The sequence below is a fragment of the Solea senegalensis genome, linkage group LG12 (genome assembly GCF_019176455.1).
Source record: "Solea senegalensis isolate Sse05_10M linkage group LG12, IFAPA_SoseM_1, whole genome shotgun sequence".
Lineage (NCBI taxonomy): Eukaryota > Metazoa > Chordata > Actinopteri > Pleuronectiformes > Soleidae > Solea > Solea senegalensis.
In genome coordinates, this window is record NC_058032.1 from 3,463,530 (window position 1) to 3,751,887 (window position 288,358).

At 40.0% G+C, this 288,358-nt stretch overlaps 1 protein-coding gene across 5 annotated transcripts; it reads left to right on the top strand.

Annotated features, from left to right (window-relative positions):
- Positions 1-50,935: 50,935 nt before the first annotated feature.
- On the top strand, positions 50,936-215,656 carry lingo2 (leucine rich repeat and Ig domain containing 2). Of its 5 annotated transcripts, none has more exons than XM_044040790.1 (5): positions 50,936-51,357; positions 82,447-82,503; positions 107,386-107,493; positions 147,425-147,511; positions 212,486-215,656. In XM_044040790.1, exon 5 carries the CDS (start codon positions 212,498-212,500, stop codon positions 214,337-214,339), a length of 1,842 nt encoding a protein of 613 aa, XP_043896725.1. In that variant the 5' UTR covers positions 50,936-51,357; positions 82,447-82,503; positions 107,386-107,493; positions 147,425-147,511; positions 212,486-212,497; the 3' UTR covers positions 214,340-215,656. The 5 variants fall into 5 exon arrangements, with proteins under 5 accessions (XP_043896725.1, XP_043896726.1, XP_043896727.1 ...); XM_044040791.1 differs by having other exon boundaries at positions 50,936-51,198; XM_044040792.1 differs by lacking the exon at positions 82,447-82,503.
- The last annotated feature ends 72,702 nt before the right edge of the window (positions 215,657-288,358 follow it).

The following is a 288,358-nucleotide window of genomic DNA, read 5'->3' on the forward strand; positions in this document are numbered from 1 at the left end:
AGTATCTTCAGGCAAACGTGGGCCATCTTTGGTAAAGATGTGGCACAATTGTCCACGTGGCGATGCACGGGGCAGCTTCGGGCCATTATCTGGCAAACAGGAGTGTACTGACCAGTTCCATGTTATATGTGGGCCAGATGTGTCGGGTATGTGTCAGATCTGGGTCACATGTGTTCCATTCACTCTTTCTTCAGCTACATCCTCTCTCCAAGGCCTGAGCTACAACGGACGAGTGAGCACACTGACTGCAGAGCGTATTCATTGTCATTTAGGTCCCCATTTTGTCAGATGACAGCAGCCATAGTGCCCAAACTGAAGCATGCTACTCGTTCCTATACGTGCTGTTCAGCAAAGTAGACAGTGAATCTGATCTTATTCCAGTATCAATGTATATTTAGTATATAGTAACTAGTTACATCTATGCACTGGGGTTTGTGCTTGGTCAGTTAATTTACCATAGTGATTTACTGTATGTAGCTAATTAACCTTTAAAGGCTGGACGAACCTCCTGCAAAAAGAAGCTGCTGTTGCAGCAGAAAAAGCCACACCTAACCATAGTATATCCAAAAGTAGCCACTACAGAAAGCCACACTAAAACTGGAAGGAGCCGTGGGCAGCGGGCGTACCTGCTAAAGCTACAATTTGTGCTGCTCCTTTGTTAATAGTGGTGGAAACTAACCTTTAACTCCACCACACCTGCACCTCTGTGTCCCGCTGCAGTTGTTGTACTCTCAGGTATGCTCACCATCTAACTCGCATGTTCTGTTGCTGTGTCAGTTGTGGGGTTGACTGCCTGTGAGTCATCTTCCACCTCACTTTCACTGACTCAGGAGGTTTTTTTTGTTTGTTTTTTTTTTAAAGAAAAGAATAATGATAAATAAATCATTCTGACTGTAGGTGGGTGGGCTCAAAGCAAGTGGTTTACAACAACAACAACACACTGATGGAAGCTACCATGCAAAATGCCAATCTGCTCGGGATTCACCACGCTGCTCGGTGACATGGTTGAAGCTGAAATGTAGAATTTGGGAATTCAGTCTGAGACTGCTGACAGGCCCATAACACCTCCACAAAGTTTAGCAGAGAATGCTGTCAATGCTGGTTCCCCACTAACAATGCCATCTGTCCAATTGTGAAGCAGACATGTTAGATACAGTAGGTCTGAATATTTGCATGGAGGACCCTTAATGGATCCTTAAGTTTTAGGTTTTTTCTTTTACTCACATCATAATTTAATCATTAACTAATGTCTGTTCCATTCAACCCATTATTAAATGAGCTCACACGGTGTTGATTAAGCCTATGAGTGCCACACAAACTGCTCTGTGTCTCTCAGTATAATGGTGTTTATAACTCATATTGAGGCGACATGTCCATGTTGCACACAGGAAGTGTTTCTTTTTATGTTAGAAATATTAGAAACGAAGAGTGTGACTGAAAACACAATGGAGGCACCTATTAAAAGTTTCAAAAGTTAATTCTAGTGCTGGTCGTTTGACAATATAATATTGCCCTTGTGCTGCTGGAGTATACACACAAATGCTCCCTCAGTCAGGACCAATAGCATTGCTTGACAGAGTCCAGATAACAGACACAGCATACAAATAGAGAGAGATAGAGACAGAATAATAACAACAAAAGGAGATTTAACTAATGAGCTGAAAAGCAATTAGGAAAGGTTATTAAAATGGCAGATATGTCACTCTTGTGTCACACGTGTCAATATTTGTTCCGGGTGTATGTATAATTAGTATGTCACATGCATAAAGACAACGTTCAATATTTGTTGAGGTCAAATAGAGCTTTTTGTGTAAACGATCCAGCAGTAAATCCACACAGTGAAACATCGCTTTGGGAATATTAGAAAATCTGTTGCCATAAAGATCTTACCGAGCAGACAGGTAAAGGAACGTGGCCGAAACAAGAGCTGGTGAAGAAAACAAATAAAACCAAAAAAAAAAAGCAGGAGCGTGACTGATCAGATGATTTGAAGGAGAACAGTGTTTCAGTCGATGTAGCAAAGCCATGCACTAGTCAAGCCCTGGGGCTGTACAGCCGAACAATGGCTCATAGATGGTTAAAAGGTCCAAAATATAGCTGGGAGTCAAGCCCTGACAAATGCTTAAGTTATCAATCAAATTTTTAAAATCAATCATGAAACTGACAGCGAACCAATGTATAGATGTCAAAATAAGAGTAATGTGGTTCTGTCTCTTAGAGCCTTGCAGCAGCGATGGGCTCCAGGTTGATGGTAAATAAAATAGCACACTAATACTAGAAAACATGTGGCTCTTTTTATGTTTGTGATAGACATGACTGAAATGCCGCATATTTGATGTAGGTCAAGGTTTAAAGCAGGGGTCTCAACCTCAAATGGCCTGGGGGCTACTGAGCATCTACTCTGGCCAGGAGGGGGCCAATCAAGTGAAAAATATCCGTCATGTTACAATAACAACAGTATTTCACAGACATTCAAAAATAAAAATGCTTGTTTTGATACTAAACGGTGTCTATTTCACAATTAGAAAACATACTAATGAGGCAAAATGAATGTATAAATGTCAAAAACAGACATTTTAAGTCGATATGAAGTGGGCAGCATGAAATAGATTGGGGCAGTGCCATGTTTTAGGGTTTTGTGGAAAGATAAAAAAGATTACTGAAGTTATACTACTTTTACCTCCAGTGCAAAATTACCATGTGGCCCTTGAAAAGTTTGCACAATCTTGCTGCTTCACTGTGAGTTTATACAGTGTGCTCTGGGTTGATGACATTGCAGTGTGCAGTGTCACCACTTGCACTTTCTGGGCTGGCTGCCCTTCTCAGAAGTACAATAGATTGTTTTTTTTTTCCATTCATGGAAAAAAGATGGGAAGCCTTTTATTATTTTTTTACAATAAAAAATCTTGTCCCTCAAAAATAACTTACTTTCATCTTCCTTATATGCAACGCAGCGTCTCTCATGTGTATATTTGCACACTGAATCTTCCACAGATTTGTCCAAATTCCTTCCTTAAGAAGGATCTTAAATCTACGTTTTGAGTCAGTTTGCTGTACAAAATTTTAAATGATGGTCCAAAGCTTAGTGAGCAATTACAAAGGTCTGTTAAGTGACTAAATGATCAATGCAGTCAACCCAGTAATGAGCCGTGGTGCTGAAATTGTTTTGCATTTGTTGTTATGGGTTGTATACTATTATTATTATTAGTAGTATTATTATTATTAATAATAACAATAATAATAATAATAATAATTCCAGAATCAATAACACAGGTCAATGCAAGTAAATATTACACTTGGCTGAAATTCCACTTTCCTTATGTATATATGTATATATATATATATACATATATATATATATATATAAAAATATATATCATAATACAGCTCATGAGTGTACATAAGTGTATATATATATATATACATATACATATATATATGCATATCATTGCAAAGAATGCAAACAGTCTATCTTCTGCTGCTATCTTTAGTCTAGTATATTCAAATCATACCTGGCAATGAAGATATTACCTAGGACCACACTACGGTTGGAATGACATTTATAAGAACATGAAAGTGGATTTGCTTTTCATGGTTTAAGCCTTCAGTTTGGACTGAAATTCAGAGTGTTCTGACTGAAGGACAGACAAATTGTTGGGAGAACATTTTGGAAATTCTTGCCGCTCCGTGCTTTGACAACCGAGCAGCTGCGTAATATCCCATACGACGGCATAACTTTACAAAAACGTGTGAGGTAGCAGGAAAACATGACAGGGATTCAGTCCACTTCATGATAGCCTCCTGCCATCTGCATCATGACAAATGCTGCAGTGGACTGAGATAACCTCTCTGCACATGCTCGCTGGACGTTTAATGAGTAAATAACACCTCAGGCTGCACCAGTCTGTAATAAAACATTTTAGTCATGTTTTCAAGCACTTAACTGACAAAGAGCTAATATCTTACAATACCTACTAGACTAAAAACTCTTCTTTTATGTTCATAAGCAATCTATGTTTTTTGGGGGGGCACTCACAAGAGAGCCATGAAGATAAAGCCATAGTGTCCTTTGCTTTCAAAGTGCAGTATCTGTTTCACTAGGTAGCAATTAAATTACATCTGTCAGCCAAAGAGATGTTAAACTTGCTCCTGGTTTCAGTCTCACTCGCTGCTGACAGTGACCTTGCTGAGGACAAGGAGGCAGAGGCATAGTCGCTCAAGCCTCCTGCTGGTTGAGAGGGTTCACACGCTCTGCTCCATGGAGAGCCAGCCATCTGGGATGGGGATATTCATCACGCTGAGACAGCACACACACAGCCACTGGCACAGATACTATCATTATCATCACCATCATCATCATCACTACCACCACCACCACCACCACTGCTCGCCAACATCATCACATGTTCCGGGGCTGTGTGAAAATCCTGGACTGCCAGCCGTACTGACCCATGAGCTGATATCACACAATGCCATGTGATCAAGCAAGGTGACAAGCCATTGGCTGAATGTTTGGACATGTTTACAAGTGTGACATAAGTGCTTGATTATCAAATTATTATAATGTTTATAATAACAGTGCCCTGAATAACATCTGTTGCTTTTTTTACAGAAATCCAAAATTCTAATGTCGTCATTTTACTGGTAATCACCCTTTCATTCATATTAAATGTGGAGGATAAAGCATTATACGGCGAAGGAATGGGCATATTTCTTGTAAATCTGCTCACACCATCTCAGTTGTGGTCTCACTCAAACCAAGATTAGTGGACATCATGCAGTCTATACATGATTTCATGAGTCAGAGAGATGTATTCAGTAAAAGCACCGTGTATGTGTCTCCATCCTGCTAGTTGCCCTAAAAACCTTGCATATGTATCCATATACACCAGTGTGATTACAGAAAGGCGTCAGAAAAATCCTGAGACCTGACAGATTCCTTGAACTTGAGTGAATCTGTTATTTTGTGATTACTAGTGTTGTTTTTTTGACTTCTGGTATTGCTTCCTTTCACAAATGCAGGTTGTGGATTTGCTGTGTTCCTGGTTTGACTTAGTTTCTCCTCCCACGAGTATGTATGTGAGACTAGCATTTACCGATTGATATTTGTCAGGTGTTCTGGTCCCTGATTGACTTGGGTGGTGGCTGAAAATTGCCCCATTAGCTGGAGGCACTTGCAGCTGATTGGTCATCAGGCTATAAACACTGCCGGGCGGACTCGTTATGATGTGGCTGAGCTTGTTCCTCTTCACCTCCGTGACCCTGCAACACTGACCGTGTTTGTATGCAGCATGGTGATTGGTAGATGCTGTGCCTCTCTAATGGGCTTCTCCTTTGGGGAACAATACAAGTCTTATTTTGTTTGTTTTTTTCTGCTTCTTAGAATTAATCTTGTTTATATTGGCCTCTCGCGCTCTCAGCGTGAACTATGCATTGTCCTAATGTGTAAGAAGTGTAAATAAAGCAGCAAATTACAGTATGTGCTGTGGACTGTTTGGGGGGTTTGAATAAAAGAAATCCTATAGTTCATGAATTGAATGCTACATTGTCAGGGGTGATTAAAACACTACACATCACAGCAAAGAAATAATACTTAAATTAATAATGTATTCTCAATTAACCTTTGGCATAAAACTTTCACTGCCGTGCTTAAAATATGGGGCATTATTATTTGTTCTCCACTGTTAAGTTTGTGCCATAAATAATAACAGCACACTAAAATGTTGCTTTCTGCTGCAGCAGATGGATTTACTACCTGTCACATGAAAGATCAATAAAATAAATATCACAAAATGTGCAGTGATTTCACCTCAGATACAAGCTCTTATAAAACAATAGGCAGCATGACAGCAGCACATAAAAGGTGTCATCATCACCCTATCCATGCACTCACCATTGAATACATACAGTACATACAGTACTGTCCAGATGTTTGTATATGTGTGTGTATATATATATATATATATATATATATATATATATATATATATATATATATATATATGTATATATATATATATATATATATATATATATACACACACTCTGGGTGTCTGTGATGTTTGTTTACGAGCTAGTGAATGACAACCGCTCCAGCAGAATGGCAGAATGGCTCCCTGAATCAAATCCATTATTAAAAAAATGTCAGCTGCCTCCTGTGACAGGCTGAGAGCCAAGACACACTTGTCATGCACGATCATGGACTCATCATGAGATGACCAGAGATTTGAAGAAAGCTAAGACATGCTTAAATAAAACATGCAGGGAAATGCTTTCCGTTGTCGTTTTCAGCCTGAGTACAAGTTCAGTGTTTATTGCAGATCTCTCAGGACCACAAGTGTGATTTGATAATGTCCTAATGTCTCTGCAATTGCAGCATCTGTAAAAGTGTGTCTCTCGAAGTGTAATGGAAGTATTATCGATCAACACCAACAGTGTAGCCGTACAAACAGTGGGCTGGTGTGGAGTGGAGGACTACAGATGAAATATTAACAAATAAAAACACACTATCTGGTGTATGTAAAAACAAAAAGGTGACATAGTGTGTTGTCATCGAAATAAAAGTTTAATTTGGCTATACATTCAATGTTCTGGACTTGTACTGACACTGTCAAGCTGTTATTATCAGAATCAGTTACTTAAATGCAGTAAGAAGTTGGCATAGATATATGTCCCTTGCCTGGAAAAAAAAGCATTGTATATGATTATGAAGAAAGGTGAAAAAGTAAACACGAAAATACACACATTCCACGACTAGTATACTACAGGACCAGAAAGTAGGAAATTACATTTCATGGCTCTTCACAATATTATGAAAAGAATATTTTTGTGTGTCAGCATTATCTATTGTTTTCCAAGGCAAAGAGAAAATATGCCAGAGCATGCAACATTGTCTTTCCAGGATGTTATCTCCCTACTGAACGCAAATTATAGCCATTTACAAACCGTCTTCTAATGTCCCACCAATGACACCTCGACTCCTCTCAGAATCACATACTTAAGAGTATTGCAGGTCTTCATTTGCTATATGGCAAAGACTTGTGTTGTATACATGCTGTTGTTTTATTGGTTTTGAAAGTTTACAGGCATGTTTGATTGATGTGTGCTTGCAGGCCCACACTCCGCCATAATTGCTGCTGCTTGCTGCTTGGTGCCACCCGGGCCACAAAACTCTGCCCAGATTTTTATTTTTGTGATGACAAAATCTGCCAAAATGGCAGCGAGTAAGAAAGCGAAACCCAGACATCACAGCATCTCGTCCTAAGCCTATGGACCACATCACAGACATTTATTTTTATCTGTACAATCTGTGCTTGGCCCTGTGACACATTAATCGTGTGACGTGATAACACATTTCATTTATTTTCATACTGTTGCCAACCAATAACAAATGTATCTCATTGTTTTTGACTCTTTAAGTCTGTAGAATTTTTAATAATAGCACAGAGCAGTTAACACAAGTCCCTATCTTGTCCAAAAGTCTAGGAAGTTCCAACTTTAAATGTGTTCAAATTTTTAGAGGATAGCGATTTGTTTTAAGGGACTGGGTGAGAGGTAATTTCTGAGATGCATGACTGTATTTGTCCATGCAGACGTAAAGCGTGCGCTTCATTAATATAGGTGTCACACCTGAGGTGCAGCGATGTCAGATGATAACATTTATACTAAATGACTTTATTTATAATGTGATGCTTTGCCAGAGCTGCACAGGGTTTGCAGTCGGCAATGTCTATACACTCTGCCGGCACATTTCTAGATATGGAATCAGTCAGTTGGTGAGTCATGATGATCGCTGTTTGGTCCTTTTAATGAGGCTCTCTTGCAAGTTTGTTGCATCACTGCTACGTATCTGGATTGTTGAGAAACTCTGTAATCAGTGGAAAAAAATATTTTAAAAAAATGCAGAGGCTTTGATACAAACAACCCGACAGAGGATATTTTTTCTTTTGCTAATTTGTACTGTCACGTTGTGAATATTTTAAATTGCACCAAGTCTCATTTTTATTAGCTTGTTATTGCTCCATGTTGCACTAATATTAGCATTGATGCCTTTACTGAATGTATACATTGAGTTTGTTTCATATTCTTTTGACCATCAACATCTGAGAGTGTGTGTTTACATTCAAACATGCAGGAAAGCTGACTTTTACCTAGCAACAGGGTGACGTTGCTCATTCCTCCCTGCACACCTTGTGACCCACGTCTCATGATCAGTCATCTCAGTCGACTGCACTGTGGACCACTATTGTGACCAAGGGATCAATAGCGTATTGTGCTCCATACCAGGTCCTGCAGGATGGCTGACAATTAGGACATAATTGTTGCGGTACTGCATTAAGACCTGTGTGATGGTATCTTGAATTCAACAATTCAAGATACCAAATCTGAGGCTTTGTGAGGTTTAAATGATCTCATCAGTAAACTAAAAATAAAATACACTGCATCCTCAAATCAGGTTTTGTAGGGAACGTATTTTTCCTTTTATGTTATGTTTATGATATATTTTGTAATAGTAATAATGACACAGAAAGTATCAAAAGACATCCACATCCAAATAAATGGACTTAAAAGCTGTGCTACTGACTAGGTGATGTTGAGGAAAGAAAGCAAAGCTGCTTCTCTCTTTTTAAGGACGGGCTTGGGAGTAAGAACTAGTTGGCAAACACTTACTGCTTTATATCAAACCATAGTGACATAGATCTTAAGTATTTCAGGTAAAATTCTTACTCATGAAAGGGCAAGTGGTGGCATGGAAAATATAATATGCTGCCGTTTATGTCGGTATTCAAAGCACTGTGCCTCGAGATTTTCTATTTTTTTTTATATTTCTAACAGCTTTTGCGAGAATACGAGCGTGAAATATGACCACATCCTTAGCAATAGATGACTTATTTGTCTTTTCTTACATCCATGGAGACAACTGATTCTGTACCATTTGTTTCCTTTGGAAAAGAGACGGCAACACAAAACACACATAATAACAGGGGCACTCAGAGGCTCTGATGTTGGAAAATAATTCTACTCCAGTGCCCACGCTGCTGTTGCTCTCATAGCTGGCTCAGCGACTCCATCTACCTCCTCTCCACCGTGCATCATGTCTATCTAGTGATTCTATCCAGTGCACTTTCCCTTTCCCATTCTCACTCCATTTCCTGTGTCACTGCTTCCCAATCTACACTTTCTGACACCTCTTCTACAGCTCCAACATATTAGAGTGCTGTATGACTCTGTCCATCTGTCTGTCTGTCTGAGCCTCTGCATTCCTCTCACAGGTAACGATGCTTTGAACCAACATCATGTGTGGGTGAGCGACCCCTGAAAGCAAAGAATTCCTCTTGAATCACTTTGCCTTGCTTTTATCCGGCTGCCACCAAGTCGCTCAAAGTCAGACATTTGTGCATGAGCTGGTGCAGAGGGTTGCGGCTGTCCATGTTGTATAGCCAAACAGTTATGAATAATGAAACAGAGGTGAGATATAAAATGGCACATGCAAAGAGGAGATGTACAGTGCATGCTTTCCAACCAATTTTCAACAAGGAGGTGTTTTCCCTTGTCTTAAGATGAGTTTAGAGGGAAATCTTTCAAAATATCACTTGAACAGGATGCAGAGTACCATAATGTACACAGCATTTTAACCAATTAGGCTTTAAAAATCAGTGTAATTAGTTATTGGAATACTTAAGGACTGTTCTTGTAAAGCAGAGCAGGGTCATCATTTTTGCTTTTAAGAGGCCTATTTAAGAATTATAAGATATAGTACCTCCAGCTTCCTCCCAAAGTCCAAAAACATGCAGGTAAATTGGACACTGTAAATTGACCATAGGTGTGAGTGTGAGAGTGAATGGTTGTTTGCTTCTATGTGTGAGGCCCCGTGATGGACTGGTGAACTGTCCAGGGTGTACCCGGCCTATCGCCCTATGTCAGCTGAGATTGGCACAGCACCACCCGCGAGCCTCTGGTGGAGGACAAAGCAGTAGAAGATGGACGGATGGAAGATATAGTACCTCTGCAAAAATTCTGATACATCTCATCAACTCAAACTTGTTTAAAAGAAAAGAGAAGAAGTGAATTCTGTCAAGCACTCGAGCAGCAATACTTGCCTGCGATACTATGTGAGACATCTCAAGGTCCTCCAGAGCAGGTCTCCAGGGTTGCCTAGCTACCAAGCACCCACTCTTTTCTTCTGTCTTGTTCAACATCAACTGAATGTTTGCATCTCTACAGCAAGTGGAGTTAGCTGCCAAAAACTACAAAGGACAGCACATCAACACATGTTAATCATGTTCAATAAAAAAACAATTCCCTATCCTACAAAAGGAGTCTTTCACTAAATAATTAAGGGCTGGCTGGAACTGATGAAGTCACTACAATATCAGTGCAGCCTTTTATAAAGTCTCTCTTTTCACGTTATGTAACTGACTGGCTCAGCAGCACATCTCAGGGATTAATGATTGGTATTACACAGATACAAAGATATTTTAATAGCAAGCTGCCATTTCATCTATCTATCTATCTATCTATCTATCTATCTATCTATCTAATAATAGTACCGCTACAGTGCATGAGACCTAGTGGAAGTAATGCAGGGTTTACATAATGTTGAGCTTATTTGTTCAAGAAATCTCTTAAATGTCATAATTTCTGCAAACACACCAATCACTAAATGCTTGCTACCCCAATTTCAAAAACAGGCAACCAGTACACCATGCCTTGTTCTAAACCCAAATTCATTATGAATGAAAATACTTCAGTTGCAATTGAGTTAGCCTGTTAGCCACACAAGAAACCATCTGTGATAGGAAATAAATATGAGCCCTCTGATTCCCGAGGTTTTCTGTGCTATATAGTAGTGATCCTCTGGGGACATCACCATCCTAGCCTGTGCTGTTAGTGAAAGAAATAGTAACAGATTGAAGAAATGCTCTGGGGAATAAACAACTAGTGCAATTTATTTAACAAGCCTACAACAAACCATAACGTATTAACCTCTGTTTTCCTTGTATTTCAACATTTAATCAAAGAAATAAGATACACACCAGACAAACTTTACTGTATGTTCAGTGACTTCAAGTAACAGGCCCAAAAGAGTTGATGTGATTATTGCTTACACCATTTCCTTAAGTACAGCAGACAAAGTGCAGTGTGTTTGAAGTCCTTCTCCAAAGTCCCATTTGATAATTGAGGTAAAGTAAATTTATATTTTGCATTAAGCAGAACCACTACTGTTTGAAGTCAAGTTACACTCAAAGACAGAATATTGTCCCACAAAAGGACAAATCACACAGGCATAATGACAGCAATGAGTAGAGTATGTGTTGTTCAATGCAGCAATGCACAGGCCAGGGAGAAACCATGCAATTCACTCACCAGGTGCACTTCAAGAGACTTTGGGAGCCAGAGGCTTAAGAGACCCAAGGGCCCTACATTAAACTGAACTCAAATGAGACTGTGGCATTGGGCCTAATTAAGGGGTTCCAAACTTGGAAACTGCCTGCAGTCAACACAGAATTCAATGGGAAACTTGTCATTGCCAGGGATTAGGGCTGCCCCCTCATAGTCGGTTAAACATTCATCAACCAGAATAATCATAAATTGGTGAGATTTCATTGGTTGTTTAGTCACGGAGGAGGGGGGTGAACCGAAACTCTATTGGTAGCCGATGTCAAAAATAAACTCAAAGGCTATATGGCTGAACTCCGTATGGCTTTAATTTGGAAGGACTTGGTCACACTTTTAAGTTTGACAGAAGGTACATTAGTTTAACACAGCTGGTGCACTGACTGCACAGTTCAGCATACAACATGTCAAGCAAGAGGGTGAATGCTGTCCCCAAGTAGGTGACTCCGCAGGCTGGAGCGGGAGCTCAGGGATTGGACAATAATGGAAAAATAAACCAAATAGGTTCAATGTTTATAAAAAAAAATTAGAAAAGGTGGTGGGGCTGTTATTTATATCTATAAATACAGCTAAAAACTGAATATCATTTCAGCATCTTATTTCCGTATTGTCTAAAAATCTGGCCATTTACAAAATCACTGAATGCAGTTTGGGACATTTGAGTGCTTCATTTGCTCTCATTCATTTGTGGTTCAAACAACAGGCCAATTTTCTTTGCACAGTCTATGTATTCACAACAAAGTTCAAAACACTGCTTAGACCTTGAATATTCTTCTATTTGTACAATGTAAAACCATTTGTAGATCATGTGATACTAACAGCTATTAGACCTTTGGCATCACTTGGATTGGCAGCCCTGAGCTGCATGCTGGCAGTGAGTCCTCATCTTTATTCTATGGCAGTCAGAGCAAACATTTCCACAAGGACCGCCAATCATCTGACTGAACAAGCCAGGGCATCATTGGCCAATCAAGGGCTGTGAACATGCTTCCTTGACAACACTTTCATTTCCTTCTCAATCCAAACAAGTAAACACAAACTTGTGGAGGACAGATGCATTAGAGTAAGTAGTATGTGGTTGTAGATAAAGTCTGCCATTACAAGTCATAGAATACAAGTGACAGGTATTGTCAGCTTTTAATAGACTGCAAACTGAAAAGAAAAATCACTAACACAAATCCTCCAGACCACAACTGCTGAACTCTGGAGGACAGAAGCTCAATTGGGCCAGTTCTGATTGCCCATTCTAATTTATATTCACCTAAAGCCTTTACGCAATGCCTGAGTCATGGGCCTCATCATGGCCAGGAGACTTGATGGATCCTTTCTTCACCATCGGCAAAATTCACATGATATATTTTCAGGGTCAGAGGCCATTTTGATTGGGTTCCAATCTCAAAAGGCCAGGTCTCGTCTAATGAGGCAACAAGGAGGCATATACCAATAGATAAGTGCACAACAACAAAGCAAGACTAGATGAATAGGAGAGGAATGCATCTAATTTTGTTAAGACTACAATAGATAATGATAGATGACCTTGTCCACACAAGAAAAGGACTTTCAAGTACAAGAGAAGAGATAGCCGACATGGTGGTAACTGCCCAGCACATACATTATAAGGTATAAGCTCTTTACAAGAGAAGGCAAGTATGCAATCCACAAGGTTATTAGATTTTCTTTTTAGTGTGATTTGAAAATTCCAAAAAAGCTGATTGTTGAACAGTTTTCTACCATACAGGAAGAAATGTAAAAAAGTAAAAAACAATAAGTAAAGTTCTGATTAGTACATCCCTAAAAACATTGCAGGTCATTTCCTTTCCCAATTACATGACTGTAACATTTGAAACTAGTTGCATACTGTATAATTGCACGGAATGCTACAGCATATTTAATTTGGCCAGTGTGTAAGAATTGATGACATCCAATGCTGAGGACTTCTATGCTCACCAGAATCCTTCGCATGCCAGGTTGTAAACACACATTTGCAACTCTCGCCCACTCTTTATAATTTTTTGTTGACACAGTAAACTTATACCTTTGAGAAACATGAAGCTACAAGATGGTGGCCTCCATGAAGCAAAGCTCTTGTCTAAAGTTCATATAAAAGGCTTGTTCTAAGGTTATTAAAACCAACATTTAAAATAAATAAATAAATAAATAAATAAATAAATAAAGCAATTTTACAAATTAAATTATTAGGATTATTGCATGGTTAACAAACATAGAGCCAGGATACTGTAAACATAACATTTGCAGCACATATTGGAACTCACAATAGTCCACAGTTGAGATCCAGAGGCTTCTATTATCAATAATCCCAAAAAGTGTATCTATTGTCAAATGGGTTTAGCAGGAGAGTCTGTTTGTCCGGATTTTGAATCAGATCTATTTTCCACCATTTGTTGAGTGCACACACAGAAGGCAGACACTGTGGCCGTGAGTGGCTTTGAAAGGTACATCAAAAGAGTGAGCCCAAATTCCTCACAACAACAACAAGACACATGATTTCCAGGTAGCTTTGATGTGAAATTTTCTTGATGTTCCCTTACAATTTTCTCATGTGGTACACAATCTCTGCACCTAGTGGGGGACTTAATGATAAGATGTGACATGACTTTTGTAATAATCATAAACCTCTTTGCTCACAGGTATTTTTTTTAAAATTGGAACCTGCGCTGATACTATGGTATCAGAGAAAAAAAAACAAAAAACTGCTAAGCTGCTAAGGAAATGATTGAGTTGACATTGTGCATAAATACATTTTCAAGAGATTACTTTAATTCTACTGCCACAATGGTACTAAAAAGATCCCATTAAACTACAAATGATATATTAGAATTTTTAATTGGGCACTTGATATAAAATCGTGATATAAGGATATAAATATTTATTAACTACTCAGCCCCCTCTGTAAACGTACACAATGGAAATGAAATTGGAATGATTAATCAATCAAACAGATCTGGATGGGGAAGAAAATGGTTTGGTGGTGAAGATAATATCATTCAGTCATTATAAGCTCATGAATTGGTAATGGAGCAGGCTAGTTTTCAGATGAAGATTTTCTCACTTTCAATAAACCCATGGAATGACCTTGGTCCCCATACTCAAGATAATTATCTCCCAAAATCAATGGTGAGGGCTTTTGACAAATGTGATCATCAAGACAACTCAGCATGCTTGAGTGCCACTTCCTATTTCAATCACATTTCTTCTCGACAGTCACAAGTTTTAAAACAAGGGTGTGACGTTCTTTGTTTTTGTGCTCTTTAAACGCGGCTGTTGAGCGCGAGTCTGACATTGAAATATCGACAATTACACTATGAAACTGACTGATTCACTTGGGTTGATGACATTCCTATAATATATCAAACAGCTTCCACAGCCTGTGTGATGCACATATACCAAACTATACTGAATTTCCATAACTGCAATATGATACGTGCATGCAGGCGTAACAGAAATGTTTCTTATACCTTCTCATACAATGTTTAATTGAATCCAACATTAAAAACAGCAACACAAAATCTCTCAAGTCTATAGAACATAACAATATTTGACTAAACTTTGATCCATAAAGGAATCATTTCCCTCGCTTCAGGCTACAGCTATATTACATGAAAGTAAAACCTGGTACAGAGTCCAGACTTTTTAAAAATGTTTTAAACCTAAACGCAATTAACAATTTCAATTAATAGAAAGTAACTATACTTTAATCTGGATAACTTATGTGTGCAAGTGGCTCTGACTAATCAGCATCGGTCGCAGTGGTACATTCATATTTATGTTAATGACTGTAAACAAGAATATGGTGTAGCTAAATGTGTGTCATAAATATTGTATATGTGTGATACACTAAATGATGAAATTGCTTAACTGGTTAGATCAACAGGGAAAATCCTGTTTTGTAGTGGTTGTATGGGGAATATAGGGCGGTATACAAACACACAATAAACTAAATTAATGGCAAGGCAGACTTTATTCAATAATTACCATTTAACTCTATTGAAAACATTAAATTACTATACTATATATGACTGAACTTACAAGCCGAGACGTGTTGATTCTGCCGCCCCACATTAATCTGCACCAGCGTGACCAAAGAAAAAATTTAGTCACACGCCAAACTATTTTGGTCACACTCTAGAGCCCTGCTCATGAGTGGAGTATACTGTGTTGTTGTTGTATGTGTTAATATCCTCCATTTTTAGCGACATCAACTTCCATCAGTAAATGAGCACTTCCACCATAGTACACCTTCACATGTACGGCACCGTCGCTGTAGTCTGCACGAGCTTAACATGGATCGCTACACCATCATTTTGAATTATTGACAGTAAACATACTCATCTGGTTTGTGTGTTTACAGAGAGTGTGGGTGGTGTACTCATAATAACAGGTACAGCTCAACCAGGAGGTTCTGCAGCAGTCCCTCTGAACCACTTGACCAAAAAGAATGGGTTTTATAACTCCTTTTAATTGGCAGCATTTTTATTTTATTGCTTGGTATCTTTACAGCTTGAGAAAATGCAATCAACCGTTCAATCCAGTTGCTGTCATCATTATGATATATTAAAGGCAATTTTGTAGTGCTTGGCTTATTACAGTGGATTACAGGGGTCATTTGCTGCTTAATTGACTTGCCAGAAAACAGGAAACCACATAGCCGAAGGGTTTTCTCCCTGTTTACGTTTCCCCTGTGGCAGCCTTGCTGTTGATCATGGCAGCAGGTGCATATCGCAGGATTACTTGGAGGTAATATGGATAGCCTTGGGAAAGTGGGGGGGAAGAAATGGGCTTTGAGTGAACAAGGTGTAACTGTGCGATTTAGCCAACACAGGAGTGAGAGAGCACAGTGGATTGCTTTGCTTAGCTAAAGAGGGTCAAGTACGAAATGCTGCAATAGCTCGATGACAGTCTGAAATAATTTACTTTCAGTGGCAAACTTGCAGTAGAATGGAAGAGAAAATAATTAATCTGAAGAAATTACAGGGGCTGTGTTCGCTCATCATGCACAATCTCATCCATGCAAACATTTTAAATTATCCTTGATCCAACCTTGGAATAATGAAAAACAAATTCCAAGACAAATCATCAAAATTACCTGGTGAACCTGTTGCAATTCGAAACTGTGCTGGGCCTCTTTTGTTTTGCCAAGTCTGGAACTACTGACTGTTTATCAGGTTAATAATTCATCTTAGTGAAGTGCAATTGTTGCATAATGCCTCCGAGGATATCTCAACAGTATGAGATGCTGTTTTTCGGGTGAGAGAAAATTAATTATAAAGAGGATGAGATATCAACCAGTGGGATGCTCCACACAAACTCCGGGGTCCTCTAGAAGCCTAATCACATCACTTTAAACATCTTCAGATAAGATTTGTAAAGAACTTCTGAGACTTAATTCGCAAAGCTCTGTTGGCTTCGTGTTATGAACTTCAGTCACAGGCTCTGTGAGGTGAGCCAAGGCAAATACTGTCAAGGGCAAAAGTAAAGGCTTTGTTGTATAGACATAATCAACAGGACAACAGGACAACGCAATGTAAACAACGGTGTGCTACATTTTTTCAATTAGCCTATGACCATGAATCTTTACTCAAGATACCGTGATGTTGACTCAGTGTTCATATGTGTCACATCAACATTTCTAACGTGATGTTGTTTACAATTATTTGAGTTACTTGACAGGTTGGTGGAGGCATGTACATCTGTGACATTCTACTAAGCAGCAGACTGCAATGTGAGACCAGCTCGAGAGCCAATGCTGAAGATTTGTTCCAGATTATCCGGGTGTTACGGGGACTTTTTGGTCTATTTTTGTGGAAAGGATGTTGCAAAGACCTGCCTGTGTGCTTTTTATGGAAATTGTGTTTGAGGGGAAAAAACAAAAACATGAATTTTCTCAGCTCTAATAGGTGCTTTTTTTGTGCCTAAATCTAAGCACATTCATAACCACAAAATTATGTTCATTTCCGCCAAAAGTGCCACGAGCAATTAAAGTTATCATGTTATTATCCAAGGCTGTAGAAATGTAAACAAGTAACTTGATTTTGCCTCAGAAACATGAGCTCACAAGTATCTGTGGTTTGCAGATTTGAAAGAAGCACTACACGAGAACTGCTGACATATGTCCAGCATATTCAGAAAGAAAGGTTTTGCCCCAGTGCAAAACTAAAATCATTAATAAAGAAATTACCCCACGTGATGCAGCCAGCTTTGCATTTGTCTTCCCTCCGGGAGAGGCTCTTACGTCCTCCATACAGGATAAGATCCACTCAGCACTGAGCACGCTGAGCTGTGTTGAGTGATTTTATCAAGCGCCGTAAAAAGCACTGAATTGAGAATCCGTCTTGCCAAATGGAAGAGGAGAAGAAAAATAACTTAATTTCATTATTTAATGTTTCTCAAATATTTGGATACGCCTTTGAAAAAATAACTAGTGCTGCATTGCTAATCCTCATGCAAAACACGGAAAAGGGAGAATTCAAAAGGAATGGTTTGAATAATAAATGCCCACAGCTGGAGAGTGAAAATAAAATGTAGGAAAAAAAGACGAGGAAGCGGACTGCATCAGCAGATCTGGGACAAACAAGTAGGACAGGGGGGCTTGGCACAGGCTGCAAATTTTGACTCGTCACCCTGTTTTCCTACAGGCTATGTTAAAAAACTAGAAAACAAAGATCTCAGCACTTGACTTGTACAGCTTATGCAACCCACCTCCTGCTCCCCACCACTCCCACAGACTCATTTGCACACTGCTTACTGCATCACATTCACGTGCATCCTCACAGACCAAAGAGCCACCCCCTCCCTCCCTCCCATCACTTCCTTTACCTCACTCTATCTAGCATTCAGTCCTCCAGAGTCACTTGAGAGTCTGCTTACACTACCACTGTGCCAGTTGTCACAGATAAATGTGGTTGTACCTCATAAATCTCTCCCCGCTCGTTGCCTTTTGTTCACAAGCAGGAACGCAGATGTGACGTTGTTTGCTGTTGTTTGCTGTTGCCTCCTCCACTTCTCCCTTCTGCACAATTCAAAAGGGGGATGTGGAAAAACATCTGCAAATACAACAGTTTCAGGTGGAGGAAGAGGAAGGGATCGTTTTATAAAATAAACACCACCTGGTTGAGTAGGACTGCTCATGACCAGTGGCTTTGTTATTTTTAGAAACACTGTACAGTGCAACGTCAAGGGAGGCACAACTGAACTGTGCTCAACGGTGACGTTTAATTGACATTAAAGTTTAGCAACGCTTATGAAATTATCATCACGGAGATCCAGCCCATATCTCACTAATGTTTCCTTAACATTATTTTATCTTTGATTTGAAAAAAGTAACTGAGGTTGGGTATTTAACAGAAGATATATAAAGTCATACAGGACATGGTTAATGGCTCTTAACACTTGTTGACATGATGAGAGAATAGTGATAGAGGGCAAGTCCACATACACATAGGAACTTGTTGATTTGGTGACCTGACAAAATCATTTCAAATATAAATTCAACTGTAGTTGTACATTATTTTACAACAATCCAATCAGTCCATTAGTTGTAGTTTCAGTCCTGTTATGGAAAGAACTTGCTGTAATTGCCTAGTGCAGCATTGCTATGGCAAACTAACGACTTCTTAGAGAACAGATATGTAATGTGACAGCTTCTACAATACCTGACTGACAGACTGGTGCTTTGCGTGGACAGTGAACTACTTACTTGTTGTAAGGGCTCAGAATGAGTGCAGAGAGAGGTGAGCATAGGCAACAACAGAAACACTCATCGAGCACATTATGTCAATCTGACTTGTAGAGTGGCAGGCCACTTGCAAACGGTGGTAACACTAACAATAAACACTTTAACTAACAAATAAATAAATAAGGCATGAATAGGTGGCAATAAAGAGCCATTCAATCCCAATGAGTGTCTCTCTTTGACTCCATTGAAAGGCTTGTGCTTATCATGGTGACCGCCGCACACTTCTGGTCCCCAGTTCCACTGCTCTCCATTGAGCCCTAAGCTAACCACCATATAGTTCTACTAGTCCCCAATCAAACGCTTTAAACAAATGTACAGATAATTGACCAAATATGTGGTCCAAGTGGATGCTTTTCATTAAAATCATTATTTTGTCCTTTATCTCTGGGCCACACTTAGCTAATAGTCATTAGATGGGTGTCATTAATTATGTCTTTCCTACCAGACTGAAAACCATTTGCAGCCAGTGCAGGTTTAATGCCAATGAGCCGTGTTTGCAGAGAGATTCTAAAAGTCTTTCTTCAGTCTGAATAATGGAAATATTCTTGATGGTGCAATGCAATCCCTTCTTTATCTTGTCATAACTTTAGAACTTTGCCTTCTGGATCTGGAAAGGCCAGAGGATTTCCGCAGCACTATCAGATGCATATGCTAAAACAATTACAACTACTGTTTCTCCATTTAAGATCCTTCTCCAATGATTTCCATAATGACGGCAAGTGGCCTGCAAGACAGAACAAGCATACTGTTCATCACGCAGAGTTTTGATATGCAATAAATGTTAGAACTGCGCAAACAGTTGTTAAGCATGGAAATCTCTCCTCTTATGAAATAGATAAAATTTACAGGGACTGATTACAGGAATAAGGAAATTAAAGCCATTGTGTTGATGTCTCTGTGATGAATGTGTACAAGGCTTTTATCATCAACATGTTGACAACATGTTGGCGGGTGGCCTATTCAGTAATGAAATTAAAAGTAAATGTGTGGCAAAGTGTTGTGAGATTAGCTACCTCATCCGCTGTTGTCTGTGTGTGTCTCAGAGTGCACTCACACCACCTCTACTGGTTTTTCATCATTCACAGCTAGAAATCCAAGTGGTCTTGTGGGATACACACCAAGGGCATGAGTGGGAGAAAGATTTTTTGGGGGATGTGCTGTCTACATTGATTAATTGTGGTGTAAATAATGGGCTCATTGCTGCACAACAGCTGCTAGAGAGCAGAAAGAAGAGCGATTGTAATTAATGATTTTTTATTTCTCATCAGCAACCTGAAGCCACCAAAATCACACAAAAGTGTTGCTTACACACACACACAGCATCTTTTGCAAGCACAAAAAGCTTCTTTTTTTCCCACAATAAAAACATGTCAGACAAGTGCACAAACAAGAGCAATGCTGTTGATGTTGCGCCGCAGGTGTCGTTGTGACATGCAGCTGTTGAAACGTGCCTATATTTCCAGGTGTGTCTGCCTTGCATCGATACGAAAATATCTCAAATTATAATCTTAACATGTGTTGTATATTTACAATGACTTAAATGTGTATGTAAAATGACTCCTGTTGCAAAATCAGCTGCATGACACCTTTCAGGGTTGAATTCATTCCATTGAGCATGTTGCTGCCTTCTTGCCAGCTTGGCACTTAGCTCAAGAAAATATTTTTCTTGCCCTGGTAGAACAGCTGGCCTTTCTCTTTCACCCAGCACATTATGTGCTTGTCCTGGAACCGATGGAAGCGGGCTATTATCACCCCTGGCCAATCGCCCAGTGCAGGCATCTTGTTCAGTGTATGTGGCTCTCTGACTTGCTCTCTCGTAGGTTACAAGATGCCCATCACTTCCATTTGGGAGCTCAGAGACAAACCTAACAGATGTTGGTGCAACATTGTTGAGCACATCAACAATATGGATGTTTTCAAACTGAGGGTAATTCTGCACACAAAGCCTTAAGTAGGCATTTTTAGTCACTATTTTGGTGAAACGTAACTGTTATTTGACGAGTGCACCACCTGCAAACATTTTGAGAAATCCACTGAGTATCTTTTATGTTGTTTACTTGTGGACTTTGAATAAAAAGGTGCACATTTGTATGGGAGATGGTACAGTATATGGTGTTTAATGACCTTTTGCAGTGGCAATTTTGTTAGTGTGTTTTTTAAAGTATTACTGATTGAGCATGGCACTCAAATCAGGGCAGTTAGTCATCCAACTCAACTAATACCGGGAATATACCATTATTTCACAAAAAAAAGTTAAAAACAATGATAACATTATAAATCACATTTTGCACGTACCTTATTGAAAGTTATTAATCAGTAAATTCCCGACAGGTTCTTTGCAGACTATGCAAACAACTGAAAATACAGTTTCGACCATCAGTTACAGTTATGAACATCAGAGCCACTGCCCATAGAGCTTATAGAACAATATTAAGATACATAACTCAAATGGCCTGCCACTTCCTCTAAAAATAACTACAGAACCAAGCAGCCACAAACACTGTGGAACACTACGTTGCTGGGGGCGCACATCAATCAGTGAATTGTTACACCTGTATGAACACCATCTGACTGAATCCATCATGCACCATTAGTTCTTCCACAATCTGGTTAAGATCAAAACAAACGAGCCACAATCAGTGTTTAGCGTTCTGCATTTAGACAGATCCAGTAATCACCAGTCAAGTGTGTTTAATTTCAGGTCCTTGCCCTCGTCATCGAGAGTCACATAATTACTTCTCCTTTGTTTTTACTCAATAACCATTAAGCCTTGAAATATTGCATCCTCGTCCATAAAAAGAAAACTATGCACATAGCATGTTACTGGGGTGGTGTCTTCTAGAAGTGGCACATCATCATCAGCACCTTTTGTTAGACTCTTCTGACACTGATGAGTTCTGATGCTGGATAATTAATTTACAGTATGTAATGTAAAACTTTGTTGATGTTGTAGCACCTTCTATGCATCCTCTAACCTGAAATACAGCGCAGGGGTGTTACCACAAGAACAATTTACACCTTGAAGCTCTAAAGTGAATGTGATGATTTGAAGATTTTTGTGTCTGGTATGAAATGTATGGACCTTTTGAATTTATCACTATCAACCTTCCCTGTTGAAAATAAGTGGTACACGTCTTTCATTTAGATTATGTATAGATTTCAATGACAACCTACAAGTCTGACCTAATATCACTGATACCACCTTTAAGTGCAAGACAAAATAACAATGCTTGACTAAGGTTTTGCAGCAGATATACAAAGGACTGACTTAAAAATCATTAATCAGCATTTATATGATTTGTATGATGTCACAAAACAACATTTACGTAACTTGAACTCCTGAACTTTAAACACACAAGAAATTCAACACTATCAACCTTCCCTGTTACAAATGAGAGGTAAATGTCTTTGCTGTCTTTTTATGAATATATTTAGATTTCAATGAAACCCCAAAAGTCTGACCTAATATCACTATATATCACCTTTACCTGCAAGACAACGTTTGTAATACAATAATAACAACGCTTGACCAAGATTTTGTAGCAGCTATACAAGGGACTGACTTTAAGACCCACTTTAAAAACACAACAACAACGAAATCCGACAAATAAATAACTCGTCGTTACATTACAGGCCTGGAAGATGCAGTGAATTCACGTAAAGGTGTGTTTTACCTTAGTGCGGCGCGGATAACGTCTTCACTCTCACTGAGCAGCGGCTGGTTTGACTCACCCAGGATGAAGCGTTCAAACACGGTCTCCTTACTTTGTTGACAAGCCCACACAGCGAGGAAGGGAAACATCCAACTCATCCCGCTTGGTCGTCAATCATCAACATCAGGTAGGCTCTCCGTACTTTAACGCGCTGTCACTCGCAGGTGCTAGCACAACAGTAGCCGACATGCTAATAACCGCTCGAGAGCAAAGTGATACGTCACAGTCCACTGTAAGCAGACCACGCAGTTTAAAACAGAGTTAGCTGGTAAGTAAGACTATTTCATGACTTCAATCTTACAACTAAGCTTTCCCTCTGTCACTTGTAGCTCCCAGGGCCACAGGGGCACCTTGCTTCTTCTCATTTCTCGTCTAACTGACCCGCCCCCCGAACCAATCACATGTTTTTAGGACAGGTGTAGACCTGACATCATGGAATCAATGCTAGTGATGTCACGTACAAACAGGAAGTGATCTGTCAATGCTGATATTAGTCTGAAACAGTCATTTTAGAACTTTCAAACCATGACAATTGTTGGTTCTCCTGTGGTAGCCACGGAAACTTCTCCTAACGTTAGTTATTGGTTGCCCAGAACGTTCCGTAACCACTTTTGTCACAACCTTTATACAAATGTTCTCTAAAGGTTCCCAGAACGTTCCCCTAACGTTACTTTTCTACAACCTTCATACAACCTTTAGAAAACTTTCTCTAAAGGTTCCCAGAACGTTCCCCTAACGCTACTTCTACAACATGGTGTACAGTTGTTGTGTCAGGGGAATTACAAAACAGCCAAGGGCAAGCTTGAAACTGGCACTGTCTGTGTTCATTTTTTTCATTTTCTTATCAACACGCATGTGATGTTTGGAGCTTTATACCGTGTGGGCTTTATGTCAAGCATAGCCATGGGATACAATGGAAAATAAATGATCCTCAATACAGATATGAACAATGGCTCACACAATTCACATATTTTTATCCTAATTTCAACTTCAGTAAAGATCCTATTAGCCTGAATAACTGAATACACCTGAGTGGCTTAACTGGCCATTTAAATGGCGTGGTTTGGGGTAATGGCTTTCACAGTCCAAGTGGTACTCTCTCTCTTTATGAGTGAACATGTCATGAAGTTGAAAAAATGGTAGAGAGTTTTTTCAAAGAAAAACAAATGCTAAAGTGGGTTCGGATTAAACCAACTATAAATACTGTTATCTCTAATTTAAGTGCAAACCTTTTCAGATACAGTAAAGAAATGCTCATAGTGCTTAAAGGGAAAACTTTTGATGAACTTCTATGATGTTGTGTGTGTGTGTTGTCTTTTCCTTTTTTTTCTTTTCTTCTTTATTTATTACTGTCATTACCCGACCAGCAGCACTCCGTGATAAGGCTTGATTGAGTGACCGAAATGCTGATAACGGGAGAATTAGGTGGTTTCATTCTCTATCTCTCAACATGCAAATCAGTGATACCCAGCTGTGAGACACAGGAACAAAGAGATGATGCTAAATAAAAAAGAATAAAAGATATTTCTGTGTGGCATTCCAACAAAACCACAGCAAAAAAAAACATCGCACTTTAGGTCATTTTGCATCGCAGATGTAATTGAATCCTTAAAAGCACGATGATTCAGCCCCGAAAGAGAACCACTTGCATACTGTTGGAGGTCTAAGGCCAAGTGGAATCTAGCGTATAATAGCGTCTAAATATTAATTACATGAAGACAGACCTGTCTTATGGTACAAAACTGATCTGAGTTGTGTAAATGTGACACTTAAAAACTACAGTAGCACATTAAAATAAAATTGGTATACCTTTCTTGTATATTTCTGATGTATCTGCAGCAATATGTAAAAGCCAATGTCTGTCTAATAAGATAGCAATTATTGTTTTTTATTCTGGTGTGAAATGCCAAAGGTGTTCACCGGAGCAGTCTATAATAGACTGATCATTTTTCATTGCTACATTGTAATATACAAAATATGCAGCTTATTTTGTACTGTTTACTATACTCATGCTTTTAATGTGGTATACAAAGCTTATTATGGTGCTGACAAAATGCTTAATTTTTCTCCTCGGTGATTAATGATGTTTGCATGTAATGAATATAATGAATCTGTTTAACAAATTGGTCTTGTTTTGTTTGGTCTCCTTCTGTTTCTGAAGAATTATCCTAGATATGAGAGCAATAGTGGAATCTACAACACAACATAGTGGATTTGCTTTTGGCCTTATCAACCTAATCAAAAAATGTGTATTCATATTTCACATTATAGAATTCAAAATGACTTTACATTTGCAAATGCACTTCGAAAACATAGAAGTATATGAAGATACATGGAACAGAGAAGAACTACATTACAGTGAACATTCAGTCTGCCAACATTTGTGTAGTCCTACAGTCATAAGTCAACAAAGAATGTAAGAAAATAAAATACAAAAAAAGTGGGTTAGAAGGTTACCCATCAGGAGGAAAAGCGAGGTGTCATACAGTATTTGCCTTTTGGGTTTATTGTGCTTGGCAGACTTCACAGTCAGGGGTTACAGTACAATGACCTGAACTTGCCTTAACTTACATTCTTCACAACAATAACATGTTTCCTCCTGGAATGATGAACAAATACAGCTCAACAAGCCATTTCAAGGCAGCGGATCACTGCTGAGGTTGATACAAGGGGAGAATAGCTTTCTTTGTGAGGCGTGCATGATGTGCCATGTGCGACTGAAAAGTAGTCATAGGCATTGTATTAGTCTGCAAGAACAACAGCCCACTGTGACACCTGAAGATACTGGCGAGTTTACAAGACTCCTTCAGGCATTTGGTGCGAGGTTTTAGGCCATGACAAGTAAACAAAAGGAAGCCAACATGTTTGTTATTTCTTTTTAACGTGGAATCGGCTGACGCACCTGACAACCTGCAGCATGAAGTCACTGAGCTGCAAAGCAGTTGACAAAATCACTGCTGTGGTTACAGGAAATTCCCTCTGCTTTAGCTATATATTGCATGTAAAACATCGTGATGGTGTTTCCCAGCCTTAGGGCACAAAACTGGTGCTTTTCCACTGTACAGTTCTAGCACGACTCGACTCGATTTGTCCGTTCTTTTTTAACTGATCTAAAGTTTGGCATTGTTTGGTTTGATTCCTGTGTCGGACGTCGCGCTCATAACTCCTCTAGTGATGACACTCTCTGCCAATCAGTGGCCGGCAGCCTGTTGACGTCACATTTTGTATCAGCTCAGCTCGCTGGTACTAAAAAGGTACCAGGTACTATCACTAATGGAAAAGTAAAAAACTTGTTGAACCGTGCCGTGCCACAACTGTATCGTGGAAAAATGCCAAATGCCAACTTTGTATCTCAGTTTGGGATCACTCAAACACCGAAAACCACCCTTGACTTGCATCATCATCACTGAATTTACTATGCTTTATTTATTTTTTCAATAGCTGTAGAGATATTTCACTCAAAACCACAGACCATGTACAGGAAAAGTCAATGATCGGTTAAGTAATTACCTAATTGGAGCCACAAATACAGCATGCTGTGCCAGTGCCATTCTCACGTACCATTCTCAGCCATGTCTGCTCCTTGTACCAGGAGTCTTACCTCACCCAATATCTTGTCCAAGAATCTACTACATTTCTAACTCCTACGATGCAAATGATCTGGTCTGCTCTTAATGTGTCACTACGAAAATCAGCATTGGCAGACAGCCTCTCCCTGCAGGGCATGTGGAGTGTGGGTTTTCATGAACACTGGCTATTTAGAGGGATTAAAAAAAGTCGTACTGTAGTAGCTCTCCCAGGGGACTATGCAAATGAGATTACAGAGTTTTACTCTGATATTTATTTCAACTAAATGTTTACTGTTTTTTTCCCTGAAGGTGGCTTCATGTGTTTGAGCTAATATGCCTATTTGGGCCTGATTCCTGGGTGATTAAATATGCATTTTCAGTCAGCTGGCACGTGGGCCTGTTAGGTCTGTGAGAAATGGTGTTTTATACTCACAAATAAACACATGTTATTATGTCATTTGTTTGACCCATGCTTTAAAAAAAAAGTCATTGGTTATTTGGGGAGCTATACAGTTTCCAGTATGACTTATAATAAAATAGCAATATGGTCATTTGGCCTTCTAAGTTGATTATAGCCGGAATTTTAGTAACACAGTATTTCGTGTGGTTCGACATGTTGGTGCTGGAGCCAAACTGGAGCCATACTAATCTGATTACTGCACTTAGCCTGGAGGACAACTCCAGTTTGTGTGTTTAATATCGGTGCATCCGTTTAGTGGATTCTCATATTTAAATGCATTCACCTTGAACAAGTTGGAATACACAGCTCCTCACTGCTTATACACTTGGTGGCATTATTTCCTTCCCTTTCTGGATATGCAGTGGCCAGAGTCATCAATATTACAAACATTTCACTAAACACTGAATGCCTCATGAAGATTTTGTCAAACTTCACAAGAAATTAGGTGTGCATGTTTCAAGGGCAAGGCAAAAGCCACCGAAACACTGAAGAGAAACAGAGAAGGTTCCACTTAAAAGCCTTGTCTTGTTCTGCAACGGATACCAGTTCCTGCTTACACAATGGGAACAATTCCAACACACACACAAAAAAACAGTGTGATACTTTTGAATTATGAAAAGCAAGTTTTTCTATGTAATGTTAACAATTCAACTCTGCTGAAAATACCTCCTTCATCAAAACAGTGATGTAGAAAAATCACTGGTGTTTTTTTTGTGAGAAGTAACCATTTTTTTTTTTTACACGTGGTCATTTAGGTACATTGTTAAAATAAAAATATTGATCAAGACGCCTTACGATCAATATTGAATTCATTTGTTATGTAATTTAAAGTGCAGGTTATTCATTTATGACTTAACCTCTTAATGTACTTTGATCTTTCAGCAGCGAATCACTGCAGTGTCACTTGTTCTTAGACGGGCAGCCCACTTAAGTCTTTGTTTTTATTTTTCATTAAGATGGCAGGAAGCTCCAGAGGACTAAGCAGAGTAAACAAGACACAGGGCTTAGTGGAGTGAAAATGTAAATATAAAGCCTGCTACTCTGTAGCAGCAGCATGATAATTTAAAGCTGTTTTGATAATTCAGACATTTATTTACCAACTTATTATAACCCCGGCTGTGTATTTCAATGCTACCTGCCAATTACAAAAAAAATAAAAATCTAACCACTAAATAAACACAGACAAAAATAAAAATGGTAGAGTTACTTATTTCTGACTGACTGAATGAATCATACTCACATGAAAAACTCAAAACATCCAATAAGATGAGGTATTCACTGACTACCAACGTGTGCATGATAAATTCCACTTAGTATTAACTCAAAAACAACAGGAGTACAATTATAGGTGTATACATGTTAAGCCAAGTAACACATTCTGGGAATAGCATTTCATGTACTTCTTAAAATTCATTTATTTGTCGTACTCAAGGAACATCCAATTTGAATCCCCCACTGAGTATTTCATCCATTGTGCACAGCAGCAAATCTCTGCCCCACTTGTCTGGAAGTAATTCAGCTTATGAAGATTTTTCAGAACAGCAGGATTTTCCTGTGGGTAGTGCTCCTTACATGTGAAAGGGACTGAATAGGAAATGAGGAAACATAGTCCTTTTTTTTTTTTTTTTTTTTTGGAGCATTTTGATTTTCTGAGTGGTAGCCAGAACACATGGGTGCAATGCAATTATAGTTAGTTGGTGTTTAAGCCCAGAATAATTCTTTGATCATTTCTCTCCCTCATCCGCACCAAAAAAAAAAAACAGCATACACAATACCAGCAATCACATAATGCATTAAATAATTATATGTAACAGCTCATGGAAATTTACATGATGAAAGGCAGAACAAATGTCGAAAATAATTTCTCACACAGACGCAAAACATAGACTTGTATGTGTGCTGGCACCACATCTGAGTGATGAATATCATAGTGCTCAGAGGAAAGTCACACTCTTTATGGTGACGCTCCGGCCTCAGATCAAAGCTACCAAAGGAGAAAAAAAACAATTCATCAGGAATAAATGACTCATTCAGAATATAAATATATAAATATACACATTTCCCATTTTAGTCTGTTTGTACAGTATCGGCTTGTTCGCAGCTCAGGATGTAGTAGTTGTAGGTGAGTATTTTTGTCTCGCACAAATAAGCCTACTATTGTTCAGTTTAGTTCTGATTTATTCAAGCCAGTGCACGCCAGGAGATAACATTTGAAAATAACACATACTATATATATACATAGAGTATAAATAGATATATTTTTTTATGAGAAATAAGAAAAAATATGTCATTTTTGGTCCGTGTATGAAGTGGGTGTCTCATCCTGGATCAATATTACTGGAGGCTTACGCAGTATACACTGCCATGTGTTTAGTGGTGTATCCTCTCCAATGTCAGCAACGACATTTTAGTCGAAAAGGAAACAAAGCGGACTATATTATGTTCAAGCCATGTCGTCTTTAAAATAGTAATCCAATTTAAATACCGAAAGACTCCCTCATGAAACATTACCATGCAAATATTTATTCATGCAATATGATAGTGTCAGTGCTACAGTACATGTATCTTCAATTTTAGAAAAAAAACAACCCATCCGTATTAATCCTTTCTAAGGTATTACATTAAAAAAAACACTGTGTTTTCTGTTGCTTTTGTTTGATTTTCAGCACAATGCAAATCTGAAATCCAGTCTGAACTAAATGTGATCATCATTTTTTGGATTAGCCGCCTTGCTGTCTAACACACAGCATTAAAACGTGCGGTCCACACTCCGCTGAGAAAAGCTCATTGAGTAGAATATACATCCTCTTGAATGACATTACACATTATTTTGATTTGGAGTTTCAACCTCATTAGCCAGAGAAACAAAAACAGAACATCTTTACAGTAAATGTCAGGGTTGTGAATGTCAAACACGCCACAATACAAATCAGCTCATAGAACCTGTTGCACTCGGCGGAGAAACCTTGAAAATTACAACTGAGCACCTGAGATTCTTTCATTCTGTCATGGAGAAGGTGACCTTTTAGCAAGCAGACACCGAAAGACAGCTCACAAATGAAGATGCCCCACACATAGGTCGTGTGCTCCTTTAAAAGAGGACATCAGAGGAAAAACATCGGACTGCAGTCACACGCAAAGCGATAAACAGTCAAACATGTATGTGTGCTGCACTGTATTATCATCATTATTATTATTATTAGTATCAGAAGTAATTAGGTGCCTATGTTTGCATCTGCATGGACAGCACTGATTTAGAGTAAGCCATTCTGTCAAGTGACAGTGATACTTTAATACTTCAAGAACCTACACTTGTGTTTTAATAATACATTACGTTATGGTAACATGTGAAATTCAAAGAGTTCAAGCACTTGCATGTGATTCTACCGTCTGGCTCCTGTAATATCCCTCGGATGCACAGTATGTCATTTCTGCCTCTCTCAATCAAAACAATAACAAAAGACATAGTTTGATAATGTAGGGTGGGGATCGTGGGAATTGTTCGTCTTGTTTGGTTCCCTCGCGTGTTTTCACTTTACATGGAGAGCTTTGGTTGCGGAACGTGCAGAAAAACACACCAAAGGGTATATGATCTACAGTATTAGTGACGCATACGCAGAATAAAATGAAAAAAAGACCGACAACACACTGGCTAATTAGTACGGCTGAATAGTTTTGTCCTCACTGTGACTTTCCATGGGGGGTTTACCCTTTCAGTACCCTGAAAAGTGTTGTAAACCATATAATTATATTACTTTAGTCTTGTCATTTTTAATGAAATACTAGAAATACTACATCTGTGGATTGTAAAAAAAAAGATCTCTCCCTATTATGCCACAATTTTGCAGTTATTCCACTGTTATCTTAAGTGATGAGAGTCCATCCTAGCCTGAGGGGAGGGCCAGAGGTCTTTCATGAGGAGCCATCATGTTGATGGAGACTGTGAGTGACAAGGGTGTGTCTTCTTAGCAAAGACTGAAAGCCAAGGTCTTCACACCAAACTTAACTTGCCACCAAAGGGGCCACAGAGAGCAAGGGCTGTCATGTTTGATTTAGATTTGCTCAGCCCAGGTAGCGTTCCTTGTTGACATACTGCATACAGAGGGGAGGCAGCCTGTGGACAGGGATGCAGGCTCTCTGCACCCACAGATAGTAATTCAAGGCAAATCTATTACTGTAAAGCTTGCTCGTCTGCACAGACGGGGCAACATTTAAGTGAAAATGTGGAAATATTTCCTCTCTATGACTTCTATTTAGGGCGGCTTCTGGAAATTCAGATCAGTTAAAGCACAATCACGCCCCATTTACACGAACTCCACATAAACCCATCTTTTCATTAAGGAGGATTTTCATGCACAGAGATTGACGAGTATGGTCAAAAATACAGCATTAAATGAGTCTCTTCTATAAAAGAGCTGCTATATCTAATTTAATGCTCAAGTTTGGGAGTAATTCAAATGACGGCAACAAGCTGGAATGGGATTCTACGAGTGCCATTTGAGAGTGTTAGAGAGAATGGTTTACTCTGAGTTCATGTACTGTACATTTCGAGGTAATTATACCTTGTGTGGGCATGTTGAGCATCAATAGTTCCGTGGCTTAAATATATAAAGATAATGGTAAATTAACTGAGGGCTTTATTTGGATTTTTCACAGCAGGAAAATGTAATACTCTGGCCACAAAGAGAAACGGAAAAAGCAAATCCTCAAAATCTGCAGTAAGAGCAGAGACATAACCTTGGCCTAGTTTCCTACGAAATCTGTGATCTCTTTTTGCACCTCACAGAACATCGAACTGACCTCTTTCAGACTGTCAGTCCAATGAGGCCTCATTAAAATCTATGTCTATGTCTGTGTGTGGAGATTTTGTGTTTCGTTCGTCTTGCCATTGTCTGTGCACCAGCACACATATGAAGCTCACATCTTAAGCAAACGCAAGTGACCTATGTGCTAAAAGGGTATATGTCAATCAGGTACCTCAGGTAATATGTAGGGAAGTCTTTATACAAAAGACACATTTTAGTACAAACATGACAAAAACTCTGAATTTCCAAAACACTTGTTAATATCACATTATACAAAAATATGCATTGGTAAGTCCAACTTCATGTCAGCATAGGCCATGAATGTTTAACCATGTTAATGTATACTTAATAATACATCCATCTTCTACCACTTTCTCTCAGCTGACATAGGGCGATAGGCGGGGTACAAACAACCATTCCCTCTCACAACCACACCTTCGGTCAGGGTCCAATTGACCCCATATTAATCCCCACATAGGAACCCACGCACAAACGCGGAGAACTCCATGCCGAAAGGCCCTTGTGCCGACCGGGTCTTCTTGAGTGCCAACCACTACACCGCCCGCGCGGCCCAACCATGAATCACAAAACCTTCCTCAATAAACCTTGAGAGAGAACAAGTACATAATCAGTCCAACAAAATAAAATGACACAAAAGAAAAAGTCACTAAAGAAGCGAAGTCTGAACTGATGAAGGACATTAAATGTGGTGTGAACCATATTTTTTGTCATTCAGTGTTAAGTTCCATATGATTTGATGCTGACGTTAAAATTGCTATACATTTATAAACTTCAGTCTCTAAGTGGGAATTTAACAAATCGCAGACTTAACCACGGGGATTTGGTGGAGTTGTCAAAATGTCAGTGTTCAACTTACTCTGCCAGAATCTGGGATTTCTGACTAACAAAGGGCTGATTTTTTTGAGTGCATAAGATTACAGTCACTGTGTCTGAATGCTGTGCTCTCAAGGTGCCATTGTGAATGTGAACAGAAAGGCAGATTTTATAATGTATATGCGATGACTCAAAACCCAGACGTGGTATCGCGATCAAAACTTTGCGCCATCAAAAAGGTGCGGAGTTTTACGTCCCACTCTACCGCTCCGTTCCAATCCATTTCCCTAACTTTATAAATAAGCTCCTCTCATTGGAGTATATGTGCACCAGTGATTGCCTGTTTTGGGTGTTTGTTTGTTTGTTGTTTGCTTTGAACAGAGAGACAGACTTTGAGTACCTTTGATGTGAGGCCTGTCTATGATTTGAAATGGGAGCATAAGCACTGGCGAATGTCCCGGCAGACTTATCCCTGCTACAGTGTTATTGGCGGCTCATCCTATCAAACAGTAGAAAACAAAATCATAATTAAGGACATTTGTAGTGGGGATTTAACTTTCATTATAATATGAGCCAGCATAAAGCCCCCAAGCCTGGTACATGCTTGGCTAACAATGTCATAAAGGACGACATGGCTGCTGTAAGGTCCGCAGCGACGAGACCAAATGACTCTCCAGCCAGAGATAATCAGCTTTGTATGTCATGTTTACATGAGCAGAGAGTTAAGGCATATTGCACTTTGATGATGGCAACACTGGCACAAAGCTGATTCCGAAAAATGCAATAGGAGAACACAAAGGGAGACATTCCCACAGTGTGGAACTGGCATCTGCATTAAACAACAATCAGGGGGCATAAACTGGTTAGGATTGGTTTGGTGCATTAAGGGCTTAAAAGACCGAGGGGCACTTTATGTCCATCCTGCAAAGCTCCAGGCTAATACAGAATCAATTCAAGGAGTGCTCGCTCATCCCTGCAGAAAGGTAGACAGTTGGCCGGCGTGATAGCTGAGAGACGAGAAGCACTGATGTGCTCCTCCACGAGAGTCACAAAATCATCGGCAGCCAAAGTTGAGAACTGCCAGTGCCTCGGCGCAGGTTGTTCAATTTATTTCACAGGCAGTATTTAGGACACCTCTGCCTCAGGAGTAAGTGCATAGTGGAAATCCTTAGGCGGTGGCATAAGAAAAGGAAACACATTAAGTTTTCTTTTTCTTTTTTATCCACCTTTTTCACGAGGGCATAACGCCTAATGCACACAGGTCTGATGAGCCACGGGAACTCCCGGCATGTTTTTTTGGTAGCGACGGTAATGAGACAGAAACCTTAACATCTTCTGCTGTTTTCTTTTATTTATTTATGTATTTTTTTAAGGGAAGGAAAAAAAAAAAATAAAAAAAATGACACAGCCACCTCAAATAGCAGTAGCGGCTAATCTATTCCACCCACAGACTGGTGAGGAATGTATTATACAACCTGTACTTGATGCGCTGGGTTCAAAGTAGTGTTACAAAAATTGCCTGAAAACCACCCTTGACTGTCTTTTCTATTCTGGGAGTGGGGAAGTAAGACAAGACATATTGATATGGTATGTCTATATAGCATAGCTGTCCACACAGAGTCACACAAAGCCTCCGATTCAGCTGCACAAATCAATGTCAGAACACTGTTCTGTATGGAGAGCTAACACAAAGACAGGAATATTAACTTAACTCGATATGAACAGGTTAAATTTGCCTTACCTGGAGAAAAAGTGAATACATTTTTTAAGCATATAAAAATGTCTGAATGACGGACAGACTGGAGTTCTACAAAGTCACACCGTTCAAACTGAACAAAACCCTTTGCCTGCATAACAATGAGCGCACATCATTATGAACTTACGACAAACTCTCAGCAGCAGTTCCTTCGACGGCTCGAAAACGCCACCATTTTTTTATTGACTCAAAAAACTAACAGGTGCAGGAATTCCTGATGGGCGGCGTTTAATTACTATCAATTATCAACAGTGGGTACGCACATGATCCTGTGGCACGGCAGCCCACACTTTGTATTCAAAAGTGTTTTCTGGTCCCATGCAGTTGTATTACTTTCGGTTACAGCTCATGAATAACATCAAACAGACCATGAAGTGCATAGAAATAGAAAATGTGATAACTACCAGGGTGTATCCAGCCTCTGTTTGAAGTGCCTCATTCGGAAGCCTCCAGGATCTGGAAGTGTGAGGACAAGTTAATGCACATTGCAAGTCCAGTGTAATAAAAATCACAGGCAGGCTGAATTACTTGATTACAAGATTGTGCACATAGTGTAAGAAAAAATTATAAAAAGCATAATAACAATAACAATAAAAATCAAAGGCTGCAGGTATCTAACGTTGGCTTCAAACCAGTATTTAAAAGCCACGCCAGCTTTTCTTCTCCTTTTTCAAAGATGCTGGAAATTTAATTACAATAGTTCATCATTTATCTCCACTGCTTACATTCGGCACATGTGCATTTTATGTTGACTTTGTAAGTTTTTCAGCAGAGTATCCTTTTGCACACATACTACTGAAGCATACTAATTAGCTGTTGAAATGCAAATGGGTGTTTTCAGAGGACCATATTGTGCTTATCAGCAGAGGAGGCATCAAACTCATCCCCGGCCAGTGTGTGTTGGGCTTGCTTATCAATTTCTTTGAGCTCCGTGAGGTTAAAATCATTACATATTCAAGGATAATTAGGCACTTAGCAATAGGGGCTCGCTAACTATTCCCTGTCAAACACGGATCGGCCAGGCTTACTTTTAATAGAAGGAATGAATTGGGATTGCTGGCTTTGAGTCACATTTAGTTATAATACGGTTACACAAAAAAACACATGAGGGGACATGTTCATTCAGAAAATCCTCCACTTGGATATTGAAAGCCACACATTACACACACCACCTACTTTACCACGTAGGAGCAACCAGCACTACCGACAGGTCAGCCAATTAAAAACCTTCAGGAAATTACAAGAAAACACTGCACTTCCAAATGTACTTGTGTTTTTTCTTTTCTATATATATATATAGTTTGAACGGTGTGACTTTGTAGAACTCCAGTCTGTCCGTCATTCAGACATTTTTATATGCTTAAAAAATGTATTCACTTTTTCTCCAGGTAAGGCGAATTTAACCTGTTCATATCGAGTTAAGTTAATATTCCTGTCTTTGTGTTATATTCCTGTCTTTGTATATATATATATATATATATATATATATATATATATATATATATATGTATATATATGTATATATGTATATATATATATATATATATATATATATATATACATATATATATATATATGTATATATATATAAAGAATAGTTCAGCAGCCATGCGTCAGTGTAACAAATCCATGTGTGACAGTGCAGAGAAACTTGCAGTGTTTTTAAATCCTTTAAAATCATTGTTTTACTTTAGATTTGACAGGATTTGAAGCGAGTAGACTGTCTCTAAAGAAAAGTATTATTCCAATGCTCGCTCATATTAACATTTCTACATGTAATAGTAGAGGATCAATGTGTGTCTAACAGGGTCACTCATGAGTAACCCGCAGGCAATTAGCAACCCCACTCCCTGAGTTCCCCTCAGGCTGTCTTCCAGCTCATTGTCTTAGTTTTCCTTACGGCGCTCATTAGTACTGTTTGCAGTAGTTAAAAGGCAAAAAAAAAATTAATGTGTGCTACTTTTTTAGGCATCAAATGACATGATTAGCAAATAGCAGGTGAGCAGACCAGCCAATTTAACAAAATATCCTTCCAGGAGATAAGATATGAGCAAATATTGGATTTAAATTGGCCAGGTGACTGCACCCCCTATAGGGACGCCAGCGTTGCTCCCTACCTGCTGATTGTGTGATTACTTTTTTTTTTGCCAAATCAAATTCGCCGTATGAAATTTGAGACGCGATCCAGACGTTTTACTCCGATTTTTGTCGCCCTCCGCCTCGTCTCCGCCTGCTGCCTCGGACGCTTATCCTCAACCATCGCCTGGAGCTGACCGCCACCACCATCACCCACATCCTGTTGCACTATTCTCTCGTTCATCGTTTGTTAATAAACCATCAAAAGTGCGAACGCCTCCTCGCCTGCCTACTCTCACAGATTTGGTTCAACTGTGATTGTGTGAGTCAATGAAAGCACGGTATCATCCCACTGAACACAGATTTAGGATTTACAAGATTTAGCCCAGTGCCTTGACCCTAACCTGGATTAGGCTGTAGTAAATGTGTTGTTAATTCTAATTTAATTATTTTGATGGTAATACATATACATTGAGTTCTCTAGAACCATGGTTCTCAAACTGTGGTACATGTACCACGAGGGGTATGTGAACTTTCGCTGGTGGAAAGTGGAGCTTTTGAGTAGAAAACGAAACAAATAACAAAAACCACTATTTAAATTTGCATGTCAAGACCCATCCTTTATTTAAATGAATGAATACTGAGTACTATGATATGATATAAAAGTAACTTTGCATCTTCACTGTTCTCTATGAGCAGTGACTGAGAGGGGGGCGGGGTGAATTTGTTATTCTATCACTTCAGCAAATATTTGAGCTATTAAAAACAGAACAGACGTTGCATGCTATACTTCTTATGATTTATTATTTATCAACACAAAAAAAAAGAAAGAAAACATGCTTTTAAGTTTATCTCTCCGCAATGAAGACGACGGATCATGTTGACGGAGCCGTCAGCCTTGCGAGTCCTCACTCTCGTACGGATCCAAACAAAAGCAGTCTTTGTCTAATCACTACATTCGAGCACTAATACAATTCAAACACGGGCTGAAGGTGACCCTGACTCAAATGCATTATTATTTTTTTTCCTCCCCGTCTCTTCGCAGAGTGGCAAAGCACATTCTGTATTCAAGCAAACACTGACACATTTAATATGAAACACTTTCACAGCCACTTTTTCTTATCGACCACTTCCCGACGTGGCAGGTTGGCAGTTATTAAGCCATAATAAATAATAGCGGGGGTCTCCTGTAGGCCGTCCTGAGTGCCACCGGTGATGAGAATGGAGTGGCAATGAGAATGCATGTGGGGAAATAATGCACCATTTAAAGTAAACATCTCCATTATACCATTTGTCTTTTCTTTTCCTTTTTTTTGTGATGAGGTTTGCTGCAGTTTGCCTCACCAGAAGGAAACGCACGGAGCGTCTACACACCCTGAGATCTGCACTTGACTGCCACATACGTTTTATTATTCACTGACTCCCGTTGATAGATGCGGCTGGGTGACAGCTACGAGGTTTGTTGCTCGATCATTGCGTGGGGGCCGAGCTAAACCTGGACCAAAGCCTGGATCGGAAAAAAAAAAACTTCAAGCAGTGCATTTGAAGCAGCAAATGTTTGACGCTCTAATTGGTGAAAATCAAAGTCACTCACTGTGTGCGCGCCACGTGAAAAAGCAACATGGCTTCTCATAATTCATGTAGCTGCTCAGACTAAATGAAAGATTGTACACATGTGTATATGCTGTTAATCCCAGTGTCTGTGGACTTCCATGTTGCAAGGTAAGACGTTGACCAGTCTTTATTCCGTAAATATCAGCACACCCTCGCGCCGTCGTGGCTCATTCGGTTCACATTCTCTAATGTGACTGAATGACATTGCATTTTAAAGCCGTTCATTTTTCTCCACTGTAAAGTAATCTCTCTCCGTCTGTGTGGCCCTTTACTTGTTTTTGTGGCGAAGCATTCATGTGGCACATTTCTGACATTAAGCCCCTCATAAATCTCTCTGTCACAAAGACCAACTCTGCATTTCTATGACTTTTATTATTCCGTGCAAACGTGCCGACGTAAATGAAACCGGTTCCAAATCTGCAGCGGCACATAAAGATTCTGCTCACAGCGAGTCCAATGCAAGCTTGTTAAGGTTATGACAATGGGCTATTGATTACTATTGTTATTCCGCGATGATGTTGTTGATTACACCTCGAGCTCCATCGTGACTAATGTACAGCACATGTCAGCCGAAGGCACAAGTGGAAATTAGTACGCTGAAGGAGATGGAGACGTTTGATGAAAGCGCGGCAGTTGTGAAGCTGCTGGACTCTCTTATCACCGATGAGACACTGAGCTTCAATGGAAAGCAGTCCCTGTTTTTTTTTTTTTTGAGCACAAAGCAAACTGGTACAAGAAGCAGACTACGACAGTGACACTACTGTATTTCGTGCGTGCCAAACGATGGTTGTTGCCAAGGTACAAAGCACCAAAAGAGAAAAAAAAACAAAAGACACACTATGATATGGTCTCATGTTCCAAAGATAAGTGACATACTGAGGAAAAAGTATGAAGGTTTCAGTGATTTTCTTTAACTGAAAGCCTCTGGATATTGAAAAGGAAGAGGATATCATTTGGTTTTGGGCGTTCAGAACAAGAACATGATTAATGATAATCACTATAGTTTTTAGTCAATAAGATGTGTAATGAGCTAAAGATAAAACTGAGGCCATTTTGCTGTTATTTTATTAGATGCCTTTGATTTTAAAACATTTCTTTGCTGATGTGTCACTTGTAGTGCATGTACAGTAAAGTCTAACAATTTAACATATGTAATTAGAAAACTTAACAAACACAAACAATTGTTTTAAGGCAAGTCGTTTGGTGGTTAACTGAAATGGCTTTAAATGTATCACATTTAAATTAACAAACATTTGCAACCTAATCAGCTCACCGGCTGCTTCGTCCTTGTTTGAACACATAGTGGTTTTGGATCCTCAGTTGTTGTCAGCTCTCAGTCTCTGCAGTGAATGTGTGAGCGTGTGACTCCAAGACCAGGTGATGAGCAGATCCCCCTCAGCTGGTGCACTCAGGCTGGAAGGGGTGTGGCCCACAGTGGCCCTCGACACAAATGATCACATGACTGAGTGAAAGATCATTTCGACTGTAAGAGAAAAGCATTCTACGATCATTTCTGAGCCCTTAACAATCGACGCTGGACGGTCAGATCTGGACGAATCAATTATTTGGTACCACGACACTGTGAAGCACCGCTGAGATGATAACAACACGGTCCACACATCAAGATTCAATGAAGAAAACTGTGCAAACTAAATGCACATGGAATAACCTGAGAGGTGTCGGGCAACAGTCGCACCAAATGACGTTTAAATGCTGGATTAAGATCACATGAAACTGATAATTGTGTAGTCATTTCCCTCACTCCTCGCAGTAGCTCGTTATGACATGCAAATGATTAAACACCTCTTTCTTTTAATTTTACCAAATAATGTGACAGTAATGAGTCCGTGTGACATATTTATTTATTTATTTGTTCACTTTTCATTTTATTTCCAAATGAACAGAATGTGAACTAACACAATGGAGCGTCTCCTGTAACCTGTGCCTGTATGGGGTCATTTGATATTTATTATATATATTATTGTTGTTGTTATTATTATTATTGTTTACATTTTGAAGGGATAGTTCAGGTTTTATCATGTACTGACACATAATCAACACTGACCTCGTCTGACCTTGCCTTTTTGTCTTCTTTCGGCTGGATCCTGTAGTTTGTAAACATGTGACGCGGCTCATTGTGGTGACGTTCAGCACCACAAGACACTGAGCAGCTCCTCAGCACGTTCGCCGAGCGCTGTCCATGGTCCTGAACACTTTCCTTTCTGTGATTGTTGAGTTTTCTCAAACCACAGCAAATACACATGGATTGGGATAATCATCAATTTAAATAGTCAATATCCTTTAAATTCCTCCTAAACGAGTGTCAGTACTTCTTCTTCTTCTTCTAATAATAATATCTGGCAGGCTGTACACTAAGAGGTGCAGCGCTGTCCTCCACAGTCTGAAGCTTTCAGTCCACAGTTGACAGCGACATTAACATACATACATAGTAATTATGGTCTGCAACGATTAGATCACTCTGATCTTTTGATTTTGTCACTGCGTCACGACACGTTGAATTGCTGACATCAATAAAAGTTATAACACGTCAAACTCAGAATTCACTTTTTTATTCTTGCTTTTGATTAAATGTCTGTCTTTTTTTTGTTTTTTATTATTATTATTATTATTATTATTATTATTATTATCTTCTTCTAATAATAATAATAATCATTTCTGACAGACTGTGATGCTCCCTACACAGTTCACAGCTCTCAATCTGCAGTTCATCACTTCTTTATCTAAGTTCTACTCACCAAGATAGTGCATTTATTCAGTGAAGAATGAGACACTCATTACTTAATTTCATTTTTCCACATAAAAGAAAGAAAAAAGAAATAGCTCAGTGAGTCACGCAATCGCTAATGAACCTAGAAGTGAAAGTACTGTAGGTGATAGTCCTACTTCTATTCATAAAGTGACTTTGCTATGACAATTTTGAGGTGAATTAATGCATATTCCTAATGTGCTATACATATTAAATGGCAGAAATCAGAGCGGGTTATTGCAGTTAATGTGTGCCTGTGAGCAGACAGCAGGGAGTTATGAAGGACAGGACAGTCTTCGGGGCTTACTTGTCCATTCACTTGTAATTTTACATGTTTAATCCTTAATGACCACCACATTATATTCCTTCCATTATCTTCGCCGCTTCGTCTTGATTAAAGAAACATACGACATCAAAGCACCGAGAGCTTCGGCATACAGTTATCCAGCCATTGTTGACAGCCTTACACAGCACTTCAGGCATCATTTTCCCTACACAAGAGAGGAGGACGTCCTCTTTCAAGGTTTCAGAGATAATTATACATTATTATACAGTACGGCAGGGAGCTGGGTGGGATCCAACCACTTCCAGGTGGTTAATACTGCGGGTCACAGTGGGGTCATGTTGACTGAGGGCCAAGGCAAATCAAGCTGGCTGACTTTTAAATACTACAATATTTGAATATTCACACGGCACACAGTGCAACCGGTGGCTGATGGATTTAAATGTAGTGTTGACGTGCAGCACGAGGAGAGCTGGTGTCTTTAAATGCTTACAGTAGCACACATCAGGGACATGTGGTAAATGAAAGGAAACGGTATCATATTCCCAAAAAGATCTGTTCATAATTCATTCATTCATAAAAAACTATTCATTAAAATCATGTTTTTCTTCTTCCTGAATTGTGAACTCTTCTGATGATATCTCAGTTTCATTGTGGGTAATCACAAATGACAACACAGTGTTATATGGCTCCTATATCACTCCTGCACACCTTGAAGTCACATTTTTCTGCCGACACATACTCATTTTTACCTTCGCCTACAGAATACAGAGATACACGGGAATCTAATTTGTGAGTATATGATATGGAATATGTGATATTGTTCAATATATTTGACGTTTTTATTGTATTTAGTGATATTATGTGCCGTTTATGTAAAGGCATTTACGTCGGTTCACATTTTTGCTCAGTTGCACCAACATAAACCTTACAGTGAAAAACCTTTTTACCATTTTATTTCCATTTCATCTAAGAAAGGTCCATGGTGACCAAAGAGGATCAACAGTGGATGTAAACAAAATAGAAAGGAGAGTGATACACTGCAGTTACACATTATGCCCGATCCTTTAAAAATGACCCACTGCTGCATTATAAAGGAGGTCATTCGCTCCACTTTCACACCTTAATTGTACAATAGGCTGACAGGAAGTGCAGCAGTTGTGTAGAGCTAAATAGACAGTAAATTGTGTATATTTTCAAGCTTGCCACATTGAATCTGATACAAAATCAAATGCCAAAATGACTGTGTGCAAAATTTATTCTTGTCTTTTTTTTTTCTCCCCCCCAGAGCTTGTGACATTTTTGCTTGTCTGAAAAAGTAACGCATCTGCTCGCCTGTCAGTAGAGAAAAGCAAACAAAGAAAACGACCAAGAAAGCACCCCATCAGAGAGGAAAGGTTTCTCACGGCGACTCTGTGTCGACAGGATGTCTAATTAAACACCAATCTCCTCCAACACACATTCCGCTCGTCTTTCTTACGCAAAGGTGTCAGACTCTTCGAGCGCGGACCGCCAAAAATATGAGGTGTCAAGTTATTCTGACCGAGTGTAGATCACCAAAAAATTGTTATGAATTTAATGTATACTCAGGATGTCTAATTAAACGCCAAGTCTCCTCTAACACAACGCACACACTCAACAACAGTGAGGCCAGATGATGCCTAGTAATGGCCACTGTACAGTTCTAGCGCTACTTGCTCACGGTCGCCGGTTTTCAGCAGTGCCGTCGCTAAATACACCAGACTCCTGTGTCAAATATTGAGATTTTAGATATTTCCTTGCTAAATGTTGAAGATTAACAAATGTTTTCAGGGTTTTTGAAGTCTTTTTTAACTGATCTGGAGTTCGGCAGTGTTCGGCTTCGTGCTCATGTGACCCTTCTGGTCGCCGCACATGTTTCAGGATCGGCTCAGCTCACTCGGAGCTACTATCGCTAATGAAAAAGCAAAAAAAACAAACAAAACAGAGTAGAGTCGAGCCGTGCCGAGTGGAAAAGTGCTATCGGGGTGGATCCCAAAAAAAACTGTTTAAGTGAGCAAACATCAAACATCAAACTGGCTTCATTCATAATTTCAACGCTCACAAACCAACCCAACATGGCAGCAGCTGCACTGGGATCTTTTATCTAAGAATTTCCCTGCTGTTGGAGTTCCAAACTTAGTGACTCTAATCACTTGTGAACAGTTCCAAGCAGCCCTCCGACACTACATTATTTGGTCGGAGAGATTCAACTGACTGTTTCTCAGAGTCCTTCAGTCTTTCATGTGTTTGCTGAATTTCCACGTTGAAAAAAAGAATAGAACCCACAGACTTCAAACTCAAATGGAGCTTTTGACACCCTGACCAGACATTGACTGAAGCTATTTGAGACTGAACACAAATACCTCAAATACTATATTAATAATTACTTTAGGTGTCAGACTTCAAGAATCCACATCAGTGTCTTAGATAGAAAGCATTGAATTTAAAAGATAAGAGAGTGAGGGTCTGAAACACACTGAACTTTGGAAGTTGTACTTCAGAATTCACCCGAGTTACCTGAATATTGATTGCGGGATTTGAAAATAATTCTGTTATACCCTGGAGCCAGTTGGCCAGCCTGAAGCTCACCTTTTTCCATTTTCTTTTTCTTGTATTTTTTAGTTTTTTTTACCGGAGCCATGCTGGACTTACAGTAAGTCGTTGCTGAGCTTACATAAAAGTCTAACCTGGAAACCTGAGTAGTTTGACTTTGACAAATGTTGAGTATGGCCATTGGTAGGCGATGGTGAGCGAGTGGACAGAGGGCAGATTGAGAAAGATAAAAAGGTTGTGGGTTTTATTCTCTGGCAAGGCCGTTGAGATTCGAGATAGAAGTATAACTCTGCAGGTTTGAGGTTTTGGATTCAACCATCATCACCGCGTAGTAAAGTCTGAAGTTCAACACCCAAATTAAACACTCTGATCCCGTTGTCTGACCAAATAGATCAAGGGTTAGCGGAGCCATTTGGAAGATCCAGACTTTTATGAACCTCGGTAAATTTTGAACACAAACACCCAAAGTGAACATTCAAATAGAGGAGGAAATAAGAGCCAGTTGTCTAACCAAATAGCCCATGGTGTTAGGAGACAGACTGGGATATTGAACTCACTAAATTTAGGACCCCTCAGGAACGATCAAATTACCCATATTCTCTCGCGTCCTGAGTGTTTCACGGACGTGCTGAAAGGTTGCTATTAACACTGCAGGCAGAAACCCCCACTCTGGAGCCAAAGTTAAATGATTGCATAATCTCGGGTTGGAGCACGGGCTGACTCTGATTAAGATGGTGTTTAAATTACATTATAGTCCGACGCCGCTGAGGACTGGACACTTCATGGCTCAATCTGTGCGTATTGTTGGAGAAGAGGACCATTATTCAGCTCCGTGTACGACACGAACCTGAGCAGGGCTGTGATTCATGGCAGTTATTGTATGTGTCCGCAAAGGCATCTGTGTCTCTTACAATAGTGCTTAAATCTGTATTAAACTGGGTTATTATTCATTTGTAGGTGTCGTGTTTTCATCAGTTTTTATGTCCTCAGTGATCACTTCAATTGTCTCTAGCTTCTTAAGGAAAAATGAAAGTGGATTTTTGGGTAGAGATCGCGCCTTTATTGACAAACTCCCAGCATTCATAAACACCATGAAAACACCATTTATATATAAATCCTTTAACCGTGCAAACCGTTAACTACGATAAGTGACGTTCACAGTGATCCAGCTATAGAACATCCTTGATATGATAATAACTTCTTAATCTGCCAAATGTTCTAAAGCTACTTTATTAAATAGCAAAATCTTCCCGCCTCACACACCCCTGTGTAGATAAAATAACAGATTATTTATGAAAGGTTTTCATTTTTGATCAAGCCCACAGGAATGTCCCCCATATTCAAAGGAGAAGATTTAATTAAGTCAAAAGTTTAATGTCTGCTGGAGTGTTTTCTTCTTCTTCTTCCTCTTCTTTCTCTCGTCATGCTCTTTTGTCTCACCTAATATAATATTCAGCAGTTGACACACATTAATAAAAAGGCAGAAGCCCGAGATAAAGCCGGCCTGAGCTGTGTGAATAATGGTTCCTGTGGTGTGTTTACTCAATCTAGTTAAAATTTTATGTTCAAAGATTGTTTAATTATGAACAAAATAGGATTGGTGATTTTTTTTTGTTCTATTAAACTGACATGAGTTTTTCCACCTTCGATAGATCTCAGATCCAAACCCGACCATGTGTGGGCCATCTCATTCTGGGGCAATGTGTTAATTGCTGCTTTTTACATTTTACTGAGCAAAAAAAAAAAAGAGAAGAAGAAGAAGAAGCACTGATTGCATTTATTCACTGTGGAATATTTAAGAACTGTAATCCATCCCCGCTGCTGTTGTGAAAGTACAGAGATCAGAGGAAAAGTTCTTGAAATTAAAAAGCTAATATCTTGATCTCTTAATATTCCACTGCTCCATAAGCAGTTGTCTGGGTTTGCACTATATATACAGTATATAGTATATCTATATATATATAGATATATATATGTGTTTAATAGCATTTCATGCCGGCTCTGTATTAAATTGTTTCGAGAGTAATTCTTTTTAGCTTTATCTCTTAATTTCAACTGTTTTGTGTGCTGTTTATTAGGATACTCCTAATATCCCCATTTATCTTCCAACTCTGTTAAGAAGGCTGGCGAGGAAAATCAATTGCCTGATACAACGTGGACTGCACTTTCCTATATCCATAGTTTACACACTTTCTATTCCCGTGTCTCCAATCTGTGATAAATGTGCACAGGATGATGGTGTTTGTTTTATGTTTTATTCCTTTCTGCAGCATCGTTTTCTCCCTTCTTCTACATGTATGATTGACCCTGACCTCAATGTCAACGTTTGGTCCAACACACATTACGCGCTTAAGGTCAGGATTTCCTACCATGGGGTTTTCCTCTGATTCAATTAGACTGGATATTCACTGCAGTCTAATTTATCACATTTTTATCCCATTATGGGTCAGGGATAACACTTCTGGAACGCAGAAATATGCTACTTGTCTTTCTGGTCTTTTTTTTTTGCCTCTAATGAGACTTAATGAGAAACTCCTCCTCACACACCCTCGCTCACTCTCCCACAATTCAACACCCAATTAGCTCTCCCTCAACTTGTCAGAGTTTCAATTCCACTGTTGATCAATGGAGTGGAGACCGGCCATTTCATTCACCTCGAGGCTAAGTGTGTCAGACAACATTCTGTAGGAACCCCGAGCTTTTAAAGATACCAAACGCCAAATGAGGTAACTGCTTAACAAATTGCAAGAACAGATATTTAAAACCACTCATGTTTTGCTGTTAAGGTATGAGGAGGATCAATACATGCGATCTTATGGCTCACTACCTTTCCAAGAGCCATATTCTCAAAACTTTAATTAATTTATTTATTAGCAGACATCAGGAAATCCCGCTCCTAGTGACTATATCATCCATTTGCTATGACGTACCTACACATTTTACCTTATGTGTGATTGTCAGAAGAAATAATCCACTCTTACTGCGTACACACGCCTGTCACGTACATAACACATGCACGAAATCATCCTGAAATATGTGTCTTTACGGCCGATAATGTGCTATAATGCCAAAACACCGCTGACCGATAATCAATTGTGCACCTGAGAGCATTGTGCGCTGAAGATAGATGCCCTGTGTCGGCAGTCTTTATATTATTTGGAAATGAAACCTCTTTGGAGCGTCATCCATCATCTCGCGGTCAAATCAAAACGCACCTTCCCGACAGCAGGCATAAATATGTTCCCTAATTGCTGTGGCGAGTTACTCCGATAACGTCCGCGACAACGCGGTGAAACTAAAACGACACCAGAGACAGAGATTCTTTCATCTACTCTTGGCATCTTTAATCGCCGCCGCCGTGTTATCAATGTGAGCAATTAAGGAGCGACAGCGGCATTTGTTCATGATAGCATTTTTAATAGGGCATTCTGAGAGATGCTGCAGAATCGCTGCGTGACATGTGTGTCCAGACTGTGGACAGTTGGTTACACACTGAGGAGATTCAGGAAGAGCCACGCTGACGCCTTAGCCAGAGGGTCTGTCCACAAGCTGCAGGAGAGAGACGGACAGAATCTTAGTGGACACATTTTGAATGTGGAGTGACTTCGCTGTCCGTGCTCTACTTAACAAAAAAGAGCGTATTTATTTATTTATTTGAAGTTCTTTTTGCAGAATGAAGCGGACATCAGCTAACCCAGCGTGCGTGCGCCTCCATGTTATAATGTGGAGACATTTGGCGCCGTGCGTTTTTCACCTCGCTGCCGTCTCCACGTTTCTGACACTTCCGCCTGGCAGACAGATCTCCTCATGTCAAGTTGGCCTATGGGTGGAATATTATTTCTTGACTTGTGAATGATGAGCTGTTTGCAGCAGCTTTGGTGATTTATACAATGTTTTTGTTTTATATATTAATCACTATCTTTTTTTTTAATTTATGAATTAGGGACAAGGACAAGCTTATTCATAAGTGTATTAGTGTAGCTTGGTTTTATGTTGTTCAGAGATGTGTGATATCATGGAAATTGGAACAATCAGCAGCAGCAGCAGCAGCAGCAGCGGTTTTGAGTTTGAGATTTGTTGGAGAATTTAACTTTAGGCTGCTTTTAATGACTCTCATCCACTGACTTGCACTATTTCACTTTTGCATAGACGGTAAAGAAAAAGAGGTCAGTGGTGTTTGAGATGTTTCTGGGTATGAAATACAGTGACATGGACATGAAATCCTAATTGTGCAACCCTCGTCTAAGGACAGACAAATAGAGCTACTAAGAGTTTGGACCCACAGCTCAATAATGTTAATTTGGCTCTTACACTCACATTTTAAACATAAGCACTACCTCTAATGATGCAGCCAAGGGTGTTGCACAAAAACATTCAGGGCAACATAAACGTCTTATGTTAAAAAAGTCAATTTATGATGTTGTAGTCGAGGTAAAGTAGAGAATAATTTGCGTTCGGCAGCAAAACAGTGACAAAAAGCTTTTCTCTGGAGAGTTGACACATAATGACATTAGGGGGAAAAAGGACAGTGGTATAATCTGACTTGTTGGCATGTGACAAGCAGTGATGATGCAGATCATGTGCTGCGGTCGTTGGATGGGCTATGAAACTGTAGGAGGGACAGGCGAGTGAGACAGTTTGTCTGGTTCAAACACACTTAGTTTTCTTTTTCTGGCAGAAAAGCAGGATGACATTGTTGACACAACTCCCCAGGGTGGACATACATGATAGATGGATTACAATCGGCAAGTGACCCTTCCAAAGACACTTTAACATTTGCCTCAGAGCTCTGGTGACAAGGTGTTGATGGGCGTTGATCTCGCCTTGATAGCGTCAAGGTCAACGTCTGCCTTTCTAACCACATGAAAAAAGAATAATCATCTCTGATCAGATGCACAAACTTTTGCAAGCATGAAGTGGGGAAACTTCACCAGTGCACTGGACACTGTGACCGTGGGATGTTGACCACCATCATGGCGCTGCAGTTTTCATACACAGGAAGGAATAAATAATTTGTCCCTCTCGTGCAGCTTCTCCTACGTTTTAGCATGAGACTCCAATTTTCTCCTTTGCCCACAAGAAATGTCATACATGATGTGAGAAGGGAAAGCTCTGTTTTCCTGTGTCTTTTCAAGTGCACTCCTTAAATGCACAGAAATCCATATTTACTGCATATTCAAAGTCATGCTGCTGCTTCATTTCGGTTGCTTTTTTATTAACGACATCATCCTCTTAAAGGCCACATAGACCGGAAGCTCCAATTAACGCTGCGTTTGTGTGTGTATCTGCGTCATGACCTCATTTATGAAACCCTAAAGTTTCAAAACAAGCAGTTCAGCCACTGCTGAGAAAATAGTGTTGTATTGTTTTCCTGGGCTCTGCGAAGCGGATCGGCACTTCCTTAATTTGATGTCGTCATCAGAAATCCTCACCACCGTAGCGCCTCCTGGTGCGGGCACTAGTCCGGGCACATCCAGTTGCGTACATTCAACCGCAGAAGAAGAAGAACTACTCTCGTTGTAGCTGCTGAGATGCAGTGCATCCACCGTGCCAGAGGGGGAGCTGTGTATCTGAGAGCTGGCCTATCTATTACGTCACTTCCAGGTACCTGGCCAATCACAGGACAGTGGGAAAGCTCTCGTTGGCTGGCCAATCACAACACAGTCCACGTTCTGGGGGTGTGGTTTTGGTCTGAAACGGCGCGGCTGACGAGCGCGTCAGTGAGGAGGTATTTTGATCGGCTCGTTTGCAGCGATTAGGAGGTTTTTAACCATGAAAACAAGTTAATATATGTAAGTAGACCTCCATAACTAACATATAAGTGTGATACAAGCATTCTATGTCACCTTTAACCTGTCAATTCCATGCACACACTTGAGTCTCCTATATAGTCTCCTAACACTCTCCTGTGAGTTACACATAGCTAACTGCATGTCTATACCATAAAGCACTTAGGAAATGTGCAACCACATTTGTACACTACCGTTTATGACAGCTATAACCTCAGGGGCATCAGAGTGAGGAAGTAAAGAGAGACATTTGGTGCTACTTGTTAGCCCATGTGTTGTCACTCATTGCCTTTTGTTGCCACCCAAGTGCTCCCTGAAAAACAATTCCCACGATTCCATGCTGCTTCATGAGTGACAGAAGCTAGCGGCAGAAAGGACGCACCGTTGGCACACGTGCTCGTCTGCGTTGAATCGACAGGTGAAGTTGTGACACGGATCAAACTCAGTCATGGTGGGTGTTTGAAATGAAACGAACGATTAGTTAGTCTCGTGATGACAAAGTAAAAACAAACGACATACATGGTTTTCTCAGTGAGGTGAGATACTGCATTTGTTTGGAGGCTTTTCATAATTCTGTTAGGTCTCTAATTGTTATACACAATGTTTGTTGTGCGCCATACCTCAGGTCTAGTAATCACATGTAAGATGATAATACAGTTTTTGGCAATTTCTTTAGGCGGCTAATTATATAATTATACGACTGCTTCTGTGCGTCTCGTCCTTGTTTCCGCGCCGCGTGCTGCTCACTTGCTTGCTATTTTCGTCTTCTTCTCCAGTCACTCTTGACAGATGGCCAGTGCAAACTACTTCATCAACACCCCCAAAAAGCGTGACACGAAAGAGACGCAGCACATAGTAAAATATAGGCATGTTTAACAATCATATCAAGGATGGAGGAAAGGGGGATTAGATTGCATCATCTCTTTTGGCTCAGTGCTCGTTTCCATGCTGCTGCTGCTGCTTCTTTCTTCTGTTTATATATTTAGCTACTGATCAAGCATTATGATTTGTTTTGCTGAGAAACTGCTGAACCTTCCTGTGTGACATGGCTGGGAAAGGCACAGCAGTAATTGTCAAACGCCAGAGCCGGAGAAGTGCATATCTGTGTGTGTACGAGATGGACGGAGAGGAGGAGGGGGGAGAAAATGAAAGGGTGGGGAAGTGCAGTGAGAAGCAGGGAGGGAGCATGAATGAGGGAGGGTGTGAAGGCAAGGGAGAGAGAGAGAGACGCGGAGAGGGGAACAAGCGGTTCGCCTCATTCCGCTGCTTTCTCATCATCCATTCAGAGAGACTTGGTTTTGGAGAGGAAAGAGCCGCAAATTAGACAAGGAAAACGGTGGAATATTCCATTGAAGAGGAAGGATATCGAGGAAAATACTTAGCCTGGCTCTCACCGGCATCCACTGTCACCTTACACAGCTTTCACAAGGGTGGCTGAAAGTTTCCATCTGGGGGGGGGACAGCCTCCCCTGGCAGTGGGGATGAACAGTGGATGTTGAATTTCATTCCAGAAGGCAGGAGGAGAGCTGTGAACACCGGCTGGATTGACTTGCAGTGGAACTGGTCGTGCGCACCAAGTGAGATCACACGGTGCCTCATTTTCTCTTTCTCTTGCTCCGTCTCTCTCTCTCTCTCTCTCACACACACACACACACACACGCATTTTCCAGTAGAACACACAACATCATTTTACTGTGCCAAGGTGGAATATCTGGGGAAGCAGCTGAAAACAATTCCTCCTCAACCAGGGAAGTAGAAGGGGATCCGTTATGAACGGAACCATTGAAGGACATCCTGTTCATGAAAAAGTAAGTTCTAATCAGAGAAGGATTTGAATTCATCTCTGATTCTTTAAGACTCGGAGGAATTTTGCCCTTTTTTTTCTCCCCCATTTTCTTGTGGAGCGACACCGAGCTTCAGACAGCAGCTGATTTTGTGGACTACTGGGTTCTGGATGGTATTTTAAGGTAAGGGCACGTTCACTGGTACTTGTCCATATTTAGCACCTCACAGGTCTATGAATACATGTCGGATTTGGCAGCCGACGAAAAGCTCAGAATGAAAGTGAAGGGTGGGAGACAGACGGAGGGAGGAGGTGTGCGAGTTTTATCCCCGACTGAATTTAGCCAGTTTTTTGTTTTTTTTACAGAAGGAGCGAAGTTGTGATAAATGTCTCATTAACACAAGAACATATCCCAAATTGTTGTTTGAATGGATTTAGAAGGGCTACCCCCCGCTCTGACTGTGTCAGTGTCTATCTGCATACTTGTTCAAGTGCGTTTGGTGGTGGGGGGGGAGGGAGGGAGGGTTTGTCTGTCTGCAAAGCAATACATCTTCTTTGCATCCGTGCTACCTAACAGTTCTCACCAGGAGAGGCTGCCAGTGCAAGCGGCATAATTGTGGGTTGCTGTTTGTGTCGGTCTTTGCAATAATGTGTGCGTGAGTGACTTTTAACGCGTTCTCCGCGTTGTATTCATCACGGAGTCTCTGCTTCTCCAAAGCCTGTGCTGTGCCTTATTTAATTTTGCTTGCAAAACAAATGACTACGTCCGGTAGTGCAATGTCGTCCGACAGTATATGGTTCAGCGTGCGTGTGTATGTCAGTTGTGACAATTCATCTCTTTTTCCACGTCTCCGTGTTCTGTGTACGAGACGTGTTCAGAAAATGAAGACTGACAACCCACAGACAGGAAGTGTGAAGGTACACTGTGTGCGCCGTTGCCCTCTTGATCAATACAAGTGCAAGGCTACCTCACTGGCTGAAATATTCATGATTGCATGAGCATCCTGTGCATCCCTTTAAAATATTTAAAAAAATAAACATCCTGTGTACGGTTTGCCACGGCCCACATGTGGTTTGAACAAATGATGATAATGCCACCTGCTCATGGAAACATGCAAAACAGTGACCATTAAATGCCTTTGCCTCTGGATATAAAAATGTCTCCTCTTGCAGAACATCCACTGGGGGGAAGTGGAGCCTTTATGGGAAGTTGATGACAGCCCCTGTGCATGTGGTGTGTGTCTCCATAGACGGCTCAAATGACCATTTGCTCCTCTAACACACGCGGCGTGATCGCCGTGTACAAATGGACTGTTGAAAATCACATTCGTCGTTCAGCAAACGTTGTATATTTGCTTCCTTTTGAAGGGAATGCAGATCTATCATGTGGCCTCTACCTGCTCTATTCATTCAACATAATGAGCCTCATCTACAGTATTGTGTGGGTGTGTGTGTGTGTGTGCCAAATGTGTGCGTTTGTGTGCACAGATGTGTGGAAGAGTACATAGAAGAGTGAAAGAGAGTTTCTGTGTGGGTGTGTGTATTTGTCCAGAGCTCAGAGATTCATCCCTTTTGATGTTTTATTGAGTGTTAACCATGGTAGGGCTGACGCACTGGCTCTGATGCAGACGAGCGTGGTTAAAGGGAAGTACTAAAGCCCGGCTTTGCTCTCCCTTGTATTTCTCTCCACGCTGTATTAGCAATGCTGTGTCCACCTCGTCAGGCCCGATGTGGTTGAGGTGCAGGTGAGACGGCCTGTTCCTGTGTGTGTGCGCAGCATGGCATCATGGGACGGACATGGGGGGAAACCACCCTCCAGACGTCACGATTATTCAGTGCCGCAGACGACGTGTTCGCGGTGGAAAGGTATAACAGGATGTGACTTTAATGGCAAAATGCTGGGCTTTTGATTTATTGCTGGTGAAAACAGAGTTCTAATCAGTATGCATACACACCGGTGGGCACCTGAAATGTGACACACCTGCTTCCAAGTATCATAAATCATTTGCAGTCATGTGTGCCTTTTTTGGGTCGGTACCAGCCAAGCATCATTCAATTATAGGAGCAAATCAATATTATGACATGGTTTCGCGCGTTGTTCGTCGTAAACGTCCGACGTCACATTGTTGAGTCGCTGTCCATGAGCGCCACCAATATCCCTAATTGATAGCTTTTCTCCAGGACGTCGTACCTCGTCATGTTGTCAGCTGTGAGCGGCGCACATGGGTAAGGTATGTGCCGTGGAATCAAATTAATAAAACATTTATTTCCCATAGGTACGTTTTCCTCGCGTGAGAGTCCATCAAAGCACATCAACACAACTGTTCATGACTGGATTTTTACAACATGAAAGGCATCATTAATAGAGAAAAAAAATAATTAGAGCTTATTGAAAGGTTGAATTTCTATTTTCGTCCTCATCCTTGTCCACAGAGTACGCGGCTCCCTCCGTCTGCTGCAACCCATTGTGTTGTTTGTGGTGATTGAAAAACCAAATCAAGACATTTCTACTTTTTAGTGAGTTCTTGAATAATCTCTGAAACAAATAATGTCATATGATGCTTGTCCAAAGGTAAAATGGTCCCAAATTCAATCTCATGGAAGCTAATAGGAATCTGCTCTCTGGGTTTTGGCTATATACTTTTATATACATGTCTGCACACAAGCTAATGCAAATCAAACATATTTGATACTTGATAAGAATTCACACCCGTGGAAAATGAAGCCGAGATTGGAAATAAATTGAATTTGTTTCAGTGTTTTGAAAGATCAGCTGCAGCACAGTGGCATGTCTGCACAGCTACTGTATATACATATTTTTTCCAGGTTCAGTTTATCATGGGGCTGTGGAATAATATAGCAAAAAATGATTTACTTTAAGATATTTAATAGAACATCTATATGCCGTAGAGGTCCTTTGAAATACATATAGTGGTATAATAAAAAATTATCTGGTACCCAGAAGCAGATCAGTATATTTTTAGCCTTTAGTCCATTAGGGACATAGGAGAGAAATCAATGATCACAGACTGAAACACTGGGTTTCAAGTTTATTTATTTATTTTTTTCCCTGTATGACCTTTGAATGCTGTTGGGAATGATGTTCTTTGTGAATATCAGATTCAAACTTAGTCGATAAAACAGACCCAAAGATACGGATGAAACGGGCCCTTTTGCCTTTTCGTTAATATCGTCTTTGTCCTCAAATTTGATTTAAAATGTTCATTTTTCCCTGTGTCTGGGTGCAGTTATACGACGAGGAGCACATTTCTTCATCCCCCGGCTACTGCGTATGTTTTTACAAAATATGTTCACACGACAGGCTAATGTGTTCTCGCTGCCACTCAGGAACACATTAACATGTAGCCTGTCGCGCTCTATAGCGATGTCCCTATAGAGCGTCACACATCTGTAGCTTCCTGTATAAGGCGGCGGCTGGCAGAGATAAACAGAGGGACCTTATTTCAAATGGAGGTCTGGTCAGCTGGAGACCAAGCCGCGGACGGATGTGACTGATCTGTTGTCAGGCTTTGAATCCCTGATGAGGCAAAACACAATATGCTCAAACAGCTGGGTCATTTATGGAAAATGCTTATTCATCATGGTTGGCTGCCATCAAACGAAGGGGACTCTGTGTGTGCTCCATTCCAGTAAAGATAAGTTTGAATAAATCTAATAAAAATAAAATGATAGGTGATTAGTGGAAGAGAGAGAGAGAGAGCTATTGTAAAGTACCAAAATCGGATTCATTGAATGTTCTTGAATGCTGCTCTGCTTTGGTACCGTTCTGATTTAACAGCATCTCTGCAAGCAACCAGGACTGAAAGGAAACTGTAGTCTACGCTTGGTAAAAGAGATAAGGAACAGGCACACAAAGGATTTCTGTCTGGTGTCGGTTGTTCATGTGATGTGGTAAATGGCTGCTGGTGGCAGTGCAGGCAGTAATCATGAAGAGAGGCTGTGTCTGGGGCACGAGGACTGATCCACGCACAAACCCAGTCGACGGTGACCTTGCTGTCTGTGTCACTTTGAAGGGTGACCTTCCCGGGCAAGCTGCCGGGGGCAACGAGTGTCGAGTCACCTTTGGAAAAGTCCCTCTCCTCGCGCGTCGACAAGTGGCATTAGTGAGGTTCAGGGGTGGCGCCGCTCACTAAGAGTAAAGGGGGCAGTTGATGTTGCACTATGTCGCAGCTGAGACGGAGTGTCCTTGAGCAGTGCCCACAGTTTAAGTGAGGGGACCTTATATTTAACTACTCTCAAGTTAGCAAGTACATAACGCAGCCTGAGAATAAAATCCCATTCAGTGCTTTTTTTCCCCTTAAAGTTGTCTCGTTGTCTACTTGATAACTAAAATGTCATCACATGGGCAAACATTTATACTTAATTAGGCGGTTATATATCCTGTCTCAATGTCTAAAATCTCTTTTTTTTTGGTTACATAAAAACTGATAAACATTAAGTATAAAGCTGATTTAGTTTAATTTGGTTACCGGTAAATTGGCTGTCAGTTCTCAGAAGTCAAATGAGTCAACAAATGCTACAGAAAAAGTCATTTTCTTTTATATTTCAACATCAATTTAAGTAATAATGTAATAAGGAAAAAAAACATCCTGTTGCTATGGATGTTTTCATGTTTACCCTGTAACCCAGTACTCGCAAGAAACATGCAGACACAGCAGCGAAACCTCTTATGTGCCATTACTGACCAGTTCCTTTAAAAAAAAACAACTAAAAAAACTAATTAAGGCTCATTAAAAATTCAGCCAGTAGAATAACCTGCGTATATTCTAACAGCGAGGGAAGATTGATAACGGCTTCTCTTTTGAACAGGGTGTTTCTGCCTCCATCAGCCGCTCGCACAACGTCCTTACGGCGACTTTGCCGCCTCCATCCTTTCCCTGCGCTCTCACTTTTCACCCGTGAAGAAGGGTATTTAGAGTATTGAGCGCGTGGCTCTTTAGGTGGCGACACAAATGCCGGGTCTCAACTATCAAGGTGAGGAGCCACTTACATATGCATCTCTTTGTCATGCGTCTGTTGTTTTGCTAAGCTTGATCAATAGTCTTGTTAAATGCTGGGTATTAACAGTGCCGATCAGGGGCTGAATATCAAGGTAAGTGGAGCACAACAAATAAAACAAGAAAGAAAAGCCATCTTCTCTGATTTATTGCCGCGTCACACACTATTGCAGGAGTAAAGTGCTCCAGCAGCACTGATCACTGGTTGAGTTATGAACATATATTTGCTATATCAAGTGATGTACGGTTACTATCTGTGTCTAACATTGGCTCCGTTGAAGGGCACCTGTATCGCACACCATTTACAGTGAATGGAAGGAAGAGCTGATCTGTAAATGTTGCACAGAGCAGGCGATGGTTTCTGTTTGTGCTCTGATCTCGCCTCCCTTCCCAACCAATGTTAAAAATATGCTTCTTTCAGTTCTTCGGAAAACAATGGCACCAATGATGCGATGTCTTGCTTCTTGTTTGGGTTTGTCCGTCTGCAGGGAAACAAACCAAATCAAAGACAAACATGGACGGAAAAAAAATGGAATATTTAATAATATTAAATACCTGGTTCATGTTCTTTTGCTTCATCACTCAAGTGGCTGCTCGGGGAATGAGCCGCAATTAGCTTCAAAGTGCACACTGGTACAGTGTACCCTGCCTCCTGCTGTAACTGATGCTAAACCGGTTTTCCTCGGGCCTTTGAAGAAGGGCAGGGCAGGATGCAGTTCTCCCATCACCGCTCTTTCACTCTTGACTAAATGCACTATCCACTCTCTTGTTGCTTTTGGCTAAAAATATCTGTAAAAAAAAAAAGAAGAATTGGATAGACGCTGGATTAAAACGTATCCTTGAGATATGAGCTGCCAGACTGATTTCCAGGAAGGTTTTCTTTTATTTTCGGGTCATGACGGCATCTGCACTAATGGTCCACATGCAGGTGGACGTGTCTTTCATTGCAACAGTAGTTGAAATGTCAGTACATGGTTATGTCAACTGCCTCTAAGGGAAGCGCGGACTCTCCAACACCGGACAAGCTCCCACAACTCTGCTACTTCTGCTATGCTATGCTATGGACTATGAAAAGGCTCCCAGCTGGACGCTGGGACTGCACTTGTTAGTGCAGGTCACTGATCCTTGCCTCCTTTGGGCTTACAACTGACACGGACCAAAGTACGGCTCAGGTGTTTGTTACTTCCTCCTGCTTTACGGAATCAGTGGGGAAAGCGTAAGAATGCTGACACAAGTTAAAAATCTCCCCGCAGGGCAGGAAACGTGTTGTTATGGGAGGAGGAAGCGGCTGACCCCGCCCCGCCCTGCTGACCCACAATTTTTCAAATGTAGAACGCATTTTTTTCAAATGTAGAACGCATTAATTAACAAATAATTTGAATATCTAATTTGGGAGAACCGTGAGTAAACCAAATCATGTTTGATATACCCAATAAAAAGCCACATAGCTTTTACATAAGAGCCACAAATGCACGTCTGGAAAAACTAAACAAAATACATTTGATTTGTACTAAAATGAGAGTGAGAAATGAAAAATAAATTTCATTTTAAATTGAACAATTCAAACCAAAAACATACTAGAAAATAGACTGTACATTTCTCCGCCGATTTAGCATTTTGATGCTATCAAGAGTATTTATATGGCACGGCACGTGGACTTTGGAATCAAATAAGACACGGGGAATGTTCCACTTTCAACGATATGTGACCTTTAACAGTTGACTGCTGCCCAGTAAAATGTGACCGTCTCATAACAGCCTTGTTGTCCCCGGACCCTCATATACGGCCGTCTGATTCTGCTCTATTCCGGGCTGTTGCATAAACTGGCAATAAATTTAGAAGAAGGGCCATGATTCACTGTTGCCCTTTTAATTTATTACACGCCTCTTTCTTATTTTCCTATAATCTCCGATAGCTGTCAGTTGAGCGAGAGTCTCATTAGAACCTTTGTCATGCCAGTGCTTCCGGGCTGAGCAGCGTACTGAATAGATAAGAGGTTCTTTTCCTCTCTCTCCCTCTTTATCGCCACAGCACTCTCTTCCCTCACCGCTCAGCGTGTTAGCATAGATTTGACCATCAAGTGGAAGCGCTACACGTTTTTGGAGTCTTTCAGGGAGGCGGTGGAGGCTCTGACGGCAGCACATCATAATCATTCGCCTGCTGCTGCCTTGCTGCCTTTTTAAGCCTTCACGTGGTTACAAAAGAACGTTGTTTGATGATTCAACCGCCTATCTGGAGCGCATGTGAGGGAGAGCGAGGGAGACTCGGTGGGTTTTGTTTACGTTTGAAAGAAGGCTTGAAATATCGCAAAAAGTCAGTGCATCGATGAAAAGGTGCGCGTGTTTGAACATCGTCTTTTGATCCTTTACTAAATTGGACAAATAGAGGACATTTTCACTGTAATGAAGAATCGATGGTTAGGGAAACATTTAATTATTTGATTCACTTTTTTGGAAGAATTGTGTTGTCTTTTTAATACGTTTGCCCATTTAAATGTTGTCATTCATGGGTTTGTGTATAAACTACCTTGACTATAGAAGAGAGGGTTTATTTTGTTTACGCATCAATTCAATATTTCAATAATTCAAGATTGACATTTTATCTGCATATTATGAAAAGATCTTCTTTTTTTTTTGCATTCAGACAATGAACAAATGAAATATCACATTCAGGTGACAAATGATGTGTCACTGTTGGTGATGATTAAAAAAAACAACACATACATCATGCTCATTGACATGACGACAACATATGAAGGTTTGTGTTGTACTGTTTAAGCCACGCGACGAAATGGCACATGCCAGCACACGCCTTGATCAAACGCACAACAATTAACGACGTCGCATCGTGGATGACCTCACCGCAGTATGCAGCTCTCCCCTGTCAACGACATTCTCAGACATGTTTAATGTGCATGTGGTGCAAATGCGGCCGGCTGTGTTTCCTACATCTGTTGGATGAAATGTGCACAAAAGTCTCTCCATTTAAACGATGACCTTTACTTCCTAGCATACAAAAGGACGCTGCCATTGTCAACATGTGTAATTGTTAGCCTTGGATTATAAATCAAAGAGCCTGCATTAGTTTAAAATCCTCCAGCACTTGGTTCTGGGGCTTTGCTTGTGATGTTAGAATGAATAGGAGAGACACAGGGGAACTTCAGGGGATGGCAGGCAGCAGTCCATCTATGGGTTTTCTGGTCACACAGCCTCGAGCTCATCAGATACTCTGAGACGGAGGGCTTATAGTGCACAGATTCTGAAGAAAAAGCACACTTCACCTCGTGGTGAATCCGCGTCTGTGTGAGTGTGCTTTGATAAGCTTCAGGGAGTTTCAGGAATAGTTGCAGCCCACATATTGCACAAAGGAGCCGGTAGTGTTCTGTGGTACGTAAGGCTGTGCTGAAAGTCCACACCGGCGTTCATTTAACGTCCACTTAAAGTTCTTGCAGCAGCAGCAGCAGCAGCAGCGCCAATGGTTCGGAGTCAATTATTCAAAACGAAGACAATGTCGTTGTGAACATGAGACTGTATGGTCTGAAAGGGGAAGTGTGAAGTGCTGCATAGCAACAAAGGTGCTGCCCCTGCAGAAAAACAAAAGGAACAAGGCTGTTAAACATGGAGTTCTTGGCTCTGATGCGGTTACTCAGAAAGAATGGGAAATGTTTGTAGAAAAGCTCTTTGGTGTAGAAATGACCCACATCGAGCAGTTCACAGCAGTCCGTGGTCATTCAAGGCCCTAATGCATTTGGAGCTGTCTTCAGTAAAACAGAAAAGATAGTGTTGCAGTTACACAGAGTAATAGACACTGAAGGAGATTATATTATGGCTGTGTGAAGACCAAAAAAGACTCACACCGGAAATATGTAGGGAATGAGTGGGGAATAATCTTTTTTTCCCCCTACTATTACTATATACTTATATATATATATATAACTTACGAAGGAGTATTAGGGCCACACATGAAGAAATACATATTTTTAAACTCCAAATACCGAGAATAAAGCTGTAAAATCATGTCGTCTTCATGACTTCAGTCTCGACACGCCCATCAGAGAGAGCGTCCGCTCCTCAGAAGCTGCCGCAGAATCCGACAAATGTGAATTGGTGAATCGGTTTTAGCAGCAAGGAAATCCTCACTCTTTTAGCACAGAAACACAATGTGGTAATTAGTGTGAGGACGTCGGAAAGGTTGTGCCAAAAACTGCGTCATTCAACCCTAGAGGAAGTGGATGTATTCGTGCTAAAAGGAATAGCCGCAAAGTTGGTAACACCTGTGTGCAATACAGAGAACATACAAGAAGACAATGGATTAAGATGCTTGATCCCGGGGGAAGTGTGCAGCACACGCATTACTGCAGCAAAGGTACCAGAATAAAGTCGGAATGTCATGTCGCGACAAATGTCAACTTTAAACCCGACGTGTCGAGATTATTATCTCGTCATGGCTGAAGTTTTTTGGCCCTAATGCGTCGTACACATTTCTCTGATGCACACTATCATACAAACGGTGGCATAATGGCGTTTTTCTACTTATTTAAAACACATGTTGACCCTAAAGGCATCTGACAAAGCGAAACACACGTGCGCATGCATGCATGCATGCAAGTCATTTGAATAATTTAGATGCTATGAACAATTGCATTATGCTTTTAGAAATAGTGTATCTTATTATGCATTATTTCTAAGAGCACTCGCTCAAGTAATAGAATCATCGTACATGACTGCGTCAGGAAGCCCGTTCATGTTACTTACAAGAGGGGGAAGCGTTTAGCATCTTTTAGTTAATTAGCGACGTAATGACCAGAGACACTGAGAAATGCCGAAACCAAAGCGCCGCATTTATTGCTTTTCCTGTCTGCATGGATACATGCTGAAAGTGCGGCCGTATATAAATGTTCCACATGAGGTCCACTCAGAGGCAGACTGCACAGTTGACGATCACACACAGTAACTTATTTGCCCTGCAGGAAGAAAAGGAAATGATTTTAACGAGGAGGGGTACATGTATCATCGACTCAGCGAGGTTTGAGAGGTTGCTTGAAAGAACTTTCTGTGCCCGTCGTTATCACAGGGCACCTTGTGTACAATGAGATTGAGGAGTTTATCATCTTGATAATTACGGGTCTATTAAGAGATGGAAGCGTTCTACTATTCGCTGTTTTGTGGCCAGTGCCTTTGGTCCTCAGGGTCCCCCATCTACTCCGCTGCCCTGGTTCCATCTCTTCCGGTGCGACACCCATCTAATCCCATTACTGTTTGTGACTCATTACTTTCAACTGTTGGGTGGGAAAAAAAAGAAAGAAAAAAAAGCACATAAATAATGTATTCCTCGGGTGTATCCACCCCCGGATCAATGGAGATACAAAGACCATCTACAAAGACAGTTGGCTCAAGGCCATATTTGATCGCTTCCACTGCGCACGATCACTGCTCTCTTTTTTTTTTTTGTCAGCCCGCTGAGACTCAATTATTTCCAAGTGTTTGTAAGGTACTGTTGAAAGAGCACGAAGAGAATATTTAAACTTGGCGAGGGGAAGAGAAATCTTTGATGAGACATGAAAACGGCAGATGGATGGTAATCGTAAACTGTTAGATGGAAAAGAAGGAGAAAGAGTGGTGGGGTGTGAAAGGAAAACAATGACATGCGGCATCCATCCCTCAGAGTGATCCTGGGAAAGAAAAATAGTCGTATGCATGTCAGGTGAGAGAAGAGAGGGACAAATTACAGAGCACTTGATGATTTGAAAGCTGATGGAGCAGCTCTTATGGACTTTCCTGCCGAGCAAGGAAAAACGTTCTAAAAACAGAAAAGGGAAGTCAATGTCCGTGCAGTGAAGTCAATGCTTTTCCAAGACTTGGCATAATATGATGATATGTAAGTTTGCGTGCAGATTTATTTCCCCTGTCAACTCAGATGTCTTGGAGCTCTTAGGCCAACAGCTTCACAATGAGAGAGTGAAATAATAATTTCCACAGTGCAAAGTCTTCCCTCATTCAGGAAGAATTGATGGCACAGCACCACTCCTCTCTCTGTAGTACAGATGAGCGTTTGTGTGAAGGGCATGGCGCAAACTAAAATAAGATCAAAGGCCTGAACCTTCTCGGCATCAAACGGCAGAACAGAACAGATCACACATTAGTACCGTAGATAGCTGTCATGCTCATTCAGTAAAACTCTTTTGATGTGCAGTTACAGGTGTTCCATCAGGCTCATTTACGATAGACAACACCGCAGCTAATCAGGAAACTGTTTGTTTGACTATCCACCTTCAACTAACGTTCTTATTCTCACTAGAATTCTTAACTGGAGCTGCTCTCTGATTCTTTCACCTGGGTGTGATTGTCCATAACTGGTGTGGTTGTCCCGGGAACAGATCCTTCAGAGAACAGCTATCTGGATCCAAATCCAAACAAGGTCTCCCCTGAATCATCTGATTGCAAAGGGTTGATTATCTGTGGTGTTGCAACATCCAGGTACAAAGCATGAGCGGTGGGTTCGGGTTAGCACCTGCTTCCAGCTCACTGGACTAAGAAAACCACTAACCGTCAGCCTCTGGACCCTGCGGGCAGACAGGGACAGTGCCAGTTTGCATCGAGCTCTACCAGGGAAGCGTGTGTGTGACCACAGAATCCAAGACCATCTGGGACCTCCAGGAGGTGGGTGATCAGGCAGCAGAGACTGCAAGAGTGGAAGACTGCATAAATGAAATATGCTCCTCCTGAGCATCAGCTACAGATAGGCAGCCGTGGAGCAGCCTCTCTCTCTTTTTTTTTGTTCCTTTCCCGAGCTGTGACTCTAGGCGTTTGATTTCATCCCTTTACTGTGAGTAAGCAATTTTGTAGTCCACACACACACACACACACACACACTGAGCCATAATATGAGATGGCTTTCAGTCTGAGTATAAAAGAGGAAAGTGTCAAAACAGCAGGATGAAAGAAAGTCAACAATCAGTAGAACAATAAACTCAGAGAAACTTCTGCCAAGTTGAATGGTTGGGTCCAAGTGGATCACGTGAGGACGTGATTGAAAGCAGGGACTGAAAAAGTTTCCTGTCTTTCTGTTTTAAGTGTCGACCACGTTGTCAACATGGTTTTTAGTGAGACACCCTTTCTGAATATGGACAGTTGAGTCCTAAATTTGATGTTTTCGTAGTATTTATGAAGAACCTAGCTTCTGTTTTGTTTGATTTTCAAGGTTGAAATATCGACTTTTATTACATTTTTCTCTCCGTTTTCTGCACTCACAGGCTACTTTATCAGGTTTTAATGCAAACATTCAGTCAGCCAATTACACGAATGTAACCGCGCAGGTAGCCGTGACCGAGATGTCCCGATAGCGGAAGAATGGCTGACTTAAGTGACTTTGAACATGGCATGGTCGCCGGTGCCAGATGGGCTGCTCTGAGAATTTCACACAAGCGTCTCTGGAGAGTTTTACAGAGAATAGTTTGAAAAAAGATCAAATTCACAGTGACCTGTGCTCGTCTGGGTGAAAATGCCGTGTTGATGCAATATGTCGGGGCGGGAGGGGGGGAATGGCCAGGCTGGTTTGAGATGATATGAGGGGCAACCATAACGCGTAACAGTCACTGAAATAACCATTCATTACGACTAAGCTGAGCAATGAACCTTGAAGGAGATTGGCTACAAAAAAGCAGGAAAAAACACCAGGCACCACTTCTGCCACTATAACAGAGTCCAGTGTTCCTAATAAAGTGGCCAGTGAGTGTTGTCACTGTTGGCTACAGCTACTGTACCAATGAAAAAACAGATACAGATGTAACTCACTTAAAACTAAATAAATGCATGCTCTCAGAAGAAGAGATTTTATGTTAAATCAAAGTTTTTAAAAAGGTTAACAGAAGCAACATCCTCTGTAAGTGGGAGTGTTGTTTCTGAAGTTGGAGCACCGGCTATTTCAAATTACTCAACTCGACTTTGGCCTCGCTGTCGGCCACTGACAGAATGTAGAATCACTGACAGTGATTGTTGGGTGATGAGGTTGAGGCTGGATTCTATCATCAGGATTGTAATTAGGAGATTCTGTGATGTTGACAGGGGCGTCACTTCCTGTCACCGCTGCCTGACTAAGTTGACTAAACACCTTAGAAATGGAGTCAACCTATCAGCGCGCTGATTATGTTGCGTGACACGTGACGCACGCTCACCACCTACTAGCGGGCCATTGGAAAATGGGAATTGAGCGTTATGAAGGGGTGATGAATTGATTCACCCTCTGGTCAGATGGAGGCAGATGAACATAAATACACGCTGTGCATCGTGCAGGTGGAGAACAGATCCTTCTTTTCCTCTTGTTGTCTGAGAGTTACGTTAACACTTCACTGAAAATAGTGTTTCCCAACTTAACTCCTCTTCTTTTCTTTCTCTTTTTTTCTAAACAACTTTGTTGACACTGAACTCAGGTTACCTTGTGTACTACTTTGATGGCAGGGTGTACTTTCATTAGATTCCAAGTAGGTCACTGTCTGCGCATGCGCGAGATACGGTAGATTACATGTCTACTATGAAGCAGTGCACCTGGGAGACAGGGCTTGGCATTGAATGTGAAATACAAGCTTTGTTTTAAAAGACTTTAAAGACTTTTTTCTCTTATTTTGGCTGCTATGAAAGTTACTTATATCTCCATATGAGTTATTATAAGAATTGTCGTTCTTCTGTGTGGAGAAATGTGCACGTACAGTGGTTGTTTCACTGTCTTCCCTGCTGTCACTTGAACTATATACTGCATGACTTGAAGCCACATTTTGCATCTGTACTCCCTTGATGAGACTTTGCATATTATCAGCTGCCTGTCTCACAGGCATCTGTGGCATCGTTCACGCTGAGGCCAAAGAAAAGCGCATCTTTTAGAAATATGGATTTGCGAGATATAACCCTTACCTTGGACTCAGCTGTATACGCATTTCACGTTTAAAAAAAAAAAGAAGACATTTCACATGTCGGTTTACCTGGAAGCCTTCAGCAACAATATTTTGCCGTAAATATGCAAAAAGCTGCTTCAAATGCCACTCTCATCTCATCAAGGCTGCAGCTGTGATGACCAAAGTCACAGTGCATATTCTGCATCCACCTGGTTATCGCTGTCACACTCGACACGTGATAGAATGCTCATGATACTATCACAGTAACACTAGAATATTGTGTTTTAGAAAAGGGACTGAATTACTGTTCCATATTACATGGAGCATTAGCTTTTCCCGGCCGACTCTGGGTTGCCAGACTCTTGCAGAACTAAAACAAGTAAATACAAAGATAAACACATTTATAGTTAGTGTTAGTGACACTTAGATCTGGGTTGTCATGTGAAATGCTAACAAAGCAAAGCCTAAAAACATTTGCTGCATGATAATGCCACTTTACCCTAATACGCACTGATCTTAATTACTGTTTACTCTTACTCTAATGGAGGATTAATAATTAAAATGTGCTTTACTGAATACAAAGCATAAAATGATGTAATCAAGGGATAAACAAAAATATAATCATAATAAAAAAAAAACCCTACAGTGCTTGTGTTCATATAACATAATATATCACTACGGAGCATCTTTAAGTCTATAAAAATGAAATATACAGTGCAAGGGCTGATGGACGAGTTCCCTAATTGGTGTGCACACGAACACCATGTAATACTTTAAACACAAGCCTCTCGGAAACCCTTTGTTAAGGAGGAGAGAACGCACGCGGCACTCACTCTGTCAGTTCCAGTGTGGAGCCATCGGGCGGGTACCCATGGGTGTCTGTCTGTCTGTCTGTCTGTCTGTCTGACCCTCTAATGCAAGAACTTTGATCTCTCAGGCGCTCAGGGAGGTGGTGACATTTATGTAGCTTTGACCTTTTTGGAACACCCTCGCCAAACCCCAAGAAATGTCCTCTGCATGTTTGCCACTACTGTCATTTTAACAAAGATTAATAACTCAGGGAATAATAATAATAATAATAATAATAATAATAATAATAATAATAATAATAATTCAGGGAATGGCATTTAAAAAAAAGGAGATTTTTTGAATATTGCTATATACTATACACACACACGATTATTATTTATTAAATACTTCTTCATTATTATTCCTTTGTGCACAGATGACACAGTGAGTCTAAATGCACTATTTTTTAATAAAGGTACTTTCACTTGGTAATAATGCATATTGTCATATGTTTGCTATATTTCTCACCGCCAGTCCGCCAGCTTATTTCCAGTAGTGTTTAGAGAAATGAACGGGAAGATGATAATTCAATTTCTTTTTTAGACTTTAAATGGAGTTAGTAGAGATAGCGTCTGTTTTTTTTCCCTTCCTGTGACTGGTTATTTGAGCTGAGTTCTTGTGGTCATTTACCAGAAATGAATTAGCTAATGTAACCATTTCCTTTAGAAATGGCTTGACATTAAGGAAACTGCTGAGTGCCCGTGGAGTCTATTATGATAGGAGAGATATCATAAATACTTCAAGCAACTCCTCAACTAATCTACTCACATTGCTGCATAAATGTAACAGAGGCCACCAATAAACATGCTCAGCCCTTTTGTGAACAAAGGAATAAACTTATTAGTAAACTGCTCATAAATCTGTGCCGTAAAACCAAAAATAATCCACCCAAAATAAACAATAACCCACAATTTAATGAAGATGAATGCCAATTAGAGAGGTTAACTGAAAGACTTTCTGTGTGAGAAATCTTGGCTCTCGTGTGGTGTACCTGCCAAGGTGAAAACGGCTTTTTACTTCAGCATTTAGTTCACGCCAGAGATGAAAAATAGGCTGTCCGAGTGTTGTGCAAACCGTAGTTCTTCACCGGCACTTCATTTGAATACAAAACACTAAAAGGACGTTATTTGAAATAATGCTGTAGGAAATAATTGAGCTCAACAACAACAACAACAACAACAAAAACAAAACAACAACACTGAATTGGAATTAAAAGGATAAAACTTATACAACGCTCTTTATGATGTTATAGGACTGTAGTTAAACTGTCGTGAATCACGACGCTGTTTTTCTTGGCTTTGAGGCGAGTGAGGGTTTTCTTTAGTGGAACGTAGAGTGGTCTAAATACCTTCTAAGCTCTAGAAATGATAACAGGGAATTACCGCTTACTCAAGGTGAAAGCAGTTTAGCCAGCACACAGGCAGCGATGGAGAACAGGACTATTTGTTAACTTATGGATTTTGGACATTTGCCCTCACCAAGTCTTTTTTCTGTTCCGAGTATTTCAGCCTTGGATCCTTATTCCCAGACGACAGGCGCTTTCCTCTTGGTGAGCACACTTGTCTCCACTACTTTAAGTGGTGTTTCATCACCTTCGTTGGTGATAGGACTTTTGAATCCATGCTCACTTCCCGAAGGTGCAATTTCATCTGAGCCATTAATTTTCATTTTACATATTTCTTTAAAAAAAAACATATGAAACACTCAGTGAAATCAACATCTTTTACCTCAGTTGGATGCGGCTCAGAAATTAAATTTAAACATTCACGGTTGCTACGACTCAATTACTCATTGGTGAAAAGAAATAAATAAATAAAGTACCTGTTTTATGTTGCATTAAAATCACCAACCTTTGAGGTGTCAATTACTGGAATTCACAAGATTAATGTTTTTTTTTTTTTTTCCCCCCTCTGCCAACGAGGTTATTTTTTCTGTGCCAGTTGTTTGTCTGTTTGCAAGAATAATAAAAAGAACAAAAAAAATGATGAAATCTAATGACCCAAGAGGGCCCCCATCCAGTTTTGGAGCAAACACGCTAAAGGCTGTGCATACAGCTATGGTGCATACACTTCTGCACCATAGCTGCAAGCACGACATCCACAATGTGCTTTTAAACAAACTGAGCAACATCTTTTATCACGGCAACGATGGTTGATGCTGGACACATCCTCACTTGGCCACTCTTGCCTGATGAGAAGTAAGCAATTAAGGACGAGTGTGTGGGCTCTCGAGTTTGCCAGCCAAGCCACGTTGAGCGGGTCACCGTTACTAATTACATGCAGAGGATTTTTGTCTGCCTCTTCTCATTTTTATGATTTATTGCCGTACCTCAGCGGTCAGAACTCGGGCTTCGCTGATTGGGTCTTGAATAGGAACGTTATTGAAATTCAAGTGGAGCGACCGGGCGCAGAGCAGCTCAAATGGTTTCGACCGAGGCTTAGCAGTGTTTGCTCTAACCAGTGTGGAGGCAGACAGCCGTTTTTTGCATGGAAATACAAGGTGTTAATGAGTGGGAGAGATTGCAGATGAGGATCCGATGCACTGTGACATGTCGTTTGTTCACCCGAGAGTGCCATGAATCATCTCCAGATTTGATTGCTTAATCTAAAATGGAATACGCTATACAACATATAACAACATATCGTCGTACAGTTGCACACACGGTCCTTCTGTTTCACATATCAGAAACAGAGAAAAGAAACGCCTGGTATTTTACTTTGGGTTTCATTTGAGAAGGGCCCTCAAGAAAATCTAATTACCTTAGTCCTTCCATCTAGCCTTTATATCTTTTTCCCCATAACTATCTTCCACTGCCACACTGTTATATCATCAGGTGTTCATTTCCAGTAAAAAAACAAAACAAAACAATCCTACATTTGTATTTTTGTATATCTCATCCTCCATCTAATCATTGAATAATTGAAATAGGTACAAAAGGTACAGTTCTCTTTGAGGATCACAGCTTATGCATATCACAGGGGCCCCTCATGCACAGTAGGGCCCATTTTTAAATGTTGTTTGTTTCAGTCCTCGAGTGATTCCTATCAAATGAAGATGTTGTGCTGCCACGGCGTGTGAAGGTGCGGATGATAATAATCTTTGATCATCATTGCTCGCTTCCTCCTGAATAAATGTTTATTAACGTCGCTCCCCTCTTCTTTCGTCATACAAGAAAAGAAATCCGGTAATACGATGCTGTAATACGACCACCGCTGCTGGGTCATATTACAGCAGCGTCACACAGCTGTTTTGGTGCATGTACGAACGATGCTGAGGAGAATAGCGATGATTAACAAGTGAGTCACACATTTGCATTTATTAAAAAGAACTCTGTGACACGGCAAGTTCACAGTTCAGTTCATTTCGAGCTAACGGCGGAATCCGCTAAAAAGCAACACAAAAGGACCTGACAGCAGTCTATTAAACTACGCCTCATTAGGAGTATTTCAGTGGATGTGTAGAAAATCCAGACACACACACAACCACACACAACCACAGCACCACAATGCTTTTAGATGTGACTGTAAAGCAGCAGAAATGTCACAATAATAAAACTGTGGTCCAGGAGAGTGAACAGTATTAGTCTGTGTTCAGTGGGTACACATGGTGGAGCAGTGGTTAGCGTTGTTGCCTTTCTGCATTGAGTTTGGTTCCGCCCACAGTCCAAGAACATGCAGAGGTGAGTAGAACACTCAGGTGTGAAGAGTGTGCGAGAGAGTAGTTGTGGGTCTCTATGTGTGTGTTGGCCCTGCGAGGGACTGGCGACCCTGTCCAGGAAGGAACCCCAGCCTTTCACCCCTATGTCAGCGGTGGATGAATGGATGAATGAATGGATGGATGGATGGATGGAAATGTGGTTTAGGTTGAAAGAGAGATTTTAAACTCAAAACTTGATAATACATGTTCACTTTTGCCATTTGTGTTTGTGATCACCATGAAAACGACTACCATGCGTCTTATGCTGCAGTAACTCTAATACTTTTCCATTGCTGTTGTACAGCAGGCACTTCTGAAGGGATGTTCGAATGTAGTGACCCTTTTAAAAAAGAAAAGGTGCCTGACATGCGTTCAGTCATACAAACAAGCTAAAACATGTCAACAGTACAGAAAGAGTCTGTGTAATTAGCTGTGCAACAGAGCAGCAGCTTGATAAATGCCTTGTGTTCGACTGGACAGCAGCTACAGCCAGAGACTTAATGGTTTCGCTGAGAATAAGTGATTATTGGACCTTGAGTCTTTGACAGTTGGGAAGCATTGAAACCTTTCCTGCAGAGGCTTCTTAGAAATCCAATACAAAGAGCTGAACATGGGAGTAACCACACCTACTAACATTAAATATACAAGCCCATTTAATTGTACAAGATAACTTCACCTCGTTTTGTGTACGGAATGAGGAAAAGGAAATCCTCAGTGGACGCTGTATTTGCACCCCTTTGATTCTGATGTTTAATGCAGTCTGGGGCTTTTGAAAAAAAGCTTTAGAAAGAAAAAAAATTGCGGAATAAAATCTTATTCATTTCTGGCTTTCATTTTGTTGGCTCCTGAGTTGTTATTCGTGAAAGCTTTTGTTCTCATCCGTATCCTTTTTCATCCCTCGTCTTTTGCTCTGATCTTTATCTTAAGACTAAAAGACGCTGAAAACACATTAGGGACTAAAGTCACTGATTTTCAACAGCTCTTCTGTCATCAGGCTCCAGCAGTCTCTGCTTCTTATGCAGCGGCATGTGTTGCCATTCTCTATGTGTAACCCATGAAGTCATTGTTTATGGTAATTGGTTTTCTGGTTAACCAAGCCTTGTAGTAGGGTTTGAATGGGTTTACGCCAGACACGGGGCATGTGACTTCCTGCCCTAATCTCTGCTCCTAACCTTAGTATAAGGGCAAATCTCTCCTTAAATTTTACAACAAAGTCATACAGCACCTGGAGTTTAATAACAGTGGGAAGTGAGCACTGGCCGTGGGGTGTCATTGTACCCTTGTTGCAATAGATTGGGACCAGGGTTAGTTGACAGCTTGACAGCCATTTTAGCACCAAAGAAGATTGACTCAACTTTTCTTTGTGGTTGTTTTTCTTTTCACAGTAGACCATGATTCACCCATTGTAATAAATACTTCAAAAAAACTTCCGTATAGAAAGATAAGAGGGTGAGCTAAGCATTTAAGGATATAAAATGTCACCTTTATAGTGAACCTGCACATTTCTGTTCAAGTTAACAGACCTTTGACTGACATCTGCTGTATTTGTCTCTGCTATAACTTCCAGGGCAAACTCCATATAAATAGTTTCTTTTCTGAGTGTATTTGATTTTATTTTATTTATTTACATCGAGTTTGCCTTTGAAAATCAGAAACAAACTTTTAATAATTACTCTAAATACCACACTAAATGCCAGAATGCTTCAGTATGAAGCTGCACACCAGTCAGTTTAATAGAAACATGCAAAAAAGTGTGACTGGACTCAGCATAACTCACCGCACGCCTATCCAGTGTGAAACCAGGCTATTGGATCATGACGACTTGCTGCACGGGGCAGCGAAACGACACCGCAAGACAGCGATTCCCCTGATCCCCAATGTCAAACTAGGTCTTTTGTTTTCGGTTTGACTGAGAGACCACGGAAGTGACAAAAAAGGACATCCTGTGCGTTTAAAGAAAAACAATGCAAGAGATTTTTCCATAAACGACAAATGTTGGGCGTGATTGAACGCGTGGTTATAATAACATAATAGGAAGACAGTGATACCTTATGAGACTTGCATCTCAATCAAGTGTTACACACGTTGTACATCAGATGCCACTAGCATGACAGAAGCGACAACTGCCTTGAAGATAAGAAGCACATGTTGCCATGTTAGGCAGCAGTGCAGTAAGTCCTCACTTCATCCGCAGCAGTGTTAATTAGGCTGCGGGAGTAGGGAGGATAGGTAATGTGGCACAGGTGACAGAAGGTTTCCTACATCTGACAAGGTCTTTCTATAATCTCTTGGCAGAAATGGGACAGCTTGGCTGTGGGTATAGTATATCTCCGGGCTTCTTCTCAGTACTCCTGCAGTTTTTTTCCTCCATAAATAACAAGGGGCAGACGGCGGCAAAGACAATGAGCAAGTGAGGACAATGTGGCAAGGAGGCTGAATAAGAAACAGACAGTTGGTTGTCCCCAAGACAAAAAGAGCCAAACAGTGATTTGTTGTTCAAAACAGAGGCAGATTGGGAATGAATAGTAGCATGACAATTGGAAAACAAAAAAGGGAAACACTGCAGTCGGGAGATAAGGCTCCTTGTATAAAGGTATGGCGGAGGGAAAAATGACAACATGCTCTTTTTCACCCTGAAAAAGGGTTTAAGCAAATGCACTTGCATCATTCTTGTCTATGTATGTGGCAACCGTACAAGGCAAAGCAGCAACATCTCCGAGCAGTCAAACAGTTCCATTTATTACAACAAAGTCAAACAATGACAATATGGTACTCACAGCGTACAGAACTTTGCTTTTTAGTTGTCATGTGTACTGCTCATTACAATTCTTAGATATGAAAAGGGAACACTGTCCCAGCGGGGGGGTGGGGGTGTTTAAATAAGGCCATGGAGTGTGCTAATGCTTAGCATCATATATATATATTGTATTAACACTGAGGAAGCTGACAAAGAAAACTGCAATTATGCAATGGATGGATAAAGTAAAAAAAAAAAAAGTGCATACAGACGAACAAACGATGTGTTCATTTTGTCTTCCCTCGCAGAGACAACATGTCTCATGTTAGTGCTTTTTCGCTGCACAGTTTCATTATAAATTCATTTGTTTAGAAATCTGCAGAGCTATGATCAGCCATTTTCTTACCTCCAAGGACCTTAACTCTAAATCAACCAAGGCCACCACTATTTTCATTATCCAGACAGCGGTCACTTTGACCTATAAAAGCGAAATAGCACCGCGGGGAATCCGACAGGGGAGAGCGAGTGCAGTGTTTGCATGTTGGAAAAAGCCCTCCTGTTGGCTGACATGTTTTATTCATTCAAATATGTATATAGGGTGCGTTAAGAGCACGCATGCATGGCACCGCTACCTTTACGCTGCACCATAAGGACACAGCGAGTTTTGTTTGGGTCAGTGAACAAACCGGGGCTGAGAATGATAGACATTGTGCACACAGTGCTGCACCTGGGAAATTGCAATCCACCGTGGTACTAGACTAATAAAACACAATAATCCATTATTTCCATTTAGGGAAGGCAAACTTATCGTTTATGGCATAATGCATTTCCGTTAACACTTGTCATTTTATGGCCTATAGTTTATTGTAATTAAAGGCATGCCATTTCCTCTTGGCTTCTGAAGTTTGATTTAGATTAATGATTTATTCTTTTCAAGAGTCTTGTGTTAGACAAAGTGACATTTATCGTCTTCTGTGCAACTGTGTACAGTACTAATAATAACAATAATAATAATAATAATAATAATAATAATGATGTGTTTGTAGCTCTGGTTAGCTGACATCACTACCTTCCGGTAACGCCCTCTGGTAGGATACGACACTGTTCACCTCTATAGACATATATACTAGACAACACATAAATCAGGCAATGCTGTCAGAAAACTCGTCCCCTTTGCCAACTGTTTTCATCCTAAAAGTGAAGATGGTGGATAGCTGTTGTGCATATGGATGCCAAAACGGTCTGAGACGGGCAAACGGGTGGAATGGAGTGATGGGGCCCCACAAGCAATGGATTTTGTGGTTACCGCTTGGTAAATCATGGACTCAGACTAGATTTACCAAGAGCTATGTTAATCATGTACATCATACTGCCTGTTGCTAATGCTAACGTTATGGTAATGCCACACTTATCCTTCCAGTGACAACACTGCCTTCAGTGAATCTCTGGTCATTTAAGATGAAGAGAAGTTGGAAGATGTCAGGATACTGCAGGTCTGGCTCCTTCCAAACTTGTAATGCTGAGGACATTACATGGATCAGATATGTTCAGTCTGCCACGTTTTGTCGATCGATCAGTCGATCTCCGCAGATTTAAATCCAGTGGTTAACTCTGACAGGTTGAATCCAGTTCATTTTTCCTGCATCTTAGGCTGCCAACATGGTGATTCATAGAAACCGAGTCACATGACATCGGGAGCTCTATAGCCCTTCTGAAAACATAGACAAATGTGGAAAGAAAGTCGTCACAGCAGGGAAAAAAATAGTTTGACTCAACCTAGTTGGTATCCAGAGCGTTGTTACCAAAATAATGCTATTTTGTTGAAATAAAGGTAATGAGAAAGTGCTGGGCAAAGTCTGGAGGTGTTTTTTATGTGTCTGCCCTCTACTATGACCAGGCACAAAGGTATCATTTATAAAGAGTCTTTTTTTTTCTTCATACTTTCATAAAAGGCATGAAAGTAATAACCGTTAAAGTCATAATTGTAATGATTATGATGATTATGTGCGACATATTTGTATTATCAGCTTTAATTTGAGGATTTGTGCACCCGTCAGTTTGACGGTGTCATTGTCATACGCAGAGATCACTCTACAATCTTCGGGACCAAGCGTGAATGCAGATCAACAAGACTCAGTAGAAAAAAAATGTGCCAGTGCTAATTAAAAAGGGAAATCGGAATAGAAACACAAAACACATCAGCCCAACCAATCATGATTAGCACAATGAATATCAGCTCACTCAAGGTTAAAGATCAAAGATTGTTTTTGTGGAAAAGGAACTTTTGTTAAATTGTCATTGAAGGAAAGTGTATTGTGATTATTGTTCTTGGCTTTGATAATTGGAGTTTTTTTTCCTCAATGTCTAAAGGGGGTAGGGGTTGTTTTTTGGAGAAGAACATTTTAAGAAAACCTCTCACTTTCAAAGTGTTTCACAAGTGTCGGCACAACATTTCATTTGTATTTGGCTTCAGGTGCTGCACACTGATTGTTCCCTTAGTATGAAACCATTTCATAAGAGTGACAAAGTGAGATTGTAGTTGCTAATGACAAGAATTTTACCATGTTAACACGTCTCACGTTTCATTGTATCCTCTCTCTCTTAATTATTATGCACCATCTTGCTCTGTAGGCGTCTTCTATTCAGTGAGAGTCTGCACAAAAGCAAGGTCAGAATGAGGTTACTGTATCCACTACTTATCTACAGTGAGGGATGGGGCCCCTTTATCATCACCAGTAACCATGGCAACCAAGGTTGGGCCCGGGGAGCTGTATAGATAACAACTGAGGGAAGATCCAAACATTCTTAAAACGTGCACGCTGTGAGACGACGTGTGAGCTAATTGTCGTCAATCTTAGCAGGGCGGAAGTTAAGAGACGTAACTGCTTGGGTTAAGTGAGGCTAACCGATGCTTGGATAGAAGTGTCCAACAGAATAGTATCGTGGCATCGCTCCTGTACTGCTTATCACTTTCACTGTGATGCATGAAGCAAATGCTCCTTTTGTGACACAATTCATCAACAACTGAACAACCCATTCTTCAGCGTTCATGTTTCACACCGCGGGTGAACCAGAAATGTGGTGCAGGATGAAATGGACAGATTGGGGAACACTTAGCACAAAATGTGCCCAACAATGCTGAATTACTCTTTACAAATAGCCTTGTGCCTCTTGTAGACCCCCATTTTCAGTAAATGTCATAATATCCATGTTCTTTCATTCGCAGACACACTAACGGCTGTTCTTTGTCAGAGGTGATAAGTAAAAGAAAGAGAAACAGAGTTTTTAACCGAGACTGAACAAACCACCTCTCTTTCCCTTGCCATGCAAAAATTAAGCATATTTGTTCCATTTGATACACAACTGTCTGAATTTATTAAAACAATTTCACCTTGTTTGAAACGGTAATTGCACCTTGCTCGAAAGTTCTGTCACCACAGTTTTCATAAGCAGCTGCTGTAGTCTGTCGTTGTGATAGATTTCTGGCACTTTGCAGTTTCCATTCTCATTACAATAAAAGATGTTCACAAAAGAAAATGGGTTGTGTGTCCCTTCTTTTTTTTTTTTGTCTTAGAGCATATAATCATTGTGGTTACACTCCATGCTCTGATGGTTATGCTGATTTTGGATTAATACTACAATGACAGTATCGCCGCTTCAACACAGCCCTCTCTCAGACACTAACTTGACTAATATGGGGGCTGAATGATCATCTACTGCAGTACATCCAATTCATGGGCTATAAGAGCTACATTTCAAATGAAAACATTACAGTATTCTCCACTTCCTGCCTCAGTTGGTAGCACATCATTGTGTGAAATGAATCATGGAGATAACTACTGAGGTATAGGCCACACTCCCATTCTACAGCTGATACTTGTAATTTATGGCGCCACTATTGCTCTCATTTTTTTCCCTTTGACTTGTAATAAAAAGGAGGGGGAAAAAAAAAAACTCTTTAACACTTTAAATTTGCAGTTCCTACATGTCTGAGGAACTAATTCACTGTGGGCCATTACTATTCCATATTTTATATTCAGCCATTTTTTCTTTTTTTAATGTGCGAGTATTAAAACTTCACTGCCTTTTTATCAAGCCAAATTGGTTTTCCTTCTTCATTTTATTAATTAAATGCAGTTGTGGAGATGAGCTGGCCGCCATATAGTGTGTTCCCCTGTTTTAGAAGTCTGAATGTGTTACACAGCCCTCTCTTGACTATACATCAGCACTATCAAACACCCCTTGTCATACGCAGAGGGTTTGAGAACCCAGTCTGCATGTTGGATTACGTGTCCCTGCATGTGCGGAACAAATAAAACGAGTTTAAGAAAATCTGAACCTCAATATTGTGACAACCCCCGAGTGGGCGGGGTTGTGTAGGTGCACAGGCATGCTCATCAACCTCATGGTGCTCTGTGTGTGACGTCTCTGCAGTCCAGCCACTCTCTCTCTCTCTCTCTCTGTCTTATTTGCATCCAACACACAAAATTTGACAAAATGAATCTAAATGGTTTGCAAATGTCGTCATGCTGGTGCTGTAGGACTTCCCAAAGATTTTGCACTTTTACCTTCTGTCCCAAATGCAAGCAAAAACACCGTGCATTCACTTTCATGGCTGCATTTACTTCCACTGCTACAGGAACACCTTCATTGATTTCTCTTTTACTTTACTTTTTGGCAGTTTACCTCTACTTTGTGCCCCTTATTCACTCGCCTAGAACTGCTTAAATACAAAAGGTGGCGGTAGTCTAAAACATGAGGTGGTCTTAAACACGGCTGGTAGTGAACTTCCTTCTTCCAGAAGTGTCTCTCGTTGTGACGAGGCCTAGGGGAAAACCTGCACATCATAAACGAGGAGACTCCCACTTCCCAAGAAAGCAACCGTAAAACAAGCATGAGATGTCTGCTGGCCGCCTGACTGCGAGCGGCTCAGCAGATGTCCGCCACAGCTGCGGCGATGAGGCCTTTTATAGAGGAGCCTTCTGTGCAACGACCAATCAAATCCTCACACGATCCGCCCAGCCACTCACACACACACCTGTCATTCAGTCAAGCATGCACAACTGCAATCATGCACACCTGCAACCCATCACGCATGCAGAGAGAGATACTCACACAAGGAAAGGGAAAAGCATGACCCTGGGGTCGTAACACTCTGCATATAAAATGCTCCACTGAATCCTGTGTTCTGTTTGTAATTTCTACTGTGGCCTATATACATATTTTTGAAATTTAAAGCGTCCCAAAAGTGAGCTGCCAACGTCCCAGAGGGAAGTGTGCTCCGGATATTTCACTGCATGTTGAGTGATTGCTCAATCAGGATTTTCTTCCCATTCAAACTAAGAGTGTAACTGAATATAACTTGTTCTGAAGTTTGGGTTAGTTGTAAACATTTTGAGGCCATACTGTTGTGATGCAAATGTGGGGCAGCTGAGTCTAATTTTGCTGAACGCAGAGACAATTTTCAACAGCAGAGTCACAAGACGAACAGCTTGTAGCTACCTGATGTATAATTAATGAAAGATCATCTTGTACCCAGTTGTTCTTAAGATAAGTTCTCGTTTCAGAGATTGCATTTAGAGAAAACAGCAAAGAACACGAGTCTAAATCTAAATTAATAATGGTTTTCACAAAACAAACATGATGTACAATTAATGGGCTTTTTACTTCTTTGTTAAAAAAATTGTTCGAGTTTGGAAAAGAGTGAATTATTCAGGGGGGAATAAACACAAATGTGGGTTCAATCCATCTATCCACACAAGTTAGTTGAATCTTGGTGCAGACTGTAATATTTTATCACTATTTCAAACTTCCTACATTTCCATAACAGCGCTGTCAGTGGTTCTCTTTGAAATCTTTATAAACTACACATCCATCTTTTCATTGTGTCAGCAAACCGAGGCGGAGACAAACTGGACCTTTGATGTTTCTGCCTGCGAGGCTGCGGCGCCGTCGTGAAACTGCGTTGCATTGTCTCAGCACCAAATGTTTGGCAATGGTGGAGCACAATACTAATTCTAACTGAGGGCTGCCTCCTTCCGCTGGTTTTCAAAGCTGCCGGTGCTTCTTTGTTTCCCAAGAGAGTTGAAGGCGCTCACGAACACAGCCAAACAGCTTTCATGCCCATCAATTATTTAGCGCCTGATGCCTTCAGGGAACTCCCGGGAAATTATGATGATAATGCAATCAAGAGAAAGAAAATGTTTATTAATATATTTATAGTTTTTCATATTAGTTTCCATATTTCTTGGTCAGGAGTTGGACACAAAAGATTGATTGAAATGCTCGATCCACATTAAGACAAAAAGTGTTATGGAAGCGTTTGAATGGATTATAAAAGCTACTCTGTTTATAGTAGATAAATGTATAAACAATAATGTTTAAGACTGACAAAAACATTCTTTTTTTTGTCTCTCATCGAAATGTTATAAGAGCACTAAAGGATGAGTATTTAATGGACTATATGGGTTGTGCTGAAACAGTAAATAAGCTTTTATTTATTCCCTCCGGAGCATGACAGCAGAGTATAATATGTGAATCCCGCAAGTGTTTTTACGACACAATAAAGACGAGTATCTGGAATTGCAACAATGAAAGCATGAGGGTTGTGAGTGAGCGTCCTATCACGACGCTGGAGATGATAACAGTATCTGTGCTTCGAGCCCCAGCTGTATTAGAAGGTGTGCTCCAAAGCACAAAGTTACAATTCTGTGGTAGAGAAAGAGCACTTTACGAAGCAAGGTGCCAAATCTGGTTTTACAGAACTCATGTTCAACGCTAACGTCACAAAGTGTGCCGACCATCATTTTCTAACACGCGGGGACTCCCCATCTACTCTGATTTATTTTTCCCCCTTTGCCGTTTTCAAAGAGCGCAGAATGAACAACAATGATAAACAACTCACCATTCATCTTAAAACATGTGCATATTTTACGCCTTTACTGATATTCCCCGTTTGACACGGAAACATTACTTTTAAAAGTCAGATAATGTGCACAGTAAAAGCCGAGTAAAAAAACAGTACAGTGTATAACAGAGATTATGTCAACTTTTACTGCACTTAACACTGAAACTATGTTGGACTGCACTATGATGGCGCTATTACGTTTTTAGTGTGTGCAACTGGAACCTTGTCAAAACTTTTATTTGATAGAGTAAGCAGCCACAACCAATATCAGTACATACTGTAGGTAATCTAGTTTCCTAACCCAAACCGATGGCATGAAATGTTCTGTCTGGGTATAGAAAGTGTGACTTTTAGCTAAACTATAGCACCATATTTGGATATATGCGTTTATGTGTAGACATTCATCATTTGGTGAATGCATAACAATGCATTGTATCAGTGTAACCTCTTATTTTTTTTGTATGTCACACGTGTCGGGTCGTGATAAATGTGCGGAGCCGAGCTTTTTTTCAGAAGCATTTGTTCTAATTTAAAGACAGTGACATCGGTACTTGCTGGTAATACAGCTGAAAATAAGCGCGTCGGTTTGTGAGATTACTTGAGATGAGTGGGGAACAGAACGGGAACCATACGAGGAGGACAGGAAAGGTGCAGATCTCGGACACCGACAGAGACAGACCAACCTTAATGACACGGAAACACAGAGTGTGTGTGTGTGTGTGTAGCTGAGTGTCCAGCAGTAATTCAGCAGTCCTCAGCAGGCTGTCTCCAGGGAAGAGCTTATATGGCGAGTGTGTTGCTACGTGTGTGTGTGTGTGTGGGTGTACGTGTGTGAATACCTGCTTGTGTTACACTGTGCGCGTCTCTGTGTGTGTAGGTGTCTGTGTTTGGCAGGGTTTCATTTCATAGAGAGAGTTCTGCTGACCTTGGCATACTCAAGATTTCATCCCAGTGGTGTCTCATCCCTCTCTTCTCCCGTACCTGCTCGTACCTTTCACCCCTAGTCCTCTCAAATCCCCTGCCAGCGCAGTGCTAGTCTTCTCACTGAAAGATCCAGTAAATCCAGTCAATTGTGCCAACGTATCAATCTGAATAATTCTACACAAGACTGTTATTACAGTGATTAGAGACAAGGTAGTGGTTAGTCTTGTAGAGTGTGGAGACTGAGGCCTATTATGCTCCATGTTAACATGCTGTCATATAGGAGGAGATGCAGTGGGTGGCAGATTGCCATTATTATTATTATTATTATTTTACCTCTGCCAAGAATGTAATGTTTTCTGTAGGTTGGTCTGTCCTGATTTTAGCAACTTCCTGTCAATGTGGATTTCTTTGTTTTTTTTGTACTCATTCAGTTTTGGTGAGAGTCTACCCACCACAAAGAATGGAATGGTCTTAAAATGGGTAAAAGTGCTAAAAGATTATTCCAGATTACGGCAATTTAAATTCATTTAACAAGTTCACATGCGTGTGTCACGGCAACATCTTAGCAGATCAGGATGAATTATGTCATGCTTATGTAAGATGGTCATAGCTATAAGCAGCTAAAGATGCAAATACTCTTATGGACTAAAATGTAGAAATGTCCGTTGGTATGTATGTAAACACCAGGTGACAGTGTGAGTGCTCTTGTTCTTGTGCATTTTACCTTTCCCTACCTTAACCAAAATGATGCAGTGAGCAACGAGCCCACACAACAAGCTGCGTCGTTGTTAGATTCACGACTTAAAACATTCCATAGTGAGCATGAATTGTTTTTGTCTTTGAAAGTGAGGGCTTTTGACTGTGGCTACACAGAGGCATATTTATAGTTTGTGAAGTGCTTCAGGTTGACAGCAGCAGAAGCCGCACCGTGCCGCTCGTCTACCCCTTGGGAACCACTAGAAACACAATTCATTCAAATTACAACAACTGCTTTTTTTTGTGTGTGTTGTTTGTAACACGTGTGAGTGTTCACTCGTCTACTCTGAATGTCAAAACATACACATGATTGTGAACTGTGAAAGCACAGAAAATAATGTTGGGGAAATCAATATGCATTGCCCCAAATAGATGTCTGCGTTGATTGATTCCAACCACAGATATCATGAATTATCATTAATTGTATACTCATAACACAAGCGCTAAAATAACACCCAAATCCTTATTAGCTATTAAGGAATAAATGATCATATCTTCTAAAGTCTAGGTCCAGCAGAGTGCAGTTGCTATATAATTATACCTCGAATAAAGGCTATACAAATTACAAACAATGGGAATGTTCTAGCTGAGAGGTTTGCAAATGGTTTTGGTTTCAGGAGTATATCGTACTTCTTTACAAAATGTGGTGACGTCTCAACGAGCCTGACTAATTTGTTTATATAGTACATTTGTAAAGCTGCCTGAAGTCCCAATGGCCCAAGGACAGAAGATCACAAGATCATGTGAGAAAATCTCACAAAAAGCTAAAAAGAAATGAATGAAAAAAAACAAGTAAATAAAAGTAGAGTAGAAACAGGGTCGACTGAATAAACTCTGTGGCACTGTCTCAACAAACAAGACGACTGATAAGTCTGCCGATCAATGCGTCTTGAAGCAACAGAGCAAGACAATAACTTGAAGCCCCCTCCAAAGAAACACAGTTGCCCTCCATGCCAATACAACTCCCTGGTTCTGGTCCACTTTTCTGGGCCTCTACCTCATTTATCTTGGCCAAACCAGAGAGGAGGACTGACGCGGGGAAACAAAGGAACATAATTAACACAGCAAGCAAATGGTGTAATCTCGTGTGCACCATCTTATTAAGTGCAGTGTCAATAAACAAATATCTGGAAATGAAAAAGACTTTTGTTGTGTTTGCTAATTCACCGCAAAGAAGCGCGCGGTAATGATGAGAGAGTGTGCATAAAATCATCACCCCATCCTGAATCTGTATTCTGTGACGAGACACGGTGAATATCACCACTTCATTTGAACCGCACGGCTGTGGATACACCATCACACACTCACTGAGATAAAATTCAGCAAACTCGGGTTAATTCAATCAAGTGCGGATGGGTGTAGGATTATCAGGCATCCAGTCGATGATGTACAACGAGTCAACAAGCTTCCTGCATGTTGACAAATGTCTCGCATGTGTCTGTCCTATGGAAAAAAACAAGTCATTCATAATGTGTGTCCTTTTCCGTTTTCTGTTCCAGGCCGAATCTGTGTAGGAACGTCTCCGCTCTCATGTCCTTTTGCTCTGTTCCAGTATGGTAAGTTAATATTTGTTTGTCTCCATTAGCATAAGTAAATGTGCTCCTCAGGGAGGAAAACAGAGGGCCTTCATGCATGACTTGTTATGGATTTTGGTTAGCACGTGTTTGCAATGAGTATTCTTAGAGCTATGAATAGATATGGGTCAAGGAGGAATAGACACAACCTTCTTCAAGTAAAACAATTGGAAAGATGAGTGGAAACTGAGCTGTTATCCTTTGCCTTCCCTCCTTTTTTTGCTTTCATTTTGTCACATTTCGTGTGGCAGGGAGGAAACGTGGACATGTGACACGACTGAACGGCCTGCTGTTGTGCATGCACCGTGTGACAGTCGCTCCTGAAGACGGTAGCTATGTACGAATGCACCGACAGGCGCATTAAAAGTGAGCAACTCTGTGGGTGCTTTTTAAATTAAGCGTACGGAACGTGATGCTCTTTTCACAGGCAGCATTTTGTAATCTGCTGACAGTCGGAACAGATTGTTGTTGACGTCGCTTTGTCAATTCAGCGTTAGAAGAAGATATGCTAAAGAATTCATGAATGTTTGAATTAAGGCAGTGGTGTGCTGCTGAACATCGCCTTTGAATGTTACCCAATCTGTACAGTAATCATCAGGCTATATATAGGCATTCTGCAACATTGGGAATCTAGTAGTCGTAGTAGTAATTCCATACACATCGAACCTTGTGGTTGTTGCATAAGTGACATATTATTATGGTCGCATTTTGCACCACAGTGATGAGGAAGTTATGCAGTTGTTGTTAAAATGGAGGCACCAGGATTTGCACCCATAGGCTAAACAGGGACCGCCGGGGGTTGGTTGGGATGATTGTAGCCCGGGGGCAAAATATATTATCATTAACGCCGCTCTCTTGCAGCAAACCCTGTCATTGTGCTTAACAAGATAAGAACAGGTCTCGGCTCCATGCCAACCACGGTGCCCATTCAGCAGCAGGCCCCGAGTTGTACTGGTGAGGTTATGTCACAGTGGAGAGGGAGCAACGGAGCATGATGTGGCCAATTACGGCAGAATCTTTTCTTAATTATGTTTGGCCCTCTTTATAAACATAATAAGTGGTAACTACATTGATACTGTTTTTTTTTATTAACGACATGAGCAGGATGTTTATAGTTTAACTGACTAATCAAAGATGGGGTGGAAATGTTGCTCAAGGTTTATGGGGATCCAGTAAAAAAGCGGATGGCTCTGGGGAGAGCGACGGAATGGAAGCAGACGCGGATGTTACTCGCTTGCAGTTACTGGTATTGTGATGACACTAAAAATGATCTACGCCAACTGTAGCTTTTCAGACAGCTTGTGAGCCTTGGAAGATGTGAAATGCTGAGTGTGGAGCACTTGGTGGAGGTGCAAACTGTAATTTGTCTTCCAGCTTTCACAGGGAGAAAAAGAGGACTTTGAGCTGTTCACATAAAGGCCAATAATAAACATTTTTTGTACTGACCTCAGGTAGCTGAGCTTCATTGAGGATTTTACATGAAATTACTATTGTATGTGTATTCTTGCCTGAGATAAATCTAAATAAAACATGTATTTGCTTTTAATAGATATGCAAAATAAGAGATACAGGAAATCCACAGTTTCAAGGTTCATGTGCCAGGATGCTAGTATCTCCAGGAGTTGGTGTCGCTCTGATCTTTGTCGACAGTCTGTGCGGCAGGACCATATGTTGGAATCCTTGGCATTGGTGAGTCATTTGTACGTCTCATTTTGGAGAGGTGGTGCCTTTGATCTTTTGTCGCAAATTTCATTGGAAAAACTCTCTTGCAGCGGGAGTCCATGTGTTGTTCTGAGATAAACTTTATTGAAGAACCACCACAGGGGCAGGGGCATCAAGGGCCATCAGGGGCATCTTCAGTCAGACTCATGCGATGAGTCATACTGAAGATGTCTCCCGCTTGTTACAGCTCAGGGAATTGAACATGATTCCTCAAATTGATACATGGAAAGACCACATTGTGCAGCTCCTCGACAGATTCACCCACCTGGCAGTACTTGTAAATGGAAGTCAGCTGAATCTGGTCTAATTTAAATGCAGACACTGAGGAAACGTGAACTTCATGCCAGACCATGGCAAACTGTCTCACCACTTTGTTCTGTCATTTAAAAAGAAGCTTTGTAAGTGGGATTACACATTCTGTGCAAGCTACCTACCCAAATCCAGCAAAAAAAAACAATCAGGAAAAAAAAACCCCATCTAAGCATGGATTAGATTTTACACACTGTACCTTTAGCACATCTTTATCAATGGAAGTGGGATTTGAATTGTGTTTAGTGTTTGTAGTTTTTCATGGCTAATTACTTAAACCTTGGATTTATGTTAACTCTACTAAAAAGCTGGGAGCCAGATGTCCAGAAGCCAAGAGGTACTTTTCTAAATTTTTAATCCTGTTTTATGGATTTGCCAAGCAGAACGTCTTCTTTAAATAGTTTGGGGAGAAAAGGCTAAGGTGGTACATTATCACTAACTTTTAATGGCTTTGTTATTAATTCAACCTTTTGAAACAATCATTCACAACTATTTGTAACACACTGCATTTTGAATTAATGAACGTATTAAGTTTAGTGGGATACGCTGCTTATACTGAATGTACAATTAAAACATTACACTGACATTTTCTCCTAATTTTTCACTTCACATCTGGCTTTTTCATATTATTCCCAGTACGTACACGACCGCAGCCCCAGTTCCCCCAGTCAGCCTTCAACATTGTCAGATTTTTGCCAGTTATCACTCAGTCTGGTTGATTCCTTTCATTCACAAGAGGAATCATGTCACACTCTTTACTCAAACGTTTTGGGCTCACTGTTATTTGGGGGAATTGCTCTTGCACCGCAGATCCGCCTCTTTAGTCATGGTCCATGGACCAGATAACAGATCGAGAATCACATCACACCACGTGCATTTAGATATATAATGTTAATCTAACAATACATCTAATGTGAATGCAAAGAGACGTCGTTAACATTTGGTCTCAGGGCTCGGTCATGTTCTGCGATCACTGGCATTTGTGACTGAAAGCTGGTCTGATATTTGCACATGTGTATGTATGTAATGCTTAAACATGTGTGGAATAAAACTGGCACAATAGACCTTTTTCTTTTTAAATACTTCACAGTTTAACGTGTGGTTTTTTAAACTACATACATGTTTGGCATATTTTCTGGAGGTGTTTCAATAATGTGATCGCTAAACCAACAAATCTAATGGTACGACATATACTGTATGTTTGTTCCCTTTAAGGCTGAAGCTGAATGTTTTTGATGCTTTAAGTTTGGTTAAAAAATAAATAAATAAAAACAGGGGGTCCCTGATTAGGTTCTGCTTCAAGTACCTTTCCAAAGAGAGGCTGAGGAAATCAATACTGACACTGATTTTCTAAATGGGTGGTGTGTAGTTAACGTTGCAAAATGATCAAAGACCTCATACCATGCTTGGCCTGTCCCTTGTTTTACATTTCCCACAGCATTTCACTTAAGTATCCCCATTGTTCTGTGATGCATGACGCAATTTGTTTCTCTCTCGCTCCGGTTTACATACCTTTGCATGCTCAGAGAAGAACTAAATCTCATACTCTGCCTTGAAGTCGGTTTAATGATGACCCAGAAATCTTTTGTCTTTATCTGTGGAGGAAAAGGCTTCACAGCAACCTTTAATTTCATAGTTCTGTTTTTATCAAAACATAAGTATATTGCAATGGGAGTAGTGGCTAGGACTGTTGCCTCACAGCAAGAAGGTCACCAATTTGAATCCCAATTTGACCAAGGGCCTTTCGGTGTGGAGTTTGCATGTTCTCTTCATGTGCGTGAGGGTTTTCTCTGGTTTCCGACTAGTGACCACCTTATGTCAGCTGAGATTGGCTTCAGCCCCTCCCCCCCCGTGAACCTCATGTGGAGGATGAAGTGGTGTTTTACAATAGTTCCATAGGCAAAAAAAAAGCTTAAAATAAATGTGTGTGCTACATTTAACGAGCTAAACTCCCAGAGACTTATATCAGGTCATTTTGAGTCCATGCTGAACTGAGTAGGTGTAGCATTAGACTCTCTCTCTGTCTCTCTCTTTCTTCACATCATCACTTTCCAGCCTTGGTCCCACCAGGGGCCCAGAGCAGCTGAGAGAATAAGTTGCCACATCAGAGCCTCCTCAGATGAGCTGACTGTCAGCAGCTTCATACCATAGGGTGAAGATGATAGAGAAGAATGCATTAGATCTAGGGACGGAAATTGAAGACACTTCCTTGATACCAAGGTTGGCAAGTGATTAAAAAAAAAAATTAATGCCTTGTGATTAATTAATCTACAACTAAGACGGCAGTTTTTTTTTTAACGTGAGACACAAGTTAAATTATGCACCAAACAGCACATTACAAGAAAGGAAATCATGTGGCTCTGCCATTTCATTACTGCACCTGTTCCTGCTGTGTGCTTTACAAGTATTTGATGTCTAAAGTTTCTGGGTGAGTCAGCAAACTCACCTGTCAACTTAATGTTTGGGCACAGTGAGGGGAAACTACAGTGGGACAGCAGGTGCTGAATAACGTTTTCTTCATAGAAATGAATCAATAGTTTTGTGTCAGTCTCACTAAAAGTTCCAAGCCGAAAGCAGGAGACCTTGCAGATAACATAACCAGTGTCCCTATCAGTCCGGCAATTATGGTGTCATTTCATCGCTCTCTTATGATTTCTGATCAATCGAGCTATGTATAGCTGTCAGCCTTGTCCGTCTGGGTGTAGATGTTATTTACTATTCATAACAGATGCTCAAAAAGCAGTGCAACCCAGCAGTGTCCCACCAGCACATTGAAGTATTGAATAATGAACATCACTTTTCTGTCGCGTACAGCATCAGAGACACGTGACTTGAACATCAGTGTCGGACAGGAAAAAACGGACGCACCTTGAGATACTGACGTTTCTCATAATAGGGGGCCATTATTCAAGAGGAACCTGTTATCATTTTTTTAAAAACGGCAGACTAGACGACTGACAAATCAGCTGGAAAGCTGAATGTGCTTTGACTTGTGGCATGAAAGAGGAAGACACGAGGAATAAAGAGAGAAACAAGTGGCCGGAAAATGAAACTCAGGGGCACCCCCTTTTTAACATCCTTACTTTTAGAACATAGTTTAGAGCTCTTTACATGCAGCAGTGAAAGCAATTTCATTTTGGATGATCGTGATTATCACCTCCGCCGTGTTAAAACTGTACGCTAAAACACATTTACACATCAAAGTGGAAAATGTCAAGAGCAAAGTTGTCAGCAGCGATCGCGCTGACGTAGTGGAAGTGATAATCGATTCCATCAGTTTACTGAGTTAACAGCTCACGTGTTTGAGTTGCATAAGCAGAGGAGTCCTGCCCGTTGGATTAAAACGTGAGTGTGTAGATAACAGAAAGTGCATACATTTGAGCCCAAGTGGAACCACATTGGGACGCTATTAGAGTGGTGACAACATAATCAATTCTCTCCGAGAGGTGCAGCGGACACAGATGATGCTTTTTTTTGCCTGGTTTGAACTCTTCAAATCTTTTTAGACCGGTTTGTCTGTTCAAAGGTCCAGTGTGTAAGATTCTTGTAAAAATAAAAATAATCAGTGTATTGATTTGTGTGTGTAAATGAACGCATGAATTGCTGTTTTCATTACCACATGATGAGTCACCAACAGATAATCACACACTGTACCTTTGCATCGCAGCTTTTTCCTGACATCAATTTGGATTAAAGGTGGAAATTCAATGTTGTCTGTATGTCATGTGATCATCATTTGTCACTGACTCATGCGGCTCTATCTCCACATCCCTTCTGTGCCATTTTAATGCCCGTTGATATATGATGTTCCCAATGTATCTGTCATTTTTCTTTCCAAGAAAGTAAAGCGAGGGGTTGACAGCAGGGCTGATGTGATTGACAATGCAATAATCCAGGAGAGATTTGAATATTCAACATAAGCATTAATCCTGGTTATTCTCTGCTTCAGAATACCAGGGGATGGGAAACTTGGCTGGGAGTTCATTTAGGCACATTTTTGAGACTCTGTCAACAATGCTGTTGTGAAAGGGTTTGATTTTGTACGAATATTTGAGATTATACATTCCACTGCTCGCACACAACTGGCTGACCCACAAATGAACCCAAAGGTTTGTACCCTGTCTCTGGTGATAATACCTTGTTCTGTGCTAATGTGAAACAAACCAAATATGTGAATATTTTCAATTCCTTTATTCAACAAGAGCGGCTCGCCTGGCTTATGTCCAGTTGGCTGGACAATTTGATCTTTTAACAAGTGGAAGTGTCTCACTCAGTGAACTACACTGAGCGGCAACATCTTAAATAAGATGGAAGGGCACCTCAGTCAGCAGTCAAGTTCTCCATCTCAGAAGCCATTGCTCTGTGTCTTATTTCCCAGAGTATTGATGTCCTTAAGTGATCTTTCCAAGTGCTCGGGGGAGTGGATGCTGTATAGATTGCTTTCAGGGTGTTAGAACACCGCCGAAAGGTGTAGTTCAAAAGTGAAACCACCGATGGAAGACTTTTGAGGGTCCAGGCGGTGTAGATGTTTTCTGTTTCAATTGTATTATCACTTCACTTCAGAAAACAAAAAGAAAAAAAAAAACATTGGTTACACTTTAAACTTTTCATTCACTGTCCACCACTCCATCCTCGTCGTCGCTGGAGCCGATCCCAGCTGACATAGAGCGAAAGGCGGAGACAGATCGCCAGTCCATCGCGACATACAAATGGGACCTTGATAACGTTAATCATGATTGTTCCTGCCAGACGGCCTCTGGAGAACGGTAATGAATTACAACTCGCATCCAGTGAGCGGCAGGTTTGTGAACGTAAAAATGCTCTGTTGATGACTGAGAGTGCAGAGGCCGGACAGCGCGGTTTAAGAGTGGAAAATCTAACTCGGCCTGATGAATCTTCATTTGTGCTGGGGACACACAGATGGCCGGGTTCAGAATTTGGCATCAGTGGTTTGAATCGATGGACCCAGTCTGCCTTGTGACAACAGTCTCGGCTGCTGGTGGTGGAATGGTGTGGGGAACGTTTGCTTTGAGGACTCCGGCCCCCTTAGTACCAATCAATCATTGTTTATACGCTGTAGCTGATTGGAGCATTGTTGCTGACCGTGTGTATCCCTTTATGGTCATAATTTACCCATCTGCTAATGGATACGTCCAGCATGATAATGCACAATGTTACAAAAAGTCATATGAGGCTGGTTTTAACGAGCACAAGTTTGGTGAACTTTAATGACTTTCCCAGACACCAGATCTTAATCCTGTAGGAACGTCTTTAAGGGTGTGCTAGAGCAGGAGATTCACACTAACCAAAATCTATATGAATTACATTTTGTATGTCAACATGAAGATCTCAAAAGACAGTTTCCAATATTGAAATGGAGGCTGCGTTGGGAGCAAAGGGAGACCTTACCCAGTTACAGCCTACGGTGCTTGAAATTAGAGAGAATTCACTGTATATTTCCATTCAAGATACATTTACCCCAAATTCTTTAAATTAACTCTACTTTAATGCATTTTTTTTTGGTAGACAATTAACATAAACACCGATATGAGAATAACTTAATGAGGATAAAGCAACCTGCCACCTGTTCAGATACATGGCCTAACTGTTATTGTAATTCCAGGAGATACTGGACTGCGGTAATTAGACAGTGGAGCTCTTCATGTTTAAGGGGAACCTGACCGTTGGCTTTGTTTCCTTTGAGGAGTGACACAAATTCTTATCTCACTCAAACTTGACTGTGATTAACATCTGTGTGTTACCTGCTGACATCGCACCACCTTTCCTCTCTGAGACAAAGAGAAATTAATTGCCTAAGGCCAGGACAGCCTCAAAGACAAGAGGACTTGTATCTGGAAATTAAGACTGTAAAATATCATGTACTTCCCTTAAAATGTAATCATTTAGTAGTGGTAGTCAATATTTTGGATTTACTGATCCCAACATTCCCACAAGTGCTACTTTCTTTTTTAAAATAAGCTTTTGCAATATAATGCAGGAGGTGAAACCACCGAGGCATTCAGACATAATGGAGTTTTAAGTCGAGTAGAAAGCCCTGGTTTTCCATAAATCCAAATAAACAAAAACAACCAGGCGAAAAAAAGTGTCCGAAACGTCATCGAGTATCTTTAATTTAAAAGCAATGCACAATTATACTGTGTACAATATATTCCCCACAATAAACATGACAGCATGCATATTTACCAAACCTAAAACTTGAGGCTCCACATTTCCTCCTCTGTCATTTGTGGTTGAGCTAATGAGCTAACCCCTTGACACCTTGTTGATGTTTACCTCCTCAGAATTTGGAAAGGTGGTGGACACCAAGTGAAAAATGCCCATTAACGAGCACGTTACATGGACAGCGGCTAATTACAGTGACGCACCCGGGGCCTCGTTTGGCCATGCTGTCAATGGGAGCCGTGCGACCGAGTGTCCCTGTTAGTCTGATTTCACCATTGCGGTCCCTCTGAAAGTTTTTTTTCTTCCTTGTCTGACATTGTACAAGTTTGTGTCAGATGGAGGAGAAAGAAAACCTTTACATTTGTTTTTCTCCCAGCTGTTTCTGAGAATTACATGAGCACAGTCCTTTGGGGTGAGATAGAAATGCTTTTATCGGCTCCTGTGTGGGCTCACCTGAGATTTTTAAGATCAACCCAGTGTGCTGGAAATTCTAACCGAAATGTCTTTGTTATCCGGGGTTTTGTTGTTCCCTCAGTGGTCTATCAGAGAATATCTTTGCTGATTACAGGGACCCCTGTGGCTTCATTCATAGAGGGAAGTAGAAACAGGAAAGGAGGACACACTATATTTATTTAAACTATTAAAAGAAGTAAGGAGTGCAGAGAAAACAACATTTGTTGTCTCTTGTGCTTCGGGCCAGTGTCGGTGGTGAATGGATGTTGTAATCTTGAATTGGTTTACTCCATAAAACGCAATTGTATGGTTTTCCTAGAATTATATAGTTGTGCTGTAATGCACAGAGAATGTTTGGGTATGAGTACAGGTGTTATGTTGAGGGCTAGTGCGTTCATATTACTTACTCTATGAAGTGGGCTCTCAAACCTGAAAGTGAATAATAAAAAAGTAAACTCGTAGATCAATTGCTTTACCTATCTGGTATTTCTGACCATTTCTGCTCTGGGCATGTTTGCCATCTTCAGAAGTCAATGCATTTACTAGCTGGAAAGAAACTGCATTATTAAAACACTCAGTGCTATTACCAGTTAATACAAGTTTCACCAATTCAACCAGAAATAAAATCTAAAGGATTATCAATCACTACTAGCTTCATTGTAGAACAGAGTGTGCCGTTCTCAAAAATACACAGGAACCCGAGCAGGGAAGTCGAAACAAGTGTCGGAGACATGATTTGTATGCACGCCTTCTGTCAGGCTTGTACAGATTGAGCCAAATTATCAGGTGCATAATTAAAATACAATATCTGGGGCACACAAGGGCCTACTAATCTAACTCTACCTTAAATATGGAGGTTGGTATAGACGACAGAGAAATATGTGAGGGAAAATCGCGCTTGCAGCCTTTCATCCAAAATGAGGCCAGGATGACTGACAGAGGAGTACGAGCACTGCTGAATCCAAGAGGTTGGAGAACCATTAACGAATGTAAATTGTCTCTAACAAGGTTGTCTGTAATTCTATGGACCATACAAACACTGTGAAGTAATCCTTTTTTTCTTTTCTTTTAGATATTTAAAAACAGCTGCAACAGCCATAAGTATTACGGCCAATTTAGCTGATTATCTATGAAAGTACTGAGCCAGTTCTTTTCGAGCACATACAAGTGTTCGTTTGACAACAACATGAAACTGCACAGTGAGGAAATGGAAACATAACACAGTCATAAACTCAATTCTGGGCTTTGTCTTTAATTACTAGACAACTAGAGAGTAATTGCAAAGTGTGTGAGATTAAATATTGCATCATCTTGATGATGGCTTTCATCTAGCGAAAGCCATCATGTTGAGTTGAAGTATTTTAGAATAGTTAGCTATGTCATGCACATTGACTTGCAGACCATGTATCATAACCAAATGCGAAAGCTTGATTTCCAGAATGTGCAAATTGTAGCTGTGAATGTTCACTGCCATTTACAAATGGAGTTTAATGATTGATGATTGCATTACTGATACTGGCTTTGGTTGCTTTTATGTCTGGTTTATTGCATTTTATAAAGTTAATACAGGGTAATACTGTGCTTTGCTGTTTCTTTGTAAAGAGGGCAAATCACTGATTTCCTCTTCATTTTGATGAGAACTGGAGCAAAGCCCCATTGGCTTTAAGTCATGCTTACTATTGATTGTTCGGGCCATAATTTACTTTTGTCCCAAAGCAAGCTTTTCACCTCATTACACTTTGCTCATGGCTCTTTGGTCAGAAAGCCAGTCCTGGTCTCAATCATCATCAACACCTGCCCAATCATTAAATTGAGCAGCCAGATAAGGGGACAGAGATTATAGAGTCCACTGTTGCTGTTCACATTGCCCTGGCTAATGAAGGTCTAATAGTCTGCATGTCAAAAGGTAAACACAGGCTAAGATACTGGAACACGTGTCCGTGTGCCTGAGCTCTTCACTGGTCAGTGAAGCCTGGAGTTGAGTATGGAAGTTCGTAACAATCCAGCTGTAGTGCTGTAATAGAGGTAGATGTTTTTTTTATCAGGGTTTCCTGAATGACACAACACATTTGATAGTGCTTACCTTGAATGCATCAATGCATCTCCAGGCCTAAAGTGAACGTGTCGTGTGCGGCTTTCACAGATGTAAAAATAAACAAATGCAAATTATAAATCATGAACGTCGTCTATTAAACACAAATGATCATCCTATCAGACGGTTGAAATGTTGCTCATAATATATTCCACTCTGTGTTTACTTAAATTGTACAGCACCAACACATCAGGAAACATATTAGGGTCCTCATCTCGATGACTTAGTCCTGCGTTTCATTCAGCAGTTGGATAACACATGTAGTAGCTTGAGAATATCTGGAAGAAAAAGGTCAAGCTTAAGGGATTACTATTTCCCACAGCCAAATCCTCCTGCTTAATAAGTACAACCACCTGTCATCACAAACCAAGCAGAATTAGACTTTTTGGGGTTTTTTTTTTTCAAGAAGGCAAACGGAGAAGTGGAACAAGCTGGAGACAAAGACGTAATATGTTTTACACATAATCGTTTAAGTGGATTGAAAAAATATTCAAGGTCAGGAAAAATGAATGGTGCACACTGACACTTAAATGGGATTGTGCGTCATTTTAAAATTGGCACAAATTGTAATTGCTGCCCAGGTGTCAGTGAGTGAGTCTTGTGGTTTGTTCACTTCAAAGTCAAAGCTCTTTTTTTTCGATTCAAATATGTGCGCATCAAAGTTACAACATTTGCATCGTTTGATTCTCAAGATTGAGTTGAAATCTGATATCATGTGAGAATAATTGCATGATGGGATGTCACAAAAGCCAATCATCATTGAGAGATGGAATAGATGGACATAGTCAGCCATCCACTCATCCACAGGTTACTCATCTTATTCAATTTACGTAACATTTGGCATGAATTCTCATCGCCTTTACAGAATAACAAGTTACACACAACAAAAACAAGTGTACATATCAAATGTACAGTCCTGTCTGAGTCTCTGAGGTTGTGTGTGAGTGTAAAGTCAAAATGGGGGAGAAAAAAAAGGAAAAAGAAAGGCTCTGTCTACATTTAGAAAATGCCACTCATCGATTAAAGAAGTACCTTGACTTTTGGTGCAGTGAAGATTCAATCCCCTATTGATCCACGGGGTTGTGGATCCACGGGAGTGTCAGGTTCTTGTTAAGGAGCCCTACACCACTTCCTGACGCAGTGCCTGAAGAAGACAATGAATAAGTCTGAGCAAAAGAGACAGAGGGAGGGAGGGAGGGTGTGAGAGGAATCCTGCAGATACAATATTAACATGTGGATAGGTGAAGAGGCAATTAATGGGAAAAAACAAACAATTGCACTAAAAAAAACAAAGTAAGGCAGCACGATTGATTTTGTGAGGGACTCTCAAACGGGCTGCTCTTTATGAATGAGACAGCCTGCTTCACTGCAGACAGTCAAACTGTATGAGTGCTATGACCGGAGAAACCCGAGAAAGGCTGTACCTTATGCAACTGTTCTCTGACTCAGTAACAGTCAATTTATGAAGTTATGTCAGGGTCAAAGAGATTTTGAGCTCGCAAAGTTTTCCACGAGTAAATGCAGAGTTCAGACGGAAAGCAGCCTGGAAAATAAACATGTGTAGAGATGGATTCTTTTCATGGAAAGATTTGTATTTGTGACTAGCCCTGTTGCCTCACAGCAAAAAGATCAGCGGTTCAGATCCCACTTTCACCGAGGGCCTTTCTGTGTGGCGTTTGCATGTTGGATGGATGGATGGATGATTTGTACTTTGTAAACAAATGAGACTGACAATAAAATCTGTGAACAACTTATTCCAGCGGAGAGGTCACACAAAGAATTTTAAAAAAAAGTATCAACAGCTGGGTACAAAACAGGAAACTGTCAAACTTGGTGCTCAAAGTTCAAAGTTCCACTTTCAAATTACACGCCTGAATAGTTGTTTGTAAGCGTTAATGTGATTAAAAAAGAGAGGCCGGCTGCTTTGTGCACTATTTACTGTTATGTACATACAAACACTTATATAACAATGGTAATAACCCAATAAATACATTTATTTTGTCAAATAATATCTTTTTTGTGTGTGTGTCATGCAGAGAAAATATGTCCAAAGGTGTTAAAAGACGTCATTATCTAGTGACATCAGAAAGACCAATGATAATAATAATAGTAAGTAATGAAATAAACCTTCCTGGCATTTTTCCCAGGCTTTAGACACATTGGTGGCAAATTTATAGACATATAACAATCATTCCATTCTATCATCATCAGAATATTTCCAGAAGAAAGTGTTCTCATTTGTGGCTAATTCACATGATTTATAAAACCCCCTTTTCTTCCTGGAAGTTTTTGTGAACTTGCAGGTGAGGGGAATGATTTCTGTTCTCAGACGTTTTAATATGAAATTTTGCACATGAATTATGACTTAATAAAATGTTGTTTTTTTGCCATTTTTCTTCAAATTTAGCCACTACCTTCTGTCTGTATGTCTGTCTGTCTACCTGACGCCTGTGTGCATATACAACAGCAAGCGTTATTGGCAAGTGGCCTGTTGATGCTGAGTTATCTGATGGTTTGTAATGTGAACTGTCTGCTACAATAACCGTGTATGTCAACCAACTAAATGCAAGTATCATATGCTGGCATCAGTGATGTCCTCCAACTGGCATCATAAATCTTTGAGGTGTGTTAGCAGTAGACAGAAGCAGTGGAATTATATCAGAACAGAGGCGGCTGGCTCATAGTGGGAGCGAGAGTACACCGCCCTTAAAAAACAGTTTATTTTGCCGGTCTAAGTCTCAATAATATTGTCCAATCAGCAGCCTGAATATTGCTGTGACGTTAGCATCCTGAGTTTCACCCCCACCAAAAAAAACGTAGCCGCGCCCCCTTGGGACGATTTCAGTCAGATTGAAAATCGCCCCAGACGCTCTCATAGACTTACATGTCGAGATTCTTTTTTTCTAATGTTGGACCCTACGAAGTGCTCGCCGCAACGTGATTTCGTCATACGCACTGATGCATCACTAAGACCTCCTACGTCCGAGCGGACGTGGCCTAATACCGGCGGAAACGGAAATGCCTCCGTTCGCTTCTCTGTAAGTTGTGCTAACTTTACCAGCGCTTAATTGCCGATTCCATCATGGAAAAAAGTACAAACAACTTACTCTCACAGCAAAAAAATAAAGCCGTTTCATAGAAGAAAAATCTTCGGCGTATATAACTCGGACCTGACCGCCGAACGTCGCCATAAAACAGCAAACGAAAGACAGGAGCTGGTATGAGAAGAAGGACTGGCTAACTGGTTGCACTCAGACCAGTGCCATGTTTTGTTTTCCCTGCCTCCTCTTTCAGATGCTGGACACTGAACAAGCCTGGACTCAGACAGGTAATACAGGCTTAAAACATTTCTCTGAATGACACTACATGAATAACAATAATAATAATGATAATAATAATAATAATAATAATAAACACAAACAGACATATGGAAAATGCTATGCGAACAAAGGAGTGATAGAGAAGGCAGTTTCATTTAAGTGAATCTTTTAAAATGACGGTATCAGGTATCAACACTTTCTGTCTTTGTGTTTCTCTGCTGCACCAATATTCTATAACTGTTAACTGGGCTGTGAAAATTTGACAGTTACAACATGTACTGTATGCCACATCTCTGTGTGTTTTGACACAGGCTGTTTTGTGTTATTTTTTTATTCGATTAGAGTGGTGTTTTATTTCTCTGTTCCTTATAAAAAACTGCACAGTTTATATTTATATAGCACAAATGCATTATTGCTGATTGGCTTGCTTTCTAATTTGTTAGTCCTTAATCCTTGTACTGTATAGCTGTGCCCTTACATTTTAATACTGTACAATCTTAAAACAGTTTCTTGTACAGCTGCTATCTATGTATTTACTGGTTGCAGGTTACTCCTGCACATTTCTACAAGTTTATTTACACAGTAAGTTTATCCTCTACAATATTCTCCATGTATTATATGTACGGCTCCATATTAAGATGATATTTTTTCAGATGGAGACTTGAGTCTTCAAATTCCATTTCTTGGCTTGACAGCTCACTGACCAAGCAGCCAGCAACCCATAGAGTCAAATTACTGGGCTCTTTACCATTTAATTATGATGTAATTAATATTTCGGTCAGCTGTCCACTAAGACAAATTATAAAAACAAACAAATAGATCATTAAATATGTTCCAGTCATTGCTCCAAGGCACAGATGCGCGATCTTAGAGCAAAAAAACAACACCTCAGTCAAGCATTACTCTTATCACCTCAGCCAAAGGCAATCCACATTGCTTGTGGAGATAAGACTATTGATTTCCAAACAGGATGATGGAAATTGAATAACTGCAAACTCATCTGTCTAACAACGACAATGCTCCAGTTTATAAGTGGCGTTACTGTAAAATGTATTTGCCACACGTGAACCAGCGGACTGCACATGTGTTATGTCGACAGATTGAGCGACACAGACGGCAGCTATTGATGGAGACAACCACAGTGGACTGTGAGTGTGGCAAGAAAAAAAAAATAATGTGGAGGGAGTTGGTGAGAAATCAATTAAGAAAAGGATGGAGATAATGTCTGACATTTCTGCTAATGCGAAAGTGATTTCTGTCTATGAGATGAGTGCTTCAGCTGGGGCGTTTTTATTGGGCTGTCATCTTTGACAGCTCAGGCCTGGCAAAAACGTCAGGTTGTGCTATATTTATTTATTTTGTCTCTTGTAAAATGTTCACAGTTACAAAACATTGCAAGTAAATAGGAACTGCCTTAACACTGAAATATTTTTTTACAGTAATGCAAGTGCATAACTGTTATTTACATACAAAGCACACAAAACAAGTTACTAATACAAATGAATTCAAATATTAATTACCATGTGATGCAGTTCCATGTTTTGCATGCATTCCTATTTCACAGGCTTGGGTCAATTTGTCAAGTAAAGAAAAACAAATCCAGCAGAATTAAATAAAACAATAGTGGGTGCAGTATGTGGAGCACACATTTGCAGGAATCAGATGCAGTAGATTTCTCTAATTGGTCATGGGTCACACAGATGAGCATAGTAGAAGCAGACATTTGCCAAGGCTCTTAGATCAAGAATATCTCTTGGTATTTTGTGCTTATGCTGATTGTTACTGGGGCAAACTCCACTTGTGTTCATGAGGAAGCATTTGCCTGGAATAAAACACCATTGCACACAGAACTAGGGGACAAATTGGGGTGTCATTTAGTGACAGATTTATCTAAGAAATAACATAGTCTTAATTGTCCAGAAACCACTATCCCATCTGCGTCATTGTCACCCATGAAATTAAATTTTCACAAGAGTAACTCTGAGTTGATCGAAAGTGCTTCAGGTTAGAAAAAACAAACAGAAAACAAACCCGATCATAAATCTCTGATATGATTTATTTTTTGCAATGTTTTGGTACATCGCAATGCTATGCAAGACAAAATGTGCAACACATTTCTTAAATACACGTTAAAAGCATCATATGGGCTCATATCGACTTTCCACCCTCACCCTGAATGGAACTAATTTACTGTATGTGATGTGCTGTGCAAATTCAGAGATAACAAGAATTGAGCCAGTTAGATGCAGACGGTTTAGTAAACATACGTTCTCCCTTTTATTTCCAGCAGAAACCCAATAGTGATTGCACTGCATCAAATGCCTGGAAGCAGTCCATTGTTGTGCCTGCACTTCTCAGATGCTGTTATACTCTATGCCAGATATATACAACTAATACTGTAAATACTGGCATACAATGCCAAAGTCACTTTGTGCTTCAATCTTTACCTAATGACAAGGACTGGGAATCATGGATTGGAGCTTATCATGCAACAAATGAACAATGTAGTTGCACTTGACATTGAGTGCAATGTCGAGTTCAACTACTTTGCCTTTGGAAAAAGAAATCATCATTAATTATGTCACGTGCCATTCACAGGTATGGCTGTTATGTTTTCTTTTAGCCCATCTGTCCATCCCAGTGGTGGTTGCTGGTCTTTCAAACAGGGGGAGCTCAATTTATGCCCACTTATTTACATACAGTACAGTCTTACATAAAATCTGCAATCCACACAGCAAAAAAAAAAGCAAATCCACACAGGACTGAGGCAGGAAAGGCTTTGCTGCCTTTCAGGCAGTTCTTCCAGTCATCATGCTCAAGCCCAGCGTCTGCACCCGCCCACTGCTCCACTGACTCCGAGAGAAGCTGAGCTTCCCTGGAAGTGACATTTATGCCACATTTGTCCAATCACCGTTGAGCTCACTGAGGTGAAAAAATAAATTCTGTGCTGCCCCATAGAGAACAGTTGAAGCTTCAAATGGTTTTAATGCGGTCGCTGCTACGGGAATATGAAAATCATGTAATATAATCCTTCATCCGTTCTACACAAGTTTAGTATTGTTATGTAAATACAACACAGTACATATTTGTCGACATAAGAGGAGGCTGAGCTTCCCTTGCTGTCTTGTGCCATTTCTTGCATGCTAATACATGCAAATACAATTTGATTTATGTCACCTTATGTCATATGTGGATCTATTTGCTGAATTACAGTGAGATGTACAACTGTGAAAGACAAGGAGCAGGTGTGCTGCTTTGCATTAGTGGCGCTGTGAAGCAGGTGTGAAAGATGTCAAAGGGACCTCCACAGCAAGTGGGTGTGAGTAGATATAGTGTGTGGTGGGTGGGGACAGTAAGTCAACCAAACACTCGTCTTTAAGCCTTGTTTAATTCAGCAGGAGCTGACCGTTTCTGGCGAGCTGAATAACTTTCTAAACCCTCGACATCTCCCAGCAGTTAAACTTCCTCATGTGGATTGCCGCTGGAACATGGAGACATCCAGCACAATGCAGAGCTATATTTCCATAAGCATTTCCCCTCAATCTGCTTCCATAAAATCCATTTTGATCATGGGTAATCCCTTCTCGGTACCTGGCTGCTGACCATTTTCTTCATATAACTACACTTTTGGCAGGAAGAATGCAGAAGACATGATTCTGCTTAACTTTCCAAGCCGGACCAATTGGGCTAAGATGCCAGCTGTTAAGCATGGAAAGGCTAATCAGTTTAGCAGAGTGCTGAGGATTATGCGGTCAAAGACGACTTGTTGTTCCAAACACAATATACTGCAGAAGACGGCACATCTGCTGTTGGTTACGTTATTTGAGCTATTTCCTCTTCCTTGTTCCTTCTGGAAGCTCATCCGAGCCTTATTATTTGCTCGCTGCTGTTTACCACAGGCCTGTTGTGTAGTACGTGTCCAATTAACTGTGGATTTGGTGGCATGTGCTATCACATCAGGTTTCCTGGAGTCTCGCTTCATCTGTGCACTTGTTTGACAGGGTGTTAGGGCTTTAAGGTCAGCAGTTTTAAATCACTCAGTGTAACGCTATGCATAAAACATTGCAGGTTTCCATGGGTATCAAGTGAGGTGACAGGCAGTTTGAGAAAGTATGACATTATGAATTTAAGTGTATTGTGTGTGTTTAAATTGTACAAATGTAAATAATGGTGTCCTATATTCAGACAGAGCAACAGTTCAGGGTCTTTATTCAGTCAGGCGTCGGTACACAGAGTTCTGTCCAAAACAGGAAACACTATCCAAATCGGCAGGCAAAAGAGAAGTCAAAATATAATCACAGTCTAAGCACAGTCACTAATCGGAAAATAACGCTGGAAAATCTCACACAAGGGCAAAGACAATCTGGCACTGATGGAGGGGATGACAGAGACTGAATACTCTGTGTCAATGAGAAACAGGTGCAACACGTTAGGGCGGGGCCAGTAATCACACAGGAGTGAAACTTGACAGGAAGTGGATCTGAAATGAGTACCCAAATAAAACAGGAACCAATGAATGAATAGAAAAAAACAAATAACATAACTTAAAGGACAGAACGGGACATGACAAACAGTCTCAACTCTTCATGTTCCTGTCACACGTACAGATTTGTGGTTCCATTCATGCTAAAATGGAGAATGTCTGGAGAATGGACAATTGAAGCGTAGAGTCAGTACAGATGTGTTGCAGGTGCAGGTGCAGATTTATGTCCACATGAAAGGGTCTCTTTTGACTTTGAGGACATGTCTGGACCAGAGCTTACTACCAAATTTGGGATACTAAGAATTTGCTTCAAGGCATGTCATGTCTTTTTAATTCATTGCTTTACTTAATCTGATCTTTAACTGTGTTAGCCTCTCTTTTGATTTTAGGATCAGGGACCACATCACATCTACAGAACTTGGAGAAGATAAGATTTTAGTAATGGTAGAGTGATGAGAGAGCAACGCGGCATGGCTCTTGCGATATAGGGACCCATAGCTAATGATAAGGTGTGCTTTTTGTGAAAGAAATCAGTCCAGGGTGTCATAGAAAAATGTTCATGATAATATGGTTTAAAATCTTTATCTAGTTGTTCACATGTAGGAGAATTGCTTCAGTTCTGCTTTTAATGCTGCACCTTAGAACTCCGTTTATGGCGGCATAGAAATAAGATGATGGGGGCTGCTCTCATCCTGTCTCTGCAAATTGTTCGAGATTGGTCTCATAAAACAAGATCCCAAGGTTGAGACACTGTAGGAGTCTGACTCAGGCTCTGTGTGCTACAGGCAATGATGCAATAAACCTTTGTTTAGGGGAGTGCTCTAGCAGGATTACATTGTGGTAGTCACTGAGCTTCAATTCCAAAGGGGACTCTCTCCTCCCTATATTATTTTCCACTATGTCTTTGCACAGTGTACTAACCCCGCATTTTTATTTTAAAATGTTAAAGTTGTTGTTTATTCCTCTTGGTAAAGGTGTGTGGATTTCCCTTCATATTCTCCATCTGTATATCTTTAAAGTAACAGCACTGCCCCTGATGCTGTTTTCCTTTATAAGAGAAGATAACATGTAGACCATGTGCCAACTCTGACCAAAAAGTTGCTGTTAGTTATCTTTGCAACATTTCATTGACCCTATGAACCTGTATTCTCTATGTTTCTAGACTCTTTCTATGTTGTGCATTCACTAGCGTGGACTTTGTGTTTTGCCTTTTATTCTCTGTAAAAGCAAAGTACAACGTAGGGGGTAGCTTTCACAGTTCTGCTTAACACAGTATGGTTAGAAGGCCGGCAGCATTTCTATATGAAATCTAGCTAGAATGTGTGAACATATGTCAAATTGTAAAATCCTGTACAATCCAAAAATCCTAAAAATCAGTCACATTGTGGGCTTTTTGTTTCTTTTTCATGGGAAATGAATATTTGTGGAGAATCGAGTATTTTGAAATAGCTTGAAATGGCACAAATGTGTGGTTAACATAGTCTAAAATGTCTAAAATGACTGCATACCAGACGGATATCGGTTGTTAATTACGCTTGTGCTATCCGGGATTTCCATCAGAAAATAGTAACAGTAACGTCTTCCGTTGTTTGTGCATTACTTTGAAATGCTTCATGTTTCAGTAAAGACAGATAGCTATCATATTTAACAAATCAATATTACATTATTGAGGGGCAGCTTTGGGAAATAAAACACTGGCATAGTGGACGCACTATCTGTACGGATTCATAAAGGATTGCCGGGAAAACTGATGACATTATAGTATTCTTGAAATGTGCTTACATCACACAGCATGATTTCAACAGAGGAGTGAAGGAGCAGTGCTTATAAAGTGAGACTTTGAAACTGGTAATTCAGTCAATGCCAGCCCAGGACATGATTGCAAACAAGAAATTATTGTTGCTGGTACTTGTTGCAGAGCATGTAATTTAATTGAGCTTTGGATCAATGCAACTCAGCCTAAAATCTTCCTTTGGCGTGTTTGTTCATCGGTCGAACTGAATGCACAAACTTCGACTTTTCCTTTGTGTCTTCCTGCATAATGAAAGCGCTGAGCCCTGAGGTGTAGGGGCTGACTAACCCTGCTGCAGATGATGACTCCAGTTCTGTCTGGAGCCTGGCTGATGGCAGACCACTAAACACATCCTATGGAAATGTAAAATAATAACTCATGTGAGGAGATGTAGTCTGACTTATTACACCACCTTAAGAAAAACTTGGACATTTAAACTTAATTCATTGCATCCTAGAAACCAAACTGCTCAAGTGATGAATAATAAATGAGATTCAATTCACTAATTTAAAGCTGAAAAACAATACCATGCAAAATCAGGATATTTGCACATTGTTAGTATTTATGTAACAAGGACAGAAAAAGACAGTGAAGTGAGCTGAGCCTCGTTGACAGTGTGGCCTTTTGTTCCTGGCGAGGACAGTTGCTAGATTGAATTGATCTGACTTTAGAGCCTAACCATTTATCTTGGTCAGTCATATCTGATCTGTGGCTGTCAAGAAGAGACATGGGTAGAGGGTCCCTTTGAGAAAAAAAACAAAACAAGAAAAAAAAAAAAACAGCTTGGAGAGCTAGTGAAGGGTCTCCTTTCCCATAGCAGTATAATCCTGTGTCCCCACAGGAATGGCCACTATCCCCTCTAACAAAATTTAAGAGCTGAAATGATTTGTCACTTAATAAATTTGCAGAGCGATAGAAAGATAATCACCGCCTCCGCCTCGTAAAAATCAATTATTTGTGTGTCGTTTTACCTGAAAACTGACAAACATCCACTATTCTCAGCCACTAGCCCGTGATAATTTCTCTGTATGTTGTATCTGATGACACATTTATTACATTTACACGATTTATGGTTGGACTCATTATACAAGCAATGTGGGAACATTCATTTGGGCTTTGGGGACTTGCAATATTTCCTTCTTTTTCTTTTAAAAAATGACATGTAATGGACAGAAAATTAATTAATTTGTCAAGACATTAATTACCAGACTAATTGCTTGTGAAAATAATGAAAAGTAGTGTTGATTGTGTGCAGTCTCTTCGCAATGTCATTATGAAAAAGAACTAATTAGTCAAAAATGTTTGCACACTTTATTGGGAAATATTTATAACAAACATTTTGTTAATAAGTGCACTGTCTTTGAGCTGCAGCAGAATACTATTGGTCCATCTTTTCCACTGCGTTAATAGTAAATAACAAATAATATTTAATAAATTGAAATTGAAAAATGTAAAGGTTGCACTGGACAAAATTGCGGCTCAGCTTTGTCTCTCCAGGTTAGACTGTGAACTCATCCTTATGACCGTGTCTTCTGTTACCTGGGCCGTTTCTAAGCCACAGATGATAACCCTCAAGGGGCCCTCATTAAGTCTTTGCCCCAATTAAGCCACAGTCATTTTGCCACTGCACAATTGCCTCTGCGCAATGGTGCACAAATCCTACAACAGTGGATTATGCTGATCAGTAGGTGGGATGAAAATAGCAGCATTTGTAAGTCAGTGGAAGTGGTGTCAGCAGCCACCACTTGCTTGTCTGGCAGTGTGCACCCAAAAAAGTATGAGTTCAAGGAAACCATAACAGATGTGAAATTATACTACATTTCGAGCTCCAGTAGACATGGCACATTGAAATGGCTCACAGGGGGCTTAACAATTGAGTCATTGAGCAGAGCCAGCGCGGTTGAACTTTGGTATAGTGAAAAAAATCCATGTGCTAAGATTATTTTTTCTTTAATCCTCACAGTGTCATAACCTGTTATGAATCCACTTGAAGAATGGATGAGAGAGATGAGATAAATTCACTTCCTGGCTTTTCCTCACGCTCCGTTCTCAGATAGAATTCTTATTGTGGGTATCGTATATCATCACATCAATGTAATGTAATCCCGCGTGTATCGTGATGTGATGGAGTAAAGGTCACACGCAGTGGTAATAGTTAAAAAACACAACAACACAACGATAGACGGATTCATGGACAGATTTATGAACTGGCTTTCACCTTGTGGACTGATTGGCCTATGTGCAAATCAGAGGGCATCCGTTGATAGGAAAGCTGAGACACTTGAGTAACAGGTTGAAAGGGCTCTAAAGCTGTGATAAAATGTAGATTTGTACATTTGTATGATGACATTTTTGATTATTCAAAGATATGTCGTATTTTGAAGGGCTGGAATATTTGGTTATAATGGTTTATGCCATGAGGTAAAGTCAGGCATCAGTCGAGTCCTTCAGGTATTTACCAAACTCTGAATAAATATGTGTATCGTTTTAAAGCCCAGAATTCAACAGTATAAATAATGCATTAGCATTAACATTAGCAATATGTTTTTTAGGGTCATGCATTAATCCCTAGGGAAACCAAAAGGCGGATAAACAAACAGACACACATAAAACATTGGTTTGACTTGTGTTATCTTCTACTTGAATAATTCCCAGTGTGGGAGCACCGAGTTGCCGTTTCCACTGACATCAGGGCTAACAGCATCTCCCAGCGCTACATTATGCATTATGAAGCACTACTTTCTGCTTTATTGTGTGTTTTGGGTCGCAAAACTGGTCCAGAGGAAATCAGTGACTCTGCCAGTCACAGGGATGGATTTTATTGGTAAGCTTTCGAAACCCAGTGAACACATAATCAATTCTCGCACCCTGATGAAGTGACAGCCAGTGGATCTGAGCACATTTGTGCTGACAGCTGACACTGATGCCTCAAAGCAATTGCGTGATGAAATTCTTCGCTGACCCTCCATTTTATGATCTTTGCATCTGCACATTCTCTGATATGAGCCATGACTGTTATTCAGTCGTTACTCGGTTAACATGCTTTTCTCTTGGTTGATCGCTGAGACAGAAGCGTCCTTTGAAAGGAGAATGGAATGAATGGAATCTAATGGTGAGACTGCAGATTTGCAACAAGCAGAGGAATCCTCTGCTCACCTCTTCTTTTTCAAGTGCAATGGCTTTATTGTACTTGAATGTTTTTTTTACAGGTCTGTCTATGTTGGCAAATCATCTTTGTCGTTTGCTCAGTAAGCCTACACTTAAAAACATTAAATGAATGTTCGTTTGAAAGACATTTAAAATACTTATATTCTAAGGCCACAAAAAACGCATTTTATTTTAGGGTAGTCTATTCAATTTATGATGGTAGTGAGACCTGCTATTGAAGACAGTGGCACTCTCAAAAGAGATTTTCTTTGTGAGTGTCCAGGATGGACAGGAGGATAAAATGCATGCATTAGAGGAAAAGCTCAGGTTGAAAGTAAGAGAGGCACATGCAGAGGAGTGAAGGAGTGATTGTGATTATGTTGGACAAAGGATGTTGAAGCTTGAGCTTCCCGGGCAGGAGGAAAATAGGACGACCACAGAGAAGGTTTGTGGATGTTGTTTAGGAGGACATGAGGACAGTTGGTACAACAGAAGAGGACACAATGGATAGGGCAAGATGGAGGCAGAAGCTGGAAGAAGAAGTCTATTCAATTTATGTCGACACACCCTTTCCAAATGTTGAACACTGGACCTTTAATGAAGGATTATATAAAAGCACATTGTCACTTCAACAGCCTTAGTATGTGCTATAGTTTGCGTGCCATTTTGGAATCCTGTGCCCAAGTCTGAAGACTACAAGTGCAGCCTTGTTAGTAAGATAAACTGAGGAAAAAGAACAAGTAAACCTTTGTGCACATACACTGTGGATACTTTGCAATCAGTTTCAGCTGCTCTTTAACACACCCGCTGAGCCACAGCAAACATGGGAGACTGCACATTAACCAAGCAGCACTGATGATTCTTTCAGGGAAAGTGGCCGACATTTGCCCTAAAAAAAGAAGCAGCATTTGCAGCTCCGCTCTTGTGTAAAGTGGCTATAAAGGTCTCAAAACTGTTGGGTTTTAATGCCTTGAAACTGTTGTCCATTTGCATTTTAACAATGTGTCAGTCTGTCAGGTTGATTCATAGTCCAAGACTGCACCACAAACTTGATTGGCACTGGCCCTGCAGAATGCTTCTCACCTGTCTTCTCCGGGCGAAACGACGGTGTAATGAGCCGTGCTCTGGCAGCTGTTTAAGCAGAAAAAATTATCAAATTGACCAGGCAAGAAGAGAGATACTGCACATGTCATGTGGGGCTTTTTTTTGCCAACCACCCTCATGCTGATTCTTGGACTGACATTTCTTCAAGGATGTTTATCCTGGATCACGAGGCATTTGCAGTGGCTGAGTCAGTTAAAGTCGTGAGCTCACTCTCCATGTCTCTTCTTATTTGTGTTTTTTTGTTTTCGTTTTCTCTCAGATCCTGAAGTGACTGACCTGTGAAGAGAGTCACGTGGGGGAGTGTTTTCAAAGGACTTCTGTGCTTCTCTAAGAGTGTATGGCCATCTGACATTGGAAAGCCCAGCAGGTATGTCAAGAAAAATGTATTTCTTCTTGTAATTATGCATGTTGTTGTCTTCTTTCTCCAGTCGGATGACAACTTTTCTTCAAAACAGTCAGTTTTGAAGAAAAAACACAGCGTTTTTTGTGAAAATCCCAAAATAACCACATGCAGATCCAAGCAGAAACACTCACACAAAACAATGGTGTCACAAACAAGATATGAAAAACTGCCACACTTGAATTAAAAACAAGTCATGTATTTAAAAATGAATATTTTGCTAGCAAGCCCGGTTTCACTGGGCCATCTGCTCTAGTGTCCCAGTCCCCCGACAGTGAAAGCCCAATTAGCCAAGTTTATATCACCAATAATTAACACATTTGTTGTGACCACGTTATGCCTAAATGAGATTTTCAGCATTGTTTAGCGTTGTATTTCTGACATTTGGCGTCACATTTATATTTGGGTGAAATTATTGAAGAGAAAGTATGTTGAGCATCATGGAGAAATAATAACAGGCCAAATACTATTCTGCATCACCATGTCCTTATTTCTGGTGGAGTTTGAAGTTGTGTTGCTATCTTTTCTGTCATTTTTCCACTTTCATAAAATAATGATGCAAACATAAACGTATACATTATGCACTAAACGGCTTTACTGGTCATCATAACGCCACAGGGACAGGAGCCATACACTGAAGACAAGCATGTTTGATTAGAATTCAAGCCTTACATTAGTAATACTAAAAAAAGAAGAAGCATGGTTGTCTCCCAGTGCTCGGAGACATCAGTTACATTTTCCTCCCAAAGGGCAGATATGACACAGAATGACTCGCAGGGTGTCAGACACATCAGGCCAACATGTTTAAATGCCTGCCCTCAAATGCCAATGCTGCATGTTTATAGCCAAATGTAATGGGTCTGGTTTTCCTCCCGTTTTATTTTATGTCACTTTCTTAATAGCGATGGCATTATGTAATTGCGTTGTCCATCCATCTGTATGTTTGCCCACTATATCTCTTGAGCACCTTGAGGCGCTACTCTCCAAACATTGCACAAATATTAACGTAAAAGTGAAACTATTATATTTTGGGAGTAGAAAGTGAACGGCACAGTGGAGTTAATTTGACTGTTCACGCCTGAAATCATTAAAATGATTCGATTTTGGTGGTCATACATGTCAGTAAGTGTGTCATTCCGCCAAGTAGACACTTGGTATCTTTTATTGCTGCCCCGCGTAGATCACATGAATATGGACAAACATGGAAACTGCAAATGGAATGGTTGGTGGAAGCATACAACCGGGGGGCAGTTATTCTAGTTGCACCAAATGCACCGGGGGAACACGTGGCAAGAGAGACGGGGACTGGCTGGAAATTAATGTGATCACATCAGGGAAGGGACCATGCTGAACGACATGTGGAAAGAAAATGTGTCTCCCTGAACCCCCTTGCTGCCGTGAGGCATAACACAATTAGACTTTAGATTGTTTTTTCCTCTCCCTCCCTCTGCCCATCTGATTTCTGCTCCTGCCAAGCTATTCTCTTTCATCTGCTTTATTCCTCTGTATTGTCATAATGTAGCAGACCCTGAGTGCTCTCACAGATCACCTGTACAGCTTAACAGTGAAGTGGTGCCATTTCAAATTGGGTCCCTTAATTTAGTCTCTCTACATTCATTCTCCGGATAACACTTTCCGGGGTAAAAGGTTGGAGTGGTGGAGAGGAAAGATAAACATTATCTTGGCAGAAAAATACATGGAAATCCCATGCAGAGTGAAAGGACCTGTGAAATTCTTGGGTTCCTATGAAAGCACATTTTAAACCGCATGTTAATACAATGGAAATATGTGATGCACAAATGTAGCACATTCTTTCCTTATTCAGGTTGTGAGATTTAGAGCCGCAACTGACGATTATTTTCATAATCGATTAACATGTTAATTATTATTTTCACGATAAATCAAGTAATCGTTTGGTCCATAGAATGTCAGAAAACGTTAAAAAATGTTGATCAGTGTTTGTTTTAATGATTTCTTTGTTATCTGGAGCAAAGAAACTGAGAAAATAGTCACATTTGAGAAGATAAAACAATAAATCCAGTTTTAATAATGAAAAAACTATAAACCATTGATTATCAAAATAATTGACGATTAATTTAGTAATCGATTAATAATCGATTAATCGATTATAATTGTTTCAGCTGTATTGTGTTTTTCTTAAACTGCTCCTCATGACTAAACTAAATATTTGAAATGAAAGACACTAATGCTGCATATTTCCCTCTATAGGTCTTGTCTACCTTTATCAAACAACAAATAGATATGATAATGGAATTGCTGGTGATCAACTATTGTTATTAACGGTGCAGATACGATGTACATTCCATATATTCCAGAGTCCATTAAGTCGTCTAAATGAAATGAAATTAGATCATAATTATGCAATCCGATTCCTCCTAACCTCTATTAACAACATATGGTACAAAACAGGGAATATCCACATGTTGTATTTTTTTGCACAACAAAATGGATCATCAGGCTTTATGCTGCTGCTTTATTATAACCTGTTCAGTATATGGAGGGTATAATCAATTGAAGGGTGGGGGGAGGTGCAGAGGAAAGAGGGAAAAACAATTTATCACACGCAGAAAAAAGAAGTGTATGATGATGTCTAAAACATATTGACTCTCAGAAACAGTGCCCATGCCATGTTATCCTGTCTTTCGATGATTGTAAGCCTCCAGTCTCAAACATGTGTTTAACCACTGTGCATCATCGTTTTAATTAATGTAATGAGCACGTTTACCTACTGCCTCGCTGCTACGTTAGCATTCAATGCTGCCTACATGCTGACACACGTGTCATGTGCCAGTTTCAGCTTAAAGCTTTTGTTTTCAAATATACATTTCATCTTTCTCCTGTGATTACACATAGACTTGAGAATTGAGACAGTGTTCAACAGTGGTCATGCTTTAAAGGAACCAACGGGATCATGATTAAGCCATTAAGGCCACATCTGCCAGCCTAATTCCTTTTTAATTTGCAGAGAATTCTGCTGTATATTGGCTACAGTGGATATGACATTTTAATTAAGCAAGGTCTGTAAAAAATGATTACCGCAAGGTTGCAGAGGGTTACCACTCATAACACTGAGAATAATGGCAACCATTGCTTCACACTGTCACCTCTGCCAAAACAGGACGTCCCAGAAATCACGCTGAATCTCCTCACTGTTATCTGCAGTCTGGGTCACAAGTGAATTTAATTTTCCCCTGTTGAAGACAAATGTACTAAAGTGCTTTCATTTTAGCAAAATCAGTACATTTAAATCTATTTAAAAGCTTTTTCTACAGTAAATCCCTCTTAACACTGGAACTGGAAGAATAATTCTCAGATTTATACGACACACGCTAACTTGAAATACTGTCGCAAAGACAGAAGCCATGAATGGTTATGGTAAATACTAATAGCTGAAGAGGGATAATCAAGACATTCTTGCTGGTGTGCTGTGACAAGTGAAACCTATGGCGCATGTGTAGTGAAATATAAGCAATAAATAAAGTATTGAGTCAGTGAAAGTACAGCTGTGGCTCTCTCCCCATTTAAATAGTCTGGTCTTGTTATCTAAAATAACTGCCTGCGGCTCTATGACAACCGCTGAGACTTTAGGACTTTGGGAACATCCTAATGTCTGTCTAGGTTTATTTCCCATGACAAGGCAGGAGGAGAAATCAGACTCTAGAATACCACAATGCTTTTGTATACATTTGTTTAAATCAAATGTGTCATTATTCAAATAAGTCTTTGCATTATTCAAAGCCCCGTCAAATATAAACAGGGAATGTTGCAGGTTTGAATCCGCTGGTAAAGCGAATGGTGTAGAGCATCTTGTGTCTGCAGTGAACATTTGAAATAATACAAGAAGGAAGATCGTGGCCTTTTTCTGAGCTTCTCTGCAGTACATATATTTTTGTGACAAAACTATTTTCGAATCGTTGGAACCGATTTTAAGATGTAAATCCTCACCTGTCAGTGGGTGTATCTATAGAAAGCCCCCCAGCTAAAACTTAGTATGAAGTTATTTACTATAGTTGAATTTAAGTGACAGTGTTTTTCACGACAGCAGCCTTCATGAATATGTAATTGCAGCTGACAAAGTGTTTTATTATTTTTTTTTTTAGCCCATTCTCTCCACAGCTTTCACACACAGCACCAGCTTAGCACGTGACTTGACACTGACATTGTAATGATACATTATTAAAATGCCATTGTAATGATACAAAATTAAAAAAAAAGCATGAATTGGTTTGATTTAAAAAAAAAAAAAACTTTTACACGAGAATGATGGGATTATCAGACCGCAATTTAGCCTGCAGAAGCAATGAGCACTGGTAACATGCAATTATATTTGAGTGGGGGATTTTAGGATTTCTGAAAACATTCTGCACACATCCCTGTCAAAGCAGAGGTTGACTGGTGTAGTGAGTGGGATGTGGCAGACAAACAAAAGAGGGTGAAGACTGTCTGAAAGCAGCGATGTGTTAGTGCAGTTGCCTGTTCTGACTAATGTTGCAAAGCTAAAGCAGAGAAAAGCAGTCAGCACCATGGACAGCTCTGCACTCTCTGCGTTTCATTCTCCTCAGGACCCTGGCCAGCTCCACAGGGAGCTGTCCACACACACAGACAGATTGTCTCCAGTGTGCACTGGACGAAAATATCCCTGCATTTTCTTTCCGCCCTTCTTCTTTTTCTTCACATTTGTACCGCACTTTCAATTTGGAAACACTTGACTGCAGATTAACTGGAATTGTTGGTAATCTGAGACCCACCTCTTGCAGTACGATTAATGAGTCAGTGAGCTAACTGTGTGCTTAGCTGCTTTAGCTTTTTTTTTTTTTTTTGGACTCACAAACTCATTGCCTTGTGAAGTTACCATGGTTACCTATTACCATACCGGTTCTGAGTCTATGAACTCCTGGCTCCTGGCAGTTGCTGTCCAGTTCCTTCTGGAACATATGTTCTGACTGTCAAATGGCTACTAGATGGATTACAAGCCTACATCTTAAATGGCTTTTACAGAAATGATAGATGCACATTACAAGTGTAATACATGTCACATTTTATACTTAGGACCCCCCATTATCTTGAACACATAATATTCCATGTAAATGCACCTTTTGCAGCTGGTGCCTGATGACATATTTTACCACTTTTTATTTTATGTAGCAATTATGGCAAAAATTCACCAATTCTTCGAGGGTCATAGCGGGAAGCTGGAGCCGATCCCAGTCGACCTTGGGGAAGCAGCAGTGCACACCAAAGACCGATCACCAGCTAACAACCAACCATTCACACCTACATACAATTTATAGTCTCCAATTAACCCAACCCCGTTCTGCATCTGCTCGGACTGTGGGAGGAGCAAGATCCCCCAAAAGGGTCGGGTCCTGGTTCTCACTGCAAATAGGTGATGCCACGGCAACAAAATGACACTTTATTTTAAAATGTGTCATTGCATATAACTTTCCAACTGACCAAATCTTTAAATGAGCTACTGCAGCAAGCTAAATGCAGAAACAAAACCGCTTGTTACGCCAAGAGAGTGACTGGTTCAATGTAAACCGGCGCTCTCATATTTCATTACTGCGGCCCCCACGAGCATCAGGTCGACATCATTTGCTATCATGAATTGAAAATCAGTTGTTTTTATAGCCTCGGCGTGACAGCACAGTGTTTCATGTGATGATGAAGTGCCTCATCTGGAGCTGCCCGTGGTGCATGTGACTGCCTATTATTACAAATTGCATCCCTTCAGTATGGATACAATCATACCTTTATTGGCACATTCATGAAGTTGAAAGAGCACATAAAGGGACCATGAGACTGGTTATTCCTCATAACGGTATGTTAAATGAAGCTGGCAAAGGCTTTGTGTGATGGGTCTGTGCATTATTTATTTATTTTTTTTCCTTCCTGTTCATGGTTAATCCACAAAGGAAAAAAACAAACAAATGTTAGCTTTCTCATTTCAGTATACATATACAGGATTTGAGTGATAGATAGCATGAGGAATCAATGAGTAACTGAGCCTTGCTGTGTCCAGTGTATGTTTTAATGTAATCCCCATGGATTACATGGAAATTTACCCACAACAGTGCTCTGGTAGAAAAATTCAAAAGGAAAGAATGTAGTTTCAGTTTATAATGCTGGAAAATACACATCCTGAGGGAAAACGTTATGAGATTTTAAAAATAAATGCATTCAGATTGTTTTTTTCGCCCAGTAGTTGCTGTAGGTTGTTTTAAGGGGATGTCGCTTAGATGTTCTGCTATTTTATTGTTCTGAAAGAAAATTTGCCATCTTAATATAGCGCAGTAGCACTTTTTTTTCAGATGTGCTGGAAACAGCCATGGCCTCGGGACATAATGTTTCTGGGTTGTCTGTTCGTACGTCCAGTTGCCTCACATTATCATGAACTCAATATCTCAATATCTGAGGGAAATATCCCAGCACTCACTTAGACTCAATCTGTACAATTATTAAAAAATAAATTGTAACTATCATTATTTATTTTTTTTAACAATGGTTACACACCTTAATGAAGCTGCTAATTTACTTCACTTTCATTGAATTCAGATTGCATGCACCTCTCGTCTTTGCTTATCTGCAGTGTCTCTCATCAGCTCGGCTTTGTAACACCAGCTGTTTTAATTTACGGGCATTGTTTTAAAAAGGTGTTGCACAGGCAGGATCACTCGGAAAATAATCACCGAGTCTCATCTCCAGGTTGTCAAGTTTTTAGCTCTCTGTCCATAGCACCTCCCATCAGATGATCACAAACATGTTTGATCGAGTTGATTTTCCCCCCATTCCCCCTTAAATTGCTTTGCAGCTGAGACAGTTCTTGCCGATGCTGGGGCAGCAGGGTGTATGCACAGTTACTTTATAGAACAGCTGAACAGCGTTCTCTCTCTGTGAACTGCGCTTTGATTAGTCTAAATCTCTTGTCACTAGACAGATTTCTCCAAGGCAGAGCCAAGAGCAGGTGCACGAATCTAGTCCCCTCTCAGATTGGTTTATTGACATTATACTGAAAAGCTTTTGTGGAATTATTGCTCAACAACACAAGAAAATACCTGCCTATCCATACTTTGTTTTGTTTCAGTGTATTTACTCTATGTGGCTTTTTCTTTACATTTGTCCTAATGAAACATTCAGACTAATAAGCCAACACAGCCAAGCGGATGCCGTCTTTCCTGTCTACATGTAACACATGTAAGGAGATCATAAAGGGAACTGTTGATGCACGAGTAAAGAAACAATTTGTCAGACAAAGCTGTATGTTGGTCGAAATGTCTTCTGTGCACATGGATGTTGAAGATAATGGATGTGTGTTTCCTTTCCATGCTTTGACTGTAACATTTCAAGGCATGTAACAACATCAACAACAGCCAGCATCACCCCGTTCTGCCCTTTTCATCTTCACTACAGAAGGCTGTTTTAACCTGCTATGTTTTCTCTTCTTCTTCTTCTTCTTCTGCATGCACACATTATTTCTCTCCCTTTCCATTGCTGGATCTTCCTGATTCAGATCATGCCTTTTACCTGCTTTTTTTTTTACTGGGAAATACAGTACAATACATGCATTTAAGGGTAAATTACCCTGCACTTATGTGTGACTGCAGTACCACAGAGACCTTCTGTCCCCTTCTCTCGACTGTTAATACATTTTGATTCTCTTGTAATTACCATGTGAATGTATAACTTCACATGATCTACAATTAAAACCAATGGCAAAGGCTGCATGGCACATTTTCATTAAAACAGTACACAATGTGCATAAGTAAGGTTGCATTTTCGTAAATTGATCACTAATATTTACTCGTATTCAACATTTTACCCTATCTTTTAGTTTTGTTTTTTATGTTATTTTAACAACTGTTTTGCATATAGTATGTACAACATTTCACCATTATATTGTCCTATAATGATGCTAAATTAAATACAAACTACCAAAGTGAAAACAAAACCAAAACATGAGGAATTCACATGATAGCCCAGAACCACTCTCATGTGGAGCGCAGTCTACTTTGCAGCCATTTCTGTGTCACTAAAAGGAGAATTCTTTAATTATTTATATGTATATTTTTTAGTTATCTGGCTAATAACTAGGCACAAAATGAGTATGGCCATTTTTGACGTTTCTGTTGATACTTAGATATCTCACGTGGCGTGCTACAGATTGACAACCCTTCTATTTATCTGACAAGCATCACTAATTATCATTCACCCACATGTGACGCACCGTTGTAGCAGGGTCTGTACATGTGCATCAGGTTCACTTCACTGTGAGTTGAATGATTCAGTGTGGTGCAGTTTCATACCCAACCATTCCGTTCTTTGGCATCTGTCCCTTGGGGCACCAGAATAAATAAAACGGTATGGTATGGAACAGCTGATCGGTGCGACAGAAGCTGCTGGATGTTCTCGTCGTCATTTGTCATGCCTCACCCAGGGTCATTCCAAACTGTACGGTACTGTACCAAACTGAACCATACCGTGATGTAAAAACAGCAGTTGTAGTGCAGATTTCTATCACCTACTGTGACCTTTACCCCACAGGTTAATTAGGGCATTGCCAAAAACAAATGGTGAAGATGAGATTGGCTCCTTTGTGAAAAAAAAAACAACAAAAAAAACATTAAATCCCTTCTAATTGTAACTCCTTTGAGTGCCCTATTCAGTTAAAGCTTATATTTTAAACTATCCGCTCAATAACTCAATTCCGCTCTTATCTCAGGGAAGAGATTTAGAGTGAGGTGGGAGAGCTTCCTGTAATTTGCTGTAGGACGTATCCCACAGGCCAGACTGTAAAGAAATATGAAGCACCCCCATCAAAGATGTCTTTAAGAGATTACTTTGGGCAGATGGACGTTAATAACATGGCACTGGATGTGACAATGTTGGGTTTATTGACAGGTGCTACAGAGGCTTTTGCAGCACAACGTGGTGCTGACACAGTGTCCTCGGGTAGGACGACATGGTGTGCTTTTAAATGGAAGAGTCTTTTTTTACTTTTCTGCCATAAACACAAGCCTAGTCTGGGTTGAACTGGTGGGAGAAAAGTAATAGGTGTATGTAGCCCATCCATGGGTATCATGAAGCTGAAACAGTAATGGATTTGCATTAATTTGGCAATGATCGAAATAGAGTCAGCTGATATGAGCGTCATGTTTTCCAATTTTTGACTTTAATACGCCTTACAACATTATATAATTTGAAGCAATCCTTTGTCCAGACCGCTTTAGTCTTATGCACGTCAGGATCTTTTCACATTTTGATCTTTTGAATTATTAGCTATAAGATATCTCCAGACATAAGATAGGATCTGGATCTGCTTTCATTTATTTTTGCAATAACCCATTAACCACGTGTCATATTGACATCTCTTTTTTTGCACAGCAAACAGTTTGTTTATTGATATCGTATCAAACTTGTACATCGTTTCAGCTCATAGGATTTTATTCTCTAGTGAAAAAACCCCACATTTATTTACTGCATTCATTTGTTTGGAATTTGTGTGAGACACACTATTTGCATTAGTTGTTGTGCAGAATAAAAAACAACTGAACTCCATTTCCGGACTGGTGTGGGTCACCCTTGTTTTTGTCCCCTGCTCTTTATCTCTTTTGTTTCCCCATTCGACATTATTGGGCCAACATGTTTGTTGTCATACCCAGTTTGTTCAACTTTGTGTTTGTCAGCGTTTGTGTTTGTCTTAATGTTTACCCTGCGAGCGGCGATGCATTTTGTTCTCCCGTGTTTGCTTGTGCTGCTGTAGAGACCAAACCTGATGTTTAACTTCATGTTACATTTTACACCTGTGCCTGTTCTGTGGGTTTGTTTACTTTTTTCTTTATACAGTTATAACACAAAAACAACTGAGCTGATTTGCATAAAACACTTGGCCACATGATAAGACAGAAACCAGAGTATAATACTTTTTTTTTTTGCAGATCTGGATACAGGAGCAGAGCCAAGATATTTTAATCACTCATCACATAACAGTACATTATACACATGTGTTTGGTCTATTTGTGTTTTACGGGAGCTACACAAACGTGTAATGCCATTCTGTATGAAACTCCCTGAGAGGCACATGTTCCCACTCTGGGCTAGCAGTCAATCCAGAAGTATACTGTGCTGAGTTCATTTAATATAATCTGTTTTCAAACGTATCACAGAGCAGTTGCTGTATAGTTTCATTGTTCCACCCCCATATTAATCTATAGTTACACTCGTATTGTTCATCTAAAACTGTTTATTATCGAACCTGCATAAATACTCATCATGAGTCCTCAGAGATCACGATTCCGTTTGTTTTGTTCAACCACGAGCCACAATCTTTCAATTTGCAGCCGCATAAAACACAGACCAACAGAAAATTCACCAGTTTAACAGACTATATATTGAGATATGTTGCTGACGTTAATGATTTTTTACATTCTTAGTCAGCAGAAGTGTTTTTTCATTATCTTTTGGTTTATTTTGAGCTGTGAGTTGGTACTTGAGAAGCAGGGAGCCGAAAAATGGCTGCTTATTTACCTAGTACCTAGAATCATTTTAATTACTACTACTACATCACAGATCATATACCTTGTATGTAGAAACGTGTGTGTGTTTGTGAGAGTTGTTTATGATGTCCCACACGTACTGCCGATCCACAAAGGTTGTAAATGTTGGTGTGCAAGCAATAAAACTGGAGAGGGCTTATCCTCTCCTGAACTAACAAAGAGGTCATGTTTGGAGAGCCGGGGTGGACGGAGGGTGGCGTCTCATTGCCATCACACAAGGACAGAAATGTCAGGCCTCTGTGGTCATGAGAGAAAGCTCTGAGGAAGTGATGACCAGTCTGACATCCACTGAGCTTCCTCAACCTTTGACTTTGTGCAGACTGTCTATCATGGAAATACAAATGGTGGAAATACAAATGTCAAGTTTTTCTGCATGACAATAGCTGTGACTTGAACCCTGGAGACAAACAGCACTCCTTTTGTTTCTCTCTCTCTCTCTCTCTCTCTCTCTGATCCTCTCTTCCGTTTTTCTTGTGACTTTCTTGTTCCCTCCACCCATGCGTTTGTGCTGTGGCACACAGGACCTGTCCACTTGTTTGTAAAAAAAAGCGTTGCGGTAATGTTGTGTGGCAGTTGCTGAGGACAATGGCTGCCGGGTGTTTTGTGATGTAATGATCCCTGCCATTGCCTCTCACCCTCCTCCGGAGAGAGCAATGCAAGGTAGCAGGCCAAGCAGAAACACACATGATGAGCGGTGCCAGGGACGGGTATGCTAATGGAGCCAAACTTGTGACTGGACAGTTGCCAGCACAGACATGTTTTGTATGGGAATATTATGCCGTCAAACAAACAGAATTCATCTTTTCTAAAAGCCTGTCACAAAGGTGCACTTGTGCAAAGAACTCCAATGCTGTGGCGAAACCGCAGCAGAGCGCCGTAAAAGACTGGCGGCTTTGTGAAGATCTGGAACCACATGATTGTAAATAACAGGCTACAATGGAAAAGGGCATGCATGTTCACCAAATGCATTCTTGTTGTTAAATATCATATTGGCTGTTTTTAAGCCACATGCCTGAATTGAGAAGTTAAAACTGAATGTTTGTGTTTTTTGCCTGTAGAATATTTCCAGAAAACTAATCTACATCTAACAAATGACAGTTTCGACAAAAAAAAGAAGAACAGAATCATTACTGAAGGTAATGATTGTTTTATTGTTTTAGTCATTTAGGGAAAAAAAAGGGAATTCCTAGTTATTTTTAAATGGTTTAATTCAAAATAGCAATCAGAGTCTTATTTACTGACCAAATTTCCATTTCCATTTCTCCTGGTTTATTTTTAAGGCTACTTCAACATTTAGTAATCAGTTTTAATGTGAATGCTATTCCTGAAACAAAAATAAAATAAAAAGGAAGAAAAAACAAGACATGAACTGAAACAAAAGCAAACAGTGTAAAAACAGGCCAGTAGCTCAGAGGGTTAGATTTGACCTCGGGTTCAGTCATACAGTAAACAAAGAGAGTGCGAGAACAGAGTGAGATGCCGCTGTTGTGGTTGTTTGTGGTCAAAGATGCTGCTACATCGCACGACCCTGCCATTTGCCAAGTAGCCCAAAGCTACCGATTCAAGTTGCATTTGCGTTTATTGTGTCATTAATCCAGCGCGTCTGCTTTCGTCCGCCGAATGTGTTGCCGACAGGTTGCGATGATGCAAAGCGCGTTCGACATTCTGCTCTCAGCTCAGTTCGTTTTCAAACGGCAACACAATAAAACGTGAAGACACACAACGCCGAAGAGACAAATGTATTCGTCTGGTGTTTACGCTGACTCTGGCTTCCATCAGTCGATGTCAGCCAGGTGTCCGTGTCCATATGTGGTAATAAAAAAAGACTCTCTCTTATCATACTCCCTCTGAGCAGCACATCTTCTGGGCAGACTGGATGCTACAGTGATTCAGTGTTGAGGAGACGAAAATACACTTTATGATGCATGTGTGAGTGGTGCGGCGAGATAAAAATATTCTCTATCCCTACATTTTACAGTGACCACTTTCCACAGAAATTTAACCTTTTAGAAAAAAACAAAACAACAAATAGATCCAAATTCACCCCTAAGAATGGCTAAACGTACAGCTCCTCTCAGTTGTCTCTGGGGTGCACGGCAGACCTACATTCAATCAAATTGTGTTCAAACTATTACACAACCAATAAGAGGGCAGTAATTAAAATGTACATCAGAATTTCCACAGGCTGCTTTACCATCTGTTAATTAGTCAGAGTGGCTTGTTAAATGAATGTCTTGGTAAAATACGCATTTAAAATACATTCGACTGTGAGCGCGACTTCAAATGATGAGATTTACAGTTGTGTAATAACAGTAATTATTATAATAATTTGTTTTTTTCCCACATGTGATTGGTGCAAATATATTTTGTCTTCATTCAAGATGAGGAAAAAAACTACTCGCTGACACAAAATGTGTTTTTTTGCAACTGAATACGTCATAAAAATGTACTGTGATATTCTTCACTGCACAAACGTCGCACGTTTGTATTGATGATGCGGTGTTTTATATTAATTATCTCATCTCGGCAACTATTATTTTAATGCTCGATGTTTCTGCTTACTAAGGCACATTTGCTCATCCATCATACTGTCAGCATTTCGCTGAGTCAACGCCCTGAACGCAACTTGTCATTGTTCCCTGTTCTGTTCACGTTCCCGTGGCATATCATGGGAAAAATGTAAATCGAAATCCCCCAGGACAGTTCTTTTGCTCAAACCCTATAGTAAATATACAACATAAATTGGTCTTTCATTTTTGTACAGCTTGAAATCTTTCCAAGGCTCGTCTGTTGTGGCCATGATAGACATAGATGATTATTTTAAAGCTACATCTTCCTGTGCATAATATGGAAAAAATAACCCTTTTTCAAGTTGAAGTAGCGACATATACAAGAGCACTGATGGAGATTGCGAGGGTAGTTTTATCACTAGAATGATCAGTCACTTATACTGCATGCCAATATGCTGCAGATTTTTTTTTTTAATGCAGATTACTGCAATGACTCCCAGCCAAAGAGCACAATCTGTGCTCAAAATATCTCAAAATAAATAAGTAGAAAAATATTAGATTACTGCTTTAATTGTAAAGCCAGATGAAGTTTAAAACAAAATACAACTTGATCTTTTGAAAGAGTCAATTTTTGTCTATTATATAAACTCTCCAATAATAATAATACTACTTATTGAATAGCCCTGTTTTCTGACAGCTGCCTCTGACCTGGAGTGTTTGGTCAGTGAGTAAATCTTGGAGAAATCCCACAATCAATCCATGCATTTGGAATCTAAATTCCAGGAATCCCACAGGCTAAGCCGCTTGCTGGTGAATACTTGTTTTCATGTTGACGGCTGCAGCCAGTGGTGTGTTCTCCACTGAAGAACATCATGACAGTGAATCATGATAGCAGTGATTCACGCAAAAAAAAAAGACATGTTTTCTTCCCTTCTTTCAAGAGACATGCTTCCATCTACACAAGCATAGTTGCATACTTTTATCTTGTCATCCCTATATCTAAAACAGGACAGCCTACACATTGTCCTCCTGTAAAAACTGTAAAAATGATCTCTGCTGCCAAGTGAAGTCAACACATTTAATGTAGAAATGATAACATGTATCGGCAGGAGTGGAAGAGATCTGTTTGCAAGCTGAGTCTGCTGGTGGCAACTATATCTATCCTATACAAATCAATCCTTAACCCTGATTCTAGCAATTAGTGGAAGAAATGAAAGAAAATGGAGTAAAAATAAGGGGAAAATCTAAGGGGCACTGGCAGTGCAAGAGTACGCGTAAAACATAAATATTGCATGCATTTTTTTTCTCCAGCTCTTTCTATCCAGAGTCAAGTTTAGGTCAGTCTGTTTGGAGAGAGGCTTCACTCATCCAAGAAGACCTGCAGTCACTGAGGATAGCACACATCGTAGAAGGCAACACATTTTATTTAAATTGAGGATCGGTTGTTTGTCTCTGTCCAGGGTGTGTGCCCTGCCTTTTGTTCCGTGTCAGCTGGGATTAGGACCAGCGGCCCCCGCGACCCTCATGTGCAGGATAAAGCGGTAGAAGATGAAGATAAATAATTAAATAGGGCATCAGGTAAAAGAAAAATCTAGTTTTGAGAATTCAACTTTGCTGTGGATTCTCACAGAAATCTGACAATCCTTTTAACATAGACAAGGAAAACTTTTATTCTCTGCATAGACAAAAGTATCTGTTTTACTACCAGGGAGCACAAGCTGCATCAAGTCAGACCTCATGGATCCAGGAACAGATATCATTATTTTCTTTAGCACAGCTTCTCCCCAGGAGCCATTTTGTAGACTTACAGTGGAGAGACACACGTACGGTCACACACTTATGCATCCACACTCACGGCGATTCACTACCTGCAGAGAAGTAGTGCTGGTAAACCACGGTGAAAACCACCTCTAGAGGACAGTTTTACATAATGTCCTACAGAGTTCACACGCAGGGCACTGAACCGGTTCCATCTATGTCATTTTGGCTCAGATTTGTATGGACTACACAGAACATGTAATGGAAGTAGATAAATCAGTAGCACCTTTCCTCAAATTTCCTCATTTTCTTAGTGGAAATCCCTTGATGGATGTGGACACTGGTTTAAAGTATTACCCTCTGCATGAAAACGAAAAAACCTTAGATACAAGCTTGACATTTCTAAATCGTTTGCTTTTTTTCCCCCTGATATTTGAATTGTCTCTGTGTTTTTTGTTTTTTGTTTTTTGCTGCCACAATATCGTTTACAAGATATTGCTTCTTTGGACTAATATCCAAAGTCAGCAAAACCTGACACTGCCGAAGACTCTACTGAAGGACATCAATGACATCTGCCATAAAACATAAGCACTGGAGAGACATATTGGTTTGCTGTCATGAGTAATATGTCTGTTGTACATGAAATATGTAGAAGTCCCGCAGGGGTGCACTGTACATGGTGATGAAATCAACCTATCAAGTATTTATTTTGTGTATGCATTGTATCTACTTTATCTATCATGACTCTCCATCACTGACGATGTCAATTTGCCTCCCGTTCCTTGCGACACTAATGGTTTCTACATGAACACGGAGATAGCGGGAAAACAGATAAGACAATTTGAATACAGCGAAATGACGGAGCGTCTGTCTCATTTGTTATCGCGCACGTGTGCATGTAGCATGAACGCTACACTGCGACGACAACGCGCTTCTTGGCGCCGCATGTATATACAGTCGTTGTTAACAGACAGATTTAATCTGTTGCCTGATGGAAATTAATGAGATTCAGCACAGTTAACCGCATCTAATTGTCATTTGTTGGTAATTACGGTTGGAATCGGCAACAAAGCATCTCGACGCTGCAGAAACCACCCTTGAACTTAATGTATCATGTGTGACAGTGTACAGTGGCGACATAGGGTGCGACTTCAAGCTCGGTGGTGGAGCGGGATGCTGAGCTAATCAGTCGTTCTGATGCACTGCTGCTGTCCGCCCAACAAATGCACAGCATTTTGCTGCTGTAATGGACATTACTGAGCAGCTCCGTAGCCCAGAATACTGGTATGAATGTTAAAAAGTCAGTTGACTAAACCAGCTAAAATTCATTTAATATTATTTTCAAATAATGTAATGGTTTGGAGACAGCGAGTACATTAAAATGTGCTAAAATGAATTGTGAATTGGTGGCAGGTTATATTACTCCAGTTAAAAGAGTCGTTATTTATTTATTTTTTAAGTTAGGGATCAATTATAGCAAAATAAAGCTACCACAACCTTGATTAAGTGGATTTAGTCAATGAGATAGATTTACTTTGCATTAATCTTTAATTCGACTGGCATTGTTAGTTAGGGATTACATTTCTTATCGGTGTGCTGCCTGGAGTGCTTTTCTACTAAACTAAAGACAAAGAGACTCATCAAATGACTGTTTTTTTATTGCCATGACAACAGTGTACAGCAGTGACACCTGTTCACCTGCAGTTCAAACAGCAACAAACGTACGATGCTCATTTGACACGAACGACACAGAACTACTGCGCCTTCTCTCACATCAATGCCAAAATAACTGTGATAATTAGGGACTGATAGTATAAACTTCTTAACAACACCCAGAAACTGGAGCGATAACAGGAAATATGAGGCTGCGGGTTAATTAAGAGGAGGATTTGCACAAAGATTTTAAGTCGGGGGGGCCCGAGGTGGGGCCGGGAGGTCGTGTGCTATTCGTCTGATGTGATTTCTTAATTGCACATATTGAATTAATAATTTATTTGCTCTGTTCAGCCTGCTTAACCTTGCTGCCCTACAGCATAAAATATGATTTAGGAAGCAATAGGGGGTCAGCAGAGATATGTACCTATGGGAGGACGTCCAAGTTCACTTCACCTCCTTTGAAAAGTCGTCAAGTGAAATGAATCAAATTTTGAAATATTACCATGAACTGCAAATGATATTCATTATAATGAAATGCTTAACATTTCCAGTGTCTCGCCAGACAGATTAACAATTTAAGTGTTAGCTATTTTCAGTTCATTTTTCCCTGATTTGATTATTAGCTATTACTGCCTGTGGTATATGCAAAAAAGCAAATCAGTGTTGCCTGACAGCGGTGTCATCATGTCATTGCTGAGAATGACATTTCTGCCTTGCAATATTCTAGTACGTGTCAAAACAAGTTGTCACATAAGTCATACGTGGCCAATAGGCCACACAGTTTCAAGAGAATCCCATTCAAATTTGATGGATGGAAAAATTCACTCTTCAAAGTGCAATGAAATATGTTATTAGTTGAAGGTTTGAAATAAATGATTACATTCAAAAATGTTTTAATCTGCATTATTAGAAGTTGTTAATATTAAAAGGGATAATTCAGGTTTTTTGGTGTGTTTGGCATGTCTCATTTTGATGTGAATGAAGACAGCAGTGAAAACCTGTTCTAGCCCCGTCAGTGGTTTAGCATGCCATCAGACAGCAGTATGAGCCAAACTGCCGATCCTCCACATCGTAGAAGAATTGTGTTGAATTAAATTTGAAAAAAAAGTGACCAAGAAAAGGGCTGTCAGACATTCTTTACTGTTTGATTCAACAGATACGCAAACACGGCCACGAGTTGTGAAATTTTCAATCTATTTTGAATATTTACCATGCATGGTATACTAAAAATATAGCAAACACGGAGAATGCTATTGATTTCCCAGAGTGTTTCCCCGCTGTCCTTGTTCACATCAAAACAATGCATAAATCATGTTCTCCCATCTCTTTTTCTGCAAACAGGCAGCACACTGATTGCGGTTTTCAGTCCGTACTGACTATGCACAAGTATACTTTATACCTGCTACTGTAAAAGAACAGAATAAAACCCTTTGAAAAACGTTACATTGGACTTTATTGATCCACATTCACATAGAGTGATGACTATTGTTTAAATCAATGAAAAAATAGTTTATCGTCATTTTGCAGCGTGGCTGTAAAATTAAAAATAGTGTACAAATGTTCCAAATGCATCTCGTAAAAATACTTTGTCGGTGTTTGCATAATGAATCCATGCGTCCCATATTCAGCTTCACCTGCGTATATCTGTACTCTTGTTGTTTTGCTTTGGGCTTTGACACAGGTGCTCACACGTAGGTCATTTGTTTAAAGTTACGCTTTCCTTTCATCATTCCTTTCATCCTTACCTCTGATGCTGCAGTTTTACAGCCAAAATGATAATTATCCCCTTGTCTTGTCTCTATATTGCCTGGCTCTTCAGCCCCAAACATGGCTGATTGAGAACGTAATTAGACTAATTCATCTCTTGGGGTGCATTCCAGTAACCTCAGTCTGCCACGGACTAGGATATGTACATGGGATCAATGTCCTCGGGCAGTCTTGATCATTGATCGATTGATCAATATTGGTGGTTTTACCTGGGAACTGTGGCTTTCTGGGACAGCACAACATGGAGAATGACACTGACTTCCCAAAAAACGAGGGTGTGAAATGTGGGAGTGCGTTGAAATGAGATAAACCCTGAACATGGAGGACCTATCGGCTCCACTCCATAGGGCAAATGTGTCTGTTTACTCCAGGTCCTTGAGGGGCTGGGCTTTTGAGTTTGCTTGCTTCTGGAACACATCTCATGGTCACATTTGCCTTCCGTTGCCATGGCACTGTGGGCAGAAGTTGCTAGATAGTGATGATCATTTCTGCACACCTTTAACATCCAGCTCGCTCTTGGCAGAATGTATTGAAACACACAGAGCGAGAGAGAGAAGAGAAAAAGGAAAACATGACCCAATTTGCCTGTCTGTCTGTCTGTCTGTCGCACTGAAAGAGGCAGTTTCATTATAATGTGGAAAACAGGCCAAGAAAGGGAAAATAATAATAATAACAACAACAAAAAAAATCACCATTCACTCGATCCCCTATACCCGAAGGCTTGCTTTGTGAGATTATTTATTTATTATGTTGATTCTGCTTTTTCATATACTTCGTGAATGATTCATGAGTTAATTCATACTGTAAATAACAAACGGTGAAACTGTCAATCCATACATCAGGGGCTTACCCAAATATCGCACAACCCCTGTTCATCTCTTCGTGGTATATTGCTCACGAAGGATTTATGAATCGTAACAGACCAACAAGTTTCAGAAACTGAATACTTGTTATATTATAAATCAAAGGTTTTTGTTTTTCTTCCTGTGTATTTCATACATTTCAGACAAAGCAAATGAGTGAATTAAAATCCAACAAAAACTATATGCTCTAGTGCTGACTGTGGTTCTGTGGCAAATCAATAGGTTTACCGTAAAATACTGCACAGGGGAAATGGATTTAGAGCAAACTGAATTATAAAACAGCTCTTAAAATTGGGTCAGTGTTGCATCCTTTGATTTCTAGCTGCCATGTCAGTGTAAATCCAGATTCAGTAAAAGTACCCCAATCCAAAGACTCAAGGTCATTTAAGAGAAAGAGAGAGAGAGGGAGATATAATGCCAATAAATCAAGGTATTGAGCTTTTGTTTACATGGAAATATTATCCATTCTTGTTTACTACATTAAAGTAGATGTATTGCTTGTATTTTATTGTCTTCCATTGATTTCTACATCTTAAATCTTGCAAAGGTTCTCTCTCTTGTTTCCTTCGAAAACACTGCACTATATCCTTTGAAACCTGAGACTCAAAATAAGTGTTTTTGCACCGTTTCCTCTCATAATTATATTCTATATTTGGTGGTGCATGGAGGGGGGGGGACTGTGGTGTTACAGTATGTGATACACATTATGCCATAATATTTGACAGCGTATGCACATCCATCCATTATCCTTTCAGGGTCACGGGGGGATTAGGAAACAAATCCCAGCTGACATTGGCTGAGAAGCAGGATACACACTAGACCCTGGCCTATCACGGGGCAAACATAAAGAGAGAAACAGCTACTCACACTCACATTCACACCTAATGGAAATGTTAGTCTCCAATCCACATAACACCATCTGTGCTTGGAGTGTGGGTGGAAGCTGGAGTACCTGTAGAGAAAACCCACACAGACAGAGAAAGAACATGCAAACTACACATAGAAATGCTGTTGTCAAACAAGAATTTGATCTGGGAAGCCTCTTGCTTTGAGGCACGAGTATTAACCACCCCTGCACCGTGACACTTATGTGCTGTATTGAAGGTGCTTTCATGCAAAGTGGTTTAATTTGCTGAATAACTGAATGATCAATCTTTTTTTTTTTTTATCAGCTCCAGATTTTAATTCCACATTTGAGCTATGTTGGGTCATTTGAAACATTTGTTTATTTTGTTTTAATAATCGATTTATTTCAAACTGGGGTTAATATGAAACACTGATCCATAACAAAAATAAATTATATTTTTTTCCAACAAAGCATCAAACTGTTTTTTTTTAAATCAGTTATTACACAGCATGAGGTGGATTGTACATTTGCACTTAGCATTTTTTTATTTTTTTTATTAAGCCAATATTTTATCTGCCTTTTGCAAAGTTACGTTGATAATTATAGATCTGGAGAACTGTAATTGAGATTAGACCTTCCGTAGTTCAGTATAATGTTAAAGGAAGGGCAATTTCAGCACTATTTATTTATAGTATTTTCCTTCTAGCACTCACATAAAAAGAGAACCCATGCAGTGCCACGCAGGAGGTCTGGAACAATTAGGGATTGTGACCTCATCTCAAAGAAAAACAAGTCGTGAGCACATTCACATAAACTCTTTTTAGCATCCTAGTGTGTAAAACAACAACATTAAGCAGACACCAGTCATCTGCCTCTTTAGTGCCAATATTTGGAATCATTCTTTTTTAAGAAAAGAACAAAAAAAAAAGAGGCCATAATGGATTCTACCGCTACATCCAATTAACGGGGAGGCAATATGTCACTCTTCATTTGCAATCATTATGTATATTTGCATGAGTAATGAGAGAGACATACAGCAGGTGAGGTACTCCCTCACTGTTGCGGATGATAAAGTTGGTGCTCGACACCTTTGATTACAAACCATTAAATGGCGGTGGAGGCAATTCGCAGTCTACTGCATCCATCACGACAAAAGAGCATGAGCTCCTGCTTCAGGCACTGGAGAATTAAAGATACCTTGGCTCTTAAATCAACATTGTAATATTATTAAATTAAGTGAGCATTAATATAGTTGTCAGTATATGCAATTTGTTTTACTTTAAATACAAACACACAGTGGTTAAACAACTAATTATTTCAAGATCTTATCTTCCTTTTGATGCTCCTTGAAGATTGGTCTTGTGCGGTGTTCTGTACTTTATATAAAAGCAAGGGCAGAACTCTTTAATGAGCAGAACAACATTTAAAATCAGGACAAAGCCTGAAGACAAAAAGATGAGGCAAGAAAATGAAGATTAGTGGGAATATATGCAGTTTTTTTCCCTCCTTTTTCCTCCTCTTCCACCTCCAGTTTTGATTTGCATGATGTAAACAAAGACATGTGTTAGAAACTGTTGTCACCTCTGAAGGATCCTACATTTGACCAATATTTTATTGAAATGAACACCAGGGGACACATTAGTAGACTGACTGGAAAAAGAAAAAGAAAAAAAACAATATCACCATAGCAACAATTGTATAACAGCACAGAGAAGACAGGGTCTGTTGCAATCAGCTGGCTGATTAGTCTTTTCTCATTTAGAAGGATAGAGTCCAAGCACATTTAAAATTGTGTGTATTGAGATGAAATAATACTTCATAATACTCCAACAGTCATAATGAATGGCACTCATATGAGGATATGAAATGAATTGACAGACAAATGTATACAATCTATATCTTTTATATCAAAATACAAAGTTGTTCCATGACAGTAGCCGCAGCAACCATTCATAAAGTATTTGGTGTAAACTGACTCTTTAACATACTTTACTGTGGTTCTTTAATACACCGTTGCAAGACATTGGTGTATACATTGTTTGGGTAATTCAACAGATGCTTGACCTCTGCTGTAGATCAGCTCCTAATCCCCAATGTGACCAAAAAGTGTTGTAAGGTTGTTTAAAATGGAAGGATCCATCAAAGACCATATGTTCGCTTTGTTTTGCACGAGTCTCAAAAGCTGTTCTCCACCCGACATGCAGAACACTGCTGCCGCCTTATGCTTTTACGACCACTTGACAGATCATTTCATGTTCGCTCAGAAGAAAGCCTTTAATGCGTACGTCTTCATTTCAACAGAACCAGGTGTTCTGGTTTATATGCCTGAGCAGCTGACGTCAATGTACACCATTCCAACACCGAACCAACTCTACCAAGACGCTCAAATAACGGTCGTGATGATAAATCCATGGAATACTTCCTACGTGTGTGTGTTGTCTCAGTGTTACGTCACCATTAACTATGTATTTAAATCTTTGCTTGGAAGAGCCAGCTGTTGTGCTGCCCTATTTAGGCGTACTTCTGAATCATTGACGCAAGCACTTCTCTGCCCTGAGGGTCTTGGAAATTTCCCCTGCCCACTGGCATGAGGGATAATTGAATAACCTGTATGTGTCAAAGATTTTTTGATTAATCACACAGGGGGCAGCAGATATGTACGGCAGGCGCTTAGCAGAACCGTCTCCTGATTGGGCTGTCAAAGGGTTGATCCAAAATATAGCCGTCGCTCGCGAAACGCCCTTGAGCAAAGAGACTGAACGATGACTGACACCACTTCGCCGCGACTCGACTCATATGTTGAAACCGCATGCATTTGTGTCTTGAAAAAAAGGAGGAAAGACATTTTAATTACCCTGTTTTGGTGTTGTGATTGAACTGAGCAGTAATGCTGGGGGGGGGAGAAAAAAAAAGAAGCTTGGGACCAAAGTAAGGGAAGATTAATCGTAAGCCTTTCGGTCAGTCTATGAATATGCAACAGGGAACCAGTCAATTTCAATATAATACCTGTTCAATTATTGCCCCTGACACACAAAAACACATGATTCTGGCACTGTTTATGTGAAATGTCAATTTCAAGTGACAGCCGAAATGTATAGATCTAGAGAGTAACAGGGACAGCTATTAGTTCAAGGTCATGTGGTGCTTTCATCGCATGAATAGTCAATTTGTGTCATGAATGTGGAAATGACATTATGCAGTAGGTTTCCTATTTCCTCTTGTCCATGCTGTTCTTGTTGAGGTCAGAGTTTGAACAAAAGGCATCGTTGGCAAATGTCTCTGCTAGTTGACACAGAGATGACATGACAACAGAATAATCAGTATTAATTATCAGTATTTGTGCAGTTTACCCCCATTTATAATGTGTATGAATCTCAAGATTCTGATCCTGAACATTTCCAGACATTTACCATGAAAGCTGAACACAAAGACAATTTTGAACACGTTGCACTCTTACTTGTTCACCACCTGTTTAACATCTTCCTCCTTGGCTTTTTTTTCTTAATGCGTTAGCTATAAAAGAAGAAAAAGACTCTCGTCTGTTTTCACATTACCGCTCTTTTCTGACCTGATGGCTTTTTAATGATATAATGACAACACTTTCATACCATTAGCATTGTTAATACAGTATCTTCAGAGACAAATTAGATGATGCTCTGACAGCAAACATCGGAACGAGCCTGATGAAGTGATGAGCGTGTCACCATGTACGCCGTGTAAAGTGTTTGCCTCTAACCTGCCATCTGGTGGGAAAATGAATTGAGAGTTAAAAGGCGTGTTACCATTCATTTGTAAAAACGGAAAAGACACTTTTACAAATGAGTCCACTGAGCTTTGTGGGGCCCGTGGAAAGAATCAGGGCTCGATCGCATAAACAAATGTCAACTGTGAACTGGATGAAAAATCATACATTTGAATCATTAGTAAGCATTAGAGTATTTAACTCTGGGGGAAGAGGATGCTCATTTTCATTTTGCTGGATATTATGAAAGAGGTCAAAAATATCAGTTTAAGTACAGATGGATAATTTATCTTCAAGCCTATCAAGAGATTGTTATTGTTGCCTTCTTTTTTTTCTCATTATAATAAGGAGTCAACGTAAATCGAGTCTCCTAACAGTCTCCTAACTGGCTTTGTTTGGGTTTTCTTTCCACATTGTTAGAAGCTTCAGTGGCTATGACCCCCAGATTGTAGCTCCAGGGGGTCAGACACAAAGAGAAGGGAGGGACAGCTAATCTTAGCCATGTGGGCTCCGATTACACAGATAGAGGCAAGATCAATTGAGATAAAGGACATCAGCTGCCCGGTTTTTCATTTAACACAGAGATATCAGCCTCCAACATCTGTCTGTCGACTTACCTACAAACCTACCTTTATGTCTCTGTCTCTCTAACTTACAAGTTTCCACACTAAAGAAAGAAAGTCTGATTTATTTCTCATCTCCACGGGGATAAAAAACCAAGATTCAATATTCAATACGATAAAATATTCATCCAACAACCATGTATATTCTGCAGATTATGGATAGTGTCATGCCTCCATGGTCAAGACAGTGAGTAAACAAATGTAAATATGAGTAAATGTGTTTCACATCCTTTGGATATTCTAGAAGTATGGTGAAATGTATGGTAAATAGATGATGTGACTTTAGTCACTCAAAGCTCCTTTACAGATGTTGGAAACAGGTTATTAAGATAACTAATTATTAACACACTCCACTCAAAAGAGTTTGCACCTTTCAATGTGAAGCAGCCTGAAATTGCTTCCATCAAATACTGACTGCGATGATTAAAACGTGACAAGTTGTCACAACAAAGAGACGTAAATACTCAACTTAAAATGTCACACGGAAGTCAGCAGATACGCTTATTTTTAAGTCAGATAAACTTCTTTTCTTTTTTTTTTAGAGTGATTAGTAGCTTGAGTGTAAATTGTAGGTGTCAGTCACTAAAAGAGGAGCTGAGATTTGGCCTCCAACTGAAGATGATTCCTATTCATGTGTACCAGCCAATTCAGGCAAAACTGACTGAGCCGAAACTGAACTGACATTATCGCTCTGCCAAATTATTGGCAATCCGATGTGCTGCAACATTTTCCTCAGCCATTAACTTTCAGTCCCTCTCATTATGCTATGGTGAATACACTGTAAGAACTTTGCAATTTAGTTCCCTATTCACTTGCGAGTTCCGAGTTTCCTCACAGTTTTGACTTACATTTTGGACTTCATTTGACACGTCAGCTTTCTATTCAGGGATTTAAATGTTTCTTTTTAAAAAAAAAAAAAAAAAATCTTTATAATTTTCACACAGACTGTCCGTCATCCTGGCAGGTAAATCAGAATAAAACCCTAAAGTATTAAGATTATAAAAGATGGCAGAATCTTATATAAGTGCATGACTCTGGTAATGCTGCTGCTAAATGTGGCGCTGTCAGACTGAATGTCCACTAACGTATGTCAGGCACTAACACATTATTCACTCGATTTAGTGTTGCTTTACATACTCTTGCTTTTGTTTTCCGCGGGTCAAGTGTGGGCTTTTAGGCTCTTGAACCCACACGCTATCTGATTTTAAATACCGCTCACCGATTTCACACAGGGACTATCTGCACAGAGTGGCAGATTGTTTCCTGTTGTGTTCCAGTTGCTCAAGTGTTAGTGCATTATGATTCACCAAAGCACATGGATGAAAGCCCGTTCAGTGGGTGCGAGTGCGAGCCACGGTTGATGCGAGTGATGGCTAATAGCTGCATGATAATGAGGCGGTGAGACGATATGGACATGTCATCCCTGTGAGTGGGTCTAACCCATTAAGAGATGCATCTCTTCCCAAGCAGAAGTACACCGCTTAATTGGTTCATTTAATCAAAAAAAAAAAAAACTTTAATTGGGCGATGCACTGCGAGATTGATGAATCAGTTGTCCTGAAAAAAAAAAATAAATAATGTGATACGTGTTCGTCTCAGCATGTGTGTGTGTGGTCAAGAAAGTGGAGGCTTGAGAGAGATGTTAATAGGGTCCATTAGATTAAAAATACACACAAAAAAAAATGGTGGTACTAGAACTCTGCCTTTGTGCAAGCACAAGAGATTTAAAATACAAGAATGCGCTTGGTGAAAATAATGGATGTGGGTGCTTTCGCATTCAGCGGCACAGCTAGGACACAAAAGAATCCCACACAGCGCATGAAAAGTCTCATGTGCAAATTGTTCTTTTGAGACACGCTGCTATATTTAGAAAGCCTATAACCATAATGTTTCATTTACTGCAACGGGAAATCCCAAGAGACTCCTGATTGCCTTTTAAGTTCAGTGCAAGTATCGATGGACAACATTCAGACAATATTGATAATTGTTCAAAGAATTTCAAACATTGCTCAACAAAATCCATATGTGACCCAGCAACTTTGCTGCAAACTCTGTAATGGAATCCTCAAATTAAGCTGAAAACACATTATGCCATTGTCATTCAGTAGTAGTAGTAAGACAAATACACAAATCTATACTTTGAACATCATCTGACTGTGATGGTTGTGAAGTTGTTTTTTCAGGTGCAGGATTAAAAGTTGAAAATAAAAGTAATCAAACACAAACTAACAAAAGCAGCATTTTTGTTGGGAGAGTAAAACTGGAAAGTCACTATCGGACTCATTTTCATGTGGACAGCCTCTAAATTTACTGATGCACTTATGCTTCCCTATGGCAGTTGAAACATCGAATAAAAACACTAGCATATTGAAAATATGGCACCTGTAAGTGCGTAAGCTTTATTAATAAAGAATACTTCTCCTGAGGGAGACATCTAGCTCACCATTTTCATAAATAATGGCTATTTTTTTATTGTAGGTTGGTGATGCACAGGTACTTTATGGTTGCATAAATAATAAAACCAAACAATAGGCTGTTTAGAGTGTATCTTTAAAGGGTTTTACCCCAAGAAAGATTCTAAGACTGATTGCACTTGGGGACACTATCCCACTTCCTCTGAGGCTGCACTTTACTGAGCACCCTTGTGTAAACTCGGCTGCAACTCAGGAAACACTACAGGAAAGTTGTGAGTCAGGTGATAATTGCATCTGTGGGCTCATAATTAAGAGTGACGGTTCTTTTTATCCCTATAATTAGCTTTTTCCTGTGAAATGAAACACGTGACAATTGGAAAACGTCAGACAACGACAGAGCTGAAATAAAACAATGCAAGCAATATTTATGTTTTGCCGTATATGCAATCCACTCATTGGTATGAGCACTGCTGTGTTGCGAAGTGTGATTGCAGCACATAATGGTGGAGAGAATCAAACACCTGCACTGCTCAGGCCTGGCAGCACATTAATAAATAAAAAATGCACAGGTGCCATGTCTCGATGTCTCCGTGACTTCCTTCCCTATTTCTCTGTGTGTGTTTGCATGCGTCTGGCTGTGAGTGAGTGAGTGTGTGTGCATGCGTAGGCAACGACAGCATGTGTGTGTGTGTGTGTGTGTGTGTGAACGCAATTCTCTGTGCTCTCCCACTGGCGCCTTGCACCGGTTTTACCTACGAGCTAGCGACCTATTTTTCCCCTGCACTGAATGAAGGAGACATTTGAACAAAGAGAGACAGGGGAAGGAGGGGGTGCAGATCAGTTCCACTGCTTTTATTCAGGCCTATGGATTAATTACCCTGTACCTAAACATGATCCTGTGCTGTGAGTGAGACACTTTGGCATTACCCTGATCAATAATGCATTTTTCTGTCTCTCCATTTAATTTGCACACAGGCCCCACACACACACTGGCATCACTAGCTCCATAGAAAAGTGCAGGAGACACCGGATACCCAAAGTGCAACACTCCACCCCCGTCCTCATGCCATGCTCCATGACACCCACCTCCTCTCTCTCCGTTGCTCACAGACAAATTGATTCTCCCTCAATGTCCTGTACGGAAAAAAAAAAATATCTTTCCTCTATGGTCAGGAGCAGGGTAACGAGATAGCATGTTGGATTACCACGTGGGTTTTGTACAAATTTGTTCCTCTTTTAGTTTAAGTCACGACACTCTCCATGTCCTGGGGCGATTACTTAGCAATTTAGGCTTAGGCAGGCAAGACAGTGAAAAGTGGCAGCGACAACTCCTGAGCGGAAGCATTGTTAGCGGCGGCGCTGGTTCGAAGACATCAAACAAGAGTAGCGAGGTCAAAGGGGGAGACAGGTAGGTCACCCGATCTTGTGTGATTTATCTGCAGTGTGTTTGAACCTGTATTGAAAGGAGAGTCAAGTGTCTAGACCTTGGACTCATGTCCCTAATCGCGTGGCCACTCTCTAATGTTGACCAGTCGTCTCCAGACTCAAAGACCTGGATGACCATGCCTGCACTTCCGTCATGTGTGGTTGGGGCTAAAACCAACTTTTTAATATATATGTATATATATATATATATATATATATATATATATATATATATATATATATATATGTATATTTCTTGGTGCATGATTGGCAGCAACATTTGGTCAGTGATGAAACATGAAACTGACAACACAATGTATCCTTTTTAAGGAGAGCAGTTTTTCTTTATTGTTGTTGTTTAATTCAGGACAAGAGAGTGAACGGCTTTGCAAACATCATAATTATATCTCGGAGGCCATTTTGATATCTAAACTTTTTTCCCCCCCCCCAGACAGCATGTAGTCCAACCAAATGGAATGGTACAAACAACGTGAGTCAGAGTCGAAAACAGTCTTGGAATGCAGTGTGGTAATGGAGTTGATGTGTATTGACAGATGTCAGAATAGTGATGTGGTGGGCAGTTGCTATACTGCATGTGTACAATCTCCTGAGCAAGTGGTGATGGGTGGCTGAGCTGTCTCCGACATCGTTAGAACATTTCTGGAGAAATAAAAACACGGATTTCTGCTGCTGCTGCTGCTGCTGCTGCTGCTGCTGCTGCATCGTCGTCTCTGTTAGGAGTTTGTGAACAGCAAAACAATGTTTGATCCATGAGCAGGGTGTGAACTCCGCTTGTAGCAGAAAACTACATATGCTCTGGATTCAAAGTTTCCCTACAAGCCTTAGTACGCCGTGCATTTTTTTCCTTTTCATAGAGCAAGTGGTCCAACCGTGCTCGTTAAATGTTCACTCTGCAAAGTCATTTCATGTCTGCACTGCTGCCACAAAGACGCACGACAGAGCTGCACATGGATTGCACCTGCTAAGTGACTCTTATTTGTCTGTGATTACATTGTATATTATCTATATAGAGATCCAGACTGACATTACTGCTGTTATTGCTTAGGATAATGCTGAGCCAATTCACCAGCTGCCTGACTCCTGGCAAAGTGGTGAACACATAAACTCCTCTTCCCAAGTCATTTGCTTTCATGCATGTTCACATCTCAGTTAAGTGCAGGAGAATAGGATTTTAATTGTTTATGTTGCACTCTTGAATTTTCAGACAGAACAGTTGCAGATTGAATTAATATTAATCTGAAAACTTCTTCCCCACAATCACCTGTGGTGGTCTTGACCAGATTAGAAGTACAGCACAGCTACATGTTTGCGCCATTAACACTTACAGATCCTCCAGGCACTTTTTATTGGTGTAACACAATGTGACCCAAGGATGCATTAACATTTCAGAGACCAATTATGACTTAATTTGCCATGTTCTGTGCTGGTTAACCGATACACTGGCTTGTGTGACTTTTTGTCGTCTGAGGACATTTGTGTGACAATAGCGTTAGGACTCAACTGCACACACAGTGCAACACATATTTCCCATTGAACGGCTAATCTACCTTAATTTTTCCTACTGTTTGCGTATGAATTAAATACTATTATGGTAAATGCAGATGACTTTGCAAAGTGCAAACTTGAGTCATTCAGGTCATGCAAAAAAAAAGGGAAAGATTTAACATACCTCTCATAAAAACTAACGTAGCATTTTTAATTAGCATCTCCACACACCAGTGTCTTCATCGTCACACGGGAGTCGTAAGTATCAGTTAGCTTGTAAAATAATCAGAGGTAACGGCAGAAAGATGTATGAATCCTTGTGTTCATTCTCTTATGAAATTGGATGTCTGAGAGCATTTGGGGGAAAGCAGCTGGTCATCAATAAATAACTTTCTTCTTACTTGAAAATCCTAAACTGTATTTCTTTAAAAGCAAATAGAGTCGAGGGTTTTTTTTGGAGATGGAAATGTGTCGTTCTTCCTTTTTGGGAAATATTTTCCAATTTAGTTTTTACTTTATACTCAAGTGGCTGATAAGATTAACTTGTAATGTACACATAGTCTTGCCTAAATGTATTTGTAGAGACGAGCCAGTCACATCAAGTACTTAAATTTCACTGTTACTGATTCTCCATTAGTGTGTTGATAACAGAGGAAACCATTTAAATGTCTTATTTAATGCAGGCTAATGAAAACACAGAGGTAGTTTGTTTTTTTTCCTCCTCTCAGATTTAATCTACTGCCATGAGATAACTTTGTCCTGCAGACATGAACAGTTTCTCTTCACACCTTCTTCTCTGCATTTGTCTCTATTACAGGCAGAACAAGACATAAAATCCAGACAGTTGTATATAAAAACACACACTCCTGGTATATCATATTTATATGTGAGGTTGTATGTTTGGTTCTTGTAGACAACGCTGGCATGACCTTGTTTTGTTTTTAAAAGGGAGGTATTTTCAGCCAGATGTGTGAACAGTGTCGCTCTGGGAGACAGCAATATACCCCCCTTGTAACTCAATCTCTCAGAAGAGCACTGAATGGAGAAATGAAGCTTCTTTGAGTCACACTGTTCTCATCATCCCCTTCTTTGACCTCCCCCATGCCTTAACAAGCTCGCCAGTCAAGAGTGATCTCTCCAAAGATTGTAAGTGGGTGATCTGATTATCTTTGACACACAACGCCATAGTAACCTTCATAAATTCACCATAGGACCTTTTCACCATCTCCATTGACATGAAACATAACACTAATGCCACTGAGGATTATTTCATTTAGGTACAGGACCTTAATTACAAATAACAAAACAATGATATAGCCTATCACTTTTACATATTGAATTTTAAATGTGTTTCAGCTGGGGTTACTGGGGATTATGGATGCAAGTCTTGGCACATAACGTTCAAGTATACCGTTTAAATATTCAAAAGGAAACCTGGGCAGGCAGATTAAATGACATCATGTTGCTCATATAATTAATAGAAGCATTGTGGTAATAATAAAAGGCGTGCTCATTCCTAAACCAAGAAATGGAGCCATTTTAAAGTATTTAGGAATGGAACAGGAGCACATTAAGTTCCAACTGTATGCAAAAGAAGCTTTAAATGCCTTTTTAGGCTCAGAAAGGAGATGTCCTGTTATTATGTTGCGGCAACATAATTATATTTATAATTTGTAGATATTTTACTTGATGTTACATCAATCTTTAGAATTGGAATCCCTCGCCACCCCCTCTGTATTTCTGTGATCAGACGGATCAGATGGAGTGATGGGTGAGAGTGTGCAAGGTGTCTTTCTGAGATTGAATGTGGCATGACATTTTCTGACACTGATAAAAACGTGGCAACCACAGTTGTCCTATTGCAAAATAAGCTGTTGTTGAGATATTCAACAAATATTTGTTGAATATCTGTCATTTCTATACTTGTCTGTTGACTGTTTGACCCACAAGTTCACGTATGTGGATGGAAATGTAAATGAATAATAATAAAAAACAAATAGGGGCGAAAGCAATTCCTTCCTACTGCTGTGTTCATATAAACCAAATAAAGCATCCATCTTGATTGTCACTTTGGGGATGAGGAGGGGGTTCTCACTCTATCTGCTGACATGGCTCATTGTTCACCATGGACTAATAAAGAGCTTTACCGCTGCCATTATGCATTCTCTGTTGCTAGTGACAGACTGATGACAAGTCTTAAAGATGGGAGCCATTTCACATTTAAACAACAACAGGCGGGTGGCCTCAGTCACTGAATTGCCTCACCAGACATAACCCTGCATGTGATATTATTTCAAATAGCTTGGATGCCATAATACGTAGTATTGGTGTACATCTGACGTTAAAAGTTTGAAACTATTGTATACCATCTTAAACCATCTTAGAATCTGCAGCCAACATCAGGGCAGTAACATGGCCGTTTGACGGCAAAGGTTGGATTTGATGTATTTCGATCAAGCACCTGCGGTCAGACGAGCACAAAAGCCTTTCAGATTTACTAAATCATGACAACGAGGACTTTGAATTATAGGGAGCCAGGTGATCCTTAGATGAAAAAAGCCGGGAGGTTTAATCTCATGTCTGCATTCTGGTTGAAGACAGAGCTGTTCTTCCATGGCCACTTACAGATTTGTCAGTCTGAGAATACTTGGTCCCACTCTGCAGGAAGCAGATCAAACCTTGACCTTTATGTTCCATTCCTCTGTAGATAGTAAGCCACTTCCTTCCTCTTAATCATAAACTCTTATGAGCATAAAGAACATGTCAATTGAGTTTGACTATTACCATATAGGACCAAGAACTTCATGCTCTCTCCTCTGCAGCGGTGTCCATGTATTCTCTCACATGTGATAGATTCCCTAAAAGATATATGTGTGACAAAATAAAGAACTTGTTAATTTCTGTAATTCCAGTAGGGAAAGCTGTCTAAAGGTTTAGCAGCTACTCAACCTATGGCCTTCATGAATATCTCTTATGCAGTAACACTATAGCTACTTGAGCTTACCTCCTACCTCCTGATTCCCACTTGATTATTAACAATGTAGCTAACTCCTACATTGATTGGGGTTTAGAAACTCGCCTTGGTAGCAAAGTCTCTTAAATCTAACAACCACACAAGGATGCGCTGAATAATGAAGGGTATTGACGTACTTTGTCATTAGGTTAGAAAGTGCAGGTGTACAAGAATGTTTCTGTGAATACAGATTTTAATTAGATCTGTAACGGACACATATTGGCGTGCCTTAAGATGTCTTTGCATATGAATATGCTTGTGCATACCGGGAAAGAAAGAAATAAAGAAAGAAACAAACAACATGTCAGGCAGCAGCAGCAGCAGCAGCAGCAGCGCACAGAGCTTTCTGCCACGACGTACAATTTCAGGACACTTAAGTGATTCTCAATCCCAGCATGCCTTAGCCTGCCACCGCCATGACAGATACCCCAAAATTGAATATAGATTTCAGTGAGCAAGGCAGGCGTGCCTGATGAATCTCAATTTGCGGCTGTCCATATTTCATAGTCACCACTGCGTATAGCTCAAGGAGAGGCAGTGAGAGCATTATGGCTGCACCTGACAAAACTGTCAGTTGGATGGTGTCGAATGATGATCTGTACTTCATAAAAGGCCATATTTATCCCACACTAATTTACGCCCTACATCATTTTACCATTGAAAAGGTACATATGTGGGTGAGAGGCACAGACATTGGAAATACATGTTTCATTTTACAAACTGTGGTTAAGATGAAGAAAATGCTCACTTGATGGCAATTGCTCAGGAGTATACTGTAAGTCTGATGGTGGAGAAAATGTAGAGGGCTTGGTGTGGAAGTGTCTCGGCTGTTATGTATAGCTTAGTTAGAAGATAGCAGTACAACACATGCTATTGTTTTGCTCTTGAGGAGATCATCTTCAAAAATAATGGCTATTTGATCCCCTGTCTGTTAGAGCTGTTGCTGCTTTCATTTGAATTTAAATTAACACTCTTTTTTTTTGTATGCATACATTGTCATACCTTACATCCAAAATCTACCATCTGTTCACTTCGAATTAGTGCTGCTTGGAGTCCTACACGACTATATAATGCCCAGGGGGCACAGAAAGCAAGCACACTAAGATCAATAGTCAGCTAAGTAATCAACATATGATGCAGTGTCAGAAATGTAGCACATTATGCACCATAATAAGCACAGGGAAATGGGACAAAAACACAGAACACATCATTACATACTGGAATAGCAATGCCTGTGAAAGCTCTAGTATGGCAGCTTAATTATCATAACTCTGTCGTGTTTTTGTGTTTATTTTCTGTTTCACATGTCAGCTGCACAGTTCACACTTAACTTGTACGGTGTTTTATCATACAGTAACAAGCACAACTCGTGTGTCTTCAGTCAAGTTTCAGCCACAACTTTGTGTAAACAGCAAATGCACTTGCAGCCATATGCAGCCATCTTGTTGTTAAATGGAAATGAAGTCAGACACATTGCCATCTTGAGGCAGTGAAAAACCAGTTGCACTTTGGACCAACAATAACCATAGATTATAGTCTGAGAGCACAGTATTGTGATATATCTACATAGTTTTGTGCATCTAAAACTAAACAGATAATTGTAGCTGTAGATAATTGTTCTGATTGCAGCACCATGGCAGCGCAAACGTGTGCCATTTGCACGTAGAAAGTAAAGCAGACATTTCGACAAAAAGGAAAATTATAAGCCTTGGTTTACACCCACTAAATCTAAATCTAGGAGGTAAAAAACATAAAAAAAGGACCCGAAATAAGAAGTGATAATCACTAAAAACAAGGTGTAACACAATGGTTTTAAAAAGACACTTCTTGTTCCCACATAAATTACAAAAGCAACTGATGATGTTGACCCCTCTGTGGCACCCAAGCCACTGCGCTAACCAGCACAAGCGTCCTCCCTATATAGCCCAGCTGATTATCATCAGCTCACGGCTGAGATAACACCTCACAGGTGCCTCCAATGTCTCCTGATGAACAGGGTGCACTGCGACCTAGTTTTGGTCTCTCCTTCACAATTTATATACAGGTAATTTTCAAACTAAATGTAGCCCTTTCTGTGAGAAAGATGCCACTTCACTGGCTGCCAAGTTGCTGCTTTAATGAGCACTGAAGAGTAATGAAAAAGAAAAGACCCAAATTAAATGCAATTCATATTCATTTTGACAAACATTTACAAATGACTGTTAAAATGTGTCATTTCTAAAAGAAACGGAAACATACCTTAACACAATCAGTGTATAATAATATTGCAGGCATAAATGAACATTCATACAATGATCTGACATTTGTATTTTATACTTAAACCAATAAGGTGTCTATGAAAAAATAAAAGTTTTATATGAATCAGAGGTGACAATTTAACTACCATTTTAGTAGTAGGATTAGTTATGTGCAATATCACATTTTAAAGCATAATTCATAATACCGCTTTTCCCTTAATTGTAAAATTTATAGATGCAGGAATTGTATGTGGCCACCTGCGGTGACAGTATCAGGTAGAGGAGTTATTCATTGTGTCTATCCGTTAATGTTAGGCTATATTTTGGTAATAACCATAGTATTTACAAACCATTGCTCTCTTTCTTCTTTTTTTTACCATTTTAAAACAACCTTTTCAAAAATTGCACAATGCCACCGGGGGGTGCAGGAGATGGCAGCGCTTTCCCGTTTAATCAAAGCGGACATGCTACATGTGTTGCCACATTTCATTAAGGCGACGATATGGGCCACTGGGCCAACTAAGAGGAAGAGATAGGCAGCATGCGTCGGTGCGGTTTCCTCGACTAAAAACACAGCCAGTCGGCTCCTCCTCTTTCTCTAAGGAGTCAAAGCTGAAGACCCCGGAGCCAAGGTCAGTCAAAATGGCTCCACTTGATGCAAAGACCCCCAAGGAGCTGACTGTCAAAATCAACACTACTGAAAACAAAATACTCAAACACAACCGTTATTTTCAATGAATACAAATCTATAGAATAAAATAAAACAGGCAGATTTACGTGATAGTAAATGAGAAAGTCAATAGCTGAGTATGTGAACACCCACACATATGCATGTAAATACTGTGTACTGCTGTGTAATGTGCTGGTAACAAATATCCATCCAGCCTTTTCCTTCTATTTGTTATCATAACAATATTGATTGCAATATACAGTACATTTCCCCATTACCTTACATTACTGAAAGTGCTGCTCTCGATCATGCGAGTAGGGATCTATATGGAAGTAGACCTTTTAGTACATTGGTTTCATTGGTCTGTCAATCATTTGTTGTTGATGAAGCAGAAAAATGATGTTGCTTCAGTGTTTAGGAGTCCTCTTTTATATATGAATTTATTAGCCTTTCTTGAATGCTGAAAGAGCACTTTCTTATTTCCCAAATAGAGGTAGTCATGCTGTGCAGCGCAGATTCAAGTCAGCAGCGACTTAAAGGCGACATAGAATGCTTGTATCACACATATATGTTAGTTATGGAGGTCTACTTACATATATTAACTTGTTTTCATGGTTAAAAACCTCCTAATCGCTGCAAACGAGCCGATCAAAATATCTCCTCACTGACGCTCTCGTCAGCCACGCTGTTTCAGACCAAAATCACACCCCCAGAATGTGGACTGTGTTGTGATTGGCCAGCCAACGAGAGCTTTCCTACTGTCCTGTGATTGGCCAAGTACCTGGAAGTGACGTAATAGATAGGCCAGCTCTCAGATACACAGCTCCCCCTCTGGCACGGTGGATGTTCTGCATCTCAGCAGCTACAACGAGAGTAGTTCTTCTTCTTCTGCGGTTGAATGTACGCAACCGGATGTGCCCGGACTAGTGCCCGCACCAGGAGGCGCTACGGTGGTGAGAGGAGTGGTGAGGATTTCTGATGATGACATCAAATTAAGTGCCGATCCGCTTCGCAGAGCCCAGGAAAACAATACAACACTATTTTCTCACCAGTGGCTGAACTGTTGTTTTGAAACTTTAGGGTTTCATAAACGAGATAATGACGCAGATACACACACAAACGCAGCGTTAATTGGAGCTTCCGGTCTATGTGGCCTTTAAGATGTATCTCCATTTCAATTTGTGCTTGCTGGTGGAGTTTGAGTGCAACTTTTGACGTGAGTTCCAGAATAACTGTCCTCTAAAAATCCCAAATCCTTCAACCCATACATCACAGATTGAAGTGAAGAGGTCCACCATCATAAATAACCAGACAGTGGATTTGTCCTTACACAGTATGACCTGTAGGACACCTCTTGAAATAGTGCAATGACGTCAGCAGCAGCAGCAGCAACAGCAGCAGCAGCAGCAGGCATAAAAGTCCTGTGTAATCATGCGGTAACTGTATTAACCACCACATTAAGAGTTACCTTTTGTCAGCAACTATGTAATTAAGATTAGGAGATTGTCTCAGAGTTTAAAATTAATTCTCTAGGTTTTACTGGAGTCATTGTTACAAAGATTTTATGAACAGTAGCCTCCCAGAAACTCATAACATGTTAGACCAATTTTTAATACCCAGTAAAATGGTTGAATTAATATTAGGAATATTTAAATACCATATTCCATATTGTTCCATCGTGTACATTGTCATCCCCAAACAATGACCCATGTCAGTAATTTTAGAGGAAACAACAATGCAAGGCTCCAATACTAAGAGATGAGTGTTGGTTGTTGAATGTTTTGTTTATAATTAGTTTGATATTGTCTACGAGCATTTGCATGTATTGCATATTGCATAAGGAACAGTGAGCTGGGGAAGCTTAAATTGACGTCATGGATCAACGGTGTAAAGGTAAAGGTTTATACTTGTTTGATTCCTCAGAGTCTCTAATGTCACATTGAAGTTAACCAATGTTAAATGACATGATAGTAATATAAATACAGTCCACTGTGCATTCTTCCTCCATGGTATAAATACATCTTCATTTTTTACCTATACTGTAGTGTGTTCAACATATACATATTCTCTCAGAAGGATTTTCTTTGCTGGTCACCATGGCAACTGGGCTCTCATTGTTGGAAGAAAAACAAAACTATATAATATTATCAACACCTCGTGTGATTGTGTGAAGTTCCCGAGCGCTTACACAATGAATGAAAAAAAAACCTACGTAAAGAGGCCAGTGGACCAACAACTTTGTGTAACGTTTAAATGGTAGCATGTGAAACAGATAGTGTGTGTGGGAGGGATGGATGTGATTTATCACATTAACTGCCGAGAGGGAAACACTCGTCAATCCTCTGATTGTTTTCCTACCCTTACTGGAGCAGACCAAGTTCTTAATTGGCAGCATAATTTGATTAATTGCTTTGTTGTCATCAGGCCCAATGGCTTTTACACTGTAAAGAAGTATAAATCAGGCATGTATTTACAAGCAATCAAAAGCTTAAGATCGGAAGCAACATGCAAAAGATGCCCAGCTGTGCAAAGTCATTGGTTCTGCTTTATTAGCCGTGTATTTGGGACTTTGAAAGGAACATTTGGATCAGAAGGATGAGTTAATATGGTAATTAAATATTTTTTTCTTTTTCTTTTTTTTTACAGTAAAATAAAACACATTAAAAATCACATGATTGTCTCAAATAACTCTAAGGAGTATGTATAGAAACCAATGATGCCGATGATGATAGTGTAGTATTTTCAAACTGGGCATCTTTCTGAACACTTGTGACCTGCGAGACCATACACATGCAGTTATTGCAAGAGCTTGTTTTTGCTGCACAAGAATTGACTTCTGGTGCTAACCCTATCACTTTCAACTGATCAGTGTAATAGGAAGAAGAAGAAAAAAATACATCTCATTTCTGTCCCTCGCCACTTTCCATATTATGGGGTAAAGCACCAATTATCTGGTTTTGGGCTGTGGTAGTTAAGAACAAACGCTGATGAAGCTCTGATGTCTATTACAGCATCCAGGTGTTCTCGCATATTAAGACACTTAATGGACACATAATTAAGGACAGACACTATTGTCTTGATTGGTGTGCATCTTAAATCCAGCTGGCAAATGGCATGCAAATGTGTCCTTATACGAATCAAGACTGTCCGTCCAGACTGGGGATTGGTGAGAGGTTTTTTTCACCACATTGATTGCAGTGATGTACTGAAGGGTTACTACACTATTCACCGTGTCAGTATTGAAACTGTACAGAATGCAAAAGAACAGTGAATCATTCAAAATATAATGTAAGCAAGCAGTCTCACATTATCGGGTCCTTGAGACTGCACCAAGATACCTCGTCCTGTAGCTGCCACTGTCTTATACCATTACTAAACAACCCTGACAATATGGGTCATGATTAATGTCTAATATTGTCAAATAAATATTACTGAGAGCCTTGCATCAAGAACAAGTTATTCATTTGTCAACAGGGAATGTCAAACACATTTGGCTCAATTGCAAAATATCAGGGACGAGGGACGGGGGTGGGGGGGTGGGGGTTATAATGAAGTCAGTGAAATCACCCTTTCGCGGCCCATCAGTATTCTGTGTCCACAGTTAGGAACTGGGTACAGGCTTAACGAGGGGATCCAATGGATAAATGATCAAAAACCAGGACGGCTATTGTCCTTGAACTCTTAATGGCATATTAATAGTGCCGGGTGTCAAGAATGGTTTTAACAAGAGTGTCCTGAGTCAGACTTTCTTATAATCTCTCAGCCTTTGGACTAGAGGAGACATCTCTCTTCTTCTTCTTTCTCTACTTTCCCTCTTTCTCGTCATAGCATTACCACCTCAGGCACGCCTTTTGCATAATTACCATCCTCTGTCTTTCCCACTGCAGTCGAGATAAGGGAACTCATTAAGGTACAGAAAGAAATGGCGACAGTGTGTGAGACAGTGTGCGACTGTGTGGGTCACACATATTGCTAGGGTCTCGAACAGGATCTGGAAATTCTGTGTTTTAAAAAAATGTCAATCGTGAACTGGTGAAACTGTGAGTTCCAAAGAAAATGGAAAACCTGCTGTATGTTTTATATAAGGGGAGTTTGCTCAGTGTGGATAGCAGTATACAGCGGCGCTTCCACATACTCTTTGTACCATTAATGACATGTCTCTGCTATGCCCATTCAATTTCTAAGCACTGGGTTGAAATTGTGATCTTTGTGTATTGATCCTCCTTGTAGCTTGTGAGCTTACCTGTAATTTTCTTTTAATTTCTGCCTCTTCCCTCCACTCTACCCCTATAGATAAAAGACCGCAAATAGGAACGACCACAGCAAAAGAAGAGAGGAAAGAATAGGCCATGGCTGAGGGGATGATTGCTTCTCAAAGTGGTAAGCAGCAGGCATTTACAGTGCCCTAGTGGTTTTTCCTCAAGGACTTATGGGTTCATTTTGGAAAATTACATATCTCTTTATTCTCTTTTTTGGAAGAGAGTGTACAATTTATGACCCAATGTGTTGTCTTTGTTAGGTCAAGATGACAAAATATGTTGCCCACTACTTGTAGCCTTCTTGAAGTTTAATGTCCCATTCCTTATCTGTGAACACTGCATGAAAGTGAGGCCCTAAAATTAAATCATAGCATCCAATCAAAAACTCCTCACAAGCACGTCACAACCTAATAACTATAATGGAATTCACTGTAGTGTAAAGTGTTAAGTTAATTTTCACTCCACTTTCATCCAAAATCCAAAGATCTCCAAGCCCCATGTACAATCACCATATCAAGGGATGAGATCTCGGTGTTAAATGGAAGAAGAAAGTAAAGCATTTTATTTTACAACCTTTTACAACATTAGGATATGGAATTAGGGAAGGTGGCTGCAGCTGAATATTATTAAAGTGCTCTTAAATAAATGCTAGTGTGCGTGGATACTCGGTTTTTGTTACCTCCTTGGGACCTTTGCCTGTATAAACACTGGCTTTTTAAGCATCAGTGGTCCTGATTTGTCCTTACACAATATGACCCATAGGACATCTCTTGAAATAATGCAATGGCATTATTATACTCCCCGAGATAACAATGGGATTAGTTGTTGTATTTGTTTATATGGGAAGTTAATGCATAGCCATCCTTGTATTGCATATCATACATTGTCATAGAGAAACGTATCAGTGGTCCTAATGAATCAGGTTTTGGTGCCCATGAAGACTAGTGGTCTTAAAGGCAGAACCTAATTTGTGAGGTCCTGTTTGAGATTAGTTTCATACATTAGTGTTATACAAGGTAGAGGACCCACATGCAGGAATGGAAATGATCAAAAATAGCCTTCAACAAAACAAACTAATCACACAATTGGCAAAATAGAAGACAGAATGTTGTGTTTTGTTCTGGTTTTTAAATAAAACATGAACAGAAAAGTACCCTAAAAACAAGGTGCTGAAAAAAATGGTGCTTTACGGTAACAGTGACCAAAAGGCACGGAGAGTAAATACACAGGTGAAACTCATAAGACACAGGTGAAATCAAATAAATGTTCCGCAAAAAGCATCTGGAGCAACCCAGGGATCATGACAATAAGAGGGAAGATGGGAATTGTGGTTTTAGGTTCAGGTGTTGAAGTTAGGGATAAGATTTTGGTTGGGCTATCCAGATGTATGGAATCAATGCAGTGTTTTAATATTCTACTGTGTCTCCTAGATGGAATTGTTACTAAGACAGAGTTATAAAATACTCATACTAATTCATTTTAAATGTATATACTGGCAAAGGATGTCTTAAGATGCTGGCAACATGCGCTTGACGGGCAATGGATGCCATTCTCATTTGTCCCATTTTATCTAATTAAAACTGCCTTGATAACATATGCACTGCACATTGCACTCTTTAAGTGTGTGGAACAGTGTATCCCCTTCGGGCGTGCTTCTTTTGCCAAGCATGTCGCGTGCAGATCCATCTTTGCCTACGCCAAATCAAGTATTCACGCAACAAAGAAGAAGATCCAGTTGACAATCATCACTTTGCAAGTCGAGACCTTATCTGCCAGATCAAATCTCATATCGTATCTCATGTTTATGTGTCCAATTTTGCAGTGTGCAATAATCCGTGGCGATCATGCACATATGCAGTATACATGAGTGCAGCACTGTGTGCGGAAGTGAATCTGCGTCTGTATTTATTGGAAAGGAAGTGGCAGAAACAAAGCGCAGATGATGTTATGTGGAGAGACGGGAGGCTGCAGACAGATAGTGTCATTCCCTTGGTATCACCATTAAATCTTAATCTCCTCGCTCCTCATGGGAGACGCCAACCAAACACGGGATTGTGTTGTGCATCTAAATCAAGATGTCGTGTTTCTTCAGGGAAGGTGTTCTGGAGACAAAGCCCGACGTGCTTGTTTTCCACCTCACATACATCTGGATGCACAGGCTGATCATCCAGCTGCTAAAGTCACGTGTAAATTCAGTCACCATGTAAACTGCCATATCGCTGATCAATTAAAGTAATGGAGAAAACAAAACTCCAAAGGAAGCTGTAGTTAAAGTTATTAACCACTGAGCCAAAGTTTCAGCAGGTTGCATCATGGAGACATAAAGACTCGACAGCACTGGACATTTTTTGCAAGTTACCCTGCAAAACAAAGTTTCTGTACAAGATGCAACAAGTCATATAACTTAACAGCCATAGGGAAGACAAAACATGTATAGAGAAGCAGTTGAAGCAATTATGCACTATATAATATAAATAATGACATTTGGAAATCACAGTTCATTAAATGCATGAATGCACACATTAGCTATACAATATACAAAGAAAATCAAGTAGTCTGTATAATGTAAAAAGTCTGAGTATACATTTAGTGGAAGATCTGTGTTTTACAATGTGATGGAATTACAGCTGAGTATCATTGTGTGAGATACCACAGCAGGCTGCTGCATATGTTTGTGCGCCAACCTACACGTGCAATTGTAGCTTTAATATACTGGTAATGATGCCAGAAATTGCAGAAAGGGAAATTAGGATCTTTTTAATAGGTAATATGTTTAAACAGCCATAAGAACAAGACTGACAATATCTCAAATCTGATACGCATCATTAATACTGAGTGAAGTGCACATACAGTAATTAGGCAGTTGGAAAAACGCAAAAACCTTGAGTGAAATGAGACTTAATAGTGAACAGTTAATGGCTGTTTCAACTCTGAAACAGCTGGGTGTAATGTTTATAACCACCTACTTTAAGGGGTACTTTGCACTTAAGGGAAAAAAAAAACAAAAAACATCAATAGGGTTTTGACAGTGCTAGTTATTTAGTTGCTGACACGTTTCATGTATTCTGTACCAGTCTGTTACTGTAATGTCTTTGTGATGCCTGTGGCTAAGAAAAGGGCCAGCTCTCGTGTAGGATTGAATATGTGTGTTCATTATGCAATCCATTCGTCCCCCTGTGAACATTCCCGCAGGTGACCGACTGTGATTAATTGACTCAACATGCATCAGTCAAACCTTGTTGCATCCCACATGCGGTATTTTGTTTTTACCTAAGCATTTCAGATGCAACACCTGATTAATTAGTGCTTCCCCGGGTGTTGTTAGCAAAAGCTCAGTTGTATTATCAAAGATTAAAAAAAATAAATAAAATAAAATAAACACACCACCTGGCCTTAAAGTAAATGAAGTGTGCTTCTTCCACATCTCCCATTTTCTCAGCTGGGAAAGGAGGTAGGCAGTCGTCAGTGCACACTGCATTTAAAGACGCTTGCAGGGTACACCACCAAATTCTCACCTGCCAAACACGAGTCTGCATAGGGTAAAAAAAAATGTGACGGAGCTTTTAATTATGGTTCAGGCAAAAAAAAGAAAAAAGTGTTTAACCTGAGGGATTACAGACTCTGGTGTTGACATTTAAGGAGGGAGGACATGATTTGTTTTGTGGGTTTTGTTTGTTGTTGTTGTTTTTTTGTCTCCAGTGAAGTTCCATACTTTCCCAAACATCAACTGAAGATAGTTATTAGATTTAGCTGCACCCTTTCAGATATGAAAGGGAAAAAATAATCTCCCCGAAAGAGGTAGGCTCTGACAGCATGCCGCGTTGTGATGGAAAGCCTCGCTGCTGTTTTAAAAGGAGCAAACAGTAAGAAGACTGGATTGAGGAGAGAAGCCTACGAGACAGACATAAAGTAGCACAGCACAGTACAGTATATATGTGATTACTGATTTGATATCAAACCATTTTCTTCTAAATAATGGGATAGACAGCTGGTCTACTAGACACGTGCACTTTCTTCAGTTCTAGAACAACACATTTAGGAGAATGATTAACATACTGCATTCATCTTGTCTATTACACTCGCTGTGCCGCCTACAAGAACCATTATTCTTAGTAATAGACTCACATTGCCAGCAAGTACTGTATATTGATTGATAATTTTTCCGTCAAGCTTTTGCCAACTGCAATGCCAACTAATTGCTGTTGTGTGGATTTGCATTCTAAGTAGCAGCGCATGCAGTATTCATAAGCTAAACTGCAGCAAAGCTGAAATATGAACAACAAATACTACAACTTACCTTCAATATCAAGGTCACCAAAATATCCTTCTTTTTGTTTTCTTGGTCCTTTGTCAAGTTTCCTCAGGTAATCACAAGAACCCCCAGGTCCCATCTAGTCAATTAATGTTGTGTGAGAACATGTGTCACGTCTCTCAGAGGGTGAAATTGCAACCTTTGAAGGAAACTTGTCATCTCTCATTGTCTAGTATGGCTAACCCGCCATTATCCGCTGACACTATTCTCAGAATGCTATCATGGACTGATTAGGAACATGTCAAGAGTGATCAAAATTTCTGGCCTTGATTAGAGAATATTCACCCCTTTTGTTACTGTCAAGAATGATCAGGAGAAGACAAGGTTCGCTAAGTGAGTGAATGTGACTGAGAGCGCCATCATCATCGTCTCTGTAGCACAGCGGCCCCCTCATCTCAGAGCGTATTAACATGCTGCCACACTATCATCCCCAGTGGCCTACTTGGACCAGATGGGCCTCATTCAGATCTTTCACAAAAACACAGCAAGTGAGAGATCTTAAATGTCATTCACAATATCACCAAGTCCGTGAGGTAGTGGGAGGACATGTGGTTTTGTACCCTGAGTTAGAATTACCAACATGAGCCCGATCTAGAATTCTACACGAACAAGGAAATCACATACAGCCGGGACAAATTATGCATTTCACTGTAAGTCATAAATAATTATCTTTCTTGATTAGGTATCTATTATGTAAAATGTTTTTTGTTTTTTTTTTTACTTTTCATATGACAATAACATGAACATGGTGTGTGGAGCCTTTACCTTTAATTATACATGTATTTAACTTGTAATTAGCACTGCACACTGGGTTTGTTCACGAGACATTATGTTTCCTATAGTTACATGTGCACTGACTGAATAGAGCAGATCTGATTTATATATATATGTATATATATACATACTGCATATATTTGAAAAAGATTGCAGTCCATTGATTGCAGCATTACATACAGGTGCTGTTTTCATTATATCCCTCAACAGACATTTGCAGTTTTGATATTCACATGTATATATATCCTTTAATTCCTGGTTTTATATGTGTTTGAATGTTGTTTACATACAGCTGTGCACTGAGCCTCCACGGCGACTGACTTTACACGAGACAAGCGCATGCACCGCTTCTATAAATGCAAACAGATATATGCACAAAGGAACTGAAGCTTTGTAAGGAGATGTAAGGAATGGTAACCTTTGAAGATACAGGTGGATAAAAGAGGGTGGAAATTGGGTGTTTATTACATGCTCCTTTTCAAGGCTTTGTCCTCTTACAGACCACAATTATTGCACACTGCAATAGCAGAGTGCAGTGTGGGAAATCAAAGGGTAATCTCCCTGTGGCATTATTCCCCTGTTTTTTTTTTCTTGTTTTCCTGTTGTTTTCCATACAAGAAATGCAAGGCTTCTAATTAAGTCTTGGAGGGGAAGAATGTGGCGTCTTAGTTGGCCAACAGTGAGTGGCTATCTCAAACTCAACTTCAATGTTTAATTTATGTGTGCTCTATTATTTATGGGTGCCGTGATCTGTGTGTATATGGGGCTTTATGCAACCGTTGGGCCTGTGCGATGTTTGTGAGGTTGGGACAAAGGAAGACGAACAAAATGTAAAACGTGAAGCAAAGTAACGAGTCGCACAGGCAGCTGAATTATTGTGGGGTCAATGCAAATGTGGTCTGTCTGACAGTTTCCTCTCTTCCTGTCTCCTTTTCCGTCCTTACTCACTGAATTATACATCCACTGTACATCATGTCCTCCCACTGAGATGCTCTCAGATGTGAATGTAAGGTATGCAAACACCGGCACAAATTTAGGCTCTAGTATACACATATAAGTATTCCACTGGGGGGCACACTACGGAGGTCAGACTATATAGAGCAACCTAATCTGCAAATAAAAAAACACAGTAACACTGGAGGGGAGATTAGCTTGTGCGTATTTATGAGCTCACAGAAGAAAAAGCGATCAAGGCTTTATGTGAGGCGACTGAGTCGATGGCATGCTGCCTCTGTGCTTTTTGTATAATTTACGTATTAAATTGTGTGGATAATTCACCTTAATTTCGAAAGATGTCCATAACCGACACACTAAACAGAGGCAGGATATGTGAGGCAGCCATGATACAAGTTTGTCCAACACATGCATCTTATATCATCATGCAGATGAGGATCAGGTGGATGGGCTAATAACAGTCATCACCATTGGCCCACAATGGCCCAGGATCATGTTTATGTAAATTTTACTTTGCCCTTCAATGTGAGAGCAAACACAGCTTTGCCTCAAAAAAAAAAATCTGCTGGTGTGTGACCTGCAGGGATGGCCTGGAAAATAAATATTTCAAAGCATATTTTCACACAATGTAGTTGAAAAGGAGCTGGAAGGCAGATCAATAATAGTAGGGGACCCACATATAGAAATAGACATAGCAACACTACTGGATACATACTTGGGACAGTTTCAAAACAATACATTGAATTCTGACATCATCATGATAGGAGAATGGAGACTGCAGACATAAAAGGTTTGCTTTATGTTTTATACTATTTTATAAAATAAGGCTGCAAGTAGAAATATCAAATAACATTTAGTAATCAGACAGTAACTTTGCAAAATTGGCAAACAACAGAATGGTGCTGAAAGCATAAAGCACTAAAGCAGGTTAAAGTGTCAGCATATACATTATACTACTACTAAGATAGTTTTCATTTACAGCTGCACCTGGACAAAAAAATCATTTTTTAAAGGGTCACTAAGCCCTCTATTCTGAGATACACTCCACCCAATGCCAAATAAGTGGGCTGAGAGCTGTGAGGGAGATAAGGGGGAGGAGTCTGTGATAATGAGCCATGTGCTGATTAGACAAGAGGGTGATGGAAGTGTGTACCAGTGAAGCAACAGTGGACGGAGAAAGCCACTATGAAAATGTGAATGCGGTAGCTGGTGTTTGACCATTGGTATTGTTATCACAACATGATTCATTTCAATTTTACCTGGATCAACTAATAACAATACTAGATACCCTTAAACACTAGTTTTCACTTTGGAGTGGAGGTTAGTTACACTTTAAGAACCTACATGATGGTACAGGCTGAATGCTGGCATGCTAATAGGAAAATAGCTGCTGGAGCAATGCATTTCAGTAAAGCAAATAAGCCTGTGTCATGCAGGAAATTAGAGTGAGAAGAGCAATGCTGCATCCAACAAGCATACACCACTTTGAATAGGTTGATTGAGAGGGAGGCAGCTTCCTGGGCAAGAGCACTGGACCATCAACATTCAGTCTCACATTTCCTATGGCTCCTGTCCAAGAATCATACACTCTCACGTTCACACACACACAGGAAGAGAGAGGCTCTTACTGCTCTGCTGAAGCTCCTTGTTATTTAATAAAAAATGTAATTTAAATTAAAAAAAAAATAACAAATTGTGGATGTACTATATAGATGTGTGAGAATGTTTACTGGAATGGGAGCATCCATAGAAAGGCTTTAGCACTTACAGTGATATTCTCTTCTACTTCTCCATGTGTTAACAACACCATTAATACAATGTTTTCGAAATAGTGGCAGTTCATATCAGAATTTTACAGTTATCCAACCTGTTCCTGGTAGATTGACTAGAGCAGGGGTGTCAAACTCATTTTTGTTCAGGGGCCACATACAGCACAATTTGATCTCAAGTGGGCCGGACCAGTAAAAATAGTAAAATAATAGCATAATAACCTATGAACAACAAGAACAAGAAATTAAGGATATTTTTTACAAAACATGACATTTCTTGAGTGCATTTTCAACAATATCATGCCTAAATGTACTATTTACACGGCACACTGGATCTATAAAGGCACAAACATTTAGTCACAGGTATCTGGAAGTGAAAAATATTGCATTTGACATTACGTTTAGATTGTAATCGTAGTGTGAAATTTGTGTGGGCCGGATTGGACCCTCTGGTGGGCCGGTTCTGGCCCCCGGGCCGTATGTTTGACACCCCTGGACTAGAGGATGAATCCAATTGTGATTTCAGTTGTATGATGTCACACATGCCACTTCCTTCTAATCAAATCAGCTTCAGAAACAGCAACGAGGGCTATGAGGGGCCCTAAAACCCACATGACTACTTACTCTTGAAGATGGGCCAACAGATAATCCCTGATGCCTGTCTCTGACCAAGGGTGCATGTGTTAGATTGCAGCTTCACAGTCGTACTTGCCCTTGAGCAAGGAACTGAGCCCCCACAACTGCTCCAGGGGCACTGCACTCTGGCTGACCCTGCGCTCTAATCCTTCTGATTTAATGCATATCCATTTCTATGTATAACCTGGGAAGGCTATGCAAAGCGATTGATCCTTGAACTACAACAAAAACGGAATTGATGAATATTTTGTGGCAAAAAGGCACACTCACTTTAATCTCTGCATGAAGCGAGACCCCCGGCTGCCTACATTTTTGCTTTTCATAAGTTGGATGAAGGAATTTCTTCCAGTGCTTTACATTACGTCATGAATCCTCTGCCTTTTTTTAGATGGACTTAGTTTTTGGCCATTTACAGGGAAATATATGACGCAGCCAGCTCATAACACTGCATTTTATGTCTTCAATTGGGAGTTGGAATGGTCTTGAGTGATGGGCTTGGTGAGGGAGTGGACTTCATTTTAACGCCTGACTGAAGGTGAACCTGACCTCTTGTGCGTGTGTGAAGGACGGTAAAACTCTGAGCAGTGTAGCATAACCATACCACAGCAAGTTCCGTGGCTATGAGGGGTCATTACCCCAAGGAGATTGGCTAGGAACACTGCCAAGAAGAGGCTATTATCACTTTGTTGGTTCAGGTGATTATGGTTTACACTACCATAAAAATCATATCTTGCTCTGAGCCCAAACTATATGTAGTTAGGGTACATGGTGCCTGCTGTATTTACAGATATTGTATTTATGTTTATGAGTTTAAATTTACAGTCAAATAGACCCCCTCTTCAACTGAAATGCATACACTCGGTAATATTTTGTTTAGGTTTTACAGAAGAATGTTATTTTGGAAATGAAATCCTTATCAACAACGTTTTTAAGCCAGTTGCTTTAATGAAGAAGAAGGAAAAAAAGAAACGAAGGACGCCTCGTTGGGAATAAACAGGAACAAATGTGGCATTTAGAGAGTAGGCAGTAAATAAGAAAAGGCAAAGCATGCTGGAATGCAAAAGGGTGTGAAGAAATTGGCCATTTGTCAGCTTGTATAAGGTCACAGTAACTTGCACAGCAAAGTAATTGACTGCAGTTTGGATGATACACCCAACAGTGGCTCAAAGGAAAAGCCGTGGAACTTATAATGATGCCGCATGCTTATTATCTCATTTCCAAACAAATTAATATCAGCGCCATCATCTTCATTATTAAGACATCAATGCCCGTGAACAGCCGAGGAGGTGTCAAAGGGCAAACACACTCGCCTAGACTCTGCTTTGAGGGTCTTTTTTCAGTGAACATGCTAAGGATATTAGGACTTAATCACTGTGTGCACTTACAATTAACATGAGATCATAGTACAATATCAATATTCATGGAACGATAAGTTCTCTGTTCCTGGTTTAACCCAAAAGTGGAAGGGTTACGTTGGCGGCATCTGTCTTACATGTGGCATGCAGACGCAGCTGTAGGTAGCTCTTTTTAATTAAGTCCCAGCGCTTGGAGGAGTGCGTTTGAGATAAATGTTTTTCACACAACATATTTCATTCTCATTGAGGAGAACATGGTGAGTCCTTGACTGCAGTAAAAACAACATGCGCTGTAAATGAAATAGTGCACCAGGCATTATGATTAAAGGCATTTGTGAAAAGGTGTCCAGAGAGGTTATTAATATTAATTCATACCGTCTCGGCATCCCCACAGTATATGAGCTTTGGTCGGCGTTATTTTTCATGAACATGTATTGATATCGTAATAAGACGTGTCAGGAAGCAGGGCTCTTTTTAGGGACAGCAAACATCCCTACAGCTGCACAATGAAGATTACTAATTACGACGACATATTGTAGAGGAATTATTACCTGCTGTGCATAATCCTCGTGGCAAGTAAATACATGAAAGCCACTTTCACAACTTGGAACTATCTAAGAGTCTCGAGGAATAAAACAAAGTTCTGGTCCGTACATGTTGTTCTGCCAGCTGTCATACAGTGAGTGTACGCTCCATTTCTGAGCTACACTGTGTGACATCATGTAGGAAAGTGTCCAAATAATCATCACCTTCTTTGTTTAGTTTATTTGTCCAGATATTCGACTTTTAAATGTCGTGATGAGCAGAACAGAGAAGTTTTGCTGTGTCAAGAAAATGAGTGAACTTGAAAGACTTCATAATGTACTTTGATGTTTTTTCCTTCAAAAGTACAGCACATTTCCAGAACACTGTCTGCCAATTAAGATATCACCGACAAGAGACTTTAAATGAATCATATTTCTTTTCAATTATTCAAGTATTTGGTGCATTCATTCGACCACTCTTGGCTTTATTCATGCAGTTACACACATACCTTTTCGCCACATGCAACTTGTGCTTTTTGTTATCCGCCCATTTCATAGCCATTACCTTGGGGAGGAAAAAGAAAAGAAATAATAGTAAATCCTATTGTCTATTAAATCGACTACAACACCTACACATTTCTTTATGTTGTTGTTGCTTCCGGTTTAGCTATAAAATCACCATTATGGTAAGAAGCAAGGGAGTTTTAACACAATCACAACAACAACACATTCATCTTTCTACCAGTGGGGAGCACATTTCATTTTTTCATATATCTGGCGTACAAAGATGGGCCATTACCAGCTTTAAGAGTTCATTATAGACCTGGTTGACTCATCAGGCAAAAACAAGTCATAGAAGTGTAGAGGTGTGAGCCATAAAACATTCCAAACAGCAGGAAAAAGAAGCTCCTACAGTTAAAAATCTGTTATACTTTTCTATCCCCACTACTTTCCCCATCAACTTACATAATGAATTGATTTAGGTAGAAACAATGAATATTAAAACCAAATCCCAAATGGCAGAGGGATCCTGGACAGTATATTAACCAGAAATTACACATTACATTTTTTCTTGTGTGCGTGTGTTTCATCCAACAGTTTGTTCTCACGGATGAATCACTTTAAGAGACAAACTCCCTTTCGTCCTTGCTCTTTTGATTGATACGTCACTGCCCATTCTATGCATCGATAAGAGAAAAACAAAATAAAAACACACACAAAAAAAAAGGATCAATGGTCCCCGTCTTGTCATGATTGCGTTGCCACTCTTAACAAGACCGCAGCTGTCGAAACCAAGCCGCTATTTAAAACTGTCACTCGGTGGAGCATTCCTGACTGCACCCTCGTCGCCCTCAAGGACTTAATAAGTAGCTTTATTCGTATAGCTGAGAAGGATGAATTGCAGTGGTGCTAGGCAGCCGACTCTCCATGGCACCCTTATCTTTCAAGTTGTCTTTCCAAATCTTACTTTAATGAGATTAAAAGTTCTCTGCACCTCTGGGGAGGAGCTGCAGGCCTGGGCCAATGCGTGGGCCATTGTGTGTGCATTACTTTTCTTATTTCAACTTTTTTTCATCAGGTCAAATATTGTTGGCATTGGTATTTGAGGTGTCGTGAAAAGGGTTTATTACAATACACACTTGAGAACGACACATGCTGATTGACTATCACGTCTATGACTAGTGCTTGAGTAATTTCCTTCGCATCACAGCTATGCAGTGTGTCTCTGACCTTATCCATGGCTTTGTCTAGTGCATTGTACTCTGTGAATCCCATACACCACCGTGCACATCAACTCATCTTCAAATGGGTTTAAACTATTTTATTCTACACGTACCACTGTGAGTATGTGCAGATTTTACCTTTTCTTTATAGCGAGGAAACCGCACAGCCCACCTGCCAAAAGGTCAACACTCGTTTTTCTTGTCATTATGTTATCTTGTGATTTTTTTTTTATCCTTGCCTACATTTTTACTGTTATTCTAATAACTTCTTATTGCACACTATAGCCTTTTTAGCACAGTTTTAGTGCCTCCCCCACCCCACATTTGACTGCACATTATTTTACAATATAAACGTGTGACAAATAAAACCCGTTTTTTCTTAACATTTAGAACTTGCCAAGTACTGTAATAAAAAGAACATATTGTCAATACACTGCACACATCTGGTTAGCACGAGATAAAAAACATACAATGTACACTATAAGAGTTAATCTGAGCGCATTATATGTGGTTTAAATTTAATTAAATTGACGTCAACACAGGTAGAAGAAGACATTTTCAGATTACTGTCGCTCGACATTACACTGGTCCCACAGCATGACAACAACTGTCTTAACACAGAGGCACGACGCCGGGGCGACTTGCAGCTGATGCAAGTTGTCATGTGTAATGGTGGGAGGTGCACAAATTAGATATGTGGCAGTCCAAATTGCTGTTCTTTGTTTAGATACTAAAATCACATCTGATTTTCATAGAAAGTGATGTGACAGTGATTCATTGTGATGCAAATCGACCCAAATCTTATTCAAAGAACAACACACCCCTGGAATTCTATTAGAGACACAAAAGGCGCTGCATGTGTTAGAAGAAAAACTGCACTGGCGTCAACTCTATAGGGATATAGCTATTTTTGTTTTACTTTGAGCTGTATTCTTGTTTAGGAGGCTTAATTAGCAAATGTATTGTCAAGATTAGTTTATGAGATTGGCCCACCATGGCGTAAACTCAGTTACACCTTTGTCAAAATGTGTCAACACCAATGACTTTCCATCTCTCAGTGCACTGACTGAACCAGTTAACTGCAACATTGTGCAGTACAGTTTCCCTTTGATAACAAACTGAGGCCATTTATTTGAACAGTTTCTTTCTTAAACACGTGAAGCGCTTACGGAACGCAATGATCCAGAAGGTGATCCGAGAAGCTTAATTTCACAAGTAACCACTCAATTAGTTTGTGGAGGAGGTTTTTACGGGACGTTGACCTAATAAAGAGGGATAATGGTGAAGATACAGAAATGCGCTTTTGCTGGAATTGCATTTAATTGAATAGGAGGAGGAGAACAAATAGGGATGGGATTTTCGAGATAAGTGGAGAAGCGTCTGAGGAATTCTAACAGGGTGAATGGAGACTTAGCAGCTCCAGCATACTTTACCATCCAGCCCAATGATTAATATCTTGATAATGTGGCCTACCTGCTCTCCCCACTCAGATTTTTGTGCTGACAGCAGGAAGACGTGTGTGCCAGTTAAAGTAGTCTGAACGAAGCCCAGTGGCAAAGCAATATTTTATTTTATTTATCTTACTTCTCCTGCTATCCACTGCAGCTATCCATTACCCCGGTGACAGCCACAGCTATAGCATACACTGATATGTGGGGAGGCGAGTTGTAACGAGCGAGGGAACGTTCCATGCCAGACGTTTCCATTCGTTGCAAAGAGGAACCCTGTCACAGTGGAAGTGAGAGACCAGAACAAAAGTCTCGCTGCATTGATTAGATCAGGAATATTTATTTGTTACAAAACAGGTTTGTATTGTCTACGACGTGAAGGCACAAGCTGGACAAGACGCTCATCAGGAGCTTTAAATGATTCAGCAAAGTCTGCTGTGATCTACATTAAACGTCGTGTTGAGTGGGATTGGTTACAAACAGTTTGTGACAAATGAGCAAGCACATAGATAGATAGATAGATAGATAGATAGATAGATGGATAGATAGATAGATAAATTAACATGCACAGTTGTTTTGACGGAAGCATCGATTTATCCTGGCTGCTGTTTGTTCCTCATGCATTGCAGTTGATTGAATTCTGGGCCTCATTGCTCTGTTTTTTAACACTGATTCATTTGAAAGTAATCAATGTTCACTAGTGATTCGACAATCTATCTCTGTCACTTGCACGGAGATTCGGACAAAAATGTGTGCAGCCAATAACGACTCTGTCACTTTTCGGTTAATGTAAAATGTGAAAACTGCCCCTTGATATTAAAACCTGACCTCCAGTCATTGATTAAACAATGCCCACAAATGTGGGTTTTTGCTCCCAAAAACAGACAAGATAATGAATTCCTGGGAGAGGTTTTTGTCTCTGACGAGCGAAATCCCTTCCCCTGAAAATGAAGGCTTTTATCAGCACATCCTGTCTCTAACTGTATTTATTGGAAAGCGTCAAAAAAAAAAAAAAAATAAAGATGGGGAAAGAGGCACAACTTGACCTCACGCTGTGCTAGTGTGACCGCTTGCTGTTTATATTTGTGCCTTCGGCAGGACTGAGTGAATTGTTTACAGGATTATCATTATCCATATGGAGCAGATCTGACGGCAAACTGTGATCGTGTTTCTGTCCGGCCAAATGAAAGTGTAAACCCTCACAGATTACAGTGACTGCAGTTGACTCGGGATGCTGCCCACACCACAGTGAGAAGCCATGTTGTGCCAAGCTTACAACAAAGCAGTTTAAGTTCTCTCCTACCATTAAATCTGCTGTCAGCGACACCCCGTGCTTAAATTACATGTTAAAAGATGTAATACGTACAATTCCATCATCATATCTGAAAGCAATAAGACTAACGCTGTTGTTTGAGTCGTGTGCTTACATTCGCCAAGGCAGCTCGTGGCCAAGAGGAAAGCAATTTGGCATGTAACCAGGAAGGGCTGCCCCTGAGCAAGGCACCCAATGCTCCTGTGCCCGGCATGTGTGTGTTCACCACTGGTGGGTAAAGAGAATAGGTTAAAATGCAGAGATCAAATTCACTATCACTATTTGGTGTAATTCTGTGTTCTTCCAAGACTTTTTAAATCCATAGAAACACATATTTACAATGGTCAGTAGCATTTAAATGATCTACAAATCTAATGATTTGAATGCACCTAGGTAACAACACATGTTAATTATTATTATTATTATTATTATTATTATAATAATAATAATAATAATAATAATAATAATAATAATAATAATAAGCTCAACGTTGAAGTTACATTAAATCAATTTAATTGCGCTCGGTTCAGTTCAACACGATTTATCCTCCATGAAACTTTTCAAGTATCCTTGGTGATAGAGAAGGAGGAAGGGAGAGATTTAACAGGATGTTAACCAATATTACTGACAGCAGCTTAAAATGCACGTTTAACCCCACTCCTCAAAAAAGAAATGAACAGATATTTTCTAATGATGAGATCGCAAAGTGATAGAAAGATAGTTCCCCATGGATTGGTTTGAATTGGACAGCACTGTAGACTGCGGTCTAGGCTGTGGTCAGCTGCAGAAACATGGCTGGTCTAAAGAACTCTTGTATGAGCATGTTTTTGATATTGTTGTTGTGATTGTGTGGAAGGCAAAGAGCAAAGAGGAGAGACACAGAGAGAGCATGCTGCTTTGCTTTTCGACAGAGATGTGTTCCTTTGCAGAGACGGCTTGTTAAAGCTTCAGAGGATGAGTCAGAGAGCAGTCCCCTAACATGAGCCCTTGTTGTTTGGAGTCCACTCTAGTTTCATCTTGTCAGCTTTGCTCAGAGCAAGTAAAAATATATAAAAAGAAAACGCTGCACAGGAAGTCTTCTCCATGGACTCATCTTGACATTTTCCTCTCCATTAAATCACCTGGAGGATCCGCAATGTTTCCCCGTCTCAAGATGAAGTGAAACCATTTTGTGTCAAGTGAGCGGTCGCACAAAGAAACTAATTAACATGCACCTGGGTGGAATTATTTTAATTCCAAAAATAATCTGTGATAGTTTCGAAAATAGACCAGTGATTGGAGTAAATTGTTGTTCTGGATTTCTAGTAAAAAGGTACAACGGTTTTGTGAGTTTAAGGGGCTTACTTAAATAAGATTGGTGTACAACCATTTCTTTTTTTAAGCAGCAGCAACACTCAGACGACGACAACAACTTCATCATCTGTTTAGCCCCGAGCGTTAGCTGTCAGTGAAGCATGAACGGGGTTAGAGAGACAGATAGCCACTGATTTATTATCCCACAATTACAGAAATACAGACGTTACAGTCTACAGCTGAAACATGCTGCTTTTCCTCCAGGATATTTATAAAGTGAATATCTTAGTGTCTTCTCTTAAAAATTGCCATGTCTTTTTTTTTTAATATTGTATGAACAAAAATAGACTTGTTTGTCTGTATGCATATATATACATATCAATAATATTAATTAAGCAATTCCTGGCATATGTCCTTTGCCATGAGAAGGAAAAAAACACATCTGAAAAATATCTGTTGTACAAACCACGTCCACCCTCAGTGTAAGCTATAAAACTAAACCTCTGTTCAGCAGAAGCACATTGTTTTGGCCAAAGGGGAAAACTGATGTGTGACCAATCATTATTTCTTTATTTTAATACGCCAAACAAAGGAATTTATTGCTCCGCAAACTTCATCATCATGTTGTTTCATGTAGTAATTGAGCGCTCTTATTTTTATTTTATTTTTTTTCCCACATCAAATATAAGACAAATGGTCCACAGAGGAAAGAACGGGCGCCCATTTCTATAAAACATTCAACACACAAACCTCCAGAGAAAAGTGCAGTCTGGGTCTTAGTGATATTTGTCATGCTGACCTTACAGTTTGAACCTATTAGGCGTTAAATATATATCACTTTTTCTATACAGTTCCATTATGCGTGTGTGAATGCTTGTGTGTACACATCATGCTGCTTACATAATACAATATGTATATATATATATATGTTTTATACCGTACGATATCACAAGAGACAGCCACATGTTTGTAAGCCTTCGTTTCCGTCACACGTGGAATCGATTGTAAAGCCCCCGCCGAGGCGTCTCAGTGCCTGTGTCTGCCACAGATTACCTGCCGTTAATATTTCAGTACAGTGGAGCTGCATTTGGCGACAGAAGGAGCCGGGTCAGGTTTACAGGACCGTTGCGTGCCAGCGCCCAAGAGAGTCTTCAATATTTGATCGACCTTTTCTTCTTAGCTTCCCATTCTTTTAATTCACTTTAGATTGAACGCCCCTCACCCCATAGTTCAAAAACAAGTCGATAGACCATGCACTGAATTTACATGATGTTTTTATTATGCGCATGTAAATATGTATATTTATGTGTGTGTTTATTTATGTATTATGCATGCATACCTGAAAGTCAAAATTAAAGTAAGATTAATTAGAAGAAGAACGGCCAAATGGACGTTCTAAAAATAGCATGAGCTAGTGTTTATTTTACGACATTATTGCTATTATTATTTCAAGCCATTTTGTAAATATTTTAAAGGTGGAAAGTTTTACACATTTCCTGCTCCCTTGAAAGGACTGAGCTGACAGGTAATGTAATATTAACGTGGCATCATCATGATTACCTTGCTTTATTTCAAATTATACCAAAGGGAAAATGTTGTTGTGGTGGAGAGAGAGCGCAGCTCAATAAATCAAAGTCCTTGTTGTTGATAGGTTTTTAATACCTTCAAAACTATACGTTTTAAACAGGGACAGTATTTCTTTATACTCTCTTCATTCCGAGTTGCTGTGCTGATCGTGTGAAGTGGTAAAAGTAAACTAAAAGTGACATCTCGGATCATTTGGCTGACATTTTTGGCTGTTGAGACATCGCAGTTTAGACCATCGAGACAAACCGTCCTCTGTCAAATCGATTGTAGCTTTCAATTGCCTCTCGATAGGCCAGACACCTGGGCCACAATTTTATGAAGCGTGCCACTTCAGTGACCATAGAGTAAATCTGAAGATCTGCAGTGCAAATACTGATACCCAACGCTGCATCGGAAGTGCAAAAATGCATTTGTATCAGTTTATACAGGACAGTTCAGTCCTATATAAACTTTATAGAACTACAATGTCATTTATATAAGCAGCAGCAGACATTGTTATAGACATTATTATACTGATATTGACTTTTAATTATAGCATAACAATAATGGTGATGATATGTAAGATAATAATAATAACAACAATAATAATAATAATACCCTCAAAATTGGATACAGTCATAGCGAATACATTAGTGGCTCACTGGTCACTGAGCTATGGCACTGTTGATGCCATAATCATTATTTCTATTCAATTCTATAATAATCAAGTCAGAATTATTACTGTAAGATTAACACGTCATCATTTTCAAACACAGTGGGTTTTCGTTTTGAAAGAAAAAGGCTTTGGTGATGTTATGTTGGGATGTACCCTGTCTACTGAACACACACCTTACATGATGGTCGAGGAGTGTGTGTGTGTGTGCGAAATCCTCCCTGGAGTGTAGATTGTCATAATGGCACAGAGACAGCAGGTGACTGATGGAACCTAATTCTCGTCTTAGTCTTGCAGGACACTCTGCAGATAATGGTAGTGATGGATTGGGATGTGGCTCATGCAAGTGGCTGAAAGTCAAGTTCAGAAAACATATTTGAATATCAGTATTCACTCGCTCACCGCAGGAAGGAAGCTGGATTGGTTCGACCTTTTTTTTATTCATGTTTTTCTTTATACGATGGCAATTTTAGACGGATAAATAAGGGGGTAAGGAATACATAAGGCACGATTGAAAACGATGCATGTGTGGATGAACATGTTTCTTTTAGACTTTGTGGCGTGGGATATGTTTATCAGTGAACTAGAATTCCCTCTTGTTCCCTCGAAAGAGAACTCGATCTGGGTCGTCTTTGTTGTCCTTTTAAAATAACGTTTTACAGCAAATTGTCTTCTTGGATGGTCTCCTTCATCTCCCATGGGGGGTGGGAGATGAACACGAAACAAGAAGAAGACGAAGGAAAAAGGGGACGGGCTGAAAATGACACAAGTGTTGCCCTGAATTACTATTGATTCATTCTTTGAACATTTTTCTTTAGGAGGTTAAGATTCCAGGAGGAGCTCAGGCTGAGGTTCAGAGGAAGATGGTGTCATTCAATCTCATTTTAAAAGTAATGTGTCTAACTGCCTGCCATCACTCACCCTCACAGTTGTCCAGTTACAAACAACTAGGAACTCTTTTATATTTGAAATGTTCTTCACACAAGCTCAGTTACTATTAACAGCATAGGTCAGAATGGCCACTGTATGTAGGTCCAGATAAAGCTTAAAGGTTTAGAGCTATTGATTTCTAAACATTACTGCATGATTCTTTACCACAAATATTGACGCAAATACAACTCAATGCTCAAAACCTAGTATGAACGTTATTGACTGGAATAAGAAGTGAGCCTCGGCACTCCTTGGAAAAAATGTATAATGTCAAACAGCCAATGATGGACTGTGGCCCTTAATCGATAAAGATGCTGATGGTTTCTTACATAAGAACATCCGTTGCGCTATGGAAGGCTGTGGCACTTTGATTTAGGTCACAACTCGAACTGAACAGCGGTTTGAATGGTCTATGATGTGGTGGGATATGGGAGCATATTGTGTTTGATGTTATGATGGGGCACAATACAGTTTCTCTTTCACTTTCACCCCATTAAAGAGCTGCGGCATTCAGACAAACTTTCACAAATGCACTCTCTGTAAGGGGGGCTTGAAAAGCCAGGCAGTAGTCAAAGAGGATTTTATCTTTAAATGGGAATTTTGTCAGAATGATACCATGCATGAATGGGATATTTGTGCCCAGTAGAAGTGAACAACATCTTCCATCCCATGGTGTAATAACAGTGTGAGAGAAAGCCAGTAGCAGCTGGTGCCATATTACCTTACCTGCGATCCATACTTCCAAGTATTTCATACCCGTGCCCGTGGAATGATCCAGTCAACTTGGGGTGATTTGCATTTCTGAAACTAGCGAAGTGTGATGCATTATGCAACGCTGGTGATGAATTCTGCTTCAATCCAATAGTGAGTACATATTTGAGAATTTCACAATTCCTTGTCTTCCACTTTCTGGGTATTTGCTTCCAAACTGAAGTAAGAATTAAAAATACATGTGAACATTAGAGAGGGAAACACTCCCAGAACAACTTTAAAAAAAATTCACTCTTTGAAAAGGTTGAAAAGGTACATTTGCTTGGATTTACTCATAAATCTGTGAATGATTTTGTGACCACAGAAATCAGATATGCTGTAGGGCTCGGTGGATTCTGTGAACAGGCTGAGTGTTCAGTGTCTCCCTGGTGGTTCTGGTAAACCTCTTTCATCCCATTTAAAGCTAGAGTAGGCAGAATTGCTAGATGAGTCCTTAAATGGTAATGTTTTGGGGATACTGGCTTTCTGTCTGTAGCCCCTCCCACTGGATGAGCATGGACCGATGCATGTGCTCCAAAAATGCAACTGATGAGCTCAGGCAACCTCTCCATCCGTGGAAAAAAGAAAGAAAGAAAAAACCCACTAACGAGATTTAAGTGAAAGACCCCATGCTGCAGGGGGAGGGGTCATAATTGAAGAGTAATGATCAGGTTGTGCTTTCCAGCTGATGCAAGTCTCTTTAATGTCCAACATCACAGAGGTAAAAGTGCTCAGAGTGGTGTGTCGGCACAGGAAAATGCAGCTGTGTTTGTCTGTGTTGAATCATCCCTCTTGTAGCTTTTAAACTGACTCTAATTGCTCTTGATTGATTGGGACTTGACAGAGTGATAAGTGTTCTGCGTTTATAACATTTCCAGAAAAAGACAAAAAAAAAAAAACAGCTTTAATAGAACTAAATGATTGTGTCCAATTAATATTATGTATGCTCTTATCTCTCAAAAATGCATTTAGTAACCTAAAAAAAAAATACAGACACAGAGACAATGTTCAGTAATAAATTATGCCTTGGCTTAAATACTTTAAGAAATCAAATGAATTGCTCCATAATGAAAAAAAATGCTTCTATAATAGGGGATAATTCAAAGTAGAATCCAATAGATAAATCACGTTGGCTTTGGCTCTATCAGGACGCCCATAAAAATGATTTAATTGCAACTTGGCCTTAATGACAAAGCCTGAGATGCATGGCAAGGTGATATGAATCCTCATCAGTCTTCTTCACTCCGGATCAAAGGCCTTAGTTATTAAAAAGAGTTGATGCATGTTTCATCACAAATCCCCAAAGGCCATTATGGGCCTGGAGGATGCACTGACAGGGAGAACTCTTGACCAACCGAGGCTCAAAAGCACTGGACAATTATTGACTCGTTTACTTTCTGCTTAAACTCCATCTTTTTGACTCCCTTTCTCATCAACCTGCCAGCGAAAGCCATCCATCAAATTCAGTCTATCCATTTTCAGTGTACAGCAGAATCGGAAACCGTCTATTCACTGTCATTTGCTTTAGCACTAATTTGTGCACTAATGTTATTTCAGCAGTCGGTAGTCCAGTATTTTCCCTTACATCTACACCATTCATGGTGTGTTTGAAGGCACCACCAGGAAACACAGAAAGTTCTGTGTCTGTGAAGGTTCCCTGACATCCAGGTCATTGGATCCTCAGGGGTGTAGAGGCAACTAAACTTGAGAGTATTTTCTTATTTATTTTTCAAGACATTTCACCTCTGATACAAGATGCTTCTAAGGTTCTGGTACATACAGCTTTTCCTACGTGTCCTCTCATATTCCCACAGCTGCCAGGAAGCTCTTATAGGAACAACACGCACATGGACATAGAAACACTGTATTTTACATTAGATAATCCACTTTGGACTTCATATAAGTCTTTCTTTTCCACATATGAATATATATATCAGAGATCATCAAGGGATATAACCATATGGCTTAATTGAGTGTATCTAAGTATTAAAAGGAGTCAGTTTTACTTTATTTTTTCTTCTGGTTTTTTTTGGAAAATAGAAAATAGAGTAGAAGCATTTTTTGGTTAGGAAAGGTGGTTAGTATTTAAAGTATCACAGTTTGAATATCAGAGTTCAGTTAAAAAAGGATGACAATGACAACAACTACAAGCCTGGACATACAGTATTTCATGTATTGTATTTAAAGTTAGTAGACCAAATACAACAAGACGTCTGGTGCTGTCACCTTTGTCTTTTCTGAGAAGAGGACATCTCCTGAGCTTCCTCTTATGAAATGTTCTCATTGCTAGAGGTTCCTGCACTTTTTTTCATGCAATTCAATAAATAAGAGGGTCGGGTTGCATCAGGTTGCATGTCCAAGCCTGAAGCGCTCAGGTAGATGATTGTATACATTTCACAAAAAGTCAGTTTTCATGTTGAATTTGAACAGGAAAATCTTCAAAAGATTCATCACATAAGGCATTTTACAGTCTGTCTGAACTGCCATTATACTAATTTGTGGCGAATATTGATACCCTGCTCTTCTTTTAGCCTTATCTTTTTTTTAGTTCTGGCTCTTGAAGAGCTCTCACTGGTCTGGTTCAGTCAAAGACACTTTCTCCCTGCTATCTGTCTTTCTTTAAGGACAAAGGGGACTTTTTCCACCTCCCTAGGGTTACAGCATGTTCCCCTGCCAATCAAGAATCAGTGATTGAATTAGTGCCAGGTTCGCTCGTCGGCGCTTCGGCAGAACGACAGACAGATCCAGAGTAGAGATTAGGCGGGTGTGAAGTTCACCCTTCTTCAGAACTCCTCACATGTGTCTCTTTCTCCCAAGCTCTCAAAGGCACCTCAGTGCAGTCGAGCTCCTGCCTGACAGGCCCCGGATCGACCGGCCTGTGCAGAATGCAGATGAGGCAGATGTCCATCTCTTCCTTCTCCACTCTCTATAAAGCCAATGAAAATGCATGTATGGTTGTTACATTCAGGATGCAATAGCATTTTCTGAAATACTCCTCGAGCTAAAAATCTGTATGTAATTTAATTTGCTTTTGTTGTAAACGGGTAATTAGTTAACCCATATTGTAGTATGTATGGTATTTTTGTAATAATGCGTTAATTCCTCTTGAGTTGTCGATATCCTGACGACCTTTCTTCTTCTGCTTAGCCTGGTGGAGAGTTTGCAAAAGTGCAATGTCATGTAGCCAAGTGTGGTGTATAGACATGAGAGCAAACCAACAAAACAACCTCATGGCTTGACAAACAATTTAGGCAGCATCACTTCAGTAATCCGCCATGTTTTCCCCCCACATGTTGCCGTTCCTCAAAACAAAAGCATAGCCTTGTCTAATGCCTAATGGTTCAGCAATGATTCAAGAAGAGAAAACAAGCAGAATAACGATGACGTGTCACTGAACTAAAAGGCTTTGTGTCAGCTCAACTTTGCGTCGAGAGAGGAGCAGCCCTCGTTCTTAAAAAACGGAGTGCAGTGTTTATTAAAATAAATACACACAACACATTGAATGATCATATTTTATACTGTAAAGAATGGGAATTAGTATAGGTTTGCAGTTTATTCCAACTGACCATCAGCACTTTTCAGATATACTGTGTATATGTCTGAAATAATAGCTTCATAAATGTATTTCTTCCTAAAATTAGTTAGTCATTTAACACAACATATCACACTAAATGTTTCCAATTTACATATTCAGTCAGTTTATTTATTTCTAATTAATATAAAAAAAACAGCCATGATTAAACCTAATTAAACTATTATTAATCTGCTGGATGATATTTAGATGATTCGCACTGAAAACCACATGTAAATAGCCGATGCTGAACACTACGCTGGGCTATATTTTCTATCTAGTAAAATTATGCAGGTTGACATATTTCCACAAGTATGAGTCGGAGTGAATGAGCCAAATTTGTCTTTGTAAGTTTAAAAATGACAGAGGGACGATAACACTCGTCTTTCCAATGACAGAGGCAGATGCAGTGGCACTGTTTGCATTTGCCATACAAATAAATGGCACATGATAATCCCATTTTATGCCATCAGCAGTGGGTAATGTAACACCGGCCACAATCCCATTATCATCAGTGTTATTATCGACTACTGCTGTGTGAGCTCTACAGACAACTGCTTAAGAGTCACATGGAAATACAAAGAGGAAGAAAAGTGACAGAGACAAAGCAAGGTTTTCTGGGATCTCGCTGAAATCTCCTTTTAGTCTTTTAAATCAGAAGGAGAAACAAAGGAAAAAAAATATATATTTTATTAGACTTTTAAAAGCAGTATGGAGACAAAATGAAACACCTGCCTACCACTTGAGATACAATCACTTGGAGAGACTGAACTTGACATTTTATTTGAAGGGGAGAAGAAACACCAGCAGTGGTAGCAAACAAACAGAAGCCGCCACAGAGGCTGCACTGAGGAACAGGTCTTTCATTATGTGCTGCGTTTTACCGAGCTGCATATTTCTGTCAGAGCTGTTACACAGTGGAACAAGTTTCAGGCTTTAGTCATTTGTTTATGGCAGAAAGTCAGTCGAATATTGTCACATGCTGACATTTATTGTGACGTTCAGCAGTTGTTAGAGCTTGCGCTGCTTTTCTGATTCGCAGTTTTCGACTGGGTGCAGATTTCCAGGTGATGCCTTGGAGGAATTAATCCGTTTTCGACGAGTAATAATTGAAAGATGTTAATTAACGGCGAATGTTTTCCAGCCTTCAATCAGCCCGTATGGGATCAAGAAAAATGAAACCATCTGAGATCCCTGCGATGATTATAGGAGGCAAAAAATCTGCTGAACAGAACTGTTTCTACACCTGATATGAGTGGGGGTGTGTAATATGAGCAGATACTATGACAGCTGTTAAGGGATTGTCAGAGTAAACACACGGAAATCAATAACTTGATCTTTAATCCGTCTAAATACACAAGGTATATGCTAGGTATAGATTTTCAGTAGAACAAAAAGTAAACAAACAGAAGTGTTTGCACGTTTGACAAGAAAAACAAATCCAATTCAGCTGAATTTAACTTCATATATTGCCACGTATTACACGCGACATCTAGTCACTAGCGATTTAGTCCAACTTTATCAAGTGTTGAGAACACGGACTTCACAATTTGCTCGTTTGCTTGAAACACATTTTGCAGACTGAGTTGCACAGACGGCAAACTGTTTTATTCTCGGCGAGATGTGTACTTTTATTCCAGCCCTATCGTCCGACAATCAATTTCTTGGAGTGCTGGATGCACTTGAATGATGGGAGTGCAAAAGTAGTGACACTCAGCCATCACGGAATGAGCGCATCAAATGATTGCCTTGGAGAGAAATTGCTTTATCTTCAAATGTCTTTGAGAATATCTCCCATCCCTGCATGTCTTTGCTCTAGTTGCTGCTCACCATCACTTGGAAGACTTTCCTTTTGACTTATGTTATCAGTTTGTGGTTCAGTGTAGTGCACAGTCTTGTGAAATGGCTGTTTCGTCCTGCAGGATGCCCAAAGTGGAAATTTCATTACCTCTCTGAAAGATCCTAACCTTAGATTTACAGTTACTAGACAGCTCTAAGGATGTTACAGCACCAACTGAACTTGAGTTTTTTTCTTTCGTTATGAGAAAATTGTGTGTGTGTGTGTGTGTGTGTGGCTTAACTTTGTACTGTGGATGTACAAAGCAGCTAAATTAGAAAATAACAAAGACAAAACAAACACGATCCCCCTTAAGAAGCTAGACTAGGTTGTTCTGCAGTTATTACATGACTGAATGGAGCGGGCTGAATGCAAGGTCTGAAAACAATGAACAGCCATTTGTCAGGAGTTTAGGGTTTTAGGATTTTTCTCTGTCCCTCAATTGTGGCATACAGTAAAGCAGCATGGGTGTCCTCCATCAAAGGGCAACACACAGAGGATTCATTCCCCAGAAATAATAGTTTCTAAACGGCCTTCTGTCATTTCAGTGATGGTAATTAGCAATAACGGGGATCAGCCACGGAAAGAACTGAAGACCTTGAGATCACTTTGGAGGATGACAAAGCCGAAGGACTCAAATTGGAACCTTATTAGTATTTCATTAACACGCCTTTTACCTTGTTCTCTGGTGTTGCCTGAGTAATTAAAGCTCTGTCGTGTTCTGTTCCCAGAGCACAGGAGGCTTATTTTATGGAAGGCATTTTCTCTGTTGAGCTGGTGCATGCTGTATAACGGGAAATCACTACGGCCTCCTGTTACTCTCTGTTCAAACAGTCAGACGAAACTAAATCATTTAACTCAACGTGTACTCTGTGTTTCTGTTTTGGGCAAAACTGTTTTACAAAAGGGGAAAACAAGTCAAATCACTTCCCGTCATATTTACTGTTATTGTTTTCTTCGTTGTGCAATAATGAGTCTTTGAGTTCCTGTAGGGTTTTATTGAAAGAGGAAACTTCAATCATTTAAAAGATAAGATGTACAATTATTCAAATATATAATACAATTAACACTTGTGAATTCTAGTTTTAAGATTCAGGTCCTGCACTAAATGTATGATTGCTGCCACATTACACATATAGAAAATAACCACACTGATTCTTGTTTCTAATATTGTCTGTGATTGGTTTAATTGAATTTGCTTCTTGATTAACATGTTTATCACCCACTAACCCAAAGAAACAATTATGCAGACCTATCTTTAGGACCTTTGTAGGTGATGTTCTATGCTGTGCCACTCGACTCAGAGTCCCACGTAGAAGAAGCAAAAGTCAATACAGACACTAATGAATATTAATCTCGTCTCATCCTGGAAGGGTGGATAATGCATGATACGAGTTCTTCACAGGAAGCACAATCCACAACCACACACATGCACCCTTTCACACTGCCTTCACCCAATGTCTCCATTCTCTCTTTTCACACTCCATCAAAAAAAAAAAACACACCCTCTGAATGATGTATGGGTGAGAACAGGTATGTGGATGTCATTTTTCACCCCATCCACTCACTTCCCACTATCCATCCTGGGTTGCTGGATGCACTGGTCAGGCTGAGTGGACCAGGGATCCTATGATGCTATAAAATGGCATCCCCAGCATCTATATTTTTAATGGTTGCGAGTAAATCCACATGATGTATACACTTTTTGCTGGCCAGAGTCTTTTTGCTGATTCACCACTGTCACACAGCGGAGATTCGTCAGAACCTTTATTTCTCTTATCGCGCGATATAACAATTATCTTCCCTGTGGTGCGTTGGCATTTAAACTAACCAATGAGAGCAGTGTGAAGTTTGCTGACCACAAGTATCACTAATGTACAGTATATTTGTTATGTTTTTAATGTTTTCCTTGGGGCCTTATCAGTGTTCTCTCTCCCTTTTGTGCTCTCCTCTCTGTTGCTCTTGATGTAGGTAAGTGTTTTTGTTGACTTCATCTTTTTCCGTATGCACCTATGTGTTCATGCTCTCCACATTGCCCAAATTGCTCTCAGCAGAGCCCGAATTAGGAAAACAAGAGAATAAAAACTTGCAGGCATGAAATTCTTTGTTAAATCACTCAGCTGGAAACGTTTCCATATTACAAGAAAAAAACATTAATCATTTCCTTTAACAACATACCATATATATGTTTCTCTTATACACATTATGTGGAAGTCGAATATGCCATTTTTACTTATACTTGTGATTTTCAAAAGGAAGAAATTATAGAGAAGAAAATATGTATATTTTACAAGAGCATCATAATTACCCCCTTGTCGCTTGCAGACCTGCAAGTAATGATTATTTTCTCCATTTGGCATTTAATTATATTTTTAGTTTATTATTACAATGTACGGTGGCACATTCAAGTCCTGCTTCATCCTGTCAAATTGGTATATTTTACATATGCATGACATAAAATTGCATTAAATTACCCTGAAATCAATTTATTTGTATCTTTGCTAAATACAAATGGTTACACATTCAGTTCAACTATAGTCATTCATCATGTTTTACCTGTTCTGTTTAACTCATATAAAGTTAATATTTCCATACAGAGTAAAACAGCAGCGTTATATAATGCCGTGGATTGTGAATCGGATGGCCGTAGCATCCTTGAATCATGGTCAAACCATATTTGAGCCGATGGAATGTTTGCATAGAAAGTTATTCACACACACAGAGTTTAAAGTTAACAATTCTGTTTGACAAAAGGTACTGCATCCTTAAAAGATGAGGCTATAATGATAGGCAGAGAGCTCGGGAAAAAGGTACTCTCTACTGTAGTGTGGTTTCAGTGAATTGTAGACCCGTGGATCTCATAGAGGTCATTAGAATTGCACATGTTCTGTACCAGTTTAAGGTGGATGTTGGAGTTGTTCATGTGTGGTTACATAAGTCAGGGTTGACCAATTTTTTTAAAGTTAGACAACAATACTTTTGTGTATTTTCTCTCTCCTGCCACAAAATAAGCTTAAAACAGAAATGAGGAACTTCAGTGCTTACACCCAAAGTTAGTATAATATTAACAGGAAGCATCTGTTAGCCATTAATGAATTCAGACCCCTGCCCCCTTGCTCTCTGTCTGGGCCAAGAAGGTGGTTGAAGGACGTATTTGATATACCTGCATTTCTGTGTCTGCCTAAAGTAGGCGTAATCTGGGAGGCTGACCTAAACTGCCCCAGGCGAGATCAAACTCAGGGCTGAAGCCACGGCTCTCCCACAGTCCCTGCTACGCCACCCTTTGATAGCGGAAGGCCTAAATCCTTTAAATGTCGGGGCAGTCTTTGAGAGACGCTACAGCTCAGGAAAAGAAGCAGGCACTTGCTTGGAGCTTACATTCTCTGGAGAAAAGCAATGTCCCACTTTCAAAAAAAAAAAAAAAATGAGGTGGGGGGTTCCTTCACATCACTGTGGGCACCTCTCAGAGGCTGTGGCAGCAGGTATAAGGCCATTTAGAGTCCCAAATGGCTTTATGGAAGCTGCAAAGTGGCCTTCATCTTACTTCTTCCAATCTCATGGATCAAACTTATGCAGTGATGGAGGAGTTTAAATCCAGTGGGACTTCAGCCCACAATGCAAAGACTGCCTTGTGTCACTCGTAGAAGGGAAGTGCAGCTGTGGGGTGGTACATTTGACTGAATCTCACCAGCACAAATTGCTTTTATTCCTAATATAAAGGTCAGTTTTCATTTATTTCTGCTTGTGGACACTGCAGTTGAGTGGTGTTTTTGGCCTTTTGCCTTTATTAGATAGTGACAGAAGAGAGAGCGATAGAGAAAGAGAGGAGGGAATGAATGTCCATGTGATAGATGCCTTCACCATTTGGGTATCAAGTCACTCCCAAGTGGTTGAGTAGACACATTCATTTATTGGATTTGGTGATGGGTGATGGTGTAAACTGCCAAAGTGAAATAATTGAAAAACATCCGTCGCCAAAAACTGCGAAATAATTGCCCTATCAGAGCTCAGAAGACCAGTGTGTAAGATTTAGAAACCTCTAATGGTGAGACTGCAGATTGCAAGTCTCAGATGACTCCTCCAATCACCCCGCCCTCCCCCAAGTGTGTCAGGGATTTACAGTGGCCTTCACGATTCTTTCTTGGTTCTGTGACTTTCTTGACATGCATGCTCCGGTCACTGTAGTACAGCGTACGTAGAGAAAGCCTCTTTAAAGCTTATTCTAAGGCTATGACAACCAAACATATCAATAAATCCTCTAACATATAACTCATCCAACCTTTTAGGATATTGATCAATCTTGGAACCTGTTGGCCATAATGCTTGGTGACATATTAGCTGCGGGGGGTAACAGTCAATATTTTGGGACTACTTCTGTTTTCTGTTCACTGTTACTATTTTTACAGTCCGATGAGCAATGTGAACGGGATACAGGCAACATTTTTCTCTGGTTATGAACAAAGGCAGTGTTAGAAGCACTGTTTGGTGCTTTCAGAATAATGAGGCAAATGGCGAGTCACAGAAGAAGACAGACCGGTTTGTCAGGAGTTCATCCTCGAGCAAGATAATTGCCCCCAAACATTAGAGAAAATAACCTCACATGGCCTCAAAAAAATGAAAGGCCAGCAGTGTCTCCAGAATTAAACCCAATGGAGCTGGTTTGGGATGAAAAGGACAGAAGGTCACTGTGAGAGCAACACTTTTGTGGGAACTTCTGTGATAGTATTAGGGTGAGCTATCTGAAGAGCGGTTCATTACCACTGTATGGAAATGTCATCAGTGTGTTTGGCAGCTGAAACAGGTAGAACATTTAAATTGGAATCTGAAAAAACGAAGGTGATTTGTGTAATTATTAAAACTCTTTCAGTTTTACTTCAGTTTAAACCTGTGCATGTTAATATGTGGATAATAGGACCAACATATACATTGATCTTTTAAATTAGCTGTAGTTTTTTTGGTGTTGTTTTCAAACTTAATCCCATTCCTTTGTTGTCATATTAGAGGCATATAAGCCAGTGCGGAGAGCTTGTCCAGAAGCCTTTGAAGAACAATTTCTGGGTAGTTCAGACATCTCAGAAGTGGATAAAGTGTTTCATTGCCACTGGGCAATGGGAAAATTTTTTTTTTTTTTTTTCTGGGTGTCGAATCAGAGGAGAAGCCACTGGGCGGGTGAAAAAGATGAGGTGAGAGAGGATTTGATGCACTGTAAACAGCCAGAGAAAAATTGAAATGGAGAGAATGTCGCAGTGATAGTGTGGAAGGGGGTGAAGACATGAGAAGTGGGAAAGATGAAACCAAAAAGGTGGGAGGGAAGGGATTATAGCAACAGTGACAAACATATTGAGGAAGGGGGGAATGAAAATGACTAATGTCCACACAAATACTTGTAAAGATAATGAATGGGAAAGGTCGCTAATACTAAACTGTATCTACTGCTATTTCTTATAGTATTATTGTGATGACACAACACAACAATGCAACTGAAGACAGCAGTAGAGGTAGATTGCAGATGTCAACAAGCTCAATTACACTGACAGCACATTTGTTAATTGATGTGCAAAGTGGGGTTGGACTCCCTTATCTTCTCAGGGCAATTAAACTGACGTATAGTCCAGGTAATATTAATTATTAATGACAACTCAGACCTCGCGGATATAAATTGGTATCAGTGTAGTTTTAATTTAGTACATAACTGCAGCTACACAAGCTGGTCCCCTGTCAAGTGAGACAGACAGACAGTTTTGTTTTTGTTTGTTTTCTTGGCAGGAAATCATCCCAACTAGTGTTTTTATCTCATTTAGATTTCGCTGAGAGTGACTTAAAATGAAGGAAACACGGGCGAGGAAGTTATCTCAGTAGGAAGTATTTTGCCGACATGTCGTTCACAAGACAGGGATCTTAATCATCGTCTCTGGGCAGATCTGCTCATCGAATCTGCATTCTCACACCGTGGGGAAACCGGAAGGACTGAGCTAAGAGTAAGGCAGTTCCTCATCTCTGTCTTTCTCTCCCTCCCTCCCTCTCTCCTTTCTCTCTCTTTTCTCTCTCTCCCCTGTCTAAGAGAACATTCTGAAGTAGGTTAGCACTCGGCACTAGAAAAGGGAGAAAATTGAAATGCTGAAATAAGAAGTAGCTTGGGAGAAGATGGGAGAGCTATAACCGGGGAAAAAAAAATTGCTCCACCATGATGAGAAGAGGCATATCTACTCCGACACAGGGGAGTTCCTTCACCGGCCAATCACCGAGGTGTGCTGCCATCCCTTAGTCTTCATTCCAATCTTGGTTTAGTGTCGACACCAGTCTTGTGAATACTTCTTTTATTCTTCCGTTTCACTTGTATTCACATCCCATCCAAAATTACATTGCCACGCTGGGGTATACTGGTTTGTGAGTGTAGGGATTTAATACACTTCAGATGAAATGGGCATCCTCCCGCCATTCCCTGCTCTGTTCTTGTAAGAGATTACTCCAGGGACTTTGATCGAGCAACAAGAATTCAAGCTGCATCTTCGTTGGCTCAGACCCTGTTAGCAGCACACAGCACGGGCAAGTGCACACACTGGGCTTAGTCATGCAAGCATGAGACACACACACACACAGCCATCTTACTGTAGCATGCTCAACTTAAACCATATTCTCCCCCTCTCCTCAGCAGTTCTTTTATTATAGTGCTCCCTTGTGGCATATCGTCTGCATTTGTTTTGTCACACTACATCACTTTCAGCCTACTTTCCCTCACACACTGTGTCTATAGCACGATATGAGATTCTTCTTTTTTTCCCCCTCTGTGCGTCATTGATAAGTCCAATTTTATGCTGAAGTATATTGCGGCAGCCGCTTGAATTGGATAATGAAAAAACAATGTGCACTTCCTAGGGGATCCACATCTCAAAACCCATTTGATCAGTCTTTGAAAGACACACGCTGCGATCTGTTGACAATGATGTTTATGCTGTGGCTGCGTAGCAAATGGCTTGTTGTTTTATGTGAAAGTGAAAAAGACATGGGGCGATGACACAGACAGTCCCAATTCAATAACCCATAACATGTGGCAGGTCTGACTCTTTTCTTTTTTTTAAAGGATTGGTACTGTACAAACATCCATCTTTGTCTACAAACCCTATTTTTTAATAAAACAATATTTATAACATTCCGTTACATATAATATGATATATAATATTGATTTATAGTCAAATTGACAGTGTTGTCCACAGATATGATATCAAGGCATCTTAAATATTGCAAAATTGTATTGCACTTATGACTAGCACTTCATAGTTTGTTCTACTTGAAGCTCTTACTTACTTCTAGCTCTTATTTGTACCCAAATGTTTAAATGCACTTTTGTAAGTCGCTTTGGATAAAAGCGTCTGCTAAATGACATGTAATGTAATGTAATGTAAATATGAATATTAAAACACATTTAAGTTTGATTGTGACTTCAATATTGATAGGTTGTATTCTTGCACCTTGATTCAATATATCACTCCACAGTTTTTAACCCTTACAACACTATTGTTTAACAGGGGTCACCTTTCTCAGCAAGATTATTCACTATAGTCTTCTGTAATTGTAATTTAATTAAATTGTATTTGAGTATAGGGCACTTAGCAGAGCAAGATGTGGCAATAGTATGCACAAGCAAGACACCTGAGAGATGGTGACATGTATCTGAAGGAGGGGAGGATAGAAAAGAGTACGTATGTATGAAAGCACTATCACACGGGTTGTTATAATTACAATTAAGATAACATTACCCTTCTGTATGGTGATATTAATAATACACAGCAAGTATAATAGAACCAATGTAATGTAATTATAATGCGCTCATAAACCCAAGCATATTTTTCTTTTTTATTTGAATAGATTGTAATATTAATCCTGTGTGTAAATCCCCAACAATTAACAATTGATCTTTTCTTAACAATTTGTGTGTTTGTACGTCGGTGAAATACGTCCCCTGACTAAATACGGCGACCGCTGGTCGCAGTCTGATGCGAAGTGGTGCGAACACACGTTTGCTGACTTTGTCCGGCACAAACTGCCACTGGTTATCAGCTCGCCGGAGCACCGGAGCTGGTCAGCGGTGGTGAGGTCTCCGGAGCACAATCTCCGGTCTGATACAGCAACATACAGTTTATTCAGCGCGCCGCTGGCGATCAGCGGTGGCGATCAGCAGTTCTGTGTTTTTAACTGATTTACAGTTGGACAGTGTTCGGCTCGATCCTTATGTAGGACGTCTCTTCCTGTGACGGCACTCTCGCTGTTTTCTGCTCACGCTGACATGTTGACATTGTCAGAGAGCTAGTGGAGGGAGGGGGAGACGAATAGAGCTGTAAAGCGCTGTAAAGAGGACAAATCAGAAACCCCCTGGAAGAAGTGGGTGTGTGTTTGCCTGTGTCTCATTTGCATATAAAGGGACCATGCACGAAAACCGAGCGTTCTGAAAGGGGCGGGTTTAGCAGGGTTATTGAACTACTATGATTCTTCATCCTTATGGTATTTTGACCAAAGCATGTCACTGACATGTTCATTAGGACACCACGGAACTGTTTTAATGGGGGAAATAGGGTATAATATGTCCCCTTTAAGTATTTCCCCCATGGAGCCTCTCATGGATAAGGACAGTGTTGGTGGCTTTCCCAAAAAGTGACCCTTTACCCCAGTATCTCAGCCATTGAACCAAGACTATCTGCTGGACGATCATAATTAGACTCTGTCATCTCCTGTATCTCTACTGCCTCCTCCTACTGTAGCCGTCAGTACGATAGACTTTGTACTGTTTGTGATCTGCAGGTCAAGTGGACTTTTCCACCCTCCACCAACAACCAACTGTCTTGTGAGGACTGTGAGAGTATAACAAGTCTTCTACAGTTCTGCGAGTACAGCCAGAGCCTCCTGATGCTCCACTAGTTTCCTTATGGCTTGAACAGCATGGAATATTATCACAACAACCTTTTAAACCTCATGCAAAATAATAGTGCGCCGCAGTACAGTACATAACCATCGCTTCTAAAAATTGCAAATCATGTAGGACATAGTCAAATAGAAAATAATGCACAAACAAGGAAGAGCACAAGAAAATCAACAGTGTTTATTCAATGGCGATGACTCTGTTCTACGATGTGCGCCCTGCTCAGAAATAGTGGACAGAGGATAGTACTAGGTCTCCATTATTTTCCACAGTAAGGGGTTTATTTTTATTCTCTTATATGTTATGTTTTTATCTCGTCTCCATTTTGTTGAGTAAAGCCACCTGGAGAAGCTGTGCTACGGTGTAAAACATCAGCAGCTTGATAAGTGGCTACACTTTACGAATCAGCCTGTTAGAAAGAGGAGTCACCATTTTAATGGACTCCCCATAGTCTGCCTGTAAGAAGATTAGGCCCCCACTGACTGCAAGAGGGCTCACTGTCCTTCTCCAGGATCAAAACATAAAAGTACTCATCTTTCCCAGGGCCATTCCACTGCTGAACATCACATACAGTAGAGGCCACTGACCAATCCTCGCACTGTAAAACCTTCAGCAGGGTTGTTTACTACAGCAGTTTGAACACGTACGTGCTGGCTGTTGTGTACATCTGTACACTGTCCAACCTTGTTTTTCATCACGCCGCGTAATTTTTATGGCTACTTGGTCTGCTGTTATGCGATGACAAACAAAATGTGCCCGCGGGGCATAGTGAGGATTTTTACTTCTGTTTCGTTAGCCACATTTAGAGACACGCGTTTGCAGTTAGCCACGCCACACAAGCAGAATCGCACGCATAGAGTGAACAATCAGAGCGCTGAAATTACATACATACTATTTATATCAGCCTGAATATATATACATTTACATGGAAGAAAAAAACAGTAAGGCTAGAAAAGCTCCTTACTTTATCCCACACACCCTTTTAGATATCCATTTTGTTATGTTATTGCAATGTAATGAGTTGTTATGAGGCTAGTGTTGACAGCTGAGTTGATTAACACTGAAGTGCATTTGTTTTTATGAGATGAATGGGAAACGAAGACAGAAATGTGCCAATAGACAGAAGGGTGTCTATTCCTAAAGGCTTACATACATCATAAATAATCACCACCGGTGATAGAGCGAAAGCTGCAGTTCATAGAAACAGCAAAGTGAGAAAAGGAGGAGAGTGTGGTTCTGAGATCAAGGCCATAGCTGGCAGGATTGTGTCTCCGCTGGGGAAACATTGCAAAGGGCTGGGGCTGACTGTAGGGTACAGCTTTGCTGATGCAACAACAATAATGTCTAGATTGTGCTTAAGTTGAGTTCCTCTTTCCCCAGAGTCCAGTGTTGGTGGAATTCAGGATGTGGCTTAGCTCTGTGGATTTAAACATGATCCCCGACAGCACGTTTACAGCAGTCAGTTAATGCATCGTGGCATGATCAGATGATACGATTCACATCGAAAAGACAGGTGTGACCACAGCTGCAGCTGGTTTAGTCCCTATACACATGGCACTATACAGTATAGACTCCAGGGGAGCATGGGAAAACTGTCACCTCTGACTTGAAATTGTTTTCTCGTCGCTATTTCAATACATGCTGCAACACATACACACACAACAGTAATCTATAGATGCCACACACATAAGTGCCGATGGAAAGTTAGATCTGCAGTTATTATTCTTATTATTATTATTATTATTATTGTTAATTTCTGATATGTTACCTTATATGCCTTATGTACTGAGTAGGGCCAGTCTAACTCTAACATTTGAACTGTTACTTTTAACATTTTATTGTACACTACTACTACTGCTACTAATAATAACTTAAATAATAATAACAACAATAATAAATAGAGGATTGGCAAACATGTAACGATGAGCACCCACACAAGCATATTTATAAACAATCTTCTGACAAAGCAAGGACAGTTACGTATGTTTATGACTCAACCTTGTGCAGTGTAGCACTAAAATATCAGCATTGTGCTTACATCAGTATCAGACTGGGTATGGGAGAACATAGAATTGGTCAACCTAACCGAAGAAATGCACTGTGTTTGTATATGCTGTCAATAACATGACATCAACTCCTTCACAGGGATATGATTGTTTGACATAAAAGTAATTGGGCATTGATTTTGTGGCTGTGTCCAACTCCTTTTCTGAGTGAACTTAAAGCACACAAAAACAAAACATACAATTTATAGAAATTATCAACCTAATTTGGACCTCATATATAGATCTAAATCTCCTGTTTAGATTAGATTTACAGATGTAACAGATGGTACACATGGTACTGATGGTAACAGCTCATAGGTGGGATCACAGAGGATTCTCTGGGTACGTGAAAGATAGACCGCAATGAAAATAATCGGTTAGAAAGATCATTGCCGTCTTCAGTCACGGCCAATTTCTTTAGCTTGGATTTTGAAACTACAGAGAGGCTTCCAAACCAGACAGATATCCATCTTTTCATCCATCCATCTACCGCTTTAACACAGGCTGATAAACATGATCATATGACTGACCACGTACAGGTGCAATCTTCATACCAAATACAATATCTGGTGGAGTCATGAACAAACCCAGTCGACGTGTGTGTTCCAGGTTAACATGCCGTCATTGTTTGCACCGAGAAGACTGGACCTGTGCTATTTGCTGGTCATGTGTAACCACTGAACTGTGATTCTCAACCATATACACAACATAATCACATTAAATTCATCAATACATTCCAGATATTACTTACTGGTTACAGTAAGGAAATTCCTCAGATACTCTCATCTTCCTCTTCATTCAACACAGTATGCAGTTTACATGCTGACCCTGACCGTTTTAACTGGATGTACGTAATGCAGAAGCCACTCGGCCTGTGGTCTTCAAGGATATCTGTAATTGACAGACCATTATACAATAGAACTGTACCAAATCACCTGATTAGCACGAGTCATTATTCAAGAAAAACAATGAAGGAGTACATGATGAACTGTACGGATGAACAGTGCAGTAATGGTTTGATCGGATCTTTGTGAGTCATTTTCAGTCATTTCTGGGGGAGACCACATGACATGATGACACGAGTTAATGGGGAACCTAATAAACTATTATAAACTGCTGAACGTACTTATTGCCCTTTTCCTACACAGTGTGAGACCTAAGATGAGCTGAGTGACACCAGGCATCCAGTATTCACCCTCCTCTCTGTGGCAATCTATTCTCCCCTAATTATTGTGGGGGGTGGGCTTGAGACCTACCTTAATTTGCCACTGTGCAGTGTGCAATTAATCAAGGCCCTTGCTAACTGACAGCCATAATGGACACACTCAGCTCCTCTGTGATTGTCTGCTGGCTGCCTGTTCCTTCAGTGCATAGCCTCAGAGCTCAGACAAGCATATTCTTCAAAGAGCGGCAACACATACGAGGACACTTCCACTGAATTGAATGGTGGGGCAAAGTGCTGAATGAGTACATCCATCTTTGTGTATCCACACCCACATCTCAGTTGCACCACGGCAATAACTGTGTCGAAATATCAGCCTTTGACAAAAGACTCAAACTGAAACATTAGGGAAGGCAATTCAGATTGAGTTAGACTAATCCCAAAGGTTTGCTTTATTTTTTGTTTGTTTGAGAAGGCAAGTGATAGAGAGACAAAGGCAATCAAAGATGCTTCTGCGGTTTTCAAGTCATCCTTGTAGTACTTGAAGACAGAGAGCAAGAGTGAGAGAGAGATGAGATGTAATCCATTGATAAAGATATGGCTACATCTACACCTGAGGGAGAAAAGAAAGGGAAAAAAAACTTTCAAGAGATGCTCTCTATTCTCCAGACGTCTGACCTTCGCTAAGATGTGATGGAGTGTTCTACAAATCATTTGTTCTCAACTTGAGGTCAAAATTCAAGCACATTACACCCCCAGAGAAACATTTTTATCTTGCATCTTAGTGTCAGACATTGGGAATGTAAGGCTCATTGTGGCGCTTACAAATCACAACCATTAAGTGTAACGTCACTAAGTACTATCAATCCATAGCATTTAAACACGACAAATTCTTCTGCCCTTCTTGCCTTGACTCTGTTTAAACAGGTAGCTGAAATAAGCTCTGGTGTTTGTTGAGTGGACTTGACTGTTAAAACATAGGGTTCTTTTGAACACGCAGCCAACAGTCTCTAATTCGAACCTGCTTATCTCATTTAACCAACAGCTGAGGCTCATCGCCCCTCTTTAAAGACTAGCTGTCCTGTTAAGTGACTCAGTTTTCGTGCAAATTGACCCCAAGATGTGTGTCACATCCACCTTGCCTTTCTTTTTGTTGCCCTCTTTTATTGCTTTACTGAATGCAAAGCCCCAATTCTCATATGATGCATGTGCTCATTTTTGAAACACCGTTTCAGTCTGAATTGTTTCAAGTAAATATCCCTCTATGTGCCTTAGCTCACAATGCTGGGAAGCAACATAGAATCGATGGAAGCTGTCCTCAATTATCATTGTCTATTTCCAAAACTGTATCTGCTATGGCTGCACAGGTGACCAAGAACGGAATATTACAATGGCAAGATGGTGGGAGACAAAACTGCCAGCGTAGTCATGTGATCATGAATGCAAAAAGCAGTGTGGAAAGAGGACAAGGCTCCTCAATGCAGCAGCAATGACTTGAATTGACTTGAAGGGACTCTCACTTGGTCATGTCAGCATTGAGCCAGTCTGGAGTTAAGAGTTGCAGTGATGCACATTTTGATCACTTTGCAACAGGTCAAAATGATTATATAAAGAATGCAAAATGATTATAATTATAAGTAAACAAACTTTGCAGGTAGCAAAGAACAATGTAACAGGAGACAAACATTTTCATAATTACTTATCTTATAGTCTTTTTTTAATATATATATATATACATACATATATATATGAATAAACCCCTCGACATTTAGTTTCCCCATCATGTTCTGCTAAGAGCACTCATTTGTGCCTCTGCTGAATAGACATCCATGGATAGTAATTATGTGAAATCATGTGAATTATTCCTCAGGCTATTGAAATCTCCAGCTACTGTGTCATTCTGTTATTGTTTTCCTGTTTATGAATAGAAAGTTTCCTGCCAATGAATACCTAATGAGAGTTTAGCCTTAGTGTTATTGTGCACTGCAGTGCTTGACCCATAGAAGGAATATGCTTGCATGCCTATGGAATATATGCTTTTGCTGAAGGCTATTGATGTTTACTGTAATGACTCACACATAACATGCTGCCGGAGCCATTTTATAACATATACATGCTTTTCTTTTCCATTTACTTCCACATGGTTTCTGCTTTTATGTTTTACAAACATCTGTTACTGTGCAGTACATGGGATTTTTTTCCACAGCATTTATTTTTGGCATGTAAAGACACAGGTATTAATGATGGCAATACTGATTACTGATAATGACTTACTTGTTAAAACTTGTTCATTTTAGAATTTGCACTTGTTCACTTGTGCTTTTTCTGCCACAATTTGTCAAAAATATATGGTCTGACTATATACATATACACATATATGTGTATGTATATATATATATATATATATATATATATATATATATATGTATATACATACATACACACACACACTTTTTATCACTATATAATACAGTCACATTACACCCAATATTGGAAAAAAAAATTAATATGCACCAGATGGCATATGCTAAACCAACTGTGACAGTATTGCTTGTGTTACCAGTGACCAGGAAAATTACAGAAAGCACAGTCTCCCAACAATGTGCACCTCGACCTTTTGTGGTCTCTCATCCAGATGGAGAGTGTACATTGGTGGAAAAGCCCCAGGGTTGTGGTGATATGAATGGTCAAGCACTGACCTTTGACTCCTCGGCTCTTTACCCCCAACTGTGAATAAATGAGTCTAAAGGCCCCATCCCGGAGGATTAATGTGCACGCCGAGGCGTCCAGCTGTTCACAGAGAGTGAAGAATGTGCCATCGACTCAGAACAGTAGAGCGTTAGTGACAGTAAATGTTGGAGCAGCTCGCTCAGGGATCCAGTCACTTTTTTCCCATTAAGAAAATATCGAAAGAGCAGCAAGGTGAGATTAAACATAATGTGCAGAAAGGTGATGCATATAATGAAACAAATTAATGAAGATGGATAATTGCTACCTGAACATTTAACTCAAATAAGGTGATCAAGTAATAGCAGTACGGCACAAGAGGATACAATTATTATTATTAAAACAGAGTTTTCCATGTTTTATTTGTATTTTTCCTCTGCCTACATTGCATGGATGGAAAAAAATGGAACTTGTCTCCATTCACTAAAACACTTGACATGTGTATGTGTTTGCATGATACGGTTGATCTAAAAGATAACTTAAAGGTGACTCATCGAGCTAAATAGTTTCTACTGCATGCGACTGCGTTGTCATCTCTGACCGCCGCTGTTTCAAGGCACGTCAAACTTCAATTGTTTCCTCACAACTGAAATGTGAATAGCTGGGAGGGAACCAGCCAGATATTAAACATGAAATAATTTCAGTGTGAAATTGCCATTTTCTGTTTCCTCCTGCATTTCATCCATCTATCATCTGCCCAATGCCTGCCTGTTATTGTCAGGTTTGATTTCAAACAAAATGGATGCGGTTGATATGCTTTCATATTCTGATACATTTTTCAGCAGGAAGATAAATAGTCCAGATATGTTTGTGCTTGTACAAGCGTTTTGCGGGGCTAGCACATTCGTCAAGCACTGCTGACACCGTTGTGGAGGAGTCCTCATGGATCACTTGGTATCAAGGAAGAACGCACGCTTGGAACCGACAGAGGGAGTTGATTTAAATGGAGATGCCACTCTCATATGACTTTAAATAGAGCATCAGACCCCCTGCTATGTTGAAACACAGAGAACATATTATGTGTTTTACCATCCCTGTGTGTGTGTGTGTGTTCCAGGTATTCCTCTTTCTGTGGGGACCTAAATCTGTTAACACTCACATTATGGAGACAAAAAGCAAGGCAACTATTACATTTCGGTCAGTACTAGTTATGGTTAAGGTGAGAGTAAGGAAATGAATGTAAGTCAGTGTAATGTCCTCAGAAGTCATGGAAACCAGACTGTGTGTGTGTGTGTGTGTGTGTGTGTGAAAGAGAGAGAGAGGAGAGAGAGATGGCTTCCACCCACTATGGAGCCACAGAGCCAGGGGTGAATTATGGCATGTCAGCAGAGTTTTTTCTTACACTTTTATGTGAGTTGAATATGAATCTCCCTCCTCTACTCTCCTGCTCTGAATGCTGGTAAAGTGAGATCCTTATGCTGCGAGCATTGTTTAACTATAGGGCCTAATTAAGCACGGGAGTATTAAAAAAAAGAAAAAGGAAAGAACAAAAAGGGAGTTTGTAGCAGGCAGGGATACCAGCAGAATAATGGGTTGCGTGTGAAGGGGGGAAGCCTTGACCCATGGCACAGAGCATAATCCTGCTGTTGCTTTATATGCACCTCAGGCCGTGGCACTACAGACACCAGCTTGATGTTTTGTTTCCCTTCAGCTTGAAGTCCTAGTTTGTATTCGTGTCCACTTCCTGATCAGAGAACCCCAAAGGGTGATCCTGCAGTACGGCCAGCACTCGAGGAGTAAGGCTGGTTGAAGTTAATTAAATGTGAGCTAAGTGAAGCGGTAGCAATCGGTTTGTGTGTGTGCGGGGGTTGTGGATGGAGGGATGTTGATGGTCACCCATCTCCAGCTGGGGCTGTGGCATCGCCCCGGCCGCTGAGAAAGCAGAAGTGTTGCACTGCGTTGGAGCAGCACAGGCAAATAGTTAAGGAGGACAGAGGCAACATGCCGTTAAATTGAATGGGGGAGATCTCTGAAGCAGGGCGCAGCTCTCAGGCTGTGGCTCGAGCTGATAATTTCAACGTCTACTAATCACATAAATGCCAGTGAGTGCTAACAGCACCTGAAAATGATGTTTTCACAACATTTTGTTATCTTTCTTTGCCTCTGCTTCCACAATCAATCACAGACTGTTTAGTGATTATAAGAAAGAACAGTATGCAGACATCATACGTGCAGTCATTCCCCCTAATACGTGAATAATTACATAAAATATGCTGTGCAGGATTGAACATTTGAATTATCACAGAATGTCAAAAGTAAATTTGAGCGGTTTCACTGTCTTTATGTTTATGACAGTATTTTTGTTCTCAGAACAAAACTTTCCCTTGGATCTCCTGTGTATAACTTATGAAACTCCAACTCGCAATTACAATCATTTTTCATTTTGCAGTGCTGCATTATTGCTACAGGGAAGTAAGCTGAAAATAATACAGCTATTTTCATCCTAGCTGCAGCAGTAGCCAATGTGGAATCTGATACACCTCTGACAGATGCTTTTGAGAGCATTCGATGCAGCTCAGCTTCTGTCCTTATTGTCCTGATGAAAGCAAAGCAACGCATACATTTAGAGCCACTTCATGCATACGCAAACGTGGAATGTCTCCATTTAGTGCTTTAAAGATTAGCATAGATTTGTGCAGAATAATTTACACATTTACTGTATCATCCTTATATAATTATAATTTTTTTTTTACTATCAGGTATAAAACAGTATATACACCCGAGCCCAACTGTATCATACCAGGCATTACTGGTGATTTGCATTTCATGCCACATTTTACATAAACCCGTTACCTGTACAAGTTATCCCTTGAGGTTTCACAGGTGGAGCTCCACGTTTTAGAAAATGTCTCATGTGGCAAATATTCAGACTCTATCTATCTATCTATCTATCTATCATAACAAATGTGCACTTTTTTGTGAATTGGGTCGCCATAGTTGGATGTGGATCCCTCTATGCAAAGTTAGGATTTTTCTAAAACAAACCCAGCAGCTAGCACAGTCCATATCCCTATCCATGCTCAAAATGGGAAGCCCCACCATTTTAATAACACAACTACATAGCATGGGCCAGAAGGTTGGTGTGGTGGTTAGCACTCTTGCCTTTGCAGCAACAAGATCCAGTTTGAGCCCCAGTTGGACCAACTGGGCCCCGACCCTTCTGTTGAGGATTAAGCGGTAGAAAATGGATGGACGACATTTCAGGGCGTTTGAGTTCCCCTCTGTCCCGGCATCATATTGAGAAGGGTTAAGTGAGTACAAGTGCATCTTTTACTGCTGACCTAATCTCGTCTTTGGGAGTGAATAGGCTCAGTGTTCCCTGCCACAGTTGATGAAATCACATCCAACAGGGCTACTAAGATGTGCAAATTGAGGCTCATTTATATGGGCTTATATTACAACGCATTACGATCCCAAAACCATTGGGAGGATAAAAGAACTGGCATCTGCGGCTCAAAGTTAAGAACGCCAGAAAGTCTTTAAAAGCACAAGCTCTGGTTACACGTTAAAGAAGGCAAGGAGCATGTTTTTGTGTGTGCCCATGCACATCATTTATACGGTATAAAAATTCAGATAAACATTTTAATACTATAAAGGTGGGTCCCTTGATTAACACAAAAAGCTGATCAACTATTTCCAGAGTTCTGCTTGGACTTGCAGTGCTGAATTTAGCTGTGCTTAAAGTCCCATTGATCCATCTGCCCAACCAAGCCCACAAATGATATTCGAGAGGGTTTTCGTTTTTCCTGAACCGTTTCCTGGAATGTTGCTCTTGCAAACATGCACAGTAAACACGATTGTGTTCATGATAAAGACTTGGAGCTCATGTTCAAGGGTCAAAAGGGACTCGGAAGTTCCGATATAGCACATATCACAAGGTTCTGCTGTCCCACTGTTCATAAAAGGCTGAGATCATTTACATTCAAAGTGTTAGTTCTAAAAAGGGGCTGCAGATATCTGTCACTTAAGGAAAACTTTTCACTTGGAAAATGTGCTTTTTATTCTTGTACCATCAGCCCATGTGTCCCAGTTGGTGAATTAAGGAAGGAGTTCTTCGACGTTGCACTTTGGTAATAGTGAAAACAGTTTCAGTCCCTCACGTCGTCTGTGAGTCACCTTTTTACTCAGAGCAGAAATTGGTGGAAACGCCTCCCAAAGGATCTGCAAAAACAAAAAGCTGAAATTTACCTTTTAAACCTGGGAGTACTTATATTTTCACAATTTGTGTGATTGTTGGAGTTTGCATGTTCTTCCTCAGTCTTCTCTGGATAGTCCAGTTCACTCCAACAACCCAAACATGCGGAGATTGGGATTAGGTTGATTGGAGACTAATATTTTCTCACACCTTGTATTGGCTCCAGCTCCCCTCATGACCCTCATGAATCGATTTCAAGAGACAATACCAAATATGTCTGCACAGATAAAGCACACAAGGATTCTAAATTTAAGATAGTTCTGTTATTATTTATTCTTATTGTTCTTCCTTTTGAATGTGAAGTAGGTTTTTATAATGTCTAGGCCAGAGCTTGATAGATAAGAACCAAATAATTGCTGTATTTGCCTTCCAAAATAGAGATGACAAATCTAATGTAATTCACACAGAGAACTATTAGGTTTAAAACATCAGATGGTCTGATAAACAGTCTGCTGGAGCTTTCAGATACAAAGTAAATTTATTTCATAGATAATGTCTTTCTGGTGTAATATACATTGCACAGATACTGTATATAGGAAGCCTTCAGTGTCAAACAGAGGAAAAATGCTTTTCAAAAGCCTGGGCATGGTAATGTCTCTAAGGAAATGCATACAAGTATACATCAAAAGCAAAGAGGTTTAATTAAAAAGAGGAAATTGAATTTCAGTTTCTTTGTTGGCTACAGATTTAATCTGTTATAGAATATTTAATTTTTTGGCAATGAGGATCACACGTATTGGTCATTTCAACAAATATAGAAACTCGATACAGTATGTTTGCATCCAAATCTCTCTACTAGTGATTGTTGTCAGTATAGTGTCAAACAGTCAGTTATTTTGTTTTTTTTAAACACTATTTACTGTGGCTGCAGCTCAGGAGAATAAACAGTGTGTTTAGTTGGCTTCTTGATTCCCAGCTGGTACTTTACACATACTGAAGTGTCCTTGAGCAAGACACCAAAACCCAAATTGTTCCTGACAGTCAGACCAGCACCTTATGTGAGGGTATGTAAATAGAAAGCAGTAATGTTTAAAATAATGATGTTCTGCCCCTGAAAACCTTAAGTGTCTTAACTGTCTGATTCTTTTATCCATGCAACATGTATTTATGGAATATTAACAGAAGCTGGGTAATAATACTATATATATATATATATATATATATATATTAAAGTATAACTTACTTTAATATCAATATGACAAAGGTTCAACATATAGCCCATAAATATTTTGAAAAAACACATTGAACTGTTTTCTTCAACTTTCAATGGACAGCAAAACATTTTATCAAGATAATTATCAATATTGACTGACAAACATTTTTTAGGGTGATATCAATTTGGCCATATCTACCAGCACTAAAGGGAAGATAGATTTATCCTTATAATATAGCCCAAGAATTGAATTTGTTTTAAACACACACACACACACACACACACACACACACACACACACACACACACACTTTCAAGTTTAAAGAAATCTAAATCCCATGTAACTGATTTAAAAGGGAAAAGTGTGTGTGTGTGTGTGTGTAATGGGGTTAAGTTCCGTAACGTTAGACTGAAATGTGAGAACAATGACATTTCAAGTGATTGTACTGTCACTCAACACATAATGTGGTCAGTAGAAAAGCTCATTGAAATGACTCCACATGCAGTTCTCTGTGAGCAACACAAAACACAAGCAGATAATGGAAGACAAAACATTGCAATTTTTTTTTTTCATCATTTACTCAGAATCTAAATACTTGATGAATCCCCGGGCAGGGAAATTGGAACAGTCTTTGAATAGTCCAGCTGACTATCGTCGCAGTCAGAGCTACAAAAATGTCATGGTCATGTTGAGATGAAAGGCCAAGGGCATATATGTTCACACATTTTTCTGTCTTTCCTCTCCATCCCTGGCCTCTTCTTTCTGTGCGTAGGCACCATCATGTGTGCACTGTGGTTTGATTAAGAGCTCCCCAGGGTTTGGCAGAAGGAAGAGAATGTGTTTACTACAACACTTTTATGCTATATACAATGTTCAGTTTGTGGTCTTGATTGAGCCCAGTAGGGCTGTTGAGATCGCAGCCTGTGCTCTCTCTAAACCTCTGGGGGTTAATTAACCAGACTAGGTAACTAGCTAGCAGCCTCCAGTAGTATTAGTACACAAACAGAGGTTTTGAATCTCCGTCTGTCTTGTGCTCGTATTAGTTGGTGCAGAAAACGAAAGCTAATAAAACGAGATTGAGCCTCCGTGCATGAAGAATGTGCTATAGCTCCCTGCACTTGTATTAACCTGGAGGGATTTGTTGTCTGACTTTGAGGCAAACACACAGGATTAATTTGAGGAGTCTGCTCTTTGAGAGATTTCTTGCTCTTTTTTTTGGCTGGGTTTGCTTTCTCTGCAGCACAGGTAAAGACAGGTAAGCCACGTTTACTTTGAATACTTTAATTGTCAATAGACATACGATATTAATATCAGTAAATTGTCTTTTTTTTTTGTATTACAAATCAAGTGAAAAGGGGGTAAATCTCATATCTGCAGTAATTGCTGTGTAATCCCATTAAGCATCATTTATTTTTCTTGTAAACATGATGTCTGCAAAAAGAATCTGCAGCTTCATTTAGATGCTTGTTCCTGTATTTTATTTCATCTAAATTGGGATATTTAGTTTCTGCTGTGCCTATAGAGACACCCCACACAGATGGGAGAAAATCTGCATTCTTAAAATCAGTGCCAGTGTCGCCAAACTTTGCAGAGCCGTATGATGCCAGATGCCTTTTGTGGTAAATCAGAACAGCTTGCACATTTCTGAGTTGCCTCGCTGAGCTGCGTCTATCAGACAACAGAACTTTTGTGTATAACTACACAGCCTATTATCCTCTTACTCATGTGCTCTTGTGGAGCACATGAGTAAGAGGATGCTGCAGCACACCGGCACACTGAGAGGCGAACATGTCGTTTCTACATAAATAACCAATTATAACACAAACACAAAGCTTTTAACCTGCAATCCAAACCAACTTTTTGTCAGAATGGGACTATTTCACTTGTATGAAAAGGAAAAAAAAAAGAAAAAAAAAAAGAAGAATGCTCTCATGTTGAGATTCAGGTAGGCGCTGCGTGTCTTTGGGAATAAATATAACGTCACAGAAAAACACAGTTCTTTGCAGAGGCTCCTTACTTGTGCTTGTGCCAGAGATGTACTTCAGGCTTAATCTTCCTCTCCTAAAATGGAGTGGAAATTTGAGCCATTATTGTCTTCAGCAGTGAGGTGTATGTGTAATGAGCACACTATGCTAGTCTGAGAGCTTTCACCAAAGTGCTGAGGCTTAAGGAAAAGAGGAGCATGATTCATCTTGTTTGTAAGGCAGGTCTTTATTAGGAGCAGAGTAAGAAGAGGGCCTTGGTTGCAGCTCTTCCACCCCAAGCCTCTGTAATTGCTTTTGGCTGCACCTTGTGAATTTGATGAGTCAAGTCAAGACTTTTGTTTGAGTGACTGAACAAAAAGAGGGGGAAGTGAATTACCAGAGCACCTTACATGTGTGGGAACACAAAATTAGATTGGTTTGAGCAAGCTCCAAGTTTTGTAAACTGCATTCATACAGGGAAAAAAAAACTGCCCGAGCAGGCAGTAAAGTACATTGTGCATGTGAGGCCACAGTGAATACATGCATATTGTCCAGGCTTATGTCACATGCAATTTTAATGAGGTAAGGACCATCTTCATATACTCTGGTAACCTGATATTCCAACGTTGGTCAAAGCTTATTGACGTGATTTTGCTTGTAACACTGTAAGAATTAAGATGTCATTTAAACTCAATATTCAGAGCAGTGTGTAAAGACGATAGTTTTGATGACGCCATAACCATCTTCGGCCGGGAAATTCCTGAAATGAATGCAAATTCATGAATGAGTCATTTAGAAAATTGTGTTTGAACAAAATAAATCACTGTTATTCTGAGGCCACATGTTGATGCTCTCTCACAACAGCAGACACGACTCAACGGTCCTTCTGATGAGTCATTAACATATCTCCAACACACCCCCTGCACAGAATGTACCACATCAAAGCAAATTACACTCACCACCGAACTGTAAAATTCCTTTATGTTTCGCCGTGGTTGCATCCGTAGATGGTTGTCCTATCTCTCACTGCTGACTCTGATCACACAGGCTTCATGACTGTGCCTCGTTGTGCTGTTTTTTTTACTCCGTCGTCTTTAATTACATCTCATTTCCATAATGCCCCCTCCCTTGCTTCCTCCTCTTCTATTTCACTCTCTCTCTAAAAAAACAAAAACAAAAAAACAGCAAACAAACTCTTCCACTTAAAGCATACAGTACTACTAACTTGAAAAACTAGCCCCCTGTACGCGGAGACACATGCAGCTCTGCTCTCTTATTAAAAGGGTTCTGTATCTGTCGAGAGAAGATAGGTTTGAAGTGTTTTCACAGGGCCCTTTGGATACTGCGCTCCCTATAATGGGGCCCATGGGTTCTGTCATACATGATATATATCAAATTAATTGTCACATTGAAAAAAAAATGGTGACCAGTGTCCGAGACAAACCCACACATCATTGTCATGTTTTTTTGAAAGGAAGTTACCCATTTCTTCCTACAGGGAAAGATAAAATATCCTGCCACTTGACCAATCAGGTCTCTTTTGTAAAAAAAAAAGTTCTGTTTTCTTCCCTCTTCTATCAAACCGCCTTCACAGTAGAACTGATTTCAAGTACAAGCAGGTATTTCAAATTTCCTCTCAAAGATGACAATTTTCTTGGCAGAAACATTAAATCCCAGTCATTTGATACAGTGTGCTTGTGATTAATGCAACAGGTTACATTTTGTGACAATGGTGTTATCACAGAAAGATGGAAAACTCATCATGCCCATTAACAACGCATTCCATTATCAATTCATTTCCCCGAGAAGGAAAAGAACAACCTCAATAGTAAGCTATACTTCAAAGGAACAGTGGGTACAATTTGTTGGTGGAGTTGCATGTTGTAGCAAACTATCCTTCACCTCACCCTCCCCTTCCAAGTGTGCTGGAGAAACTATGTAGCCTTCATTTAGTATTAAAACTCAACATACGTGTTTTGTTCATTTTGGATATTGTAAAAACCAATATGGTAGCCGTCGTAGAACCGATTCAACTCCTGATAAAAATATAAAAGGCTCATTTTGAGGTAACAACAATCAGGTGATTGTACAGGTTATTTTTTAAATGTACAGTATATTATTTCATCATTAGTTTCTGCCTAAATAAAATATGTCAAGGTAAGATGCAAATGTCAAGGTAACAAAGTCTTAATAAGGTCAGATGATATGCTTTTTTGCTCTTTAGAGGGACGCTAATAACATGTGTACAGGGATATTCAGTTGAATAAATGATAAAAACCTATTCAGACCATTTGGACTATAATTAGGCCACAGTAGTGCCCTCCAGTCTAGAGTCACCACATATCCTTTCCCCGCCGCCAGATTGGAAGAAATAACCTTTTTCCCTTGAACTTTTCTCTCACTATGACACAGTGTCCTCAGAAGGAATCCTAACGGGCACCTTCACACAAGTGGAGCATTGTCAAGCTGTTTTTGGCTGCAGTTCTTGTGGCTTCTCTCACAGAGACATTAATGGAAATGGTCGGATGGGGGGGACAGTAATAAACCCAACTACCATTCAGGACAAATTACGTGTCGCTAGAAGTGGCCCACATAAAATTGCTGTTCTGGTTAAAGAAGAGGCACAAACTATAGTGTATGTATGGAATGAAATCCCAATATGACAATAATGTGGGAGAGAATGGTTGTTTGTCTCTGTATGTTGGCCCTGTGATGGACTGTGTCAGCTGGGATTGGCTCCAGTGGCCCCAAAAACCTTAAGTGGAGGATAAACTGGTAGAGAATGAATGAACAAATGACACTATCAACATTATATGAGCCTCAAATTGTTTTACCCACAGCAACTCAACCTTTTGTTTTGGCGTCCAGTAATTTACAAGTCATTTTTTTTAAGTGATAATTACAATAATGCTGCCTAAATAGACTACTGTCCGATAACTTGTGTCCTTCAGTTTTGGTACTGCATATTCTAAAACACAGATTAAACCTGGGAGAGTTTTTGTTGAGCAATGATTCCGTCATAACCTTTCAGCGTGATGTAAATCATGCAGAGAACAAGACATCTGTCTCCATCTCCGTTTCTAGTGGTGAGGAAATCTGAAAACAGTCATAAGGGAGAGCTCCTGTTGGCCCTGTACAACATGTCCTGTCCTGTGTTGTGTCTGATACTACTCTCATTATCAGGCCCGTTATCTGCCTCAAATGATTTACCACTGTGACAGGATTTGGAAATATTTTCTGCAGCATTTCAAGAAAGAAAGAAATACGGCTGATACACTAAATGAGCGAGAACATGTCTTCTCTGCAAGAAGAGCGTCTCGCAGTACTTGGCCCTAAAATTACAGAGTCAATTCATCTCTGTTTGCCCAGAGACGCATTCCTGAGCTGTTTGGAGAGCTGCTAGATCTCTTCATAGGTCAGTATTTGAAGTAGCTGGTAAAGCAAACTCTTGGCATGGAGTAAGAAATATCAAAATATCAACAGTAAAGCAGGCCACGTCTCTATTACTTCAGATTGTTTTTGAGCCCTTTATGCTATGTGAATAAACAAGGTGTAAATCAGTGTGACACTGATATATTCACCAGACTTTTGCAGAAGTGCCATGCTATATACTAAGCGTTGGCCAGGCGGAGGCTCAAAAAGGTGTGGTTGCCTTGTATAACAGCTGAAATGGAGGATAAGCTAGATCCATATCCCGCCACTCTAGCAGTTCACATATAGCGTCTTTGAATGTCTAGAAAAGCGCTATATAAATATGATGTATTCTTATTCTTATTGTTATTATTATATACGTCCCGTTGTCTTGTGGATCGAGGTGTTTTTCAAACCTTACTTTGCCAGAAAAATTGTGGAAAATGATCATAAATAGCAGTGGTTTGAAGAATTCAGTGCGGACACTAGTGTGAGAGAGAGAGTGTCTGAGTAATATCACAGTGTCGCAAGACGAGTGTAATAACATTTTTGAGGGGCAGTCCAGAGAGAACCAAATTAATCCAAAGATGAAAAAACACTATTAGTTGTTCCCCACTCAGACTTTTTTTTAAATGATTACACACTTCCCAATCATTTACCTGGAAGCAGCAGAAAGTCAATACATAGACAGTGTCAGTCTTCAGGATGCTGAAATTGGTAAAGTGCCAAGAGAAATGGCCATGTTAATGATTTTCTTTGAGAGAAGGTCTTCCTGCAGTGGATTGTTTGAAGCCTTATCTCCAGCAAACAGGCCCTTAATGTAACCTCCCCCATCGCAGGTGACAACAAACTTTTAATGTGATGGGGAAGTGTTTATGAGAAACCAAAGGACCTCATTTACTGTATAAATACAGGATTGTGGAGAGGCTGTGTCTCCAAACTTGTTTACTTGACAAACTTAAAAAACTCTCATTCTCTATGGATTGTTACAACTCCTCTAATATAGATTTTTCCACAGTAAACTAACAGAGTGGATTGTCTCAACCATATTTTGACATTTCTGTTCAGTAATGGCTTGTCGACATATCCAGTAAATCACCACTCATAGAATGATCTAATTTGAACTTGAGTGAAAAGTTTGTGAGGTCACGGAAGTTAAAATGCGTTGATATTCTTCCAATGTTTGAATGTTGTTTCAGAAAAGGGGGATTGTTGCTGCAAAGTGAGTTAGGAAGTTTGTATTGCCTTGTGTTGATTTATATATATTTATAATACGTCTTCCTGTTCAATTATCGCCGAAGCTCGTCTGAACAATCAAGGTGACATCCTACCAGAATCTACTGAACACATGATCACCAAAGAGCTGCCCTTCTTATGATACTGCCTCAAGTACCTTGGGACGTGGTCTGGTTCTATTTTAATATGCATAGCTTTTATCTTTAATAATGCAATTTGTCTTGAAAGCCAGTGAAAAGCAGTTCAATTTTCTAATGCTGGTACATGTTCTATTGGCCTGTTTTATACAAGCTCCTAGCAGATCCTCACGTTATAATGACCAAACAAAACACTAGGGCTGTGTTACTGAAGGCTTACTTTCTCTTACCTGTACGGGGCACAATGACTGGATTTGCATGTTATCGACAATTAGACTGATTGGCCCTAAAAAGAGGACAATAAAAAAAAAAAGATGGGGTAAAAGCCTGCTGCATGCTATTCCTGCAAACATACTTGCGGCCACTACCATGGTTGCCACGGTAACCAACGGACAGATCAAATTACGATGAGAGTAATGGCAAGGTCCTCAAAAATGCACCAGTCCATTGCTCAGACCCTAAAAAAAAAAAAAAATCTCTTATCAACTTTCAAGCTTTGTTTACTATTGTGGTTCCATTCACTCTAGTAATTCAGTCTGCAATTGAATATTCTGTTCTCTTCTGGTTGACCTTGCATTAGATGACAAACTATTGATTCTCTCTCACTATGTCTTGTTCATGTCACATGCATGTTTCAGGATTTTGACGAAAACAGCAAAGAAGGCATTGGTTGGGCAAACTGCTGGCTTATTTAATATTTAAAATATTGTGCACATTTGAGGTACAGTATTTTGAGAAAAAATATTCCAGTCCCTGCAGCTACCTATAGAACATATTGCAAACCCTCGACTAGAATATTACACACCAACCCTCTCCGAGTACTTAAACAATTTCCCCAGAGATACTGTTTGCTACAATGCTGCTGTAGTTGGTCCCTCGATGCATCCGACTGATTATTCACTGCTCCTCCTTTTCTAAGAGTTTAAGGAAACGTGGAACGCAATAAAGTGAATTAAAGCAGACTGACGGGAGGCCGTTTTTGCTCTGTTTAATATAGTGTAGCTTTACATCCGCTGTGTTATTTTCAAGAAATGAAAACACTCACATATTTCATAGAAATAGCTCAAGCAGAATTTGACGACCACTGCATTGTGATAATCAGTGACAACACAACCTTTGTTACTTGAACAGCAGATACATATTTTTATTTCTCTACACATTTATTGCCGCGTTTTTACTCGTGAAACATGTGAAAATTCATTTTGGCTGCCATAACAAGAAAAGAAAAAAAAAGTGATCCCACAGGGATGAGTGTGGTTCAGTGATAAGCAACAAGGCAGTTCCCTTGCCTCAGTCACCTAAAACCCAGGGGAGCCAATGAAGCAGGGAATGTGTTTCAGTTTGCCATAACAATGGCAGCCACCTTAGGAAAATCATGTGTATAAAATTTGAGTTTAGATACTTTGAAACTGAGGTAACTTATAGTTGAGCGGGGTTTTTCCTTTCTCCTTTTAGAACCTTTCCACGTTGAATATTTCAAAAGTAGCTTGAACTGCGTCTAGGCATCTTATTCCCGTGTTTGTACTGGAGGCAGTCTGCAATAAGGGGACTGCAATTTAATTAAACTTGAACATGTTTGTTTTTGATTAGATTCCAGCTACATTGTTGTGTACTGTTGTCAAAAGTCAACATTGTTTAAAACAGTGACATTACCCGAACGGCCACCGGCAATGCAACTATCCCGCTCATGTGCTTGTGGCTGTTGCCTTTGACAGGTCATTAAATAAAAGAATTAGAATTTAATAAAATGTTCTTTTATTCCAACCACTTAGTTTTTTCAAAATGTACAGGGATTATTCCTCTCTTGAAAATGTGCAATTATTGTGTAAAGAATCATTTATTTGATGTTGAAGTAACAACGGTTGTATTGTCAGTGGTATTGAAAGCAAAATATTGTTAACTTGTGCTTTTGTACAACCTTATACGTTCTCTTTACAAAGATATTATTACATGACATATATTGATTATAAATCGTGATGGAAAATGTGTAATCATCGTACTCTTTTGAATGTAGCCTGACGTAGTATCTTGTAAATACTGCTATTGTCCTGAAAGGAACAGTCAATATGTTGCACTATAGGACAAATGACCGTCTTAGGTTACTTAAGTAGCTGCTGCTGAGGAGAAGACCAGGAAAGGAGGGATGAGTGGGGGTTGGTCAACAACATAAAGCGCCGTAAATGCAGTATTGACTGAGACATTCAACACAACAATCAGCAGGATTGTCATTCTGAACATTATCTTTTGCCACCTGCAGTAACTTTTATTTTTATTTCATTGCCCCCCCCCACAAGTGAATCATGTGACTTGATCGATACCCAATAAGGTTTTATGATCCGAACAGTAATCCCAAAGGAGAACCGTACTGGAAGGCTGATAACAGAAAGCTATAAAAACAGTCAAATCACTCAAACGCCAGCTTTGATTTGTCCCTCGAGAATTCATTAACCTTATGTCTTCGGCCACAAATGCAGGCGGATTAGCCTCCACTGGACAGTGATCATACTGTGAAGCCTGGAGGCGATGCTGCCTGTGTTTATGTATATGCTTTGTTTGTTTTTTTTTACTTGGATCAGCACCAATGTATAATTTATATGGTTATGCCCCTGCTGCTCAGGTTTTATTGATAGCTGTGGTATGCAATGGGGTGTAACATGCAGCAATAACATCAGCATGAATAACATCATGATAGCTCATTGTACACCTACCATAATGCATTTGCAATCATCGTCCATCATCTCAAACTTAAGGCATTAAAAGGAGGAGAGACAGAAACACAAACAAAACAGTGATATAAACGGACGTCTTAGACATTTGCTTTTATTATCTCGGTTGATAAGATTGCGTGTGATGTATCTTTACTCATCTTCCTTAAGGCGTTTAATGATTGCCATAAGTGATAGTCATACTCTAATACCATGAGCTCAGAACAGCTTTAGGGCAGTTGAGTGGAATCATCTTTGTGACTGTCGTTTTCAATTGCCTATTCAAGTGTAGAAGTGTAATAATATTAATAATTGCATAGATTTAAGATATTCAAATTACTGTTGTGCATGACAAAAGGAAAATAGTCCTACTTGTGTCTTGTGGAGAGATTATGGTTTGGGTGATAATCCTGTCGGAACACATGATCATCTCCAGATGTTAAATTTAGAGGTAATTTCAGTTCTATTCAAAACAGCCTCAGCAGACTTGAACATTTAACACACAGTACAACACAATAATGAAACCTCTTATCCTCAGCTCCTCATTTTGTTCAGGAAAAGCAACAGACAAAGGATTGTTCCTCCAGGATGCACACATGCTGTATATACTTGACAGAAGGAAAACACAATAATACAAATCACAGGGAATATTGATTGGAAGTAAACAAATGTATTGAAACACCAATAGTATAACACGTTGGTCAATATGCCTTTCAATTTCCCCGGACCTCTTGAAATACCATTTCAGCACATCATAAGAATATTTCATTTTTATCAAACAACTGAGAAGGAACATCATCCAAGCCACTATCTCAGGCTGATATTAAGGATTGCATAAGGCCACACTGTCTTCTCTTTTGTGCCACAACTGCACAATTGAAAGGAGCATAATGGCATTGAGCCGCAAGGTCAGAGGTCAGATCTCTTGATTAAGTGAGGGTAGAAAAAAAAACCAAGAAGGAGGGAGAGTGTGGAAGACAGAGCGACACGGAGGAAGAAGCATCATATGGGCAGAAAATAGTAGCATATGAGGATGAGCTTCAAAGGAGGAAGTTGTGAATCCATGTTGGCTTAGACAAAGGAATGGAGAGATGGCTTGGAGATATTTATTTTTCTGCCAAGTATATGGAAAAACAGTTGGGACATCATGGAGACACATGGGTATGTCACCGTTGCATTTTCCTTTTAGCAAATGTCGTGAATAATATATGTTCCTTTTGAGAAAACTATTTAAAATTTACAAACTGTCTGTCTATTGATGTGGGCACAGAAAACACTGAAGACAGTGTGCGCAGGTTGCAGAATTGTGCTTGATGCACATTATGTCAACAGTGGTTGCTTTAAGCATTAAAAAAAAATGCTACAACATAAACAAACAAGGAGTCATTATGACCATGTTGCCATTGCCTCATTACAGTACTGAAAAGCATCATTTCAGCACAGTATTTGGTCTAAGCTGATGCACAGCAGTGGGAAGTGTGGCGCTTTCATTAAGCCGTTTTAATACTGTTTGTTGTTTTCAAAATTTTTGCTGCGGGCATTTATGGAGTCAGCAGAACATTTCTTTCCTTCATTGTAACACGTCTTCCTTTTGTTTTTGTTACTGTTGGACAATGAAAATTAGGAAAGTGTTATTGGCCAGTCTGAGGTGTGTGGGTGGTTTTAACCATCCCTGGTTAAGTGACGGTACCAATGAAACAACCCGTGACTCACACCTGATGTCGGCTGCCCAGACTCAGAGGGGTTGGGGTGGTGCACAGAGTTGGAAGCAAATCCTCCAGGGCTCTCACGAGCCCGCACAATGTGTTAACAGCTGCTGAAGATGCATTTTAATCAGTCCACACAGTTTCTCAAAAGGCACGGCAAGAAATTCACTTGAGAATCTGCTTACCCTTTCAAAAAGGAATGAATAGACACACAGTCAGGGTCAGTAAAAACACAAGCGATCAATAAGAAAAGATTCAGCAAGTTTAGGATGAAGTCATTAAAAGGAACGAGAAGATTTTCTTCATTTCCTGTCTGACTTATCCTACATCTATGTCACTGGCAGCAGTCAATCATGATTTAGGGAGCGCCTCTTTAAAACACCTGCTGCTCCCAGGTGTACGTTTCTGTTGGCACAGACTGCTGCCAGTTGTACCCATGAGTAAAACCCTGCATCCCTCACAGCTCCAGGGCTGCAGATGTGGTCTAATCTGTGTGGGGTGGGGCATGAGGTGGTAAATCCCTCTTGTCATCACTGATAGTATAGCTTTTGTTTTATTTGAAATTAAAAATGTCAAACCGGAATCATTCATTATGGTATTTGTAAAATGTAGCCTCATATATTCATAGTGTAGATCGGTCACAATCACAATATGGTCTCTGATTCAGCGCCTGATATCCAATTCACTATAGCCAGTAGCTTAGTGGTTCACTGTTATAGATTACATACTGTATCTATTGCTAGTTACTTAATGAGTGTGTGTGGAAGTGGAATACGAATGTTCTGGGTATAAAGATATAGTAGCAATCTTTCCACCATTGGACCATATCTATATTCAAATCAGAAATTTTAGCTGCAAAATATCCTTCGGGCAATTTTCTCCTATTTAAACCATTTGCCCTTGTTAACGTCCTGAATGTCCTGAAAGAACACAGACTTCTCTCTGGAGATCACCGTGACCTGCTTAAGTGTTGCTATAAACACAATAACACACTTCAGGAGCAATATAAAGGTACATTAATGTTTATACTGAATGAGCCTAATAGGAGTGGGGAATAGGTGTCATTTTAAGTCTAAAATATACCCTGCAATAAAAAGCAATATGTAGCGCACTGCTTTGTAATGTACTGACTAAATGGTTAATTTTTCTCTTTCACTTGTCACTCCATAAATACAATGTAATGACAACATTCCGTTCACCTGTATTCAGTGCTCTTGCCATTGTGTCTTATCCAAACACAGTAAAGTACCAAGTTTTATTCACTTTTTTACAAGCGACTTTGTTTGATTTTCTTCGATAGCTATTAAACATGGGATTATTTTCCCCGTGAAGAATCAGTTTGATGCAACATTTTGACTCTTTCCCAAAAGCAAGTGTTATCATACGGAGCAAAGAGCAACTGACTCAATCTAGCAAGTTTATCTTTAATTAGCACAGATTAATTGAGCTTTGACTTCGCTGTGCAAGCCAAGCAGAAGGGCAATTTGTGCATGAAAGCCCATTGTTGCCCCATAAGCCTTTCTATTTAGTGCTCCAAGTCTCAGAACCATTAATAAGGAGGTTAGGATCATCTTGTTGTTTACAAATAGAAATCATACTGTTTAACACATTGATTTATTTCATAAAATGGTTGTAAAGTACCAATAATCAGATTTTCTTCAATAGCATCTATGTGTGTGTGGAGTTAACGAGGTTTCTGTTGTTTTCTTTTAGTTTTTATTCCCGTACCTTTGGACGGGGGCATTGTAACAAGGTGGGCAAGGCAGGAAATTGCCATGGGTTCTAAGCGAAAGGGGCTTACAATGGACTTACCTCTATAAGGTCCATAGTAAAGACAATTTTGTGAGATCCTCCTTAAATTCTCATTGAGTAAATGTAACACCATGTTCAGGGAAAAACCTTAATGAGGCCCTATGCTACTTTGTCATTTAAGGGCAGTGACATATGAACCCATAAAGCACACTTGTGCTTAAGGGAGATACAGAACAACGGGAATGTGAAAGGAGGAGAAAAAGGTTGGTTTGGGTCAACGAAAAGCCCCCCTGGGTCTGGACTTCTTTGAACTATTTGTACTAAAAAAAAAAAAAACATTAATGGCAGCTTTTTTCTTTTTTTAAATTACATACAGGTCACATCCTGAGGAAGCATTTTGTTGTGTGAAAAGGCAGATTGACGATGGTTCATTAAAAGGAGAATGGTGTCACTTTGCATGTTGGCAGGCTCACATTAAAGCCTCACTGCCCTTTTTCAGAGAACTTCTCAATAATGGATAAGGCAACAAGCGCTGGAGTCCCTTTCCTCTCATTATGATCCCAATTACTGGCCAATGCTATTTTCAAAAGGTGGACTAATTGCACTCTCTGACTATGAACCAACCTGCAAGTTAATAACATATTTCCTTCAGGGCAGCATCATTATAAGATATAAGCCTCATTAAGCCTAAATGGTGATTTAATAACTTTCCCTAGCAATGACCCTTGTGAGGATATAATGTTAGTGTTTTAGTTATCAGGGAAATTAAGACGTTAAACACTACTTTTCATTTTCCTGTTTTCAGAAAGCTAAAATTCACCAAAATATCACTGTTCCTGTGCTGTTTATCTGGAGTGTGTCAAAGTGGTGACATGGTTTCAAATGGATGTTAGGGATGAAGCCTGTCCCAGTGATGTGCGGTGTCGGATGCTAATGTACAAAAGAGCTTGCTCTGTAACTGCTGCACCCAGCGTGCAACTCACTCACTCCCTGCATGATTACACATAATGTTGCTTTTATTGTTGCTTTTATTCCACAAACAGCCCCAGCCCTTCTGCGGCTTTGCTCGAGCTCAAAGTTAATTCTCCGCTTTCCCTGCCTTCCTAAGTGGTTCTTCCTCCAGAGCCATTTTTCTGAGTCAAAATATCAAAATTCGACACTTTGATTATGCTTAAGGGGTGTTGATAATTGCCGACTAGAGTAAGCAACTGTCTCCCACAATCCACCATGAAGGCAGGAAGGCATTTTTTCTGTGTGAAGTGGAATCACATTATGTTCGATGATCAGTGCATGGGGGCCACATCAAACACAGTCGGAAAACCTTTCCAGAAGAGATAGATGCAGGCCAATTTCACAAGTGGAGTTTTATTGGTTGATTGCACAGTGGCCAAGTTGTTATCTAAATCCTCAAACTACTTGGGCAAAATAAGAAGTGCCTTGTGAGCATCCATGGTGTGCAAACTTACCCCTCAAAGGAAAGCCAAACCTAAATGTTTACAACCGTTAGTTTGCCAGGAATACAGATTAAGAGACCAAGGGTAAAAAGAATTTGGTAGATGCATTTGAGCAGTGACATACAGAGCAGCGTCATTGCTAGTGCTGAAAATTCTAATCAATGCCAAGTTTGACTGTTATGTTAATACTTATACTTAAGGCTCATATCTAAATAATCAAATACATTTAAATGTGTTTTTTGAAGATAACGACATTAACATGCTTAAGTTCAGACATAATTGCCAAGAACATGCTGCCGTCTAATAAAGTGACCTCCTGTGCATCAAGGTGTATGCTAGCATGATTTAATTTATCATTTTGCATAATTAAATTCACTTCATATTGGAGCTGTGGGGCCAATTAGTTGGTAAATAAGATGAAATCAAACATGAGGAGTGGGTGTCCACTCTGCCCAGCAGGGGCAGAGTCACTGATGAGCAAACTGACCCATGATTGCCTGATTCAATTTGCTCCAATTAAAACAAAATTGTCTTCTGTAGAGATTGTGGCTTCTGTAGCTCAGAGAAACCAACATATGCTTTGGTCTGCTGATGGTTTATTGAAAGCAACACTACTTATATTTGAATTGTCTTTATTTTGTGTATGACGTTTGAAATTATGACAAAACTAAAAGTGGCAAACTTTACTGAGAGAATCATTGGAAAAATACAAACATAATCAAACTGCCAAACTTTTATTAAAGTTTTTTTTACACAAAATGACTGAAAATGTGTGCATAAGCACCAAAACAATACAATAATGGCATTTTTTGCATTTCCTTTTTTTTGCCCTAGGGTGTATAATCTTGCAGGATTAAATCAAAATCATTAATAGTTTTAATTTATCACCGCTGGCTCTGTGGTGTCACTGTGGAAACTCTTATAATGAAAAGCACAACAATTCCAATACATACTCGGAAAAGTGCTTCAAATAGATACAAATTCAATAGAGACTGGGTCAGAGCGATGAAAGTGAGAGCAAGATGCAGACAGAAATGCAGCGGTGCAAGTACAGTACCTCCACTTTCACCCCTCTCACCTGCCTGTGGTGTTTATTCACTGAGAAACTGTGTCAAGAGCACAGGAGTCAACGATGCACAAAATGAGCATCTCGGTCTTGCACCAAAATTAGCATGTATTTCATGCAATTATGTGTGATAATTTAGATTTAGTGTAAGTTATTTGTATACATGCAATGCAGTGCATGACTACAGTGCAGACCTGTGTTTTTGCTGCTGTGGGAAAGAGGCGACATCTCTACTCATCCTCTTACACGTCAGCCTGGGGCTGTTGTTGAAAAGCCCCATGTTTTCAGTGATTGGAAATTAGTTTGTGATGAGAATTGAGAACAGCGTGTGTAGAAAATGTAATGTATTTGTCATAGTGAAAATCTAAATTTCAGGGAAGGGATTACATAAGTTTGAGCTTCATATGAGGCCACTTGTGTACACTCATGATGGCATTGCGCGGGCGACCTCAGCACCCCAGTGAAATGGCTGTACACTGATTAATGCTGAGTCAGATACCATTAGCTGTTATCATCCCCCTCTCAGGATCCAACTCTGCACTAATGTGGGGCAGGGGCCACATTATAGAAACACCTTCGCTTTGCTGTCTTATTTCACTGTGCAGTGCAGGATTTCTGCCATCACAGGACTGGAAATGAAGGTCACAGGAAACCACCTGGATATTTTGAGAAAAAAAAATATGAGGGGGTTGACGGCATTTCAGAGACTATTTTTAGACAAAGCCTTGCAAGTTTGTATTTACCCTGTACATAGCGATAAAGTAATTGTAATTTTTGTCTTATGTTGTAGCTGCAATGGTTGTAAAACACTACTGGAACAAGTACAACTCATTTTAATTTAGTAAAAGTACCAATACAACAATTAAGAAGATGCTACCCGTATAAGTTACTGGTTTGTGTCATTTTGGTGTTAGCAAATGTTAGAATAGGATACACGTTCTTTGCTTTTTGTATGACAAATACTTTAATATAATTCCTTTAACATAATTGCATAGGCTTATTGTGTTGTTTTTAGGATATGTAAGAAATGCAGGCTATAATAATTTTCTAACATTACAATGTCCGTATATAATGGTGGAATTTATGTTTCTGCACCTAGCGAAGAATATGGTTCAAGTAATGTAGCAAAGATTCTCTCATTCAATGTGTGCCCTGGTGACAGGTCACTCTGATTAGTCACAGTTCATTATACTGATTAAACACCTCTAAACCATCGCGTGAGGCATTTGTGAGGAGAACACAAGGAAAATACAGCTGGCAGTGATGTGCCTATGTGCAGTAGATATACATGAAGTCAGATTCAGTCAACTGGCATGTGAGCAGACATAGTGAGCAGGGTGGAGAATACTGACCATGCTGGGTTCAGCTTCTTTATCAAATGAGCTGCAAAGCTTAACGAGGCCAGAGGCAAATGTTTTACAAGTCAGCTGCAAAGAAGAGCTAACCACATGGCATATAACAAAGCTTTATAGCAAACTGAGGAAGTAAAATATGAAATGGGAAAGTCAATCAAAACACTTTATTAGGAATTAAAGTCGTGTAAAATGTCCGTCTCTGATCATGCTTGATTATTTACACTGGATGCAATGAAGGATTCAGAGTCTTTAATGTCTGTTTTTGATATGCAGATTGAATTTTTGGGCGTTTTCATGTTTCTCTTACAATGTGTATGCCACATTATCTATGCTTTTTACATGAAAATCTGCTAGCATATTAAGAGCCTGGAGGGGAAATTAAGATCATTCCTCTCACTGTTTAAATTTAGCACAGCCCATGACACATCAAATGAAGCATGGATGATTTGCAATCTTTCTAACCTGTCACCCAGTCTGTTTGTAGCAAGCAGTGCATTCATTTTATACATCTGCTTTTGTGTGATATGAGTTAATGAAAAAAAAACAACATTCCTTTACGGACCGTATCCCTTTTACTGATAGGGGGTGTTTATTCCCTGAGCCTTGTTGAAATACATGAATGAGCAAGGTTATAGGTCTCACAATACAGTGGTTGATGTTTTCAAACTTCATTTACAAGAATCAACAGAGACAGAATATCTGTTACACAGTGCGTGTACTTCCTGCGAACAAAAACATGGGACTTTTCACTAGAGTTTGCTACTCTGGCCCCAAGCGGTTCCATTATTTGTAATGTGCTGTATCTTATAATGCAAAGTGCACCTGGCAACAGGAGTCATTAGCTTAAATTTGCCAAGTATACTTGGTAGAGATTGTCTCTTCATGGGTGAGCTGATATACGTCACAGTTTAATATGTTTACCCAAATCAAAACCTGAAGCTCTGAAGTCATGGTTTGGGAAACTAATAAAACACTGCAACAAGTGGGTGATGTGGGATTTCAAAAATGTGACAATGAGAAGAAACTCAACACAGCGACTCTCTAGTTGTATCAAAATGGTAGATAAACCAAAAAAAACAACTGGACCCCAAAGCATAATTGAAACAGAACCCACAATACATGACTCGCAAGACACAATGCACACAAACCAACAGAGCAGCTCATCTCCTCCCTCCTTATGTAGCCTCCCAGTAACGCTGACTGCTCTCAGGTGTGGGAGTACACACCTGCACCCAATAGCTTTTGATTAGCAAGGAGATCTGTGACCTAGATTCTGGAGCTTCTGTGTCCCTGACACACTACACTTCCAGTGCATACAGGCCAGCAGCAATTGTGAAAATACATGCCAAGGTGGCAAGATCTATGTGATAGATAGGCATTTTCATCCACAGTAGACTTGAGTCCTGCCATGTTATTTGCAATATTAACCTATTTTACATAAACCCAGCTAGGGCTGGGTATTGACTCAAACATTTTGGTTTCAAAACCAATTTTATAAAAATCTGTTTTATTGTCCGCTCCAAGATATTTTTACCAATTCAAATTGGTTTCATAAATTAACAATTCATAATAATAAATAAATAAATAAATAAACAAACAAACATTACCCACAGTGTGGTTTGTATGTTTCAATCCTTCAGTTTTATGTCTTTGTATGTTTCCACATAAACATAAAAAGGCAATCATACAATAAAATGAATGACTGCCCAGTGGCACTTTTCACTTTTCCTGTCATTTTCCTCTTTCTGTCTGTGTAAATGCATTGTCAGTTGATGTTCTCCTCACATCAGGGTTGGCAGAGGCTAATATGAAGTAGGGCTGCAACTAACAATTATTTTCATAATCGATACTTGTCAGAACATGTTGATTGGTGTTTACCAAACCTGCAAATTATTCTCCAATGTCTTGTTTTGTCCACAAACCATTTATTTATTCACTTTGACTTATTTCTTTGTTACGTGGAGCGAACAAACCTGAAAATATTCACATTTAAAAAGGTGAAAAATGTGAAAGCGTGTTTTAATTATTGACAAAAACAATCAAACCGATTCATTTATTGTCAAAATAGTTGACAATTAATTTAGTAATCAACCAATTGCCAGCCAGCCCTGTGGATATGCATCTATTAACAAGCTTACTATTGTAGGATCAAGTTGATTAGTTAATCTTGATCATGCATTTAAACTTTTTTAGTTAACTATCTGCACATGTTATAGACAACAGGATTTTCTGTTCTAACTGACCAGTGGAAATCTCCTGTCTGACATCAGTGAGTTGTTATGTTTATCAATGCAGATTCACACCCTAAGGTTTGAATGAGGGTTGTTAGTCTGCTATTGTCTGAGTGTTTGAGTCTTTCTAGTGAAACTGGGTCAGGGGGTAAATTACCGGTATATTTCAACATAACGACACAGTACTGAAACATTACTAGCCACAGTAGTTACTGCTACAGGCTAGACAAACTTAAACTTTTGCTAAATATTCATGTTACCTGCTAACATCTTTGCATTGCTGCTGTTTTCAGTAGATTTCTTTACAATGGACTCCAGTTAAAGGAGGTTCTGCCGTCATGGTTGTCAATACATTCAAACACAGAGCAACTTTTTGTTCTAATGTTTATTCTGTGCACCCAAGACTGGTGTACATTCATTCAGTAACCGCGTTGTTTTCTCTTTGTCTTGTAGAACCGTGACAGAATGTTCGAGTGTATGAGCAAAGTCATGCTGCACACGGTCATCTCATGCTGGCAACCATTCCTGGGGCTGGCCCTCGTGGCTGTCTTTGTGGGTTCCACCCTAGGATGTCCCTCACGCTGCGAGTGTTCGGCGCAGAGCAAAGCAGTTGTCTGTCACCGCAAGCGCATGCCAACTATTCCGGATGGCATCCCAACAGAGACCAGGGTCCTGGACCTGAGCAAGAACAAACTGACAATGATCAACCCTGACGACTTCATTGTGTTTCCTGGGCTTGAGGAACTTGACCTCAGTGGAAATATTATCAGTTATGTTGAGCCCGGAGCGTTTAATTCTCTTTTTAACATGCACTCACTCAGTCTCAAGAGCAATCGTATCAAGCTCATTCCCCTGGGTGTCTTTGCAGGTTTAACAAATCTTACCCGACTGGATATAAGTGACAACAAAATCGTCATCCTCCTGGATTATATGTTTCAGGACTTACACAATCTGAGGTTTTTGGAAGTGGGCGACAACGATCTGGTTTACATTTCTCACAGAGCATTCAGTGGACTTTTAAGCCTGGAAATACTAACCTTAGAAAGATGCAACCTTACAGTTGTACCTACTGAGGCCCTTTCCCACCTGCATAACCTTGTCAGCCTCCATTTGCGTTACCTCGGCATCAGTACCTTGCACCCTTACTCATTCAAAAAGTTGTTCAGGCTCCGGGAATTAGAAATCGATAATTGGCCTTTGCTAGACCATGTGCCAGCCAATACATTGCATGGCCTCAACCTGACCAAGCTGTTTATAACAAATACCAACCTGTCCTCCTTCCCTTATCAAGCCATGAAGCATCTGCCCTATCTGACACACCTCAACCTGTCCTTCAACCGCATCAACCACATTGAAGGGGGAATGCTAATGGAGCTTGTTCGTCTGCGAGAGCTTCACCTGGTTGGTGCTCAGTTAACCACGATTGAGCCGTATGCCTTTCAAGGCTTGCGTGGTCTTAAAGTTCTTAATGTCTCTCACAACCGACTGGATACACTGGAAAAGGGTGTTTTTCAGTCTCCAGAGGCTTTGGAGGTTCTTCTGATTGATAACAACCCGTTAGTGTGTGACTGTCGTCTAATGTGGATCCTACAGAAACGGCACTCCATTTACTTTGGGGATTCGCAACCGGAGTGCAGCACACCTGAAGGTATCCGTGGCAGGCCTTTTAGGGAGTTTAAGGAGACTCTACTGTCATATTACGTCACCTGCACCAAGCCAAGAATTCGTGAGAATAAAACGCAAACCATCACTGTGGATGAAGGCCAGCAGGCAATGTTGCGCTGCAGTGCTGAGGGGACACCAAGACCCACTGTGTCCTGGCTGTCCCCTCGGCGGCGAGTTCTGACAAGTAGGAGCCATGGTAGAGTGACCGTCCACAACAATGGTACACTGGAGATCAAGTCAGCAGAGGTACAAGACAGCGGAGTGTACCTTTGCCTTGCATCAAACACTGCCGGGAATGACACCCTGATGACCTCATTGGCAGTGAAAAGCCTGGGATCTCTGTATGCCAACAGGACCCAGTACTACACAGATCCCAGCAACACCACTGCCAATGCGACGACTGGTGGCACCCTTGGCTTAGACCTAAAGACTATTTTAGTGTCAACAGCAATGGGTTGTTTTACCTTCCTTGGAGTGGTCTTGTTTTGTTTCCTGCTCCTTTTTGTTTGGAGCAGAGGAAAAGGAAAACATAAAAACAACATAGATGTTGAATATGTGCCACGGTCAAAGTCTAATGGCACTAACGTGGACTCGGCCGAGGGACAAGCTGGTCCTCGTCGTTTTAATATGAAAATGATGTGACTTCTTATGTGGATTCAAAATTCTGGATTGTGGGAATGCCCAAAGTACATTGTATTTTTTTGCAAATAGGACTATTGAACTTCCCAGTGTTACAGGGAGAGAGAGAGACTGTGAAAAGGCTTGGGCTCTCATTACAAGTTGAGCAGTATCATAAATCCCTGGATCTTCATGAACTGCAAGGAATAGTTGGACATAATGTTAAGCAACTGAGAGCGTACTTCTTCAACAAGGAAAAGAAGTGAAAACTATTGTCACCAAGAGGACCTTAAGGGAGCAGTGTCACTTATCAGCTTTTTGAAATTTATATGCCCAAAAAGAACCCTTCAGTTTTGGGTCGGAGCTACAGACTGCTGAACCATGTACAGTACAAATTTGTATCTGAGCTATTAACCTACTTTGTTTAGTCTTGCGCCATGCTTACTCACAGAACAAAATCAATGAAACAGACCATAATTCCCTATGTTAAATACTTTGCATATGTGTACCTAATGCTTCATTATGTACACATGTATCTGCAAATTAAGTCAAAAGAACTATTCATAGCAATATTCATGGGATGCATTAGCCAAAATTGATATAACCCCATGTGTTCAGACTTTCAAAGTTACTATGGATTAAGGAAGGGCTTTTATGCGTGATTATCTGTCCCTGCTCACCAATTGACTCCTTGACATTAATACATATATATTATTTATCAATGAAAATAGTAGAAAAATATTTATGAAAAATGTGAAGTATTTTACAAAAATCAGTCCTTAAACACTGTTCGAGATCTAACATAAAGCTTGGATCAACATAATGATGACCCATTAGCGGTCAGCGTACCTACATGAACCACCTTTTGTCCTATTTTTGTCTCCTTTTATTCCTTTAAATGTACCTTTGCTGGTTGGCAAACTACATGTGTCAATTTTACTACAGTGACATTTGCATCATTTTCCGCAGTAGAACATTTGGACTTTGTTGTGGTAGTTTCTCATTTTGTTGTTGAATCATTTAGATTGTGAAAACTTTAAAAGTAAAAGTTAAAAAAAAAATGTATGTGAAATAAATGAAGATGTATTTGTAACATTGGGTTGACTATAAATGTTGTTACATAATGCGATCTGTTTCTCTTTAACTTCACTGATCACTCATTGTCTTGGTCATACTGCCTACACAACACTTATACACTATAGGTCTCGGTGTCATGGGTTCCTTTGCAACACAAGAGAGATGAAGAGTAGCTTTAGGTTTTCTTTGTTTGCAGCTCAAAAGATCTGTTATCAGGTTCACATTATCACTTATCAGCTAAAATGTAATAAATGTGTTTATTTAGTTGTTGGACTGAGAGCCTTTACCTGTTTACCTGTCAACTGTCACCGATATTTCCTCATGAAATGTTCTTAATTAACATTGTTTTAACAGATGCCAGTTTGAGGTAAGTTTCAAACCACCCACTCCCAAACAGCCTTCAATCACTTGTCTATTGCTATGACTAATTTCTGTTTGCAGTGTTAACACATTAACATATATTCCCTAAATTGGAAACATCATATATCTCACACTGTTTCTCTTCTATATCTCTCTATATATCGTGTGTTGTCCCGCATTTGCAGCAACAAGAGCCACAGATTCTGTTTGGTGTCTGAGCGTCTGCTCCCTGGCTGCTTCAGAAAGCAGAGCACCAAATGCCACAGCTCCTCCAAAAACACAAAGGAAACAAGGTTCACTTTGTAGGTCAGTGATGTCCACCACCACAGTGTTCAGTTAAATTGTATTAAAATGTGTTTCCTTGTTGAACCTGCAAATGAGACCTTTGTCCCGATGATAGCCAAATACATAGGGTCCATGTGCACGGTATGTCCTAAATAACGCTCACATCATTAATTTGTCCACCATGTGGTAGCTTTGTCTGCTCAAGTCACGTTCCCTTTTGTATGGTTGGAAAAACCTAATAAAAAATCATATTTTCCAGCAATAGGTAGATATTCAGCCTGCTTTTATAGTAATCCATATATTTCAAATAAAGCTGACAGCTGGAACAGGCTGACATTATAATTGAGTATGAAGGTAAATGTGTCCATGGTGACACGCAGAATAATCCTTTCTTGTGATACAGATTTGTTTTATATCGACTGTATTTCATCGCTTACACTGCATTGCATTTCAGTGGGATCAGTGTATGTGTTTGAGCTGTGTGGCTCTTATGAGCAAGTCTTATGAGTTGTTTATTGATCTAGCTATGTTTATAGCGTAATTGGTCAAGATAATGTTAAAGAAAAACCCGATGGTGGTCTGTAAATGTGAAAGGTGCAGTTGTAGTTTATGTTAAATGGAAATATTGTTTGTTTCACACTGTATAGGGAAGACTACAAACAAAATCACCCATAAAACTCCTCACCACCTTTTATGTTTTCCTGCATTTTGTTAAATGAATGACAGACAAACAGAGTGGCAGACAGCACCCTTACCATAAAACTTGACATTTTTCTCAGGTGTCATCCATTCCCCTTGATCGTCTTCTCGGTGCCTCTTCACCTTGATTGGAGTGGGAGCACCTGTGGCAAATCCAGCTGATTAGGCACCTGCTCATTTAAAGTCTGGTAAGCTGATGATGCACATCAGAGTGAGACAGGGCCTCGTGAGAGAGACATCCTGGGCTTAACTGAATAATACACCAATGGGTCCTAAGGACTGAGTTGCCTCCGTTATTTTGTTTTTCAAACAGCTTTAGTGTGGAACCTCCAAAACACTGGAGCTTCATTCCTGTGTGGCTCATGTGTTACCAGGGCAAAGGGAAGGACGACTTCTGATATGAAACAATTCTACTTTCATGTAACATTGGGAGAAAAGGCTGGATATAATTAGCTCTGTCTCTGAAGTGTTCCTAAATTCAACTAGTGACCAAATTAGTAATCTTATGTCAACTGTCTCGTTTAGCTCTAAAACTTGACTGCACATACTCTCAGTTTTGAGAACCTTTTCATTTTTTTTGTTGTCAGACCCATAATATTACATTCTGCAGTTTGAAGGATGTGAACTGTTAGAGATTTTATGCCAAGAAAAAATTCTGTGTGTCTCAAAACAGAAATTGCAGACCGTGTTTACAAGAAACTTAGTTCTATCTTCTGTGGCTGTGTGTGTGTGTATGTATATGTAAGTTCTCCTGAAATGACTATCATCGTTATGGATGAGGAGAGCATATTTTTATATCTGTAAAATAACTCCCCAGAATCCAAAAAACAAACAAATACATTTGTCCAGTGAAATCCTGGTGTTTTTGAAATTACACACATTTCTGCTCGATTCCTTAGCCCCACAGGCTGTCGCACTCATGCAACACATGACAGATCACGCAGACCTGCAACTGGAGCGACAGAAAGAGAGCCTGGGAAATGGAGGCATGGAGCTGGCTGTAGTTGAAGTACGGGGCAGATGTTAGCCGCCAGGTTTTGGCTTTGTGTGCTTTCATTAGGTTTAGCTTTCATACACTCCCCGGTGACCAGCCTGGGCTTCCAAATGACCTCCCATGTGAGCCGACTCTGTTCCAAACTGATGTCCAAAGAATGGCTGGCTGCAGAGGAAGAAGACACACATGTGCCACTGTGCATCTTTTAATATACATGCAAGCATTCCCTGACATAAAATGAAACACACAATGCTAAAATTCTATATGAAGCATCTACACACGCTACCTCCACCATCTTTTGTCTCTGATTATGAGATTTAGGGAAAAGATTCTTCTCCTTCACTGTGAGGTGGCAGTGAAAAATGTCTCCAAGATGTAGCTGAGGGTAAAACATTATTAGACTCCTGTGCAATGCACACTGCATGTTTTACTGAAAGCCAACAGTCCATGTTTCTCTGTTAGTGTGTTGCAGCATTCTGTAATTATGTTTTTGGCCTTTCTGGGAAGCACAGTCGTGAGGGAAGAAATGAGAGAAGGGAAATTAAATTCTTTGCCTATGTAATTGTTTAATGATGAATGGTCTCATAAATGGGAGCAAAGAGATGGAACATTTTACATTCCTCCCCTCCAGAGGTGAAAGCAATATTTCCATTCCCTGACGCGATATTATTCTGTTGAAGTGGCAACTTTATTCCCAAGTATGGATTTTGTATAAAGCACTTTATTATTGAATTGTGATAATGCATGAAACACTCTGAACAGCACCTAAATATTTCAGCAAAAAAACTTCAATTAGACCAGATGTGTTCGAATTTGTGGTGATGTGTTAAATGTTTTGATTTCTCACACACATTTACAGAATGATGTTTTTATCAGAAGGTGCAAAATACATGGTACATGGTGGTTTTTAGCTCTTATGATACAGCCAATCCACCTGAGAGGCATGTCATGCTTTGAATACCTGTACTAGGATTTCATTTGAACATGTATTCAGACAGACTGTCTCCAAGGAACCAAGGTACTTGGTGGCCTTCATGTTTCATCATGAAGTCATGGGGAAATATCACACTGAGTAGAAATGGAAAAACGAAAGGTAAAACAACCTTCTTTTATATTTATTTATTTTTATATATATATATATATATATATATATATTGAAACAGCTCCAACATTTTCTCAAGGTCTAGGTCTATTAAACTGAAATTACTCAAAAACCTCATTCAGGACAAAACTATATATCCAATAAAGAAATCCATTGTTATCACCCTGTAAGCAAACCTAATTTCTTCTTTCTTGGAAAACAGATATAAAAGTGTGTGTAAACATTACAGCATTCAGGTCAGCGCTAGCTACATACAGTTGTGCCATAGCAGACATGTAAAGCTTATGTAAAAGTGGTGTGTATTTATTCAGGATGGTGCAAATTGATGAAAAACTTTCATGAGTCCAGTTCATTATTTTATGGAGTAAATAAGACGCTAAGTTTCCAGCGAGTTAAACAAACACTGCATTGGTAGCTGCCAACCACACACACTGTCTCAGCAGTTTAAACAGCCTGGACTCTCAGAAATCCATATAGATTGTACTTTTCTGTAAATGGCTGAAAATCTACCCACTGAGAATGTCTGAATGTTTAACATCTGCCAAACTGTAAAATGGTGAACATATTTAAATGACCGCATATTAAAATGTCGCAGCATTTTGTCTCAAACTGCCGTCAGATTTTACTCACACAATGTTTTAACAGTAACAAACAATTTCATTTTAATACACAACGCTCTGAATTACTGCTGTAAGAATTATTATCAGTCTAAACATGAGCTCCATCCTCCAATTACCTTCCTGCCTTTTTTGTTTCTGCTCAAATGATCTTCTCTTTTTGTGAAGCCATTTTCCTTATTCTTTGTCACATACTGCACACTTTCAAGCTCCGACTCCCCACTGTGCGTCTTCTCTCAATGGATCTTGTCACACTGTGCAGCTGCTTTGTCCTTGCTGGGCAGATGCTAGACCATTAGATACTTTCCAACCTTGAAGAATCCACCAACGCTCTGCACGGTCATTCTCAAAGAAGCCTCAACACCATTCTGGTCTGTGTAAAGAATCTTTTGACATAAGTCATGAACAGTAAATCATCACCCACCAGTTCCCATCCCACACACTCTGCTTTTACGCCACAAAGTGATACCATCGGTCGCCCGGCAATCTTTCAGGATCAACAGGATCCCTTTTTTCTACATGGTGATTTGTCCAAATCAACTCACAAGGACAGGAACAAAAGTGTGTTGTTTCCCAGGGAGCGTTTAAGGAAACACACGCATGGCTAAAGTGCTAAAAACAGCTAATCTGACTTCAGCCTGGCGTTCATTCGACCACCGTGGACCCAACAGGGAGAAGATCCTTGACCGAGATGAGTGACCACAGGGTCTGTGTGTAATCGGTCATCATCCAGAGGCAGATGGGCAGTGGTTCAGCTGGAGTGCAGAGTTTGACTGTAGCTTGGAGATGAGAGGCAACACTTCCCCTCACTTCCTATTCTCAGCTGCAAACTGCAACAAGTAGTTAATTCAGTGGCGTCAGAGAAACTCTATTTGCCGCTAAAACACTCTGGATTATCAACAGAGGTCTCGCCGCACATGCGGGGGCTCAGATATGGATTTGCAGTAACATGCTCTAGGTGGGAGATGACAAGTACCTGCTGAGTCACTTTCTGAGAAATGAACAGGCCAATTATCCAGGGGTCACATATGCATGAAAACCATGGATGCACCGTTTACCATGCATTATCTGCTCGAAAAGCAGGCTAATTCTGCTGTTTGGCGAATAACTGCTTGTCACAAAGGGTTATACTCAGATTCCCTGCTACAGTCTAACTGCATTTCAAATAATGTGTTTTCTCCCCGATTACATAAAACCACAATAGTTCACATATTTAAGGCAACATTCTTACTCTGGAGATGGAGGATTCAACAATGGCATGTGACAAAGTGAGCGACAGCGAGACAGCACTAAGCAGCAGCAGTGTGTTTTAATGCTGTGAAGTAACACGTTAGATAAACAAAGCAATTATAATGTGCAGCAGTTTGAATGATAAACAAACGTGTGACAAAAACTCAAATGTTGACCATGGCATCTAAAAAGATACGAGTACAAAATGAATCAAAGACATTCAACCACCATCATCGTATTTATTATCTTTGAAAACACCACAACATCATTGTTCACAAAATGACTCACGTACTTGCCTACTTACTTTGCTGGATGTTTGCAGTCGGTGAGTCAATAGTAACTATGAAGCATAACCTGATAACCTGAGGCAACACACACACAAAGACATCAGCTGGGGAACCACTGTTTTTCAGTCTCTCATTCCCTCAACACAACACACAACACAAATACACACCAGAAGAGGCAACTCGGATGATTCTTAAGCAAACAACTGAATAACAACTGCAACACAAATGAAAAATGTATACTCACGTGTGTTTGGTTTATAAATTAGATGCGGAAAGGATGTTCAAGCTATCTGTCGCTTCTGTTAGAACACATCAGTTATGTCCTGTTATTGATGCATGAGTAGTGTCTTCGTCGTTGAACTGACAGTCCCATTTGTTTCTCCAAATGAGGGACACCACTGGAGCTGGAGCCAATCAGAGCTCACAAAGGGTAGGCCACACCCTGGACAGGTCTCCAGTCCACCACAGGGCCAACAGTTTACAGTGTCCAATCAACCTAATCTCTAATATGCATGTTTTTGGACTGTGGGAGGAAACCGGAAGAACCTGGAGATAATGCACACAGGGTTAAACCAGGATACTCACCGTGACCCCCGGTTCTCCCTCTTGTCTGAGACATATTAAAGTAAAAAGCTATGATTGATAGCTGAGGCAGAAGAGTTGGGTTGAAAGGTGCAGGTCAATCCAGTAATGTTGGTCTTGCAGAGGAAGGCAATCAAGGAACTTGCAAAAAAATGAGGTCACAGGCTGTGGTCAGTCCAGTATGTGCTGCCAAATGACCACTTAGTCCGCAGGTCAGATCAGCCTATTGTGGACCTGTCTTGAGATAGAGAGATTCTTAAAAGGTGGAAACGCCCAGTGAGGCTGGGGTACACAGCTGATGTCACACATCACTAAGCGGTCATCACTGTAACAAAGACAACACCAACCCCGCTCAAAGCACAAAGTGTTGTGCTGAATTCATCAGTAATTGCAACACCAAGTCCAATTAAATAATCAGCAATCACTGTAACTACAGTGGGTAACAGGAGTGCTGCGGTCTCTTAGTTCTGTCGTGCACCCTCTTACCAAAATGCAGATTAAGCGTTGGATGTTATGCCGTAGATTGCTTTAAATACGCTGACATCAATGGTGCTGTTAACAGTACTGGAAATAACCATGATTGGGATCACTGAAAATCCGTCACCCACAGTGTGAGGAGAGATCTCTGTCTGTCTGTCTGTCTGTCTGTCTGTCTGTCTGTCACTCACACACCCACAGAAACAGACCTGCTGCAGCCGAGTCACAGTGGAGAAAGTCATGGCATTCAAAACTCACTCAAACTGATGCTGATGCTGAAGTGCAACAGTTCTTTGGCTTGTGTTAACTTTCCTGACCGAGAAAGGCGTGATGTTTCAGAGAGCAGCTCAAGTCTCCTGTGTCCTCCCTCAAACACAAGTTAATGGAAACGATTAGTTAGTTAATTCTCTCTGAAATTGTTCAATCAATTGTTATTCATAGAATTAATAAGTGTTAATGAATTGAGTCTGGGACTCTCTAAATTGACCGTAGGTGTGAGAGTGAATAGTTGTTTGTCTCTGATGATGGACGGGTGACCCCCACCACCACCACCACCTCAACCCTCATGTGGAGTTTATTATCATGAATCATTCATTTAGTGTAAAAGCAAAGTCAGACATGCAGTGAAACCAGTGGCTTACTGACGTATGTTGTAGATGTGTCCATATATGCAGGGCGACAGGAATTCACAGCTTGACATGTATCCAACCTGCAGCAAAACAAATCAGACTGAATGTTCCAACGGTGGAAAATAAACCAGAGGTTCAGCTGACATTTTGAGTTGATTGCACTGAAAATGAGCGGACCCTGCCAAGTGCTGTGGAGAGATAAGAGATTTACGATTCACAAAGGTCTCAGTCAGCAGCACATGTGTGTGCAACGTCAGGGAAGACTCACACTTTCATTCACTTGTTACATCTCTTTCCTTGTTCCAGTTTTGAGTGAGAATTCAAGAGCTCCTCATTTAATCTGCGAGATTGAATTTTTTTTTTTTCAATGCCATTGTGTGAAAGGCCACCTGAGTTCAGATGTGCTGAAACGGCGGATGTCACAATTCTCCGGCAAGAAAAGATCAAAGCCAGACCTCTGGGCTTTTCTTACATATTGAGAACAGTCCGAGTTCACTTCCAACACTCGGACTACATCGCTCTTATACCTCAGCTAAGGAAAACAAAAAAGAGAATGAACATGATTGACTTGTGTCATCATATGAAAATCCATCTTCCTTTTTGTCAGGACTACCACGTTTACTCAAACCAGGAAACACAGCTTGTTTCATGGATTGTTATACCACCAGGAGTGATGCTGAGACTTGACCTGATCATTTGGTTTCTGAAGATGTGTGTGAGACAAGTTTACACCTCATATGTCATAGAAAGAATACAAACCTTTAAGCTTTCTATATCCTATGCATTTAAAATGGGGCCATTTAAATGGGAATTTTATGTGTTGCCAGTAAATAATGATTTACGACATGAAACCTTTTGGATCGATGTTAATGTTTAAGCTGCAACTGCTATCCCTTATGACATCAATGTGACACTCTAAAGGATGAGAGAGAGGAATATAAAGGAATCTGTATAATAACACATGTATTATTAAAAGAGAAATCACGTAAATAGACTCAGCTGTGCGTGTAATTTATGACACTGAGAGGATGACGGGCCAAGTCAGACACAGTTAATATCAAAAGGGGATTCATTCGACATCCTGAGGTGGTGTGATGGAGGTGATTGCTTGAGTGACGCATACACTCATTTATCCTTTGTAAAGGGTTTATTAAACAAAAAAAAACAAGTCTTGTAATCATCGCTCAGTTCAACTCTTTGATTAACGCTGTCACATTTGAAACGGTCCATCATACAAAAGTGATGCTGTTTGTTTGCAGCATGGACACATGTGCAACATTGTTAACCTTGTCACTCATGTATCTCACATATTATATAATTATTATTTTTTTGTTTTCTATTATTACTGCAGCCAAATTAGTGACACTAAAGGTTGATTCTGATATAAATAATAAATCATTCTCGAATGTTAAATTGAAATCAGGTACATGATTTGAATTTTTTGGTTGTTTACACATAATGGTTTGAAAATGATGTGTCTGGCCGGTGAAGAAAAAACTATATCAGAATGATTTGCAATCCCTTTTCTACTGTTTTCTTACTTCCTTTCTTTGGCTTTGTTTATCCAGTGCTAGTCCCAGGTCTCTGAAAGTCCACTGCCTCGATTTGTTTTTAAATTTCACAATGTTCCCCGTCAGAGATGGATGTCTACTTTGCTCCCAACACGACTTGACCGCCGTCATTGAAGCCACATTTGTTTGGAAGACTGAAAAGAAAAACCCTTAATGCTTTATACTTCATTATATTTATACACCCTGCAGACCTGTGAGTGTATACTCACTTTAAAATTTCAAAAAAAGTTAGGTTTTCATAACAGAATCATGGATTTTGTGGCACCACATTTCTACAGTGGTGCAGAAGAAGAATGATATTATTTCTGGTATGAAGGCGGCTGTATAGTTCCCTGATGTACTTGGGAATGTGCGGCGAGAGCGGTGGATTTGCTGCAATCTGCAACCTCAACATGAGATGTCACTAAGTCCTAACACGCTCGACCTTAAAGCTGTAATTCACAAGTCCCGTCTATGCGTCTTCAGACCACCTATTTCATCACACACTGAGAGTCACATTCAACCAGAACACACACACACACACACGTCACCACTCTATCACGGTGGTAACGCACAGTGACAGATAAACACATTCAAACCTACAGGCAATTTGTATGTCTCCATTTCACTTAACCTGCATGTCATTGGACCGTGGGTGGAAACCCACATAGACACAGGGAGAACATGAAACCTTGTGGGGGTGAAGTGACGGGGCTAACCAATGAACACCGACATTTCACCTGAACTCTTCTCGCTAAAAGCAAATGTGTCTTTCCACCTCCCCAATCTTAACTCCCCTGTCCCACTTTCCCCCTGCGCCATTTCATTGTCAAACTGCAGCCCAGGCCTATTTGTCTCCTGTGTATTGCACCCTTTGTGGTGGAGGAACACTTCTCTCTGTCTGTCTGTCTGTCTGTCTGTCTGTGTCTCTGTGTGTGTCCATGCTGAAAGTGTCACACAAAAACACAGCCTGCTTCCCGCTGTAATCTATCGGCATGAGTGTTTTCTTCTGTATCCAAAATAAGTGGCTCACCACGGGAGTCTCTATTTATGTGAGGCAACATTAGTCGTGGACTGTCTCCATGTTATATTAACCCTTAGTGTACAACTTTATGCTATATAATCATGCAGCTGCAGGATTATTTTTGAAAATGTACTAACATTTTACTGAACATACGTCAATTAACTCATTAACTTACAATATATTGGCGTGTCAGTCAGTACAGCCAACTCTATTAACCGCTAACATCTGGTATTTTAAATGTAACTATATTATATTCAAAAAGGCCATTTGTAAATGTTTGTATAGATAGCTGTGACAGGAGCACATCCCAAAACCTATTGAAAAACTGAGGCATTTAAGTCTTCAAAATAATGATGGCTTGAAAAATAAAACATGAAAAAAAAAAACCTGAAATATTTACTTTTTATCGACTCATTACTGCTGAAATTCTCCCTCTCTAGGTGCACCCATGTGTTTTTAAATAACCTTTCATCAGGCAGCAGAGCTTCATAACTTCTTTACCAAAAATAAGAAGAATATAATTCCACAGACAAGGGCAAAATTCACATTAGTATCTATATAACAACAAACTATAAACAACATTTCATGTGAGCTCCAACAACAAAACAACTATCCAATTCTACTTACAGTGAGTGAGCGTCCCATAATTTTCCATGTTCAGTGTCAACAACAAATCTATATTATCCCTATTATGTCATGCGTGGCTTAGGAGTCCAAGTGATGTGTGTCTATGCTGGGATTCCAATGTTTACATGATTAATTCTCACACCCACACTTTATAAATAATGAATCTTATATTTGCAGTACCTGCACTAGCAACAGCCCCCGCTACACACACACACACACACACACACACTCCATATGAGTGTGTTGATTTCTCTCAGTTCATGCTGTTAATCCTGTTTTATATCAAAATACCTAATGCTGTGATTCATGGCCCCCTGCTGGGTCATGTAGGACCATAAGAGTTCAATAAACACAAATAAACAAGAAGTTAAAAACTAAGGATGAGGTGACAATAGATTTTATTGTTTTTGTTTTTTTTACTACAGACTGAAAGGAAAATATCTGCTATTTGGTAACATCATTAAAAGAACACTAATTTTGTGCATAATAAAGTTGTGTCTTTTAGGATGAATAAGGAAAGTCTGTGTGCTTTTTGTGAATAAAGGTTGAAAGAATTGGACTGTGTTGTTATAAAAATTGGAAATGGCAGACTTAGTGCATTTAAATATAGCCCTCATTCATTTATATGTGCATTTTACTCTGTAATTTGCTACTGTGTGGGCATAATGGTTAAATGCTGTGCTCGCAGTTCAAATCTGCAAACATTCTGAAGCCCTAGAATTTTTTTTTTCCCAACAAATCCATAATATCTTAATATCTGGCCAGCAGAGACGCACATAGCCCAAAACATTAGCTTCTCCTCTTCAAATTCCCTGCTGCATTTAATTTATACCCCCGTGCGAAACATTTAGATGACCGCCCTCTTGACTGAATGCAAAGGCCTTGGCGTTTAGCAGCACAACTGTGCACGCGCACAACCTGTAAGAGTGCCGAGCACTGAAGCAGAGCACTCCATTGTAATATTCAACAAGACTGGTGCACAGTGAAGTGATTCATGAGGAGCAGTTAAATTCATCTATGTCAAGTTCCCCGCCCTGTGCTGTAAAAGGCAGCGATGTTATCCATGGGCTTTTATCAGAGCAGAGCAGTTTTTTTTTTTTTTAAATGAGTTTTCCCCCACATTTAATCAAAGTGTTTTGACCCAAGGATTTATGGGAACACGTACCATTTTAAGGGTGCGGGATTCTCATGATTTTCCTCTAGAGGATACTTATTAACCTGGGTTTGTGTCCTGTGTGTGTGTGTGTGTGTGTTCTGGGGCATCTACAGTATTTGAAAAGGAACATGTTGAATTAATGTCCCTTCTTTATTTTTGTTGTCTTCTCCCCTTTAGGGGTTGCCATATCCCAAGAACAGGCTCAATATGAGGATTATTCATATGTAATCATTTAAATTCTTAGGTTTTGACCTGTTTCCAGTTGAATGCTGTTGTCTACAAATGGGAGATTGTTGTCAATGTTTGAAACAAGATATTTATATCTGACGGACAACAGATTCCACCTCTTGGTCATCAATAACGGTGCGCTGAGTTGGAGGGGCGTGACTTCTAAAAGTCAACGCGCAAGCCTTTGTTCTTGGATGCGTTACGATTGATAAATAAATTTTTTACACCATTTTAAAATCAATCACAAGGCCCTGGCTTGATTTATCATCATGGAGAAGACCAATAACTGTATTGTCTGCAAACTTTAAGATGTATCTGTTCACAAACTGGCTCCCACAGTCATCTGTATACAATAATGTAAAGGGGTGACGAGAGGACAGTGACTGGCACCCACTTTAACCCTCCGTGATCTGTTAGACGCGCAAGTCCAGGAACGTTTTTAAGAAGCTTATCCACCAGTAGGTGGGTCTGAATGGTGTTACGGGTTCATCAAGGTCATCTGAGAGACAGTCTACTACAGTGCGAGTATTGTGTTTGTCTGTGGATGAGTGCTTTTTCGGAAGGTGGCTTGAATGGAGAGTGAATTACTGGACTGACGGGGGTGAAAGAGATTTCGTTGAGGGGAGAGTGAAACGAACAGTATTTCTGCCTCTGTTTTCAGCAGAATTCCAGATTCATCAGGCCAGACTATATAGTGTGTTTTTGTATAACCTGACAGTGGTATAACCTGATGCTGTCCACTTCAAAGTTTAACATGCTGTGAATTCTGAGACGCTCGCTGATGCTCCCCGCAGTTGTGCGTAAACATTCCTGGAGATCAGCACTTTCAATAACACTCAACCAGCCTTTCACTGCTGAAGTGAACATAGACACAGTCTCCTGACCTGTATCAAGTGGTTCAATGTTAGAGGAAGACATGAGTTATACATTCAGATCAAAGAAAAGTCTGGAACTGTGGAAAAAAAACCCGTACGTTTTAAAATGCCTGCAAAAATGCACTTTTTAACGTCATTGCTTAAAATGTCACGACAGAAACTATGTTTCTTAACGTCTGGAATGACATGACACATGTGTGATGACACATCTCGTGCTTTTCAGCTACCATGAGCCATCTGTGCTCGCGAAATCCTGACAGCTGCCACTTTGGAGCTGTGTCACTGTTGTTTTCAGCACTTTGAGAAGTGGAATTTAGCATGGAACTAATAAAAGAAAAGATAAATAAAAACTCTCCTGTCAGGATAAAAAATCAATGCACATTCACTTCTTTTTTTAAAACACCTTGAAACTAAATCATATTTTGTGTAAATGGTCATCATTGATCACCCGGGTATACTCACATATTATTATTATTATAATTATTATTATTATTATTATTATTATTATTAATAACATAATACAAATGAAGTGAGCTGTGATGATAACAACTGCCCATACAACCTTTAAAGAAAAGAGTGTAAAGGGAGTAAACACAATAACATGTGTGTCAGTGATGGAGAGGCGTTTCATAGGTGGAGGAATTGCCTCGGTCTGTATCTATTGGTTACAGGGGCTCAGGATGGTCTGCAGGTGTGCATGACTGACTGATTGAATGACGTGTGTGTGTGTGTGAGTGTCTAAGTGGATCATAGGTGCAGGTTGGTCCTGCAGTAGAGTCCAGAATACCAGGCTGGATCAACCCAGCTGGTGGACTTCTTTAGTGTGTTGCTAGTGGTTTCTTGGGGGTTGGTGGAAAAAGGACTCTCTTTATTTGTGCTCCTCCTGGATATGATGGAGCCATGTGAGAGGTCTTGGATCTCAAGTTCCATTAGGTGAAATAAATGTGTTTCATGTTAATTCTGTGGCCTTTGGTTTGACTATGGTCGTCATCTTTTGTCTTTTGCCACTTAAGGCCCTGGTATCCAAGGCAGCTATATAATCATTCTCTCCTCCTTTGGTTGGAATCCAGCTTTAATTACTGCTTTTATTGTTAGTCCATGTTCTCGTGTTGCTTGCCCACTGTTATAGCACATGCACATCACAGTTTCCGTAAACTGACTTGTGGCCGTTTTTTTTAGAGTGAATTTCTCCACTAACAATCAGCCGCACTGTGTTGTGTCACGTGAGCAGAAACCTAAGGAACCGACTGCAAAGAGAAAGTCCTCTTGTGTTGCAACATCAGAGCTTAACTTTCAGGCATCCTGCCAGGACAGCTGCACCTGTTTGGAGGACTCACAGCCAGAGCCATGAGATGTCTGAGAAGAGTGTTTGATGCATGGATATCACTGAGAGATAAAGCAGGAAGAGGCACAGATGGGTGCAAACAGAGGAGACCAGTGCAGTTTCGGGAGATAGCGATGAGGAACGAACCCCACTCTGTATGCTGCTAAACACTTTGATTTAGTCACAAAGGTTTAGTATTTCCCTTGGTTGTACGACAAAGACAATAAGTACTTGTTTCAAGCATAATATAGCAAGGTAACAGCAATGTGCGGTCTGAAATCACATCTCAGCTGCCATTACATAATATACTGAACTTACAGCCTGTTCTCATTGTCACGTCCCTTGGCGTCGCCTCACAGACACACAGTGTGCACATGTAGAGTATAAAGTGCATGTAGAATATATGCATTCTCTATTATTTATGATTTATTATTGGTTATGGAAATGCTGATGACATGAATACAATAAAAGTCTGTGAGTGTGAGCCAAGAGTGAATATCCTAAAGATGTGACTTTTATTTTAGCGTTGCTCTGCTCTGAGCATCAAAATGTGCCACCAGTGGGTTTACATTTGAGTCAGTCGAACACCAGGTGCGTCTCTTTCGGGCGATGCCAAAGGGGAACTCGTGCGCCTGTGAGGCGATGCTGAGGGACGTGACCGTATGATAATCAGCGTGTCAACAACATTCCACAACATGGCGGTGAAGCGCTAGAGACACGCCTCAATTTGTGAACATCGTTTGCTTTCAGCCACTGAATTTATACAAGAAGAAGTTTGTGGCATATTTGTGTGAGACTTGATGTAGAAGTGAGGATATGCTGTTATAGTAAGACGGAGTTATTGATGCGAATATTTACCAAGCTAATACTAAATGAACGGCTGTTTGTATCTCCACCAAGCAGTGCTTTGGTTTTGTAAAGTGCGGTCAAGTGTATCATTGAGAACCATCTAAGAAACATGTATTCTTATATTATTTATTCTCTTTGCACATAGTTTAAACAAATGTTGGGGCTTTTGACACCACAGTCTCATGATCTGCCCTTTTGTGTGAACTTCCTCGTCGAATTCAGTTTGAGTTTTTAAAATGTGTGTTCTATGCGTCTCTTGTGATTTTCCTCCCGGTCTTTCACTTTTTTCTAATTAGTCTCCATTGCATTTAAAGCAAAGTTTATTTTGTCAGTTGCCAGAACACTTTGTTCCTCGCTACTTGAGCGTCTTCCCCGTGTTTGTTCCTGTTTCACCTGCGTTTGGACTTTTTCATTGTTTACCCCCACAACCCCCAGTTGTTTGCAACACACATGCCCACTCACAAATACGAGTGCGAAAATGTGTTGACGAACAGAAATTGAATCCGCTCTCGAAAGTACAGATAAAGGCCCTTTTATTTGTTTAATTTATAACTCAATAGAAATTCATTATTTCTTTAAACTTAAAACTGTTTAATTAACATATTTTTCTTGCCGCTCTGAACGCAGTTCAGTTGCGAGGCGTACGATGAAGTTTCTGTGTGTCATCAACGCATTTTCTTAATAAAGAACTGAGGCATTTATTGCAGCAGGTCGAGGATATTACAAAACACTTGGTCATCTGCATATGTTTTGTCCTGGTCGACAGTGAGTGGTGCGTTGTCACTTTTCAGCACCTGTGTGGTGAACAGCGACATTTGCGTGTTTATGCACAGGGGACGCTCTCTTCTAATGTTTTAATGACAAAGAATGCAACAAGCCATTTATTAAGTTAATATGATAATATAAAATACAAATTAAAGTAATTCCACAGCACTATATGGAACAAACTAAGTGCTCTAAATATCAAAATAAAAAACATTAAAACATAAACAGAAAAGGAACAACTGTACATCATCACATAAATTGCCAGTAAACATTCTGCTGAATGTGTTGGAACAGTAATGTTTACTGTTGCTCCCACTTGGCCCCCAATGCTCCTGTTACAATCCAGATATGCATGTGCTTGGCAACTGCATTATCAACACCAGCATCTGTCGGCTTTATGATGAAGAATGCTCGTCAAAGTATAATAGTCAAAAGGTCCAAAACACCCACAATGCAGCTGTCATTCACATTCAAGCGTTTCAAAAAATAAAATGTAAGCAGCAAACTGCCCAAGGATCTTACTGTAAGATGAGGTGTAGATTTATAAAGCTGCAAATTCAATTCTAAAATGTATTTTTTTCCCCTGCATCAGTTGAAGTAAATGATGCCTTGGATGTGAACACAAACATCTACACGATCAATTACAGAGTTGGCGGAAACTATTAATCCATCCTCCGTACAACTTTCTGGTTATTGGAAGCAAGTAACAAGAGACACGGGCACATATGGCAAGATAATGACACAACAACACATTACAGGACTCAATAGAGTACCCGTACATAAAAATGTATATAAAAATAACCAATATCTAGCAGTTAACCTTATAACAGCAGATTTTTTCCAAATACGTCCCAGTTCAAAGTTCACTTGGTTCGTTTTTATGAACAAAAACAACAGAAAAACAGTCTATTTTGTGACTTCTGCACAATTATTGCTACTTTATATCACGACTAAAAATGTGAGATAAAATTAATCATAAGTTTGACTCAACAACACATAAGTAGACAAAAAAGCCTGTGACTTATAAACACACACCCCCAGGAAGTCCGTATAAGAAGTTGTGTATTATCCCCATGGCAATGTACCATGGTGCACCTGCGGCACAGATCCATGACACACGAGCACTAAGGGTTATCCAGAGAGATGAGAAAAAACTGGATCCACTCCCTTATTCCGCTGTGCACCAAATATTCTGGGTTCTCCTCTGGCTCATTCCCTACCTCTCCACAAAGTTGAAGTGTTCACACAACATACAACACACAACACACAACTGATTCATTTCCACAAACCTCTTTGGCAAAGGTTAAAAAAAGAGAACCAGCTGGATGTTGCTGCTTGACACGATGAAGAGTCAACAGTCTCCAGACTTTAGCCCAGTGGACCTGGTTTGGGATGAATTGGAGAGAAACCATGACACATGTGAGAACTTCCGTAGCAGCACTGGGATACATTTGAAACAGAAAACTAAATTGACTTTAGCTGCTGAAAGAAAGAAAGAAAGAAAGAAAGAAATGTTTCCATGATTCCTTGTCTTTCATCTAAATTTGTTCTGTGCTTTATTTCCAGTAGCACTTTAACTATGTACATTTAATTGACCGAGGAGGTGTTCGTAAACCTTCTGACCTCAAATGTAAATACAATTGTAAAGTTGTTCCAATGAAAGAAAGGGGCTGCTCGTTTAAATCAGGCTAAATCCACACATTCCATTTGTATCTGCGTTCGCCTTAAATGTTCTAAGATTAGACAAAAACCCTTGGGTAAAAATGTGTTATTCATGAACAGAGGAACTGCGCTTGGCACCTAGTATTAAAATGAAACAAGCATCAGATAGATGAATAGTAAATAGGCCAAGTCACCAGCAGAATCCCCTGAAATCTAGACTTGGAACAGTAGCGTGGTGGTGTGTGTGTGTGTGTGTGTGTGTGTAATGGTTTACAAACAAACCCAAATATAATACGTCTTTGAGCAAATACAGCAGTAAACTGTGTGCTTTAAAACATAAAATAACATGTAAATGCCAATGAGTCTTAATGCACTTGAATTTGTGACATCAGCACCATTATTGCTTGTTCTCCTTCATTTAATCAGGTTAATTATCAGGTTGTTTCAGTGTTAAACACAAACACATGAATAAATGAGATCCTGTGAATTTTGTCACCTCGGATTTATCCATGTGTTAATGTATTTTTTTTTTTCTTTGATTTTTTTTCTTTGATTTAAATACCATCATTTTGTTTACTTACTTTATTCAAATAATCCTAATTATGTTTTATGCTTTTTTAATTGTTTTATTATTTAATGACCTCTCACAACCAGTACCTTCATGGTCCACTAGCAGGCCACGGCTACATAACTTCATAGCCTTATAATGTTTTATAGCTAACAATATCTGTCTCACTTAACCCTATCCACAGTTACGTCCACCCGAATTTATTGCATCTATATCTCGGCAACTTTCCCTTCATTTGGTATCGCCTGGACTTGATAGAGATTGTTGATATAATCGAGACGGAAGACATTTTGAATTCGTATTTACTGAAAGGTCAACAGTCGCACAAGAGAAACAATCAAGACAGCAACAGAGAGAAGAAAGAAGATGAAATGTTATTATGAACCGCAGCGGTCAACAAAATGTCACAGTATTCACGGCACGTGAAAGGAAAATGTCTATTTCTGTTTCTCGACACATTTCAAAGTCCAACATTCACCCTTTTCCCTCTTTGTTTTAGTCTGGGCTCGTCACCCTCTTGTAAACGCTGCGTGTCGGACTAAACTGTTTTGACTTGCATGGGGAATACAGTGCGTTTATGAGTGCTATTGTGCTGGGAACAGCTGAGTGATTGGCTCACACTCAGCCTCACTTTAAGAGACTGAAAAGAGATTAAAAAGCTCCATAAAGCTGCTGAGCTGGGTGATAATTCCCAGTGACTTTTTGCACCGATTGTCAAAATAAAGAACATTAATTAATTTGGGTTTCAAAAGGGCAGAAAAACTAATTGGAAGAGGTCAGGAATAAAAGTGAGTGGTTGGTAGGAGATGAGAGGCGAACCCAGAATCTCAAGTGTCCAAGTTGTCAAAGTTGTGCATTTCAGGCAACTAACTACATCAACTCTGTCCTCAAACTTTTTCACAGCTACTTTCACCTTTTCTACAATGGACGGTCATTATTTCTACAATTAAATGGGGGCACTCGTCAAGTGACAGAGGTCGTACAACAATTTCTTGATCAAATGACTGATTGTTTTCGTTTTTGTAGCAAGGGCACGCTTTAAAAAGAACACAACAAAACAGTAATGATTTATACGACATGAGGCCACCAGGAAGAATCTTGGGACTCTGTAATGACCGCAATAATAAGTTACAGAGAAGAAGCTTGTGACTTATCTAATACTTAGCTTGATCGGGAAGTCAACGAGTTAAGGAGAAATACAGTACAAGATATTGCTTGAACAATAAGCTATCGCTGTGAGCAAAGCAATAACAAAGAGGTGACAATAACCTTCTGTCTCTCACTATGTCTGCGTGACACAGACGACTGTTTGTTGCCCACAAGGCTTTATACAGGGATTGAATCATCAAGTTAGAGATAAGCTAAACTGAGCTTGGTCATATTTTGTCAAAGGTATAAATAACTAAGTTGGAGTTTATTCCAAGAGGAGAGATCTGCATAGATTGAAGAGATAAGTAAAAACACAACTTCTATTGATGGGTATCTCATTCTATCAAGGCCACTGAAATGACCTAAATGTAATTTAAGTTTGTAAATGTGACGCGGTGAAATAATATCGTCAGCGTCCACAGAGACACGGAGCCCCGAGGAGATAACGCGTCGCCGCGGAAGGTTAAGATAAAGAAGAGAAGGTGATTAAACGTTAAGATTAATAAAATATGACAAAATGCTGATTCATGTGTGTGAACACATTAATATTCTCGGCTTGCTAAGTCCTTGATGACAAGGTCACCATAGATCTTCAGTTCAGACAAGCAAAGCGTCTTCTTGTGTGGCTCGGTGGAGATTTATATTTAATCATAAGGGTTTGATGTATACAAAAAAAAATGACACCGCATCTTCTCTTTGCTTCTAATTCACTAATTCAGTCACATATTTCCATGTAGTTAATCTCACTTACGGACAATTTGATTCTTGGAGAGTTTGATTTGAAGTTTAAAGCATCCATATCCTCTGTTTTAAACAAAACTGCTTTATAGCAACCGAAAATCTGCTGATTCATGACAGTAAAGGAAAGTAAAAGTATATAAACTATATGCAATAAGCGCTTGTTTGACCTTAACGCAGTATTCATAGATACAAAAGTAGTTTATAAAACAACAGAACAAAATGTTTCTCTAAAGCATAGATGGTTAGTGTGAAAAAGTACCAAGAGACATTAGATGTGAATACTTAAAGCTGCAGTATGTAGAATTCATAGGTGTGTGGCAGACTCAAATTCTTAATGTTAATGTAACAGAGTCATACAAGTTGCTATTATACTATATATTATATTATAAATATAATATTCCACTCCTGCAAATAGATCCTCATAAAACGTACACATTTGTTGACTATTTACATTTGAAGTGTTCTTTTCAAACATTTAATCAATATGTTATGCTTTTGCATCAAAGCAGTCATTTGCATCTTGTTTGCCTCTAACATCAGAACATCTCTCTAATGTACCTGCCTGTATTTAAAATGATCCATGTCTGCCATCGTATGCATTATCGCGGCACACATGATGTTTGGAATCAGCTATTGGATGCCACTGATGTCTTCATTCAGTCTAGGTGCAATATGCCTCACATCTGTTCCATGTTTAATTTACAACCTCCCTCTCCTCCTCCCTCTCTGCATCTACCGTTGTCACGTCTTACTCGATTATTTTTTTTGTGTGTCTCCATTCTTTGCACATGCATTGTGTCCTCTGGCAGTCTAAGTAGCTCATTGTTGTGGGAAGTGTGTCCTCTCACGGGAGACATAGCCACTGAAGAGTGGATCGTCTCAGTGAGATGCATTTTTACTTGGTTTCTTATCCCTCATCACAGCTGACAGACATTGTTCTTAAGAGACCCTGTGAATCAAAAGTGGGAATTGTAAAAAAAGAGAGAGAGAAACTTTACATACAGTGGTTAAGGGGGAAGAGTTATGGAAAGATGAAACTATATCTATTCCCAAGATGATATAAGACCTTGCTGAGTGTAAACCTGTCCATCCAGAGTAATATTATGTTGCCTGCGCTTTATCATAGTCACCATGCACTAAACATAAAATATTGTGATCTCTATAACATGTGTATTGGGATTTGAGGAGTTGACTTGATGCCGCACTAATGTCACAAAGAAAAATGTGTCTTCTTTAATCGACCTTGGCAGAAAATGGCAATTTATTTGCGACCTCGATGGTGGAGCTTAATACAAGACGCGCATTATGGTAAACAGACTGCATTTTTACAGCATAGTGCTTTTTATATATACACAATATATCAATGCACACACCAGTGGAGGCGGAGCTGGCAAACTAGAGGCTGAATGTGTTTTTGTTCATTTTATGGTTTCATCATTTTGGATGGAAAATAATCAAATGTTTACAACTTTCAAGGAACAAACTGGAAGTCAGTCTCTCACAAGGCCAACATTCAGAGTTTGGTCTGATTTCTCAACATTTAAAATAAAGCTTTGAGTTATAATTCCAACAAACTGTGGAGTTGATGTGTTTACAAAACTGCTAATCACATTAAGTCACATTCATTTTTAATATATATCTAGGTTTGAAAATGTGGAAATGTAACGTTCCATATTTTACGAATTGCATTATCACGAATTGAAGATAAATCACCTGTGAACTTCTTCCCTCATGCTTCCCTTGCTACGTTGCATAACGTTTAAATGCGACCCTTACCTAGTTAAAAGGCATCAGCGACCTCATCCTTTGTTCTGCCTTAGAAACGGCAAGGAAATGAAAATCAGCATGAAACTGCATAAATGGTTTGTTTGTTTTTTTTTTGGTTCAAACTGTGAAATGACTAATAAAAGAGCTCAGGAACAAAACAAGATCACATGGTTTTGTGTTTCCCTGATAATTTACTAACCTTTCGACCTGCGGTGAAGCCGACACAATACTCATTAAGGTGCTTGCAACTATGTCGTCTTTGTTTATCTACTTTATTACATGCGGCACACAGTTCACGGCCGTTTTCTTTGTTCTGATGCTGCAGCGTTTTGAAGGAGCTTTCAGGGGTTTTTTGGTTGGAGATACGTGGAAGAAAGGGGTCACAATTCTGCCTATTTCACTCTGCGGTGCTGCAAGAGCCCACCAGCAACTCTCACTTTGTCTGTGATCTCTCACCAATCCCTCTGCCCTGCAGCAATCCCCTCAGCAGCCAGCAAGGTCTGTGTGACCCCTGAGGGCTGTCCAGCCAATGAACTCGAGCACAAACGGGCCATAATGATGGTCACATCAGGAGAAGAAGAAGAAGAAGAAGAAGAAGAAGGAGAAGAAGGAGAAGAGCAGGGCCGTGTGGGACGAGAGGCCTCTCACCACTCACCGGCTTCTTGAGACAGGATGTGCCAGACTTCACAGTGGAGCTAAAAAGCATCTTTGGGGAGTAGAAATCAATGGTATACACTCAGTGTATGACCTGCTTTTGAAGCAGTGTTGTGTTCTTACAAAAAAAAATGGTTAAGATAAGCTGTTTCACTTTTTTTAAGTTTCACATCAGCATCTTGGGAATAGGTGTGAGAGCATCACTCTGAAGAACAAAGCCGACGGTTGACGGATGTCGTCCAAACACCACATCACACAGCAAACGCACACTTTCAAATTGTGTCTAAAATAAGGCATCATTTTCCATTTCTTAAATGAGTGTGAGTGAAAATTGTTCAGAGATTTTTCTGGGTCTTATATTTCCAAATGTTTTCACAACATTTCACCTCAGACCTTTCGAGGAAGTCCCACTTTAAGTTCCTGCACCCTGAGATCACACGAGGATACATTTTCTACCGAAACTAGATGAATTAGCGAGAAACAATAAAACGCATCACCTCCAGCTCACTAATGACTACCCATGATCCTCCTCTCCTTCCTCTACTTAGTCCACGAGGGAGAGGGAGAGCGATGTGGGGTGAGCCTCAAGTTTTGTGTTTAGCCTTATTGCTTTTGCTGCCGAAGACAATATTATTATCTCCAGCTGCAGGCCTCAGAGCACACAACTTGTAAATAATAAACCAAGCTGGACAGAAGCTGTGAGGCCACTGCTAATCCTGGTATTATTCCACTTTTATTGTTGCCATTTGCTCATTATTTCTCATCTCTTCAGGCTGACAACAGCCAGTTAAATTATTTCCACCCCATTGTTTTCTTCTACCACAAAAGCCACATTAGCATTGCAGACAGGCAGCATTTGGAAATGCTTTGATTCCTTTCTAGCCCTCCTTTCCTCACTCTTGACCCCGTTAGAGCCCACAAGGCATCGCAAACTGTCACTGTGGGTGTTGTTAGATGCTGATAGTTCTGCACATAATTGTGAAAAATGGTTTTATCAAATTTTAATTTTGAATGTCCTCCCTTCAGAAAACAATAAGTAGCAATCTCCCAATTCAACATATAACCCTGCTGGTTGCTTTACAGTGAGAACTAACGGCACCGGATTGATGTTTCACTTAAAATCTAATTTAAGTATTTCTAATCAGGCATCTTGGGGTGTTGGTTGAGCCTCCAGAGAGCTCCTGTTCATGCTGAGAATGGCAACATTTCACCCACGTTTGACTCTGTATGGGAGGAATGACTCTGTCGAAGCCTCGGGCTAAAACTAGTTGTTCGCTTCAATGTGCTCATTGTTGCTCTGAAGACACCCAAGGATATGCAGCAAATGAAAAGGCTGTGTAGGCTTTAAATCTATGGAACATTACTTTCTGAACAGAATGAGTGATTATTCTTGCTCCGATACCACACCTGATAAAGCACAGGAAATAATATGAAACTATATATTTTTTTTTTTCTTCTTAAAACCAAGTGACAAAACGTGCAGTGACATTTAAGCTTCACAGATATTTTCGAGCAGAACTCCGGCGGTTTTACTCATTAAAGTTTGTTTACAGGACTTATATAGAGTGTTACTGCACTCAGTGTCAATTGAGCCGGTGTTGTTTGAGGCTGAAGATTACAAGTTTGGAAAAGAAATTGCCAGTGGAGAAAGGAAAAAACGAGTGTGCAAGACCTCTGTAGTCTGCTCCTCGTGGGGCTCGGACCTTGAGGCTACAAGCTTCGACCACAACACGGCCTCTGTCTGAAGTATTAGGTGACAGGTAGAGGCAGAATGGGCATATCTAAAATATAAGTATCATCTTTCTGCTAAGTCGTTGTACTGAACGCTTTCTACCCCATTTACACTTTAGCAAAACTGAGGGAAGATGAAGTTGTGATGGTGCATCAAGCTGTGTCATTCAAGTAGGTGGTAAAAAAAAAGGTGCAGGAAACCTCACCTCTGATGGTGGTGTATAATCCCACAATCCCTTTTCATTAAAAACAGCACACATTTAATGAGCAATAATAAGTTAACCTTTCCAATCAGTCGGCTCGGTGTTCCAAAAAAACACCATGCTCTTTGCCCATTTCAGGCTAAAATGACCTCAGTTGGAGGGAAAAGAGAAGTAGAAATCTTCACCGTGTGATCATGACTCCAGTCGAGCAAAATCGTTCTCTGCACTGAGGTATAAGATTTGCAGTGAACATTGATTTCCCACTGCTAAGTGCATTGCACACCTAAGGCCTTGGGCTATTGTATAACTGTGAAGCACTACACTGCTATGTCATGGTTCTGCCTATAAATGACTGTTTTATTCTGCGTCTCGTGGTATTACTTCTGTCTCTATCTGGCTTCCTGCTCATGTGATTTGCTGCCTCACCTTTATGTGCTTCACTCCAACTATGTCTGTCTTTGTCAGTTCATGTGTTGCGTTTAGCTCCCTGATGTTTCCCTCAGGTTATTTATTTTTACTGTATTTGGTTTTCAAGCTCTGGTTCCGTATTATATTTGAGTTTCTTTCTTCTTAAATGTCAACCTAACTTGCATGTGTGCACAATGAGCCCTGCAGCCAAACATCAGAGTTAGACTGTTTGTGTGCATATATTGCTGCTGGTTTATATATTATTTTTACGGTAATTAAAAATGCAAAAAGTGCATCCAAAGCAGAATTTCTGAGAACAAAAAAGCCGTCTTGTAAAACCTTTTAATTATCTGCTATTTTCTTCCATGTAAGCAGGGCTAAAGAAAGGTGGGAATATTGTGCAAATTGAATTTCCCCCCCAAAAAATACGGTGTATCGCATTTAGGAGACAGACAGAGAATATTCTACCAATAAGTATGTTTGTATGAGAGTATAATCTCTTTAAATGTAATCTTACTATGCACAAGAAAATTGCTATGTCCACGTAAACCTAATGCATTCACCAAGAAAGAAGAAGGATGCAACAGAGAGAATTGTGAATTAATGTTTACATCCTTTATGGTATGTGAAGGCCACCATAGTTCGCTGACGGCTCAAGAGAGACGGAGGGTTAAGCTATTACTTCCACACTTGTCCTTTAAACGCAACCATTCCTGTACACTGGACGTAACAATATAAACTCCTGCTGAGTTGCAGAAAACAATGCTATTCTTGGACCAAGAACAACATAAAACCTTTACTGACAGTAGGTCTGAGTGGACACTTACAGCAGAGATGCACCAGTCAATGTGCATTATACAAAGTGTATTGTTTTTCTGATACCTCACATGCTGTTCCAGCCAACTAAAGGTGGTAGAAAGCATCATTTGTTGCTTTCTGAATTGTTCATTCTGCACCTGATGCGTGGAGTAGGTTGCAGAAAGACTGGAAACTAACTGAGTTCATTTCACTGAGCGCTTTTAAATCCAACGGAGAGTTCTTGAGGCCGACTCCAAAACACTTGTTTATTCATCATCTGCTTGTAAATTGAATCTGCTTTCTTTTTATTTGTCTTTTGCTTGTGTTTTAACTGTGTACATTTCTAAGTGTGTTGAGTGTTTTGTATTTGCTCCCTTGAAAAAGAGGTTATCAATCTCAATGGGATTACCCTGGTTAAATAAAAAAAGAACTTTACGTTATCAAAGTAAATAGATTGCATTAGATTAGATTAAATTAGATTAGATTAGACTGGTGCCTCATCAAGGAAATTCACAGCAAAAGGCTCAGATGGACAAGTGACAAATAAAAAAGGATATAATCTGATGAAAAAAACAAGAACAAGATTAAAATCTATTATATGTCAGTCAGTCATCCTCTAACCGCTTTATCCTCCACCAGAGGGTCGCGGGGGGTGCTGTGCCAATCTCAGCTACACCAGTCCATCGCAGGGCCACACACAACTAGAGACAAACAACCATTCACTCTCACACTCACGGTCAATTTAGAGTGTCCAATTTACCTAATCCCCACATTGCATGTTTTTAGACTGTGGGAGGAAGCCGGAGAACCGGGAGAGAACCCGGAGAGAACCCACACACACACAGGGAGAACATGGAAACTCCATGCAGAAAGGCCCTTGTTCCAACCGGGGCTCTAACCCGGGTCTTCTCGCTGCAAGGCGAGAGTGTTAACCACTACATCACCGTGTGGCTGCTCTATTATATGTACACATGTATATGTACAAAATAGGAATGAAGTTGACAACAAGATAAGAAAATAAAATACAAAATAGGAATAATGTGTAATAAAATAAGACAATATAATATAAGAAAACCAAAAAGGTTCACAATGGAAGGTGAACATGAGGATTAGTCCCACAGCTGTGCTAACTGGCACTGGCACGTTGGCAGGATGAACTACAACTCCTTTGCAACAAGGAATGTCACAATATTTCTTTGGTCTGTTTTCACCATGGTGAGAGATAGAGGAGAGCCAGTTTATCTCCAACTTGCCACAGTGTTTCAATATAATAAACTCCTCCAGACTCCAGCTCACTGAAGGCAAGACATACAGTTACATGCTGCAATATAACTGAGGCATAGCAGATTTACTGCATGTACCACAGCCATTGTGTCTCACATTTAAAACCTGAGAGCTGCCATTTTATAGATCGCCTCCTGTCACAATCGTACGTTTTGAAGAAAGACAGACTCCTGGCAAAGTGGCTGCTCCTGTCACCGTCCTTAAAGGGTCTCCATGCATCTTGTCACACCTTTCCCATCTCCCATTGTGGAGGGATCACTCGCTGGCAGGTCTCCATTGATCCGTTCCAAAGTTGTGATAATTGGGCTATTAAGATCTCAAAAAGACACCCAGCATGTGGCAGAGCGCGAGTCTAACAGTGTGTCGGGAGAGAGGACTTACAACTTCTTGCGATGGTTTCTGTGCTAAGCCACAAAATGAACAGCATGCTGTTTCTATTTGTACTATGTTAAGAAATTAAAGGTGGTTGGATTAAGGAGCATCAGTAGACAAACAAACGATTTCACAACGATTAAATCGACGGGACAAAATAATAATAACGATAATAAACACTATATAGCTGAAACTGTGTGGCAGGGACAATAATCAGCCTGTGTTTCTAGTGACTGTTTACATTTCTACTTGGAAATTCAATTAAACAACTACAAAAAGATGCACAGTAAGATGGGATTCAACCCCGAAGAGAGAAGACAAACAAAAGAGCTACAAAGGGACAGCAAAATTACCAGAGAGAGACAAAACCGCTAAGTGTACACCAAAATGACCACAAAGAAATGAGTGTGTGTGTGTGTGTGTGTGTGTGTGTGTGTGTGTGTGAGAGAGAGGTCCAGTCCATGGGCAAGTGCAAAACTCATTACTGCAGAAATGTAACATCAGACTGAGCTCAAGGAAATTACATGGAAGAAAAATCAATGGTAACAACCAACAGTAGTGAGTCTTGGAGTTGTGATAAGAATGCTTTCTGTTCCATTAAAAATCTCCACTCTGGTGAACCATCACAAACCCAAATACTTTTCACTCAGCTGTGTTAAGCAACTGAATTATAAAATCTAATGCAGCACACTTGCACTCCTGTCAACGTCTGTGGAATTACCGGTACAAACAAACTTGTAATAGTCCAGTGTGGACTGAGCCAAATTGCATTGTGATCATACATAAGTGTACAGGTCAGAGTATTTTCCAGACATAACACAGATGTACTTGCTTGTATGCACTGCTCAACATATGTAAGGTAGTTCTGAGAATTTTTCATTAAAATGAGATGACCAGACAGTGGACGACGTGGAAGTTCTTCAAGAATATTTCCTTTATGTCTCACTCATATTTACTTTAAAACAGTTGGAGGCATTGCCAGATCATCATCATTGGTACAAACATTAGTCCCACACATACCTTTTGAAGTTGTTTTTGTTTTCTTTTGTTTCTGCTTGCTCCCGTTTGTAACATTTCTGCTTTTGCCTAAGGTTCATCCTCATCCATGCCCAGCCTTGTCTTTGCCTGTTCAATGAACAATCTCTGCCAGCCTGACCATCTGCCTGTTCCACTCTGCAACCTGCTTGGCGTTGGAAGCCATGTTTGTACATTCTCGGCTTGTTCTGCTCAACCCTGCGAGAAAGTGGTCACCGCAACAGACATCCCAGACGAAACCCGCTACCTTATCTGGGTTAGGGACCGGCACCTGTGACTTGACATATTCAATAAATTTGGGGTTAAGTGTCTTACACGTGGACACATTTGCATAAAGACTGAAGGAGCCGCGGCGTAAAACCCTCAATTTGCCGGCTGGAAAACTCCCATGGTCGTGCCAAATTTCACGGACTTTTTATTCAAGCATGAATTGTGACATCACACATGTGCTGTAAACAACTTGAATTGAGAAGAAAAACAAGTGAGACCCCTCCCCCATGTTTCTGTGGTTACTATTTTGCATTTTACTTTGGTCTCTCTCTCTAAATCAGTCATTTAGATCAGTTTTTCTCAATCGTGGTCCTCGTGACCCACTGCCCTGCATGTGTTTGATGTCTCCCTATCACACCTGATTCACATGAATGGGTTGACGAGCTGACCGTTTGAACCAGGTGTGTTAGAGGAAGGACACATCTAAAACAGGCAGGGCAGTGGGTCACAGGGACAAGGATTGAGAATCACTCATTCAGATGATACGATGGCTACGCTAACAGTCTAACTGCTGGCAAAACTGGTGCAGATGAAGAAGAAACAACTGTGTTCTTGTGTTCCCCCTGACGCTGATTGGCGTTGCAGCCAGTGTTGATTTTCAGTGCTTATAGTATGCCACATTAGGTATTTATTGAAGATTTATTTCTGCTGGACTTGAATAACAATTTTCATTCTCCGTCTTTTTATCATGAACCAAAAAGCTGTAAAGTTACAAAAAGTTGTAAGAGGAAGGTGATCACTCTGAAGATCACATCAAAGCATCATTCCAATGTAAATTTGCTTCATTTATCTTGCTTTCCAAACACGCAGCAGAAAAGTCCGCCTTTATAGTTTAAAAAAAAAAACATGTGATCCCATATATATATCTATATCTATATATAGATATAGATATATATTTATACACATATATATTGTTATGTTCTGGTCCCGCCCTGGCTTCATTGCCAATGTAATTGAGGGACAGACTTTCATTGGAAAGGTCCTATCACCACAGCAAAGAGGCTTGGCAGGTAATAGTGCGCGGGGAGGACAGCACTGCCAAGTCATTTGCTATGCCATGCATTTCACATCATTGTGAATTCCATCATGGTCGCGCCTCAGGCAGACAGGATGGAAAATATCAGCCACAGGAATAATTAGCTAATGGCCGACTCCTGGTGACCAATGACTAATCAACCTGCTTCACATGTGTCTCTTCATCTGACGCTTTTACGCATATATAATCCGGATCTATGAGTTATTTAAAATTCTGAACCATTCTCTTTAATCAGATCTCTCTTTTTTTTCAATCAAATATCTCATAGCTTTCTATTAGAGTGCAGCACTGGGACCTCACTTTTATTCATTTCACCTTGTCATAGCATATAATAGACAACCCATATTAACAAGTCCCTACTTCAAGAATGGGATTGTCCAGATTTAAATACAGATTATGTGATTTCTGCCATGAGGCATCTCTAACGCACACGCGTCGTCATTAAGTGGCTGATCTTCTTCGTCTTTTTCACAACATGGCTTTCTATTCCCGTTCTTATGACGTTACATATGCCACATAATTTACAGTGTAATTTATGACACTGGCCACCACTCGCCCTCCCTCACTCTCCATCCACTTGCTTCTGAAGAGCACGATTAAAAACCTCTGTACCCCGGACGGATCTCAGCTCCGCTGAACATCAGGTCAGTGACTCTGTGAGTCTGCCGTTTGATGCAGCACGTTCTGTACCTGTTTTAAAGTGAAAGCACTCTGGTGGATTGACTTCAGGTTTCTAAGCAACAGTCATGGATGGATCTGGGGTAATAAACGGCTGGCATGGTGTGAGGTCTTAAACTCTGAAGTCTCAAGTGAGAAGACTCGTTTAAACACAAACAATAAATGCCCATTTTAAACTACTTCACTATAAGCGGATAATGAGAATGTATATCACACCAACTCAGCTGAACATATTCTACTCCTGATAATCCTGACACATGTTACAAATGTGGTGGAAAGGGCACATAAAACCACCGCCTGTGGGACTGCCCACAGATCCAGGCTTTTAGGATTGAAGTCGTAGGGATAAGACTTGTATTTTTTGGTATTTTCCAAATAGTAAACGAAGTAAGCCAAACAAGTCAATGATTACACAGTATTATGCCTGTTACAAGCGAAACATACCATTGCCTTAGAAATCCAGTACCAAACCAAGCCTATGTGTCTCTGGCTTGCAGAACTGTCGGATTCTCTAGTGCTTGAAAAACTCACATTTATGATGAAGGGTAAATACCAGATCTTTGACAAGCTATAGAGATCTTTCATAGTATTCCTAGAGGGGAGGAACACATTGGAAGCATGTTGTTGCAGGTATTTAGTGATTTTAATGAAGCGCTTTTCTCTTCTGGGTAATGGAAACAGTGACACTTCAAGATGATGTTTTTTTGTTGCAGTGTTGTGATAATTTTCTTTGAAAATTAATAAACACACTTGTTGGAAAACAAAAAGCAGTCTGGTGTTTCTGTTTCCTGGTTTTTATTTCAACAATGCTTTTATTCTGAAATATTAGCTGGACCTGGTATTCTGGAGCAGCTGTTAAGAGCATTTAAACCTGTACAAGTTATGGTTATTTACAGTGGACAGATCTTCCTGTAAAACATAGCAGCAGCTCCACAAAGTGAATGACGTCACTGAAAGGTGATCGATGTGAATGAAATGGTCCATCGCCTTCAATATAAACACAGATTTGGTTTTATTGACTGTTTTGAAACATTTGGCTGAAGTCAGTAAAGAACTCCAAAGAAAAGTTGTTTTAGATATTTCAATGCACAAATGTTATGTCTTGTGTTGTGATAGTTTGTATAATTAAACGTACACTACACTACCATATATTGCATGTTTTTTTTTCTCAATAACATGATACATTTTCCAGTTCCAACAGGGTTACTGGTAAATACAGAATAATGCAAGAGAAGTCCTTTGTAGTTAAATGTATACACTGTATTAGAGCAGTTTGCCTTGGGCTGATAAATTAGGTAAAGCTGTTTTAGATGAGGAATATGAATTTGACATTCTTATATATAAAATATTTTGATATCTATATCTTACCAGTTAAGGTCTCTCTTTAAAAAAACATGATAAAGATGATCATTTGTAAGAAGCCATGTAACGTAGAATAGTTTATATTTTGAAAAGAACAATGTTTCATCAGTTACTGAGCACTGTTAATTATTTGATAGTATCACAGCTATTGGAGTAAAAACTGTTTACTACAGTTATATACACTACTGAGTATATGTTCACCTTTCAAAATCCAAAGTCCAAGGTGAGCGGTCTTCTCGTCATCAGTGTGCGTGATGTTCCACCACAGCTCTTGATTAAGTGAGCCAATTGCCCCGGGGAGGACATTTTCCTCCCATTGACCCGACTGATGTGTCATCAGGAATAATCTCAACAAGTGTGTGATAGGAAGTTCTGCTCACATCGGGCAAAGGCATCCGTACAAACTGACGCTCTTATCTCCCGCGCCTCGGAAGAATTAAACGAGAGCCAGCTGACATCCTGCAGCAAGTGCAGAAGAAGCGAACTGCAAGATGTCCTTCAAACCAAGCAATCAGCGGCTCAGCGTGAAGGCAGTTCAATGACTCATGGTTGAAAGTTTGTAAATCCAAGTCAATCCAACTCTGTTTTTGCTTTGTGTTATTTGGCTTCTCCAAACCTCGAAAAGCTTCTGCCCCAGCTTCTATGACACGTCTGCAAAATACCCCGATTTGCAGAGAAATATTGCAAATGCTATGTTAAATGACTCCAATAGATTTATTCATAAACTTACAGTTTTATAAGGAATGTTAGTATCGTTTTACATCATCATTTTGTTCATTTTCATGTGCAATTTTTGGCCAGGTCTCCTTTGCAAAATGGGTTTCTTTAGATGGTTGGATAATTAAGGTAGTATTAATATAACAGAGACCAGTTATACATGTATGTAGGGTGGACAAAAATAAACAATGGCAAAAAAAAAGGGAACATAAAAATGTCATATATTGTCATTAGTTTTCCTCAAATATGATGCAATTTTTAGAATGTAGAACATTCCATTATAATGAATAACTGAATGAATAATATCAGGTCAAATGGTAAAGTTATGATGCTTTACTCTTCAGAGATAAACAGCACATTGATCCGGATCTGGAAAAAAAGCATAATTTTTATTCCTCATTTTAAAATGAATTGCTGAAATATGTATTCAAATTTAATAGATTGCTATCATTTATCCCTGATTAATGGATATATTATACCTGTCCTCTAAATGATATCCACCAATGAAAAAACATTTCGATGTAAACCCTGCTAAATCTCCACAGGTTGGTTTCACACCATGTTGCCATGGTGATTCATCCTGTTTTAAAGTAAACAAAGTTCTGGGTATAGCATCTCCTCCACATTTTCAGCTGTCAGTATAAAGAAACCTCACTAAAATCGTTGTTTAAAACGCAGGTGAACAATCGTGCATTCCCACTGTAAACCGCGCCGTGTGATTGATTTTCCTCTATTTTCAAAGCTACCAGTGAGATCTGCAAATGTGCTTAGTGACAGATAATAGATAGTCTGTCAGGACACGTTTCTCCTGCTGAACTTTTCACTCTCTTTGGCACATTTATTTTATTTGCCCTTTTAGCCAATGTGACTTTGTTTTTTTTTTCTGTCTTCTTTGCAGTTTTGCCGTACAGTTTTTCATTTGAGAGGCGACTGTGGTTTTAAAAAAAAAAAATGGTGATGATGATGCAAGAGTTCTTCCACTGAGGCAACAAGGGGGTGCAAAAGAAGGCTTAAAGCAGAGATGACACGATAAAACATTAGCAGCAGGTTTCAGCCTGATAAGGCAAACAGAGAAACGTTAAGTCCTTAAATAGGACATGGTTTTTAAAACATTTCCTCTCAACACTATCTGCACATGGCAGCTAGTGTTTGTTTGGTGAAGATGGAAGGACACAATCTAGATTCATAAAGTATGAACATAATTATAAGGTATTATTAGTAGTAGTATGATACTTTACTAGTGCTAAGTTGCTGATTTCATTTGATTGAAAAGACCCTATATGAGCTGGGATTGGCACCAGTGGCCGTCCGCGACCCTCATGTTGAGGATAAAGCAGCCTGGTCAACTAAGTTCCCAGAGACAGAGATATTTCCCCCATCATTCATGCATCATTTGTGTGGGTGTTGTCATGTTGACAAACAGTGTCCCTATGCCATTTAGCGTATCTGTTCATTCATGTGACATTTACTGTTGAGAAAACAGATGGTCGGAGTGTTGGTTACAAGTTTCTTGACACCCCAAGGATTCCCTGAATCGATTACACCAATATGTTCTGCAGAGCTGTTCAGTGCTTGCCTTGCATTTGCATGTATGTATGCTGCCATATCGTCTCTTATTTATGCATTTATTTATAGAACATTTATGATTTGATTATTTGCACGTAATGCATCTCAGGATCATGTACAGAAGTCTCTGAGATACGAGTATTAGGGTCAAACGTGCGTCAAGTCGTGAAGTAGCATTTTGATTGGGGCTTCACAAATAAATATAATTAATATTTTGTTTTGCACATCAGTACCGCATTATCTTTAGCATCAGGACTTTGAAAAGATTGTGCAAGAAACTGAGTCTGTTTGGAAGATAGAATCACACACACTTGGAGAAAATGGCTGCTGGTTACATCTGTGTTCTATTGCTATTTAATAATAATAATAATAATAATTATAATAATACATAATGATAAAAAATGTCCCGTCTTCCTGTATTATTCAATACTGTTCAAATTCCACAGCTTTTCCATGTTCTGTAAGGTCATTGTTTGTGCATTTTAAACATTAAACATTTGAAATGTAAACACTAAAGTTCAATCAACATTCGTGGTATGAAAAATTTGAGGCATCATCTCATTCCATGTCGCTGATGTGAGTTGAATGCTCAAATGAAAAACAGTTTTACCCATGATTTATGATTCTTACGCATGTTTTTTCCTTGTTCCAATATTTATTTTAAATAAAACATTTAAAAAAAAAGTGCAGCCTGCCAGGGAATAACAAATTATGCAAATGCAGTCATTGCCTTGATCTTGCAGACGAGTGGAGGGGCGCGAGAGAAGGGAGAGGAACATCAGCAGGAGCCGTGACCTGTGGTAATAAGCATGTGATGAATCCAGACCAACACTGGGCTTCCCTGGGACACAGTGGTACGCTCAAGATGGAGAAAATTAAAGAGTTGTAATTATGTTTTCCTTTGGGGATGCTGCAGTGACAGCCAGATATTCATCAAAGTACACTGCAGCAGGTGCGACTAGCACATGATTCATCATCCGAAGCTGGCTCTTTTCTCACCTCTCCACTGTAGAGCTCTCGGTTTTAATTGAGCTGTTTGATTCCTGTGACGCATTGATCATCGTTTCCCTTACAAACATGCATAGGCTGAAGGTTGTTGGATGGTTGGCTGGATGGTTGCGGGGTGTGGTGGTGAAGCTGTCCACACACTCTGCCCCAGGCTGGAGGCATATTGAGCAAGCAGATGCCTCCAAAATCAGATTCAGGAGTCTTTCCATTATGGAAAACACTCTTGTCTCTGCCCCACTTTTTCTGCAGCTTTGCATTCATTGATGGTGAGAAGTCAACTTATGCTGGTCGTAGTCAGAAACAGTCGATGCTGCAGGCAACAGTCCAGGCCTCGCTCTTCAAACACCACTCAATTCATCAAACATGTCACTCTCTAATTAAATTCTTTCTTTAAAAATGAAAAATAAACTCTACTTTCACTGTACGGGCTTTGAGTTAGAATTATCGAGGGATTTATTATATGCACATCTTAATCCACATATTTATATGCTTACGCTGTACGCGCGTGCATATTTGAATTTATGAATTTGCACAGCAGCTGCATTGGTTTGTTCTTGATATTTAAGCTGCGTCATGTTGTTTTGCAGTGACTAAAATATAAATATGAAAATATAAAACAACAATTACAACTATTTATTTTCAAACCTTGCTTGTGATTAGGAAATATATATTTTTTGCAAGTCACACATTTTGAGGGTGCATTAACAAATGATTTACAAAGTTTAAACTGGTATAAATGTTGTCAGCTGTTTCACTCTAATTGAAAGTTAATTAGCCGATGAAAATGAATATCTTGGTCTATTTTAGGCTATTTGTAGAGAGTCAAGAAAACAGTATTTAAGTGAGACTCCATCTGACTGATTTGAGGCTAAAATAAAATAAAAATGCAAATAAGCCTCACGGGTGTTTGGTCTGATGTGATTAATCTATCCCGGCATGAAAGAGAATAAAACAACAAAGTCTGAAGAAAGTGCAACAACATTTGCAAATCTAGTGGAAGCTAACTCTTGCAATATGAGTCACTCATTAGCAACTTTAAGGGGAATCTCTACACAGTCAGACAGAACCTGGAAAAACAGGCCTGCAGTAAATCTTACCCTTATAATGTCAAGTTTTGTCAAGACTCTGCTTGAAGAGAAATTGTTATCTTCTTGTTCAGGCCTTAGTGGTGAACACGACTGCTGTGACCATTTTATGTGTCTCAATATAAAAACAACAACCTCTAATTATGCCTCTTCAGGATTGTGTTCATTGCTATGTTTTTGAACATATTGGCTTCCTTTACAAATGCATTTAGCTTGAAAATGAAAATGGGTCCAAATATGACTTTCTTTTTCTCAAGGCTTGTTGTTGTCATTGTTAACTACTAGTAAATTATTCCGAGTCCCCAGTGTGCTCTATGCACGTTTATGCTCCAGGTTGTGGTGGTCATGGTGGGATGACTTTACTGAGACTAACACCAGCATAATAACCCACCTACAGACATGGTGTTGCTTGCAGCACCGAATAAAGAAACGTCAACTGTTTTGCCAAAAGATAAATATTTTGAAAAGGTAAGTAGTAAAATTTTTACCTTTTTGAAAAGGTAAAAAGTAACATTTTAGTGTCATCTTTTAACAAACGTCAGTTTTCAGTCATTTCAAAGTAAAAGTTGTTGGGTTGGTGATTAGATTCAAACAGCTAAACAACCGAAATCCTTTGAATTTGTTTATATAATACGACAACAGCTGCTAGATAGATAGATAGATAGATAGATAGATAGATAGATAGATAGATAGATAGATAGATAGATAGACAGATAGATAGAGAAATTAATAGTTTGCTTTCCAGATTTGAAGCCATATTGTCCTCATTAGTGTTTGGAGCTGGCTCAGATTTGGAGACAAAACCTGCTCAGTGAGATGTGTTGTGAACTCTGAGCTGCAGCAAAACATTTTGAAGGGAACTCTTTCTTCTCCAAAAGGAATCCTCAACCGATTCAATCACTCAGAATTATCAGTTCTCCCACTTAACTCTCCAGAGCACCAGAAACTTTCATGTGGCTTCCAAAAATTACCCTTTAGCAGTGTTAACAGTCGATGAGAATACAACTATTATTCATCACGTCCCGTTTGGATCATCAGCCTGCACACTGGGTCCAAAATCCACTCCCTCTCTCTATATATACATGTGCAACATCAAAGATGATCAAATACTTATTTAGTCACATGGAGTCATTGAGATCAAGATCCAAACAATATAAAAAACAATCAACAAAACAAGGAAGATACAATTATGCAATAGAAGAAATGAGATGCAGAATAAGAAAAACAGTGACAGCAAATCAGACAATAAAATACATTTATTTTTAAATAGAGTTTTAGGACGGTTTGTAGTTCAATCCACCTGGATCCAGTTCTGTCAGCATTAGTGAGGAAATGAGGGATGTCCAAGGATAACTAGTTTCCAGATCATATGGTGTAAGTTGTAGTTTTAGAGTTTCAAGGGGAGGACTTGAAGGAGACCCCTCACTGTGTAAGTGTTTATATTAAAAATAATATTATGTATTGGAGGAAAATAATCTTTCATAGCTGTTGATATGATTTGTGTTTTTAATTGGGTTGTGACGGTTTGTCATCTTTAAAAAGTGTGTACCCAAAACACTGGACAAGTGAAGGACACAAAGTTAACCTACCTCAAAACACCGAGAACAATGACCATTGTGTGATCAGGGAAGGGCCAAGTGTCAGACGCTGACAGTGTTCAACATTTGTTTTCTATTTCTCGTCCACCAAAATCAATGTTTCTCATCTCACTGGGTTTTAGCTGCATGGCACTTGAAAAAAAACCAAAAAAAACAAGGATAATGGTGCATGCTAAAACATTTTCATGAACGCAGCGACTGTGTCTTTATCTGTGACAGCTTTTATATCTTCATGATTGACAGCACGACTGCCAACAACTCATGATTAGAGAGGATTTATTTCTCAGCACATGCTCCACAAAATGCTAGGATTATACTCCGAGGTCCCTTTCTTCTCTCCACAGCCGAGAAGATGCGGCAGAGAGGAAATACTGGATTTGTATATTCTATAATTCACACAAGGTGTTAACAATTAACATCGACATAAGATTTACACTTTATTTATGTTCATGTTAAAGCTGTGTTTCACGTGTTGTTTGTTTCCCTGAAGTGTCAATAATCTTGATTTCAATTTCCTCACATAAGCTGGGAACTCATGTGAACGTGAACCAGGTATTTGTCTCTATGTGTCAGCCCTCATATGCTGCTTATATATCCAGGTACCTCTTGTCCAGTATCAGATGGGATTGTGTCCAGCTCCGGATTTTGGTGCATCCCAACTCATCATATCAGAGTAATCTGCCATATAGTCACTGATGACTGAAAAAGAGCCAATGCACATTAAGGGACAACATGGACAAATTGCGGTGCCAAAAAACGCTTTGGCACAAAACAACAACAACACCTGTCATTATCTCCAGGGTAACAAAAGGATCATTGGTTGGCAACCGAAATAAGGACCTGTTACTATGTGTAACATACAAACACATTTTGTTAGAGTTGTTCTGAATACAAGGAAAAAATGATATCGGGATTGTCCTGAAGCCAAATAGGAGGTAAAAACATTGAATAGCCATAAGAGGGTGACTCCACCGGCTGCAAAAAACGCTCTGTTTGAATAGAAGTCTAGCTACACGATATCAATTTAAATTAAGTTTCCCAATTAGAGTAAAATAGATAAAGTGTGGCCCAGTGGACACCGGTGTGATTCACATCTGGTATCGTACAGGTGCAGGTGACACCTCTGGCAAAATCAGGATTCTCGATGTTTCAAAACTGGAGTTGTGATTCTTCTGATCAACATCAGACCAGTTGTCTGTTGGTTGTTATGCTGCCTTCACGTGGTATCACAAAAAATGATACTTCCCATTTGTGAAATTGGAACTATACAAGTGCATGATGCTCAAGTGCTTTTGTTGTTGGAGTGAAATGGCTGACACATACAGATTACCTTTAGCTGCTTCTTGGGTGAAACCATTTTTCAGTTGTTTATTCACCTGAATCAGTGGTATAGTATTTTGAAAATACAAAAAAAACAATTTCTTGTAATGTTTTCTATCATGTTTATAGACCTACATGTGGTTATGTGAAGCACACATAGCATATCTTTGTTGCCTACATGGATAAGTGACTCTGGGTTATCTCCACTCAGGAAGTCATGTATCAAAATTGTCTAGAACTCTATTATTAGTATTTACCATAATTCTAATAGCAAGTGAAGGCAACATGAGTGTGCATGTTCTTGTCTTCTGGCAGGGCGTGGCTGACCTACTTACCTTCCTGCCACTCCACCTGCACACCTGTGGATAATCACGCTGATTGCCACACTCACCTGCTGCAGCATAAAAACCTGACTTCACTCCTCCGTCTTCCCCAGTTTGTTCTGTAGCTCCATGTGATAATGTCAGAGTTTCCTGATGTCTCCCGCTTTTTAAGAATGTCTTTGCTCTTTTACCTTTTGCCACCAGCCATAATTTTACCCAACAAAACCAGCTTCTCTCTGCTCTATCTACCCTGGGAACCCCCCCAACATTGTTCATTACTCTAAATGTTTGCAGTAAAGCTAACTGGGCTTATTTTAGTGTCATATCATGTGCGTCTGCAATTATAAAGAAATCCCTGTCCTTGTGGATGCAAAAAATGTATGCTAATGTAAAAAGAAAACAAGCTATGACGTTGGTTTCATGAACGCAGGCAAAGAGGATGCTTCTCTATTTTTTCTACTTCTATGACAAACTGTTACCAAAAAAAAAATAAAGTGATCCTTTTACAAACTTTCACTGAGGTGCCCTCAAGCAAGTCACTCAAATCCCAACCGCTGATGTTCTGTTGCCAAGAGAGAAGACTCTGCCAGTACCTGCTGGATGTGAATGTGTGAAAATGTGGAGCGGTGCACAACATGAAATCTACTCTAGATCTTACAAAAGTGAGCCTTGGAAAGACGGAAAAAAAAGTTTACAGGCCAGATTGCAATTGCAGTCATTAATTCATGTTTATGAAACAATGCCCTGTGTATCATCAAATTACTAAGTGACTTAGTTCCTTCCTAAAGTTTTCTTTTCTTTTTCCCTCTCTTGTGAGTCATGTTTTAACAATAACACAAATACACCTCCAATTTGGCAAAGCGGTAGCTGAACACGCAGAGAGAGGACGATGAAGTGTAAACTATAGCATAAAAGCACATTCAACTCAATGTCATACATCACTGCCAGTCTGTTGGGAAGTCTTTTAACCGGTCTTTCAATTCACCCCAATGTAAACCCACTGGTCTTACCGCTGCCCTTATGAGGTTAGGGTTGTTGTTTTTTGCCCCGTCAGTGACTGCTGAGTACCGGTTTGATGCTCACAGCATCATTAAAGTATTTGCACGTTCAGAGCAGCTGCTCTGAGCATCTAAATGTGCTGCCCAGCAGGAGGGAACTCTGTGCGTCTGTGAGCGGCGTCGAGGGACGCGACAGAGCAGCAGTGTATAGTGTTCCTGGAGTGAGAATGGGCTGTGTTAAGCTGTGGACACACTCCAAGATTCTTTGCTTCAGTTTTACCCACGATTCACAGTTTGGGCAGAGTCCGCTCCAGGCAGCAATATAGCTGGCGACAGTCGGCAAAGAAATCGGCAATCAGTGTGTCGGGGTAAAAGACTCGACCTGACCTCAGTCGCAGTCAATCAAACATTTTTGAATTTTTTGAGCCGACTCTGGACGCAATCAGGTAGTGTGTAGTGGTTACTGACCCAGCCTCAAACACATGCTGCCAGCAGACAATGAAACACAGCAGGTGGGACACAGGACAACGTCAACTCTTCCATGACTTCACACAAACTCGTCTTTGCTTCTGTGATTTCTCAGAGCAGATCGCCGTGCAAGCAAAGGCGAACCCTTTGTGTTCCATGGTTGTTTCTTCAGTTGGTTTGACAAATCAGGTAGTGTGTGATCCCTGATCCGACACAGTCCTTATGTGCGTGATCCCTGATCCGACACAGTCCTTATGTGTGTGATCCCTGATCCGACACAGTCCTTATGTGCGTGATCCGCAGTCTTTTAGTCGTCATAATAAAAATCTGCTGAAACGAGTCAGTTAGAATGAACTCCAAGTCTTTTCAAAATCAGTAAAGACTGTGAAAGTTGTGCACTGAGTCCCCAGCTTTAGTCGTGGCTTTTTCCGACCAGTGAAAAAGGGGCTTAACGTACTCCCAGGGTTATACTGGCGTCTTCTGTGAGTTTACCTACTGGAACAAGAAAACACAAAGCTGAAAACTTTGGCATTAAACAGAAACAAGTTAAGTGAGGACAAACCTGCATACCTGACATTTAAGAAAATGCCTCAGGCAGGATCTGACTCAGCCTTACAAGCCACATTTGACTCTTTGATTTTTTTTGTTTTTGTTTTTAATTATATTTATTAATTTAGCCAGGGAACTGTAAAGCAGTGTCAACAACGATTGAAATTAAAACACTATATTAGTACCTGTTTGTTTTTGAACAGAGCAGCATCATGTAAAGCTTCCGCTATTACATTGATGCCAAACAGCAAAGTGGATCATAGTGTACATTTTAAATGTTGTGAGCCAAGCTCTCATTTAACCACATATTTCTTGTACCATCCTGATGTTGGATTTCTTTTTGTCGGCATAAGGCTTTGTTTCTTTGTATGTGTGTGTTCTATAGCAAATTGTTTCCCATTCTTTTTAAACAGATTCTTCACTGTGACAAGACTTTAAATTGGATTAAGGTCTCGCCCTCTTAAATTGACAAATTGAACCTCCAACCAAACATCAAGGAGATTTATATATATATATTAAAAAAAGATAATGTCCATAACATGGATAGATGACCAGAGCTAAGGTGCTGTACCTGAGATAACTGTGAATTCAGATTGTGCTATTGTTGCAAAAAAGCAGCTGTGGCAGCTGTAGCATCTGCAGTGTGTGTGTGTGTGTGTGTGTGTGTGTGTGTGTGTGTGTGTGTGTGTGTGTGTGTGTGTGTGTGTGTGTGTGTGTGTGTGTGTGTGTGTGTGTGTGTGTGTGTGTGTGTGTGTGTGTGTGTGTGTGTGTGTGTGTGGGGTGGGGTGGGGGGTGGGGGGTACAGGATGCTCCAGGAGTAATTATCCTCTCCCAGCAGTCAGTCAGTGTTTATGCTTCCAACAGTCGATACCTGTCACTGTCAGTGCGACTTGCTCAGGGAAGATGTGCAAACATAACAAAGGCAGAAAATTAACTGAAAACCAAGCTGGGATATTTGCGATAGCACGAGAGAGTGTGGGCTTTTCATTTCCACCCCAGTCATTAGTGGCAATTATAGCTGCAGGAATTAGACCACTGCTTAACCTGTCCATGTTTTTGTTTGTATTTTCCTTTCCTCTCCTTGGATTTTGAGCATCAGCAGTGTAAAGGACTGCTAGTAATTGGTCATGGCGTAAAGATCCCTACATGTGCAATGTAGCTGGTTATTACACCGATGTAAACAGTTTTGTTGAGGACGATCATCAATTTGTATTTTAATTCTTACACATTACCAGGTGACAGATGATACTACACTACAACAGTGTCCAGATTGGAATTACTGGAGACTGTGTCATCACAGCGCTGCAGTGTTCAATTACTGTAACCGTACAGTGCAGCTCATCGTGTGCTGGCGAAGAAAAGAAAAAACTGAAGCACTTTGTGCAGGAAGAGTAAGAAATCAGGAGATTTTGTAATAACACTGATGCAGGCAAACCTAACCACATTTCAGTGACATAACTTGCTGCTGTGATAGTGGTGTTTTTTTCTAGTACGCTAAAAGGTTGCCTCTACGTGTGTGTGTGTATTTTTGCTTTTTAAACCCTCATTACTTAAAGAGTGGCGGTAGTATCAGAAGTGCACCAACACAGACGTTCCTTTGTGCACCTTCTCTGCTATCGAGGCATTTTCTTTCAATTTTAATTGGACTTGAATCCCTACATGACAAATGTGTTAAGTCCCTGATCTGTGGTCAAGCTGAATTCAGAGGGGATTGTTGTTGCGGGCAAAGCTGTGACTTACACATGCGGTAAGACGAGAGACTGTGGAGGAGCAAGCGGGACTGCATGATTGAGAGAAAAGGAGAGCGAGCTTGCAAGAGAGAAACTTTCCCTTTTTTTTACTTTAGTCCTCAATTGGCTCTTCTGCTTGTTGCCTGGTAACCACAATCCCCTTTGAAAGGCACTCTTCCTTGCTCAAAATATCACTAAATATATATATATATATATATTCAAATTCTGTCCTCACACTGTCTTACCAACAATGGGTTGATTGTCTTCATTCTGGAGAAAAAATGCATGCAAGACCCTCTAGTTCATTTTTTATTTCTTTTCTTCCTAGAAGATGGTCCTGTTTTGACGTGGTTTCCAGCTAAGCTCGCTGCCTCCGTGTGTAATGGAAGATAATGACTGCTCTCTGGCTGGGGGAAAAAAAAAATGGTGGTTTGCTGGATTGTTGGGTTTAATTGCAACAGCAAGCGGTAAAACATTGATGGCCGAGGATGAGCTGGAAATCTTTTAATAACACACATTCGCTGGTACAGTACAGGGAACGTTCACTCGATCGCTGACCACACATACTTGTGCAGGTTCCTGTAAAACAGGTAGCACACTTCGTCGAAAGTAATTTTAGAGAAGAGGAGCGCTAGAGATGGAAATGTATTCAGGGGAATGGAAAATGGAGGATTTATATTCTGTGAACATACAATAACACGCACTGCAGAGCTTTCTTACCATACAAGGAAGGTCGTTATTTGTTGTTTGCAACTTGTGTCTGCAAAAAAGATTGCAGATCTAAAATATCCATTGAAATTCTGATCAATGTGAATATTGAGTGTCCTGGCCGATGCGTTCCCATACTTCAGTCAAGTGCATGTGTGGTCGAGTTCTAGTGATGCAAAAATCAGAATCAGAATACTTTTATTATCCCGAAGTAAATTGTTTAAAAAATAGGTTCAAAAATGTTAATTAGGTGAAGTTGTTTTATTAAGGATGTAAATGTAGTTCTAGGTGTCCTGTGTAAATCATAATACAAATGTATTATTACTGTATATTTAATATTTATTACTCCAAGATTGAGACTGCATTGTTCTATTATCTTCACATCAAATTGACAGACATATCACGCCTCCACCATCTCATTTATGCCCTGCAATAAAATGAAAAAGTATATTCTGTAATGGGTTTTGATTCTACAGAGAAAGAAACTCACCAGGCGTATATGTTATGATATCGATCCGGCTGAATGCACAACGTTTGGATCCATTAATTTTCATTCATACAAGAAAAACATCTAACAGTGAATAGCTCCGTATGATGTTCGATATGTACATTATTGGCTTCTATTCACTGGATTAAGTATAGCATTCATATTGTTTAAGTGAATTACATTTCACTTCTATATAACAACTAAGCCCTTTACAGCTTTTGTCAGTATCCCATATGTCTGAGGTAGAATAACACTGCGTTAACATAAAAAAGTAAGTTGGTTAATGATGATGTGTTGCTTTGTTGAGTTTGATCATTCTGTCAATCCATTCTCAAGACATTGAACACACAGGATTTTTCCAAATGTACAGCTGTACAAACAAATTACTTAATACTTGATGAAAAAAAAACAGACTTAAACTCCCACTAATAACGTCAAATCTGAGCAATTATATATTCCTTTAATTTGTAAATTTGAATGGATTTGAATCATAAATCCTCATAAATAATGATGCTTTTTTTTACCCATGTAACTGTTTTCATGTCTGACTTTTATTTTTACGGTTGTAGTGAATTCACTAACAAGATTATAGCATCAAAACTCACTTTTCTCTCTGTTTTGATTGAGTCGCTTTAAATTGGCGAAAAGGGATTCAAACCTCACTGATCATGCCAAATGACGCACAGTCGGATCATTATGTATGCCTGCTCGCGCTCTTGCTACTTCTGTGCACAGTGAAGTAAAAAAAAAAAATCTGAACACACACAATTAAATAATTTTCTACTGAAGTAAAGATGACATCAGGACGAGTGCTATGTAGTAAACACAAATTAAATGGAGTTATTTGGTCCACTGTGCAGATAATTGGGATTCCTTAATATGAAAACATTTGGAAATTTCTCATTTAGACACAGTATCACGACTGAGGCGCTGATGTGACTACTTTGCTACACTGAAACTGCAGCAAAAAGTTTTGATTCTTTTCTTCCGGTAACCACTTGCGTACCGGCTCGCACATTCAATCCACTTACCTTTCAGCAGGTACAAATTGCCAGAGGAAATGAAATGAAGTGAGTGTCGACAGAGGACTTGGCCGTGAGCAGATCAGGCATAGTTGTGATTGGGGAACTTGATCAAAAGCAACAGAGAGATCCCGTGTAGAAAGGAAACACTGCTCTTTCACAATGCTAGGGGGCTGAATGTGAGACAAGGATTCACAGCCGAGTACAAACCTTTCATTTAGCACGTGGTGTGTGTGTGAAACACAGAAAAAGTCAAGGAAAAAAAAGTCACTTAAAACATCTATACACACCGCAGAGAAGCAAAGAGATTACTTATTTTTGTGCAGCCACTCATTAACACATGCCGGAGGCCATGTGGTTGCATCACATATTTTGCAAGAGTGAGTGTGGCGTGCTTAGAAATAGGCCATCCGATCCAGTGTGGAGCAAACTTATTCAATACGATGGTGACTGAATTGTAAAATATTACCCCTCTTCTGAGGGAAGAGATTGTTTTATTGTCATACAATTAAGATGGAAATTGTTCAGCTGATAATCTCTCAGCGGCAGTAACTTTAAAGTTACTGCACCACCAAAGGGAAGACAACCTCAACTTGTGCTGCAAAACCCCCAGCGCTGCGATTTGCACAATAATTTATGAAAGACTCTTTGTGTTGCTGAAGGGATTCAATTCCATGATAATCAAAGGTTTATTTTAAGATTATTATTGCAGCTTTCAGCTGGCGTGATGATGCAAGTTAAGGGTTAGGGTTCGAGGCTCACTAATTCACTTTCCTTGCAGATTAAGCTTCTTTAACATGTTGTAAGAAGGCGCAGTTAAAAACACTGAGTGTTCCCATTGGCGGTGAAAACAAACCCATTCCACAAACTAACTGCCTTTGTCAATTTTAATTGGACACATCCACTATAAAAGCAAGGTTCCAGTTGCTATAGATTTCCCCACACACCTGTTGACCAACCAGTGCAGATTGTTAATAAATTTACATAAACCATCTGGGTGCAGAGAGCAAATGTGTCTGCTGAAACACAACGTCTTAATAAAGTAAATAAACTCATAGTGTCGCATGCAAATGTTACATTACCTTTTATGTGCCTCGTGTGATGTTTTGGTTTTGTTTGTTTTAGTTGTGGTGCATATACCCGGTCGAAAGAAAATCATATCATAATCATAATCATATTTAACGTTTGTCTGTAAATTATTAAAGCGATTTAAATTACAACTCACTTAAATGTAGTGGTTATACTGTAATGCCAAATTTTCTGCTATTGCTCACACAAAATGTACATGATATGTGAAGCACTGGGCAGAGTTGCACCAAAATGGATGTTAGAATTGGGCAAATTAGTTACACTGAGTAACTGTTTATAGTATTTGAGTGAAACATTCAATAGTCAGTTTTGATGTTCTGAAAAGAGTAAATTTAAAGTTACAAGAAACCAACAGTTTGATAGTTTTTAACAAAGATTTCCACTTTGCAATAATTCAGTTAACAGCCTGAGTGACAGGCTGGCAGAGAGTGTTTTTAATGTTGGGTTTAATGAGTGCATGTTTATGTGCATGTATGTAAATAGCCCAAATAAAACAAAAAAAGAATAAAGGTGCCATGTGTGTAATGTATGTGTATCTAACACTGGAATGACATGTATTTCTACCATCGATATCCCACTGTCGTCACTTTAAGCACGGGAGAAGTTTTAAGTGACATAACAAATGCAAAGCATGTTTTTAAAGCCATTGTTTGCTTTGTCCATTCTGAGTTATACTGTATATAATAATTGCATTTGCATTGCAGATTTAAATGTGCATGTTCTGTATATATGAATCTCTTATGTGGTGAGCACGTGGCTGAGTGGGCACTCAGTGGAGTAGACTTCAAAGGCCACTGTGTGTGTGTGTGTGTAAGAGCATGAGTGCATATGCATACTTAGTGAAGGAGGAGTTGCCCTTCTGCCCAATGTGCGATAATAAGGGTATGTGTTCACTGTGATATAGATATTATTAAGCGTGCGCACTGCCACTTGTTATTTCATCGTCAGAGACCACCGGCCTTTGAAACCTTTGTCGTCCGTGTGTGTGTGTGACCATTGCTAAGACGACGCACACTGCCGTGTCTTCACAAAGATTTGACTGAGCACACACCAGGCATAAATTGCTTCATAGCAGCTGGGGGGGTCTCAGCGGGGGCTGTATGTGTTATGACAGTCCAAGGTTCATCATATCTTGACAAATGGAGTTGTTTACATCAGACACAGCAATACAGAGGACATGGCGCCGTCAAGACAGATGGCCTTCATTTTTCCACACGTTCCCTCTCATCTCCCTAATAGAAGCAGCGAGAGCGATCAGGAGTGATGTCGGGGAGACTTTCATTTACATTCCTGGATAAGGATCAATAACATCCCTATTTAAAAATCAATCACTCCCTGTCAGTGTGGCTGAGTTGTGCGATTGTTCGTTTTAGGTGTTGTACAATTGACAGTGTTTTTTATGTTTTTTTAAACCGCAAATATGAGATGAATGTCAGTGTCTTTTTGTTTTACATAAGTAAATCTCTTTGCGGCGACTCAAATCAGATTTTTTCAGGGTTGTGTGGACACCAACGTCAGATCATCAATTCCAATTTTGAAACTAGATTGGGGCTATATCAGTTTAAAATGGCATAGATAGAATCTGATATGTGAGAACAGTTAGCATCCATGCCTGCGCTGAGCACTGGATTCATTGTAACATTGTAGTTATGATGCAAACCATCACAACGGATCTGAAATGAATCAGATACATTTTGAAACGCTGTGTCTGGGACAAACTGGTCACCAGTTTGAGTATGAGGGACCAACATCAGGAGCTAACAGTCGTGCTGTCAATCCTGGGAGATTAGCTGACTTCTTCTCATACCGTTGAAGTCCAGACTACCTCAGAGAGATCTATTAGCACAACACAAGGTCCAAGGTGGACCAGAGGAGAGTGAGGTTGTGTAGTTGGTGCTCACTTGGCAAGAGCAGTAGCTACAGTAGTTGCTTGCTAAACTGAACTGAGGTCACCATTAATCTCTCACCCAAAGGGAGACATGCTGAAGAGTCCTCTGGCCGAGGATGATGAATGGCGGCTATCGGGAAGAGAGGAAGCTGCTGTAATATTGGGCTTTGTCAGTGGTTCTCTGCGGCTTCACGGTGGAGACAGATTTAAGTTTGTTGACAAGCAGACTGCCACAAACCCTACTAATGTAGTGTGATTATGTATCAGAGCGTAGTGTATTCACCACATACGTAAATTACATAAAACAGTCTGGCCTAGCACGTACTCAGGGTCAGACTCTTCTTTCATACAAAGATTGTGCCTCATTGAAGAAAATGTTTTTGATGGTTTTTTTTCCTCGACTTCATTCACCACAAACTCTTTCATAAAGAATGAATCAGCCATACAAATATTCGCATATACAGTATGCCAAGAAACATTCTACTTATTAGATGAATAAGATATAGAGTGCTTTATGCAACAGAAAGTACAAAATTAAATGAAATGTAACCTCCAATGTCATGTACAGGGAGAATCTTTGTAACTATGTCGGGTGGAGAGAAAATAAAGAAAAAAGAGACCTTGAAGCAAAATGAAATCAAATTTTTTACAAAGAGAAAACTATATTACCGTTGTTTTTATGATAGCAACACATTGGCGCAATAATAAGTCAACTGACATATTATTTCTTTCATGATGTTTTGAAAACGTCCAATTAAAATCAAATAATTCTTGTGCTTTGGAATCAAATGTTTTCAGTGTTTTGACAGATGAAAAGTCCTTAAAGCCACTTTCATGTCTTTATTATATCACTCTAATCATGTCTTATATATATATAAGTCATATGTATGTATCTATTTTACATTGATATAGGTTCAGTTTAATGTATGGGGGCGTGCTCTACAGTGAAACAACAGCAGAAAGCACTATATGGATGTTTCATGTCATGGAAAGTGTGAAAAGTATAAACTTGAGTGACAAACAGTGCCGGAATATTCTTGGCAATTACTGAAAAACTCTTAACTAAGGCGCACTAAGGCTATGAAAACAGTACATATATACTGTATTGACTGTCACTCAAAAGCGAGCCATCCATTACAAGCTTGTGAGAGGGTGGCGAGGAAGCCATCCCTTGGCATTTTAGAGGGTGATGTGTTGAGGGGCAGCCACAGCGAGATAGAGAAAAATGACCCTTCATCTCTGATGGCAGTGAGGGAGAGGAAGCGCTGACAGTTATCCAAACAGCCTCCCCTGCAGATACGCAGCTCTGCATCAGTCACGCAGACAGCGAGTGTGGTGAACTGCTAGGACGGTGACCCCTGCCAACAAGGCCCCCAGAAAAGAGGCTGTCAAAGAAAGAGACACTTTATACTAAAGTGATGTCTGACTGCCTCTGGGAGTCAAGTGTTCCCTGAATGTGAGCATGCAATTCCATTTCCCCTCTAATAACTGAAAATACTTGACTACACTGATTCTCGTATCACTGTGGTAGCAGATGAGGGTACAAAGGTACCAGTCATTATTTGATGTGAGCACATTCAGATAATCACACGCGAGTCTATTCGGAAGTTCATTTGCATTTTCTCTCAAAAATCAATTTGTGGTATACTATGAACGGTGTCTTGACTTACTGGTAAACAGTGCACCACTGAGGGAAAAATCAGTGTTGTCAGAGATAATAAACCATCACACCGTCACACGTCTCTCTTGTACATCCAGTGTGTGACAGCTCGGCTAATTAAGGAAATGATCTGCGTCAAAGCAATGAACGACACCACAGCAAAGTGATAAGACTGAGATTATGGGCTCAGCTTGGGCTCAGTGAGATACCTTATTGTACCTGGATGTTCACTCATAATTGTTCCAAGTTTGTAGAAGTAAATCAATCCTTTGATGCCTGAAGAAAAAACACTTGAATCTGACTGAAGGGTGAGCTAGCGGAGTCAAATCACGGGGCAGATGTTATCTTACCATCACATGCAGTTGTAGATTTTAAAGGTGGATGACAGCTCTTCTCTCCTCTCCGCCTATATCGCCTATGCCAAGAGCCGGCCCTGCATGAGTCAACACATCCTGATCAATTGGAATTCTAACTCTATAGAGTGTGGACGACTGAGTGTACTTGTACTTTTCTGTTGTCTACCGGTTCACAGGAAGCAAATTGGTCCGAGACAGTGTCAGCAATCTACTATTTATTCTGGTGTGCAGCATTATGTTCAGCAGTTGTGATGCCTCACTTAAAGAGTGATGGAAAGAACATTGTCTGATCACAGGTGAGCAATTACTGGTTACAACTCCCTGTATAGTGAAAAACTCAAAACCCCTCCCTTCTCTTTTGACCACTATCTGTGGGATTGCACTTTACAGGAAACATGAAAGAAAGGGATGTTCACAGTGAGACTGTAAATTTGAAAGAACTGCTCCTAAAAAGTTTAAATCTCAGTTACCGTATATTACTGCTCAGTTCACTCAGAGTTTCACTGCCAGTAGTTTATGGTAGCTTGCTGTAAAGCCTCCATTACCCTATCAATTTGCAGACGTTGACGGCGCTTACCATACTGTTGTGCAAGAAAATAAATAATATGACTAGGTGAAAGAAAAATCAAAGCACATTAAAGCATATGAAGGCCTAATGTATTAGAGGAACTTAAGGGGGTTAGGAGTTTGATTCCCTGAAGGATTACCCACACCATGCACGGAATATAATGCAGTTCCACTTTTTCATTTTTGTGCATCATATTTCCTGGTAGAGAAATCTCAGTCGGTTGCATAGAGAGTATATATATATATATATATACATAAATACATATATATGTATATATAACAAATATTTTTTATTAACGGATTCTGATTAACCGGTGTCTCTCTCTCTTAAAATGTGGTTAACAATGGAGGAAATAAACCTCCCAGACCTAAATGTGTTAATTCCATGAAATAAAATTGTGGCACCAAGACATGTATAAAGTTCACAGTTTTCTTCTCACTTCTGAACACGATTAAGAGAATCCAGTGCAGAGAATGCCCCTAAAGGTCAAGACTATAATTACACTCCTTTTACCGAAGTCGAGAGCGAGTCAAAATCCAATCATCGACGAGACTCCCTGAGAAAATGACTTGGTTTCAGAACTATGCTCTTGCATTATTGCTCTTACATTATCTACAATGAAGCACAAAACGCCTTCAGTGTCCAGTGTCACTAATTGATGTCTCTCTCTCTTGAGTGCGCTAAACTTCACAAATCAAATGGGGGTCAAACGCTGACCTATGCCTTGGTAAATGTATTCATCCCTCCGTAAGTCAAGAAACTTTATATCTTTGTATGACAGAGAATAGAAAAGCTGGGTTTATCTCACGGGCTAGAGAAGAGTATTATTCTGTCTGAATTTGTGGTTTATTTTCTGCTTCTGTTTTGGGGAAAAATACAAAATGCTTTGTGTTGTGTCTACTTCTTTAATTTCTATGTTCCTTGCTGGTTGATTCTCACCAGGATGCAGTAGTGGTCAAATGGTTGGCTGGCATGTGGGATTGGCAGCAAAAGTGTTTTCTCGACATGCATTCATTCCTGAGGGGAAAGCCTTTTTCAGTCACCAAGTCAAAAAGTCTTCCAACCTCTCAAAACAATAATCATCCCATGGGGTGTAGCTTCTTGTAAAAAAAAAAAAAGAAGTATGTTTGTGTGAGTGTGTTTGTATACCTGACAGAGTGTAGCTCAAAAACTTATTTTTTTTTCCACCAAGCACTACATAGCTGGAATGGATTTTTTTTAGCTACAGAACCACTCAATAGCGGCTTTGAAATGACACTGGACTGAAGTATTAGTGAAGCAGGTGAAGCTCTGCAACCACCAAGCAGCAGAAGAAGAAGAAGAAGGTAGCATAACAACACTGCATGTTGATTCATAACAGCAAAGACAGAGTGAACTAAGTGTCAGACTGTTTAGGTGTGCATGCACTTTGTTATTTACTAGTGGTTTTATACAAAACCTTTTGTATAATAATAATAAAAAAAATGTCAATGATTAGAAAGTAAGGGTTGTTGTTGTCTTCACTAAAATAAAAGTGTTCCTTTTGTAAATTAAAAGGGAGAAAGCCAGAGCAAGGTGAGATGAAAGCTTTTCCCCAGTATAACTACTATTGATTAAACTTACTGTGAGGCCCTAGGTGGCTTAGATAAATTTAAAACATACACACAAACAAAAAACTATCAATTGCAGGTTGGCTGAGAAGTAGCTACAAATTACTTACTGGCTACTGGGTGAGAATTTGAATTGCCTTTCTTCTTCAAGCAGTAGGCAATACATGCATCTGCTTTACATGCACACAAGTCTTTGTATAAGACAGTGTGACTGAAGTCATTTTTTATTCCAGCTGCACAGAGAAAAACGGCTCAGCGGAGCTGAAAGTGCCATGGCTCCACAGTGACAAAAAGCAGAATCTGCCAAGGGACAGTGACAGAAGGGCTGCATGTGTGAGGCTGTGTTGCCTGTAAAGACACCTTGAATTGCTGTAAAGTAAAGTTTGTTAATTGAGTGTTGTTAAGAACCAAAGCGATAATGAAGGATTAGTGAGCGCTTACACTTGGGTCTCGGTTAAAAATGCAATGCAGACGAGTTTGCTGTGCTTTGCCAAAAACAAAATTGCAGTCTGTTCTTAATTTTGGGTCATGATTAATTGGTGGTGGTGCAGATTTTGTGCTGCATGTTAATTAATGCAAAATAAGCAAGGCTATTGAATTTATGAATAACATCATCACAAACGGAAAAAGTTGCTTGCCAGCCGCAGGCTGATATTCAGCCATTCTGAAGATACTTACTTACAATTACTTGCATTCTTACTTAGCCTATGGATTGTATTATTGAGAAATCCCATCTACACACCAACATCACACACTAAATTAATAGCATTTTCACATTCCTGAAGTTGTTTTTGTTGACTAAAAGATCCTGTTTGTAGGTTTACTGGCTGACATTGAATCAACTACCCATTTATATGAGTGTACAGTTTGATTAAAGACAAATATTTGGGTTTAGAATGTGAAGTGGACGCTTACTGTGCAAACAAAGAAGAACCCAAATGCGTAAACCAGTGACAAAAATGGAGGAAATGGCAGAGTGAGTGTGAGGATGGAGATGTGAAAGTGTGTTTACATCCTTTGTTGTATGCAAAGTGACTGGAACAGAACACTCTCAAGTCTCACCATCATTAGATTTCACTTATTCACATTAATTCTTAATTTCACCTGAAGAGAGTGTGTCGTGTTGATCGCGTTTCCCACAATATTAGATTAAATCTGTGGTGACAGCTTCAGGACGTGGAATGGAAGCTTCCCGTTATACGCACACGCACGCGCACACACAGCACATTCTCATGTGCATATCCTGAATAACAAGTACGCAGAGAAGAACAGTGCCACGCCATTCCGAGTTCTACCTGCCCGCTGAGGACTATAAAATCTTTATAGATTCTTAAATGGTTCAGCAGAGCACTGATATGGCGGGAATTCTCCTGGTGCTCCAGATGGCCATACAGTAATGACAGACATGTCCACTGTTAATGTGTTTGTGAGAGAAAGACAGACGAAGCGCAGCTGAGCAAATCCATGCAATGGTGCAAAACACTATGGCGGAGATCGTATGTATTATTATGGTAATTGTAAAAATGATTTTGGTTCATCCTTATACTGGCTGGACAAATTAGACTACAGGAGACTGCCACAATCTTGGAAATTAATATAAAACACTGCCTGAGGGGAGAATGTAGACATAACTCAGATGACTCACCTCTTCCAGGCCTAAGGTTGTCCCTTTCAATTTGGATCACAGCTGCGTTGTAAAGGTGAAGCCATTCTAAGTAGCGAGATAACTGAAAGCCAGCTTGATTATGTTTTGTGGTCAAAGGGGGTTCGTACTGAGCAGCGAAGCCGGGTTTTTTTTCTCTGGGCCGTTTTTGTGGTGTTCCGCAGGCCAGTCTCTCAGACTAGCACAATAGGGATTATCCCGCCCAGTCTGTGTTGATCCTTCCTGTAGCTGAGGGAAGTAATGCAACGGCACTCAGTGCAAGGAGGACTGTGTGTGTGCAAGCAGACTCGGTGTGATCTTACACCGAGTACGACGTCTACAAATCTTCAATGTCTGTGATAAATAAGACACAAATTAGGAGTTCCAAATTCAATGTCCACGGAGCACCGTCATGGTTCCATTTATATTAAAACAAGGTCTAGCAATCAGTCTAGCAATCCATGCATGTATATTTGATCTCACCTTCCATTCCAGTGCTGGCCATTTTCTTGCCTGTGTTTACCAGAGTTGGCCCTCATTCCTTTGTCCTTTATGGGAAGCCGTGTCCAACAAACCAAACAAGAGTGTGCCTCCAACTGGACTGGAAAATGTCGTGTTATAGGGAGCATGCACTGTCACAGTCACAAAATGTGGAAGTGTTCCCATTTTTATGCATTGGGTCAACGTGCAGCGCCACAGACGGAGGCCAGGTGACCACATTTACATCAGCCAGACTGACGTGGACACCTGTGGACATGTGGGAAGTCTGACCCCATGGGTTCTGATATGAAGGAGACTTCTATCTGCTGTAAGAAGTGGAGCATGAAGTTGGGATCTCTCATGAGTTGGCAGTTGATTGCATGAAGGAGAAGGAGAGAATTTTAAAATCTGACAGCATACAGGAGACTGACTCAAAGCAAGGGCACCAGATTGTGATTGGATGAGCACAGCAAAGGTGCTCAGAGATGCTGAGAACCGTGCTTGTTGCCAAAGACCTCTCTATACTTTTGGAGTTCTGTGTGTGTGTGTGTGTGTGTGTGTGCACACATTCCAGTCACACTTAGTTGTGTGCAATTACATTTCTAGTTCAGGGTTTGTGTGCTAGCGTTCCATGTCTGCCAACCTGCATCCCACTCCATGTTCCATTCCAATGAGCAGTCGACAGGTACAAAATTTTGGGCTCTACACAAATCTTGAATATCAAACTTTAATGGACTAGTGTATGTGGAAACTCTGAAATGCCCTGCAGGAGAAAAGCACAGAAAGACAGTCTTCCTGTGTCAACTTCAAGTAAGCTCTGTATAGTTAATACATTTAAGAACCTCTCAATTTGCCAAAATCAAAGTACAGCTGAACCAAAAAACACCAGATAAGGAAGGAAATAAAAATAGAAAAAAATAAACCTAAAATCTGGCTGAAAACCTTGCGAGAGCAGTTGGAGCTCACAGAATGGTTCAAACACAGATCAGTGCTACACATTTCCAAATTTACCATCCGCTGCTACAGGAGGGCAGAGTCATCACACTGTGCAACCTGCTGACCTGCATCCACCCAGGCTTGTAGGCAGTGATGTTTACAATGTTTTAGCCATGAGACGTGCTGTAACAACACACAACGTAGTTTACATTCATGGCCTGTGCTGGAATCTGTCTAGGACACCACCACTGTGTTGCATACAGTTCAAAGTGAATTTGACATCCAGGGTCCATCACTGTGTGTGTTTTTTCCTGCGGTGGAAGCACAGCCAGTGCATTACAACTGCATGAAATAGCTGTTTGAATTGAAGACTCTCACAGAATGCGTAAAGCATGGCTTGTATTTTTCCACAATGTCTTTGCCCTGCATGTGAGATCTTTGTCCCATTGCATTAGCACTATTTGAGTAATTGTTTACTGTTTACTGTGTCAAACTGCCAGATGGTAATGAAATGTCAGAAATGCCACCAAGACCCTCAAGCAATTACAGTGAGTCTGATACTGGTGAAGGCTGCATAGGGTGAATCATAGATTAAATGTTGCAGTAATTGTAGTCTCAATTGAAATGCAGTGATTGTTTTTGTCAGTGAAAATGACTGCTGTACCTCTGGAGTATATTTAAGAGATGTCAAACGGGATCCCCCCACTGCTTCGAGGAGACTTTGTTGACAATGAACATAATAACTCTGGATGGCTTTCAAATTAAAATGCCGAAGACTTTTTTTTTTTTTGGTAATGCACAATCAGAAGACGTAACAATATGCCCTTCTCATGTCTGGAAAGCCTTCAGTGCTGCACGTAAGAGTTGCATCGCTTTCGCAGCCAGTTTTGTCTGATTATGTGTGATTTTCACACTGTGCCACACCGCACATTACCTAGTTTCTGTTAAAGCATATATTTTAAACAAACCCTCCAATATTTGGTAAGAGGAAATGCATTTACATGCACAGAAGAAGAATAGGAGGGTACAGATGAGCGTGCCTGTTAATGTGGTGCTGTGCAGAACAATTAAACAGTGTCCACTGCATCACGTTGTCTTTGGCTGTTGAAATCTTACGTAGTTTGACTGTGCTGCCTAAACATTTAATTTGTATAACTATAGTGTGGCTCATAGTTTGACTCACCAAGACAATTTTCCAATCAATGAAGCACAGATATGAAAATAATGTTGAGCTTGTCTGGTAGCAGCAACACATTACACCCACCTTTGAGAAACAGTTGGCTTAATTTCCATCTCCAGTTTATGGATATTGTTATTTTATTTGCAGTAGTGATTCAGCAATGCCACTATCTGTGGCATTGCTGAAGTATTTTCATAAAATTGTGCACAGATTTTCAGCTAGTACAGCTTGCTTATGAATTCAGACCCACAAAATAAAGATGAACAGTAGCAATGAGCTGAGTTTGCATAACCATGAGGGATGATTCAGTCACACCGAGGCTGAATCCCATTGTGTCGTCTCTGAATTACAGGGCTGAGCACGTGTCGGGTGAGACCATTTCTGAGATCTGAAGGTTGCAAGTCCACGAGACTATAAATGTCTGAGTGAGCAGAGAATGGGCCAGGCATCATAAAGAGAGGCTAATGTGATCTCAGCCACCAAAACATGGGATATTTCATGGCTTGAAGCTGCTGTGCATAACTTATGTTGACCCCCTGATGAAATTCAGAGTAATTACCAAACGACTTCCAGCATATCTACATGACATATGTCCGTAGGTGATCTTGCACCATCCGTACCACTCCACTAAACAGTGTGTGGACAGGGAAAACGGAGACTACTGCCTGCCCACACGGTCAAGCTTTGGATTTATTTTGAAGGTCCACCAGGTAACTGACGCAGCGGGGTTACTTGTGGCGCTGCCAGTTGTCAGTCCAGCTGTGACAGATGGGTCAATGTGTTTGAGTGAGAGAGAGAGAGAGAGGCAGTCACAGCAGGGCAAAGAGCACAGCACACGGGTCTACAATGAAGGAACAGTTAGGGATCTCTAATCGTTATAAAGTTAACTTTATTGATTGTGTCATTTTGAAACTGTGGCCGCACAAATTTCAACCGTGGCTGGAAGCTATAAAGTCTGTGTAATCATAGTGGAACATAATCATCATCATACGTGAGCTTCGTAAATGAGTACAGCGTTTTATTTGCTGTGAGTCAACATCTGCCATCCAAATCACATCTGCTTTATAGGTGAAACGTGTGTATTACATTAATTACATTAATCCTCTTGCCACTTTTTGTTTGTTGCGCGATCGTGGACCTCTGTTTGCACAGACAGTTTTATTTTGTAATGCTTGTGTGTGTCTGTGTGTGTTCATCTGATTATTGCATCCTATTAGTGTTCTCACAGCAGTGGACACAATGAAGGATTCACGATTCATGACCAAATGATGCTCTCAGGAATATGAATGAAATGGTCTGTTAGCAAAAGATCATAATAGAATGATCTTTTAATGAGAGTCTTATTCAGAACAATGTCACCAATCTGATTATTGGTCCATGTTAACATGAAGTCAATCATATAAATAAAAGTGAGGTGAGAAAAACTTGTTATAAAAAAATATATGATTGAAGATTGCGTCAGATTTATTCTAAAACGCAAACATCATGATAACGTTTGTATATATATATATATATATATATATATATATATAGTTGCAAACCCTCATCTATTCTGACACAATTATTACAACTCATGCCACAGTAATATGCAGTGTGACATTTTCATTTGCAAAACTCTGGTGCCTCATACAGCAAATATGATGTGGGATTTAGTCAATCAATTCATATATAACAAGTCGATCACAAGTGAGTGAACCTGATGATATCTTCATCAGCTTCCGTGACACAATAACTGTGCTTGGAGTGTGTATAGCACACGAGGACTGTTTTCCTTAAGACCTATGTCCGTGTGCGACAGAGACGATATTAGCTGCTGTCTTATCAGGAAGATTTCCAGGGAGAGGTCATAGGTTTATGAGGTCACGAGATGTGGTCACAGAGGCGGTCAATTTGGGAGCCAATATCTCAGGCATCTACAGCACCGCGGCATTAACACTGACAAAATGAATGTTTGCAGTGATGATCAGCTCTAAATTAGTTCCCCGTCTCCTCTTTCTCAATCCCTCTTTTTGCTGTCAGTCATAGGCAGCGATCACCTTGCCAACCACCTCCCTCAGAGACAGGCAAGTTTGATGGTTTGATGAGACAAAAAGGGAAATATAGCTATCAAGGGATTTTCTGATTGATGGCACCAGCTATCTTGTCGGTACAGGACAAGGGGAAAGGATTTAGCTGGGCATTTGTAATACAAATTCAACACAGACAGGCAGTTTGGCGCAGTGCCCTCTACATATATATTTACACCTCCTTAATTCTACATAAAGATGCCATGTTATTTTGCATCGTAATACGCTTGTCTTCTTTCTTTGTGTTGTACAGTGCATCAGGCACAGGGTCAGCAGATCTGCAGGTACAGAGACAAATATTCTTTATGTCCCACGTGATTGAAGTCATTTTTACTGGCTATTTTTACCTGAATAACCTGTATAACAAGCCCTTTGAGGACTTCCTTGCTGTTTCTATTTTTTTTTAAACTGCTCTGAACACATAACATCTATTGCACGACTGTCCGTCCTGGATGACGGATTTATCCTCTGTGGCTCTTCCTGAGGTTTCTTCCATTTTGTTCCCCGTGAAAAAAAAGAGTGTGTTGGGGGAGTTTAGTCTCTTACCAGAACCCAGAGACTAAAGGATGATGGTGTTACAACATGAACAGTTTGTAAACTTGTGTAAACATTGTAATAGTGGTATAATAACAGTGACATATGATAAATTTTTGATGCTATATATGTTTCCATTAGCATGACATTTTACCCTTTGCAGCAGAACAAGACTGTTTTTTTTTCGATGTGATGTGAGATGTGAATTTTATTTATACATTTTATTTATTTCTGTCACAATGACAGACGCCAAGGGAAGAAGAAATAATAGTTTAAATAATAATTGTTTGTATGGGGACTTTAGCAGAGGGAGGAGCATGGCTCCATTGCAATATCTTAGCAAAGCAATGACACATTTTGATTTCGAATTTGCTTGCAAAGGAAGGCTCGACAGGAACTTGTCAGATTAATTTGCTTGGAGACAACACAGTGCAGCACCCACATCGTCTGAATTCACTCCATTTCTCCTACTCTCACTCTCTCCTTTCTGTGTTTCGGCGGTGTGGCAGCCTGCACCGTAAAAGGTCTTTGGCGAGTGTGTGAATGAACAATTGTGCCCAAACCTTTGACCAAGGTCTCCCTAAACAGTGTGGCTCTGCCTGCAAATAACACAGGGTACTCAACCTCAGCATCTTGGTGTCCTGCCCTGAGAAGCAGATCTTAGAAATGCAACAGTGCCACCCCTAGGTTGAAAGGGGAACCACACCAACAACGGGTCGATATTCTTGTGGGCACATGAAGCAAAATGGGCTGGAAACTTGTCAAGGGTTGAATTTAGGAGCAAAGTGGCAAATGCTTGAGGTGATTTGTGGGGATTTTCAGACAGCCATGAAGTTGACAGTGTTGCATGCTCTGCACAATGTTCAGCTCTCTGGCTAACAAGGTGTAGGAAGGCCTCAGAGGAAATAGAGCCATCCTGGGTGTAAGAGATGAATGCTGACACTGTAAAAAATGTATTTCAGCTTGAAAGATATGTAGTAAGAGTGTGTGTGTGTGGTGAATATGTTACAATAGACACTGTTGCGTTGCTTTTGATCTGTTATGGCTTGACGTTCCATTGGTTGCAGCGAGGTGAAATACTGTGGATACTCTATTAAACTGGGAGCCAAACAAAAAGCTCTGCAAGTTTTTGATTTGATGAAAATGTAAAATCATGCACAAACATGACATCTGACATCATCTCCTCTTTGCATGTCAGTGGAGATAAAGTGGCTTTGATGGTAATGAATTTCTGCAGCGTTAATCATTATATCAACATGGGCTAGTGATGATAATAAACAACACTTTTTCCCGAGTGCGGGTGACATTTGAAGGATGACTAAGGTAAGCTACGGGGCAGTTCATTCAGTGAAGAGGAGACATCTTTCTCCTCTAACCATTTGACTCATCTCCTGCTACATTTAGAACTGTGCGGCGCAGCGGGCAACACACTGAATGGCATTCATTTACTGATGGTAAATAAACAAGAATGAAATTGAATTGAAATTTCAGGTTATAGCTTCTCCATGTGTGTCGTCGCAGAGTCTCACGTGGAAAGCTGATTTGAAATTATGTAGGGTTCTTTTATTATTATATTTATATTATTATTTACCAGATCCCTGGGGTAAAAAAGGAAACATCGCTCTTTAAAAATAAATGAATAAAGCATTGGGAACACTGAACAAAACATTTTATTCCAAACAGACCGACAGGTTGGACTAGAATAAGTCAAGCAACCCACTTAACTGTTGAAATGATTTATGTGTTATCTTTTGTATTAATATTAATATTAATATTAATATTATCATCATCATTTTTTTCAACCAGGCGTTGGGACTCAATGTCTCAGTGAAGTTTAATCAAATGCAGCAATCATACAAACATACTAAAAAGAGAAAAATACACAGTAAAAGTACCACCTTTTATACATGATTTGATGATTTCTCTTCGTCTCAATCGAATATAGTGCTTTATTGTGCATGTGTAAGCGCTTTATAGGTGGCAGGAAATGGAAATGTTAAAATAAAGTATAAATATCGAAAAGATTCATTTGTTTTAGATTAATTCCAAGAATATGTCACTGAAGGTGAATCCAAATGAACCAATTTATTTTCATTAAATGAAATGCTTATGTCTTGGCATTGGTTTTTGTTTTTTTGTTTGTGTGTGTTTTTTTTAATCAGCCAGGTGTGATCAATTAACAAGTTAAGCAAATCAGTGGCCTCCAAACACATTATTCAGCTGGCAGGCCTTTGTCAGTATGTAGAACTAGTGCATTGTGACAGTCGTCTGTAATGTCATTAAGTTTGTTGTTAATGTCTCGGCAGGACAAAGAATTGCTCATTAATTGTGCATGGTGAATAGCACGGACCTGCTTCTCATTCAGAGAGGGTGTGAGATAATAAAATGCAGTGACCCAAATGTCCACTTGGTATTCTGCACGTGTCCGCTGAGGTTCCCCGAGCTGTAGCTGTAGAGGAGCGGATAGTGCTCATCCGAACCACTGGTACCTGTTATCCTGGACCGCAAATATACAGACAGACAGCTATAGTTTATTGATGACAAATCAAAACCTGTGACGTCTGTTTTTGTCCCACTGCTACTGAAATAATTGGGAAAAAAAGAAAACACTGCACATATTCATATTTCTATAACAGACTACTTAGTATACCATAAGCATAAAGCCTTTGGCATGGTAAACATTGTTTCCCCCTGAAGACTGCATGACCTCCAAAGTTCACCAACACCAACAAAGTGTCTGTCTGAACATGTTTTGAATATTTCCCGTATGCAATTTGACAGATAGGAAACAAACAATAGCCCCTGGGAGAAACTTCCCATGTGTGCACTATGCTGTGTACAAACACATTCGCACATTCACACACACACACACACACACACACACACGCTGTCTCTTATTCCCTCTCTTACACACACCTAATGACACTGACGTGCAATACCCATGTGATTGTCAGATTCACATCTTTTCATATCTCCATCCCTTTTTTTTTCATCATGCTAGCACTCATTCTATGACTCTAATGACCTCCACACACACACACACACACACACACACCCCGCCCTCTTACCTCCTGTCGGTGTTTGGTGTGCCTCTGCTTTTACACAGCCCTCTGCTCGCTTTAATAATATTACGCCGTGTCTTCCTCACCTCCAATACCACTCCAGTGCCGGGTTGATGCCTGGTTCAGCTGACTGACAGATGTGCCTCTATAATCATATTACAGAAGCCTCCATCTCTCATAAGTTAATTGATCTTAACTTATGTCAGTGTCCGTAGAGCCGTGGTGATGCGACGAGGAATCGTACCCACAGACGTTGATGCAAGGCTAAAACGATCCCTTAACAAGCACAGTCGAAATGCCACAGTGTTTTGGCCACCAATGTTCTCCAGCATCACATTATTACTCCTGTGTTGAAAGTATGCAGTGTTTTGGGTTTTTTTTTTTTAGACAGTGGTCAAACTGTAGTCCAGGCTGTCACAAGAAAAGGAGTTCTGCAACTGAGGCCAGACAGGCAGCTGAGTTGAGACTGCGAGGGGCAGGAGACTGACGAGAGAGACTGCCTTGTAAATTCTGAATAAGATACTGGTAGCTCTTTTTTTGTTTTTGTTTTTGTGATTCACAAATGCAACTTGAGGTATTATTTCTTTAGTTTTTAACCAGCTGTGTTACATTTACAACAGTTTATTGGCATAAAGTATACCTTTTACGTTTGTTTGAATATTTAAAGAAATACCTTCAAAATAAGCCTTATTTATGTACTTTATGGAGGTTTCACCTGGTTTCCATATGCATGGACAAACGAACCAGCACGTTTTTTGCATTTTGAAGTTGAAGCTATGATGCACATGAAGAAGAATGGCTCCACTCACATAAACTCGAGGCATAAAAGACTTGATGTGCGTCATAGTTCCCTGACGCATATGAGAAAGGCAGGGTAAGATTCAGACTCCTCTTTCTTCAAAGCATGACTGAGTTTGCAGAAGAGGTGCATGCATGAGAACAGAAGAGAGGAGAAGCAATCAATTCTCAGGCGTTTTATGGAGTGAAACTGCAGCTTAGTCACAATCAGTTTAAAATGTCCAACACGAGTAAACTTTTGACCATTGTAAATTCAAATTGCCCATTTATGTTTTGCAGAACATTTGAATAAAAGCCCACATCTGCACATAAACCAGGGCCTGAAGAACAGCTGTAGAGATGATCGGGAGGGTACGAAGCAGATGGGGGTTGTAGACTGACAGAAGCTTTTTTTTGGCAAGCACAAATGAGAGTCTGGGTTCAGAAAAGAGTTGCAGCAATTAGAACTGCAAAAAGAAGTCACAGTGATGTGGACAAGTGAAAACAATGTAAACTAAACTACCTGGTAACAACGAATGGCGCAAATTGCCTGTCGTTAATCCAGTGCTTTGTTTGTGTTTTGGGATGTGAGATTCCCATTGTAATAAAAGGAGCAGACAGCTGGGTGGCTTCTGCAAACACGAGCTGTGAAGTCACTGTTTCATCATCCAATATACAGCTTCAGTGATTCACTTTCTTTTGCGGCATATGTTTGTCACTGATCTGTATGTGCGCTCCCTGTGGAGATGTATTCATGAGACACCGAATCTTTAGCTCTGCAAGCATTGGCTGTGACACTTTGGCACATTAATGAAATTATGTTTTCTGAAAACTAAGTGTTTTTTTTTTTCTTCAAAGCGTGTTTAATGTCAGATTGAATCACTATAGAATGATGAAACAGGCTGCAAACAAACACAAAGCACATTTCAGGCCAATTTCTGCATATAAAGCTTATTATTCTGGAGTAAGTTAAAATCCCTGCATAGCCGAAGAAGCCTACGCTTAAATTAAGTCACCAAAGGCCTCCAATTATCAGGCATGTGAGCCTCTGCAATGCACCACATCCATAAATGCAGAAGTCACCCTCTTCACTTTACCCTAACAATCCACCTGTCAGTTCAACGGCTATGGAAAATCATCAATGTATGAAAAATTTCAAGGACAATCATTAATGCAGTTCATGCACCTTTCTCACAGACACAACAGCATTTGGAGGCTAAATTGGTCAACCGTGGTGTATGATGAACCATTTTCAAGCCCAATTGGACTTCAGTGGCCATCAGAAAAAGCTCTTATTCTACACCAGGTAATAGTTAGCTGCCCTCCCCAGCAATATTAGATGTCATTCAGTGGGCTGCCGTGGGTACAGCAATTACCCTTGTGCTAATGTCTGCCTGCCCACTCCATCCCCACTGCTCACAAGCTTCATGATTTCTGCAACTGGCTCTGTCTGGTCCACTCTGTTTACAACACGGACCTCATCAGACACAGATCCTCCAGATTAGATCAGAACACTGACCTGCACGTCTGAACAGGCTCAGCCTTCAGCTAATGACCACAGCTGGCTGAAGATCAGAGGAACTGGAACACACGGACAGAAGCACGTACAGTAGCTGTGTAAATAAAAGGATGAGTCATCGCAATTATGGATACAGTAAGGCTGCGGCTATTGATCATTTTCCACAGCCAAATATTCTATTCTCTGAATAAATCAGTCAATGGTTTGGAGTGTTACCAAGAAAAAGAGAGCCAATCAAAATTTCCAAAATTGCAAATGAATATGAATGCTCTGTCTGACTAACAAAAACCAAAGATGAAATAAATAAATGGTTTTATATTCAATTATAAATCTTTTCACCATTAAAATGCGTATCCAGCAACAGCATTGCCAGATTAATTAAAGGAAAAAGATAAAGATAAATGCAGCTTTATGTTCAACAACACAAAATTCATTGGTCGTTCACTAATATACCCCCACTTTAAAAGCTGTTGTGTTGTTTGTGTCGTGTGACTGAAAGGATAAGGCGGTTCAATAAATTGATGACCACTGTGTTACATATACAAACAAACATGCATGGCCTAGTGTGTGGGTGAACTCTGCATCACACAGAGTGAACAGGAGACGCTTGGGAAATCAGCTTCCATGGGCTCTGCTGATGAGACGGAAGCTTATGGACTAAATACCTCTTTGCCACGCGGCTCTTATGCAGCATCAAGCTTACACAACCTGAGCACAAAGACGTCACAGATGGAAGGAAGACATGCATAGGGGGATAATTGCACTGTTTCTTCAGAGACGTTACAACAATTTGTTTTTATTTGCGCCATCCGCGCGTGACATTCACATACTCCAACATGCCGACACACGCATGATGGGATTAGGGTTTCACTCAACCTCCTTGACTTCTTTATTTTTCCCCTTGCGCCTCACACCCTCAGCCTTTTTTAAAATCTAAGCCCCAGTCACAGAGGCCTGTGCCAGAGCCCAGACTGCGACCCCAATTTCACCTGCGGTGAGTGGTTGGCTGAGAACAGTCACCTTTGTTCAGAGCTAACAGTGCATCCAGCCACTTTCAACACTCTATAGCAGGGGTGTCAAACATACGGCCCGGGGGCCAGAACCGGCCCGCCAGAGGGTCCAATCAGCCCACATGATGAATTTGTTAAAAGTTCACACTAATCTAAACGTAATGTCAAATGCTCCAGATACCCGTGACTAAATGTTTGTGCCTTTATAGATCCAGTGTGCTGTGTAAATAGTAACTTTAGGCATGACATTGTTGAAATTGCACTTGCACATAATGTTTTGTAAAATTATCCTTCAGTAAATGTAAAACAAAGGAGAAAAAACAAAGGGGTTCTTGTTGTTCATAGGTTATTATAATGTTATTTTACTATTTTTACTGGTCCGGCCCCCTTGAGATCAAATTGTGCTGTATGTGGCCCCTGAACAAAAATGAGTTTGACACCCCTGCTTTATAGGATGTAGGCTGTGTTTGGCTCTCTTGTGCCCACATGACAGGATAAAAGAAATTGTGCCATGCTTTGCTTTGTGTAGGATGAATCCCTCTGAGAATAGGGAGAGGGATTACTTCACAGTAGGATGATGCACCTCATTTATCTCCCATGAGTCCAAAGCTTCACATACAATTGTAGAATTTACTTAATTTTGTGAAAATATTTTACAGGCGTGTATCTCGAGGGATATCTACTGTACATTCCCAACACGAGCATGATAGAACTTGATACTATAAGTATAAGGTGAAAGTTAGACAGCCTATACATATGGGCTTCTCAAACTTCTCAGGGCCAGAGACCCCTGTGCTCATAGATGATGTGAAAACGCTGTGTAGCTCAGCATCCACTAAAAAACTCAGCTACCAGAGAAAAACATCGCACTTCAGAGTGAGCGATCTCGTCACGTCTGACATCCATCTCACAACAAACAAACACAATTCCAGTGGCCTCAACTTCACAAAATTAACTGCAGTCAAAACAGAGTGATGATCTGATTCCGTGCTTTTGGACGCCAGCTCCTGTCGCTGCAGCTCGCAGTGCAGAGCAATAATCTCTCGGGTTGACAGACTTTATCTGTGCGGTAATGACTTTGCTGCTGCCCCACCTGTACAGCCACACATATTGCCCATCTCAGTCACGAAAGCATCCAGAGGTTTTACTTTTATAATCTATTGCTAATTATTATAGACTACATATATATACATATGTATATATATATATATATATACAGTATATATATGACAACATGGAAGAAAGAATAATTGTCATGTTCCGTTGCCCATGTCATCTTATTGTGAAATTCCCTCTTATTTTGAAGTCTTTTTCGTCCCTTGTCTGTGTGCACTTTACTTTTCCCCTCTGTGATTACCCAAACCCTTTTCACCTGTGTCTTATCCATCACAGCTGTTTGTTATCTCCCTGATTCCTCAGAGTATATAACCACTCCCTCTTCCTCTGGCTGGTTGTGTGTTCGTCTTTGTCCGTCGTCAGAGTGATATGTATTTTTTGAGCTCTCCCCTTGTTTTTGATTCTCGGCAGTGGATTATTTGCACGTCCGTGCTTGAGTGACTCTGCTAATCTCTCGTTGATCCCGCGCCTGCGCTTTTGTCGCATATTTGAGGATCTTCGTGCCTGTTCACTTATTTTTTGTGTGCTAAAAATAAACTCTTTTTACTTACCACCGTCCTGAATCTGGGTCCAGTCCTGTATGTGATAATTGCCTCATGTGGCGACTCCACTGGTTGCAAAAAGACGTCAGTTGGAATGGATTTCTATGGGAAAATGAGCCAAATTCCCACAATTTATAAACTTAGGAGGTACTGTTTCAGTCTCTAGTTTCAGCTCCTCTTCAATAGCACATGATGTCAATTTTATTAAATATGTTCCCATTTAGAGAAAATACTACTATAGACAATAAAGCACAGCTCGTATGAGTGTAGCCCAGTTGGTGTCGTCCAATAGGTGGTTGCAGGTGACATCTTTGAACTTCCAGTAGCAAAACTTCTTCAAGGGTGACATCAATACTGGTTACTGCTACTTAGTTGCAGATGCATGAACCACTGCTACATGACACATTTATCCCTGTTAAGGATGTTCCAGCTAGGTGAGCAAGGCAGGTCACCCCGAGATGAGGCTAGGGCTCGCAAGAACACCTGATTGCATTGGTAACAAATGTGTGAGAACCCTCTTAAATGTTGTGATTAGCTATGTTATAACACCATGTTCAGAAAACCCCTTACTAGACCTGTAGTGACAGTAACTTGCTTAACCACACTGCTCCTTGAGCGCTGCTCAGCGCTCCTGGAATTTCCTCCCCGGGTTTTAATAAAGTACCAAAAACAAATTCTCAATGAAATTAAAGAGGCACACGTCGTTTTTAGTCAGGCTTCCTTCTTCTTACGAACAATAGGTGATGAGTTGATGGTGCAGAAAGAAACCCCTCTGACACAGGACTCGTACCGAACAAAAGGGATTTTATTTGGTTACAATCAGGCATCAGACCAAGCTCCGCAGCAGCTCGGGAGAATGTTCCTGCCGAATCTCTGAACAGTTCTCCACTCTTGTTAAAGGTTATCTCTAACGTCGTCTTCCTATACAACACATGATCGTAAATATTAGAGAAACAACAACAGGTTCGACATCGGGACCACTTAGTTCCAATATAGGGAGTATCTGTGTTTCTTCATCAAGTCTTATCCTCGACTGGCCCAGGACTGGCCCATAAACGTGTTGTAAAACTGTCCTAGGTAATGCTCGTGACCCCAATGAGGAGTTTCCTGCTTGCTTTTCAACGCAATGGAATGCACATTTTTAACAGTGTAAACAAATTAGCTGAGTCAGATACTACACACAAATGCAGGTACACTCACACCACACCAAGCTAAAACAAGTCGAGGTAATCACAGCTGTTTATCTAAACCTGGGTTGACTGACATGAGCATAATTGAAGCTTTTTTGTTAACGGTTAAGATGGTAAATGGTTTGCATTGATATTCTGCTTTATGACTAGAAGACTGCTGGTGATGTTGGGGGTCTGTTCTGGCTGCACTGTTGACTGAACTGGACAGTATAGAATGTATAAGCAGATCAGTGGGTGATAAATACTAGGTACAGTCACCAACCAGAGAGGAGAGTATTCACATCTTTAGAGAAATGATGATGCTGATTTCTACTACTAATAATAATAACAGTAAGGATAATGTTACAACCCAACAAGCATGTTTATATTTAATATGAATTTGCAGCAAGCCTCAGAAGGAAGACTATAAATATCTCTCCACAGACTTCCAGCGCCACCTTCCATTCTAATGAGCACATATGTGATTATCCCTTTCAAAAATGATCTTAGCGGGTGATGTAGCACCTTTCTTTGATTCATGTCCTCAGGTGGAAAAGAAATCCTTTAAAACCTAAAACTGTGTGGGCAAATAAAATGGCTGCAAATGAACTGGGTGGCCTCAGACCCAAATACACATTTATCTCGAATGGCAATAATTGATGCTATATTGTGCTCTAATGTGCTCTGACGTTCCATCTATATTCCAAAGCTAATTAAGCTAATAATGGTGAGTACCTGCTCATACAGTATACTCTCCATTCTGCTTGCGACTTCATCCCTATTTATCAGTCTTCAACCACTTTTTGGTTACTAGACTCTCTCAGAAAGTGTTTCTCCCCCTCTCCATACAGCTGTGCATCAGCATCAGCTGAATGATCGCTCAGTTCACTTCATTTCCCCTTTTGAATATATCTTTGAGCAAAAAACCACAGGTGCCCTTTCAAGTAATCCATTTTCTTGTCTCATATTTGCATATATGCATAATTCATGACGAAATGGCATCCCTGAGAGAGGGTCCAATGAGAGAGCATTATTTTTAGTATGCACCTGGCATCAGTGCCACCCATCCTGATATCTCAGGTTCAATTTGCAAAGGTTTGGTGTGGCAGCAGCAATGAAAACTGAAGTGTGGGGGCCCCATGATGAATAATCCCGGAACATTCTCCCCACTCTCTCCTCTCCCAGAGTTTGGTATCTTGCAACACAATCAGGCAAATTAAATTAAATGAATAAAAACATGCTTTTGAGCAAACATCGCTTACTGTATGTCAAGGCAGACGTGTGAGAATAAAGGATGCCTTCATCATGTGGGCAAATCAAAAGAGCAGAAATGCAAAGGGAAGAAAAAAAAACAAACATTGTTACTTCCCTGCACAGCAAAGCAAGGGAAAATAAAGAATACAGACGAAAAGAAATTGAACTATTTTTCATTTCGACATTTTTTGTCAGATTTTGGACCCATGCTCTGCGTATCTGTGTGTCTGTCTGTGCAAACATTCTCCCTGACAGACTCATCTGATGTTCAAAGCAGTCCTGTTCAGTTCAGTGGGCTTTGCAATCACGACGCGATAAAATCATCAAACTATAGCAGTAATCAAGTTTATTTCCACATCTATGTGTTATAGTTTCCATCTCACATCGTCTGTCTTTGTCACTATCATTTTGTATTAACATAGTTTCTCCTCCACATGAGGGTCGTGTCGCTGCTGGTGCCAATCCCAGCTGACATAGGGCGACATGTGGGTGAAATACATTTGTTCTTATTCAGTGGGTGTAATTCAAATAAGATATGAATCATCTTCCTTTTGAATGTCTAACTCCAAAGTCCATTCTGAATGATCTGCTCGGCATCGAGAGTGATTAAACTCCTTTATAAAGTTTAATGTTCCTTTTAATGAAATCATGATTGAAGCATTTCATGTAATTATTTTGTTGCGTCATTCCCATGTATTCCCACGCAGTCCTGATTTAGTTGGTGCATAAAAGTGCCCGTGCATGTGAAGACAGTTAAGTGTGTTTGTGGTATACAGGGACAAACTGAGATTGCCATCTCCATGATGGATTGCCAAGTGTGGCTGAATACTATTAGGACACAGTCCCCAGCTTGCTAAAGGGTGTTTACAAATCTATGGCTTCTCTCGAGACTGAGTTTGTATGTTTGCTCTAGTTTAAAAACTTTGCAACAAAATGCATCTACAAAACCAAACAGCGGGGTTTATTTGTGTGTGTGCACGGATAAAGACACAACAGGAAAGCTCAAATTGGTCCAAAGCTGCTACTCTGTATGCCTTCACATGGACTCAGTGCTTCACATTTAATTTTTCAGATCATTTATAACATTTTTTCAGTAACCCCCGTGTATTTAAGTCTTTGTAGCTACTCGGACAACTCTGGAGTTTCTCTCGTCCAGAGGGGTTGTATATGTGTGAACAGAAATATCCACGGAAGTCACTCTCCAGAGATTTCCCTGCCAGCTTACCGGTCTAATCTCCACATAATGTCCGAGTGAGCTCATGTGGGGATGCAGCAGGAGAAAACTCTGCGTAATTTGCAGTGAGTAAATGGGCGGCTGTGCTGTTCATACTACAGCCTGATGCCAACACCTCAGCAGAATCCTCTGACAATTATCCTGCTGTTGTGAGCGTGTCTCACCCACACAATCTCCCTCTGCATATGAGATCAGGTGGTGTTAACTTTGCAAGAGGGTTCCCATTTTGAATGTAGGTCGTTTCTCTTTGGAGTTTGTTCTGTATATTGCATGATCTCTGCCTCTCACTCTCTCTCTCTCTCTCTCTCTCTCTCCCTCTCCATGTTCCAATTTCCTCTTACAGACCAGGAACATGCGGCTTGGGCTTAGGTAAATCTGACAATCTGAATGGTGTCAATGTAAGTGTGGATAGAACAAGGCTGTGACCTTGCCTCTTGGATGGATGGATGTTCCCCTTTCTCAGTGTCAGACTATCTGTTTTGTTTCTCTTTTACCTTTTGCAGTTGATCCTGTTTCATGACATTCACTGAGTTCTATCCCATGCTCATAGAATAGAATATACTATCACATTAATAATTAATACTGTTGACATCGAAGTGCCTTTGCTGCACCGATCTCACACCTACCTTCGCGGCGTGGAATAAGGACTGTATTCACCCTTTAACACCGCAGACGACACGTTTGTGTATGGCGCAGTTTGCGTTACCGTGATTACATGAGAGTCCGTGCTATCGGAAACATTCCAACGGTTTCTGAAAGCTGAGGAGTTGCACGTCAAAGCCTGTGGTAACCTGTGGTTAATGCAGTGTTTTCACCCTGAGAATCAACGTCACCAGAGAGGAGAGAGTTGGAAAAACGCCTGTGCATAGTTTCCATTTTTTTTGGCCTGATTTTGACATGGAGACAAAGACTCAAACAAATATTATTTTGAATATGTTCTATACTTTTCAAATTTCCGAAAAAAAACAATGTGGTCACACTGCATCTTCATCTCTCCGTCTTTGTGCAGAACAACTTGGTTATGCAAATAAAGCATATACATTGATAGCACAGTAAAACCGCAGCCTCAGTTTAATTATTGCCTAATGACATTGCTGCAAAGCAGACCTGTGCCTCTAGAGGTGCAGTACAGGAAAAACCTCATTAAGGTTTTTTTTTTTTTTTGTACAAGTTCCTCATTATTATTTTTCCTTGAGAGAGGCCCAGGCTTATTTGCTCGATGATTAGAAATTCAATGAGGAGAACTTTAGTACATATGTAACCCTGACTAAGCCCGGAAGAGATGTCAGAGAGGGGGAAACACAAATGATCGTGTTTTTATGTGCATAAGTGGCGAAAGAATGTGGGAAAGAGACCGGACTATAAATAGTGGTGGCACTTCATGTTAGTGTAACAATGGTCCTTAATACACATAGGGATTTTAGTCTCTACGGACCATGTTTGTGTGTGTGTGCAGGTGTGTGCATTTTGAAGTCAATATCTCAGCCATGACATAAATGATTTATGTCTGGTATCATCTGAAAATGTTGGCTTCAGCATGGTCCAAGTATTGATTGCAAACTATTGACTGTACCCAGGTGTCAGGTTCATTTGGGAAAATGCAAGCGTGTTGTATTAGTGCAGTTTTGTGGAGGTTTTTTTTTGCTCATTAAGTTTATCCTCCGCCATCTCTCTATCTGCTGCTTTGATTCTATTGTTGCTGACAGGCGCTACAAAGTGATGTGACTGTATGAGCCATTTATCCACAAGTTCATTTTCAGCTGGCAGTGTTGCCCAATAGAGAACGGCCTAAATAAAACCCAGTGTTGAAGGGCATTAAACATACTGAATGTGTTGATTTTCAAAAAAGAAAAAATAGCTTTGTCTGACAATAAAGGCATTTTTTTTCACTGAGTCGACAGCCTGCCTCAAAGTCTTGTTACATGTCATTTCATGTCATTTAGCAGACGCTTTTATGTCATTCAATTTACTTCTCTCACATGTTATTTATGCACTTAGCTTTTGTGCTTTTACCTATACTCTGTTTTATTAAACGCCTGCCTTAAAGCATGTCTCTAATAATGTATCTCAGCTGCGCACATGCATGTATTACTTCTCTTCCTTCTGGGTTTTATCATTTACTGTCATGTGTCAACTGATCAACTTCGAAATTTCAAAATGATTTATATTCTTCGAAGTCTTTCAAGCCACAGTCCAAATGACATGTTAGTTCCTAAACGCCTGGAATAACTGACAAATGCTAAAAACCCACAGTCCAAGCGATAAATAAAAAAACCCTGCACAGTGTAATTGACTGAATGTTGCTTTCTTATCCAAACTCTGCTGCACATTCGGCCGT

Coding starts and splice junctions, on each gene's coding strand:
- lingo2 (XM_044040789.1), top strand. CDS start 203,552: ATGGAGAGATGGCTTGGAGATATTTATTTTTCTGCCAAGTATATGGAA. Junction 203,630..212,485: donor GACATCATGGAGACACATGG/GTATGTCACCGT, acceptor TTTGTCTTGTAG/AACCGTGACAGAATGTTCGA.